The sequence below is a fragment of the Haliotis cracherodii genome, unplaced genomic scaffold (genome assembly GCF_022045235.1).
Source record: "Haliotis cracherodii isolate W230 unplaced genomic scaffold, xgHalCrac1.p SCAF_2, whole genome shotgun sequence".
Lineage (NCBI taxonomy): Eukaryota > Metazoa > Mollusca > Gastropoda > Lepetellida > Haliotidae > Haliotis > Haliotis cracherodii.
This window is the reverse complement of record NW_027266275.1, coordinates 33,421,259-33,709,616: the sequence shown is the minus strand read 5'-3', so window position 1 is coordinate 33,709,616 and position 288,358 is coordinate 33,421,259. Positions and strand designations below refer to the sequence as shown.

Below are 288,358 nucleotides of genomic sequence, written 5' to 3'. Positions count from 1 at the left end.
TCTCGTGTTTACTTCTATCCGGATTCATTGTTCGTTACTTATGTAAGTCTATTGGGATCATGGGACGACAGTTAATGTCACTCAAACAGACCTGGAAATACCCGAAGCGTCTGATGCCTTGTTGCAAATCCTTCAGCATATCATTTTGGCACAATGAATATCATAGTTACTGCAGTACCGATTTGCCCAAATGCACTCAGCAATATTCCAGCTATATGACGGCCGTCTGTAAATAATCGAGTTTGGACCAGACAATCCGCTAATTGACATGAGCATCGATTTACGCAACTGGGATACGATGACCGGCATCAACCAAGTCAACAAGCCTGATCACCCGATCCCGTTAGTCGCCTCACAAGACATGCATAGTCGCCTTTTCTACGGCAAGCATGGGTTACATAAGACCTATTCTAACCCAGATCTTTACAGTTAAGAGTTTGCTATGATCTCAAATACACTAGTTATTGTTCAATATGGATTTCTGTCTTCAGCAAAACGCACGGTGTTAACTAGGTCTATACTTTCATTATCTAAATAAAATATTATATTTCTTAAGATATTCGTCCTCTTTAATACATAAACAGTTTATGATGCCATCATCTGCAATTTGGAATTATCTGGCTACCATCAACCGAGATGGCAACTGGCAACAAATGGCAATTGCACAGGGAGATGAATATATGCATCCCATTCTCAGTGTTTGTCCCATGCTTGCCTAGTACAAACAATGCAAACTGTTTTGTCCAGCCCTCAGACAGAGAAGATGTCCACTTGAAATGTCAGGGAGGGAGGGGTGTTCATTTTTCTGGATCTGCTAAGAAATGGGGACTTCTTTATGGACCTCAAGGATGCTTACGAACCAACAGAACTGGAACCTAAGGTTCAGGGGCCGGTTTCACAAAGCGATCGTATCGTTACGACTACCGTAACTCCTATACTTTAACATAGAATTACAGCCGTCTTAGAGCGCTACGATCTCTTTGTGAAACGGGTTCCAGAAGGCAGTAGATATTTTCAAAATCATTTTAGTCAAGCGCCATCTGCCAGGTGTTTCACGAAGTCCCTCGAACCAATTGTAAAAATGTTGTGTCGGATGAGAATAAATATGGACGACATTTGGTTTGTCATTTCGTGCATTCTGGGTCTGAATGATATCTCGAGCAGACAGAGGTGACTTGCAGACAGTGAGGCTGAAGTCAGCAAAATTCCAGTTGTGTTACGATTGGTACAGATCAACAAGCAAACCAGTGATTGATAGCATGAGCAACAGTGTTGGTACGATGACGTACTAATCAGCCAGGCCAAACGTTATGAGCACAGGTTCACATGTCAGTCAGCTCTTTCAACAGGCGTTGAGCTTAGATAAATTATGCTTTAACTGCCTAAGGGAGATCACGAATGAAGGTCCAAAATGCAAGAGGTTGACTGACCGTATACCAGTACTAAAACATGACATTACATGTATGAAAATGACAATTACTGTAGCTTCATTGTTCAATCCTGTATATAATTACAGAATAACGGAACCCATCAGTACCAGTGTAAAGATCGGTTTACAGAATTGACATTGACATAATGCAGCTGTTAACTGATAAGCAGTACTTGACCCGATACCCAAGACAGACAGGCCAAATCGTTATTCAAGGATACTGTACTGACATCTGGTACACGACTTCCAACGAAGAAATACGACATCTGTCGACGATTTCATTGCTTTTAATTGTTGTTGTTTCCTTTCTTTCAAATTGTCTTAAACCTATGACAAATTCAAAACCACATTACTTAGAAGTAACATACGGACACGTGCAAACAGTGAAAGTGTTGTGTAGTGTTGTATTGTGCTCGCTCTTACACTCTCCTTGTCATTTGTCTTCGGTGCAGCTATTAACCGATTTAGCTGGTATAAGTGAGAGGTATAGGTTGTGTGACCTAAATCAGTCAGTCACTCGGGACAGATACTACGTAATTCCTCGAAACCCACTCGGTCATTCGCCACATAGTGGAGTCTGCATATTCAGTCTGCACAAAGTCAACAACGAGCCATTCCGGATGCTAAACCTGACGTGTGTATGGGTGAGTATGGTGATGCGCCATTCGTCAATAATGGGGAACGCTAAGAGCTCGTTACAGACGTTTCGTTTGTTTGCTGAACGCCACGCTCAGCAATATCACAGCTATATGCAAGCGGCCTGTAAATATTCAAATCTGGACCAGACAATCCAGCGATATTAATGTTATGAGGAAAGATCCACGCCGTCGGGGTAGGATGACACAGAATAGAGGAAGTCCCCGAGCTGGACTACCGGATCCTCTCAAGACAAGAATAACTTGCTGGGGACTCCACCCTCTATCTCTCTCTGTGTTGATGCTATGACATCTAGACATGGCGTTATGTGAGGATCTCGGGCAAAATACTCACGGGTACCTCAGGCTGTACCTGTATCTCAGGCTTGTTTTACCAGTTGGCATAATAATGGGTTGGTTTTGGTTTTGGTTTGGTTTGTTGTTTAACGCCGCACTCATCAATAGTCCAGCTGTATGACGGCGGTCTGTAAATAATCGAGTCTGGACCAGACAATCCAGTGATTAATATCATGAGCATCGATCCACGTAATTGGGATCGATGATATGCATCAACCAAGTCAGCGAGCCTGACCACCCGATCCCGTTAGTCGCCTTTTACGACAAGCATAGTCACCTTTTACGGCACACATTGGTTGCTGAAGACCTATTCTACCCCGAATCTTCACGGGTCTCATGGGTTGGTAGTTTCAGAGTACCCCCTAGCTGATTGTGGTAGATGATGCCTCGACACCACTGATGTAATTAATTACGGACAGTCGTAATAAAATTGTAATTACTGTCTGCGACGTAAACAACATTCAATTAATGACATAATCAGTTAACGGAACACAAGAACGTTTATGGGTGGTATGGTAGTTATCAGACAATAAAGCAGGGAACAGAAGCCATGAGCGCAGCAGTGATCCATGGGGCTTTTGTTACGAAACATGTACGTATCTATATTCAAAGGTTCCGGACAATTTGTATAAAATGGAAGCAAATGCCATGTGAAGTTTACTGAGGGAGAAATATGTGAAATGCTGGACTTCGTCATGGATAACATCTATGTAATATTTTGGGGGGAAGACATTTAGGAACGAAGCAGGCACCCCCATGGGCCCAAATTGTGCTCCCCTTCTTGCGGATCTGTTTCTTTATGCATATGAATGGGAAATTTCTTCTCGGATTGGCAAAGTTAAAACACAACAATGTCATCAAGAAGTTTAACTTAAGTTAACCAGGTATATCGATGATCTGATATCGCTCAATAAACATCAAATAGCCAATTCTCTTCCACTGATTTACACTACATGAACTAGAAATAAAGGAGACCAGTGAGGCCGCCTCCTCTAGACCTGTTTCATATGTAGATCTATGCATGAAGATTCAGAGTGACAAAATACTCTCCACAAGATTGTACGACAAGACGGATGACTTCATCTCTCAAATAGTCAACTTTACCTTCACGTCCAGCAATATTCAAGCAGCTCCATCCTTTGGTGTGTACATTTCACAACTTTCGAGATACAATCGGGGACGCTCTTTCTACCAAGATTCCAAAGATCGTCATATGAATCTTGCTCAGATTGATGTTTGATCAAGGTTACAACATTCAAGGCCTCAGAAAAGCTTTCAAAAGGTTTTGGTAGACATTTGGAGGACATTTGACGCATCAGTGACAAAATGGATGTCCGAAGCAATTCCCTATTTTGACTTGTGCCATTTGTTCCCCTTTCTTTCAGGTCATGAACAATTGTCTTGCATTTGTATATTTTCGCGAACACCTGACATCATCACTATTTGATAGAAATTCATAAACACATGCTCATAATATAGTTAGAATCGTAAATCGGCTCTGAATTAGCAGATATTTCTACTGGATATGGAAAGGGGTTTGACGCTTCATTTATTATTATTGTACGATAAACAAAGACCGCGATCCGTTTGTTTCTTATATGAGATATCAACATTATCTACAGCCACTTTGAGGATGTTAGTAAAAAGTACACACTTTAAACTTATTTACCCGTACTTAAATAATGATGACTCCCTAATTACAATCCGACCTCAGCATTGTCGGACAGTTCCATTTTATGAACAGGGGTGCTTTGTTTGTTATTTCACGGATATGCTTTGTTGCCCAGCTTCATCTATGGGGAACAACTCACCAGCCAACTCCCTCTAAAAATAACGATGTCGCAAACTTGCGAGCCCATGAGCGAATTTCCAGAAATGAAGTCATGATAGAACAATGTTTTATTGTAAAATAAACCATGCTTCGTTTTTCATTGTTCTTTGCGATTTATCGCGTAACTGTCTTATATGTGTTAATACAATAAGTTACATGTGTATGAGACCCGTGAAGATCCGGGGTAGAATAGGTCTTCAGCATCTCATGTTTGACGAAAAAAGTGACTATATATGCTTGTCTTAAGAAGCGACTAACGGGATCGGGTGATCAGACTCGCTGACTTGGTTGATGCATGTCATCGATCCCAATTGCGTGGATCGATGCTCATGGTGTCAATCACTGTATTGTCTGGTCCAGACTCGATGATTTACGGACCGCCCTCATATACAGCTGGAATATTGCTGAGTGCGGCGTTAAACAACAAACAAACAAACAAATATGTGTATGAATATCAGCCCTGTGGGCATTCGGGTTAGACTTGGTCCCAAGCAAACAATAGTCAGGCTCGGTGTCTTGTTTGAATGCATTCCATCTCACCCCAATCTTATAGTCCAGACTCAAATATTAACTGGCAATTGCAACCTTCAGATAGCTGAAATATTGCTGAATAATGAGTTACACAACAATAAATTGAACATCAGATGGTAAACGCTGCGATCAGGATATCAACATACGGATAACACAATGAAATGAATACTGTCAAAAAAGAATATTGCAGCAACGCTTCGTTTCAGATTGTCGAGAAGATTTGTGTTAACATAGCATGCATTTCTGGAGGTAGAAATATTTCGCTTTCTGTAATTATTTTAATGTCAATTTCTGAGGGTAGGGGGGATTCTAATATACCAAGGCAGCTAGATGTGACTGAATGGGAAAGGAATATGCTTCATTTATTACATTTACATATTTTATGCTAAGTTTATTATCATTTCTATGTCGGAAAAGTATTTATCACCATTGGTTATACGAAACTCTTGCTTTTCCAAAAACACATAAAATCCCTGACGAATATATTTTATTGTTTGGCGAATAATATCCGGTAGTATCACTGTTATGTGAGACAATGCCGGAAATGTGACGCTGTCCTCCTGTGTCATTAAAATGGCTGACAAGGCAACAGCTCACGGACTTGAAGTAAAATGATTTGTAAAGCAATTATATCACAGGCAGTAAATGTTTTCCCTTGTTTTATAGTGAGAATGTGCTCTTAAAGTAACAATATGATCCAGTAATGTGACAATTCCGTGAATAATTATTACAGAATAATGTAAGAATAAAGAACGCCAAAATCCCTTTTGTACATTTTAGGTTTGTTTAATTGCTTTGCTGGGTTCAATTCAGAACAGTCAGTCTCCATATTATCGGATTATGTCTGAAATAGACAAAAATAACGATTGCCTCTGAATATAAAACGTCAACGCCAGACAATAACCAGCCTCGATTATCCGACGAAACAGACTCCACTTGCAATAAAAGGCAAACTAGCGGTGAAAGTTACAAGAAAGGATCACTGGACATCTGGATCTCTGTTACCTTATTCATATTCTGGCACATCGTACATTCACACATACATTTAATGTCAATGACCTTTATCATTTATCGTTTTCGTATAGGTAATGATGATACACTGGTAGCACTATTTTCCAACCCGAATTGGAAATAACTCGCTCGTTTTATGTGTGCATTACGTAGACACCAAAGGATATTTGCAAAGTTAGAGAGCTGTTGTTCCCACTGGAGTACCATTTAAGCTCTAGTGTACACTTTATCGACACACTATTCAAATATACTAAACTGATATTACTGTCTACTACATTGAATCTAGATGTAGGGCACTGACTGGAGCAAAGACTATCATTATTTAATGGCCTATCAAAGTATTAACATATTTATGCTATATTCTATTATAGAGACAACGAGACGTTAGCAGAGATGGAAATATCTTAAATGATATTTTTTATTTCAAATGTACACCTATGTTAAACATATAAATCATACTGAAAATATGTGGATGTTGGTATTTGATGAAACTAGTGTCATTAAATTTTACTATTTCTCCAACTTACCAAATTTAATAAACAACGTTGAGGAAAGAACATTGTTCTGCTTAGGTGGTGGTGGTGAAATGGGATTTAAAGTCGCGTCCAAGGTTATTGCACTTATATCGCGACGTTAAAAGATGGTACTTGTTACCCTGCCTGGCGCTCGGTATTAAGGACACACACACACACACACACACACACACACACACACACACACACACACACACACACACACACGTCAATATGTAAGTGAAATAATCTTGGACGCGACGTTACACCCAATTTCATCTCACCTCACCTATCCATGACATCCTAGGCCCCTCATTACTGAGGGTTTGGTGAGGAATGTCTATTGCTAGCTTCCCTTTCAAGTCACTATTTCTCCTGGAGCTGCTTTGGAGTTCATACGTTGAGAACCCTAAGGACATGTTTCCACTTCAACTCTCATATCAAGGCGTCAATGACGATAAGGGGTTGTTTGATCAGGGCCTTGACATCCATCTACTCCTCAAAGTTATGAATTGTTGCTATGGTAGTACTACATTCCAGGAAAACCAGGAATGGCACTAATATGATATAGCATGTGTATCCTTATGAGAAAGTTTTCGTCATTATGGTGAATGACTTGCACATTTCTTGCTGTAGACAAAAAACACATTGCAGTGTACGTTCGCCATATGTACAAGTGAGCCTTTCCATACAGTTCAGACTGTTGTATACTGCAAGGCACAAGAAGGTTTCAGTTCAAAACTGGATTTAACCAAAACATTACAAACGCTACCAAAACGTTACCAGGCTAAACAACACTCGCCTTAAAAAGCTAAGGTCCAAAACGCTACTATGATACCCGTATCAAATACATCGCCATCGACTGACCATTTCGTGTTAGTTTCATTTCAGTCACCTCCTCACACATTGGTGTGTATGTTCCTTTACCCGGCAGTATATATCCTTAAGGGAAGAGAAGAGTAACCTTGTGGTTGCAAAATCACGGCATAGCGCCGGATTCGACTCCCATTGATAAACTGTTGCTAAAACGGCGTAAAGGCTTACGGTAATTATCCATCCGCCAAACAAGTCCTTTTTAATTAAAATTTCAACTCTGTTTGGGAACACCAAATCGTAACACGTGATTTATATATTCGATAATATACAAATGTAAAACAGTATATATTGCAGACCATTATGGTACTACATGTATGTACTGTATGAGGCGATGAACTATGAGATGAGGTTCATTTATTCGTCCTATCATTCCTTTCTTTGTTTCATTTGAAATCCCAGCCTTTTGGAAATCACAGTGGAAACAAATAATCATAGCTGCAATTTAAATTATGACTGGTCACATTTCTGATTTATATCCATTTTGCATTTGTTTTGCAACACAATTACAATGAACTAGATTTGCTCCAATATAATAACGCCGGAATTGTGAGTGGTCTCCCTCCGTATAAACATCACTTTATTCTGACAAATTATTTCTTTACAGTTGGGCGTTTTTTTAACTTTACGGCCGTTTCCATGCATTTAAATTGAATTATTGGTTCAGGTTATCTGTCACACTTAAAACAGATTGTGGAATCAGAATGGGTGCTCGACGCAGAGGATTTAATTAAGTGAAAGCTGTATTTTGTGTAACAAGGTTGTTGAAACCTTCTTGTCACGAGCGCAGAATTTAGTAGAAATAACAGCTACACTATTTAACCTCGTATGCATCAGTAAGATAATTCACCACTGTCTCCTTCTATTGGAGAAAGTTCATTTGTCATCAGGTTTGCAATAGGATTCAAGATCGTTGGTACCCCACATGCTCCACCACTACTTAATCAATTGCCGCAGTGCAACACGCATTTTATGCTTCCTCTTGAGAATTCACAGCAACCAACACCAATTAACATTGCCCTGGTGTTAAAAACCGTTCAAAAGAATAGACATATTTTCCAAATCAAATTATAGTTCAGACTTTCTGAGGATGTTTAGTTAGAAAGCGCATCGTGTGCTCGAGTTACGAGGAATCTGTGTCCCGGGAAAGCGACAGTGTGGCCATCCCCTGGGAAATCAAGATATACATGCAGTCCACTGTCCCGTCTCATCGCAGTATTAAATTCCACTTCAATTATCCAAAACATTTATCTTTCGACAAAATTGAAAGAAAGCGCCAAGTCTGTATAAATAAGTACTGCTACCTAGGCCATTGTAATTTGTCGTAATTGTTGACGATGCTGTCACCATCTTAAATAGACTCAAATGGGTAATTTAATCCCAGGCCAAATATGCTGTACTTCAAACATGAACTCTTCACTAAATGCAAGTGTCTATATTTTTAAGTCGTCATATTTCGTCCGGTTACTTGTAATGCACGTAAAAAAGTCATTGATGACATTTCGTATTCAGCTCCTTAAAAACAGTACTGTATCTCTCTCGAAACACTTATGTTTCTGTACTAACACTTTTTTCTGAAATGCTCTATACAAAGAATATATTCCAGCCTAACCCGTATGTACTCAGCATAATAAGGTCTCATAAGGGATAACTTAATTTCCCTGTGGACATATGCAGCATTAAAAAATGTCGCATGACCTATTCATGTATTATATATGGTACTGTCGCTCTATAAGTAAATCTTAGGTCAGTGTGTCCACGTTATAAAAGGCTCTACTTAGTGGTGCCTCTTGACCCGTATTCGTTGTCTAGTGGAATGGTCAATAGCACTGCCGCTCACTGTCAGGATGTAAGCTAGATTCCTGCGTCGCAGAACTGCTTTGTCAATAAGACATTTGATGAGCCCAAGGGAATATTTAACACAATCAATGAAGTACATCTACATGATTGAACGAAGGCCCACTGCTGGTGCAGGTCGACAACAGTTACCTCCCTTTTTAAAAAATGAAGTATATGCATAAGAACTTAGAGCAGGTGAAGAGCAGAGGATGTCAGAGTTATCCAAAATGTATGAAGCAGATGTTCTTTGTTTCTGTGTAACGTCAGCCTAAAATGGTAATCACTTGGGATGCTTCATGCCTTGATAGCAGAATATGATTAAGAGAGGGTCATGCGTTGAAGGGTAGATATGGCTGGTGATACATGTTCAAGACATAAGTATAATATAGCTCTTCGAACATATGTGGCATTTCTGTCTTCGAACTCCCAAATTGCTTTTGCTGAATCACCGCAAGGTATTCGTCTTTTTGTACACAAACCATGTCCTTAGTATCAGTATAAGATATATGTCCATATTTTACTGTTATCACCAAAACTGTGTGTTTGTGACAAGAGGAACAGTGCTTGACCATACAGGAGGAATAAAAATCATTCTACATTGTTGATAGGTTCCCAGCAGTGGCATCTGGGCTAGCTGGGCGAACACCTGATATCATCAACACTATTTGATAGTGATCCATAACCACATGCTTTCCTCTCGGCCTTTCACTGCTTAAATGTTTTCTTTGATAGTATTGCACACATAATGTCGTAACGATTATATGGAAATGACTACTGGAACACAACCTTCGAAGTGAGGAAGGTGGTCTCAAAAGTATTAGTGTAGGGTCTGTGAATTAAATGCCTGGGAATGACATATCAAATATGTACAATGAATAACAGATGGCTGTAATCACCATAGCAAATGTGAACACGTGCAATCAATTATTGAAACGATCAAGTTGATATTGCAAAACATCAAGTCACATTTTCCACAAAGGATAAGCATGAAAGTGTGTCCTAAATCCCCCAATATAATATTATATCCTAAAATATTGTAGATATATATCCGACTGGGCAAGGAGGTTATACTAAACATCAACCACAAATCAAAAATGAACTTACTGCTCTCTTGATTTGTCAGTAGATCCGTCCTGCCGATGACAGATGATCACTACACGCCGACGATCAACAGGTATGACACAGGCATGTGGACGTGGGGGGACAGAATACCGACTTTACTATGTCCTGACCGGCATCTCTGGAATCTGGAACAGCTGGAGCCAGCGTCATCCCCAAGTCTACCGACCTGCTTATCTCCACAGCAAAGATCCTATTATGCTAATTCGTTTCGTTGCGGGCTGAAATTAAAAAACACTTTTCTCTTATGACACACTTATGATGCGACTTCTGATAGACACCTGTCAGACATGTATAACATACATTGATGGTGTAGATATCCAATGGCACGTGGTATATACTATGTATGTTTGTATGCCTACATGTACAATACCCATTCATCATTTCAAAACAATGCATCACTAACGTGCAATCCCCTGTTCTTCTTGTATGTAAGTTCTCAATGTACGTATTTCATTCAATCTCATTTGTTATTTCCAATATCTGTGTCTCCTATTGTCTTCTATTTTGTTAAGATTAGACCTTGACCTTTATAGCTGGAAACCATTCTATCACCCTGTCAAATGGTATAATGTTGTGGCATTTTGCCATTGGGTAACGGCTGCATGATTCATAGACATCTGTCTCATACACAGTATTTATTCTTTTCAAACATCGTTGTAAGTTGGTCAATATTTAGACTGACTTCAATGAGATATATTCCGCTAGGTTTGAGGAAAGGCCATTTCCCTCCCTTGATTATTTGACGGGACCAAACAACTGATCACACATCGGAGACACAATCGTTCTGTCCTCTTGTCAGGCTTCCCTACAAAAGAACATCCCTCAATGTCCCTGTAACTAGCGCCCCGACACCGTTGTGGAGGCAAGGAGGGCGAGCCAAGATGGGAACACAATTTGTCCACATTTCAGTTCAAAGGGCCAAAATCAATACAGTGTATTCTAACTACTGTATCACTAATGTGCAGTACAAATAGTTTGTCAGTGGGGCTTCGTCATGTCAGCAGTCTGAGTATAGCCATGCTTGTTATCACTTCAAAGTCGAATTTAAGTATGCCCAAGGTGACATCGTGTCTATTTATTTTCATTTGTAGTTGTTTTTTTTAGAATTAAGGTGTAAAGATAAGATACCGAATTACTGAATAAAACATCAGTATGGTTTTAAATGGTTTGGGGCATTATCTCTCGTGTTTATTAATTAAAAGGGGAGGAAGCACTTTGAACCATATATACGTATAGGTTTTATTGCCCGAGTTATCTATGGCTTGTCTCGTGTGTACATGGCATATTTGTTCATAACGCAAATATAACCATTCATTCAATTTGCCATTTCGCAAATGATCATGGTTACCACAAATCATTCTGTCTGTTGGCGGCTCTCACAGGAAGCCACAGCGTCTAATACTGTCATCATATTCCGTCTTAGTAATATATTTTTAAATTATCATTTGCTTAAGGATGGATAGACATGGATAGAGAATGCATTTGATAGTGTGAGTGAGTGATGTTGGTATAACCCCGCTTCGAACAATCTTGATGCTATGTATGTGGGAGGAAAGCCCGAAGCGATGCTGGTCTTAGACATTTACCACTTTGGTGAAACCTACGAGCATGGGTATGGAGCATACAAACCTTGGATCATAATCTGCGCGAACCGGGATTCGAACCAACGACCATAGGTTTGTGCTCTGGACGCAACTCTGCACAGCGAATTGCTGCACCGTAGACGCCTGGGTCACCTGTTTCTCCTAACATAGAGTTGGAGGGCTAAATACTAATTAGTGGACACAGGATACACGAAACAATTAGAACAAAATTGCAATTGCAACATATAAAATGCTGTTAATGGCGCCCGTAGGATAGATATAGGAATTCAGTATGATCTCGTACATTATACGGGCAGTTCTCACAGAGCATTAGGGGGCACGGGTGGCCCAGTCGCCTAGGGCGCCGCGATTCGCTGTGCAGAGTTGCGTCCCTTGGTCACGCCAGAAACCTATGATTGTGGGTTCGAATCCCGGTTCGCCCCGATTATGTTTCTAGGTTTGTCAGCAACATACCCGTGCTTGTGGGTTTCAGCGAAGTGGTAAACGTCTGAGACCTTCATCACTTCGGGCTTTCCTCCCACATTAAGCTTACACGCCGCGATATAACAGGAATAATGTTAAAAACGGCGTTAAACCCAACTCACTCACTCACTCACTCACTCACTCACAGAGCATTATTATTTTTCTTAACGCTGATGAGTTCGTTTCAATTGTTTTATTGTTTTCATTGTTTGCCAAGAAGTCATAGCAACGTGACCTCGTCGTCATATTGTCGTAAATAATTGAAGATGGCGTCATCCATTGTTCATGACGTTATACGGTTTTATGTGACGTCATTCCAGCATATGAGATCAGGAAGCCTACAGTTTACTACATTTTTCATAGAAATATTCGTAATATAAAGAAAATACAACTCGCAATTCGAAATTACGGAGTATCTGTACCTCGTGAATTGAATGTCGCCAAGGTTCACAGCCAAGAAAACCGATCCACTCGGGGCAGCTGATAACGTAATGACACGTAGCTCGTATGTTATTTTCAAACAATTTACCTTACAACGTTTAGAGAGTGCATGTATAAGAAAACAGCCAAGGCCTTAAGGCCATTCATATGATTGCATCTGTCGACAGCTGAAAGAGACAAAACATGTGTCGGAGCAGCTCTGTCTGAAGCAGTGAGTACGAAACACAACTTTATGGAGAACAACTCCTACTCTATTACATTTAGCAACGTTTCAAAGTAGATTCTTACACCTTAATCAAGCTTGAAAGACTATACCAGAAGATATTACCCGTAAATAATAATAATAATAATAATAATAATAATAATAATAATAATAATATGGGTGGGTTTGACTAGGCAGCGCTTCCTGGGAGAAGTCTGAGCGTGTAGAGGGAGCAAGGGCCCTGAGCTGATGATGAGCCTAACCAACCTGACTGCGCCAACAATGGTAATGATGATGATGATCATCATCATCATCAGCGGAGGCACGGAATGGCACAGCCGTCTACTGCGCCATTATTTGCTATTTGCGTGCCGGAAACCTATGATCGTGGATCCGAAAATAGGTTCACCCGGATTATGTTTCTTGGTTTGTCAGCACCATAAATATATCTGTGCTCGAGGGTTTCACCAAAGTGGTAAACGTCAACGACCTGCATGGATCACTTGCGGCTTTCATCTCAGATCACACGCCGTAAAATAACGAATATACCGCTTAATTTACATTTCCTTTACACCAACATTTTCTCACTAATTCACTATAAGTTTACTATATGATTTCAGCTTCATGTGTTCTCTAGATCCATGCAATGTTCAAGCAGTATGTGATTCAGAGGATTTCGCCTTTCTGCCTGTTTGTAAAAGCCTGCATGAAAAACCTGGAAACCGAAAACGTTTCGGTGTTTTTCTCAATTAGCACTTATTACCCAACCGGGCATAGAGCCGCGGCTATAAACTGAACAGTCATTGCATAATGAATACAACTGCTTTTGCTTGCATGTGATGGACTCTTTAGGATACTATGTCTTCTAATTGATCAATAAACCGTGTGGGAAGCTATTGTGCGCCACAGCGTTCAATGTATTGGGACGTTTAACACCATTCCGACTTCAAATCGTTGGCGTCATGATGCGCGAAATGTCGGAAGCGAACGATGGCTTCAGGAATATGTCATCTACGTGTACAAGGTGATGATGCAGGCACAGCTCCAATATATCTTTGGTAATAAAGGCAATCATACGATTATGGATACGTTCTCTAACGTCAATTACTGCATGACTCCTTCGCCAAAGCTAAGGACTTAATTCACAAAGGGCAGATAATCTGAATGCCTTTGTGCATGCCGTCATACAGATGTCAATGGACTGTTGCGCCACAAAATGGAGGAAATAAGTTTTATCGATTTGTGAAAACAACTGTAGCACACTAATATATCTTTGGTAATAAAGGCAATCATACGATTATGGATACGTTCTCTAACGTCAATTACTGCATGACTCCTTCGCCAAAGCTAAGGACTTAATTCACAAAGGGCAGATAATCTGAATGCCTTTGTGCATGCCGTCATACAGATGTCAATGGACTGTTGCGCCACAAAATAGAGGAAATAAGTTTTATCGATTTGTGAAAACAACTGTAGCACACTAACCATTTATAATTTATTTTGAGATATTTTCTTATAGATTAACAGTGTGTGGTTAAAATATTTAAAAAGATAAATACTGTTGATAATACAATTTTGTGTCGAAACATTGAACGACCACTGCATCGAGTTAATGATCAGCAACCCTTCAGAGTCCTTCGCTCAGATGAAGTCGGCTGGCCTGAAAAGTGAAACAGAACTTCAAGGCTTTCTGTTTGCTGCTCAAGACCAGTCACTTGCCACTCGAAACACGCCCATGTGTGATTTTGCATCAAAATGTAAATATGAAATGTGGATTATGCAACGAATTTAATGAGACTGTCCAACACATTGTCAGTGGATGCCCAGCTTTGGCACAAACACAGTATGCTAAGCCACATGATAGAGTGACTTGATCATTTTATTATCGTCTTCGCAATGCTTGTGGTTTTGACACTGAAGTCCATTCATGGTACGACCCAGAATATGTAGAGGGCGTCATGGAAAATGATAAATACAAACTTCTTTGGAATAGGCCACCATACAGCCTCAGACCTATCTAGACCAAAAAACCCGCACTTGTTCTTTTTGATAAATCCAATGAAATCATTAATTATATTGAATTTTCTGTCCTTTTTGACACTAATGTGATTGACAAGATTCAGGAAAAACATGACAAATATGCGGACCTCGCTTTCGAAATATCACGCTTGCACCCCAAGTACCAAGTTGTCCGACTCCCCACTGATGTCGTAGCCTTACGTTTGGTACCACCCAATCAGTTGACTGACATTGGGAGATACTCAGGTTTGCTACAAGGGATACAACCCTTCTGACATCTGGGTAATGCAGAAGGCTGTAGTGTTCGAGAGTATTCACATATTCCGAAAAGTTCTGGGTGGGTCTGACTAGGCAATGCTTCCTGGGAGAAGTCCCATTCGTTGTCTGGGCTGCGTGTAGAGGACCCTGAGCTGATGATGAACCTAACCAGCTTGACTGCATTTTTGTTGTTGTGGGTGAGCATTTTTGTCGTTTTGTCGTTTTTATTCAAGTGTGGACTTGGCTCATTATTAATATGTACATTACTATTGGTATTATTATCACTACCTCTACTGCTGATAATGCTTCTTCTTCTTCTTCTTCTACTACTACTACTACTACTACTACTACTACTACTACTACTACTACTACTACTACTACTACTACTACTACTACTACTACTACTACTACTACTACTACCAGTACTACAACTCCTACTACTATTACTACTACTAGCACTTCCACTAGCACTACTACCACTACAACCAAGAACGGAAGAGCATCGGTTCCACGATAATACGGGCGCTGTGGCCTGTAGTGTAGCTATTACATACGCCTGTATTTTGTCACTGAACATCAAACAATCCCTGTAGTCTCATAACTAAGTTAACGATAATCAAGATTGATCTATTCTAAAACAAGGTCTTATATTTGACAACAACAACTTACATATTCAAACAATTTCGAATAATACGCCCTCATAATTCAATATACCACATGTCTATCCAAACCTTCTGCCTAATACAATTAATTGTTGTGAAATGATGTATGTCTGTTATCTGCCCTACATTGAATGCTTGGCAACTGAGACAGGGCATTGCGTGGATCCATCACGTCCATACGGAGGCATCACCTAGACATATCCACACGTTCCCAACCTTTATTGGCATCTCTAACAACATAATTAGCCAACTCAGACGGCAGAAATGATTAACGTTAGAGGGCGTCGGATCCAACGCCTTGCCTAATTGTCATAGTAGTACTTATTACAGTGTAAAGATGGGATACGTCCCGACTGGACAATGCTTCCCCCAGTCTATAGGAACCGGACGTGCCATAAATATCCCTCAAATTGTGTTACAGAGAAGAACTGTTTCAGTTGTTACGAGAAGCCACACGATGCTTGGCGATGAGAACGCATTGTTACTGTCTTTGTGATGAAAGTGTGTATACCTTTATGGAGCTTCATGTCTGGAAAACTGATCATGAAGCAAATTTAGTCGAGGATTAGTTTGTTACAGACATCAAACAGATGCTTGTCTACATGCAGCAGCCATTACCATCTGGACATATCAGTGCCTCGGCTTTCTTGACGCAGGATATATAATAAAAGGTTTACACAGTAGCCAGAGGACAGAACGCTAACGAGCTCAATGTGTATTTTTCAAGGAACAAAGAAGATGATCTGAACGACTTGCATGAACCGACGTCGGGACTGTACTTCAGTGTCTTTAAAAAACTTTTACCTAAACGTGACAACCAGTCGGTGATGCCAATGTTTGTTCCTGCGCTACAGTCAAGTCGAAATTTAATTACTTTTGATTGGGAAGATACGTCGATATCGTGGCAAAGTAGGGAACGTGTTTGTCCTCGTTGGGTGCTCCCTCAGGGCGTGTAATGTGCTTGTCTTCTGCATGAAGCACTGATCAACTAAAGAGCTTCACCACATTCGCTCACAGTAAGGTTGTCATGTCATGTCGGTCAAATATTAATAATCGATAAATAATATCAGTAAAATCTAAAATGGGCAAATACAACAAACAAGTTGTTTTTTTCAGTGACCAATCCCCTTTGACTTTCTTCCGAGTAACATTAAAACTTCCAAGTTAATGCGTGAGTGAGTGAGTGAGTGAGTGAGTGAATTATAGTTTCACTTCGGCGAGTTTTGGGCTTCACACATTGTATATCCATGCGGCGAATCGAACCCGGGCCTTCTAATCGACAAGAAAACCCTTTAACCACAAAACTACCCTACCGTCTATACCCCCTATACTGGTGGGTTAGAATAGTGCTTCACACGATCGCTTGTAACGCAATGGTTTAATTCCCCGTCGTACAGGAATATGCGAAATATTGAAGCATCACACGTAGGAGATCATCCATTTTTTAGAAATGCATACCAAATGTGCTCTGTACACTCCAACAAAATACCGAACAACACTTGTCACTCAAAAGCACATAAAAACGATTGATTACGAATGTGAAATGGATTGTGTCTGTTTTAATCGTTATTTTAACATGTCCTGGATAGCTTGGCTCCTCTAATTTCAGTAAAGAAAATCCACCTTTCAATGTACAGATACTTTGGTCGCATCACAGCATCATCTGTGATGTCCTTTTGGGCAATTTTCCGCAAAACCTAGCAGTGGTTTGATATCCTGCGAGATAATGGATCTTGGAAATAAATAATACGCCATTCCGCCTTTCTCCTCCTCAACCCGATATTATTTTATGCCCGTCTGGTGAAGAAAATAAACCAAACTGAAGCATCGGTTATTCACAGCTGAGTTAGCTAGCGCGTCTCTTTTATTGCCTCGGGTCTCTAGTAGAAAGAGGAATATTTAATATGACTAATAAAATGACACACCATATACCACACAGTAGCGTGCAGTGAGGACCAGTACTGCTACCGATTCGTTTACCTTATACCATGTCACTTCATGCCTCGTAAATACAACACTCAGGAGAATATGTTACACAAAGGATTTGCGCTCATCGCCTTCAGTACCATTCATTACGTTTTCAGCAATGGACACAGAAACGTGGATCCCGCATGAGAGCATCCCTGATACTCAAAGTAATATCATCACATAGACTTTACCAGAGATCAACAGCAACCGAGGTCGGACGTACACTCTGTATTTCCCGCGTTATAGAGCACTGTTTCAATGACAACGGTTCTAACATCTTAATCCGCCGACGCATTACATCAACTAGCTCCCAGCGTCCCCATTATCAGGTTGATTCAGACATGAGTAACTTGTAAAGCATGTTAAAACATTTTCCCTGTATATGTGCCTCGAGCTTCTCTCCCAAAGGTCAGATTAATCCTGAACAACAAAGGGAAGATCCGGCTGGCAACGGACCTGCATATATACTGCAGCAGATAAAGCTCCCGGATGAGCTGAATATTCTTAATTTTTTTCCACAGTGGAGGTCACCGGATTGTGCAAATACTATTAAACACATTAAGTGTAAACACACTCGGTGATTGCTGCATTAATCAGTATAGTGTGGGTTGGGGAATTCTCGTGTAGCACTACTGTTCAATAAATAAGTGCAACAAAATTACATTTCACTGGTTTGAATGAGAAAATGGAGAAAAAACATACTAGTTTTTCTGCCATTTTGTTTCCGTTGGACATTGAAAATAGAAAACAAAATGGTTGCTGCCTACAATGTAAGCGAATCAGCGACAGTGATCGACGTAGAATACATCGTTCGGAATATCCATGTTTTCGAGGCAGGTTAAATAGTTCTAAGCCTATTAAACAAAACCAACAATTTTGCAACATAATCGCCCTGCTTTTTAATACACTTCTCATATCGATAGTGAAGCTTTTCAATTCATGTCGGGAAGAGGTTTTCTGAAGCCACCCTGAAAAACCAACCCTCGTCATAGCGCATTCCACGAAGGTGTTCTTTCAGTTTAGGAAGCAGGTGGAAATCACTCGGCTGCCAGATCTGGCGATTATGGAGGGTGGGGAAGCTCTTCGAACCAACATTGTCGCACAGCAGCCTTTGGAAGGGGTGAGAAGAGTCATTGTCATGAAGCAATTGAACTCCAGCAGTCAGCATTCCACGCCGCTTTTCTTTGATAGAATCTATCAGACGATGAAGCAACTCAGCATAGTAGGCACCGGTAATCGTCTTTTGACTTTCTACCAAGTAATCAACACGAATCACACCCTTAACATCCCAGAATACAGTGGCCATAATTTTCTTCACTGATGATAAAGACTTGAATTTCTTTGGTGCCAGAAACCTGGAATGGTGCCATTCCATGGATTGACGTTTTGACTCAGGCTCATAGTGGTAGACCCATGTTTCATCACCCGTTACTAATCTCTTTTTGCATTTGACGAAATCCTCCTCAATTAGCTCTAAATTGTCTCTGGCAATGTCAGTTCTCTTTTCCTTAAGATCAGAATTTAGAAACTTTGGATCCCAACGAGTAGAAATCTTATACATGTGTAAATGTTCATGAATTATAGTTTCAATGAATCCATGGCTTAGACCTGTGTCTTCCTCAAGTTCAGCAATGGTAATACGTCTATCTGAAAGTAAAAGTTTCCCTCTCTCCTTGACTGAATCTTCATTGAGGGACGTTGAGGGACGTCGAGACCCAGGGTCATCATCAAGGTTTGTTTTCCCAGCCTTAAACATAGCTGCCCAACGTTTAACAGTGGAATAACTAGGGCACTTATCCCCATACACTTGTGACATGCGGTCATGGATTGCTTGGAGAGTACTGTTATCTTGATGACACACGGCCTCAACAGACCAAATACACTTTCAATGAACTAATCAAACAATGTACTACATTGACTAGTTCACTTTGTTATGGCCCATACTAAAAAGTTAGTTAGTCAGGCTTAGAACTTTTGGACCAGCCATAGTATATGAATGAGTGAGATGGGTTTAGTGCGGCTTTGAACAGTATTCCAGATATATCACTGCGTGACAGGTTAATTTGGCAGGGAAGCCCGAAGCGATGCAGGTCTCAGGCATTTACAAACGTGGAGAAACTCACGAGCACAGGTATGGTGCTGGCAAACCTAGAAACGAAATCGGGACGAACCTGGATTCGTTCCCACAATCACAGGTTTCTGGCGTGCCCAAGGGATGCAACTCAGCTAATTGCGTCGCCTTAGACGACTGAGTCAGCCAGATAACACGCGAATGCTTGCAGCCATTGGACTCATCACCAAGGCTTGAGGCTACAGCTAGCAGTACTTTTGTATTATATTGTACGGCAACTGAATTTAATGAACATGCAGTAAACACAGTTAGCGAAAGTTAGCTACCGAAAGTTTACTAATTCCAACAATCTCGAAGTTACTTTAACCATAGCTTACATCGAGATAACCAGAATGAATTTGGAAGAATGAAGATGGAAGAATTGATGGATGCAGTTAGCAACATTACAGCAAAAGTCTACATGTGTAATGGAGTTGGGACAAGACCAAATTGTGGTTGATTGTATTACGAACGAACACCATCGGGATACGATTGCACAAAATCAACCATGCCACCAGAGTACGTACGCCATCCGATCACTATTGTAATAGGCTCTTTGGGACAAACATTGAGTACTGGGGATAAGGTTCTAGGAGAATCTATTTTCAGAAGAATAATTATATTTTTCGGAGAACCATAGTGAAATTAGCCTAGGAAATGACGTAGTTTCGAAATTCTGTCAGTGAGTATTCTGCTAATTGATCACAGTACATTAAACACTGGCTATTGTGCAACAGGGAACCACTCACTGTTAGTGACTCGTTTGGGTCTTGTGTGGTTTCACACATTGTACGATTAATTGCTCATTTCACTTTATTCAAATCTAATTCGTGTTCTGCTTGCGGAAGTAGAGAAACGCTTGTCACTGAAATGAGGCATTCACCATTGTTGTTGACATTTCGTATGGAAACTCGCAAGTAAAGACGACTATCGTCAGGTGTCTTCCTGTAGTGACATTACTCAAATTGCGTCCGATGTATGTGCAAATCTTAAGAATTAATTATATAGAAAGGTCTAACTTTAAAAGCATTATTTCTTACATCCCATGACACTACCACTGAACCCCAACTCCCGTCTAACTAATCTGACCGCCTCCGTGGTCTTGTGGTCGAGAGGGTCCGCCCGGAGAGCGGAAGGTCCGGGTTCGATTCCCGGCCGCCTCATATCAAAAGACGTTAAAAGATGGTACTTGTTGTTACCCTGTCTGGCACTCGGCATTAGGGGGCTAAAACAAGGACTGGTCGGCTCGGAGTCAGTATACTGTGTCTAAGTGGGGTATTCATGTTAAACTGCGGCATAGTATCTTAGTGGGCTAGCACTATACATCGGCATCAGCCAAGACACGTACAAGCAGCCACACACACACACACACACACACACACACACAGTTGATGCCCGTCGCTAAATAAGTACAATAATCTTGGACGCGAAGTTAAACCCAATTTCACCTCACATCACATCTAACTAATCTAGTAAAATCCCGAAAGAACACGAATAGCAATAACTATATTTGCAATGTCATGAAACAGTTAAGTTCATCGTGTTACAAGACAACAGGTTAAAAAATACACTCTTATATGGAAGGTTCTAAATTAAGGCTTTACAACAATACGTCATAATGACTGACTAGCTGTCTGAAAGAAATAGATTCAAGAACGTATTGCCCTTCCCTATTGATGTGCTGCTCAGACACCGGCCACCAGATAAATCAGGGCCTTTAAGTGTATTAGCTTCAAAGTTTACCATTGATTCTCAATATTGGTTCAGAGGAGAATAGTGACTCTTGATACTGTTGCCACCCAACGCTCCTTTCCTGTGTGCTAGTTTGGGGAATGGCATTCAGATGATGGTCAATCTCAGAGGATCCAGAGGCCATCTGCATTCTTGTGTATGGTTTTCAACTCCCTGTTTAGCTGCAGAGTGAACGGCCGGCCGGGAGAAAGAATTTTTGTGTGAAATATCTGATAAGTAGTCTGTTATATAAGTTGTTGCAAAATGGATTTGAAACTATGGTTTGAATGTCTTTATGTTTCAATGATACAAAAATTCGTCAATTGTTTCCCCACGAATTATGTATATATTTGGCAATAACATAGGATGGATATAAAAGACACTTTTGTGAATATGGGGGACTGTGCATTGGCCAGGAGGGCGATAGTAAACCCGGACAAAATTCAGGTGGCTTTACCTCGGACGTCAGTATTCGTACTTCGAGGATATTGTTTCAGACTGTCATGTCGTTTTCAGTTAGGCAAGGATTAATCTTGCTTATCATATTCATGAAAAAACAGCCGTTGCGTTTGTCCTCGACAACTTAAGCCACACAGAATAATCGTTTCATCCCTTTCACATATTTCCTATTTTCGAGATACAGAATAGGACTAATAACCCCTCCTGACAAGGTGGTGATACAGGATGTCGTTTTGGGAAAATGTAATTAAATATTCACCCTTCCCCCATTGCCCATCTTTCTCTATCGATTAAAACTGACGCTGACGGCAGCCTTTGTCATTTCTACGAAACCATTCATACGACCATCTCCCATGTTAAATACGGGTCAGGTTTCAAATAGAAAGCACCCGACATTACGTCAGTAAAATAAATGATGGCTTTGGGATGCTGACACGTAATTCATCTCCTTGTTCTATATATTGTTTCATTGTCGGGTATGATTAAACGATAGTTGATACAAAATGGAATAAGCCTGTGTTAAGGATATTGAATCTGCTTCGTGTTGCTTATAAGGATTCAGTGCGTCGATGTTACAATTCATATCGAATCAATTACAGCATCAAGCTACATCAATTTAAGGATTTGTTTCCTTCTTTCTTTGAAACCGCAGTCAGCAATATTCAATCTATGTGTCGGCGGCTTGTACGTATCTCATCTGAACCAGCCATTCCCATGATATATATTTTGAGCAACATCCCACGCGATCGACGTACATTGTACGATGACGCGCAATCAAGTCACCGAGCCTGACCACCCATTTTCCACTCATCCGCCTCAGGCGACATGCATACTTTAGGTTTCTCGAGATCTAGTCTAACCCGGAATCCCCACTGGGGGTAATTTAGTGGTGGCTGGTGTTATCTATATGCGTAGCTTTCGTAAAAATATTTCATCATAGGCATTTCTGTCATGCTCATGAAACGGAATTATATCCCTTTTTATGTCATTACATTGTTAACAAACCCGCTGACTATATATTTCACTGACCATAAATTATGTTTTGTTATGCGTTGAGCTTGTTAACACATTTCAGAAATACATAACCTTTCAAAGTAGATCGAAGGGACGTAACTCTAACTAGACATTCAACAAATTTGCCCAAACTGCAATTATTACCATAACAAAATATCACTCTAGGCACAGTTTTTTTCTGCCGTTCCTTTTGGTTCGTCCTAGACACACCTATCACTTCCTCTACGAGATCGCTCACTTATTTCTTTCAGTTGCTGTATCTTATTTTCATTGGATTACAACCACCAAACCTATGCATATGATTTGGGAAAGTAGCTCCCAGATATATATAAGATGAATAATGACAATACAAAAATCTGATCATAGAATTTGAATTGTTACCATAAGGAAATATGATTTAAAATATTACATTATGTAATGATATAACTCTTGATATTGCATAATTGTTGCGTGTGATATGGTTGAAATTAGGGGCCACATATGGCAGTCTAAGGCGCCGAAATTTGTTGTACATTGTTCCACGCCAGGATCCACTGGTCGCGGGTTTGAATATTAGCCCTGATAATGGTCCTTTCAGTTTGTTTGTAAGTACCGTAAAGTCCTGGGTTCACCATCTTTGTAAATGTGTAGGACCTGCATCACTTCGTATATTCCTCCACATTAAGCTGTTCTTACACACAGTTATACAACTGAAATATTGTTCAATGGCCACAAACCACGATGTACAATTTGGCCTTATCAGAAAGATTTATTCAGCAGCTGAGTAAAATGTTGTTTGTACACACTGACTGAAGGAGGCCACTTTAAAACTACGTACATCACAGGGTATTGAAATGCTCACACAGACGCAATACCTAAAATGGTATTCACACGCTAACACAGACGTTAACCTATAATGGTATTCACACGCTATCACAAACGCAATACCCAAACACGTAAAACCTCAACAGGGTATTAACAGGTTAACACTAACTCGGTACCCAGTACGTGATAATTACTCTCTACCACAGACACAATGCCTAATTATGGTACTGACACGCTTACACAGACGCAATACCTACAAATGGTATTGACATGCTAACACAGACACATATCCTTAACGTGGTATTGACAAGGTTACACAGACACATTACCCAAACATGGCATTGACAGGCTAACACAGACGCATTGCATTAATATGGTATTGACTCACTAACAAAGACGCAATACCTAGCCATGGTATTGACACGGCTACACAGACGCAAAACCTAAACATGGCATTGACAGGCTAGCACAGACGCAATGCATTAATATGGTATTTACTCACTAACAAAGACGCAATACTTAGCCATGGTATTGACACGGTTACACGGACGCAAAACCTAAACATGGTATTGACACGCTAACACAGACGCAATAGTGCAACAAAGTATTTTCGTGCCAGACAATTTCACTTTTTTCCAACTATCTGAATCATCATGATTTTTGTGAAACATTTTCTGGGATATTTCATTTTCTTCGATAAAATCTTACGCCCCCTAATTCATGGAATTGACCTGCAGACACAATACCTAATACATTGACACGCTAACAGACGCAATACCTAAACATGGTATTGACACGCAAATACAGATGCAATGCCTAAACATGGTATTGACACGCAAATACAGACGCAATACCTAAACATGGTATTGACACGCAAATACAGACGCAATACCTAAACATGGTATTGACACGCAAATACAGATGCAATACCGAAACATGGTATTGACACGCAAATACAGACGCAATACCTAAACATGGTATTGACACGCAAATACAGACGCAATACCTAAACATGGTATTGACACGCAAATACAGATGCAATGCCTAAACATAGTATTGACACGCAAATACAGATGCAATACCTAAACATGCTATTGACACGCAAATACAGAGGCAATACCTAAACATGCTATTGACACGCAAATACAGACGCAATACCTAAACACGCAATACCTAAACATGATCCCCTCCACCAAGAATATCGGTCCCAACAAGCAGCCCCACTGACACGCTAACACATATATTGGATGCTGGCCTGACCTTGCCTCAATATGCCAATCAATAAAGCTCCCGCTATATCTCGTTACACCCCTTGACAACCTATGAACCGTCTATGAATACCCTTATTAACACATGTCAGATAGCGGAGATTTGATATCCAGTCCTGATTGAAGATGATTAACACATCCTTTTGGAGTGCCCTTAATTCATGATAGAGAACAGAAATATTGTGTATTATTACACTACCCTCTGACAGTAACCAAATATATTGGTTTAAAAGAACAACATTTTCAAGAGCAAAACGCTTTCTTGTCCTTTATAAGAACGAGAGCGAAATATGTTCCGACAAGAACATTTCCGTTTGTTATATTGCCACCGTGTGGTATTGAAATGAGTGATTATGGTTATAGTTATCTTGAAGTAATACTTCAGCAATATGAGGCAGGTGACACTAGACACATATTGTATCCGTTTGGGGAATCGATCCCGTGTCTATCACCAACGTCCTTTCCTGGTAATTGTATTTATACCATCAGCTAAAACAGTTTCGTTTTTTTAAAAGACAACAAGGAATGTTCTGAGGAGAAAAATAAGACACATAGTGCACGCATTTTTACTAAAAGTTCCGTTCTAGATATATACGACTGTATTGCACGTAAATGCTAAATTAAATATTAACATCGACAGTGAGATCCACAATACCACATAAAATCATCTTTCACATCAATGAGAACATTATCAATCACACCTGCTTGCAAGTCATTTATCGCTTCACATTTAAGCCATAATGATAAAAAAAACCAGAGGATTCAAGCATTTGCAACTGGGAACTGACACATATACAGAAGGTTATGAAAAGACTTATATTCAGTATGTATGATATTATACATGTACTGTTGTTTGTTTGTTGTTTAACGCCACACTCAGCAATGTTCCATAAACGACGTTTGTGGGACACTGCATTGATATCATAATGTTGACTTCGGATAGTAGGTTAAAGCATGTATAACAAGGGTGATGGTGGCGTAGTATTTTAAGCACTAGCACTAGCCACATGGGTAGCCCACTCCCTTAGTTCCAACCCCATATTCCAGCTGATTATGATTTTGGCTTTGTCAGCACCATACCTTTGGTTTCACCACAGTACTCAATTTCTTCCCAAAGTGATACTGACATATTGCTCAAAGCGGCGATGATTCCAACCCAAAATATCATGAATATTTCAAAAGGCAATGTTAATTCATACTCATGACCACTTACTCACTCACGACCTCTTGACACGATCCCGGTACACTGTCGGTCCAATGCTTGTCGTACGAAGCTCAAAATGGGGTTGCCGGATGCATGTGGTGTTTGCATGTGACTGTTCGCTTATCGTACCCCGATTAGATGGTTCGTTGTTCATTCAAATTCCATCACTGTCATTTTATATACTAGTACAACACGTTCAACAGTTCGTTGTAATTTCAGCTCTGATATTAATGACTTCCACATACTCTCTGTCATTTCTATACGTGACACTAGTTTTAATACTAGTTCCTTACTTGCTTACATCCAAACAACATAGAAACATCTGAAACCTTTTTACCACACTAGGTTGCGACATTAGAACTGTAGAACTCGAAACTCTCTTATTCATTTTCTAATTCCCACCGTTCTTGCTCTTAGCTACCTCTAAGCCTTATCATGTTCCAGAGGCTATGTCAAACCACTGATCGACTTTTTGCTCGATAAAGACATCATTCTACAGAAAAAGTAATGAATGCATGGCGTATATGCATAAAAAAACAGCAAGAACGGACGTTTAATGTATGACGTTTCCTTGGAATGACTGGCGTGTCTTGGAAGCTGGTGTTTGGAGGTACCAAGACTATATATCATCAAGAAGAGTGTTTGTGTTTGAAAAGAATGGTCGGAAGCTATTTAAACCACGTGAAGGGCATTCTCCGAATCCTTGTTTGGATCAGGCACCCTAGTTTTGATGTTTCTAACAGTTATATAATAACATGCAGTTTCAAATCATTCCTGCATACAGACATGTTCCTAAAACAAATATACAAATGGTGAAGTGAACTATTTGATATCACACTGTCTGCGTCAATGTTTTTGTCATCATGTACATATGTACAATTTGAACATTTACTGCATATTGTACATTTCATATTTACATTTGGCTATATTATTATCACCACAAATAGCAAAATAATACCGGCTCGATTCTGTTCATTTTTTATTTGTATGTAGACAGTTGAGTTCTTGTCATCTCTTACGACATGCATAGTCGCCTCTTTGGACAAGAATGGGTACTGAACACCTATTCTAACTCTAATCTTCACGGGTTTATCATACATGTTGTGTCAGTAGAATTGTGCAGAGTATCCTACACTGTGTACATACGAGTTCCTTTAAATACATTTAGAAATATCGCCCAAATCATCATGTGAAATTTGCGTTGCTCTCTCGCGTTATCTGTGAAACATGATGAATGCATGCTTCTCTTCGTCAGTCAAGAGGCAATCATAAACAAGCATCACCAAGTACTTACACACCGTCACGCTCCTAAATCAGCTGATTTGGACGGTTACGCAACATATCAATACTTTAAGGGTGAGTACTATACTAATGATCCTGGTGTATTGTTGAGGAGGAGATTTTCTCACTTACTCGTGCATTTTATAATCTTCTTTGAGCTTCACTCAGAAAAGTCGAAAATAGACAGACAAGCTTCACGATTCGTGATACTCTTTCAAATAAACAAATCGATATGAAGAGTCTCCCTTTTTGTTGTTGTCAATACTCTGTATCACAACAAATAATGTTAGGCGTTTCGTTCGGCTTATCAATACATATCAGTTACAACTGTTAATAGACTGAGCGTCAGAATCCTGTGTGCATGTTCAAAATCAATAGCAGATCTTGTTTGAAAAGATTTACTGTATCCCGAAAGTCATTATGTCCATTATAAATGATTAATCTTGCTGCTTAAATGTCGCACACGTCAGCAGAATTCTTCAACAGCTATCCCTATCGTGTTTAGCATTAAAATCGGCATTCTATAAGCTGTCTCTAAATATACTGTGATTCTCTCAAATCCAGTTGTGACCAATTTCCCTCACTGAACTTCACTGCACCAGTCTCCGTGTTTACCAGCAGCGTTCGAAGCTGACAAATGGGACAGGTCTAGGTCTCAATTGCCAATTATAGCGAAGGAAGTCTTACGAACGACCATCGTAGGCAAAAATACGCAACAACTCACGATTAAAATCGTGTTTTTTTAACGCATTCGTAAACATTAGCCCACTTTCCTGCACATTCAGCGTAATCAATAAGAAACATAGGACGTTATTGAAAGACGGTGCAGGTTTGGGGAATCAAAACACACCCTGACTGTCACTTGATACCTCGGTGCTACCTATCACATGATCGTTGAGTATGGTTAATGGTATCTCTGTGCACTTAAGATGCTTCAGGAACTCCCTGCTTTCGGGGAACAACAGTTATAAACATGATTCCAATGAGAGCAATGATTGTCAGTTCATTTTGCTTCATTTTAAGGAATGACATTTACTTTAGGGAACAGCACAGTGCATATTTAGGAGTTTCGAGATTGTATATTTCCAAAATCGATTTTCTTTTTTCAGGGCCATGTAATGCATGTCACCTATAAATGCCCCTTTGGGTCAAAGAAGGAAATAAATAGTTGACCTTTTAAACTCTCACTAAACAATTACAATCCACTTTCTTCATTTTGTGGGCATTTTCGATCATATTCAGTAGTCGTGTATGAGCGTTTAACCTATGATCCTCGAAATGATTATTGGCAATTTATATACCACCTACGTGATCGCACACAAATAGCGTTTCTGTAGTCACCGACGTAGACGTGTAATTGTACGATACAGTCTAGACCATCTTTTCTTGAACTGCAGCTATGTCATCGTGAAAGGTCTTCATCACTCTAACTGAGATGGGGATGCTCACCACTAAACATGCACTTTGCATTCTATTAGATAGTGTGTGGGAAAATATCTCAAGTACTTCTAGAAATATACTCAACAGGTTGCTCGCGATATATCAGGATAATAGCAATGCTCACCCGGTTTGCTCACTTAAAGCCTAAAGTACATATTTTATTATCAATGTAAAGTCTTCTATAAAGCTCGGAAGCACAACTCATTCCTTTTCTCCATGTTAATCATTTACTCGTTTCCACAAAAGTATTTGAAGTCTCTTGCATATTCTTCTTTCACAGAAAGCGGAGGACCAAACGACGGTTGTAAGACCGTGCACAGATACCATAATGAATACTTTCTTATTCCAAGCATTTGCAACTGGGAACTGACACATGTACAGAATGTTATGAAAAGACTTATCTGTATTCAATATGTAGAATATTATACATGTACTGTTGTTTATTTGTTTGTTGTTTAACGCCACACTCAGCAATGTTCCATATACGACGTTTTGGGACACTGCATAGATGTCATAATGATGACTTCTGACAGTAGGTTAAAATCATGTATAACAAGGGTGATGGTGGCGTAGCATTTTAAACACTAGCCCTTTATGCCAATTGTTAAGTCCACTGGAGCTTGTCTACCTCGCTATTCAACGTTGCCTGTCTCAGCTCCAACCCCCTATTCGCGCTTATTATGATTTTGGCTTTGGCAACACCAAACTTTAAATTTAGGTTTCACCACAGAACTTCTGAGACCAGCATCACTTTGGATATAAGTGACATACTGCTGAAAGCGGCGTTGATCCCAACACAAAATATCGCATGAATATTTTAGATGGAGTGTTAATTCATACTCATGATCACTCACTCACTCACGACCTCTTGACACAATTCATTTCAAAGCTCCGTACACTGTCGGTCCAAACATTGTCGCACGATGCCCAAAATGGGGTTGCCGGATGCATGTGGTGTCTGCATGTTTATCGTACCCCGATTGGATGGTTCGTTGTTCATTCAAATTCCATCACTATTTTGTTACTTTACTAGAACAACTGGTTTAACAGTTCGGTATATTTTCAGCTCTATTACTAATGACTGCACTTTTCACATAACCTCTCAGTATTTCTAAAAGTGACACTCTTTTAATGACAACATCGTTACGTGCTTAATCTCAAACGCCATAGAAAGCATTATGCCACCGTTTTTGCTCTAAGCTACCTCCGAGCATTCACATGTTCCAGAGGCTATGACAAACCAGTGACCGACATCCAACCAAACAGACTTTTTGCTCGATAAAGACATCATTCTACAGAAAAAAGAAATGAATGCATGACGTTTTTGCTCACAAAAATAGCAAGAACGGACATTTACTGTATGACGTTTCCTTGGAATGAGTGGCATTTCTTGGAACGTGGCGCTTTGCAGTGCCGATACTTTCGTCATTCTCAGCACGCGATATCTACCGAAGCTTCCCATTCCCAAATAAGGCTTTTACATATCCAAACATAAGAAAGGGACTATTACTTGACAGAACATTTAGCAATGGAAGTCAAGGCGATATAGCTTCATGAAGAGTGTTTGTGTTTGAAAAGAGTGTCAGCTACCGTGTAGTCAAACCACACGAAGGGCATTATAGGCTCCCTAGTCTTGATGTTTCAAACAGTTATTTATTAAAGTGCAGTGTCAAATCTTTCCTGCACACAGACATGTTTCTAAAACTAATTTACAAATGGTAAAGTGAACTTTTAAGATTATTTGATTGGTCTGCGTCAATGTTTGTGTCATCATAGAAAAAAATACACATTTTATCTACAGGAACTCAAAGGCTAAAATAAGTTAGTGTTTGAGCTTTTAGTGGTGTGGACCAATGTGAGGAATTCCTACACTACCACGCCCAAAAGTAATGTATCTGTGGTCAAGTTTTTATCTTTCAAATTATTATTAAACATATTTTATTGTCCAAAAAGACAAAGGGATTGGGCACAAGTGCAGCACTTATTACCGCCTTCTCCCTATATACAGTTATACATAATATTGCATAATGAAAATGAACAATTTACAGTTGAAGCTTCACATTGTGGAAACATAGTGCGCAATATATACACAAGGCTCATATGAAGGATATGTACAATGTGCTGGAAAGTGAAGACAGTGTGCATCTCATACTTATCCTAATATTATACATTTTAGTGTTGTATATAGATTTAACAATATTAATGATTAACAGTTTGGAAACAATAATATGCTAGCTACTGAATCTGTTAGTCGTTTCTATAAATTTGTGTAGAGACAAGAATATTTTTGTATTCAGGAAAACATCTAAGTTTGGAACACCTCAAAGAATACTATGTAGAGTTTTTTGTCCTCCAAGATTATCGATAGCTGTCAGTAATGTGTCCCTAAAATCATCATATAAGGTACATTTGAAGAAGAAAAGGAATGAATTTTCACAAGGAGCTCCGCATTTACAGGAAATAGTATCAGATAAATTAACACGAAACAGGTCGGAATTTAGTGTGCTACAATTGTGTCTCAATCTAGTGTGCAATATGTTTGTAGATCACTTACCACAATTATAGTGCATAGGTGGTGATGTACAGTGTTGGCCGCTCAGATGCGACAGCTTTAAAATAAGATATTGACGGACTATCACTGATTCCTGATGATAGATTATTCCACCGGCCTAATGTATCTATAATATAAGACTTTTTAAAAGTAGTTGTCCGTGTAAATGGAACTACAAAATCATGGCGGTTTCTGAGAATATAATTAACGTTCTGTGACACAGCTGGTGGTATAAGATCAGTTATATATGAAGGACATTGCTTTTTTATTATTTTATACATAGTTACAAGTTTGTTGACGTTTCTTCTATACGCTAAAGGCTGCCATCCAGTTTCGTGATACAGGCTGCGACGGGAGGAAAATTTAGTTTATCCTGTTACTATCCTAGCTGTCCCAGACAACTGAGGCATATTCTAAAGTCGGCCTGATAGAAACTAGATATATTTTAGCCAAGTTTGATCTACTTAACCGATATTTAAGTTTTCTCATCGATGAAACCATTTTTGATGCAAATGAAAGAATATTATGATCGTTCCATTTTGTGTCTTGTGATAATATAATACCAAGGTGCTTGTGACAGTCTAACCTTTCTATACATGTGTTATTAAAGACTATTGATGGTATTTCATCTGGGATTTTTGCGCGAATAATATATACTTTGTTTTGTTGGGATTTATGTATGTAGTTCAAATGTGATGTTAAGAAGCAATTCAAGACTCAACTTTGTTTCTTTGAAGTATAAAAAGCTAACATTAAAGGTTCTTTCCTGTTGCTGAAGATGAACCCCATTCGCTTTCGAAATCGTACACCATTCAAACTTCAAATTCTGTCTTGCTCTTTTCGCTTCCTTTACCCAAACCGTGGCAAAGATTATTATTATTATCAACCTGGATGGTTAAAGTTACATTAGCCTTGAGTCTACGTTATGAGAAAGTAAGGCCCAACACCATGCCGTTGTATCTCACGATGGAAATTAGATTTGAAACCTCTGATTGACCAATCGTGATCGGGTATTTTGCAATTTCATGGTCTGGTTATGCTATAATTCAATATGACTGACACAATTTTGTAACAGTTGGCACTCTTACAAAAATTCATTATCGATAAGTTACTGAATTCCACAAGTGATTTTTCAGGAACCCGTCACGGGCAGAATTAATTTTTGGATCAAGTAAATTCAGCTGAATCCCATATTTGTCTTCTCATCTGTGTACCCAATTAAATTGATCTTTTTACTTCAAAACACATACATCTTCCCTTTGTATTGTAAGAAATGTCTTGTCAGAATTTCTGAATCTGTTCTTTGTATTAATGATGATTTAGTGTAGAGTTTGTTAATAGCTCATGCACATCCAGCTGTAATGATTACATGCATCCTCATGCATATTTGAACCATAAATGTTTAAAAAAAGTTCTTTTTGAAATTTAAAAGCCTTGTACCCACTACCCATGACCATTGAATCAATTGTCATATACTCACGACTGTCGTGTTAAAAGGTAAACTTATCCAGCATCATCAACACACTTGTCTCGAAATAAGTCAAAGTGGCGCCGGGATTTGTGCAAATATGAAGTAAGGTGGTACGTCTTAAAACTGTGACCTTTAGTTTCCCATAACCTTTATGCACAATATGATTATTCAGAAGGAAATCTGTTTTGGTTGATATTTTGCCATATTAGAGCTGCATGGGTAATACATATGTGGTTAACGTCATTTTGTGTCCGTCAGACATTACGTCGTCAAAAGTACTTTACGCTTATGAATCAACTCTTCCTACTACTTCTGCTAAGGTTATTGATCGGAAGCAAATGAAATATGATATGCGTCCCTGTGGAGCCTCTTTGGCCTCGTTCTCTTTCTCTTTAAGAAATATGTTTTATGCATGACAGCACATTTGTCAAGCTGCACATGTACCTGAGAGAATCTTTGAAAATGTCAACATACTAAACAGGAGAGGAGAGAATGGTTTTGTACTATTGGTTTGTCATTTCTAGGACATGAACTTCCGTTTTACATACATGACATACATGCATTATGTTTGTTTGTTATTTTACGCCTCACTTGGCAATATTCCAGCAGTATGACATCGGTCGGAAAATAATCGAGTCTGGATCAGACAATCCAATGATTGACATCATGGTCATCGATCGGCGCAATGGGGATAATATTATGGTGACAAGCATCAAACAAGTCGCGAGCAGGCCACCCGGTCACATGAATCGCCTCTTACGACTAACATTAGTAGCTGAAGACCAATTCTAACCCGGATCTTCAAACGAGCTGCCAGGAATTACGAATCTGTCCCGAGATGAATGAAAGGTTATTCCATCCTACAGTATATATTACTCAATGTCACTTTAAGATGGAAAATAAATTAAAACGTATGAAATATTCTGAAACATGTATTAATCTGACGGATTACCGCTTCAACTGATCGATCGACATTTGAAAGTTAATAGACTCGATCATTCCACCATTTTGAGTGATAATATTACACGAAGTTATTTTTTGCAAGAGTATAGATCAGAGTTGTGAGATCATGGCTCATGTTACACGGGGTGTTGTAGGCCTGAACACGCCTGATCATGACATCATTTGTAATATGTAACTACAATAGCATCACGAAGCTTAGATTTGATGATCGACAGTTGCCAAACAGAAGATGAGTAACACATCCTTTTGGAGTGTTCTTAATTCATGCTAAAGAACAGTACTGATAACAGTAGCATCTATGACAGTAACAAGATCTATTGGCTTTATAATAAGTGATTTTGGTTATAGGTCTTTTAAAGGAATATTTGAGCAATATAAAAACGTGACTCGAGACAGACATTGTACCCCTGTTAGGAATTGACTGCATGTCAATCACCAGCGCTTTTGGCTGTTAAAATACAAGTAATTGTATTTACATGTATGCCAGCAGCGGTTTATCTTTTTACAGATATATATATATATATATATATATATATATATATATATATATATATATATATATATATATATATACCTATATATATATATATATACCTACGTGGACATGTAAGAAAGGATTCTTCAAATGGGTACAAAGCGAAATTTGTTTCGAGAAACCATTTTCTAGTTGTGTCACAAGTTCATTTACCACCGTGAGGTCAATACCAAATTCTCATCAGTGGAACGTTATTCTCTTTTCATATTAAATATATGCAAAAAGTGTATGTCTACAGATGTTGAATTATCATACATGAAAACAAGTCGATCCTAATGACAACATCATCTGTCTAGAAGAAATAAACATGTTGCAAAGTCTTTGATAGGAAGAGTACTGCCAGGTTGTGTGGGGCAACAATAAAACATATTTTTTTAAAGTGAAGTGTGTGTGAATGTCGGGTGCTGCTGATAGGGCATGACATTGTTCGCGAATATCTTGTGTCATCACTGATTGTCAGTGATCAGTTCACAAACGTTGCACCTCCATTTTGCCATATATGTTTATGGCAAAATGGAGGTGCAAAAGTCTTCGTGTTCTTCCAACTCCCATATGCCTTTGATAACACACACACACACACACACACACACACACACACACACACACACACACACATATATATATATTCATGTCTTCGGGTGCTTGATGTGTGTGTGTGTGTGTTTGTGTTTGTGTGTGTTATATCATAGGCATATAGGAGTTGGAGTGAGTGAGTGAGTATGGTTTTACGCCGCTTTTAGCAATATTCCAGCAATACCACGGCAGGGGACACCAGAAATGGGCTTCACACGTTGTACCCATGTCGGGAATCGAACCCGGGTCTCCGGCGTGACGAGCGAACGCTTTAACCACTAGGCTACCCGACCGTCCCTATAGGAGTTGGAAGAACCCGAAGACATGAAACACTAACAGATAACAACTTTACTGTTGTAACGATTTACGCCGTCGGTGGTTGAAGAAATACAATCAACCGAGTCACTGAGCCTGACCACCCGATCGATACATTTCGTTGCAACGTATGTCAAGCATAGGTAAGCATTGGGGGGACCATGTCTAACCCTCAATGCCCTCGGGTGGACAGAGTTTGACCATAATCTGAATGTGTTTGTGACGGTGTCTCCCTAAACATAAATATGATCTTGTTTCTGAAGGCAAAACATGACTTTAGAACGAGAGTTTGTCTATAATTAGTTACGATTACTATTATCCTTACTATTGATTATGTGCACTACTAAAGAAAACAGTTATATTGATAAAAATATTAAATAAAATATATAAACATATAAATTAAATAGACATAACGAATGTCTCAAAAAGTTTGGATGGGTTTATTTGATGAAATTATAGAAACCAAATATTTATGTACATAGCCGTGATATTTATGTGATATACGCAGTCTAACGTCTCCGACATTAAACCTCAACTTCTATCATCAGTATTAATTCAATACATTTATATCACCAGCAACGCGCCATGCGTAGTTGATGATGTTACAACATATTTTATCTTTTCGTTAAATTAATTTGGCACAAGTTAGTTTGCTTCTTCGACTGAGGTAGAAGAAAAATAAGAGTGAGTGAGTGATTAGGGTTTGAGTGATTAGGGTTTGATGAACAGTATTGCAGTTATGTATCACGGTGTCAACATAATGTGGATCTCAGACGTTTACCACTTTGGTGAAACCAACGAGCACAGGTATGAGACTGACAAATCTAGAAACATAATCGGGGCGAACTGGGATTCGAACCCATGATCATGGGTTTCTGTTCTGCTCAAAGGACGCAACTCCGAACAGGGAATTGCGGTGCCTTAGCCGACTTAGCCAACCGTGCCCCTCACTATACTATAGTGTACAAGTCACTTAACACTTCTATATTGATCATATAAAAGTAAGTGTTACATTGAATGACAAAATGAAAAGAATGTTCTCGAGTGTTCACACATTTGCAACTATGAACTGACACAGATCAGATGGTAACTTATTGTACTAAAACTGTATATGCGTCTATGTTTAGTGGGTTTTTTTTGTGTTTGTCTGTTTGTTTAACGCCGCACTCAGCAATATTCCAGCTATATGACGGCGGTCTGTAAATAAGCGAGTCTGGACCAGACAATCCAGTGATGGACATCATGCGCATCGATCCATGCAATTGGGATACGATGACATGCATCAACCAAGTCAGCGAGCCTGACCACCCGATCCCGTTAGTCGCCTTTTGCGACAAGCATAGTCGCCTTTTGCAACAAGCATAGTCGCCCTCATACTGTAGAATTGTGGAGAGTAGCACATACTGTGTTATTATGAGTTCATTCAAATACAACCCTTCCAGATGCAAGTTAGAATTGGTCTTCAGAAACCCATGCTTGTCGTAAGAGGCTTGTTTGATGCATGTCTTCGTATCCCAGTTGCGTAGAATGATGCTCATGATGACAATGGATTGTCTGGTCCAGACACGATTTTTTGCAAACCGTCGTCATATAGCTGGAATATTGCCGAGTGCGGCGTTAAACAACAAACAATTTAACAAATTCTTCAAATACATTAATAAATATCACTTAAAAATGATTATGTGAAACTTACAATGCAGTCGCGCGTTATACACGATAACCGTCCTGCACCAGCATGGTGAATGCATGTTTCTTTTGCCGCCTCCGTGGTCTTTTGGTAGACGTCCGCCTGGAGAGCGGAAGGTCCGGGGTTCGATCCCCGGCCGCGTCATACCAAAAGACGTTAAAAGATGGTACTTGTTGTTACCCTGTCTGGCGCTCGACATGAAGGGGTTAAAACAAGGACTGGTCGGCTCGGACTCAGTATACTGTGTCTGAGTGGGGTATTCATGTTAAACTGCGGCATGGTATCTCAGTGAGCTAGCACTATAAATCGGCATCAGTCCGGACTAGTACAAGCAGCCACACACACACACACACGTGCATGCACGTCGCTATATAAGTGCAATAATTTTGGACGCGACGTTAAACCCAATTTCACCTCACCTCGCCTCATGTTTCTTTTCGTCGGTCAAGAGGCAATCACAAACAAGCATCACCAAGGACTTGCACACCAATACGCTCCTAAATCAGCTGATTTGGACGGTTACATATCAACACTTTAAGTGTGGCTACTATTTTGATCGTCCTGATTTATGGTTGAGGAGGAGATGGATTTTCTCACTTACGCGTGCATTTTATGATCATCATTGAGTGGAAAAGTCGAAAAATAAACAGGCAAGCTTCACGATTTGTGATGATCTTTCAAATAGACACACTGAAGAGTCTCCCTTTTCTTGTTGATGTCAATATACTGTATGACAAAAAGTAAAATCTTTCAAAATACAGACGTTAGGCGTTTCGCTTGGCTTATCAATAAATATCAGTTACAACCGTTGATAGGGCGTCAGAATCATGTGTGCATGTTTGAAATCAATGGAGATCTAAATATTTACTGTATCCCACAAGCCGTTATGTCCATTCTCAATGAGTTAAACTTGCTGCTTAAATAGTTGTACATGTCAGAATTCTTCAACAACTATTCCTATTATGTTTAGTATTAAAATAGGCATTCTAAGCAGTCTCTAAATATACTTGGGTTCTTTCAAAACCAATTGCTACCAATTTCCCTAACTGAACTTCAATGCATCAGTGTTTATCAGTAGCGTTCGAAAGCTATCAAATGGGACAGGTCTGGGTCTCAACTGCTGGGGGAAGTCTTAGGAAAAAATCGTAGACAAAAATACACAACAACTTATTTTTTATCTCATTCGTAAACATTAGCCCACTTTCCTACACGTTCAGTGTGATCAATAAGAAAACATAGGACCTTATTGAAATAAGGTACAGGTTTAGGGAATCAAAACACACCTTTACTATCATTTGAAACCTCGGTGCTAACTTTCGCAAGATCGTTCAATATGGTTAATGGTATCTGTGTGCAATTTAAATGCTTGAAGAACACCTCGTTATTGGGAAACAACAGTAATCGTGGATCCAATGAGCGTAATTACATGTAGTTAGTCTTAATTGCTTCTTTCTACAGAATGAATTTACCTTAGTGAACAGAGCAGTGCTTTTTAAGGGCATTGTATATTTCCAAAACAAATTTCACTTTTCAGGGGCGTGTAACGCACGTCACCTTTAAATGTTACTTGCAGTTAAGGATGATACTATATTGTCGACCGATTAAACTCTTCACTTAACAATTGTCATCCTCTTTCTTCATTTTGAGGGCATTTTGAATAATATTCAGTAATCGTTCATGGCCGTTTAACCTATCATCCTCAAAATTGTGAATTATTGGCGATTTATATGTCACCTAAATGCTCGCACACAAATATCCTTTCTGTAGTCACCAACGTAGACGGGTAATTGTACGATACAGTCAAGACCATATTCTCTTGAGCTGCAACTATGTTAATGTGAAACGTCTTCATCACTCTGTCTGAGATTGGAATACTCACTACTAAACACGCATTTTTGTGTTTCATTAGGTAGTGTTTTGACAAATATCTTAGGTGCTTCTAAAATACAGTGTATCAGTGATGAGCAACAGTTTGCTCGCGATACTTCAAGATAATGGCAAGTCTCTAAGAGCAACTCACACCACATAGGACATTTATTTTATCTCTGTAAAGTCTTCGATACACCTGGAAAGCTGATAAGCACAAAAACAAAATGGTTTTCCATGTGGCCATATACTGGCACAAAATTAGTTTTAAGTCTCCTGTAAATTCTTTGATAGAAATCGGAGGACCAAACGACGTTTGTATGACAATGTACAGATATCATAATGACTACTCCTGATACTAGGTTAAAATCGTGTATTACAAGGGTGATGGTGGCGTTGTATTTTAAGAACTAGCTCCTTATGCCACACGGGTAGCCCACTTGCTGGATTTTCGGAAGCTTGTCTCATTCCCTATATAACGGTGCCTCCCTCAGTTGTACCCGAACCTGACGATCCCATTTCCACCACAGTTATAAACATGTAAGACCAGCATCACCTTGGGATTTCTACCAAGACTGACACACCCAAATATAAGTTTCATATTACTCAAAGAGGAGTTGATCCCAACCCAACTCTTTGGACTAATATGTCAAAGGTAGTGTAAAATCATATTCACTCATGACCTCTTGACAAAATGCAGTTTCTTATTCCTTTACAATGCTTCTCGTACAATTCCTAAAATGGGATTGCCGGATGCATGTGCCCCGATTGTACCGATCGTTGTTCATGATAGTTCATTAAAACAACCTCCAGTATATTCTCGTTTAACATTTGAATGTGACATTGATGATTCCCCTCTTAACATATCCCCTGTGTAATTTCTGCAAACAACAGTATGACAGGTTCGTTATTTGCTGAACCTCAAACGATATAGAAACGTCTAAAGCACTTTGCCACGTTACTTTGCAACATTACCTGTAGGATTCGAAACTCACTTATTTATGTTCTAATTCCCATGTCTCTTGCTCTAAGCTACCTCTTAGCATCCTCATGTTCCAGAGGCTATGTCAAACCAGTGACCGACATCCAATCAAACAGACGTTTGGCTCGATAAAGACATCATTCTACAGAAAAAGTAATGAATGCATGGCGTTTGTGCATAAAAAACAATGAGAACGGAAATTTAATGTATGACGTTTCCTTGGAATGACTGACGGGTCTTGGAAGCTGGCGCTTGAAGGCACCGGAAGCAGTGTGTTTGCTCTGTCGATACTTCTTCATTCTCAGCACGCGATATCTACCGAAGCTGTCTTTTCGTAAATGAAACTTTACACACCCGAAAATAAGAAATTGACTCTTACCTGACAGCACATTTAGCAATGGAAGTCAAGCCTATATATCGTCATGAAGAGTGTTTGTGTTTGAAAAGAGTGGCTGTCAACTACCGCGTATTCAAAACACATGAAGGACATACTCCGATTCCTTGATTGGATAACGCGCCCTAGATTTGATGTTTCTTACAGTTATTTATTAAAGTTCAGTTTCAAATCCTTCCTGCACACAGACATGTTTCTAAAACTAATTTACAAATGGTGAGGCGAACTGTTAAGTTTATTTGATATCACACAGTCTGCGTCAATATTTTGTCTTCATTAAAAATATGTACAATTTAAATATACATTAACGCTAAAGTGAGTGAGTGTTTGGGTTTGGTTTTCCGACATTCCATAAAAACAAACAATCGTCATGGACCCATGGATAATCGATTGGAACAAGGAAACAACGATGGTAGTTTTTACACAATAGAATGGGGCTATATATGCTGGAATATTGTTCTTTTACATCTATATACATGCACATACATGCATTGTTCGCAGGTACATAACGTATGTAACACAGCAGCAGCTTTATTTTACCCTAACTTGAAGTGGGTACCATTTATATATATACAGTATATATATATATATATATATACAGTAAGCAAGACTTGCAAGGTTTAGGCGCTTCGCACCGCTTACGGCAAAACAGATCACATCACAGATTCGTACTCAAAGACGCCAAATTTAAAACTCCCTGTTGTCCTTTAAGATATCTTTTCTGATATACTGATATCCCACATACTTGAATATTGTATAAATTTCCAAACGCCTTCCGATAATGTTCCACAAAGAAGTCATAACTTTTTCAATCATAGGGGGTTTATCTTGATTTGAAACGTCTGATTGGCCAATCATAATCGAGTATTTTACAACTATATGGTCGAGCTGAGACTCTTACAAATAAACATTATAGATATGTTACTGGATTCTAAATGTGGTCTTTCTGTGGTCACGATGGCAAACTTGATCCAGTAAATTCAGCTTGATCCCTATATTTCTATGAGGTCTCCTAATCTGTGTGCCCAAATTGATCGATTTACCACAAAAAGAAACCAATCGTTCTTGTGTATTGTAAAAAAATTCTAAATCAGATGTATTTATTGATAATGATGTAGCGTAGTGTTTGTGTTGTAGCTATGTATATATATTTTATGAAGAATAAATTGAATATGCTTAGTTTTCATGAACTGTATAATTATTCATACTCTGTTCATATATTATGTTGCTTGTGTAGTGATTACCAGTGATTAACACTGTAACACTGACCAATTACACACCTTCACAGTGTCTGTATTTAGCTCACAGCCAAGTAAAGGCTGATGTTATGTAATTGTAGCTTAGCTATTTGTCTTTTCAAGCTTGATCCAGACAAACTGATCAGTTCAAATGTCGAGATTGGTTGTGAACAGTGCCTCGTCGGCGATATTTGAAACCTTAATTGTATATGCCATGTTGGCAATATGTGAACTTTGTACAACAGATGGTGTACAATGGATTGTGTGGAAAATTCTGTGGATCTTGTTGGGATATGAGTGAATATTTCAGCATGAAGTAAGTCATGTGATCTCTGATACTTACCCTTAATTTTTGTGTATAATGTGATGTTTGATAAGACTGACAGAATTAAATTGTTTTTAAATTGTTTTGTGGTCTCTCATTTTTATGTATAATGGATCCACCCGTGACAAATGCACATGTGGTTAACGTCGTTTGTTGTACGTAAGATATTAGGTCGCAGAAAGTACGTTACGCTTATGATTCAACTTCTGCTAAAATTATTGATCTGGATCAAATGAAATATGATGTGTATCCCCGAGGAACCTCTTTGGTCTCGTTGTCTTTCTCTTTAAGAAATATTCTTTTTATGCACGACGGCACATTGGCTGACCTGTACTTGTAACTGAGATAATTTACAACACAATGTCAACATACTTCAAAACTGAGGAGAGAACTAACTGATGGAGTTTGGGCATGTCATACTGGTATGTCATTTCTATGACATGTTCACCCCTTTCACGAATTCCTGATGTCGCGTAGAGCACATTCAACTGCTATGTGATTATACAATGCCAGTTTAAACATGTTGTGGAAGTGGAACATATAATAAATATAAAACGCCAGAGATTAATCAGTGTATATATATACGAGGAATCTGATCCCATTGGTCGTAAAGGAAAAAGTGGTGAATGGTAACTACCAAGACGTCGTTTGATCTGCATATCTTGATACATGTGGGCTTAAGATATTGAGAAAGTAAATCGACTGCATCTTCTAAACCATCACGTCTACATGGATGTACGCAGTTGTGTCATTACACAATCTTACATACAGCCAATACATCTGATCAAATCTGTTCAGAAAGTTATTTGCCGTGCAGTTTCAGGGACCATGCTATATAAGATCTACTACTTGGCGTCTATCACCAGCTATCATGGCCAGACTATTTATAGTTACAGGCCGCTGCAACCCATGCTTGCTGTAAAAGGCGACTACACTTGTCGTAAAAGGCGACTCACGGGTTCGGGTGGCCAGGCTCACTGACTTGGTTGATGCATGTCACCGATCCCAAATGCGTGGATCGATGCTCAGGTTATTAATCACTGGACTGTCTGGTCCAGACTCGATGTTTACTGACCGTCGTCAAATAGCTGGAATATTGCTGAGTACGGCGTTTAACAACCAAACAACCAACCAACAAACAAAAGCCACTATGTACGGGGTCTACCGCCCCGTTCCAAGTAATGCAGTTTTCTTGGCGTAATCTAGTGATTGACATCATTATCATCGATCTGAGTATTGGGATACGATGACATGCATCAAGCAAGTCAGCGAGCAGGACATCTGAATGACTTGCTGAAGACCCATTCCAACCCGGATCTTCACGGGCATGACGAACAAGCTGACAGGTATAACGAATCTGTTCGGAGTGATTAAACGGTGTGTTGGTTCCAGCCTGTGTTACCCAATTACTAATGTAATTTAAAGAAAGAAAATAAAGTAAAATGTATGAAAGTAAGCCTATTGTTCAGGTGACGCAATGTTTTCAATATGTAACGTCATAAACAATGGATGACCTCGTATTTTATGATTTCAAACATGTATTAATCTGACGTAATATCACGTCAACTTATCAATCGACATTTAAAAGTCAATACACTCGATCTTTCTACCATTGTGGGAGATATATTATGCGAATTTAATTTTTGTAAGGGTATTGATCAAAGTCGCGAGATCCTGGTGCATGTTACACGGTGTTATTGGCACTGCATACGCGTGACATCGTTTGTGATATGTAACTACAATAACACAACAAAGCTTAGATTTGCTGATGGCCAGTTGAGGGACACATCCTTTTGGACTGTCCTTAATTCATGATAAAGAACAATACTGCTGTGCAGTGGATTTATAATAAGTGATTTAGGTTATAGGTCTCTTAGTGGAATACTTCAGCAATATTCAAAATGTGATACCAGACACACATTGTACCCTTGTTGGGAATCGAGCCCATGTCTAGCACCCAAGCTATGTGCTAGTAATATACATGTAATTGTATTTATACTAGTAGCGGTTTCGTTCTTTTTACAGACATAATAGTTTTCTTTTCCTTTTTAAGAATGGTTTCCCAACGGGTGCGAAAGAACACAAGAACATTTCCGTGTATAATTTTACCATCATTTTGTGTCATAATAACTGATTATGGTTATAGGTCTCTCAGAGGAATGCTCCAGCAATATCAAAAAGGTGATACCAGATCCACATTGTACATGTACCCCTGTTGGGAATCGAGCCCATGTCCATAACCTACTATATTTGCTGTTAATATAATAATTGTATGCATACCAGCAACGGTGTCGTTCTTTTTACAAGAATATACATGACATTGTACCTATGTTGTACAAGTAACATATGATGCTTCAAACAGGTGAGAAATGTGTTTCGACAAACAATTTTCTGATTGCGTCACATGTTCATTCATCACCGTTAGGTTCAGTACGGAATTTACATGAGTAAAAAGATAATTTTCCCAATTTCATATGTTTAAAATGATATTATTCTAGCATGTACTAATGCGAAAAATGTATGTTTGCAGGTGTGAAATGTCTTTTGATGAAACAAAAGAATTTGACTAAGAAACTATGACGGCTAATAATCAGGTAGGTGATCATGACAGCAGCATCTGTGCACAGGTATAGAAGACAATTTGCATAGTCGTTGACAGCAGGAGTACTGCTAAATGTTAACAGGCAACAAACACATCTTTTTTTTATTGAACTGAGTGAGTGTCGGAGGCTACCGGCTGGGCAGATCATGACTACCTTTGTCGCGAATACCTGGTGTCATCTTTGATGTCAGTGATTATATTCACATAATTTTTACCGCTATTTTGCCCTTTCGACAAATGGAATATGTTTCGGTGCATAATTGAGACTGGTAGTTCACTGGCGTTGACGTTTCATATATTTCATAGGCGTTGGAAGAACACGAAGTCATGAAACATGTTCTGGATAACAACGTCTTTACTGTTGTGACGATCGGTGGACGAAGAAATACAACTAACCGAGCCATTGAGCCTGACCATCCGATCGATACATTTCGTTGCAACGTATATCATGCATAGGTAAGCATTGGGGACCACGTCTAACCCGCAATGCCCTGGGGTGGACAGAGGTTGACACAGGATGCCATAATCTGAATGTGTTTATGACGATGTCTCCCTAAGCATAAATGTTGTTGTTGAAGGCCAAACGTGAGTTCAGAACAATAATTTGACCATGACCAGTTACTAGTACTTCCAGCTAATGACAATATTATTGTCTTTTCAATTCATAATGTACTATTCAAATGAAACCAGTTGTATTGAAAAACATATTTAATTACATATTTAAACATACAAATTAAATGGACATAATGAATGTCTCACAAAGTTTCAGAAAATTACAGAAAACTAATAGCTGTGTTCATAGCTTTGATATTTATGCTACATACGCAGAACCGTAAATAGAAGCCACGATCATAGGTTCCTGTCGTGCACAGAGGATTGTGCCTTAGACGACTGGGTCACCCGTGTTTCCCCCAAAATAACTTTAGGGAAGGATCAAGGGTTTGAAAGAAAGTTGGGTTTGGGGGTGGGGTGCGTGTGCGGGTGCAGGTGTGGGTGTGGGTGTGGGTTAGAATTGGTCGTCAGCAACCCATGATGTCAATAGAGTCAGACCCGCTTAGTTGGTTGATGCATGTCACCGTATCCCAACTGCATAGATCTATGACCATAATGCCAATCACTGGAATGTGTGGTTCAGGCTCGATTACTTACAGACCGCCGTCATACTGCTGGGATAGTGTTGAGTGCGGCGTCAAACAACAAACTAACAAATCCTTCTAATACATTCAGAAATAACACCAAAAACATTATGTGAAATTTACGATGCTGCCTCGCGTTATCTGGAATGCATATTATACATGATAACCGACCTGCACAAGCATGATGAATGCATGTTTATTTTCGTCGGTCAAGAGGCAATCATAAACAAGCATCCCCAAGCACTTGCACACCGTCACGCGCCTAAATCAGCTGATTTGGACGGTTACGCCTCATAACAGTACTTTAAGGGTGGCTATTATATTTATAGTCCTCTTTTATGGTTGAGGAGGGAATGGTTTTTCTCACTTGCTCGTGCATTTTATAATTATGATCATCATTGAGCGGCAGTCAGAAAAGTCAAAAATAGACAGGCAAGCTTAGGGATTGGTGATGCATGTACTCTTTCAAATAATCAAATCGATATAAAGAGTCTCCCTTTTCTTGTTGATGTCAATATACTGTATGACAACAAATAAAATCTGATCTTTTGATCGGCTTATCAATAAATATCAGTAAACAGATAACATATATTTGTTAACAATCGTTAACAGATAGGGCATGTTTGAAATCAATTCAAGGAGATCTTGTTGGGAAAGATGTACTGTATCTCGAAAGTCCATCCCCAAGGAGTTAAACTTGCTGCTTAAAACAGTCGCACATGTCAGAGGAATTCTTCAACAGCTATCCCTATCATGTTAAGCATAACAATCGTCACTCTAAGCGGTTTCTAAATAAACTATGATTTTCTCAAATCAAAATTGTGACCAATTTCCCTCTCTGAACTTCACTGCACCAGTCTCCGTGTTTACCAGCAGCGTTCGAAGCTGACAAATGGGACAGGTCTGGGTCTCAATTGCTAATTATAGCGAAGGGAAGTCTTACGAACGACCATCGTAGGCAAAAATACGCAACAACTCACGATTAAAATCGTATTTTTTTAACGCATTCGTAAACATTAGCCCACTTTCCTGCACATTCAGCGTAATCAATAAGAAACATAGGACGTTATTGAAAGACGGTGCAGGTTTGGGGAATCAAAATAGACCCGGCCTATCACTTGAAACCTCGGTGCTAACTATCGCATGATGGCTCAGTATGGTTTTTGGTGTCAGCATGCATTTTAAATGATTCAAAAACTCCCTGTTATCGGGGAACAACCGTTACAGTCAAGGATCCAATGAACGCAGTCATTATCATTTCGTTTTCATTGCTTTTTTTAATGTGAACAGAGCAGTGCTTTCTAAGGAGTTTTGGGATTCTATATTTAAAAAACGAATTTTTTTTTTCAGGGGTGTGTAACGTATGTCACCTTTAAATGGTACATGTGCTACGGATCAAGAAATCAAATTCATCGCTAGGCAGTTGCCATCCACTTTCTTCATTTTCTGATCAATTCGTATCATATTCGTTATTGGTTTATGGCCGTTTAACCCAAGATCCTCGAAAAGATAAATTCTATTATTATTGGCAATTTATACCACCTACGTGCTCGCACATAAATAGCCTATCTGTGGTCACCGATGTAGACGTGTAATTGTACGATACAGTCTAGACTCTTTTCTCTTGAGCTGCAGCTATGTCATCGTGAAACGACTTCATCACTCTATCTCAGATGGGGATGCTCACCACTAAACATGCACTTCGTACTCTATTAGACAGTGTGTGGGAAAATATCTTAAGTGCTTCTAAAAATATATTGTATGAATCCTTTTTAAGCACTAGCCCCATACACCACAAGGGTAGCCCAGTCGTCACGTCTTCTGGAGCTTGTCTAATTTCCTGTTCAGCATTGCATCCCTTCGTTGTGTCCGAAGCTGGCCAATTCGAATCCCATATTCGCGCTGATTATGATTTTTGGTTTCTCAGGACCATAACTTAGTTTGTACCATAGAAATAAAGTTCTAAGACCAGCATGGCTTTTGGGATTTCTTTCCAAAATGACACGCGGTGATATCACTGACATATTGCTGGTGTATTCTTGGATATTCTCTTTTAACTGGTCGTTACAAATTTAGATGTAATAGTGACGATTCCTCTTTTCACATATCCGCTCTGTAATATCTTCAAGTAACGCTATCTTTATGACAGCTTCGTTACTTGCTCAACCTCAAGGGATAAAGAAACATATAAAGCACTTTGCAACGTCAGGTTGCAACATTACCTGTAGGATTCGAAAAACACTTATTTATGTTCTAATTCCCACGTTGTTTTGCTCTAAGCTACTTCTAAGCATTCTCATGTTCCAGAGGCTATGTCAAACCAGAGACCGACATCTCGTCAAACAGACTTTTTGCTCGATAAAGACATCATTCTACAGAAAAAGTAATGAATGCATGGCGTTTTTGCATTAAAAACAACGAGAACGGAAATTTAATGTATGACGTTTCCTTGGAATGACTGACGTGTCTTGGAAGCTGGCGCTTGAAGGCACCGGAAGCAGTGTGTTTGCTCTGCCCATAGTTTCTTCATTCTCAGCACGCGATGTCCATTCGTAAATGAGATTTTATATACCCTAAAATAAGAAAAAGACTCTTACCTGACAGCACATTTAGCAATGGAAGTCAAGGCTATATATCTTCACGAAGAGTGTTTGTGTTTGAAAATAGTGGCTGTCAACTTTCGTGTATTTAAAACACATGAAGGACATTCTCCAAATCTTTGATTGGATCAGGCGCCCTAGTTTTGATGTTTCTAACAGTTATTTATTAAAGTGCAGTTCCAAATCCTTCCTGCACACAGACATGTTTCTAAAACTAATTTACAAATGGTGAGGCGAACTGTTAAGTATATTTTATATCACACTGTCTGCGTCAATGTTTTTGTCATCATCAAAAATTATTTTGTCATCAAATTCAAAATTCAAATTATGCCTTGTTTATTTTTTGCTTTCTTTATCCACATATCTGATTATTACCAGATATACACATCATCCTGAAAATAAGATTTCGTTGTGACCCAACTACGTATTAAAAAAGTTATATGATATCCTGGTCTATCTGGACAGTCAGGTTGTTAAAGGTGAACAAGTTAAAAGATTGATTAACACGTGAAGACGGATAATCCTTGAGATAGAAGTACTTTGATCGAAATTTGATGCAAAACAGTTGAGGATCTCACGAATAGACCTTATCGATAAATTACTCAATTCGAAATATGATATTTTTGGTATCAGTAAATTCACCCGGATCCCTATTTTTTTTCCTCAGGTCTCGGTCATCTGTGTACCCGAATTGGTATCTTTACCATAAAACGAACACATCATTCTTATGTATTGTAAGACACAACCTGCGACCATTGAATTACTTACCATGTTCACGACTGTTGTGTTAGAATGTACACCTATCCAGCATTGTCGACACAACAGGTCTCAAAATAAGTCAAAGCGGCGCGGCTACTTGTGAAACATTTGTAAGGAAGGAAGTGTCGCTTAAAACACTGACCTTTAGTTTCCCATGACTTTAATGTCAATATGATTAATTTCAATTTTGCTTGATATTTCGTCATATTAGAGCTACATGGCATATGTGGTTATGTCATTTTTGCACGTCAGACATGACGTCGCCAAACACACGTTACGCTTAATATGTATCAATGTCTGCTTCTACTTCTGCTAAAATATTGATCGGAAACAAATGATATGTGATATGGGTCCCTTTCCAGTCTGTTTGACCTCGTTCTCTTTCTCTTTAAGATCAATGTTTAATGCACGATGGCACATTGGTTAACCTGTAGGTGTTGCTGAGAGAATTAACCAAACTTTGAAATGTCAACATACTCAAAAAACTGAAGAGAGAAGGAACTGATGGACATTGTGCTACTGGCATGTCCTTTTATAGAACATGCTCATCCGTTTCGCAAATTACTGGTGTCAATTTGAGCATTCTCAAGTGCTGTGTGAGATAAAAGATCCATCATTTGTCTTCTGGGTGACCTGGGATTTCATATGAAAACAAATATAATCTGATTGTCCCCGCTAATTCTTGAGAAACAAATCTTTCTACTTCAGACAGATGACAAAATATATAAGTGCCTGACACAAAAAGTACATTGTTGCAAAAACAATTCAGACTTATAGTTTTAACTCCAAAATAGTTTTGCAGCTGTGGCTCAATAGTATCTAACCTCGATACTACATCCCAGCCCCAGCAAAGTCAGATCTCATTTGTCGCCTCAAGCCTGGGTTGCTGATGACCAATTCTAACAGATAACGCGTTTCAGTTATATCACGACGTGATTCAGTCAGATCATGACGTGGTTCAATTATATCACCATGTGTTCTAGTTATATCATGAATTGGTTTAGTGGTACCACACTCAGCGTGTTTCAGGTATATCACGACGGGGTTCAGTTATACCAGTCAACGTGTTTCAGATATGTCACAACATGGCCACGCTTTACAGATCGCCGTATCGGCTTAAAGGGGAAGGAAGACTGTCGTAATACAAGTTCTACGAGTTGACATGTACCAGTGTGGGTGAAACCACAAATACTCTTATGGTACAGACAAACCAATGACCATAATCTAGGATTTGATCCCCCGATTATATAGGACAGGATATATAGGATAATGAGGAACGGACTTCTGCACAAGGTGAATCGCCTTAGATGACATGGTGACCCACATCCCTCAACACACACACACCCATACACACACACATGCAAAAGCAAACACACATTCGTACGCCCTTGATATTAAAGTTGAGTGAATAAACATGTATGTTTGTTTGTTTTTACTGGTGTTTGTCTTTTAAAACTTGCTCTTCCTTATACCACAAACAGTATCACTTCCTAAGTCCCATGAGCATATTTATTCCGTGAACTAATATAAAGAATCGACATACAAAATAAACATAAAATATGCAATATACAAAATAAATCAGAAACCTATTGAAACGTCACTATGAGACTATGAGGTTATCGGGGTCTGGCTTCAGATGATGTCTGGGAAGTGTTCACTGATTGCTTTATAGTCGCAGATACCATCACATAATTCTAGGGTAATATTTCTCCCCAAGATTGTCGGTTAATTCTCCATCATACCTCCTGTCATTATCGTGCCAGTGATATATCTGGACAATAATGACGGCTGACAGCGCCATCCCTGATCTGTATACAACCCAAGTAAGTACAATGTGTGATGGTAGGTAAGATAAAGTACTTCTAGACGGTACCGTGGGATAGCCTTCTCTCAAGACTCTGACGGAGATCGATTGAATAATTCCATGGCAATGGGTTTATTGTACCTCCAAGATGTTAGTCCTTGCTTCGAATTTTGCCTCAGTCTACAGTCGTCCCTGTGATGGATAACAGATTCCGGTAATCTTAATGTCCGATGGCATCTTGGACTTGAATATATAGTCCAGTTGCTGTCTACCATCAAAACAGACGGGTTGGACCACGGTTATGTATAAATGGAGTTTAGCTCTGTCTCGCTATTCAGTCTCGTGTTCCTAATGTCAGCAGCATACATCAGTATCAGCTGCCAGTTTCGGACAGGAGAACAATTGTCTTCGTCCGTGACTGTTCACTCCAGTAATTACATCTTTGTTCACTATGAACTTTAGATGTAAATTACACGTCCTCCCAAGTCAAAAATGCACATACGAGAGAGAGAGAGAGAGAGAGAGAGAAAGAGAGAGCGAGAGAGAGAGAGAGGTAGAGAGAGAGAGCGAGAGAGGGAGAGAGAGAGAGGGAGAGAGAGCGAGAGAGAGGGAGAGAGAGAGCGAGAGAGGGAGAGGGAGAGAGATTACCTTGTAGACGTTTTCTTGGTATGTTCAGTAAGCATGTTAGAATCATTGAGAAGTGAAATGTTTCGAACTGTGCTAACGTTGGCACAGAGAAGGTTTGTATCTGTGAAAGAGTTTGTGAGTCAGCAATATTCAAATATATTCAAACTAAATCACAGCATATTGTTTCATAATCCTTTCGTAGTGACGGATAACGAAATAACAAGTCTTGTTTGACAGCGGTTTAGTATATTTACCGATTATCACTATAAAAGCATAATCAAGAAGTTGTCTATAAAACTGTGTCTATTTTGTAAATCACAGTGGCCTGTAAAAACAGTGTAAACTCCGATCCTGACCACCCTGCATTTACGACATGTATCCATGGGATACTGGGGACCGATTCTTACCTGGACTCCCCATGGGGTAACTGTGAAGGAAGGTGGACATGGCAACACTGCAAATGTCAAGGTAGACTGTTATATGCATATGCTTAACATTCCAACTGACTGACTACCGAAAGAGTAACATGTTAGACCGCCAAAGGTAACAACTCACCTCACCGGATAGAATGCCACAACAAATTACGCTCTTGAGGGCTATTTTAACGAAAAGCTACCAAATCACACGTTCTTTTAATGTACCGAATAAAATACTGAATATATCACAAATATACATCATAGATATATATTTTCTTAAACGAATTAACTATTCGTCTTGATGTTAGAAAATATGTCATCGTTAATACTATATGATTTATTCCACGTCGCAGTGGCAGAAGACAACATTCGCTAGTTTTCAGTACGGGGTTCGAATCCCGCTGGCGACACACGTTTTTGTTCCGTCATTCAGGTTAAATGATTTTGGTTTAGTTTTGGATTGGTTTGTTGTTTTACGCCGCACTCAGAAATATTCCAGCTATATGATGCCGGTCTGTAAATAATCGAGTCTGGACCAAACCATCCAGTCATTTACATCATGAACATCGATCCACGCAATTGGGATCGATGACATGCATCAACCAAGTCACCGAGCCTGACCACCCGATCCCGTTGGTCGCCTTTTACGACAAGCATAGTCGCCTTTTACGGCAAGCATGGGTTGCTGAAGACCTATTCTACCCCGGATCTTCACGGGTCTCAGGTTAAATGAAGGTGGAAAAATAAGTTCCGTCATCGCCAAGTGGAGTTCAGCTATTAAAGCGTAACAGTACATAAAATATAATGTAATTACAAAGTAGCCATGGTTTAACTATTGATTAACGCCGCACCCATCAATAGTCCGGGTCTATTACATGGCATAAAAAATAATCGACTGCAGATCAGAGAAACTAATGATTGATATTATGAAGAACGTCCCACGCTGTCGAGTTACGATGGCACACAATCAACCAAGTCACGGAGGAACCTCACCAGCCGTTTTATTAAGTCTCGTAGGACCAGCATAGGTCGCTGGGAATCAATTCTAACCCGGAATTACCATGGGGTTGTAGTGTTACGACCTTGGCTGAATAAGCAATAACGTTGACATCCCTTTCGTTTATGTATATATCAAGCCTGCAATAATTGTAAAGTACAAGCGCCAACTGTTTAGTCACCGAGGCTCTGGGGTCCCATTATGCCGTAGAGCCCGTGCGGCCGGTTGTTGACGTCCGCCGTACGTTAGGGTAGCATGACCTGCAGGCAAACCGTGCTCCCTCGACGTCTGACCCAGGATCAGCATCATCCCACTGAGCATCCGCATCTTCTTGTAAACTACCCAGTTCAGCTGATTCCCTGGTGACTATTGAAAATGAGATATTCGATGTCGGGCACATTAGTGCGGCTACTTTATAAAGGAAGGTGGCGGGATGAGCTAATCCGTTTATTGCTTCTCCAGACCTATCAAGTGTAAAAGAAGATGAGTGTTTGAAAGCAAGGGCAGTTCCATCAACTTGCCTGAATGTTCCTCGACGCAATTTCTCAGAAAATTAAAGAAATAAGAAAATGCTTAGTCTCGGGATCCTTTTTAGATATCGTCGTGAGACATATAAATCACGTATTGTCTTCTTGGGACGTTTTGTACCCCTCACAGACTTCTTGACGCACTATGTACAGTCAGGAAAAGCCGTTTTACTTTTCTTCAAAGTGCGCTTGAACGAACATTAACGTTGTAAGCATGTGTGCGATTAGCATTATTGTATTGGCTGAGTCAGACTGCTGATAGGGACACGCTTACATCCATCCCGACATAATGAATTATGCTATGAACACTGTTACAGGTTCTGACACACCTCACATTCGTTACATGTTTTTGTTAGACCTTGAGAGTGTTATGTAGTTATATGTTTAACTCTCAGCAATATTCCAGGCGGCCTTTAAATAATCGAATCTACATCTGTGATAAACCTTGTGATAGATAGTATGAGCAACGATGCACGTCGTCGGGTAACGATGACACGTAATCAACCGTCACCGAGCTTGACCACTCGGTCCGATGAGTCGCCTCTTATAACCAGGTTGCTGGGGATTACTTCTTCCCCACGGGGCTGTTTGGATAATACATGTGTTACTTATGAAGTAATTACAAAAACAAGGTGAGAAAAACTCGTTGAATGACAAGACGGTCTCTTGTGTATAAATTTTATGCTTCGTCTGGTGATGGCCAAACTAAACGCTGACATTATTTCTCAGATTCGTCATAATGTTAGTAGACTGAGTTTAATTAACCTTGAACCATGAGATATTGACACAGAGAAAGTTGCAAAAATGCGGCACAGGATTTAACATATTCCACTTTAAGAACAGACAAAACCGAAGACATTTCGCCATCAAATCATGTAATGGACAGTATTACTGATGCGATAAACCAATCTCATAAACTTGGAATCACAATCCGATAAATATGCAAATGAAGTCATCTTGCAGGAACTACTTATAATACGCTCCATACATCGATGCAATGCCTACTCGCTTGAAATGAAACTTTTGCAAATGAAAGCGACAAAACCATTTCCATATTCAATAGAAATCTCTGCTAAAGGCAGAGTTGATTGTACGATTCCGACTATATCATGGGCGTGTGGTGAATCACTATCATATAGTGACGATACCAGGTCATTGCGAAAAGGGGAGTGTATCCTGCCCCACCGGTGACATCCCGTCACAAACACATGCAAAGGCAATTCAATTGATCATCTGAAAAGACGCGGGAACATTTGTTGCAAGTCAAAATAGGCTATTACATCGGACATCATATTTGTCACTGATGCGTCAAATTTGGAATTGCCCTCAAACCGACTACCATAAATCCTTTTGAAAAAAGCTGTAGTAAGGCCTTGCATGTTGTAACCTTGATCAAACAACTGAGCAAGAGTCGTATGACGCTCTAAAAGAGGTTTTAGATAGAGGTTTTGCCATGTAAGAGCGCTTAATATGTAAACAAACATGGCTGCAAGTAATGTGAGACTATCTGTATAAATTGAACGCTTTAGCCTGGCATTTTTGTTCTGACGAGCTTTCAAAAGTTACATGCGTCAGTGAATGAATATGTTTTCAACGTATATTATTTTATCAGTGCCAAATTATGCTACAAAAATAAATAATCGCGTGTCTTTCCGTATCATAAATATTACATAAGTAATAAAAAAAATGTATTATGTTCGCTGAAGAATTGATCAATACAATTTGTATTACAAACATGTGATATTTACGATACGGAAACACACTCTCCAAGCAACATAAATATCATAAATCGTGTCTCGATTATCTGAACTATGTAAAACACGAAACTTGTAGTTGGTAAGACATCCGCCTCAAGCATTAAGTAATTAACGCTCATACACAATCTGTTGGCATTCAGTTGACATTGTGTAGGAAATCTATCATGCAGAATAACCAACCCTAGACCAGCGTCGATCCGCGCTGAGAATATTGGAAAACAATTACACTCGGCTCTGTAACCATTCTCCGTTTGGTTAATGAAAATTTACCGGCAATAAAGCGATTTAGAGCTATCATAAACTTCGCCTTGGTTGACCGTTCGAGAGTATCAGAATGCCATGATTAACTCGTTGCGATTGGGTAGGAGCGCCATCTCTTGGCATACTCGCTACTACTCTACTTCCGTCTGCAATGTTACCGCTAGGAATAGTTATATTGTGATTGTCCGGAAAGTAACTTAGACAGTGGAATGTCCTTGATAGGAGTGTTGATGACTCTTCTTTGTGTCTTTCGTCAAGTATCAGTCCTTTGAATAGTTACATTGTTGGGACGAGCGATGGATGTTTCTGTGTGTATTCATTAGCACGGAACAGCTGTTAATAGCATCATTCCCTTCTTAAGCATGAGGACCCCCTCCGTGGTCTATTGGACCGAGCGTCTGTCCTGAGAGTGAAAAGTCTGTGATTCGATCCTCTGGTCGCGTTAAACCAACATACTTTAAAAGATGGTACTTGTTATTACCCTGCCTGGCGTCTCGGCATTAATGGGATAAAACAAGGACTGGTCGGCTTGGAGTCAGTACACTGTATTTGAATGATGCATCCATGTTGAACTGAGGCATGGTATATCAGTGGACTGTCGCCATAAAACCGGCATTAGTCCGAACATGTCAAGCAGCCACACAACCACTATATACTTGTAAGTGCAATAATCGTTAATGCGACGTTAACCCCATTTTAGCTCATCTCTCAATCGTGGGTACTACGAGTGAAACTCTGACTGGACTGTCGTTAGTGGAAAGTGTATTAACATACCTTATAAATGGATATTTGACCAACACGTTTGATAAATATATTTGTTGTAAGGATGGTTGTTGGAATTCGTGCTGGATGATGATCGATGGCAGCTGTGGATATTTATGGTTCATTTGTCAATCACATTATGGTGACCGTAGCAACTGCATTGAAAAATGTCATTTACGAGTGTAAATCTGTTCTGTACATAGTCAACGGAAATAGAATCCATGTGATTTTGCAATGGGTCAGAATTATCTGTTATTCTTACATGATCAGCATTATACATTTGAACATTAAAAGGCTTACCTGCTTGGGACTAAATAATTGTTTTCAAAATGTGTTCATCGATGTCAACAATGTCACATGGTAGTTTTAAATTTGTATGGCGGACTAAGATATGTAATTCATCTTAATAATCAATCGTTTCAATACATAGTTCAGTGTACACAATAGTTCTCGAATGCTCATCGAACTTCAATTCTGTATAGTTTTGCATCAGACATACCACGTAAAGCAATACCTATAAGTATATTATTACGAGGTTATGATACACCCACTAGAGCAATATCTATGTAGTCAATAGAGTCTGGCAACAGAAGGGGGATCTTTATTATGTTTGTAACACAATCTACAACGTGATATGACAATATATGAATGGGATTCTCAAGCGCAAGTACGTTATAATGTCTGCATGTAGTTTTCATGCAATACACGTCCCTTAAATGCTTCTACAAATTCCACGTTAATTGCCTTTGTGTTTTGAACAAAAGCTTCTTGGGATTCCAAATGAAATAATGGTGTTCTGAAAACTGTTACAGCTTGGCAATTGATATTGAACTTTAACAAACAAAAGCAATACATCTCATCTAAATCGATCGGGTAACAGAAGATTCAGAATGTTACAGCAAACACAACTCTTAGGCATTTATCAGACTAGAATTTCAGCCTCTTGGGAGGATCTGCAATACTAATCAAATATTTCACAATTCATGTGATTTTAATCTCACGAGAGAACAATAATGGATCAGAATTCTTGACCACAACCGGCATGAGCGATACCAGTCTACTGCAGGGAGATACGCATTGTCCTGTCAAGATATTTTTACTGCAGAGTCGAATGTGGAAAGCACCGAAGACATTTTGTCATTGTCATCCCTAGGGACCGTTTCCTGAAGATTATAAGTTCTGGTGGCTATGGTGTATGCATGTGGAACTACACGCAGATGATACCAATCGACAATGGCCATTACTAATAGTATATCTGCTTTTGAATGACTATACAAGTATCATCCCTAAAAAACGCAATAGGATGTCCTGTGTAGCTGGTACATGAAGGTGTCAGTGTCCGGGTTCGCTTCACCATATGGGCACAACATCTGAAGCCCATTTTGTTGTCCCCTGTCTTGCAGGAATATTGCTAAAACCGAGGTTACACGCTACTCACTAGCCTTCTCATCAAACTGGCCATAAAACATTAACAGATACAATGGGGATATCAAATAACCAGCCCGAACAGATTCCATTGGCCGTAAAATACAAAGGTGAAAATGAAAGGAAGGGCTAGCACCCGCCATTCCCTTAATATGCATAACGATATGGCTGTTTCGAAAAATTGAAAACATTAGCTATGACATTGTAGCTCGCCTGGCATTGCTTATATGGTCGAGAACAAATAACATCGAGAACATTTTGAAAACATTTTTGATGCACTGCATCAACACGACGACTAGTTCTTTGTTTATCAGATTAAATTTACAATAGAATTGTTTCCCAAAATATATAATTAACACTGGCATGTTGTTTAAGACAAAATGAACATTTTCTTAAACCGCGTTTTTGACTACTCTCCAATTACCCCAATTACATACTGAATTTGATAATTAAAATATACACCACCCCCTTGGTGTTTAAGACCATTTGTCGAAATTTGTATTATTGCAATAGCATGTTTTACAGCAAGAGTTACACCACAATCATTATTATCACCCTCCTCCTCCTCATCATCATCAGTTATGGGATCTGTCTGGACCCTTTAGAGAAAGGAAGGCTTCCAACTTCTTTTGAAAGGATTTTTGGTCAAGATTCAGGATATCATGATCATTTCAACAAATATTGACCTTCGAAATATGAATTATCATTTTCTAAACCTTCATCTTAGATAACCCTCTGCTGAGTGTTATGTCAACATAATATGTCCACTGGTTTCATAGAGTGAGTGAGTGAATCCTGATACGTTGCAGTCAGCGTTATTTCAGCTTATGCCACGGTAAATAGCATTACCCAAGCCTTGTCAAGACAAGTCTGAGGAGGAAAGCATTCCTGTGACTCGTCACACATTAAATCATTGGCATAGTGGCTATCTATTCTGCTCCGAAATCACCACAGTGTAGTGGTTTCAGTGAAGATGATGCTACATAGGATGCTATTTCGACAAGTTGACTGGCTGAATTTTTCGACTTACGTGTATATCAAATTAACGTCCATAGATGAAGGTCACTGTCCATCATACAACAAACAGTGAATGTTAACGTAGATATATTTGTTTAATTGTCGTAATAAACCTGAATGCTCTGCATAAATTAGTTCTGTTACGTTTGTGAACATAGATACGCTTCACCTGACGGAGAACGATATCAAACACGAAGAAGGTTGATATAATTACATATCAAGCCTACTTGTAAGGTGATCTCCATATGAATCACTTGCTATGTTCCAGTGTACTCAGACGAATCAAATCTTTTCCTATAAAATGGCAACGTTGTTTCCTACTGTGTGTCTCCTCATGCCGAAGATCGCGGGACGATTCCTTAATGGTACGATGTGTGACGCGGTGGTTTGTTTTTGTCAATCACTGTTATGTATTGAGACACTGTGGAAACGCGTAATCAATGTACGTGTACCGTAATAATTCGCAAAGAGGAGGCAAATACAGTAAATCGTGAAATAAGAACGTCTCCAACAGAATGCGACCCCTGGCCTCTAGCCAAAAATGCGTCTCAATATGAATGCGACACCCCCTCCTCGCAAGCATCAGTGGATGTATATCTTAAGGAAATGTCCTCTGTCAGGTTTACAGGAGTATCCGCACCTTAATTCAACCTTTCAGGAATCCAATCACACACCAAATAGCACCGTTTTTTAACGCCGAGTAGAGTACTTCCGCTAAAATAATGCCTGCGCGCTGGCTTGTTTCTTTTGATTTGACCTGGGCCTTCAGGAATGAGAATCAAACACAACAAAGTCGTCGTACAGGTTCGAATCTCATTCGATGTGTTTTGAAATGGACTTACGCATAAAAAACATTACTTTTCTGATTTCGAGTTAAAGTTGATTATGCCTTTTCACGGTGTCTCAGTGTAATGATGCATTCTGAAATCGTCGCAAAACCAACCCCACGCTTCAGAGCGCGTGTAATGACTCCAGAAGAAGTGTATCATACATTTGTCGTACCGAAGCGTTATTCGTCATAAGGATAGATACATATATTAAGTCACTAAAAGCATTGTGTGTAGCTACAATGTATTACTGGATGCTGTAGGTAAGTAATGACCCATCTGTGATATCCCGATGTCTGTGTTGCATGCTCCGAAGTCTCCATACACTCAAGTTGTCCCCATAAATTCACATACATTCAGACATAAAAACTGAGCTACCTCATCCAATGAAATCTACGCACAATCTTGACCGTGTGATTTATGCGTCTGAACCTCGAGTTAGAACAAGAATGATGCACAACCAATATAATATTATATTCATCAGAAAATGTGGAAACGGTTGTTAGATGTTGAGGTAAGTAGCCGGAGCCAGGAGACAGTTAGACGTACCTGCAAGTAATGCCGGGTTGATCAGAGTCTGTCGAAATCTGAGAACGGATCTTAGGAAAGGTTACGGGATCAGACGCCAGAGAAGCAATCTTGTCGGAAGTACAAGTACTAAAGTCAGGGTGAGCGGAACACCAGCTAGCCTTATCTATGAGGGAAACGCGCTCCATAGGATAAATGCTTTCATTTTCTCCCTGTGCATGATATAAGACAGGGGGCAACTAACATGGGTTTTAATCTCTTGATCAAATACAGTAATTAATAGACTCTTTGAAATATTTAACATTTCGCTCCAGCAAGTTGAATGTAAATGGTGCAATGTGTATATAGATGTGTGTCTAGACAAGGACAAATATGCTGGGATGTTATGGTGTTTACTGGAGACGAACAAGAGTCGGGCTCAACATGGCTCACTTCACTAACCAAATTGTTGGCAGTCATGAGGTCACTGTGTAATATGTCAACAGTATGTCAAATCTGGCATTTCATTGATAGACAAGCCTTACTTCACAGGTTATATTTCATGAGCATACAGAATCAATGGGTGTCCAGAGTTCCCGGTAGCCGTTTCGGAGCACTGGAGTTCAGACGTCAACATTTAGATGAACAGAACCATTCCTTTCTTAATGTTCCTTGTGATTACCGCTGCAGTTTACTAATATAAATGTAAAACAGCTAACACTGATTTTACAGTATATCAAATAAAAGCGTCAAAACCATTTCCATAATCATAAGAAATCTCTGCTAAAAGTAGAGTCCATTGTAAGATTCCGACCATATCATAAGCCGGTGTTTATGAACCACTGTTAAATAGTGAATCGTCAGATGACACCAGGTGTTTGCGACAATTATTGTCAATAACTACTCACATTTATTTCTCATTTTCCATTACACATGATTTGACGACACAGATGCAGTACTTAAGCAACGAATCCTCTATGATTGTGTTTCCATTGTGTGGTAGACTTTCATCACTGCTTCAGTAGACATGGAGGCTTTCATCATTACGAACATGTGCCAGACACAAGCTGTGATGTTGAAATAACGACACACAGTTCGCTGCCTGGCCCTGTCTTCTAAATATTGTCAAATGGTCCTTGAAATCACTCGTATTGCCTTGCATAAGTCGACATCATTTACAAACAGGATTGGGACTACGAAACAACATATTACAGTCTGCTTACCTTACACGACGATTTGTGACGCTATCGGTTATAAAACAGTGATGTATGGTGGGTTCCAAGGCCGTCATCTGAACCTCCTTGGAGACTCTCGCTCAGGCAAGGCTCGACAACTGTGATAGGAACTGTATCGAATAATTTTTCCATTACTAATGTCATTCTCCTATCAAAATGTCGCCCTCCTATCGCTTTGTGGCATTGATTCCGGTAGCCCTCACATCAAATGCCAATCACTGCTTGATATATGCGTTACTCCATATCCAATTCGGTCAGGATTTTGCAGAATTTCAAAAGAACGACCTTGGCTTGAAGATAAAGCCGATATCCTAAAGAAATGCTTCCCAAATATTGTGATACAGGAGAACATTTATGGTGCAAGAGATTAGGTGATTTTGTCGTTTATCTACTCAACTACAGCAAAGAAAAGCATTTAATCGTCTTCATCTCTTTCCTGTAAATGACACGAATGCAATAGGACCTTTAGATGATGATGAAGAAGGTAGAAGGAGCTCGGGGGTAATTGCCATGACGCTTTGATTGACTCCTTTATCGATTCATATCCACGCGAGTGAACCTCTCACTGTAGTCTGAAGTCAGTTTGAAGAAAGGTTCGGACAGTTTCTGTGAACTCCATACCGACCTTTGCCAAATCGTTTACCGTCAAACCCTTCTTGATTCTATCTTTTATATTGCAGTTGCGAGAAGTACGATACTTACAAAGAAATGAACACAGTTCTGTATGAGCTTCCATCACAACCACGCTATTACAAAGGAACTTCTTTCGGGTTTTTTCTGTTAGACCTTGCGTCTGTTACAATCCATGTACTCACACAGACACATCAGAAGAAGTAAACCACAAGAGTATTTAATAAGCTTAAACACGTTCTCTTTTGAGTTCACAGACTATTCTTATTGAAAGTGGCGAAGGATAAACTCCCTAACCTTTTTAGTCTATCTCTCCTTTACACATACAGGTACATGGCTTGTTCGTAATACTTTAGGAAAAGATTAAGTCAACAAAAACGTATCCATAATAGACCCGGATACCTTGACATTATGTTGGTATGGAATTGTATTACTTACTTCAGATACAGTGTTGTGTACGGCAATAAAACAATAAAAAATGCTTACAAATAAAATGTGTGATTTGACTGTGCATCAAAACGCAAGCAATCCTCAACTTTTCCCAGTGTGTAGAGACCAGGATGCACTATTTCGTGTTTATGAATACAATGCCAATGTATAAATCAAATACGTGCATAGCGGGGGACTGTTATAGCCCACGGAGCTAAAAAGTATTATAGTTGGACACTTTCACGTATAATGATAATTAAGCTGTTCAAGCATCTTCATGATTGGTACATTGTTAACCTATGTAAACCTATGATACAACATTCCATTTAAAATAGTTTCAGTTTGAAATTTTATTGAAATAACATCAAACCATATTTTACTTGTAGTTTCTGAAAATTCATGATGCATTATACAAAATGGACTAATTGCTCTTGTGGCTGTTCTATATTTGCAAATTGCAATTGTAATTTTGTTCAATTTGCCATTGAAATTATTTCGTCCCTTTTATTTCAAACGAAGATCATGTTATTATCTGGGAGGATTGAACATAACTAGCAGTGGCATAAGCATAGTCTCTTGGGTGAGTGTCTCCACCTGATTATATTCTGGCAAATTTCCACGAAAGCTGAAACAGGAAATGACACACTATGAGTGTGACCTCAGCAGTATCTGTTTCTGTTCACCAGATCACATGTCAGCTTTTATCAGTACCAAGTGTCACTCATCTCAAAGATTAAGGACATTATCATGGTTACTTACACATCCAAAAATAAAAAAGGACTGTTGGTTTTATGAACGTGGGCCGAACTAGCTCTCACTTCGTTCCATTTGTAAAATACCTGTAAATAAAATAGTTGAAGACATGTGAAAATCCTTTCTTCGTCAGACCACCATTTCATACTATCGCTGTTTCTGACATGCACATATATATGATTGGACCTATTTGCAGGTTGATGACATGAAATAAGTAAAATATAAAACTTATTTATTAAGCATTGACTGTGAATTTTGTCTTTGGTTCATTGATGTATGAATTGAAACCGATGTGCAAACTATATGAATCCGTGTAGCGGTTTCTTACAAAAGTGATCACATCGGTTATATCTATTGAAAAATGAACCGACACAAATACACAGTCAACCCATGTAATCAAATTCGACAACGAAAACATGTGTTATGTGACAAGATCTGCGGACAAGCTGTACTGTCGTATACTGAACTCTGGACTGAGTAAACAAGTTGAACTTCAAGGCCTACATTTTGCCAGTCTGTCAAGGCCTTACAAGCAGTGTGTTTAAGTGTGACGACCTTACACCTTAAGTGGTAGAGAGTTTACATACCTAGGACTTTTTTACAGACTTCTTGGACTTCACTACACAAGGGCAAAGTAGCAGCGAATTCATCTTGCCAGTTGTTAGGTCTACTGATATCCATATACAAGCATTTCACTAAACTCTATGACACTGTGGTCTAGTCTATCATCCACTATGGAGCGGCAATCTGGGGACAATATGATATATCAGCTGTAAACGCATTACACAACGGAGTTGTACGCTTCTACCGAGGTCTGTATAAGTGCGATCCGCATGCCGCTGCTGAAGGAGACATATGTTGAACCCCGCCGTGTGTACGACAATGAAGAGAGAGTGAGAGTAGTGAGTCTGTTTTTACGCCGCTTTTAGCAATATTTCAACAATACCACGGTGGGGGACACCAGAAATGAGGTTCACACATTGAACTAATGTGGGGAATCGAACCAGGGTCTTCGGGGCGTGACGAGCGAACGCTTTAACCACTAGGCTAGCCAACCGCCCCATGACAATGGAGAAGCATCAAGGTTTACAAACATCTCTGCCTTATACAGTCGGACAGAATGTCAACTGTTATATGTACCCGGGGCAATACACAAGCGGGCAAGAAAAAGCACAATTGGAATGCGAGAGAATCCTATAAGAACTACAAACCTCCAACATTTTATCCCTGTGAATGACACCTTCAATATGAATTTTATGCTATCAGAATTACGTGCAAAGTAATGGACAGTTTTAATCTTAATTGTCAGGTTCTGTGTTCATATATCAGCTCCAATTACAAGGTTTCATTCAATTATAACGATAATGCAACCCCAAATTAACCTTCTAATGTAGTGTAATGTCACTTTGTATCCAACTGTGTATCTATTGGCATTCTTTTTTCCTCCCTTATTTGTTGCTATCTAGGATTAATCCTCTTTGAATGGAGTTACTCCAAACTGTGAGCGCTGGAGATTATTTATTATAAAAGGGTCTAGTCGATGATGTTTGATATTCATGACACTTCCAGACAGTTGCAAATAAACAGAATAAGGAATAATGCTGATAAACCCATTTATTTTCAAGAACAAGTATTCTTGAACAGACACCGGCATGGACTAGAGTTAAAATAACACGTCGCCGTTATGCAGTATGCACTAATGAACAAGTCGTGATCCTTCTACGAATACATATATGTTACTTAAGGTAATTCGGCTAATGGTAAATCGCTCGGGAGTGTTATTAAGGTGGTATCTGAACTGACAAGCGTGCATAACAAATGGACAAACGCCAAGAATCTTCTGATACAACAAATCTTAATTAAACATTAGGTTTATTAATCAATAGTATGGCCTATGCATCATTCAAATTACCTAATGATTTATTCCATTGTGGAAGGCGATAACATATTATTTCCAGATATGTGTGAGCCTCAATGTTGATTGAAGGCGTTATCACAATGAGGCTGGTTAATTAGGTTAAAAGTGTTCTTGTGCAGAGAAACGCGGATAAGCTTTGGTCACGTGGACGGTCAATATTGAACACACTCATTGAAGGCTTCGATAATATTTCCCATACTGAAGGCAATCCCACAAGCAGATATGCGTCACAAAGGCAGTTCCACATCTTTAAAGTACAAAAACGTCTTATATTTGGTAAAGCATACCATGAAGTGAGAACTGCATTATGGCTTTTCCGTTGTGCTTTAATAAAAATAATGATATATATGTTGTTACGTGTCGATTCCCATATTGAAACAATATGTTAACAGAATTTAGTGTCAAACCAACAAATAATCAGCAAATGGTATACAATCAACAATGGTATCACAAAATTGACTAGGTTGACAAATCAATACAAATTACTACACAACAATTACAATGGCAGTACACAATGGAGTGTGGTTAGTACACTATTCAATAGCAGTATAAAATGTGAGAGCAATGGAAATGACAATGAAAAGAATAAAAATCACCTCGCAACAACAGTGGTGAAGCGTCCGAGATAGGCCTTGGTTGAACACTTGGGTGAAAAGTGATCTTTACCCGGAAGCTGGTCTTGATGTAATGTCAGATGAAATGTGAGATGTGACAGGCTCGCACCCTTTCCATACAGCATTGGACCAGTCCAGTGTCACCAGATCATCACAAAATATTCGACATGTTTCTTTAACGCTAGACAGACATCCATACTATTCCTGAAGTTTACATATAATTCGAACATCTAAATATAACTTCCTCACAACTGTTTACATTAAATACTACATTCCTGACCAACCGTGAAGTCCGGGGTAGAAGGTCTTCAGTCACCTATGCTTGCCGTAAAAAGCGACTCTGCTTGTCGTAAGAGGCGACTAACGGGGTCGGGTTGTCCGGGTCCCTGACTTGGTTGATGCATGTATCCCAATTGCATGGATATATGCTCATAATGTGAATCTAAGGGCTTGTCTAGCCCAGACTCGAGTATTGACAGACTACCGTCATATAGCTGAAATATTGCTGAGTGCGACATTAAACAAGAAACAAACAATTTCACGTTCTGTAACTATTATAATATATTCAACCATCAACATGCTGACTACCAGATTACAATCAAATCAAATATGCACTAACATATTCGGTTATAGTGAAGGTTTGAGAAGAATAATTTCATGATACGCCAAGATAAATTATTTTTGAACTCATAATGTACACCCTGTAGGGATTCAACTATATCAAAGGGGGCACAGGTGGCCCAGTCGCCTGAGGCGCTGCGATTCGCAGTGCAGAGTTGCGTCCCTTGGGCACGCCAGACACCTATGATTGTGGGTTCGAATCCCGGGTCGCCCCGATTATGTTTCCAGGTTTGTCAGAATCATACCCGTGCTCGTTGGATTCACCGAAGTGGTAAACGTCTTCGGGCTTTCCACCCACTTTAAGCTGACAAACCGCGATATAACTGGACTACTGTTAAAAGCGGCGTTAAACCCGACTAACTCACTAGTGACTTACAAGTGTAACGTCACTCTGTTTTGACAACGTATTATGTTTCATGAATTACAGCTTCTGGGCTACTTTCCTTTCGTACAGTGTTGAATTACACACCTGGACTAATTCACATGATTTAATCCATGCGTAACAGAGGTCAATTGTGCCGTTGTTTTATGAATTTTACGATTACGACTATATCATGAGCATGTGTATATGAATCCCTATCAAATAATGATGATACAAGGTGTTTGCGAAAAGGTGAGTGTATACATGCAAAGGCAAGTCAAATGTTCACCTGAATTGCATTAGATATCACTTTTGTCACTGATGCGTCAATTGTGGAAGTGTCCTCCACATGTCTACCATATAACGTTTCCAAAGCTTCATTGAGGCCTTGAATGCTGTTACCTTGAATAAAACAACTTCTGAGCAAGAGTTGTAAGACACTCTTTGAAAACTTGGTGGAAAGAGCCTGCTCCATTGTATCTCAAAATGTGTGAAATGTAAACACCAAAGGCTGGCGCTGCTGGAATATTGCTCGACATGAAGGGAAAGTTCACTATTGAAAAGCTGTCATTAGTGTTTTCTGAGTAAAATTCAGATGGCATTTGCCAACACAGCAATTCATATTATGCCTTTTATAGCCTTAATCAATTATGCCCTCGGTCGTGTCGGTAATCACATCCATACGTCCCATGACGTGACGTTGGTCTATCAATAATCGAGTCTGGACTAGACAACCAGTGATTGACATAATGAAAACGAAAATGGGATATGATGACATGCATCAACGTTAACGATCCCGTTGACGATCCCGTTAATCGCCTTTTACGACAAGCATCGGTTTGATGAATTCTAATTCTAGCCCGGATCTTCACGGGGATCAGGTATATAACAGCAGGTGGACACAAAACCGAGCCTCACACGAAGACCTTATACAGGTACATGTAATCGACTCCGGGTTTTTTGGCGTTTCGATCAAACGCTTTAACCGCGAAGCTACCCCAATGCCCCACAAAGTTACTTAAATGAAAGCTACATTGACGTCTACATGACTGGAATAAAAAAAAACTAAATTCGGAAGAAAAAACAAATAATGTACCCTAATCATCATCAGATTAAGAGTCCGCGTCATGCGATGTCAATACTCGCCTACATATTGGTCTGAAATTGAATACATATAATTCCCCATGCCGCACCTAAAGCACGTTTTATACGTTGGTATGGAGTCGAAAACTCTCACAGGGTGTGTGAGCGCATTTCCACAATCAAAATCTGCCCCAGATGACGTTTTCAGGATATATGGCAATATCAAACCGATGTTTCACGAGAAGGCTACCGTGCTGTATCAAACAGCTTCTGAATAGTCGGATTAGCATGTCTGTAAGACTTACCAGACCCATTCAAACTGAAGTTACGTCTTGCGATTGCCGACTGTGCAAATCGTGTGAACATTCGTAGTTACTATTCTATGTATATCGTTGTCGTCTTTGAACTAAATCTGAACTGGAACACATAAAGAAGGTTGACGAGTCTGCTGAGGAGGATGTATTTACAAATAGTTAAGCATTAGGACCTTATTAGCTCGTTGTGGATTGATGTAAAGAAACGCAATAGAAAATGACTGGGGTCTTACCGACCAATTCAATAGAGCTGATTTTGAACTATTTCCGATTAGCTTGATCGATAATCTAGTAATTTGCCCATCAGGAATGCGCCATTCAGATTTCGTTTGAGGTTGCGTTGCCACACTAACTTTTTTTTATAAAACTTCTCATTTTCATTAAGGCGCTATGACGCGAAGTCACAATCGTCGAACCGTTAGCTATTCACTTGCATTTGTTCTGTCGTTGAAATCCTCGCTCAACTGGTTAATGCTTTTCTGAAATAATGTTCCACATTTGGTCCTTGCTTTCAACTGGCTATCAGCTTCTGTCTGGGCAATCTAACTGTTAACAGTAGCGGTGGGCGTGCACAATACAGATAGCCGGTTAAATATTGGGTCTACAACACAACACATAGAAGGTCGAAACAGCTTAAGCTGACAGGATAGTTTGGCTGGTCAAGTGAAAATGTTTAATCACGTGGTCCTTCTGTTAAGCCATCAGTCTCGTTGCCGGAGCTCATTGCCTACATAAACACATGATTAAAACAGACTATGAAGTGATTATTTTCCTGAAATGAAAACAACATAAAAAGCAAATGTAAGTGACTGAGTTGGGTTAATGCCGCTTAGAAGATATTAAAGTTTAACCTTGATGTTATAACATGGTGGAGGAAAGACCAATATGACCAATCGTTACAACGCTTTTAGCACCTGCCCACTCATTTTTTAAAGGTTTTAATAACATTGTGCAAGTTAGTTTAAATCACACTTCTTGGAAAATTAATATATGATCAACCTTCGAATGAAAGTGTAGAGCTTCAGGGAAGCCATTGGCATAATCTATATATTAGATAATAATATAATCATATGCCAGTGGACCAATACTGTCACTGCTTATGGTTGTGTTATCTGTAAAGTGTCAAACATGTGGGCTTGTTTTTTGGGGGGTTTATAACATAAAGTGCGAACATTCTGTATGTCCGCCCAGCTGACATATCTGAACTCGATTGTAATGCCTTAATCAATCGGGAAACCCGTTATGGCCAGGATATCCGACAGCGAAATCCATGAAACGCTTCGACAGAACAAGTTAAAATAGAGAGAATGATGTGGGTCCTTGAGGCTACGAAAGCTCACTTCACGACTAAAGGGATAACTGAAAAATAATCTTCGTTCTTACTTGTGAACTAAATATTGTCATAGCTGTCCGAGTATTGCCCTATTTGAGCTTCAATGTTGCCGTGATTGCTACAATTAATTAATGACTTCCGTTTACATAAAGTGAAACCTCGTTAGTCCGGATACAGTTACTCCAAAAACCTTAAATTCCGGACAATAAACAATGTTGGTATTACGCCATAACCGTTTTTTCTATGAATAATATCAACCTTGTATGATACAAATGACACTATTCCATAATATATACATACACATACATTGAAACTACACTGATACATTGAAAATATCGTACGGATTCATAACTTTCCTGATTAACAATCATTGTCATGTAGTAATGTCATTTGTGATAGAAAATTGATTCGTAATGTTGAAGAACTAATTATTCGTAACATTGACGATATAAGTATTAATATTATTACATTTACTTTAATATCATTTCTGACATGTATTGCATCGATTCAAAATCGCGTGTAATATTGGTCATGTCTCATGACACATCGATGCTACAGTGAATGGTGGTTGGCCCACGTGTATCATATGCAATGCAGCACCATAGTGTCTACATTATCAAACAAAAGCATAATAAACTTAAATCATGTTCTTCTATATAAACCATACAGAGAAAAAGTTTCGGAATCAAATACTGCTGTCCCTTCGTATTAATAAATACAGTACTAATACGATTAATATTTAAATCAGATCCAAGATCCATTTCTCATGCTTACACCATATATATGTGTTTAAGCCAGCTTAGCCTATAAGGTATGTAAAGATTGAGGGATTTCGCAGAGGCAACATTTCAGCTATATCACAGTGAATGAGCTCAGGTAAGATGGAGTTTGACGTCGCGTTCAAGATTATTGCACCAAAATAGCGACGTGTATGCGTGTGTGTGTCCACGTATGAAGCAATCTCAAATGCATAGGGCGGATGACAGGCTAGCCGTTGAAGGTCTTACTCATCTTGCCGAAGATCTAGACCCGGTTTCGATTCCACACACTGGTTCATACACTGCGTGATTCCCGTTGTTAGCGTCCTCTTCCTTGGTATGGGTTGAATAACGATGTAAGACTCACACGCTCATAAATATGCCAAACTCGTTTGGTACTTAAGTGGATGAGGTTGAATGGGGTTTAACGTCGCGCCCAAGGTTATTACACTGATATAGCGACGTGCATGTACGTGTGTGTGTATGTGTGTGTGTGTGTGTGTGTGTGTGTGTGTGCGTGCGTGCGTGTGTGTGTGTGTGTGTGTGTGTGTGTGTGTGTGTGGATGTGCGTGCGTGCGTGCGTGCGTGCGTTTGTGTGCTTGTACCAGTCCAGAATAATGCCGGTTTTATTTATAGTGCCAGCCCATGCCATGCCGCAGTTTAACATGGTTACCTCAATCAGACACAGTATACTGAGGCTGAGCCGAACATTCCGTGCATTATCTCCTTAATGCAGAACGCCAGGAAGGGCAATAACAAGTATTATCTTATAAACGAATTTTGGTATGACACGGTCGGAGATCGAACCCCCGACCTTCTGCTCTTCAGACAGACGCTCTATCCACTATAAATGTCCCATGGATGCGGTCTTTACGAATAGAATGTTGACAGGTTTATATGAACGTTCTGCTTGTACAATCGTACCCAAACTGCCATTGTCGGATTAACGATTTTATCATTACAAGTTCAGCAGCTCCCAAATATTATTTTGAGAAATGTTTGTGTCATAATTAATTGAAAATATATAATCACAGCTGTAAGCAATTGGTCAGTAACGTTATAGTTATTCGCGTCTTACGCTGAACTCCTGGGTCTCGTTCCTCAAATGGTCTTAGAGGTAAGGCGATCGTAACTCCCGAACTTTCAAATTGCTCTTGACTTAAGACAGCGGAGCGCTATAATCGCTTTGTGGAACGGATCCCTATCATGGAGCCGTTGGTTACAGATAATATACAAGAACCATAAGGAGCATATGACTTCAGCTACTCGGAAATGTACACACTACATGTATCACCTTTCCATTAATATAACTTCAAGATACTGTTCTGAACGATCTGTCTGCAAAACTATATGTCGAATCTTGGTCCTGACCTTCTTCGCGATATCAAAGTGTCAGTTTTGATGTTTCTCTAAACACGGTCGTAACCTAACAACATCAGTTTGGTCATTGTGTGCCTAAGCTCGTCCTACAGGATACTTGCAGTGTGAGTGGTGTCCTGGCAGGTCCCTCGGCACCTAGGCCTACGACCATCTCTTACTTTACTGTCATAACATCGATTGAGTGTATTAATCCCTATGCAGTATGAAGCAAATATCGATACGGTAGCTGACATTCAAGAGCTGTGTTTTCTCAAGAGGTGTAAAACGTCTCAAAGGAGAAGGGTCATAATCTTAAGAATTATCCATCGTATTATTGCCGTGACTGCTCTAAACTTCCAAGTCGGCCTAATCGATCAGGCTCGTGTCTTACCACTCCTCCACGGTTGTGTTCGCATGCATATCGAGAGTGTTAAAGGGTCGGAACCCTGAGCGGGAAACGTGAGACCTCCTGACTAGGTTGCCTGGCAAACAGTAATCTGAAGTGAGTGACATGGCTTTCTCTGAGATGTGTACTCAGACACTCAGGGGAATTAGGATTTTAACTTTTCAGTGCACCTGATAAGATCTCTAGTAAGGGCCACAGCCAATGTATGCTTCATAAACGAAACTAATTTTGCCTGGCATATTCTTTGAAATCAAGTCTTGCCCTTTGGGCTCGTTTTAAAAAGCCCTGGAAATGTCAAGCGAGATGACGATAGGAAACTGCGAGAAATATGCGACGTCGATGCAAAGCAAGGCAAAATAACCAGGATAAGGAGTGTTGTTGGGTGAACAAATACTTTGGAATTTCACGTAAGCCTGTGTAATTAAACATGCGCGTTACTAAAACTCCTGCTTGAAGCTGATGTAAAGGTCTTGGAGGAGACCTTGAGCTTCCAGTCTTCGTTTCTATCTGATGTCAGTAGCATCAATGCAACGCAAAAATCACAGCATCACTAAATACTACAAAACCTCCAGGACAGATTGATCCAACCCAAAGGACGAACCATTGTTCACCTACACAGAGTGACAGACAGACTAATTCACACGAGTAACAGCTAAGATTCTTAGACATCTAGGCTCGGCTTTGCGATATTCTTACCTTGTTGACAACACGAACAATTTTGCATCGGAAGAATTACTGCAGACGTGCCAGTGTTTGACCTCGCTGTTTCGTTGATGTAACGTCGGAACCATGAGATCACGACCTTCTCCGTTCCCGTGGCAGTATGTCTTACTGTTGGTAGATGGTGTAGAAATTTAATTAAGTTTGACGAATATTTCGGACAACTTTCATTAAAGACTTCACCTTGCTGCATTGATTTTAACTCATACTGTTTAGGTAAGAATGTTTTAATCGAAAGATTCTCACAGAGCAAATATAAATGCTAGATTGAATATCAGAAGGTTACGTGTTGGTATTGTATGCACTTTGTTTCACTGTGCTGTACTCAAATCTTAGCTCCTTGACGTTGACGTTAGTGATACGACGGGATATGATAGATCATGGAATTGACTTTTGTGTTGCAATGTCACTTTTTGTTGATTTTAAGTGCATAACATATTTTTACAGAATATCCAATCAAACTCCGCGTATTGAGATTCCACGTGGCGGTGTTACTTTAATGCAATCCGTTATACGAAACATATTTGCTATTGTGGGAGCAAGGCCGCCCAATTACTCCAGAAAAGATAATCAATAATATCTGCACATTGTCCTCAAGAGAATTACTTTTACTTTTTTGCAACTGGCATTATTTATTGGTCACAATGAATCAATTGCATCACGTGTTTTTTACTAGGTCCTTTTATACCGAACGTTTCCGAAGGATACCGAAGATGACCGACCTCTAAATACCATGTGATATTTCTTCTACATTATCGCTGACATTTATCAAAGTATTCCCTGGACTGTGAGTAAAAACACGTGGAATTTCGATATGTTCCGAGACATCATTCAACGTGCAACCCTTGAAATTGCTAAAAGGTCATGTAGTATGTCAATGTCGATAAAATTTGGAAACTTGCGATAAAAAAATAAATTATCACATTGGTTTTATTTTGTTGTTGTATTGTCTCATCACAAGGGAGATGAGCATGTATTTTTACAACGCAATCTGCTCGGTCGATTGAGTAATAATTTCATGCGCTCAGAACATGACAACCCATCTCTGAAGTTTTGTGCTTTGTAAATGACCTATATGTAAGGCTCGCTAGTTTATTCCTCAATACAGGATATTTACCATCTCAAAACACATAGGCATCGTAACCTCTTTATAGTATGATGCCATTTTTTAAATCCTACCATCGAAAAACAAAGTCTTATCTGTCACTAACGATACCTAAATTATGTATGTTTTCCTGGAATGTGCACATTAATATATACGCCAGAAGGTCAGTGATTTATCAGTTACACAGTGACAACAAGTGACCCCGCTCCCAACTGAAACATGTTACAGATTTGCTTAATAACAACTGCCTACAGGTAATTTATCTATTAGACTTTCGCGTCTATCCATTCCACCAGCTAGAGTAACTGCCCTTTATCAACGGGATGTTACTCTACTTCTTTGAGAAGTCCCGTTTGTTTAGAGTTTGCCTGTCCTGTCATTACGTTACGAATGCAGTCAGGTGTCCACATAGCCACAAAAAAAAGAGGTAACATATTTCAGCTAATTACAACTAATTACAATACCTCAAACCGCATAGGTCCACAAGCACAAATATGGAAACTGACCCCGCTGGTGCCCTTCGCTAAATTGTTTCGCACGTTTATCTCCAAAGTTGCCCAAACCTGTAATATGCCTCAGCTGCATCGCTGTTAGACGCTGATTTTCGGTATCTTACGAAAGACTATTTTTTTTAATGACAACAATTATCCCAGTAATTTGTCCGGATCACCTAGGGCTAAATCTGTCTCGATCAGCGATAGACGGCGATAAGGACGGCGTCATATCTGTGTGTAAACACTACTGACCTGACCCTTCTATATTTGCGTATTTATCAGATACATTTATTTATTTGATTCCAACGCATATATTTCTTATTCGATGGCTTTATCCTGCCGAGGACCCTACCTTTATATTATATGATAAACTGTTTGTTGTATATTGTTGTTTATGTGCCTCTTGTTGTTGTTATTATGATTACTATTATGATGATGTGACTATTTCTATTATTTTATCATCTTGGTATTATTATTTATTTATTTATTTATTTATTTATTTATTGATTTATTTATTGATTTATTGATTTATTTATTTATTTATTTATGTTAAGCTGTTATGTATGTAAACCGAGGTATTTGTCACTCCGCCATGGCCATGCAGTAGTAACTCACCATAACGGTACATAACACTCCTAAACCAACAGGTCGTTAACGTCAATCATCAATACGTCACCACTAAATTATGCCTGATCACACTGATCCTCATTGGTCACAATTCTTTCATATGACATTGATATTTTACGAGCGCTTTAAACGCTTATCGTTACACGGGTGACGTCCCACGTGTATCGGCAGACGGGTGGCAAAGTTTTAAGGCGCCAAAATTCGCTGTTCAGACTTGTGACATTGATACCCTGGTTGTGTACATAGGTTTAAATCCCTACTTCGCCCGAGTAAGGTTCTTAGGCTTGTCGGCTGAGAACTATTAACCAGAATTCATATCTAGGACTCGACATGGCGAGGGGACAAGGGCATTCCAGTCGTCTTAGCGTCCACTATTCACTGTGCCGAGTAGGCATCCTAGGAACCTTATATATCGTCGTAGGTTCGAATCCTAGATTCGCACTGATTTTCTTTCCTGATTTGTCAAAACACCATGCGTCCTGGGTCTTTTGTCACCCACATCACATTGACACCCAGAAAATATCATGGTTTTTGAGTATGTGTTTTGAACTATTTGTGAGTGATGTTTTGATTTCACTGAAGTGTTTGGCGTCCATTACCTGAACTACCTGTGTCTGGCGTGTTTCTAACCTTAATCTGACGCTTGGTATAACTGAGCTTAACCATACATCACTCTTATTCTCCTACCAGTATTGATCCTCAACATTATTCAGAATGTCTGCTGGTTTGAATTTGTGTTCAATGCGCAACTCGAACTTTCGTATTTGGGGAATCCATTAGCGACATTGTTTAAGTCAGTCCCCTGCCAAAATGAATGTACGCAGGTTGCCATATATCAAACAAAACATCAATTTTGATTTTTCGACAGGTCGTTCATTGATCACGGCGAAAGTGAATGGGAATAGCTCCGCGTCGTTCTTTTCACCATTACGTCACTGCATTGTAACCTCGTTTGTGACGTGACCCGTGAAGATCCGGGTTAGAATAGGTCTTCAGAAACCCATGCTTGCCGTAAAAGGCGACTAATGGGACCGGGTGATCAGGCTCGCTGACTTGGTTGATGCTTGTCACTGATCGAAATTGGGTGGATCTCAATCACTGGATTGTCTGGTCCAGACTCGATTATTTACAAACCGCTGTCATATAGCTGGAATTTTGTTGAGTGCGGCGTTAAACAACAAACCAACCAACTAACCAACGTTTGTGACGTCATCGATGAAATGTCGCTGCACGACGTTGGAACTTGAGGGAAACACTTATCCATTCATAAGGTGTTTCCTCATGGATAAACTTTTTATCATATGTGGTTAGAAATATTCTTTTAAGAAAAACTTTAAAGAGGTCAGTGATTCCATTACATGCTTCGATAGTAGAGTGCGTATTTCACTTAATAACTTCCTTCTCTTTTCAGTTTATATAGTAGTCTTGATTTTAAAAATTCTAAATGCAGACTAGAGGACACCCTTAAGCCTTGGGCTTTTACAACGCGAACAGAACTAGTGGACATCATATGACGTCCACTATGTGTATGAGTGACGCAAGTCATCAATGAAGTGCTGAAATTGCCGAAATATATTTTGACACTCTTTGAGACAGCATAATTACTAACGAAAGAAGATATAGGACATTTATATGACGCATATTTCCTCTCCACACAGGGGCATGATCAAAGTGCTATTTTTACCCCGATCACTGGATCATGGTGCACACAACAATCATTCTCAGCTCCCTAGGGAGTATACAACCCAAGCTTCCTGTTTGGCGCTAGAAGGTTAACAACCACATTGTCATCTCATCCTACTGGGAACACATTCAGTGCTGGGTGAACAGAGGCACATGTCGATCAAGTCAGTTGTCCAAGGAGACACCACATGTGTTACATGTGCTTTATTGTGAAACTAGAAACTCTCAGGAGCCAAGCTCAAGAAACGCAGTCGCCCATCCGGACTCTCCACGGCCGATGTTGTTTAACTCCACCTGATTTGTGGGGGCACGGGTGACCCAGTCGTCTAAGGCGCCGCGATTCGCTGTGCAGAGTTGCGCCCCTTGGACACGCCGGAAACCTTTGATTGTGGATTCGAATCCCGGTTCACCCCGATTATGTTTCTAGGTTTGTCAGCAACATACCCGTGCTCGTGGGTTTCACCGAAGTGGTAAACGTCTGAGACCTGCATCACTTCGGGCTTTCCTCCCACATTGAGCAGACACGCCGCGATATGACTGGAATACTGTTAAAAGCGGCGTTAAACCAAACTCACTCACTCACTCACCTGATTTGTGACCTCTGCGCTGTGCATTTGACCATATGCCACCACATATCTATCGCGTGGCATGTGGCTATTGTTGCACAGTCGGCAGCTGAAATGGAAGCATATGGACAATTTGGTAATGGAAGTCTGGACCTGAAACATTTGAGTGTATGTGAATACCCACGATGTGTTTATACATTATTTCGACTCCACGGTTGCAAGCGTAGTTCACAAGTTCTTAACGCTGGACTACACTCTGGACAGACACAACTTTAAGTTTATTGGCTTTGGGTGCCATAATTTGTTCCACGGCGGGTCAAGCTTGCTCAAATTGATGTGTACTGTTCCTCTCTAATTCCGTCCAGAGTATTATTCAGGGCGATGTAATGTGCCCTTCCATTTGCTGACAGACTACACGGCCCCTGGTGAACGATTCCTCACTCTCGGTTCAGCAGCTACCAATTGGAGCCCTTCTCGGACATTGTACACTTGAGGTTGCGATGTGGTGGTCAGGCTGGTCAAACAAGGTCACTGCGCAAGCAATTTGACCCGCCAGTGTCCGCTGAATGTTCCAACACATTAACGTCAGTCGTACGCCATAATATTGCGGCGTGGCCTCATTTTTCAGCCCTTAACAAATGAGTGTGAATGCATAGTATACAGGCTACCTGAACCATGACAGAGTTTAATAAGATCTTTGGTCAAGCTTCATTGCTATTCCGTGTGGTCTATACAAACATTTATTCCCTTTTACACTTGAATCATTACCTGTCACACTTTGAACTTGACAGTCAGTGACTTCTCTGTTGATGGCTTACTGAAAACCTCTCGTGCGGATGGCGAGTTCTAACTGCCATTTTCATCTTACATGAACATAGGATCGATTTAATAATAACATTACAGTGAGATGAAATTGGGTTTAACGTCGCGTCCAAGATTATTGCACTTATATAGCGACGTACATGCACGTGTGTGTGTGTGTGTTTGGCTGCTTGTACTAGTCCAGACTGGTGCCGATTTATAGTGCTAGCTCACTGAGATACCATGCCGCAGTTTGACATGAATACCCCACTCAGACACAGATTACTGACTCCGAACCGACCAGTCCTTGTTTTAGCCCCTGAATGCCGAGTACCAGACAGGTTAACAACAAGCACCATCTTTTAACGTCTTTTGGTATGACGCGGCCGGGGATTGAACCCCAGACCATCCGCTCTCCGGTCGGACGTCTTCGCCAAGACTACGGAGGCAGTCGGAATAGTTGGAATATAAAACGAGGAGCTGCACTCTGATGGAGTAATAGACGAGTGGTTCTGGGACGAATGGTTTCCAAACTATATAAAAAGGGAACCGTTTCAATTTACAGTTGAACACAATTTTTACAGGAAAAAATCAATAAATTGTGTCTCAGAAAAAAATGCTATTCTGGTTTTACAGACTTGTTACCGATTGTGTCAAAATGTTTTTAGTAATTAGATTGATGCAAATCAAAATTCAAAGGCGTCTCCAAATCAAACACACGATTTGAGAAACTAGAATCAAACCCGTCTGTAATAATTGGTCCGTTAAAAGAAAAATGACCTTTGATGAAATCTTTCATTCTTTGTTCAAAGTTACAATGTATAGGATTACTTGACATGAGCCTGACACCCCGCATGGCCACGTTTCATTACGCTTCTCAGCTGAAACTTGAAAGTTCTTAGTTCGTCTCAATAAAGTTGGGCAGTCGTGACACCATAAAGACAGAAATCCTTGTGTGAAGGGAGTTATGTTATCAACTGCAGATTGATGTAATGTCGCCGTTCTTTAAAGGGTCTCATGTGCGTGCTGCAAGAGTTTAATTGCGAATGAAATTGCTGATGGTTGCTTCCTAAGCTCCTGTTTGAAGGGTTGATGATATAACTAGCAGCTTCAGCAAACTGTTGCGTCATGTGACAGGAGTGACAATTTGAATCCAGCCATCGCTTGCTTAAACACTGAGATAGCCACTGAGTGTTGCATGAATGTTTTGGTATTTCCGAACTCGTTTGTCAGAATAGGTCCGGTCTCGTTTGTCAGAATAGGTCCGGTCTCCAAAAAAATTTAAATTGGGATCGGGTGCCCAAACTTTATGAGTTGGTTGATGGCATAATGCCCCGATTGGTAGATCGTTGCTCTTTCTTCAGTGGGGTGGGTGGCCCATTAGGTCTTGGCGCCGCATTCGTTATGCAAAGTTTAGTCACCTAGGCGTTCAAGAAGTGGGTTCGATTCCCAGATCCGACCTGATTTTGTTTCCAGCTTTTTCAGCACTATTTCCGGGCTCATATGTTTCACTAAAGTCGTAAACATTGAGAACCTACACCACTATCCCCTCACATATACGTGACACGTTATGATATAAATGAAATCACTGATTTTCCTAATGCTAACAATTTACGCTTTGAAGCCCATCTTTGGTTGAATATTGCCGTTTTTTGACATTTAGTCGTTCACAATAATTTTATTAAGAAGTATATGAATATCAAACAGACATGTTTATGTAATTAATATAAATATCAATGGTATCTGTATGTAGTATCTATAGTCATTATTTGTTTTATTATGTTGACACAATGTGAGGTACAGTGCCGCTGTACCATGTTAGATCATTACGATGATGTGGCTTGAACATTACCGCTGTGTTTAAAATGGAAACGACACACAATTTACATCGTTAATATGTTGTGTGGAATGTTGTATACACTCAGTCTGTTAGAATGGACCTGGCGTGTATCGTGAATCCGATAGTTGTGAAAAGTTTGAAACTTTTAATTAGTTCCAGACATTGAGTGAAGCCTTACGGTACTTTTCCTACCTCCATAGCCTGAAAGTAACTATTGACCGTTGACAGAGGCGTCAGTGTGATGTATATAGCTCATTCATTAATGTTTTTGTTTTGAGAGAACGTATCTCCTGTGATGACAGTTTTCAATTCCTGCTGTAGTCAGGCTGTATTGCATAGACCTTGATCAATAGCACACATAACTATATGGTTGGGTGAGATGGATAGGCTGATATGACTGTGTCGTAACGATTGACACAGGGTGACGGTGCGTATGCGTTTTATAGGAAGTAGTACAGTGAACCCCGATAACCCACTGTTCGGAGTTGAATCAGGATTAGGGTGTCTCTTGAGTAACGATGGGAGACCGTCACGATATTAATATGCATATACACGTTCCAAACAGTGACTATCCAGATTAATAACGTTGTTCTCTAATCAATATCTTCCTGTATTGCGTGCATCAAAAGCCCCATAACTACAAAACTAACGGTCATCATGAGGACCCACTTGTTCACACCTGTTGTTGTTGTTGTTTGTTTGTTGTTTAACACCTCACCCAGCAATATTCCAGCTATATGATGGCGGTCTGTAAATAATCGAGTCTTGACTAGACAATCCAGTGACTTCATTAGTACACGTGAGAATATATATATATATATATATATATATATATATATATATATATATATATATTATATTTGTTTAAAAATATGAAAAGAAGACTACTTTTTAACTCATGAAAATTCGTATTGAACCTAAAGATGGTACTTGACGTCATCCATTGTTCATGATGTCACAGATTGATAACATTGCGTTACCTTAGTTAACAATGAGCTGACTTCAGTGAGGTTTTTCTATAGAATTAACATTTCATACGGTTATCTAAATTGTCTTTCTTTCAATTAGGTTAAGTAATAAAAATATAGACTGGAATAACCAAAACACCGTTCGCTGAATTTCACACGAGACAGATTCGTAATTACTGTCAGCTCGTTGGTTATTCAAATGTTATGGCGTCTAAGTCATCCCCGTGAAGATCCGGGTTAGGATTGGTCTTCAGCGACCCATGCTTGTCGTAAGAGGCGACTGACGAGATCGAGTGGTCAGGCAAGCTGACTTAGTTGTTGCATGTCATCGTATCCCATTTGCGTAGATCGATGCTCATTATGCCAATCACCGGATTGTCTGGACGAGACTCGAATATTTACAGACCGCCGTCACATAGTTGCAACAAACAAATCTAACAAAGATGCTTTAATTGAAATGATCAAGCAAAAGATTGAATAATCAAAATTACATTTGGTATGAATAATGAAATATGTATAAAGTGGACCTTGAAACTTGCCTTCCAAATATTTTTATATAAAGAAGGGGATGCTGCTGCTAGAGGTTACGTATTGGTTAGTCTGGACATCTGTTAGTCCGGCTGTTTTGCCAGGGAACGCGTGGTATCGTCCGGATTAACCAGGTTTTACAGTTTATTCGACATCATAGTTAACACCAATCGTAGATATAAGAGGCCCTTCAAATGGAGATTGGTTGGCCAACATGTATAAACTGGTTGGCTGCATGTCATCGTAACCCGAAGGGCCAGATCTTTGCTGAACGCAGTAAATGAACGGCGTCAAATAACAACTTACTATTAACAGTTATTTCAACTTTGTAAGAGAATTTAACGAATTTATATAATATGCAACTGTACAGGGACACTAGTTGCGAACGTCATGTCGTATTATTTGCCGCGTGGTGTAACTTCAAGGTACTAAGAGCATGGCATTAATCATGTGCGTTCATTTGTTCTGATGTATATCATATATATATATTGTATACAAATCGCATTATTAATTCTTGGTACAAGCTCTAAGGCAGCTATTCGTAGCCATCAAACAAGGCCGAATATTGATAATGAAAACATCGCGTCATTTATTATCATCCTTCTGGATCGTAGAGCAATACATTCCTTTCCAAGGAACAACTGATCCCAACACATCCACACACAAATCTTCAGAAATCGAATCGACCAGTCAAACAATAAGCCAAATGAATACGTAATTTATACGTTTTTGTTGTTCTTATAAGAATGTTAATCGACGTGGCGTTCAGCGTCTGTTGAAGCTTCTCACTGTAATTACCGAACCACTTGTGGTTTGTGCGGTTGTAATTTCATAGTCAAAAGATCCCGTGGTTCAAAATAGCAAACGCTCTTTAGGACCTTGCCCTGACATTTGGGGCTAATTGTTTTGAGCTGTTATGCGCGTTCCCTAGTGTCATATCGTTCCAGCCAAATTGGTGTTTGTGTGATAGTTTGACACAAACCAAATATGACGATGAGTACATTTCACTGTGTTATAAATAGCGTATGTGTGACTAGGTCATTACATTTTAATGTAGTATTATCTGTCAAAATTAGTGAGTCTTGATTTTAATCAAGGGTAATAAGGGAAATGACGATTGTGGCTAATAGCAAACGTTGATGCTGGAACATGATTTCAATTACTTTTCAAACTGGCGAGGAGTTGTTGAGTGTTGTCAAATGAGTTTTCGTCACGGACTGAATGAAGTTTCTGACACAAAGCAGGGAAACAGGTATTTGCCTTTGTGAAGGAACATACTCAGGGATACATTATTTTGATGCTGTGAATATCCACTTGCCAACCATAGATCACACCATGGTAAAGGCTTGCTATAATAGAAACCAGGACAGACTAATAATTGGTGTGTATATTCCCCTTGGAGCAGAGAATGCAAATGGTAATGCACAATAATGCTTTGTTCATAATGCACAGTAGAAATTTTGTTGTTGTTTTTACATTTTTTCTTTATTATTATTTTGTTATTGTAGCAAACACGGATTCGTTGACACGAAATGGGTCCCAAATGAAAACAATATTAGCTTCGTTCCAATTTGCAGGTACATTTCCAAGAACTATTAATATATGAGTTATTCTTCTGACAAATAAAACAATTAAAATGATAGGCCATTAGTTTGTTTCAGTACGAAATTTCTTTCGAATCATGTTAGTACATTCATCTCCGATAGACCCCCCCCCCCCCCACACACACACACACACCACACACACACACACACACACACATGGTGCAGGCCGGCCTAATATACATACACACACACAAACAGACAGACACATTCACACACACACACACACACACACACACACACACACACACACACACACACACACACACACACACACAGACAAATATAAAATAGATAATAAAGAACAAATTAAAATAAAAGAAATGTAGTCGTTTTGAATCGAAAACCACTACTTTGCTTGATGTTGGGGAAAAACTGTCACAACATTCAGTCACCTGACGTACTATATATATATTCTTGGGATAATTGTACAAGGTACCTTGTTACCAGGACATGACCGGCTATGAGCACTGCTGATGGCTAATTCAGTAGTGTTAGATGTAGATATCACGATATAATTTAGTGAAAACAAGCCATACAAGATATATTAAATGTGATTTCTTGCATTGAAAGTAATTGTAATTACTATTCCTTATGTGAAGATATTGCCAATAGTTCAGACATATCGGATTAATGTATCTTAACACTTCAAAAGCGTGTCATAAAATCCATCTGAGATTTACATTTTTCAATGAGAAAAGATAGAATATTCAAGTTTATAATCCGTCTGTATATGGTTTGTTTGGTTTGTGTTTAACGCCGCCCGCAGCTTTATATTTCAGCTGTATGACAACTGTCTGTAAATAATGGAATATGGACCAATTAATCCAAAAATGATATTGTGAGCAACGGTCTACATCGTCGGGATACGAGGACACGCTATCAACCAAGTCACCGAGCCTAACCTCCATTTGGTCGTCTCTTGCGACCGGAGGAGCTTGCTAGGGACTTGGTCCTATATATGAAGTGTCTCGAGCAACCGTAAAGAGTAGTTACTGAATGCCCATACACACAGTAAGGTTTTCCGTTTAGCTCGTCTCATATACAGTCGTTTCTATATTTAGCCGTTAGACATAATTTTGCCGTAACCTATACATTTAAGATTGTCGTAAAGCCAACGTATGCAAGTACTGAAATGGACAAAGTCTATAATTCTCATCTGATAACTTCCATCACAATGTCAAAAGGATTTGTTCCCTTGTAAATTATGCAGACCCTCTGGGCCCAAGAGAGACCTTATCCTGCCTTTATTTTTCACAACACCATTTGCTTTTATGGTGTGAAATGTAATCTTCTCAATTCAAATAAAGTACTATTGTCTGTTGTTTGCCTAAATAAGGGTTTAATGAAACGTTTCCCTTTAACATGACTTTCTGAAAGGCTTAAATAGCATTAGACAAAATCACATCAACAAAAGCAGTGAGCTATGTGACTCATCTTGCTCAAAGCAATTGCTTTATCGATGGAGAAAGATATAATTCAATTAACTAAAATGACAAAATACTGGTAAAAACATACTATTTATGTTGAAACTTATTGCATACTTGCCACATGCCAAATGTAAAAGGCCTAAATTGCATCAGACAAAAACTTTGAAAACAAACTGGCAAGTATTCTAAAATATTACATTAGATTCCGTTAAAGAGTTAAAATATGGCGGAAAGAGCTACTGAATGAATGCAGTTACTTTAAGATGGGAAATGCAGATACTGTAAATAACAATGACCAAAGTGCAAATAATCCGTTTCCTACCGCTTGGGGCATGACGGGTATCACTCGTTTGTGGCGGAATATATCAGTTATGTTATCATGACAAAGATATCTGGAAACATTTTTCTCTCCTTTTTTTATTAATCAAACTGCCAATAGTGCATTTCTGAATCAGTTTGTCATGCCAGGTTTCTCATGTTTCAGAACCTTTGGGAATTGAAGTAGAATTGCTATGTCAGAACGAATTGAGTAATCAGAGGGTTGAAATCAAAGGGAAAATTACTTTTTGTAATTACTAGTCTGCTATGACTAATCGAAACGAAAACGGTAAAAGCTAAAAAAACATAAAGCATCATGATCAGCCTCTATTTTATTTGTAGTTTTCACAAGAGACACGAAACTTACCAGAAAGCAACATGCACTGCGACTGCCTTATCCTTCGATAAACTCGTATCATCTATAAAGCACTGAATTGAGTTAACACATATTTTTTAACAATGCCAGAACTTGACGAATATATTATCGAATAACAATAGAAGATAACTTTAATGTTTTGGAACATTCATAATAAGTGATAAGAGAATATATCGCAGAAAATTATAGTGAACAAATATCTTTGCAAGGAAAAAGAGCAATACCGAATGTTTACATGAAGTATTTCCTCAGAACATCTGGAAAGGTTATTACTATTTAATCATCATATGGAGATATGGTTTAGATAGGTGTGATAGCCAACCGGTTAAAGATTTCGTTCAGTACGCCGAAGACGCCAGTGCCTCCAGTGTCGTTAACGATCGTTTTATCAACAACCAGTGACATGAGATAAGGTCAGTCCACGATTTTCCAAACCATAATGTCACTTACTGGTTCATTTCTATTCCGAGAGTATTCATTAGAAGCGGTTTATTGAACGGCATGAAGTAATGTTTGAAAGTCATCAAGGAGTTCGTGTGGCTTCGTGACTAGACCAGGCGTCATTGTTTAATTTAAAGACTTATATGTGAGCGATCTGAAATGAGCACGAAAGATTATGCACAGTAAACACATTAAGGACGAAGAATACTGACACTTTTGTATTCATATAAGGGAAAGAAAAAACAAGAATAGAAAAAACAAGAATGGACACACTGCGGCCATGTAGTCGTTAAGTGAATATACCCGTTTTTCGTTCTTATGCACAGTCAAAAACAGTTACTGAATGCATGAAAACACATGAATGAATGCAGTCTCTATGCTTTTGTACTTATAACAAAAGTAATATGGTATTAGACATTTTAAAAACTTTTTACTAAACAAGATCACCTTTTATGTGTTTCAGACATTATTTCAGGTGTTGGAAACAATCTGGACAGACAGATAATGTTTTGCGGACAACCAATCCAATTTTTCATGTTGAACAGATTTATCTACCTTTGATCCTTTAATGAAATATACATTGATTGTAGCGGAACAGCCAGCTCAACCCCTCGAAACCCATTTGTTTTAATAAGAAAACATTAAATAGATAACCCATGTTAACACCAATAAATCCAGAAAGGTGACATGAAACAATAACATATTTTTCCTTTTCTCAGAAGTACCTATAAATCTTTAAATATACCTTCCGAGTCGAAACAACAACTGCAGTTCCATTGCAACTACTCTTGTGCAATAAAAGGTTTGAGCATCGGATCACTCAACACTTCAATAAATCCTGGAATCCCATGCCTCTTCTATATTTTAGCTTCGTATTTCTTTTCTTTTATTTCAGGGACCTGTTTTGAGAACGGATCGTGTTATCATCTGTACAAATGTATCATCAATCTTGTAATGGGTGAATATTTATCTTTGTTATGCTTTTACGGGGATACAGAGTGATGAAAAATACTTTTGATTTATCGGACAGCCAATATGATGCATTTGGTACATTCACAGTATTACGATGACATTCTGATGATGCTGGGTCATTTAAGGACAGACGGTCATTATTGTTCGGTTCGAGTTATGAATCGAAGAAAATCAACTTCATCGAAACGAAAATGAAAACGATAAAAAGTGCATTGTGAAAAGATATTGCCATTTTTTAGTCTAACAATAATATTGTGTGAGTTTGGAATAAAGATATTTCAGTCATAGCGTCTCAGCTTCATATGGAAGCAAAGGTCTTCAACGTTTACCACTTTGGTGAGACCCACTAGCACGTTAGTTATGCTGACAAACTTAGCAACATATTTTGAATGTGTAAATAATTCACAAATGTCACGCCCTCAGTCACATTTAATCCATAGGTGAATTAGAAAATTATCTGGTTACACATAACCACTTCTTACATATCGTTCCTTACCATCGAATAGAACCAATGTTAAATGTGGATATACATAGTTACTTTAGTATCTTGCCACTTTTAACTACGGTACAAAACTGACCTCAACTACGCCTCTAGAACAAACTTAATGAATTTGCAAAAACAAATGCAAATCATAGTATACGGAAAGAACAAGAACCTTCTTTCCAAGTTTTCGTTTAGTAATGTATATATCTACGGAGAAGAGAATACAGGAATCTTGATATTTTCGTTTGAAGATTTGAGCTTATATGCTTATTGCATATACCCAACAAAACATAATTCGCTTTGACGCATGACCAATAGCATCGAAAACAGCGACATGGCTATATATAGGAATTAATAATTATTCAAATGAAACGTTTCATTAGTAATATAATATCAATACATTTTTAAGTTGTAAAATGGGAAAAGTGAATGAATGAGTACGTTGTCTAACGACAATTTGCAGTTTGCAATAATCCAACTTTATATCGACAACCTGTAAATAAGCATGTCTTAAACAGACAAGATAGTGGTCGAAAGCATGAACATCGATCCATGCTATGAGGTCACGATGGCACACAAACATCCATCATCAGATTCATTTTAGTCAGTTCCTATATTAATAATTGGGTAACCCGGTTGACAGCAGACATCGTGCCCTCAAGGAACGGGGTGTTTCCCAGTATGAACCACGTGTTTGTCTGGCCATGACACGGTTATTACAAAATACCGTAATAAAGTTTTCAAACTAGAAACAAGCAAATACAGGCCACCTACATATATTCTGACCCGAAATTCTAACAGCTAAACAAGGGAAGACATTCGAGAGGAGTGAAGAGTAATTTCAATCTGAAGAAGCAGATGGAAGCACAAGCAATATGAGTAGCCAACAGGGCTATTTGTGTCCATAATTTCAATCTGAAGTAGCAGATGGAAGCACAAGCAATATGAGTAGCCAACAGGGCTATTTGTGTCCCTTATATTAGAACTGTATATACAGTCACACAACCATTTCCACGGTCATAAGAAGTCATGAAATATTGCGATGATTAAATAACGAAGTAAGGTGCATGTGTGATAACACTCAAAACGTGAAAACACGCCGGCGATAAGGAATATATCTTAAATTTAAGTAATGTCAAAACTTTGCAAAGTGCGCTTTTCAAGAAATCTCCATTTGTTAGCGATAAACATTCATCATTAGGTTTTGATCACGTTGTTCAATAGCTTTGAGATTTTATATTTAACTGGTGTTATCTTCTTCATTAAAAGACATTGTAAATGAACATTCTTAATGTGAAGGTATTGCTGATAGTTAACCCCTCATAAGCGTTTGTCATAAAATCCATCTGAGGTTCACATTTTTTAGTGAGAAAAGCTGTGCCCCATCATTGCTGATATCAATACAGACAGCTGTGCCCCACCATTGCTGATATAAAACCAAAAGCTGTGCCCAACCATTGCTGATATCAATACAGATACCTGTGCCCCACCATTGCTGATGTCAATACAGATAGCTGTGCCCCACCATTGCTGATATCATTACAAACAGCTGTGCCACACCATTGCTGACATCAAACCAAAAGCTGTGTCCTACCATTGCTGATATCAATACAGATAGCTGTGCCACACCATTGCAGCCTGTAAGTATAAAATCTGGACCAATTAATGCAGCAATGATATTGTGAGAAACGATCCACACCGTCGGGGTACGAGGATACGCTGTCAACCCAGTAGCCGAGCCTGACCTCCCTATCCATTTGGTCGCCTAGTCCATTATATGAAATCTCACGAGAAACGTCATGAATTGTTACATGAATGCCCATACTTACCAGTACTGTTTCCCTTTTGGCTCGTCCCTTCACATACAGTCATTTCTATATTCAGCCGTTAGACATAATTTAGCCATACCCTACACATTTAGGTTTGTCATAGTTCTAACATATGCAAGTGTTCTGTAATTCTCATCTGATAACTTCCATCACAATGTCAAAAGGATTTTGTTCCCTTGTAAATTATGCAGACCCTGCTGGGGCCAAAAGAGACCTTATCCTGCCTTATACTTTCACAACGCCATTTGCTTTTATGGTGTGAAATGTTATCTTTTAATCAAATAAAGTATTATTGTCTGCTGTTTGCTTAAATAACGATATAATGAAACATTTCCCTTTAACAAGACTTTCTAAAAGGCCTAAACTGCATTAGACAAAATCACATCAACAAAAGCGTAACAAAAACACAAAGCAGTGAGCTCTGTTACTCATCTTGCTCAAAGCAAATTGCTTTATCGACGGAGAAAGATATAATTCAATTAACTAAAAATACAAAATACTGGTAAAAACATACTATTTATGTTGAAACTTATTGTATACTTGCCACATGCCAAATGTAACCTGATTAGCTGAGTGAATGGAGAATCAATGTCCTTTAATAGCTTTTTCAATGTTGTTGCCATGGGATCCAAGCTATATTTTTAATGGAGAGAATTTAAGCAAAGTTGACCGGGAGAGAAACTATTAGAAAGTATCGCCACTACACACTGTTCCATGCCTCTTGTGATTTCAGACACAAGTAAACAAATGCACAAATTGCACGGTAGACATGGCGGAACAAAACGTCGATATTCAGTAAACAAGCATAGGTAAAAAATGTTACGCAGTTGCCCACCAATGTTTGTATGATTAGTGCTTCTTTTTGCCCACAAGAAATTTCAAATTTAAAGTTATGGAAAGCTTCGTAATATCGGTATGAACATTATCAGATATCTTCAAATGTCAAAGAACTAGCAACTTCTTCCTGCAACTCCGAGACTCAAGAAGTTGGTTGTTGGTTGGTTGTTTTACGCCTCACCCAGCAATATTCCAGCTATATGACGGCGGTCTGTAAATAATTGAATCTGGACCAGGCAATCCAGTGATCGACATCATGAGCATCCATCCACGAAATGGGGATCGATGATATGCTTCAATCAAGTCTGCGTGCCTGACCACCCGATCCCGTTAGTCGCCTTTTACGATAAGCATAGTCGCAGCGCAGTCGTTTTAACCCCTCGACACCTATTTTTAATAAGCAAGCATTAAATCGACACCCTCTGTTCACATCAATAAATCCAGAAACGTAACATGAAACACATTTAACCTTTTCTCAGGAGTACCTATAAATCTTTAAACATAACTTGTCGAGTCGAAACAACAACTGTAGTTCCATTGCAACAACGTTTTGGTAATATAGGTTTTGAGCATCGGTTCACTCAACACTTCAATAAATCTTAAACTCTACTATTTTTAGTTAGCTGCGTACTTTTTTCCTTTCATTTTACGGACCTGTTCTGGGAACAGATCGTGTTACCATCTGTATAAATGTATCATCAATCTTGTAATAGGTGAACATATCCAATAACTGTCTTTATTATGGTTTTTATAAGCATTGTTATCAAATCTTGATATTTTATTTTGAAAAATTGAAGCTTATTCACTGGAGATTGCAAATACCAACGACACATCTAACCACCGGGGAACAAGTTGCCCCAAATATCAACCACATGTGTGTCTGGCCATGACGCGATTATAACCAAAGGTCATAATAAAGCTGTCAAATTAGAAACAAGCAAACACAGGCCACCTACATATATTCTGATCCAAAATTCTAACAGATAAACAAGGGAAGATATCAGAGAGGAGTGAAGAGTGTTTGTTTTTGCATTTGGAGTAGTCACAAGGGTTACTGGTCTCCTTAGAAATGTAAATATAGTCACACAACCATTTCAATCGTCATGAGAAATCTTACCTGCAACATCACGATGGATGCCGGAAACATGTAATTTCAGTTTCTTTTGAAAATTTGTAAACTCGTAGCATAACCCCTCAGGAAGCTCATTCCAAATGTTTGATGAAATAACGTTTGAAAATGCATTCCTTTTACCAACGACATACACAATGACATAACTAGACAGAAAAAGAGGAAACATACCCTCATGCATTTTGTATTTTCGCATACAGGTTTCTCTCTGCCATGTTTACTGGCAATGTGATTTGTTACAAGTCTACTTCTGTTTGACACTCATTCTAAGAAGCTGAGAGAACATGGCGCTGGTATCCTTGTAATCCTTGTATCCGTGTTGCGTCACCAATGTACATGTACACCCCGTTCCCCATTTCTCATTCCCCAGTGTCCTTGAAGTGAAAAGTACCAATCCATACAATGAAACCTGCAGCGGAAACTCAATTTGTTCTCAAGCTTGAAAGACGGTTATTCCGGGAGCTCATTTTCCTATCGTCATCTTAGGTTTCCCGGAGTTGCCACTGACCCGACAATCTGATGATCAACTTCAGACATGATAAATCCCAATCCGGAACTTAAATTTGCGATGGTTTACTCTCTATTCATTGATGTGATACATTTCAGAGAACAAAACAATCTATTGTTGTCGATTTCCATTATATTTCTCATTCATCACATCGGAATTAGCTCTTTTCGTGGAGGGTGTTTTAAGTACATACGAGAATAGTTGATATGTATATATATGTTCCATTGCGTCGTTTGATATTAGTTTTCAAAGCCTCCTTGTTGTGGACAAAACATACATAAAAGATAGGTAAACATATTCATTCTGATGAATCATTGTCCTTGGTTGGTGACTTTAGTGCTGTGATGTGTGTACAACTAAAGGCAAATACCGCATATATAAAGTGTTATATACTGTTTAATGAGTTTGAATATTTCATATTGGTATTTTCCAAGCAATATTGATGTAGGTGAGAAACATCAAGGTCCTGAGGGTATTCATTTGTCTGTCATAATAACAGTAACATTTACAAAAATAAACAATATGGGTGGCGGCAATTACAAGATTTTTAAGCAACAAGTCAACATTCTTATTTTCAAAAGATCGCGGGTTTTCTATCACCTCTTTCCATTCAGATCAAGCTGATACGTGGTCACAGTAAGAAATTGCCTGATGCTACCCTAAACTATCCATTTTGAAGGCAATTTCTTGTTGAAAAAAACTGCTCTTTGACGTTTGGTCATAAGTCTTCATTTTATAAAGAAATCTCTGAATGCTCACAATAACGTATCTTTAGTGGTATCTCTATTTATTATTTATGTTCCAAGGTGAGATATAAAGCCGTGGCACTATGACAGTACGATAGCTATTGTGTGTTTTTAACCTGGGTGAGTAAAATGGAAACGACAGTGTGCATAGCAGTTTGTATCATTATTTTGTTGTGTTACTCGGCATAGTACACTGATAGTCCCAGCGTGTATCCTGCAGCTCCGATAATTGTGAAAGAATTTGCAACTTTCAATTAAGTTCTGCTGAAACCATACGACACATTTCCTACCTCCATAGCCCAAGAGTAAGTATTGACCGTTGGCAGGGGCGTCAGTGTGGTGTATACAGCCTATTCATCATTAAGTATATGGCTTTGTTTTGAGAGGGTGGTGGTAGTTTTCAATCCTGTCTGTAGCAAGTCTGTGTTGTTAAGACTTGATCAATAGCACTCTTTACTATATGGTTGAGGTAGATGGATGGGGCGTTCAGACTGTACCACAACTACTAGGACAGCGTGACGATGCTTACACGTTATGTAGGAAGTATTACAATGAAACGCACTTCATCCGGATGGTACATTATCTGGTGACAAAGGTATATTTGTATTAACATGTATCTACATGTACACGTTCCAAATAGTGATTGTCCGACCGGCAGGGTTTGGTTCTTGATAAATGAGATTGAACCAATGAGATTGCTCTCCATTCAATATATATTTCTGTATTTATTGCATCTAAAGCCTAAAATGATCAAGCAGACATTTTAGCATAAGTTTACAAAAATCTGTCGGTTGTGAAAAACAGGAATTTAAAATGTGACAACTGTTCCCTGTATTTCCTATTTACAACTGTAAAATAAGTTTACTAGTGTATGTTTCACATACATGTATGAATGGCTATTCTTAACCGTCACGTGTTCTTTGGTCTGTGGTGTAAGACAATGAAACGAACAGAATAGTGTTAATCATAGAATGTCATTTGTTCGGACTCGCAATGGATCGCAAAAAGGGTACCAACGCGTTGTATACCATATATAATTGAAGCCGAACGAATGCTACAAGTGCTAATGCAGCAATTATTACAACACACCAGCCAAAAACCTAATGAGGAAAATGAGAATGAGTACCGGGTGGCCACAATGGTTGTGTATAAACGAAACAAGATCTTTGCTCATGTAAAACATGTACAGCCACTTACAATGTAATAATATTTTTTCTCTTTCTAACGGGACGTGTGATTTGTTCCGTAGTTTAATTCAAAGAAACGAACAAAATTGTATTAATTATAGAGGATCATTTGTTTGGACTTAGAATTAGACTCATAAAGCGAATATACATTTACCCATAATTAATTCTCGAACAAAACCAGGTCACAATTCTGATGATGAAAATGAGAATCATTGTCCTTCTTAGTTGGTAAATTTAGTGTTGTGGTGTGTGTACAATTAAAGGCAAATACTGTTATACTTTTCTCGACCTGAGGGATTAGATCCTGTTATCATCTGTGAACATGTTAGTCTCTTTTTGTTAAGGTTCAAGGCTGGCTTCCAGAACAAGAGAATATGCAAATTAAGCTAATTATATTATAATACAAGGATAAAACAGAAACCTTTATTGAAGTTTTGGTTTGTAAAAGCATTTCTCTGGGGAAGTAGCATAGAAAATTAATATTGGCAATTTCTTTTGAAGAACTGAAGCCTATTCCCTGAGATAGCGCATTGGTCTAAATACCTATGACACATTTAACCACCGGGGAAAAGTCTATCGCACATACAGCATATACCCATCTTAAAACCTTCATTCATGCGTGACCATTTGACCAAGTATGCTCGAAAGGTAGCAATGTCTTATGTATAGGACAAAGTTCAATCCTGATTACTAATAAATTTCTGAGTTCGTCTAAAATTGTCTCGGAACCTGGTTCACATTTAAATTAGGAAAGCTATTTAGTTTGCATTTCCCCATAGGACTATACAGGGTTCATTACAATGGGACTCTCTGTCATGTTAACTGGTATTGTGATTTGAAACACTCATTCCAACAAGATGACATGGCGTTGGTATCCTTGTAACAAGCATCAGGTAATGTGTACCCCATTCCCCAGTGTCCCTTGAAGTGAAAGGATTGTCAGTGCCCATCCATACCTTCAGCGCAATACTCAATTTGTGGTCCAGTTCGATAGACGGTAATTCCGGAAGGCCATATCCCGATCGTCAGCTTAAGTTCCCGTAGTTATCATTGACCCGACAATCTGATGATCAACTCCAGACATGACAAAACACAACCCGGAACTTAAATTTCCAACGGTTCACTCTGTATTCATTGAATTGGTACATTTCAGAGAACAGAACAATGTAGTGTTGTCAATTTCCGTTATATTCCTCATTCATCACTTCAGGATTAGGCCTTTTCGTGGAGGATATTTCAAGTGCATGCGATGAGATTTATTTATATGTCTGTCTACCGTCGAGTTGATCGATGGTTTTGATAGTATCTTCAATTACGTCGTTGGTAATAAAACCCTCGCGGAATCATAGGTGAATGAGTTCAAATTTAGAGAAGGGCGGGGGGGGGGGGGGGGGGGGGGGGGGGGGGGGGGTTACGTGTAGAACGTCAAGGTCTTAAGGGATTTCATGCCAGTGAAAATAACAAAAAGATATAAAACAATGTGACAAATTCAAGATGTTCAAGGACCAAGAGAACCTAGTCCTGCAGTGATATTCAAGTCATAGTGTGTTCGCATTCATCTCCTTCCTCCCACATGCCGTGACAAAGCTGAAATTTACACATGCTACCCAAAACGTATTAAGAGTCATCATGCTATAAAGAAATATCTGAATATCGATGCTAACTTATCTTAACTTATCTTTTGTGGTGTCGGTAGTTGTTACTTATATTTTAGGCTGTTCACTCAAGGTGTGACACAGTGCCGTGCAACAATGACATTACGATGGCTTTTAAGGTATGTTTTTTTTTCCTCAGGTGAGTAACTGCGCAGTTTGCATCGCTATTACGTAGAGGGGAATATCCGAGTAACTCTCCATTCCTAAAAGATATATTGGAGCAGAGGCCTTATTTATAAGGAATGGAGGATATTCCCAATGCATGGTACACGGCTCATCATAATTTCGTTGAGTCCCTTACTAGTATTTATCAATCGCTTGCACATTCATGCTGACGGGATATATATATTACCTGATTTGTTTTTTCCCCGTTTATCTAATTGCTATCAAAATGAACATTGGTGTAGGTAACCTGTTCTAACACAATATATATCCAGTGATATATATATATATTAAGCTTTTAAGCATTATGCAAAATTATGCAAAATTATGAAAATATTTAATAATTAATTTTACACCATACCTTCATGTGCCGCCGTAGCTGAGGTTGACAATTGCACGTCCTTAAATCAAACGATGCGGGTTCGAACCCCGTTGGTGACACACGTTTTTGGAAAAGAATTGAAATTATTTACTTGTCAATAATGTACAAAATAGCTCCGTCCATCCCAAATCAATTCAAATGTTGGTTCACGATAATATATAGTTCAACTTGACAAACAACTCTCCATTCCTGAAAAATAATGGAGCGTTCAAACAATAGAATGACGTCACAGATGTTGTTTAAATGTAGGTTGTGTTGTCACACAATAGGTGACCCGTTACAGTCCACTGATGGTCCAAGTGTATCATGCAGCTCTGATAATTGGGAAATGTTTGCAGGGAAATGATCCGGTATGTTTCCTACCTTCATAGCCCAAGAGTAATTGTTGTCCGTTGGCAGAGGCGTCAGTGTGACGTATGTAGCTATTTCATCATCGGGGATATGGCTTTGTTTTGAGGGAGCGCCTCTCCTGTGATGCCTATCTGTTGCCAGTCTGTGTTCGATCATTCACACTTTACCGTATTATTGAGTTAGAGAGATAGGGCGATCAGATTATACCACAATGACTATACCAGAACTACACATCTGATGCTGATTACATGTTATGTAGGATATTACAACGAATCTCAAATGCACAACCAATCTATGGATTCCATCCATGTCTCGACTGACAAGTGACGGTCTTCATTACAGCAATCTATAAATTTACCTTAGTATATATTTGCCATATCTCGATAATCCCATTTCATTGATCGGCCAATTGATCAATGACGACTAACGCTTGTAATCGCCACAGGTTCATGAACATCTTTAAATTTAGAAATCTCTCCCGTCACGTTTTTCGTCAAGCTCTTCAAGCCGCATCCCCTTCGCGGAGCCCTCTATAGAGTCGCTGCCACCAGTCAAGCTACCCACTGTGCTAGATGGCTACAACCCTGCTGGCTACAACCCTGCAGGTTGAACTGACAACCGACAGACCGTTATATTAATAAACAAGTCCTGATGGCCGTGACGCCGAATACTCTTACTCCAGCTAAATTATTTTCTTTGTTTGCCAATTTGAATTTTTATTTCATTGCAATTATCAAATAATTGGTACAGTAAGAATGTAATGGGGAAGTTGGGTGATTTTTCCGTTAGTCCACAATTTGGGACCAATCTGAGCAAACAAGCAAATAGGTAAATTCATCTTGGAAATCATCGAAATTCACAATGATGGCATTCCCATTGACATAAAAAGTATAAACTCTTTGAAAGGCATTTAGAAGTGATACACAAAAGGAAGAGAACATATCGATGTCAACTTCTTTATTATGATCAGGAACACAACGTTTCGGAGTATATGCTTTCTCCTCTATCAGGAACGGTCTGGGAAGGAGCTTGGTTTATCGTGTTTATCCCGTAATTGATGTAATATATGAAGATGCGCGGCCTCTGTGGCTGACTTACTGGGGTAGTACTTAAGAGACCTGTTTCATCTAATGATCATATTTTATAGTCTAACCTGCGTCCAGCACTTTCTACATAGTGCTTGGTCAGTCTTGTGTCACTTTATGACCACAGATTATTCCGTATGTTTCTATAACACTTGGCAGTCATCCATGCTATTCCGGAAGTTTACAAATAATTCGAGCATCTATATATAATAAGTTCTTCACCACTCCTTACATTAAATAGTATTACATTCCTGACAACTAATCATTGCCCAAAAACAATGCAATGAACTTTTACTGAATCTTAACAGAAACTATGTAATACAATTACAATCACTGTTTAACAAAAATATACACTGCAATATTACAATAAGCTATATGTATATTCAAATGCGTTTGCACAAATACTGTCAGAGTTACAACGCGACCTATAACAGCACCTAGGACAAGGCCAAATTTACATTTATTGTCGACACGTATGAACATGCAGAAGAGACCCCAAATATATTGTGTGTAGAATTTATGAATATTTAAGTAAGAAAGCAATTAGGGTTCCCCATGTTTTATCAATTACAAAGTGTCTAAAAAGAACAACACATGCCCTAAAACGTACTGAGTCTACCGTTGTTTGGATTGTGAATGATAAAACGCCTGTGCACCACATACGAATAGGGATCATATCAAAACGTTGTGGGAAAGTCAGGTTATTATAATATTGTATAACGAACTTGTGTAGCGCACTTTTCAATTATTAACTGCTCAACGCTATGATAGACCTTTATTACATGAGCAGCGGTTTGGGAGTGCTGTTTATCTTCATATTTGCCGGTGACAGTTACATCATTAGGAATAAATACCACAAAACTGCATACTTATCATCTACTATTTTCAATATTTGGAGACATGAACATTTGTATATGATGCTTCTACTTCTTTAATTTACTGTTAACTGTCATATTGTAACAAGTTGTATGTTTCATGATTTCTTTGAGACGACCCCTTTGTTTTTTTGCGATTATATTTCACCTCGGTTGCTGTTTCAGGCCGTGTTTTACACCTTTTGACAGTGTCAGCGCGAAAGCAATTGAAACGAAAAATATCTTATATAGAGATATCATCACACAACAATCTAGAATTTAAAAAAATAATAAAATATTGTAGTTTTATACATGTATTGCTTAGAAGAGTGAGTTATGAATACTATTTGACTTAGTGAGTGAGTGAGTTTGGTGTTACGCCGCTTTTAGCAATATTCCAGCAATATCACCAGAAATGGGCTTTACACATTGTACTCATGTCGGGAATCAAACCCGGGCCTTCGGTGTGTCGAGCGAACGCTTTAACCACTAGCTATAGGCTACCCGACCGCCCCCTATATTTGACTAAATTGTACAGACATCACAATGCTACATTACCCTCAAGTCTATAGGTGTGTAGCATATTCCTTTCCAAAACGAGAAACAACTGAACCCAACTCACCCACAATTCTCAAATCTACATAGATCATCAGATGTGAATCGTCCGGTCAATCAATAAGCCAAATGAATACGTATTTTCTACGTTTTTTGTTGTTCTAATAAGAATGTTTAGTGGCTTGACGTTCAGAGTCAGTTGAGCCTTCTCACTGTAATCATCGAGCCACTGGAAGTTTGTTCCTTTGTAATTTCATTGTCAAAAGATCCTTTGGTTTAAAATAGCAAATGCTCTTTGGAACCTTGCCCTGACATTTGGAACTAATTGTTTTGAGCTGTTATGCGCGCTCTCTGGTACTGTAGTGTCTGCCAATATGGGGTTGTGTGTGATAGTTGGATGCGAGTGAGATAAAAGCTTACACGTACATATGTAGAAAATGAGTACCTTTCACTGTGTCGTAAATGACCAGAAGGTCATTACATTAACATCAATGAATTGTTCTGTTCGTGGCTGATAGCAGAAGTTGATGTTAGAACATGATTTTACTTGACCAGAACTAGAAAACCAAAACTTGCCAGCCATACATTCAATACACGATGATAAAGGCTGGGTATAGACGCCTATATATTTGGATTATGATATCAATAACAGATAGTCATATTTCCCATGAAGCTTCGAAGGCAAATATCAATGCACAATTATCCTTTGGGCATTATGTAGAGTGGAATTTTTTTAGCGTAAAATGTTTACAGTATACTGTTATTGATGCGATTTCTGTTGTTCTCATGCATGACATTGTTAACACAAAAAGTGTCCAAAATGAACAACCGGGAACTTCAGTTTTGTTCCAAAAGATAATTTGCAATAACGTTTCCCCAACAAAATAATACAATGGTAATAATAGGACAGTAGTGAGTAGGGTAAGTTAGGAACAACTTTTCGTTTGACTACTGTACATGTAATTAACATGTCAAATACACAGCTTTCCCAAAACCTCGTTCAGAATGGATATGGGTTGATGAAACAACTAATTTGCTCAATTTGTCGTAGAACAGTTTGTTATAACATTCAGTCACATTGTCATATTTACCAAATGTCCTGGGATATGATATATACAGGGGATCTTTAAAAGAGGACACCGGTCTGCTAATGGTGACTGATTCAGTAGTGTTAAAATGTATTTCGGATTTTAGTTTCTTACCACGTCTAGATCTGTTGTAACATCGGGTGAGTGAGTTGTGTTTTTGGACAATATTTAAGTTTATAGTTTATATGACTTCTAACAAACTCAAAGTGACACAGGTTACAGGCGTTCAACACTTCTTGATGACAGGTTAGAACCCGATGGAGATATGTCGCGAACCTGGTATCAACTACGTCAAGGGTTTGCCATTAAAATTATTGTAACAAAGCGATTGACCTTCGTCACACAGCTTTGTGAACTGCCATGTATGGCTGTATTTATAATTAGGGCTTAATGAAAACAGCTATTCACAAATGATCACATTATCGTAAGTGAGACTCTAAGTTATAATGGAACCAGGATCATTGGCAAAGAACAAACCGAGATCATTGCTCATTGGGTGCAAGATGAATGTGAAAGAAAAACACCCACGTGCTTTCGACGTTTACCGCTCGTGCTAATGGTAATTAATTCAGTAGTGTTAAATGTAGTTTGGATTTGAGTTTCACCTCTTACCTTGTCAGTTATAACATCGAATGAGTGAGCCATTTTGAACAATATTTCAGTTCAATCACTGCGAAAAATGTGACGCAGGCTTTTGGCGTTCAACACTTCACGTCGACGGCTGTGATGCTCAGGGAGAACTGTTGCGAACATGGCGTCAGCTCTTTCAAGGGTGTGTCGTTATAATAATTGTAACAGAGCGTTTTACCCTGATCACCCAGCTCTTATGAAATGATATGTATAATAGTATTTGTAATTAAGGCTTAAAGAAAAAGGATATGTACAAATTAGAAGATCACATCTTCGTGAATGAGATCCCATGTTATGATGGAATCAGGATCATTGGTAAAGGTTACTCCTTGTGTGTCAAATAAATGTTTAAGTAAAGCCCAATGTGCTTTGGGCGTCTAACACTTTAGTGAAACCCACGAGCACAGGCACACACCAAGAATCATATTCAAGACGAATATGGTAATCTAACCCACAGCCATTGGTTTCTGGCACGCCTGAGGGACACTATGTACTAAGCCAGCACGGTTCGGTGAAATCACTAACACAGCAATTGACACAGCAATTGACTCATATGCCAGATAAAGCTAAGGTATTCATACTTGATCTTGTCACATGAAACGAATCCAAGCAAAACGGGAGCGACCACTGCATTCACAAATCAGTGTAAACTCACAACGACGACACATGTCTCGAGAATTAGAGACTAACCAACAAAGAACTTACAGCAGTCAATCAGTCAGATGCATATAATCTGTTATTTGGAGCTTTGTGTTGGTTATTCCATGTAATACTTATTGTCACTTTAGCGAAAATGAAGAAGACGTATGAAACGTTATCTCTCAGTGAAACTTCTGAAGTCAATCTGATAATGTAATGTTATCAATTTGTGGATGGCGTCATGCATCGTATTGTTCTCAACAAGGAGGAAATCCGACATATTGGTTAAGGGACCGAACAGTACTGAGAATCGCTAAAATGCACATACAGAAATATCCAAAATTTGTAACAGAAGAAAACTCTTTGTTTAAAACAGTTGTTCCCATTGTGTTGCGGATCTAAACTGGGTTGCAATCCCGGGCATATAAACGCCCTTCCTTATTTAACCTTATTTACAAGTGAACAAGTTGAAGAATTGGCACACATTTGTTAACGTCGAAGAACGTTTTAAGAAGAGGGTTAATTCCTGATGGATATTTTACCGTGCCATAAATGCATTCTCCTTTGCCCGGTAACCCTGCATCAGAAACCATCGACAACGAAACTGGCAAGTATTTCGCAAATATTATATTATATTCCATAAAAGAGTTAAAATAAGACAGGGATAGCTACTGAACGAAAGGAGTTATTACAAACACGGAAGGTGACTTTTATGAAAATGAGGTCGAAAGGGGGAAAAAGTAAGTGGAGTAAATGTCAACGACCAAAGGGCACAAAAACGGTGTCAATCGTGTGTGAATTCGGGGCGTGAATATATCTTCTTTTTCGGAATGTCTTCAGTTATCATAAAAAAGGATATCTGGAAACCTTTTCAATTCGATAAATCAGGAAACTTAATCAAACTATCACTAGTACATTGGCATTGGTTGTATGTAAAATTGCTGTTTCAGAAAGAAGTAATCAGTGGCTTGAAAACAAGGGGGCATTATTTTTAGTTGAAACCATCTTAGCTTTGATTAATCAAATTAGCAAATCTAAAGCATCAGCATTTATTTTATTTGCAGTGCTCACAAGGGACATGAAACCTGTCAGAATAAAAAAAATGCAATACCCACTGCCATATCCTTCAGTTACATCATATAATCTTTTAAGCACTGACACTGCCAGAATGTGATATTATCGAATAACAATGAAAGATTATTTAATATTTTGGGAACATGCATAGAGTTTCAGAGATTCTATCGCAAAAACATGCACGTAAAAGTTGCATTACCGAATGTTTACATGACGTATTTCCTAAGAACATCAGGAAAGATCACTTTTTTTAATCACCATATTCTGTTATGGTTCAGGTCAGTGTGGCAGTTTTGTGGTTTAAGCATTGTATGTTTGACATCTTTTATCTATAACCAGTGACATGCGATAGGGTCATTCCGCGACACCATAATGTCCCTTACTACTTCATTTCCACTCCTAGCGTATTCGTTTATTGAAGTAAATGAAGTTTGAAAGTCTTCAAAGAGTTGGTATGGCTTCGTGACTAGACTAGGCGTCATTGTTTAATTTCAAGACTTATAAATACTGTAGGTCCGTGAGCGATCTGGAATGGCCACGAAATGTCATGCGCCTTAAATACGAAGAATGCTGACACTACATTTCAACTTTGGAGAGACTGTCGAGCATGCTCTTTCTGCAAAGATTTCAAAGAACGTCATACGACGCGAGCCGAGAAGTGTTTCTAAGGTGAACTATTAACTAGCCTTCGCGTGTGTTTGTGACGGGTAGAACACGCTAACCTTTTCGCGAACACCTGGCATCATCACTATTTGATAGTGATTCATAAACATATGTTCAGGATAAAGTCGGAATAGTACAGTCGGCTCTGCTTTTGGCAGAGGTTTATTATGAATATGGAAATGGTTTTGTCGCTTATTTACATAGATATTAGGGAAAGGAAAAACACGAATGGGGTTACGTAGGACTTCAGTGATTGACCACACAGACTGATGCATGAAACTAACGATTTGAATATATATGTATATACGCTCTGCCATCGTCAAACACTCTGTGACTGAAAGTCAGTGTCTCGTTATTGAATGTAACGCATAAACATATATGGATGAATACAGTGTATATATACACGTAATAAATGTACTGATTACAAGAGCAACTTAACAGTGTGTTATTTTAATCACTGTGTTTATCAAACGCGGCTTTGAACAAAATTACCCTTTTTCTGGCAATTGATTTCAGATTTAAGTACTATGTCAGAATTCTAGGCTTGCAAACAATAGAAGCATGCCATTCTTTCCGGAACTCCGAACCATTTTTTCATGTTGAACGTACTCTACCTTTGATAATGAAATATGCATTGCTAAATAGAGGGGCAGCCAAGTCAACCCCTCGATACCCATTTGATTTAATAAATAATCGTTAATTAGGTTTCCAATGTTAACATCAATAAATCGAGAAGAGTAACATGTAAGGCTGTCACATTTTCCCTTTTCTATGAGGTGCCTGTGAACGTAAATCTTTAAACTTCGCTCTGCAGTTCCGGTGCAGCTACTAATTGGGTCATTAAAAGGTTTAAGCATCGGAGAGAAGAAAGAAGAAAGAGAAAACAAATTACTGTGATTCATCGGACGGCCAATATCATTCATGGGGCACAGTGAAGAAATAACGTTAATATGTCGGGTCATTTGTACACTTATACAATTTTGGACGCACTGTCATTATATTTTGGTTCGAGTTATGAATCTTCGACAACAAAAGTGCCGACCTCATGAAAACTACAACGGAAACAAAAAAGGTAATTTGTACATGATACCTTACTGATTTTCTTCATTTTCGTTTCATTCATTCACCTCGATGGACAATAATAAGTCAAATGGTGTATGAGTTTGGTTTAACGTCACTTTCAGTATTATTTGGAAACACAGGTAGGGGTATAAGACTGACTACCCTTGAAACATTATTAATGTGAATCGGGATCGAACCCACGATCGTTGGCTGCATACGAAATAACACTCAGTATTGTTGCGTCTTCGATGACTGGGCCAATCGTGCCCCCAGAAACACATGTACAGACATTGAACTAGAGCAACGCCATGAAATAAGGCAGTGTTTGTCCTAATAATATGACACAATAACATTATCCATCAAGAGAGAAACATTGTAATGCAATGTCTAGAAGTCGAATGTCAATTTACCGGAAATGAATACTTTTTGAAAGGCTACATATAACGTAAAATGCAAACTTATTTGTATGTTCGTGTTAAGAGGCTAGTTCTAAACATGACTTTTGTTTAATGATTTGTCCGAACGTTTAAGCTAATATGTACAGAATTACCAAATTTTGAAATGGTGATGTTCCATGACAGTTTTAGCAATATTCCAGTCCTACCCCTGACGATCCGGGTTAAAAATGGTCTTAAGCAACCTATACTTGTCAGAATATTAAATCGAGATTTCCTTTGTTTATTGAAAGGGTTATGTTGTATTTATTTATTTTAATGAATCGAACTTTACCATCGAATAGAACAATCTTTGGTTCAATGCTAATATGCATAGTTACCTTGGTTTCTTTAATTGAGGTACAGAGCTTACTTCAAATGATTCTCTGGAACAATAGAATATGCAAATTATGCAAATTAAAGTGGAAGGATCAAATAGGAACCTCTATCAAAGATTTCGTTCAGTACCGAAATTTCCCAAGGGAAAGAACACAGAAATCTTCCTGACATTTTCTTTTGAAGGATTGAAGCTTATTCCATCGAGATTGTGTGTTGATCTGAATACCAGTGACACGTCTATCCACCGGGAATCAAGGCAATGCTTGTACATCACATACCTAACTCAAATATATCTCTCTTTTATGTTTGGCCATTAGTATCGAAAACCGCAACAGGACGTTGTTTTCTTTCATAAATATACATTTGAATGATTATTAAAACGAAGCTCTTTCATCCGTAATAGAGGCTATTTTATTGTCATATGGGATGAATGAGTGAGTGAAGTAGTGATTGAATGAATTGCCTAACGATGCAGTTAACAATAGTCCAGCTTTACAACGGCAACCTGCAAAACATCATGTATACACCAGGCTAACCCAGTGGTCGAAGGCATGAACATCGATCCATGTCATCAGGATACGACACACGCAAACTTCCAACGTCATATCCATTTTGGTCAGTTCCTATTTTAATCATGGGGTAACCCGTGATGACTTGGGGAAGAATCGGTGACTTGGTGATTTCGTATCATCGTACCCGAAGACATGGGACGTGTGTCTGGAGATTGTTACAGAAAGTCTTGAAAAAGCTGCGGTGTCAACTAGAAACAAGACAATATTAGTGACCTACCTAGCTGATCGAGAGTACTGGAACGACGATACCATTTCCATATCCATTCTACGATTCCCACTATATCATAGGCATGTGTCATGGATCACTATAAATGAAAGTTGTTCGACGTTCCTTGTGTGTACAATGTGAAGAGACCAAAGAAATTGACCCTGCTGTGATATTGCTCAATCAAAACAAAGCTGGTAAATGTGTACGACCTGCGTCACTATGGCCTTTACTCCCACATTAGCCATTTTAGTGGTCATTTTAATCTTGGCTAATCAGCCTGATCAATTTGAACAAACCACCGATCGTCCCCTGTGACAAGTCTTAGTTTCTTATAAACTGTGAAATAAATCACTGTCAGACTAGAGAGGAGTACATGTAAGTGTGGTGCTTACTTTCTTGTTTATGTTACCTGTTACAAAACAAGGTGCCGAAGCCGACTGACAGTAATACGTGCATTTAAAAGAAATGCTAAAATAGATCACAAGTCATCCCAAAAGCAAATGAAATTCATAGAAACATCCAGCCATCCAGTAAAATTACATGTGATGACATGGACGGTAAGGTAGCAATGGCTTATGTGTAACACAATGTTCAATCATGATTATCATTTCTTAATTCGTCCAATGTTGTCTGAGCTGGCTCACATTAAAACTAGGAAAATTATTTATTTATCCCCCCCAGGCATATACAGGGCTCATTACATTGGGACCCTCTGCCACGTCTACTGGCAATGTGATGTGTAACAGGTTTCCGTCTATTGGACATTCATTCCAATTAGATGAACATGGTGTTTGCATCCTTACTAGCATCAGGTAATGTATACCCCATTCCCCAGTGTCCCTTGAAGTGAAAAGAGTGTCAGTACCCATCCATACAATGTAATCCTTCAGCATGAAACTCAGTTTGTTGTCCAGTTTGATAGACGGTAATTCCGGAAGAACATTTCCCGATCGTCAGCTTAAGTTCCCCGTAGTTATCACTGACCCGACAATCTGATGATCAACACCAGACATGACAAAACCCAACCCGATACATTACATTGCAACACTTCACTCTGTATTCATTGAATTGGTACATTTCAGAGAACAAAACAATGTATTGTTATCCATTTCCGTTATGTTTCTCATTCATCACTTCAGGATTAAGTCTTTTCGTGGAGGGTATTTCAAACGCATGCGGGAATATTTATGTCTATGTCTGTCCACCGTCGAGTTAATCGATGGTTTGATAACATCTTCCATTACGTCGTTGGTAATACAACCAACGCGGAATCTTGGGTGAATGAGTTTAATGTTGCCAAACGAAATGCACTGACGACGTATGGCTTTGTGATTTGCAGATGACGTTATTTCATACAGTTCCAGTGCCTCTGTGATACTGGGCAAAACCCTTGCATTGAATATCTTGAAGATCTTACACAGGAAGTGACATATATGCACCTAATACTTAGACAGGTGATAAATTGTTTAGTATTAAGGCAAGCAGAAAGGTTTTCAGGTTTTCAATACAATTAAAAATAGGAAAATAGGTAAATCATAGTACGTATGCTATATAATTCTCCCTGACAATAAAAAATAACAAAAAATAACAACATTTTGTAGAGATTGTGTATTGTATCTGAGGTTTATATTATATAAACTACAATGTACGTTCAAGTTTTCATCACAACTGAAGAGTCGTTGAACGGCGAAAGATCTTATGTGGATAAAGAAGTTTTGACAATTGCGAATATCTGGACTGGTGCTTCCCCAAACTGGATTTGTAAGGTCATTCTTGTTGAAGACAACAAATTACTGTTCTTTGATGTTTGGTCATAAGTGTCCTCATTTTATAAAGATGCTAACAGTAACTTATCTTTAGTGGTATCTCTTATCACTATTTAGGCTGTTGACTCAAGGTGAGATCTAGTGCCGTGACACGATGACATTATGAAGGCTTTTGTGTGGTATGTTTTTACCTTAGGTGAGTAAACTAGAAACGACAGATGCATCGCTGTTATGCTGTGTTGTCACATGTAACTCGGCACAGTACACTGATGGTTCTAGTGTGTATCATGCAGCTCTGATAATTGTGAAATGTTTGCAACTTTTAATTAAATTCCAGGGAAATGATCCGGCACATTTCCTATTTCCAGAGCTCGAGAGCAACTACATGTATTGACCGTTTATAGGGTCGTCAGTGTCGTGTATATAACTATTTCATCATTAGGGATATGACTTTGTTTTGAAAGGACAGCTCTCCTGTGATGATAGGTATTAATCCTGTCTGTAGCCAGTCTGTGTTGGTAAGAGTTGATGAATTACCATATGATTGAATCAGATAGATTGGGCGATCAGACAGCAACATAACGACTGTACCACAACCAGACTTGCAGGGTGACGGTGCTTACACGTCATGTAGAAAGTATTACAATGGAACTCACTTAAACCGGACGGTACATTATCTGGCGGTATAGGGAACATTTGTATTGACCGGAACGTGTGGACTAAAGAGGTTCGGAATGATGAGATCTCTATTCAATGTATCTCACTGTATTGATTGCATCTAAAGCCCTGTAACTACAAAACTTACATATATCTGGTTGTTTTAATTGAAATGATCAAGCAGATATTTTGGTATAAATACTACACCATCGTAAGTACGGACCCCTGAACTTTCCCATTCCTGACAATTGCTGTTGGACAAGGTCCTAATGATTGGACATGAATAAATGAACTGTACATTTCCTATTCCCGACCATATCCTTTTGATTAACAAGGGTTTCAAGTTTAATTTAATATTATTGTTTGTGCAGCGATATCATGTCTAGCCTTCATCCTTACATTATTCTACCCAAATTTCACATACAGCATTCATGTATATTTTTTCATGTTCCTTGTCACGTATACCTCGCATGTTTCAATTATCAAGCACTCATTTTTAAAAATTTCTATTCCATATCAACTTCATCATCCTTCACCATAATATTTATTCATTTTCTCTCTACTCATCTCTTCCAAAAAACTTTAAATATTCATTCATCTTAATTCTCTCTATCAACCTTGTCACTCGTAATTTGTATCTTATCCAACTTCCGGTTTTAATCATCCAGTTTCGTATTTTCCTACCCATAAATATTAAGGAATGAATGACATAAAACTGAATCATTATCATCAATTTTGAAAGTTTAGATATGCTGCACCCCTACCGGTATATCTAGTTGTATATTTCAAGAACTCTTTGAGACAACCCAGTTCTTTCTTCGTGTTTATGTTCACATTTTCATGCCCCATCATAACATCACTGACCTCGGTCATTAGCTCGCTTGGCAGTGTTAGCGCGGAAGTGATTGAAAATGCAAATACTAGTAGCTTATATAAACAGGATTTTCATGTATATGTACCCTTTTCAGGCTAACATATCCTTTCCAAAATGAGATACAACTAAACCCGGCCCATCCCTACTTCTGAGATCAACACAAATCCCCAGCGAATCGTGCTGTTAAACATTAAGCCAAATAAATACGTAATGTATGCGTTTTTGTTCTAATAAGAATGTTTAGCTACTTCACGTTCAGTGTCAGTTGAACCTTCTCACAGTAATTACCGAGCCACTGGTGGTTTGTTCGGATGTAATTTTATCATCAAGATTCTGTGGATCAAAATAGCAAACGCTCTTTAAAACCTTGCCCTGACATTTGGGACTAATTGTTGTGGGCTGTTATGTGCACTTTCTGGTGTTGTAATTACTACCAATTTGGTGTTGTGTGTGATGGTTGACATGAGGCAGATAATAGCTTACCTATACAGATAATGAGTACTTTTCATAGTGTCATAAATGACAAGAAGGTCATTGCATTTACATAGTGTTATCATTCAAAATCAATTAGTCTGGATGTTTACGGTTAGTGGCAAATAGCAAAAGCTGATGCTAGAACATGACTTCACTTGTCCAAAAGTAGATGAGTTGTTGAGATGTTGTTAAATGGGTTTCTTTCACGGACATAATGAAGTCATTGACACGACTCCCTATTTTCAATTACAGGGAAGCATGGAAACAGGTACATTCTCTTAATACTGTTGATAATTCACTTGCCATCTGTATACCACTTACACTGTGATAAGGGCTGGCTGTAGACGCCTGCACATCGGGACTATGCTACAAATGCATATCCTTCCTGGAGCTGAAAATGCAAACAGGAATGACATTTATGCTTGGGGCATATCTGGAGTTGCACTTTATATTATTTTACATTATTATTATTATTATTATTATTATTGTATCGTTTTATACATAGATTCGTTTGCACAATCACAAATGCACAGCTTTGATCCAAAATCGTTCTGAATGAAAATGTGTTGTTGAAACCACTACTTTACTCAGTGCGGCGTAGAAACTGTCACACCATTCAGTCACTCACTCTAATGCAAAATACGTCCGCAGATGCTAATAACAGAGGGGTCGTTATACAAGGACACCGGTCCTGCTAATGGTGACTAATTCATTTGTATTAAATGTTGTTCGGCATTTACTTTCATATCTCACCACGTCTGTTATAACATTGAGCGAGTGAGTAGTGTTTTAAGCCACTTAGAACAGTATATCACGGCGAATGATCCCGAAGTGAAGCAGGATTTAGGCGTTCAACACATCACGACGACGGGTTTGATGCTGATGGATATATGTCGCGGACCTGGTGTCAACTCCTTCAAGGGTTTGCCATTGAAATGATTGTAACAGAGAGTTTGACTTTAATCACACATTTCTTGTGAAATACGGAGTAAAATTATAGTATTTATAATTAAGGATTAATGAAAGAAACATTAAACGATCACATCTTCGTGAATGAGACCTCATGTTATGATGGAATCACTGGCAAAGAAAATTGTAAGATCAACCTGCGTTAGGCTTTAATCACTTTGGTGAAAACCCCGAGCATCCGCATCGTGCTGACACACAATGAATCATAATCAGGGCGAATCCAGGATTCGAACCCACGTTTCTGGCAAGAGTAAGGGACCCAACTCTTCATAGCAAATTGCCTCCCCTTACGCAACACCCATGTTATGACAAAACATACAACACAGCAGTCAAACAGCAATTGACTCTTATGCCAGATAAAACCTCAGGGATATTCATACTTGATCTTGTCACATTACATGAGCCCGTGAAGACATGGGTTAGAATAGTTCTTCAGCAACCAGTGCTTGTCGTAAAAGGCGACTAATGGGATCTGGTGGTCAGGCTATCTGACTTGGTTGATGCATGTCATCGTATCCCAATTGCGTGGATCGATGCTCATGATATCAAACTCTGGATTGTCTGGTCAAGACTCGATTATGTACCGACAGCCGTCATATATAGCTGGAATATTGCTGAGTGTGGTGTTAAACAACAAACAAACAAACAAATATTCTGTTATGATATATTGCTCATTATCATCAATGAAAGAACATGAAGAAAAACGTCAAAGGGTCGGCCTATTCTGCAGATGAGCAGATGAGCATGTGGCATGACATGTATCAATCATTTTTCAATTAGAGGCGTGAATATGTCTTCTTCGGAATATGCTCAGTTATCATGTCAAAGATATCTTGGACCAAATTTTCCCCTTTCTCTCTTTCGATTAATCAAGCTGCCAAAACTGCAATGTCAATCGGTGTGACATGCCAGTTTCCTCATATTTCATGTTGGTAGTAGAATTGCTGTGTCAGTAAGAATTGAGTTATCTTATGGTTGAAAACAAAGGGAAAGTTACTTTTTGTTGTATTTTTTGTTATCTATGACTCATCTTACCATGAATCTTGGATGTTATGAAGGCGAAATGATCAGCATCATGAAGCTACTGGTACAAACTTATCCAAGGAAAGAACAAATATGTATGTCTGAAATCCAATTTGGAACATCTCAGGTTCCTACATCTCAAATCACCCACACATAGGCCAGACGTGATGATTAAACCTTACTCTTGTTGTACAAACAAAGATGACACCCATATAGTAAGGTCACTGTCGTAAACGATACTTTTATATATGTTTGACGTCTTAACTCACCAACTGAGGTATATAATAGGGCCAGTCTACGATTACATTCAATACCACAAAGTCCCTTGCTGGTTCTTTTCTACTCCTTGAGTTTTCATCAAAAACATCTGTTTTATTGGACGACACGAAGTAGACGTAGTTTGAAAGTTTTCAATGAGCTCGTAAGGCTTCGTGACTAGACTAGGCGTCACTGTTTAATGTCAAGACTTATGAATACTGTAGTTCCGTGAGATATCTGGAATGGGCACGAAAGAGTATGCACAGTTAACACCTTAAACAGGAAGCATGCTAACACTTTTGTTTACATATTAGGGAAAGGGAAACCAAGAAGGGACACATTAGAGCCATGTGGGCGTTCAAAGATTGAGCACCGAGACTGATGCATGAAACTGAAGATGGAATCAATAGAGCAAACCAAGGTTATATGTATTCAGGCAGTGTCTGTCCCCTTACAAAGAAAACCATCTTTGATCAAGGGTGATAACTTAGGAAGAAAAGATAATTGTGGACCTTGAATAATCTTTTAATCTCAGCAGTTTGAACACTTTTTTTTATCCTTTATCAAATACTTTTTCACAGAGATTTTAGTTTTAACTGATTTTAGTTTTAACTGAGATAATAATGACAAAGTAGACACAATTTATGGATAACAACTTCTTTCATACTGTAAAGGCGACGTTTCGGTATAGATGCTTACACCGTTGTCAAGCAAGACTGAATGAGGAAAATTGTACAGAATATATATAGTAGGTGGAGGATAAGTAAGGGCCAACGGCAGGAACACAACCAAACCCACAGAGCCTAAAGGTGTTGTTATAAAATTGACTGCAACTGTGGACAATTTTATATAGGTGAAACATCCCGCCCCATCAACACCAGAATCAAAGAGCACAAAACCTCAACTGTCAAATGAAACAGCAAATCAGCCATCTCGGTCCATATCAGCAACTGCCCTAATCACAACATCAACTGGGACAACCTCCAAATCCTCTCCAACAACCTCCATGATTTCATTAAAAGAAAACTAACAGAAGCAGTCCACATTCCCCGCCACAAGCCATCAATCAACAGAGATCAGACTATTTCATCCCATCCGCCTACTATGAACTCATTAAGCAATAGTCACTACACCAATACAAACCTATCCTGTATAGTTGGCTTCATGTTCCATTGGCTTCCACCTATTATATGTGTTCTCTGACCATCATGTTATGACAGTATTATCCTTCTGTTGCCATTACTTTCACATGTTATCCCACTCATGTATGCAATTGTTGTTACTGTTAATCATCTACTGTTACTCCTCCACCTAACTATATTCTGTACGGTGTTCCTCATTCAGTCTTGCTTGACAACGGTATAAAGGATCTATACCGAAACGTCTCCTTTATAGTTTTAAAGAAGTTGTTATCCATAAATTGTGTCTACTTTGTCATCCGTCAACTTCTAAGTAATGCCTATCAACCAATTCATGGGTTAATCTTGAAATTATCGTGTTATCCACTATTTGCCGGGAACATATCCATAACATCCTCCTGTATGTCACTTCGTAAGCAGTTCGAGTAGTTATAGTTTGCTACTGATGTCCATAAATATCTCTTCAAACGTCAATGGCGGTAACCATTAACGCATACTTCTTGAAAGGTAAAAACAATGGGGCGACCATGTTTTCCTTTCGTTTTTAGGTAGTATTGGTCATAACAACAATTTTTGTTCATCATTTGTCATCATTTGTAAAATCTCATTTGGACATGATTACGGGATTTGGAAATGTCACCACTTTAAGCAATATTCCTTTCCACATCAAGGTTGTGAATCACAATTTACCCAAAGAGGGAAATCGAACATCCTTTTTAAGCGTGACAGCCAACGCGTCAACAATATGCCTAACTCATGCCACATTTGAAAATATATATGGACAGTTAACTGCATTGCATGTCCATCATTTCATTGCGATCAATTAAAAGGTTGAATGGTAGCTGCTCTCTCATGATATCGGCATTTCCTTAAGTTCTTCTTATGCATGGTACACAGACAATCAGAGGTCAAACTTCCTTCCCTCGAAGCTACTCATCTTTATTAAGTTCGTTTTGTGTTCAAAATCTTTAAGTGTTTACCTCAAAGATCGTCGGTGATATAAAGGTAGTCATCAGTGGTCTAAACATTGCACATTGGACAAAGTCCATTCACCTAACGCAAAACGATACTTACCATGGGTAATAAACATCGTTCAACGTTATCGGGAATGAGATTTAACCATTTAGTTCATTAAGATAGAAGCATGCGTACGTGTACCAGTGCGGTTTCACAGTCTGCGGGTCCATTATGGGAGTTTGAAAGGTAGTGGGTTGAAACTGAATAGCGTTCCAACGAGGTTCTCACTCTCGTTATTTAAGTGTCATGAATCTATCCGTTGATACCGACTTGATTGCGATGTCGCCCAATAGACATTTGTTTACTTTCATATAGAAAGATAGTATGTTACAAACAGAGAGATTTTCTTTCAAGTTTGACATGTGTCCACAAATAAGAAAAACTTTTATTTAAATTTACTTTTGAGTATGTAATAATGTAAACAATCACACCGTCAGTCATATTTAATCAATAGAGGAATTGGAAAATGCTCCGGTTGCACATAATCATTAGTTATCTAATCAGTTTGGTGATATCAAAACAAAGGAATATCACCAAGACGTTTAATTTAAGCTTCAGGTATATTGTTGATCAGATGTCGTTTAATACTGGCCATATAGTCAATTCCTTTCCACTGATTTTCCACTTGAACTAGACATTAAAGGGACCAGTGAAACCGCCTCATTTGTTTCGTATGTATGTCTATATGACAGTTGGGATGATTTCAACCTTCCAAAAGTCAGCCTTGTCGAGCAATATTTATGCAGCTCCAGCCTTTGGTGTCTACATGTCACAAATGTTTAAGTACATGAGTATGCTCTTTCTACGAAAATTTCAAAGACGGTCTTACGACTCTTACTCAACCACTTTTATTCGAGTAACAAGATTCAATGCCTCAGGGACCAGCCAACTGATCATGATTTGTACGAGGGGCCAGGGAATTTTGTTTTTGAGGGCAATCTATTGTTACAGCTGTATCTAACAAACTATTAATTAATTATCACTATTAAACAAACTATTCATTTTCATTATTACACAAAAATGTTTACGTTAGGGTATTTAACAAAACAAACTATTAATGTTCTTACCACTGCCAACATACTATTCTTTTTGTGAACAAACTATTCATTTAAAACTTGTAAGATCTATAAAGTTCTTTGATCAAACAACTAATGTAGTGATGCTTTCATATAATGGTTATGTTATTTGAAAACAAAAACTTCTAAACCGCTTAATGTCAATATCATTCTTTTCACATGTCAATATATCTTTTACAGCTAAATAGTGTCTTGTGTCAATTAGTGATGAAAGTTGATTCTGCCACATGGCTATGTGCATCTGGTAGTCTCTGTTCAAATTCGGTAACAAATCCGTTAAGATTCGAAACATTCCCTATCCGTATGTATCTCAAACCATATTTATATGACGTATCTCTAAATAGATATACCCTGTGTTTTCTTTCTGATGCAGCAGGGGCGGTCGGGTAGCCTAGTGGTTAAAGCGTTCGCTCGTCACGCCGAAGAACCGGGTTCGATTACTGATATGGTTACAATGTGTGAAGCCCATTTCTGGTGTCCCCCGCCGTGATGTTGCTGGAATATTGCTAAAACCTCACTCACTCACTTACTCTGATGCAGCAAGTGCTATGTAAATAGCATTTATGTATCTGTCTGTGCTCCTATAAACTATTTTCAACCAACATTTTAAGGAGATTCTCACAAGTCTGGTTACTATCAGTGTGTGTACCCCCAATTACCCGTATAGAAAAGCGCAGGTGTGGATAATTTAACATGTTAGATACGTTTCATGAACCCTAAATGCATGTATATAGACACGCTCAACGGCTTTAGCTTCTCTAACTCTCCAAACCTCACAACCATTATAGCAGATACAATGATACTATTAAACAACTGTAGCTGTGCATCAAGAGACATACAGGACTTCCTACTGAATATGCGATATAAAAGCGACGGGCTTTGACGCTTGATCTGCTAATGTCTTTTGGGCTTGTACAAAAAAACCTGAAGAAAGAAATACTAGACTAAATATAAAAGTATTTAATGCATTATCCTTTCCAAGTGACTCTTGACATGTACGTGTAATTTACATCACACTGCACAGACTGACAAACGAAAGGGCAAGTTTTCTAAAGTGTTACATTAGATTCCATTCAAGAGCTGAAACAAGACGGAAATAACTGCTGAATGAATGGAGTTATTTAAAAACGGAAAGTGACATTTACAAAAATTAGGTCGAAAGCGGGAAAGAAGGACGTGCAATAAATACCCATGACCAATGGGCAAATAACCCATTTCTTATCACCTGAAGCATCACATGTGTCAATCATTTAAGAATTCGGGGCGTGAATATTTCTTCCTTTCCGGAATTATGCTCAGTTATCACGACAAAGATATCTGGAACATTACTTTTATTTTGATTAATCAAACTGCCAATAGTGTATTCTTTACTCAGTTTGTCAAGCCAATGAACCTTTATGCCAGGACCGTTGGGATTGATAGGAAAATTGCTGTGTCAGAAAGAATCCATTAGGGTTGAAAAGAAAGGGAGAAGTATTTTATTGTAATAATCTTATTATCTATGACTAAACTAACTATGAACCTTGAAAGTTACAAAACCTTAACGACCAGCATTTAATACTGGTTTAATATTGGACATGAAAATTTCCCGAAACCAAAGTAAAATACCCACTGCCCATTGCCTGTTGTACACATAGTTAAATGTGTACTTAAGAATTGACCTTCACTTTGTGTGAGTTCATTGGAGTATGAACCTTCATAGAGTGAGGGCCAAACTGTATGAACGTCGGAGCTTCAAACAATGTTTGGCCCTCACTCTATGAAGGTTCATACTCCAATGAACTCACACAAAGTAAAAGTCAATTCTTATATTTTTTTATCACAATTTCTTACCTCAAAGGATATAGGTCAAGATCTAAACACAATTTTATGTAGGCCTAGTATGTGTGACTTCATGTTTACAGTGACAGCCATACAACAACCAGTTCTATCGCGGTGTAAAATAGTTCCTCAAAAAGAGAGGTGACGTGGGCGTATGGATGCACAACTTGCTCTTCAGAAACATCTTAAGCAGCACGTGTATTCAAATCATATCCTCCTTAGATGAGAAAGGTCTGTAAAGAACTACCTCAGTAAGTCAGTCACAATGACAAAGCGTCGTAATACATTTACATCAAGTACAAGACGTCAAAATGGCCGACACGATAAACGTGACGGGAGAGATTTCCGAAGTTGTTAATGAACGTGTGGCGGTTACATGTGTTAGTCATCATTGATCATGATCAACTGGCCGAATATTGAAAGGTGAATAAAGATGCGTCAAACAGACACTAAGGTAAATACATAGATTGCTGAAGACGGTCAATGTCAGCCTAGGCACGGATCGAGTCGACACTACGATAGTTTAGATGTGCATTTCATCGTTTGTTCATTAGGATGGGCCGCAGCGAGGATATTCGTGAACAATCATGCAGCCACGCTCTCTGACATTTCTCAATGTATACTTAAACGCTGAGACCAAGAATAAAGGTTCTAAATGATCAGAAAGAACGCTTATGTGTGTTTTCGTGCTAGGGAATTCCAAGGGGTTTCCCCAGGAAAGTGGAAGTAGTCCGTCAGTGTTTACGTCATTTCAAGAACACGGTCTCGTGAAAAACGTATGAACGTCAAATTGTGTCGTTCATACACTTATGAACGTCAATTTCGCGGTCATGTGACCGCTCTCTCGTCTAATGGAAAAGCCGTATATCGTGTAAACTTCAAATTAAAAAATTATATATATATACCTACATGTACATACCCACAGCCCATATATATATAGGCCATGGGCAATGGCTATTTTACTTTGCTTTCGGGACATTTTCATGTCCAATATTAAACCAATATTAAATGCTGGATGCTGGTCGTAAGTTTACAAGAAGTTTTTCTTGAGCACATTAGGAAAAAGTAATTTTACTTGCCTTGTGTTATGGTTCAGAGCGGCATGGTAGTGTTTACAGTTTAGGGTCATTACACCTGAGACCCAGGTTCGGTTCCTTAAATGGAAACAAGCCCAGTCACTCGCGGTGTATACAAAATGTATAAGCTAAACGTAACAGTGTGTCTTTTGCTTTTTTTAAATGTATATATCAAAACTGCGAACACAAATCCCCCTTTTTTCATATGTTGAATGGATTTCTCTAACTAGAAGTAACTAGAAATATTTAAACATAACTTACCTTTTCATTACAGCCGTTGCAGTTCCATTGCAACTGTCATTTTGGGCAATAAAATGTTTGTGCATTAGACCACACAACATTTCAATAAATCTTGGAATCCCATGCCTCAACTTCGTTTTTTTATTGTTATTTTAAAGGCCTATCCTGAGAACGGATCGTATTATCATCTGTATAAATGTGTCATCAATCTTGTACTGGATAAAAATATCCAATTACAACGATTTAAATTACGGAGAGAGCGAAAAAAAATCATTTTGATTTATCAGTAGGACCATCGCAATCGTAACGTAAAAGAAAGACATGACGATGGCACGCTTCTGATTCTGTGTCATTTAAGGACTGATGGCTGTCATTATCTTTCGGTTCCAGTTATGATTGAAAGTGCTGACATTATGAAAGTGAAAACGGAAGGTGATTAAATGTATTAAGAAGATGCTTGCAAACGTTTCCATTTCGGAAAACATTTCCAATTAATCCCCTTATTCTTTTTATCTATTTTGAACAGTAAAGCATAAAAAAATGAAAGTAGTTAGCCCAACTGTGGACAAACAATAAATAAATAGAGACTGACTTTGGTTGAACAGTACTTCAGTTTTTGCGTGTCAGACTGGAAGCAGAAACCGAAGTGATGCAGGTCTGCGACGTTTACCACGAGCATGGCCATTGTGCTCGTAATAAATTAAAATAATTAAAGTAAAATGACATTCATAGATTTCTGGTATGTCTGAGGGTAGCAAATCTGCTAAGCGTCTTTGCAACGTCTTTGACGACTGGTCACCCGTGCTTCCAGAAACACAGGATCAGACATGGAATTATTAAAGCAGGCCATATACATATGGAAATGTCAATGATGGTTTTACTAGAAATGCAAACTTCCTGAGTGGTGAAGGCATTCGTACTTCATAAACCAATTTCGATTTTCATGTTCAGGGGGATTGCAAAACACAACTTGTTTGTTCAACGATCTGTCCGAATGTGTGACCTAATATGTTCATGATGACGATATTTTGAAGTGAGATGTGTTTTAAGCCACTTTTAGCAATATTAGTTTCCACATCAAGTTTGTGAACAGCAATGTGTCCGAAAAGAGACTTTAAGCGCGTTTTCAGATGTTAGTGGCCATAGGGTTAAACTGAATCAGTCACTTAGAACCAAGATTCTAAAATGCACACTGGCGTGATTCGATTGTCAAGCGTATAGCCTCTTATTTGTGATGTCGTCAAACAACCATTATTCAAATCTTTCCTGCTAAAAGGAAGTATTTCACAAACAGAGCGAAAATCTATTCACGTTTGACATGTGTCCACAAATTAGATACACTTTTAGTAACATTTACTTTTGAAAATGTAATAACGTACAAATATCACATCGACGTTTCTTATTTGTTCTACTTTGCTATCGAATAACCTTATGTTGGTTTAGATTAGGGATTAGTTACTTTTAGTCTTTTGTCAGTTTTAATTAAGATACAAAACTGAAACTAAATACGCCTCTTGAACAAAGAAAATGTAAATTGTACAAATTATAATTCAAGGATGAAAACAGGATCCTTTATTAAAGTTTTCGTTTGGTGAAGTAATTTCTCCAGGGAAAGTACAGATCTTTTTTTATATTGTCTGTTTTGAAGACTTGCAGCTTATTCAATCGAGATTGTGCGTTAGTCGGAATACCAGCGACACATTGATCAACGGGGGAACATGCCAGTGCATGTGCATCTGATATCCATATCAAACATGACTAATTTGATGCGTGACAAGAATTTTCGAAAACCTGCACATGACGCTTTTATTATTCAAAATACACAATCATGATTCATCTGAAACTTTTAAATTGTGACATGGGATAACAGAGTGAGTGAATGGAATCTAACGATGCAGTCGGCAATGGTGCAGCTATAGCACAGCTTGTCTTTCACCAGGCACGCTAGTGGCCGAAAGCATGGCCAACGATCCACGACATCCGGATACAAGGACACACGAAAAAGCCAGCTCCTGATCCAATTTAGTCAATTCCTCTGACAGGCATGGGTAGACCGTTAAGAGTAGAAAAGGTCTGGTGAGTTGCTTGGCGGGTATGGGACGTTTTTCAAAAGTTGTCTGGCCATGACGCGATGATTACAGAATGTCGTCATATATCTGGAATATTGGCGACAACCATGTAGAGAAAGAAACAAAGGTACCTAGTTTGATTGCGTTTCATCGTGCCCAGAAGGCACAGGACTTTGTCCCATATATCAACCATCAATGTTTCTCACCAGGACGCAGGAGGCGTCAAACCAGTAACAATCAAATACTGGAAACCCGAAACCCCAACAGAGGAACAAGACACACGAAAGAAGACTAAACGATGTAACCAGGCATGGGAAAATGTCTTAAATGACCTGGCACCATATGCAGCCGGGAGTACTATTTGTGATCTCACTGAAGTGTAAAACTATTACATTACGCAATATATTCTTTAAAGTGCATGTTTGTTTGCATAGATTAAATATTTAATGTCAATGCCAGAGAACAATCAGTCTCGATTATGAGCCGAAACAGATTCCATTTGCGTGAAAATAATATGAATGGATCACTTAAAATCAAACTCAAAATTGTACAGTATTGTGTATTAAATCAGTAAATGGTTCATATACTAGAACATTTTGTACATAAAACACCATACAAATTTAAAGAGTATCACAAAGGTCGACACATCGAAACATTTGAAATACAGGGATTCTCTATCTGTGAAGTGTGACATCCTAATGTATTGCTTCAGCGTGCAAAGACGTCATAATTGTGATCTGAAGTTGAGCTAAGTCTCGTGTGATTCATTTTATTAGATTTGTGGTTCCACTTAATAATCTATGCCTTATATGTTTAACTTGGTCATGGCAGAAATTAGGAGACAAACATGATATATTTTTAATGCAGAGCTATGCTGCCTGTTGATTACAGTTACATTTATTTTTTCTTAAATGTTTTGGTTTTGTTTGTATATTTGTTGTTTAATGCTGCGCTCATCAATATTCCAACAATATGATCGAAGGCGACCTGTACATACTCGAGTCTGGACAAGACAATCCAGTAATTGATATTACATGTAATGAGCTACTTCATCGGGGTACGATGACACTCAATCAACCAAATAACTGACCACCCGATCCATTTGGTCGCCTCTTTCAACCAGCATACATGTAGCTGTGGAGCAATTCTCACCGGGAATTCTCATGGGGCTCCTTAAAGGTGTTCAGCTGTTTGTTGCCTATTTAATGCGTAACAACAGAAAAGTGTTGACATGACTTGGTTTAGATGATGAAGGTTATTGGTTGACATGAGCTGACATAGTAAACTGATGAAAGTAACTTGTAGCCGGTATGGTATTTGATCATGATCTGTTGAATCTGTCACCATCACTTCTTTAAGTAAGCTTTAGAAAATAAAACAAAATAAAAAGAAACGGAATTCACATACTATATGCCCTCCACTTTTCGTGAATGACCCGGTACTTCGATCTGATTCACCCGATAAACTACAGCAATTTCTAATGTTTGCATTGACAGTTATCAATAATGAAAAGACTGATGCTGTTACTTTTGTGTCTGAAGGATGTAATGGGTGAAGTGGGCAGTATGTTTAACTCTTTTGGAATTGTCTTACATCAAACGTCAAGATTTAAGCAGTGTCTGGAATCTCTTGTAAGAAAGAGACAAGACGTATACAACTTTCGTCTATTCAACTGCAGTCAGAGTTAAATGTAAGTTGCAGCTATTGAAGATAATGTTAGTACTCTACCTTTCGTATTACTGTAAGGTATGGGTAACGGAATCAATTTTGTTGTAATACGGTAGAAAATACGGCAGATATTTTACACCCGAACAACATACACAAACCTAAGGAAGAGAATTTATGGTTGTCAACTACTTTATTATGAGGAACACAACATTTCGGAGTATATACTTATATACTTCTACTTACAATCTAAAAATGATATGCGAAACAATATAAGAGGCTTCATCCCAAAAGTGAACAAATAATTGAAAATATGAACTTTACTGGCATCATTGCATTTCTCTTTCCAGTAGAAAAAAGATGGGTTCCGAAATCCTATAACTTAGCTTTTTGTTTGAAAGTCTCTGCACTCGTAGCATATCCCCAAAGAACTTTCATTCAAATTTTCAAATAAATATAATATGAGAAATCCAGATGACTTCACGTGTGATAAGGTGTTTTTTATTCTACCAATGACAGCATTTGACCAAACCTTTTCGCGAACACCTGGTTTCATCACTATTTGGTATTGATGCAGTCGTTCGCTCGACTCTGCATTCAGCAGTTATTTCGTATGGTTACGGAAAAGGATTTTGTCTATTTTATTTGGAAATTTGCTATGAGAAATAAAAAAAATCCACAAATGTATTTACATAAGAGAAATATAACTTGCATATAACCACAATAGCATAAATCAAAAATTCAATTATGATAGGTTTTCATTAGTTGTTACTTCACCGCGCCACAGAATATAACTACATTTATACATGAGTTGGGATTTACACAAACATGTCAAATAGAGTTACAAGCAGTCCTTAACGACCATGGTAAGGAAGCAATGTCTTATGTATAGGATAATGTTCAATCATGATTACTATTTCTGAGTTCGTCTACAAGTGCCTACTAAGCTGGTTCACATTACAACTAGGATGCTATTTCGTTTGCGTTTCCCCATAGGACTATACAGGGTTCATTACAATGGGACTCTCTGCCACGTTTACTGGCAATGTGATTTGTTACAGGTCTACTTCTATTTGCTACTCATTTCTACAAGCTGAACATGCGTTGGCATTCTTGTAACTAGCGTCAGGTAATGTATACCCCATTCCCCAGTGTCCCTTGAAGTGAAAAGATTGTCAGTACCCATCCAAATATTGTAATCCTTCAGCACAAAACTCAATTTGCTGTCAAGTTTGATAGACAGTAATTCCGGAAGAACATTTTCCGATCGTCAGCTTAAATTCCCCGTAGTTATCATTGACCCGACAATCTGATGATTAACTCCAGACATGACAAATCCCAACCCGGAACATAAATTTGTAACGGTTCACTCTGTATTCATTGATTTGGCACAGTTCAGAGAACAAAACAATGTATTGTTGTCAATTTCCATTATATTTCCCATTCATCACATCGGAATTAGCTCTGTTCGCGGAGGGTATTTCAAGTGCATGCGAGAAATATCTGTCCACCGTCGAGTTAATCAAAGTTCTATTACGTCGTTGGTATTAAATTAACAGAAACGAGACCTCTTGTAATTGTGTGAATGAGTTCATATGTACAAAACGAAAAATTTAGATTTATAGCTTCGTGATTTACTGAGACAATATTTGATTTTAATTTTCAATGCCACCTTGATGCTTGGCAAGATCCTTCGACTGAATAAAGTGAAACGACCTGGTCGCAAAATGTAATACGCACCAAATACTTGAGCGTATGGTGCATTGCTTACTGGTGGTATGAAAGGAAACAGAAATGATTTTGAATGTCCATAATTTTCAGCAGTTTGAATTCAATTCAAATTAGCAATTACTTATAAGTAATTAACGTATGTATGTCGTGTACATTCCAAACTCCATGTAACTGTTTGGTAAATAAGTACAAAAAACTCTTTTAAATATTGCTAAACAGGAGAAAAAATATGAAAGTGGCAATTTCAACAAGTTGACGCACCAAGTGCAATATTTCTTTTTCAAGAAATCGTCGGTTCGAATCCAGTTATTATGTTTCTTTGTTTGTCAACACAATACTTGTGCTCGTGGGTTTAAATGTTGAAGGTCTAAGGCCTGCATCACTTTGAGTCTTCCTCCCAGATAATGCTGGGGCAGCTTGCTGTAACTGAAGTAATTGATCAAAGTTTAGGCTAAAGTCAAACAAGAAATTTTAAAAATCATACGAATATCATAACATTATTGTCAATTAAAAACAGGGAATTGCATCCGATATAAGTTTGTCATGATGCGTCAAATTTGGAAATGTCCTTTATATGTCTACCAAAACACTTTCTGAAAACGTTACTGAGGCATTTAATGTTGTACCCTTGATCAAACTCTTTTTTAACAAAAGTTGTAGGACTATGAATCTTAGGCCATAACAGAGACCTGTAAAACCGCCTCAACTGTTTCATATTAAGGTGGGTAAATCAGTGGAACAATATCAGATCAACAAACATAAACAGATCAGCAAGAAGGGCAGCGCAACTGATGCCCATGGGATGCCTACATCTGGCCTAAAGTTCACAAATTTCACATTGATGTTATCAATGAGGAGGACCAGATGGTACATTATTATTATGGCTAATTAAACAAATGTTTTGACATAACTGGACTTGAATCGTTTCTGGGATGGTACTTTATTATTATGGTTAATCTTTGAGACAGGGATTTGGTAGTTCATTTGTTGCACCCAGTAATATAGTTTTGGAATTCAGGTCAAAAGAGGGGAGTACATGTCTTCAGGTTTCTTAAGGAAGATAACATCTGATAGCATTTATACGTGGTTTTGGCAGACTTCTTCTGCAGTTAACATACTGTCCATGATGGCATGGTTAGACATAGCACTTATACCAAGTTCTTTTATGTAATGATGTTTGTATATAATGGTTATGCTATTTGGAGCCGAGTGGGAACAACATTAAACTCAAGGCAGGCAGACTTTACATAACAAAGTATGTTTATTTTAAGAATGTTATCTCTTTTTCAGTCTGTGCAAAATACTAATGACAGCATCACGCACAGACTTAAAATAGCCCTGCCCAGAAGCCATTGAACAGGTTCATCTTCTCTGTTGATCCATTTCATGCATACATTTCGACGGCATCCACACTCTTTTTGTAATGTGATCCAAATAGCTAGCAGGCTATTCAGGATATTTTGCAGCACATTTGGATAACTGACTTATGTTATTTTTTTCAACATTAGAGAAGTCATCGGTGATTATAGGACCAAAATGTTGGTGGCAATATGAAGAATCTTGGCAGCTTCTATGGGAATCAATGTCCTAATGTTGGTGTTTTTTGTTGTCCAATAATTACAATGTCCGACTTGTCAGGAATCAATGTCCGTGCAAGGCATAAAAGTAACAAATCGTTCATTAAAGATGATTATTGCGTTACGATATAACTGTATTACAGTGTAACATACGCTGTGGTGAGATATTCAATAAAACAGAACATCAAACTGATTGTGAAATCGCTCTCAAAGGGCCATAAATTTGGAAGCATATATGGACTTACTTACATATAATAGATAAATATACTATCCATTATTTATTACGTATGTCCTTTTGTGTTTAACTAATTTACCATTATCAGCAATTTCAACATTTCTTGTCGTGGTAAGAATATGAATACAATAGAAAGACAGCTTCAGTTCTGTCTTAACAAAATTAAAAAATAGGCAAACGAAACTGGCTTCAAAGTTTCTAAACAAAACAAACTGTACTCACTTTTGTCGTAAATACAAACTTCACAAGGATCAAGATTTATTTTTAGATGGTACTCCTATCAAGGTAGTAGAGGAGGCCAAATTCCTTGACCTCATATTTGACCGTCATCTCGCATTCTTACCACACATTAAATATCTTAAGGCAAAGTGCCTGAAGGCTCTCGACTTGTTAAAAGTCGTTTCAAGTTTCGAGTGGGGAGGGGATCACACCACCCTCCATCACTTGTACAGATCGTTAATACGCTCCAAACTAGACTATGGTTTTCAATATTGGCTAGCATTGTGCACAACCACCAGTGGCTAAAGTGATGACGTAAATCATGCTGGGGTATCAAGCAGGAAGCAGAGGTACTGTAAGTCCCCATGATCCCCAGCGAAGTGGCCTAGCTTTGGTTACTGGTGGCCTATAGCCCGTGTTTTAAAACTGTATATATAATATTGTTATGCTTAAATATGTTTCATAAATTGTTTCTAAATATAGTATGCTCAAATATGTTTTACAACTTGTTTTATACAAAACTTTGCATTAATGACTAAATTGTATATATATTAACGTGTTCTCGTCGTTATATAGCTGCGATAATGCCGATGCGACGCTAAATTTTAACACACTCACTCACTCACTTTTATATCTTCTCATCTGTTTTTCTTCAAAAGGACACGTGTACCAAGTTTAAACTCCTAAAGGATGTATAAACGAAACACGAGGTGATAATAACAATATAGATTGTAGTATATTCGGATACAACTAATGCATAACAAGTGTCAGTGTTTTAAAGGAGAAAAATGTTTGATGCGTGTGTCCTCTGTCAAACTGTTGTTTCAGACTGTTTGGGGTTTCATAGATGTTCCCCTGGGCAGAGGGCGCTACGACGGTCTACACATGAACAATCTGTTCAACCATTGTCCAGAAGCTTTGCATCAACGTCACAAGGTAATGTTGTTTCTGTACAAATATCTGCATACTATGATGAAACAAAATGTAACTATGTGATTGTCATGTACAATAGCCTGTTCAAAGTGGTGTGAATACAAGCGACAACAATATACCCATTATTATCAGAAACCTCTACTGAAAGCAGAGTCCACTGTACGGTTCCGACCACATCACGACCCCGTATCTTTGAATCCCTATCAAATAGTGATGATACCAGGTATTCGCGAAAAGGTAAGCGTATCCTGCACCACTGGTGGCACACATCACAAACACATGTAAAGGCAGGTCAGCTGTTCACCTGCAACATATGGTACAAGTAAAACTAGGGAATCGTATCGGACATCATTTTTGTCACTAAATGGTCAAATTTAAAGATGCCCACCACATGCCTACAAAAATTTTTTTTAGAGCTTTAAGTGAGGCCTTAGATGTTATAACCTTGATCAAACAACTTCTGAGTAAGAGTCTTATGATGCTCTTTGAATCTTGGTAGAAAGAGCATGCCCATGAGACTATACCAATGTCGACACCAATCGTCCAGAATCGTACAATCGACTGTTTTTGGCATATATTCCTTATGAATATACATGTAGGAATGTTTTTGTCGCTTTTATTTTCATAATGCCGTCTTTTCCTCCCACTGTATGTAGTAGCCGGTTACAGCGCATATGTATTTGTTTCCCATTCGACGTTGTAACATACCAATGAAATATGTCACTAAAGACATATCATGAAGTCAAAGTCAGCATTTATGTACACCTATGTGTAGTTTTCATACACAGTGTACAATGAGTGAGTATCAGTATTACACGCATTTGTTCATTTGTTACTGGGTAACCTTTGAGGATCTATCAGTTAATCAAATGAGGCTTGGTCATCTCATGACCATGTTCTTATTCAATAATTCGGCATACGAATTAATAAGTAAATGCAATGTTTGGAAAGGGAGCCTATAACGCGATTGAACATAAAGTTTATTTCCTATCCTGTTACCTACCAAGAGAGGATTAATGTAGTTCCCTGATCACCTGTTTGTGATTTCCTCCAGTGGTCAGCTCCTGGTATGTATCCTGTTGTGTTGTTTGAGTCACCTTGTGAAACAGGCGGCCGTCGTCTAATTGCATCTATAGGGAAATATGACATATACAGAATGAAGCATATGTGTTTTACATGTTGCATAAACATATTACATAGGGAGAAAATAATTATTCTTATATCACTATCATCAAAATGTAAATAGCTGGACTGCAAAAGTATGCCAAACTAGAAATACGCATCAAAAATTGAAAGTTGTGACCTTTTTGTCTTCCCTAATCAGACTTGCAAAGCTTTTGAGATCGAATTTGAGCTGATGGATTCCGAGAATTGTGTTGAGTTTTCAACATTTCCGTCTGTAAGTGATTTGGATGGAAATATTAACTGTCAAAAAGCACACTGACTGGAGATAAGTTTGAATGGTTTTTTTGTTTGGTTGTTGCTTCATGCCACAACCTGCAATCTTCCAGCTGCATCACGGCGGCTGATATAACAGTTTTCCAAGTCTTAAATAAGCATTTCGCATTCGACAAGAGCCTTAAGCTGTGCTTTAACAAATTCGACTTCTGCGCTGTTGGAAATCATTTTCAACCAGGAGGTACGGTTACCCTGAATATAGCTCACACGAACTAAGAGAGTGTATGACAATAATAATAAGGGGGTGTTTTATTATATTTTATTACACTTCTTGTACACATTAGAAAGAACATTGCCACTGCAATAAGAAAAACGTACAATTATTAACATAATCTTCGAAATTATAGAATATATTTCACCAAACAATCTTTCACTTGTATGACGTCTAACAGATGTGATAGGTTGTTAATCATCATCTAAAGTTACGACAATTATTTAACTTGGTATCTGTTTTCTATTTTAAAGGAAGAATTCTGCTGGAAACTTACATGTCGGGTCAAATAACAAGTCCACATAAACAGTGACCATCGTAGCACCGGTGTACGTAACGGCTGTCCCTACATTGGCAGCTGTTGCAGTCGGAATGGGCGGCGCATGTGGCTAGAAACGTGGAAATTCTGACTCTCATATCATGATAAAATTTTGTCAGGAACATTTATACTACTAACACAAAAAGAAATACAAAGGATACTTTCAAATTAAACATTCATATTTCTCAAATTTAGGTCACTACCATTCATAATATATGTGCCCGTTTAGCCAACGCTAACCGTCACTTAACATCATTGCTAAATTAACATGTGACATCACTGTCATTCTGTGCCAGTAGAAGAAGAAAGGACACCACTAGTCATGGACATGATGGTTGTAATGAGTCACACCTTCATTACAAGAACCAGATTTGCATATATTCTTATGTGCACTAGATTTACTGCAATTAATTATATTTGTATTTTTAATGATAGTTGTACATATGCTCGAGACGTTTTGCTACATTGTGCATGGTGACATGTCACTTGACCATACATTTGGCATCATGGAGGGGTTGTTCTCACGGTGCCGATAGGCCGGGGGGTTTAAAACTGACGGTTCGGTGATTTCAAAGCAACAGTCTGTTCCACTCTTGATTGGTGAGTTTAACTTTGGGCGAATAGCCAAGCCTTGTCAATAACAAGTAAATGAGCTGCGTTCTACTGTCATCTGTTTCTTCATAAATTGATATCAATTTGTGTCATAAGTTTGAATGTTAGATAAATACTGTCTTTCCAAGAAAGTGCCATTACAAAATAGTAAATGGACATGTCATCTTATGATTTATTCTTATTTCTCAAAGTGGACACAGTTTAGCACAGAAATGGTGATGAGTTGTGATATAAACAAAGTAAATAATAAAATTATCCTTTATTTCTGTTACAGTTACAATATTTCTAGATACTTACACACACTATGGGACTGCAAATAACTATAGTCTTGATCCCCATTGTTCTCGGCATTATCTCTGTCCGGCTTGGTAATCTCTATATGTGAACAATATCTGCAGGCACAATTGAGAACATCCCTCTCGGAGACCATTTAAGACTTCATTCATCAAACCAATTTGAGAAATTATGCCACATGGTGATTCTACTTACCTTGCATGCATGAACTGGAAGGAGCCGAAGACAGACAGGTACATTCTCCGCGAGAGCAGCCAATCTTTGTCGAACTATCACATGTCACGTGAGTACAATCGCAGTTATCCTGGCAGCTGTCGCTGTAGATGACGGGGAAAAAACAGTGCACATTGAAAACGTCTTTCAAACATGCAAGGTGTGAGAAGAGGCATTGTCATGAAGTAGTAGACTCTAGCAGTCCTTTTTTAATAGAATCTCTCAGGGGATGAAGAAAATCAGCATAGTAGGCACCGGTAAACAACTTTTGACTTTCTTAGTGATCAACAAGGATCACACCCTTTGCATCCCCGAATACATTGGCCATAACTTTCTTCACTGATCTTGAAGACTTGAATTTCTTTGGTGCCCGAGAAGTGGAATGGTTCCAATCCATGGACTGACCTTTTGAGTCATAATCATTGCGGTAGACCCATTTTTCATCACCCGTTGAATTTGATCCTTAATCAGCTCTAATTTTTTTTCTGGCAATATCAGTTCATTTTTCATTGAGATCAGAATTTAGAGTGAATAGGTGAGTTGGTTTGACAGTATTTCAGTTATATGACGCCAAATCAGCTAAATGTGGGAGGAAAGCCTAAAGTGATGCAGGTCTCAAATGTTTACGATTTCGGTGAAACATAACCGGGGCGAACTGGGATTCGAACCCACAATCAAAGGTTTCTGGCATGCCAAAGGGACGGAACTCTACACAACGAATTGCGGCGCCTTAGACGACTGTGCCACCCGTGCCCCTCCAGAATATCAAAGAAATCGCTGCTAAAAGAAAAGTTCATTATGCAAGTCCGTACAAAAACAAAGGCATCACATTTGAAGACTATATTTTGTGTTAAACGATTATTTGTATTTGAAATATCAATGCTTTATTGTTGAGGTAAACTCTCGATAGTACTCACCAACAGTGGCACAGACAACAGCAAGGAAGAGAGAAACCTGCATGGCTTGGAGTTTAAGAAAACTTTGTCGATCATCTATGCTTCCAATCAAGTAAACATGTCTCATATCATACATGCCTTCCTTATCTTATCAGAACCTATCCTACTTTCAAGTCACGATCGTGGCACAGTTGGAGCAGTGGAGATATGTAATCGTGTTGAAATATGTAGTTGTGTCATGTTGTTGACCCAAAACATCAACTCTGGAATAATCTAGTGTTATCTCACCTCACTGAAAGTCACGTGCATCTGTACCAGGGCCTGCTTGTTCGGCGTCCGGAGAGCATTTGGAACATGTATGTACATGTACGTATTGAAATATAATATATGACTGTAGTATCCATTATTTATTACGAAAGTCGTTTTGTGTTTAACTATTTTATCATTATCAGCATAAATCTTGACCAGAATAATGGGTTTTATTTAATTTCCTCTCCTTTCATGTTTGCCATAATGTACATGCCTATTGATCCTGTGTGAAATAATGCCGATGCGACGTTACTTTTTAACTCACTCATACATAATGTGCAATGAGTGCGTATCAATATTACACGCTGCAATTGTTCATTTGGAAAAGTTACTGGGTAACCTTTGATACTCATCCTTTGAGGACACATCAGATATTCAAATAAGGCTTAATCATGTCATGACTAAGTTCTTATTCAATAGTTCAGCATACGAATTAATAAGTCAATGCAATGTTTGGAAAGGGAAGCCTTAAACGCGATTGAATATGTATATTACCTATTATGTTACCTACCAAGAGAGGATTTATGTAGCTCTCTGATCACCTGTTTGTGATTTCCTCCAGTGGTCTGCTGCCCAGTGTGTATCCTGTTGTGTTGTTGGAAGCGCCTTGTGAAACAGGCGGCTGTCGTCTAATTGCATGTATAGAAAAATGCTTATTATCATGTGAAATCTCTGCTTATTATAAAAGATTAATATGTATGTTCAGGTGTAACAACTTTAAACTTGCAGTTTAAACTGGAAGACATTCTAAAATCCCATATGAAGAACGTGTGTGCGTGTATTGCCACTCCAAAGGTTTAACTCTAATTCAGGATGAGTATCATGTATTGTCAGTCTGTGACAGATACCGAGCTGCAAGAAGAGAATGCTTTGCCGAAAGTGAAATCAACTTTAGCACGTTTCAACAGTTTTTAAACATTATGTCAACAAACTCCACAAGAACTTTAAAACACATTGGACTATTTCTATCTAAAGTTATGAATATATGTAACTCATCAATGTTCTAACGTATTCTAAAACTATTTGTCTTAACATAACGCCATAGTATGTAAGCATGTATGATCTACGTTATCTTAACATGTATTATGGGCTGGAGGCCTGATTACTGAATAAATCTGTCGGTCTGTATATAAGGACATATAACATATACAGAATGAAACATATGTGTTTTACATGTTGAATAAACATTGTTTCATCAGATGCGTTTTTTACATAAGGAGAACACCATTATTCTTATATCACTTTCATAAAATAGTAAATGAATAGTGCCACGGCACTGTAGCTCACCTAAATGTACCCACAAAAAAGATTTGTCAGCATTGATATTAAAATAGTGTTTGCATAATGACCTGATTTAAACAAAATATGATGTCATTATAAGGAGAAACCTAAATGCACAGGTTGATCCCTCTCAGTCTGGCAGTCTGAGGGTAGAAGACGTTTACAAATCTATCATGCATTTTGAGAGAATTTAAGAGCACGCCTTAGGCCTAAACAAGGTAAAAAAAATAACACATTGCCCCAATACGAAAGGTATTGAATCTCACAACTGACTTAAGAAATACCAAAATGACCATAAACAAGATTCAGCTTTCAGTATAGTCGAAGAATAAAGTTCAAATCATGATCAACACTTAAAAAATCTCTATTATATTATACATATATGTTGAGTTCAACTACTAACTACACATGTACCCAATCTCACATTTGTAACAAGCATGGAAGAGTAATGGTCATAAATAGGTCTCTCAATATGGCAATTGAATTTGAACCTCCAAAGCAAATTAGGTTGGCATCATTGCTAGGAACAAATATACATATCATTGGTTCAGGGATCCTTAGAGGCGACTAACGGGATCGGGTAGTCAGGCTCGCTGACTTGGTTGATAAATGTCATCGATCCCAAGTGCGTGGTTTAGATGCCCATGATTTCAATCACTGGATTGTTTGGTCCAGACTCGATTATTTTTCAGATCGCCGTCATGCAGCTGGAATATTGAGTGCGGCGTTAAATAACAAATAAACAAACAAACAAACAATGTTTTTTTAGGAGATGATTTGTACGACGAATGACGGACGGACAAACATGTCTTTACATAAGCGCACTTGAGTGTAAGTCAGGTGGGTTAGCAATTTGCATAGCTGAGAGGATTCGAATTCGGACTACTCGTACAATACTGACCATTCTTACCTCTTCATCGGGAACGGTAGGGTAGCCATGTGGTAAAAACATTCGATCGTCACGCCGAAGCCGCGGGTTCCATTCCACACAATGTACAAAGTGTGAAGCCTATTTCTGATGTCCCCTACCGTGATATTCCGGGCCTGTCGCTAAAAGCGGCGTAAAAATCATACTCACTCATTACCTCTTCATAGCGAGGCGTTTTGGCTCAGGACCAGCGGAGGAGGGACGATGGACGTTGTAAATGTTAGCTGCTCTTACTTCCAGCCAAATAGAAATAACATCGGACTGCATATATACCTAATATTGAATCAGAACTACATTTTTGTCTTGAATGTCCATTTTATCAGGCCTTAAGAGAAAGTCTTATTCTAGAATTATATTATAAATTCCCATCGAACAATAAGCTTATTTTATTATTCACATCACGGAAAATCACGGTCATAAATAATTTGGCTAAATTCATCTTTATAGCTTTAAAGAAACGTAGTAAATATTTTGCATAATATGGATGTCCATCATTTAATATTTGCATAAACAGAAACTGTAATCATATTATGTGGCGCTTCAGCGCTTATTATGTCAAGTTTCATGTATAATGGACCGGTGGCCCCTTTACCGTAATAAACACACTCTCTCATATATCCCCCGGACATTTATTCATAGATCTGCTGTCAATGGACACAAAGTCTGCCTTGGGCTCATATTCCCAGTGTCAATATATACTTGAATGAATGTCCGGGGTAGGACGTAGTATATTAGTAACCAATGCCCAAGTACATTATAAATAAGGAACCTTTGTCCGACTTTAAAACCAGTTTGTGATTTGTCTCCAACAAACTTTGTTTTTGGTAATAGACGATTAAATGGTTTGGATGGTAAGGTTCATTGACTTAGTTGATTGTGTGTCATTGTATCATTGCACACCGACGGATTGGGACGTTCGTAATGACGAACACCTGGTGTCATTACTGATTTCACCTCCTATAATTTTCTCCGCTCGATGCCTTTCACGCCCAATAGAATATGTTCCGTTGGGTAATCGAGACTAGATATTTTCTGGCGTTCACGTTTTATATTATAAAGATACATCAACAATTTGTCTGATCAAGACTCGGTTGTTTCCATGTATGTATGCATGCATGCATGCATGCATGTACATGTATGTATGTATGTATGTATGTATGTATGTATGTATGTATGTATGTCTCATTTGGGCTTTTGTTCAATGCTACCTGGCGTCAAATCGAGACAGGTTATTCACTGCCGTTAACGTTTTGTATATAGAAAAGTAAATCTCCCTTATTAGGTTTCAACACGATTTCGTTCGATATGTCTTTAAATTGAAAAGAACCTTATGAGGGCAAGGCCAACCTGACAAAGACTATTGTAGAAGTGCTGGACTGCAGAAGTATGCCAAAACTAGAAATATGCATCAAAAATTGAAAGTTGTGAGCTTTTTATCTTCCCAAATCAGAGTTGCAAAGCGAACTTATGAGATCGAATTTGAGCTGATGGATTCCGAGAATTGTGTTGAGTTTTCAACATTTCCATCTGTAAGTGATTTGAATGGAAATATTAACTGTCAAAAAGCACACTGACTGGATATAAATTTAAATGTGTTTTCTTTTGTTTGGTTGTTGCTTCATGCCACAACCTGCAATCTTCCAGCTGCATCACGGCGGCTGATATAACAATTTTCCAAGTCTTAAATAAGCATTTCGCATTCGACAAGAGCCTTAAGCTGTGCTTTAATAAATTCGACTTCTGCGCTGTTGGAATTCGTCGTCAATCAGGAGGTACGGTTACCCTGAATATAGCTCACACGAACTAAGAGAGTGACTCAGCATAATTAAAATAAGGGGTGGCTATATTACATTTTATTACACTTCTTGTACACATTTGAGAGAACATATTTGCGTGATCCAATGCTGAAGTTTGACATTGAGAAAATGTAGACTTTCTGAAGAAAGGAGTAACCATATACTCCGAAACGTTGTGTTCCTCATAATAAAGAAGTTGACATCCATGATCTCTCCCTCTGTCCCTCTCTATCTCTTATGACCCAATACGTCCACGTTTATTTGCCACTGGAATAGGGAAAGCGTGCAATTATTAACATAAGCTTTGAAATTATACAATATGTTTTACCAAACAATCTCTCAATTGTATGACGTCTAACAGATTTGATAGGTTGTTAATCATCATGTAAAGTCACGACAATTAATTAACTTGGTATCTTGTTTTCTATTTTAAAGGAAGAATTGTGCTGGTAACTTACATGCCGGGTCCAGACCCACGTCCACATAAACAGTGGCCGTCGTAGCAGTGGTGTACGTCACGGTTGTCTCTACAATGACAGCTGTCGCAGTCGGAACGGGTGGCGCATGTGGCTAAAAAGTGGAAATCCTGACTTTCATATCATGATAAAATTTTGTCAGGAAGTAATAACATTTATACTTTTAACACAAAAATGAAATACAAAGGATACTTTCAAATTAAACATTCATATTTCTTAAAATTTAGGTCACTACCAATCATAATATGTGTGCCCGTTTAGCCAACGCTTACCGTCACTTAACATCATTGCTACATTTGCATGTCATTCTGTTGCCAGTAGAAGCAGAAAAGACAACACTAGTCATGGACATGATGGTTGTAATGAGTCGCACCTTCATTCCATTTATATGTTTATTTATTAATGATAGTTGTACATATGCTCGAGACGTTTTGCTACATTGTGCATGGTGACATGTCACTTGACCATACGTTTTGCATCATGGAGGGGTTGTTTTCACATTGCCGGTAGGCCGGGAGGTTTAAAACTGACGGTTCGGTGATTTCAAAGCTACAGTCTGTGCCACTCTTGATTGTAAGTTGGCGAACAGCTAAGCCTTGTCAATAACAAGTAAGTGAGCTGCGTTCAACTGTCAACTGTTTCATCATAAATTGATATCAATTTGTGTCATAAGTTTCAATGTTAGATAAATACTCTTTCCCAGAAAGTGCCATTGGCAAATGGACATGTCAACTCATCATTAATGCTCGTGGTAGACACAGTTTAGCACAGAAAGGGTGACAAGTTGTGAAATTAGCAAAGTAAATAATAAAAATATCCTTTATTTCTGTTACAGTTACAATATTTCTAGATACTTACACTCACTATGGGACTGCAAATAACTAATAGTCTTGATCCCCATTGTTCTCGGCATTATATCTGTCCGGCTTGATGATCTTTATATGTGAAAAATATCTGCCTGCACATTTGAGAACATCCCTCTCGGAGACCATTTAAGACTTCATTCACCAAAGACATTGAGAAATAATGCCACATGGTGATTCTACTTACCTTGGATGCATGAACCGGAAGTAGCCGAAGACAGACAGGTACATTCTCCGTGAGAACAGCCAATCTTTGTCGAACTATCACATGTCACGTGATTACAATCGCTGTTATCCTGGCAGCTTTCGCTGTAGATGACAACTGGATGGAAAAAAAACAGTGCACATTGAAAACGTCTTTCAAAGTTTGTTTTATGATTCAATTAAATCATAAATTTAGAAACTCTCTAGGTTACACTCTCCAGCCTCTCTGCAGGGTAATCTGCAGATCATGGCTTACTTGTAAGGTGTGAGAAGAGGCATTGTCATGAAATAGTAGAACTCTAGCAGTCCTTTTCTTTAATAGAATCTCTCATGGGATGAAGAAAATCAGCATAGTAGGCACCGGTAAAAGTCTTTTGACTTTCTTAGTAATCAACAAGGATCACACCCTACGCATCCCCGAATACAGTGGCCATAACTTCCTTCACTGATCTTGAAGACTTGAATTTCTTTGGTGCCGGAGAAGTGGAATAGTGCCAATTCATGGATTGACCTTTTGAGTCAGGATCATAGTGTTAGACCCATGTTTCATCACCCGTTGAATTTGACGAAATCCTTAATCAGCTCTAAATTATCTCTTGCAATGTCAGTTCTTTTTTCATTGAGATAAGAATTTGCAGTGGATGAGTGAGTTGGCGTGACAGTATTTCAGTTATATCACTGCGAATCAGCTGACTGTGGAAGGAAAGCTTGAAGTGATGCAGGTCTCAGAAGTTTAGCATGTTTTTGAAATCCACGATCACAACGGAGCTGACAAACCTAGAACCATAACCGGGCCGAACCTGGATTCGAACCCACAATCAAAGGTTTCTGGCATGCTTAAGGGACGGAACCTTAAACAACAAATTGCGGCGCCTTAGACGACTATGCCACCCGTGCCCCTCCATAATCACAAGAAATCGCTGCTAAAAGAAGAGTTCATTATACAAGTCCGTACGAAAACAAAGGCATCACATTTGAACACTATATTTTGTGTTAAATGATTATTGGTATTTGAAATATCAATGCTTAATTGTTGAGGTAAACTCTCGATAGTACTCACCAACAGTTGCACAGATAACAGCAAGGAAGAGAGAAACCTGCATAGTTTGGCGTTTAAAAAAACTTTGTCGATCTTCTATGATTCAAATCAAGTGCACATGCCTTTTATAATACATGCCTTTCTAATCTTATCAGAACCTATCCTACTTTCAAGTCACGATCGTGGCACAGTTGGAGCACTGGAGACATGGAATCGTGTTGTAATATGTAGTTTTGTCATGATTTTGACCAAACATATGAACTCTGGAATAATCTAGTGTTATCTCACCTGACAGAAAGTCACGTGCACCTGTACCAGGACCTGCTTGTCCGGCGTCCGGAGGTGTCATTAGCGTCTGTAAACATCTTCTTCTCATAAACCAATGGAGTTGCTCAAGAGCAATGCAATTTCAATATAGCGGCAGTTATAATGAAACACCTGGTAGTGTCATCGCTCAGCCATTTTGCTCAAAATGTATTGTAATTCTCTTATATTCGTCCAAACTGTATTTTGTAAATGCATGCTTTGTAAACATCTCATAAAATCGCATGACTGTCGAAGCTTAACCTCTTATGATGACATTATGGTGTGTCCAAAGCATAAGGAGTTTGTGTGTTTGTATTAAGCAATTGTAAAACTTGAATGGAATTAGACGATGTATTCTACTTATAAGATCTATTACACTCACAGTTGAAAGTGTATGTTTAACTGTGGGTATTGCGTATACACATATTGTCATAAGCAATAGTATATGAGATATACTCTTGCAGATTAAGAACATTGTGGAAATTTGTTTCATATTTGTTAATACTTCTGTACTTATGCAAAACATGTTTGATAGGCAATGTTAATACCTTTTGTTAACTGTTGTCAACGTGAGCAAATACACCTTTTAAAGTTTTTGTGTGTGTGTTTTTGTACGACCAATAATAACGACACTATAATAACTTTGCAGTGATCAGATATCAACGAGGTACATATTTACAATATAGGCAGCATTGGAAGGACGATTTCATTTGCACTACCACTGTGGATATATTAACAAGACTTTGACAAAAAAGATGACTTTTGTATTGTCAACTTTCTTTTTTATGTCGAGCAATATTCCTGTAGCTCCAGCCCTTGCTGTCTACATTTCTTAACTCTTACAATCGTGCATGGGCTTCTACAATTATGTGAAAGGGCGACATACGAAACTTGCTCACAAATTGTTTTATCAAGGTTAAAACAGTCAATGCCTAAGCAAAGGGTTAATTAAAACAGACATTTGGAGGACAATTCAAAATTTGATATCCGATACAATTCCCTATTTTGAACCATATGTCCCCGTGTTTTCTTCAGATAAACGATTGACTTTCCTTTGCATGTGTTTGTGACAGGTGCAACTAGTCGTTATTTCGTTATTTGATTGTGATTTATGAACATATGCTTCAGTCGGACTCGTCCAGTGAATTTCCTATGATCGTGGAAAGAATGGTATCCTTTATAGTGTTCACTGCATACCATTCCATTCCATCAATCTATTTGTAGCAAATATTTTTTTATTGTTTCATTTTATTATTTATCTATAGATTTCGTATGTGAACCCTGATTAAGTTGTTTGGTCCCGATCGGGTTACGGTTCCAGATCTAGAGTAGTTTTTCAGAAGTAAATTCTCTCAAAGTCAGATTGAATTATGTAGTATTTACACTACACAGTATATTCCATGGTGGCTGTGACATACGCTGTTATTTCAATCGCAGTCACGTCCGTCGTGAATATGTCAATTCACTCGATGGGATCAACAGTATTTGACAGCAACGATTAAATACGATCTACATATCTTATTGAAGGATAGTTATGCATTAATATAGCACTCATTGACGCGGAAATGTGAAAAGAAAACAATAAAGCAGTGACAACTCGGAATTGTCGTCCCTTAAAAATTTCGCAAAGACGTTTAAAGTAAAGTAAAGTACATTCTACCATGAATTTAGTGATAACTCGACTTTTATTGGTCAATCTGAGGGTTTAAATCATAAAACAATTACCTCTGATGTAACCGGACGATTTGACGGCCACATCATTGCGTAAGTTAATATAGAATAATTCTTCTGCAGTCATTGTCATATCTAAAGCATTATGTGTACAATTATAAATTACAATAAGCTGAAAACACGATACAAATCACTATATTTACACCCACGAACCATTGAAAAATTGATCATCTTAAACATGATGTATTATTTCCTTCTCGTTCGATCCAAGTACAACTGAAACAAAATACTTATCTTGAAGGAAGACAAGTAGAGACTAAATCAGTGGGCAGTATGAGACTACCTCATTATAAGCTGTACCATCATTAAATACTAGTATTGTGTTGGCATGTGTATCACCATCCCAAGTCTGAGTACGGGAGTTTGACGTGGAGCAGCTGAAATTTAACAACTCAACATTTTCTCAAATAAACTAAAGTATGGTTACTTTAATTGTCTTGTGCGGCATGCTTAACAATTAAAATCATTTGTACATTAACTGAAGAAGTCTAGTCAACATCTATCACCCTTTGGTTGGTTTCATTGGTTACAATATACACAAGGTTATTTGTATTGGCTTGTAGTCCTGTGTGGTCTGTTTCGACTTCATACTTCTAAAGCACAGACGCTTAACTATGAGAGTGAATCTTACCAACACATTTATGCAAAACTATGTCAAGATTCATATCTTGAGGTCATTTTTTTGTAAAGACAGTCTTACGGGAACCTTCAATCTCTATCTATGCTAACTCTTGCCATGTTTCTGTGGGTGTACTAGTTTTTAGGAATAGAAGAATTATCACTTGAATACCAAAACACAATGATTCAGATTGGTTTCTGGCAAGATTTTATAATAGTTGTGGCAATATATTTTTCAGATCAAATTGAATTGATTTTAAGTCTTTGAAAGCCCTTCAGAAGTGATACACATAAGGAAGGGAATTTATGGATGAATTCACCTGATGAAGGAGTAAGCATATACTCCGAAACGTTGTGTTCCTCATAATAAAGAAGTTGACATCCATAAATTCACTTCCTTAAATGGATTTTGTTTTTTTAGACAGTTTGGTATTCCATATATTGTAATTGGACAACAAATGTAGTCAAAGACCGTCAATGGTGAAATCCGGATGATTTTAGTCATGTTTGATTTTGACCAGGATCATCTGAACAAAAATTCACTTCAATCCATCAAGTAGTTCTCCATATTAGTAAAAAAAATGATGGTCAGGCTGAAAAGAGTAAATAGTCCACCACTTTATTGTTTCTTTAGTTTAAAGAATCATTTTAATAGAATCGAAAAATATATGTCCGTGATCATAAGAAATCTCCACTGTACGATTCCGAATAGATCATAACCATGTGTTAATGCATCACGTAGTGATGATACCAGGTATTCGCGAAGATTTAAGCACAGTCTGCCCCACCAGTGGCTCCCATCACAAATCCCATGTCAAATATGCACATGGTACAAGCCAAAATAGCTCTTCCCAAAATATTTGGAAAACCTGACTGAGGCTTTGAATAATTGTAACCCTGAACTAACAACGTTTGAGCAAGTGTTGTATCACCTTTCTTTTAAATCATCGTAGAAACAGCATGCTCGGTTGTACCTAAAATCTTTTGAAATGTAGACATCAAAGGCTGGAGCAGCTGGAATATTTTTCAATATAAAGGGAAAGTGGACAATTAGAATCTATCCTCCACGCTACGTGTGGAGGCACATACGGATGAATACTACCAAAGAGCACAGTATCATGGTATCATGGTGTAGCATGGAAAAGAACTTTACAACTTAACACCAACGTTTTTCAAGGTGAAAATGCAACACCTAATTTGCGTAAACATGCTCAGTTTCTATATGCTCCATTATAAGAACTTATCTGGTTCTTACCAATTCCACCTTCAGTAATATAAATGAAAATCACCTTCACCTGAAATTCGTGGCAATGGCTTTTTTAAAGTTTTGCATTTTTGCTTTGGGGTACACATTCTTATCACAAGTCATACAAAATGTAATGTGCCGCCAAATTATCAGTACGTTTGCTTACCTGTCATTCCTCTACGTGCGGAGAAAAAGAACGAAGGCAGTGACTCTGATCTTCAATAGTTCAAAAGGCATAATGTTGATCATATTTTAATAACAAGACACATTAACGGGAATATATTATATGCTCTCTCTCTCTCTCTCTCTCTCTCTCTCTCTCTCTCTCTCTCTCTCTCTGATTGAAAGATTAACGCCATCAGTGTTTATATTAATACCCCAGAAGCATAACGGTAACAATTAGAATAGGAGGAAATGCAGGAACAGACGCATATTCTGTTACCGTCCATAAGAAAATGTGTGTGATTTTGATCTGAATGCAACGGCGTCTCCAGTAATTATTCACCTGTTTCTTTTGTGGAAACATGGAAAAAGCATAATTTACATTCAATATATTTCACAGTAAATCAAACTTCCAATACCCCAAACCAATGTCTCGGTTTGTCAGATGTCATGCAAATTTGGATAGAAACAAGAAGCCTAACGTACACAAAAACGCAAGTCAGAAATATGAGATTCGAAAACAAAGTAAATCACTTGGTTTTTACGCACACATTAAGAAACTTTTTTCATGTTGTAAGGCACTGACAAATCTCAACGTTAGTACTGGCAGTAGAGCGACATCGTTATTAGCATTAATCAAGTGGGAAATGAAACTTCCAGATAGCGAAATAACATGTCAATGCTTATTTCTTTGGTTGAATGATATTGTTCCTTCTAGTTAAGCATAGAGCTGTAGTACTTGCATTCAGCAAGGACATGCTTACAGGACCATGCATTACGTTCACGAGGAAACTGTCAGGAATTGCCAACTGCTGTTTCACTGCCAACTGTCTTTATCCACAGGTACCTGATAGAATAAACGTAGCACATACAAAACCGATATGTTAATCATTAAAGACTAATGCAAAGAGCAGCACTGACATGCCTTCATTCAACATAAAAAGAAACCAATGGCTGTTTTTATTACAGCAACACGCAACTGACAAGTTTAATCCATGCATCATGTTCCTTTATCCGAATAATGAACAGCCGATGACATAGGGCATTGCCCTTGCACGAAAGGATGTCAGATATGAGGGAGACAGGGGCTTAAAATGAATGATTTTATCTTTGGCATTTTATATGCGTTTAGGACACTTTTAGGAAAAGAGAATGCAGACAGCGTGTAAACCTGCCTGAATATTTTTCAATGGACCAATTAACATAGCCAGGAGTTAATTTGCAATTTACAATACTAAAATGCAATTGGGTTAAATTGAATATGTCACAGAACGTACAGCGTGACATTTCAAATGTTAACTTTTGCGCGGTTAAATCTACAAGTAACCTAGCTGTACATTGAAAACACATTATGTATATCTTCATTCTACTGTCAGTAAATACAACGCGAAATCTTGGGTGTCAGCAAATATATTGAGTGAATCGTCATTGGTTGAGTCAAATATTTTGAGTGGGTTGCCGATCTGAATCACCACCAACAGCCTTTAAATATGGCGCTGTATATGCTCATGCATTTTCATTACTCCGTAATACTCATTTCAAAACTATGACAGGCATTGAAAGCATATAGTACAGCAATTTCTTAACCTGGCATGAAGTAGGCACCCATCGCCCATTATGACGCAAAAAAGCGCAAACGTTCAAGCCTTCTGTCGTCCGCAAAACTTGATATACATTCTCTTTGTAGATTTCTATAACGTTTTCAGCATAGCATGTATTGCCACCCATCCTTTGAACTGTATAGTAACCGCAGCTTTGACATTTTGTGACCTAAAATTAATTATTTCAAAATGCCTTCATATGACTGAAAAAGAGGACAGTATTAGACAATACTAAGACAATACTAAGACAATATTAACTTTCGCCGCAATGCGGCCGTCAAATCGGCCGTTTCAATTAGAGGTGGTTTATTGCTATTTGTTTCCTTCTGATTGACCGATCAGAACCAAGTAATCTCCAAATTCATGGGTTACAGTATTTTAATATATACTGAACAACAAAAGTTCCTCTGACATTGAATAAGATTCAATGCCAAGTTATGTTTTTTACCAAATCTGAAACAATTTCAGTTTGCAACAGATAAAAGACTCCTGTAAGTGTTCAAATGGTTTAATTTGCCATACTGACTTCAGAAAATGCGTGATTTCATAAAAAAACACGAACATGCCAAAATGTCAATTTACAAATCAATAGCGTGTGTATCCACCTCTGGTTACGATGCAAGCAACACATATTTGTCTCATGGAATGGACCAGGCGTCGCACAAAGTCCTGTGGCATATCTGTCCATATCTGTTGGAGCATGTTTCGAAGTTCATGGAGTGCCGTGGTTGACGTCGTAGGCGTCGATCCATCTCATCCCACACGTGCACGATTGGTGAGAGATCAGGGGAGCGAGCCGGCCAGGGGATGACATTCACGTTGTTTTGTTGAAGAGAATCCTGAACAAATCGAGCAATATGAGGCCGGGCGTTGTCAGGTTGAAAGGTAATGCCTGGACCATGACGACGCAAAAACGGTAGAACAACTGGGCCGATGATCTTGTCGCGATCGCGCTGTCCATTGAGATTTCCCTCTACCACTATCAAATGGTCCTCTGTCTTGCTGTAATCCCACCCCATACCATAACGCTGCCGCCCCCGAACCAATCTTCTTCCATGACACAATGATTGACGTAACGTTCACCACGACGTCTTTACACTCGAATCCGTCCATCGCTGTCGCTGAGGTGAAAACGAGATTCGTCAGTGCACAGAACTTGTCCCCACTGCATGGCCGTCCAGCGTAGACGCTGTCCGTTCCACTGTAGACTTGCTTTACGTTGGTTTCCTGTCAAAATGGGACATCTGGTGGGTCTTCTGGCGACAATCCCTGCACATCTGAGGCGGCGACGTTCGGTTTGTGAAGATATTCGTCGAAAGCCAGGGATGCTCCTTGCAGTCACTGTGGCTGGCTGGAATCGATTTCGTAGGTGCTTTTTTCGAATCCAGTTGTCTTGTCGATTATTGGTTACGCGTGGCCTTCCACTCAGAGGATGGTCTCTGACTGCTTTCGTCTGTTGCCAACGTTGCCATAAACACCAAACGGTGTTTCTGTTGACGTTACATTGTCTTGCAACATCACATTGACTCGATCCTGCTTCAAGCATACCAATGGCTGTCAGACGCTCATTTTCAGACAGGCATGGCATTTCATAATGTTGTATAATTGCGTAATTTTGTTGTTTTTCTGAGTGTTTGTCAGCATGATGCTAAACAATGCATATGGAATCCCGTTAACGCACATGTTTTATACCCATTCCAGTCAACTTTTGCATGGAATGCATGCTTTTCTGTAGCGGTTGCGTTTTTGTGACTTGATTCCATACATGTACTACAATATTAAAAAAAACTGTACTTGTTTGAAAAATACACTAAAATATTGGTGTCACAGGAACCTTTGTTGTTTAGTATACTTGCGGTTTCTTCATGAAACCTTCAACGGATGACTTTTCCAGATAGCCATTGCAATTTTGTTTTGTTTTGTTTGACTTGCTAATAAATACTATTTTTACACTAGACAGTGTAATTTCATATCCACTATGGAATATTCTGTTTATACCATAATTCAGTCTGATTTTGCGTGATTATGCTTCGGAATCTATGTGCTGGAACCGCTGGACCAAATCAGTGCTTACAATAAACAGTACAACATATAAATAGTACAACAACGGCAAAATGAAATGAGGGTTTTTTCCGCTACAGCCAGATTAGACGTTTTCCTGACGTGATGAAATGGTACGCACTTTGAAATATAAGAGACAAAATTCTTTCAAAAATCATGAGAAAGAGTCAATAAGAGCACATTGTTCTTTGTCCAACGTGACCATTGTCCTGAACTTTACCCACTTTCATTGTTATTTGGTCTCTGCCTGATAGTGGTGAATGCACGACTCATCCAGGGTTACAAAACCATCCAAACTATTATTAAAGTGAGGTGAGATAGCGTTCAACGTCGAGTCCAAGATTATTGCACTTATATAGCGACGTTTATGTATGAGTGTGTGACTGCTTCTGCTAATAATTGAAGGTCTGATTCCCGTAGCATGCTTAGTTTTTGGGTGCCATTGTACCCATCTTACAAACTAAGTTCACCATGCTTTTTAGCTTGCTTAAACCATTACCTAACATTATTTCTTGGTGTGCTCGTACAAATTTACTGCGGTCATCCCGAAATCCAAAATGGCGTCCAAGATGGCCGCCCAAGTGGGAAAATTTCTCAAAGCACTCATCAAAACAATAACAAGTCAGCTTTTTCAAAATCAGAAATGCATTTATAGGTGCACATATACATTTTTAATACAAAATAATTCAGAATTCTGCAAAAATAGTACTTTCATTAAGTTAAATAATGAATTTTGTAGAAAAAATGCAACATATTTACATATCTGAGATTAGACTCAAACTCAAAGGAAAATTGTTTTAAATCAAAGTCCATTTTCATGATGTCAAAATGTTTCTCACTAACCATTACTGTATTTGATTCAGTAAATGATGTTTGAAGAGCTTTAATGAATTCAGATGCATCATTTTCATTGGACAAAGTTGATTCAGATATCACTGTCTGTGTCTGAAGATGAGTTTGACTCCTTGTCTGAATCATGGATATCGCCATCAGGTATTTCAACTGAAGAATCTTCCGAAGGAAGTATGTGCACTACAGCACCAGTGTTTCTTGACTTGTTCTGGCATCCTGAGACACAAGAACACACGCCTGTACATTTCAGACTGCTCTTCACCCATCCACACCTCTTTGTTCGGCAATCAGTTTTGCAGCTGCAGCAGGTCATTGCTAGGACTGATGACTGTGCTGGTTGTACATCCATTCATTCAATTTCCAACTTTTTATCTGCCACAAACCATCCATGTCCATTTGGAGAAGGTGGTTGCTGGTCCTGTTTCAGACAATTTCTGGAGAGGGATGCTTGGTAATAAGCACACTGTACTTTCTTTCTCAGAACATTCTGGCATGGAGGCAGTTTCTCTGGATCTGATGTACCTGATCCAAACATGATTGTCCGCAGTGTATTTACACTGTATGACAAAACCGGATTCAGATTTTTGGTTCTGGAATTGAAGCTGTAGAAGATGCAAGTTGCTGCTTCACACGATTTCAATCGATCGTCAGTTACTTCTGAGCTTTTTCCAAGTGAAGCCATTGCATTGCAGAAGATTGCATCATTTTGAAGAAGCCAGAGTATGCCCATTTTTCCTCTCCCTTGAAGGCACTAGTACTGTCGCAACCAGTGAAAGGATGAGCTCCTATAAGACCTTCACATGCATCTTCTCCAAGAGTCCTTCCAATTCTTTAAAGATCCAGATAACGTGATTTGGATCCAGAACCAGTGAAGAAAAGGCACTTCGTTTTGATCCATTCCAGTCCACACGCAGCTGTTGCTAACACCATGACATCTGTGTCCGGTGAGTGAATGATAACAACATCAGGTTCGGGAGTTTGATGTGATGCATAGTGTGCATGTTCTCGCACATGCCGAAAGAGTATCCCAACAGTTTCGAGATACATAGACCAGAACTTTCCATTTGGTCCAAGAGATTTGATGTATGAGTTGTAGAGGGACAACACAAATCTGAAGGTGTCTGAGGTTGTTAGAGTGGCAAGCCTCTCAGGTGACATATCATGACGAATACAAAAAAAATCAGACTTCAAGATTCCAAGACATCTTCCATGATCAAGGTGGTTGACAAACGCTGCAAAACGAAGTCTCTCACAAGCTTCAGCAACAAGTGTGTGGGCATAGAACCCACGCTCCCAGTGCTCTCCTTGAAGGACCTTGTCAACTGATCCTTCTGCCAAAATTCCTGCCTCTATGAAGATGTCACGCAGTCCAGCACTACCAAAGAGGAAACCAGCACATGCCATGAACCGTATACTGGTATGAAATGGCCCCTGATGCAACACAATTCGGTTCATTTCAGGATCAGAATCCCGTTTGCTGAGGATAACTTCTATGGCTTTGGTCCATATTCCCATATCAACTACCACTTGGACAGAACAAGAACCTCTGCCGTGATCATCATCCATTGTTTTGTCAGTGAGCTCGTCAGAAATGTATAGATCACACTATGATCAGGGGCTTTGTGGATGGTTTGGCAGTATCCAATTCTGTGAGGCTCCATTGGTGTAGAGGGCTGGGTGGCGTTGTTAAATCCCTTCCATCCTGGGACATCTTGCTCTGATGGTTCCACGTTTTCGATTAAGTTGAAATCCATTCGGGACAGCTGTCATACCAAATCGACCTCCTTAGCCTTTTTTGCACTTTTTGAATCCAGTGTAGTCAGCAGTTGAGCAGCATTATCATGTCAAGGAGGTTCGGGTCTTTTGCTGATGATGCATGGTAGAAGATTATCCCCAGAGACAGATATGGATTTGCATCCAGTTCGGGGGTAACTCTCTAATTGACCTGTAGGAGGTTCTCGATTAGCATCATGTCCAGGTAATCTTGCTTGAGCCATGTATCCAGTTGTATCATGGACCTGTAATGATCCTGAGAAATGACCTCTGTTTTTGTAGTCATTGTTTGTCCCAACCAAACAAAGAAAGTACATTTGGAGCCATTCCCTGCGGCATATGGTAGCCAAGATCGTTCTGAGATGTCAGAATCTCTGCATTTGCAGTATCCATCTCTTGCAGAAGTGATTTATTTATGCAGTGCTGATGTTTGTTCAACCGAGTCACCAAAGACAAGCTTCCTGTTTTTTGTTGGATTGCTTTTGCAAGCAGCACATGCTTTACTGTGAGCACACGACTGTTGGTTGCTGCATGGACAGTATCCTGACCGATCGAAAGGAATTTTCTATGAAGTTCTGGTCGTCCTTTTTTTGGTTTGCTCATCCAGTGTAGGTCACAGGAGGCAACAACAGAACCAAATTTTCCCTGAGACCTGTTTTTTGGAAAACTTGATGACTGGGTTGTATGTTGCGCTTCATGGATATAGTTTTCATTGAAATAATCATGGCCTAGTATCCATGCAAGAGCATTATACAAACTACACTGTATTTGGAAGCTTGATGTTGTCTTCAGTCATGTCTTCTGGACGTGGTGGCCATGGTACAGTTTGGATATCATTGTAAATTATAAGGCAAGTAGTGAAGGCAGAGCATAGTTCTTTGGAACTATGACTGGATGCTCTGTCATCAAATTCAGCTTCGTGACTAGTTTCAAGCAATTCCTCATCTAACTGTACTACTTGCAAGACAACTGTTTATAGTAGTGATTATAAGCATAACCACTTTAAATGTTTTTGTGTTTTATTTTTTTATTTTTTACCTGTTCAATGATGTTATCCATTGAATATACTGAATGCATGTATTGGTTTACAGTGCATAAGTTATTTTTATGATGCTATGCTTTTTAATTTCTCATCCTTATTGACAGATGAATTCCATATTTTTAGTCATTATTTGTAGTTTTATGAAACCTAATATACCTTTAATGAATATTTACTGAGCCAAAAGTGGTTAATTTGTATTATCCTATTCCAAAATGAAGTTCTGATTGGTTTATCGATACAAAAATACCCCGTTTTCGATTAAAGAATATCATTAAATTGAACTTGGCATCCATTTTGAACTAGTAATTCCGTTCTAAAATGTTAAATTTTGTGCCGAAACAAAATAGATATATATTACTCATCAGCTATTGATGGTCAGTAGTGATTTATGATTAATATTTGATAAACAAATAGGATATATAGTGAAGTTAATAGGTTAGGTAGAAAAGTGGCGGCCATATTGGCGGCCATCTTGGATTTCAGGGTGACCGCAGTGAAAAAAATTGAGCACACCAAAAGATTATTCTCTCTCATCACATAATCTATCAATCTACATAGGTGAACTTAGTTTGTAAAGCGGGTACAATGGGCGTGTCAGATATGAGAAACAGACCTTCGCTTATAATGCCGATTTAGTACAAGCCCATTTGAGATAGTTAAACATGAATACCCCACTCAGACACAGTATACTGACCCCGAGCCGAACAGTCCTTGTTGCCGAGCGCCAGACAGGGCAACAACAAGTACCATCTTTTAACGTCTTTGGAATGAGGTGGCCGGGGATCGGCCTACTATAATGTTGATATATATCGTTGGAATTCGAAAGTAGATCATATACTAATGGTAAAAAGTAACATATAAAGTGGTACCAAGATACCAATGTTTGATCATCACACATACATTTACAAAACCCAAACCAGGTAACAGGGGACAATGCAACACGTCCTAAAAGATGGTGGTGTAACAACTCAATCAACAACGTCTATTTTGGGTGTGACCAACATTTGCGTTGATACAGGCGAGGCAGTGGCGCCTGATTGAAGACATCAGATGATTGAAAACAACCTCGGGGACGGTGTTCCAAATGTCAACCGGCTGGTTGTGGTCCTGTCGGAGGCGTCCCCTGTCTCATCCCAGACATGGAAACAACCGACTGTAGCAGCAGAGCAATGTTACGCTGCCTCAAAACGTCTGTTACACCATGTGTAAAGTGTGGGTGGGAAGTATCCTGCTGCAACGTGTCGTTCCTGCATTTAGACAACGATTACAACTTAATCCCAAACGATGTCATCCTGGGGGCGTAATTAACAATGAGTTCTATTCTCCCATGAGTTGTGATGCCTCCCCCACACCATTACACTTCCATCGCAAACGCATACGCAAACTGACGACAATGAGTAACGCAAGCGTCGCTAAAATGTTCTCCTGGGCGTTTGTATACCGTTGCACGACCATCACAGCTGTCCAGACGAAACCTGAACTCACCAGAGAACAGTACACTGCCCCAGTCTTATCTTGCGGAAGCTCAAATGCTGTCTTTACCAAGCTTGGCATTCCTGGGGATGACGTGGAAACACAATTGGGCGTATCGCGTGACGTCGCCGCTTGATTATGTTCTTCATCAAACGGTTGCGTACGGTTCTGCCACTATTTGGTCTTAACTTAGGTATTGTAGAATGGAGTCACGGTGGAAACAAAAGTGGGGACGTGGGGGCCGGATGTTGTGCTCCCAGAACCTGTTGCGTACGGTCCTGACACTAATTGGTCTCAACCCAGGAATGACCCGAACTGTTAATGCGGCAGTTTGGTATCGACTCCGCAGATGAACCAACCTAATATGGCTGTCTTGTTGAGGTGTATCACACGTGGTATGCCGACATGTGGCAAGTCATGGTGTTGCCCGCTAACGTCTCCAAAGCTATGATAAGTTTTGTTTTGATGAACATTTAAATGCTATGTCTGGCAACATCGCTTTGCGTTATTCCTGTTTGCAGCGTAGACATTGGTTTTCACGTGTGTGAATATCATGCTCCCAACAAACACACAATCATCCAAATTGTGCGCCGTGCATGAATATGCACTTGGAAATTGTGAATCACGACTTTAAAAGTAGGAGTAAATGCACATAATAAATGTATTTTATAAATTTTTAAATATATTTATACTACTTCATATAAAGTTTGATAAAATACATTTTTGATGTGTATATACTCCACGACTTACATAAAGATGTCGATATAGATTATTATATGCGTTGAGCTTTACTATATCCGACCCACAGATCTTGTTCCACATCAATACCATGAGAAACCTAACCATAATAGTTATTTTGAGATTGTCCAGATTTCACTACGTAAGCACATTATCGAAACAAAACAAGTTTTTACAAGCCTTATCCAAAGAAATGATCAAATGTCGTAATTGTAATCTTGTTAAACCCTCACAAAATGCTTTTAATTCATTCCAAGGGACCATTAAATACCAGTTCTTTTTAAATCAATTATCTCATTCCCAAGAAATGTCCCCAGTGATTATAATCAGTGTTAACATGAAAGCTCTGAAATCAAGATTCCAAACACTAACTTGATGAAATAGCTCAGTCAGAACCTCGAGGGAGATGAAACAAGGTTTTGTAAACATACATTGATGTAAACATATATCTGGCATAGATCGCCCAGGGGAGAAAACTTGTAACAGTTGACTGTACCAGAATGCTTACTGGTTCGCTCCATAACTTTTTGATGGGAAGTCCACTGTGGGGATCCATGCAGCGTTAAGCCTGGAATATTCATTTTCACGCACTTCATTGCTCAAAATCTTTGGGGAAACGTTAAGTCTGAAAGTCTTCAAGTTTCAATTACTTTTATCTGGGTAATAGTGTACAATGTTATCCTTAGTGACATATCTTTATATAACTGCTCTGGTCACTAAAAGGTTGATATGACGTTATATTACAACTTATCAACACCTCAAGAAGATTTGAGAAGGTTTAAGATTTCCTGAAGATCTTGAAGGTTTATGTTCAAGACACATATACAATAGTGTCTTGGACAAACTGAATTAGAACGCCATGGTTATTATCCGCAGTCTACTCTAAATATTAACCATCCGATAAAGGATGACAGTTATAATAAATAAATTACAGAATTAACAGAGATCAGGGGAAAGTGTTAAGCCGTACCATATTACATTTTATGTGCATCAATCTTTTACTTACACTGTAAAACATTTCTGAAAACGACTGCTAGTTTTTCATACATATTGACACACACGAAATCATACTGAACAGCACATATACTGGTAACTCAAGTAATGGACACGTTAATGCAGCAGGGCTCTTCTCTCCAATGTATTTGTGTCGACAGTTGCATGATATCTCATGCACAAATTCTCTTTGGGACTTGGGGTGGACTATGTGATACCGTTGGTGTGTAACATGTTTTTCAGTGTCCTGTCGGAAATGAAGGTCACGTCTATATTGGCTGTTGTGGTGAGCAGTCTGCTGATCAAGTAACTGGTAACTCAAGTAACGGACACGTTAATGCAGCAGGGCTCTTCATTGATATTTTCTGGTCACTGGTTATTATCAGAAGTCTTTGAATGCATGAGATTAACAGGATTAATTAAGTACACTAGTGTATGGGGCGTGAAGTCTCTCCAATGTATTTGTGTCGACAGTTGCATGATATCTCATGCACAAATTCTCTTTGGGACTTGGGGTGGACTATGTGGTACCATTGGTGTGTAACATGTTTTTCAGTGTCCTGTCGGAAATGAAGGTCACGTCTATATTGGCTGTTGTGGTGAGCAGTCTGCTGATCAGTTGGCTGGTAGGGCCTTGGTATGGGATGCTGATGGGGCTGGTTGGACATGGAAATGGGACCTTTTTGCTGGATTTCTTGGGTTGTTTGTATGACCGCAGAGGATGTGTAAATGAGATATTTTGCAACTGTGGAAACACATACAATGTACATTAGAGAGACTGTATCATTGTATTGTTATCTTTATAATTAAAGATATATATATATATATATATATATATATATATATATATATATATATATCTTACTCGATGCACTTACCAGGCATTCACCTGATGAAGGATACACCTCTGATACGTCGTGTCGTACAAAGAATAAAATAAGTTGCTATCCATAAAAAGTGTCATATATTCATGGTTACTATCCGTCAATTACTTTCTATAAATATTTACAATGACAAATATTCTGCTACATATTGTAAATTGATTTAGGTAACTTTTTTTCTCCTTCTTGAGGATAAAAGCGTCTCTTGCAGAGACAAAGCTACATTTATTCGATTCCCAGAAGATCTCTCACCTATAGGTACTGTGAATGTATGACTGAAAGCGAATTAGGATTTCAGCATCGCCGTAGGCAAATCTAAGAAAGATTTTTTGATCATGACAACCAAAGGAAATCATATTAACTATTACTAGAAACATGGCTTGTTTGTGAGGAGAGGGCTATCTTTCGAATATCTCGTTACAAAGTACATGTATCTTACTCTTCAACATCTTCGTGTAACATATTTGGATCTATCAAATTCATTTAATCATTCATTCTTTGCAAATTGTTGAAACAGACACAGCTAAGTTCACGACTGAATGTATTTAGTTTGTACTTCCCTACTGTAGTAACTGGCTTCATTACAATGACCCCAAATCTTTACTGCTAATGGGTATGTTTAAAGACTATTCTAACGAGCTGGACACGACGTTAACATCTTCAGCAACAAGCAAATAGTAATAACGTGTACACAAATTTCCTTGGTCCCTTGCGGTGTAACGACGTCCAGTTCCCATTCACACGGAGTACTTTAAATGATAAAACACAGGTTTCGTTCTATTTTGGAAAAGCGGAATGGACTGTTCTTCATTATTTCGCTTACGTTAAACCAAGTCACTGATCAGGGAGAAGCTAAAATGCTACAACTTAAGTTCCTTGGCTCACTTGGGTACAATCTGTGGAGCCAATTAGTCGTGACACAGGCAGTCGTTTTCTCTATTATTATGGACGAGGCACACAAGCAGAGTGACACAGGGTATTCTGGTTCATGAGAAGTCTCCTGTATCTCATGCTCATCATGCTCAATGGTGTAGGTTTTTTTAGTCACTTGATAGCTTGGTTCATGTTTAATACATGTTGTTGTTGGTTTGTTGTTTAACGCCGCACTCAGCAATATTCCAGCTATATGACGACGGTCTGTAAATAATCGAGTCTGGACCAGACAATCCAGTGATTAATGTCATGAGCATCGATCCACGCAATTGGGATCGATGACATGCATCAACCAAGTCTGCAAACCTGACCACCCGATCCCGTTAGTCGCCTTTTACGACAAGCATAGTCACCTTGTACGGCAAGCATGGGTTGCTGAAGACCTAATCTTCCCCGGAATCCTCACGAGTCACAATACATGTCTTGACCTTAGTGGCCCAATGGAGTGGGAAGTTGTTTTGTCATTGGATACCTTTGTTTATTTCCAATACATTCTTAATACACATCGAATTTGTCTGAAAACGGCAATTATAAAAACATGCAAGGCAAGAACACCAGTACATACATACTTGCTTAAGGAACATATTTTACCATAGTCTTACGCCAATATGTTAGAAGAAAAAACATTACATTAGGTCGTTTTCATTAAAGGCAAATTCCAACTCCAGAGTACATACGTTCAGATTTACAAAAGGAATATGTAATTAACATGTCCACGTTCCTTCTTACAATGTAATTACAAAGTCCTATCAGATCTAAGCCTTTGATGTAATCATGAGAAAAGTGATACCTCATACTTCACAAGAATCAGTAGACTAACAGACCTTATTCAGAAAGGTCAATGGTCAAGTAAAACATTTATCTTTTGTTGGGGGGTCGCCAATTGAAAATATGTTCTTGTTTATACTGGGGTGTTTTGAAGTTTCTTTTTCAGACAGTCATGTATTTCAGAAATCAAGCTTTTGCGTATTTCTTTTCGGTATATTAAGGATTATTTCGTGTCAAATGTAAAACGTGCTCCGCGTAAATAAAGTGTAATGCAGCGAGACTTCAGTTAAGTGTGCAAGTTTTACTGTCAGAACCTCATTGTGTTGAAACGAGCGTGATGGAGGCGTATCTCTGTCTAAGTTCCCTTGATGACAATGAATTTTACAATCTAATCGCAGATTTGTGTTTGATGAGAAATGTTATTGTGGCATGTGTCGGATGTGATGAGATACTTTACAACATCAATGCCTCGGGAGTATTCATGTACGTATCCCAACCACATTTACAGATATTGCTTGAAACAAATAACTATATGCTTCAGACTGTTGGGAAAAAAGAAATTGTCTGCCACAAAAAAATACATTGTTGCAAGGTATTTTTCTCAGAATCAATTCAGGCTATTAGTTTTGAATTTAAAACATATCTGGTAGGTACAGCTAAACATATCTGATCTCAACACAAGATTAATGCTGTGATAAACAATATTACAGCTGTATCATGATGGCCTGCAAATAATTAATTCTGGACCAGATAAACCACAAGTTGATATTACGAACAACGTTACACGCGGTCGGGTTGGATGACATGCAAATACCTTGTGTTCACTCTAGGGGCTATTGTAAGCGGCATTATGATTACATCACTACTATCCATAACGATTTTGAACAGATAACAGGTGTCCGATCCTAATAAATGCTGCATCATTTTTGACCACTGTGCCATGTGTGACAACACATCGAATCTGTTATATTTTTTACTGTATGACAGGTGATAAAGAGGAGTGTGATTTAGGAAGAATAATAAAGGGGTATATGATTATTTGTATTTAATTTCGCATTTTTACATACAGTAGCTTTATGATCTGAAAACTGTCGGTTAACATCAAATTAATAAACTAATAGTATAGTTTCTTTGATAGGCATTTAGAAGTTGGAGCACTAAGTGAGGATAAAATTTATGGATGAACAACTTCATTATTACAATTAAGAGCGACATTTCGGTGTAGGTGATAACACCGTGATCAAGCAAGTGATTTACAGAGTACTTACTTACTTACTTACTTTGGAGATTTAACGTGCGCTTTCCGACTGATGCGTATTTCGCACACGGGCCCGGTCAGGCCATTTAATGTGTTTCCGAAAGGGGCGAAGGTTGTCTGTGCAACCCTAAGAGGGGCTTTAGGGGTTGCTTATATATAATTTGGGAATTTTGAGATTTGGAATAGATGCCGATGGGGTTGGGGAGGAGAACTAAGGGAGCTGGGTATGGTGGATGTTTGTTTGTTTATGTGATTTTGATTTGGTAGGTTATTATGTTTTTAGATGCGTTTTATTAGTTCCGTTTTGATTAAGAATACGCCTAAGGCCTTGCAGTTTTCTAGTTTATTTTGTGGGTTTAGTATTGCTTCTAGAGTGAGAGCCTTGTTTAGATTGAGGGTGGTTTGTAATGCGGTTCGATGTGTGAGGTAGTGTGTGCAGTGGATGAGTGCGTGTTCTGGGGTTTCTAGTTGTTTGCAATGTGGGCAGTTACCTGTAGTGTGTTTTTTTAATTTTTTTAGGTGGTTATTTAGGTTGGTGTGTCCTGTTTGGAGTTTAGTGATTACTCTGTCGATTTTTTTTGATGGATGGAGAATTTTTGGTTTGGTTAGTGGTTTGCTGAGCACTTTTTTGATTTGGCTATTTGAGTTTAGATAAAGGTTATGCCATTTTTTGTAATTTTTTGCTTGTTTACACTTTTAATTTCTGATTTTGAGATGGATAAGTTTAAGCTTATTTCTGGGATTTTGAGGGATAGTTTAGCTGCTTTATCGGCGTTTTCATTACCGTATATTCCTACGTGGGCGGGGATCCACAAGAAGGTTATTTGTTTGCCTGCCTTAGTTAGGTCGTTGGAGCTTTTAAGTATTTGATTTATTAATTTGGGTCGGTTTTTGGTATTTTTGTTTTGGAGGGCTTGCAGTCCACTTAGGGAGTCGGTAAGTATTAGGATTTTTTGTGGTTTTTGGATTCTTGATTATGGAGGGCTGAGGCCATGCCCATTAGTTCTGCCGTGAATATTGATTGGTTATTTGGGAGTCGGAAGGATTGTGTGGTTTTAGTTGGTTGTGTGGTATGGACTCCGAAACCTGTGTGTTTCGAGGTCGTATCTGAGGATCCGTCCGTGTAAATGTGACACCAATTTGGCCAATTTTCGTGTATGTATGCAAGTGTGGTAGTTTTAGCTATGTTTGGGTCGGTTTGTTTATTTATTTGGCTAGCTAGTGTTGTGTCTATTTTGGGTATTTTAAGTTTAGGGGTGAAGGTATTTGATTGTTTGCAGTTTTGTATATACTAGGGTATATACTAGCCTTGGTCACGGTTGATCGGCGGTTGGTGTCTTTTGATGTGGATGGCTTCTTGTAGCTTTCTGATTTTGAAGTCTTTGAGGTTGGTGGTGAGGGATATGATTTTATCCCACTAAATGGTGTGGCGTGGGTTGTCACGGATATGGTCTGATAAAGCTGGTTTAGAGTCATCTTTGGAGACTGAACTTTGATTCGGGTTTTGAGGGCCTAGATGTTTCTTTTGACGTTCATACGTTTTTCACGCGAAATGACGTAAACACTTGGGAACTACTTCCACATTCCTGGGGTTCACTCGCACAAATAAATACAGAAGCCTTTATACTGATTATTTAGACCCTTTAATCTTGAAATAAGAGTTTTATCATGCATATTTGGAATAAGTCGGAGAGTTTAATTGCAATCCCGTTCAAAGATATCCTCGCTACGACCAATCCTAGAGAACAAAGCGAAGAAATACGCATCCAAACTATCGTAGTATAGATATGATCCGTGTGTAGACTCACAGTGATAGTCTACAGCAATCTATGAATATACTTTACTATCTAGTTGACGGACACTTGTAATCACCACAGGTTCATTAACAACTTCGAAAATCTCGCCCGTCACGTCTGTCGTTTCGGCCACTTTGACGTCTTGTACTTGATGTAAATGTATTCCGACGCGTTGTCACTGTGACTGATTTACCAAGGTAGTTGTTAACATATTTTCACATCAAATAATGATAGCATTTGAATATATTTCCTGCAAACAAACAACCAAAGATGTCACTGTGAGCATGCCTACGCTCATGTCACCTGACCTGTTGAGGAAGTACTTCATTCAGCGATACAGGCGGTTGTTTTATGGCTGACATTGTAAACAAGAAGTCACAGTACTGAATAGAATTTTGTACAGATCTAGATCGTAGAAAAGAATAGTCATAGTATAAGAATTCATTTTCACTTTGTGAGAGTTCATTGGAGTGTGAACCTTCAAAGACTGAGGGCCAAACATTGTATGAACGTCGCCCCAAGCCCCAACGCTCATTCAGTTTGGCCCTATGAACTCTCACAGGGTGAAAATCATTTTTTAAATTATACCAAACTCATATATGCATAACTGTTTGATTGGCAACCAAGAATTTATTAAGTAAATACGAAAATATACAACTAAGGACAACAACTTGTTGTTTATTGCATTAGCGACGTGTCGATGCAGATTTTACACTGTTATCAAGCTTGCGTGACTACAATCAAGTTGTGAGAGGAATTATACATGACATGTTCTGATTAGCAGCAGGTTAACATTAACAACAAGTTAAAGGACAACAAGTAGCACACAGATAAGTGGACGAAGCCAGATGTACAGTTAGAACAAGAAATAGGACACAGGTAATGAAGCCAAATATACTCTCAGTAAGGATTAAGAAGTTGAAGAAGAATTGGATACTAATTAAAATAGTTGAACAAACTGATTGGAAGGAGTCTACTGCTTGATTAGTTATCCATGGGCAGACTGGATGTAATACCCTTGATCTTTGTTCATCAAAGGTTTGTGACGGTGGATTTTTAGGGTTTCCGAGAGTTTTCCTTTTGTGAAGTCCTGATGTTTGGTAGAGAGGATTTGGTCTTTGTCAAATTGAATTTGGTGGCTGGGGAACTGTTGCTGGCGGTCTAAGAGGGCTGATTTGCTGTCTGCTTTGGCTGTTGAAGTTTTGTGTTCTTTGATGCGGATATATACTGAATGGGATGCTTTACCAGTGTACGAGTCACCACAGTCACGATTAATCTTTTAGATCACCCCTTTGGGGTTGTTTTTTGGGGAGAAGGTTACGGCCATTAGCTTGGCGGGTGGTCCTTGGGGAAAGGGAACCAGTAAAGACTGTATGTATAACTGAGTTTTATGTTTTGGGGTTTTTCAAAAATGATGCCAGCAATTTATTCCTCTGCACGTGTATGCCTTTCATTCGAGTAAACGTTCGCATTTTACACGATATACTTGTCACAAGTACAACACTAATTACAATAACAAAGCAAAATAGTATGTTTCGTTTATCAATGAAGTTAATAGAAAAATGATGATCATTTTAATGTCTTTTTTTAAGTAAACCTAGATATAAAAGATTGTTATTAACATAGCATATACACAGAAAAAACTCACAACGGTAAATAAGTACCGACAGCTAGTTGTGTTTCTGTCTGACGGGATATGTGGATGGTTAGTGTAATAAACAGTGGATGCACCATCCCCCCACAACTATACTAAGGAGAGTATGCAAGAAACATGGAAATTCGAACAAAACAGTAATTTGTTTTGGATATTTACGAAATGAAACTGCCAATCCAGGGAATTTATCATCTTGTCTTTTCCGGTTCTGATGGAAATTACCGGTTTACAGTTCTGCCCGGACAATTAGGAGTGAAACAAAAATCGTTGCGTCAGAAAACCGGCTATGATAAAATCTGAGATTCGAAAAAAAAAAGATTTTTTTCTGCATAATCGGAACTGTTTTTATGTTTATGTAAGCCACTGACCTCGCTTACTGTATTGGAGATACTCGTAGAATCAGCAACACTTGCAACAATAAAGTTTGAAGGGATAAACTATTCACTGTCATTTTGTTTGTTAGGTTATAGTGTCATTTCTCGTTAATCAGGAGAAGGCAAAGAGAGGGAAAACAGCGCACTGTCTTTCTTGATATGAAAGGGACAACTAGCCTACAAAGCCCATTACTTTGACGAGTAACATTTCAGGAGTTATCATTGTAATTGTCCCATTAAGTTCCCAGTACTGTTAAATGTCATTTTATTATGAGACTGGAGCCGTTAGTGTAGCCGAGAGCTACATAATTAAATATAAGGAGACTATGAAAGTCTGCTCTGCAAGTCTTTCGATGAACAATGAAAGTGACTACATTGGCAGGACTTCATTCAGCAAGACATGACCAGAATTGTTGCACTGTACCCTTGTATTCAGCTGAACATTATTATATTAACACAACTGACAACTATAATCCAAGCATCGTGTTCCGAAATCCGTACCTGTTACACTGCAGATCCTGTTGATCCATACGTTTGCACGAAATGATGTATAATAGGAAGACAACAGAGATATTACAAGAACCATTACGCTTAGACTGTCAGGAAGGGCATTATTCTTTCGCTTTCTATGTCAGATAGGGAAACCGAGTACAGTTTTGCTCGGTCTGTCAGATTTTGTAATCTTTGCCTTTATGGTCTGTAGGAAAGTGGTGACATTTCTATCATTCAAATAACGTGTTTTGTAAGGTTAATCTTTAATGACTTTTATGTTTTATGAAAAAAAGTAAATATACGAACAAAGTATACATGTACTTAGAACACTTTTAACAAATCCCAGATGGATGTGCCTTTATGGTATTCGAATTAGCTAATATATATATTATTTCGACTCCAAATTGTATAGCATCAGCTCGTTTACCATTTTACATTTTGAAGGAATACATAAAACCCAAATTACTTCATATATCAATGCAAAAAGATGGGACATTGCTGATATAACGTTAAAGAATATTTGTTTACTCGATTAATATCATGAGGGGAACATTTCTGCTTTAACAAGTATTCATGTTTCAGGATAATGTGACTACTGTAATTGAGCCAATCCAGTTTTCACCACTTGATCACGTTGAATCTCTACTTATCTCTACAAAACCTTCTTTATGAGTGAGTGAGTATGGTTTTACGCCTCTTTTAGCAATATTCCAGCAATTTCACGGTGGGGGACACCAGAAATGGCCTCCACACATTGTACCATGTTGTGAATCGAACCCGGGTCTTTGGCGTGACGAGCGAACGCTTTAACCACCAGGCTACCCGACCGCCCCCAGTCTCAATGGACATATACACTAAATATAATCATTCTTGAAAATGTACCTTTGAAATAAAAAAGTAACTTGAGGAATAAATCAGTCCCATAGCACATTGTGAACGTTGTTTTGTACATGTAGCCCCATTGGTCTATGCTGATTTGTGGCAACTGACAGCATATCCATCAAAACCTTGTGAACCGTCTGAGATTTCAACTTTCAACGTCTGACTTTAAGATTTGATGCACGAACCAGTAACATCTACACAAAATTCTGCCTATTCCATCTTGTCATGGAGACAACGATGGTATTTCTTCTTTGAGTGGCATTCAGAAGTTGGTGTGATGAAGTAAGATGAGTTCTATGGATGAACAACTTCTTTATTACAATAAGTGCGACGTTTCGGTGTAGATCCTATAACCTTTATCAGGGTGTTAGGATCTACACGGATCGGAGACTTGGCTGACACCGACGTGAAAACAAGGTAATGGCTTGTCATCGTAGATTTTTTATGATTTTGAAAAGGGGTTTGCCGCTTTTTTTTGGTATGTAAACTGTACAGTGTAAACTATGTTTATCATTTAGCTTATTGTAAGTGGCAAACCAATGTATTGCATAAATGATTATTAGGGTTTACCAATGGTAAATGACCGATCCGGATTTTTGTTGCCATTTGATTAATAATACCTGTAACAATGATGAATTACATCACGTGTACGAGACACTTGGTATTAAATAAACAGTGACTTTTTGTTGTTTCTGAAATTTATCAATCACATGAGTTTATTTAAGTGAAAACAATCGATGATATTTTAGCAATAAACTGAAGATATGAATGAAACCGAAATTGCATGTGAATTGGCGCTGTTTCAGAAAGCTCACGTGTCTCCGATCTATCGGGAATGAACATTGCGTTATGATCGATGTTTACTGTTGGTTCGTGATCAATATAAAATTCTCCAAATAGAATTTAAATCAGGAGTAAAACTAAATCCGTATCTTCAAATGTGCACATGTATTCAAATGATTCAATTAAACGTTGGCAATTGGCGAAGACGATGACATTAACGTTACAAATAGTTGAATTTAACTTGACGATAATAATTATGAGAAATAAAACACATTTATCTCTGTGAAGCCCGATTTCCCACGGGTTAAATTTTTATGACAACTTTGAAAAAAGACATGATAATGAGAATTACAAAGATGACTTTCTTAAATTTATTTTTGTTTCACGTGTTAGTTTTACACTTCGCGCGGAATCGTCCATGACAACAAAACAGACATCCGCCGCCTAATTATAAAGATTAAAGGCTGATCAAAGTCCTCGTTAAGACTACCCAGGACGCATTAGGGTTGTTAAAGGGTGACGTAGTTTCGTTCGGTTTATTAATACTTATTTAGGAAGGCCTTTGACCGTAGTACATTTACAAGTGTACATTTGGACATTGACTCACATTGGTCAGTGTGCAATGCTAAACGTTACAATACAATATCACGTTAGTATTTTCTGTTATATATACCTTAAACCATTAGTCTTTTCTGTTACTTGCCAAGTTTGGAAACATGTTTAATGAAATATCAAAGTGTATATTGTGTGAATTTCAATTGTAATAGAATCTTAGAAGTCAATTTGAAAGCTTTTCTTTTGATTATGAATGATGTTAATTGATATTATTAAGGTCAATACCCATTGCTTTGTCATGTTGTAGTTTTTGTTTGTTCGTGGTTAGGTAAGTTGTGTGTACAGTTACTGTTACTTGTACTGTATGTAAGCTTTATGTAGGAGATAAAGTGACGTTAAATGTACATGTTTAAAACTTTGTGGAAGTCATTAACATGGGCATAATCATTTCCATGGTGCTGTCAAACCTAATATCAAACCTCAATATCAGTGCATCATGTAACAATGGTACACAACTATGTACGTTGACATACAGCGCATACGCATACTTGACCAACCTTGCCCTAGTTTGACCAAAGTCACAATCTGTTCAATACTTCTTATCATATCATCTTGGCATGCTCAAGACACCAGGTGATTCTGGGTTAAAATATGTAGGTCCCAAGTAATCTATGCTTGTAAGACACACAGTTTTGGTAGCCAGGGTCGGTGGCTCGTTGAATGCGTGTTATCTCACCCAAATGCGTGGAATGTTACTCATTATATCAATCATTGGTCTCGATTTCTACAGTACATTAATTCATAATTGCATGTTTTTACAGTAAATTAAACTAATTTGATAAACAAAAACTTGTACTTGTCATGTCAAGGGATGGATTGTATCACAATATTATAGTAATGGTCAATTACACTGACCATCAAGGTTAGTGTACATGCCTTCATATGCACAGGTCATTTTCACCCTAAATTCCGGGTCGAAATATGTAGGTCCTCTGTACATCATGCCTTTATAAGAAGTGATTAACAGGAATCGACAGGTCAGGTTTTCTTACTTGGATTATTACACATATGCCATTGGACATTTGTCTCGATGGGATTACTTGTTTGTTTGTTGTTTAACGCCACACACTCAGCAATATTAAGCTATATGACGGTATAATAGAATCTGGACCTAACAAATCTGGACCAGAAAATACAATGATTGACATCGTGAGCATCGATCTACGCAATATGGATACGATGACATGCATCAACCAAGTCAACGGGCCTTGACCACCCGATCTCGTTAGCCGCCTCTATCGATCTTGCGACAGGCAAAGTCGCCCCTTCCAACAAGCATAGGTTGCTGAAGACCAACCCGTATCTTCACGGGTGTCGACGGGATTGAATGTGTCTGTGTATGTAAAGGCGAATTACAAAATTCATAATGTTCTTTAAATATTTGAAGGAGAATGGTGATCAAGTGATCATAGTGGCCAACAATGGTCAAATCATGTCTTGGGGCAAACTCGTTAGTGTGAATATGTGTGTGTGCGTATCGTTACTCACCTACGGAAAATATTGCCAACAGTAAATGAGTTTCGTGGGTGGAGAAAACGCAACAGGTTATTGTCTTTCGATTATAAACCAAAGATCAAAAAGGACATTTTAAATTAATTACTGATATGTGACGATTTCATTTTTCCTCAAAGGGTCCAAAGCGAAACATAACGAAGATAAAACCTAGGTTACTCTTTTTAATTCTTTCTATGGAATATCATCTCTGCTTTAATGATACAAAACAGTCTTATAAAAAAATGCTTGTTTCATTAATGCATCTTTTGTGCTAAAACATATTAAACGTACCGCACACAACATTGTCGCCTGATTCAGTTTATCGTTGAACCTGAATGAAATGTGCTGGCCTCAAACAAATTCCATTGATAGCATCACATCTTATTTCAACTCTATTACCATTTTAACACGTCCAGATAATACATGCACATTCACAAGGTGCCTATATTCTCTTTTGCTATCACGACCATAAAAGCATATGGTAAGACCAAGATTACCAGTCTTGACATGATGGGCAAGACGGTTCCTTTAAGCCTTTGTCTCCTTTTTACCATACAGCCTCCCTTGCAAAGGCATGGCTCAATCGGATCTGCTCAGCACCGCATGCGGATTTAGGACCATGATACATGGATTAAAGTTGTCAGTGGCGTGTTGCCTGAGTGCTATCTAGAAAATACAGTTTAGTTTAAAGTTCCCAGTATTCAGCTTTTATTTCAGTAATACAGGACTGTTTAGTAGACTAAAGGGTTGTCGTTGTAGTCACTTCGAGAGTAATTGAAAGAATTACTGGACTGATTTTTATCGTCTATTCTCATTCGATTATGTACCTGTTGGAACTCTTCAGGCGCCAGTCAATTGACAGTTGGTGGTATTGAGAGCTTGAGAGAGAAAATGCCACAGCTTCAGCTTAATCAGGAACTTGATACAAGGCTTTGTAAGCGAGTCTTGGATGTCGCCTCCTGAAGTAACGGCTTTTGCTCTTTGCCTTCCTATAATCAACGAGAAATAACAATATCATGGATGAGGAAAAAAATAACAATAGGTCTTTTTTATTTCAATAGCTTGGAAATTTCATTCTCCTTGATAAATGAAAATAATGGTGGTCCTGCGGGTTCTCTCAGCTGTCATTCTCCTTGCAATTGCAATTTTAGGCTTAGTCAACGCTATATAAGAAACCATTTCCTAAAGTTTACTTAAAAGTGTTGCCTTTCTTTTCGAGTCTCAGATTTCTGCATTTCAGGTCTTGATAACATAAAGCTTCTTCCGTCGATTCGTGAGACGAGCATGTTTGGGAAACTTGGGACAACTGACAACCCGAGATACTGGTTTGCTGTTTTGACAGTATCGTTAATTAAAATAACTAAGTCGTAATATCAATGTTTCTGTCTGATATGATCTTCAGCAGATTCACATGTAGACATTTTAAGTGCACGTTGGGTATACTTGTTAGAAACCGTAGTTTCACCATTCTTTATCCCATCTCAAAGGAGGTCAGTGTTAAGGAACTCTGTGTTAGTTAGGCATTTGTTAATACAGACAATTAAATGGGAATGGTAACGTTCGGGGTTAAGATTTTCGCGAACACCTTGAGTCATCACTATTTGATATAGATTTATAAATACATATACATAAATACATATTCAGAATGGCAAATGGACTTTTTCTTTGATCAGTTTTTTCTTAGAATTATAGAAAGGTTTTCTCGCGTTTATTTTCACAATATTCATGAGAGACCCAAGTTTCTCTTCAAATATTACAAGCTGAGATTAATGTTTTTACTCTTTTAACGAGGATATGATTAACAATTATGATACTCGTGTTTTTTTCAGTCAGGAAAATGTGTTGCATCCCCACATCTACAAAGCAGGATCCTCAAGCTACAGTGTTGACTTAACAATTCATCGTGGAATACAGATGCACGTCTTTGTCAACGCTAATTGGGTAGAAGGACATAGTTAGAGATTCGAGCGATGGCATCAGTCATTATTTTTGTTCATTAAATGATCTAAAGATCTGTTTCTGGATTATATAATTATATGATTTCCGTGACCACACGCACTTAGGTAACATGACGTCACATCTATGCAACCCCTTTATTCCATCCTGTCAAACGCACATTCCTGTAATCTGACAATACAAAATAATTACAGGAGTTAATTGGAGATTTTTCTTACACATATGTGTTCCATGTTCCATCTGTTCCGCTAAGCAGTAGATTAGTGGAACCTCTAGCTATTTATAACTATTAATATCGACTCTCTACAGCAAATGTGAAAGGACATGTCCAAAGAAGAATCTGAGGCCATACATCGAAATAGAAAATGCACGTATTGTGCTCATTTATTTGTTGCTTTCTTACAGTTTTATATCGCGGAATGCTGCAAATTGTCCCACGCCCACGAAAACATGAGCAACGTCCCACTTCATTGGAGTAAAACGGCAGAAAGTATGCTCAAAACACATGAGTGAATGAGATAAGAGATAACAAAAATACTAAATGGATATTTGTAAAGCGCAATATGCCATCATTTGCCGTGTGCTTAAAGCGCTCACACCGTTATTACCCCTCGAATGGATCTGTGTACCCAACTGGCTTTGATTGATGACTTACTTATCTTCTTCTTTGATCAACCATACATGTTTTGATTGTATAAACATGACTTACTCATCTTCTACTTTGATCACCTAAGCTGGGTTTTTTTGTGTTAGCAAGACCTGCTCAACTCATCTTATTCTTTTTCGCAATGTAGTATATAAACCTCTGCAAGTTTCACACTCTGCGTCAAAATGGCAAGTCTTCAGAGAGCTGAGTTTGTTACTACAACAGGTGTTTCATGCTGGATGTATACTGATAGGGTCAACTTACAGTTCACTGGAAGTGTGTCATTCCTGGCTGCAATGGAAGATGTAGCACTATCGGCGACCACATCGCATCCACTACTCCGCACACTCATCCTTCTGTTGAGAATGCAGATCACATCAGGATGATAGCCAGAATGAAGGAACTTGTCAAGACTGACATCAAGTCGGTTCCGCCAGTTCCTGAATCCAGAGCCAACGTCAACCTGGAAGATCCTTGGACCAATACAGGAGATGGCAGATATTTATGTACGTAGATGACGGCGTAGATGACAGACTACTGATGTTTGCAACCACTGAGATGTTGGAAATACTGAGTGAAGCTGACATCATGTTAATGGATGGTACTTTCTTTGTTACCCCGACCCCTGATTTTCCTGTAATATCTGGGTCCAGTACGAGAACACTGGACCTCCCCCAAACAAACACCTGGAGGGATTTCACAATGGACTAAAGAAGAGAAGTACAAAGTCTCCCATCCAAATATTCTCCGTAACCAAAGTTGCTTAACTTCGAAAGACAAAACCACATGTCACCACGTGTTAATTTCATTGAACTCGGGCGCTAGTATACCCAGAACACCAGGGCAGCATGTTATTAATCTGATCATGTTATTAATCAGCCAAACTCAAGTACCGATAGTACGAAAAACGTTCAACGTCAAGATTGTCTGGTTCAGCCTTGAATGTTGCCGTGCCGCTAGACAATAAATAAAAGTTGAATATTTCCCATGTTGATAGGTTGAATGATCGATCCCTTTAGCGTACGTTTGTGTTACTTCCACTTAGTCGAGTCTGAACCATACAATCTAGCTATGTGAGTGAGTATGGTTTTACGCCGCTTTCTGCAATTCTGTAGCAATATCACTGCAGGGGACACCAGAAATTGGCTTCACACATTCTAACCATGTCGGGAATCGAACCCGGGTCTTCGGCGTAACAAGCAAACGCTTTAACCACAAGGCTACCCGACCGGCCCTCTAGCTATGTATATATAGCGTTGCTATTATTAAAAGACTCGTGAGGATCCGGGGTAGAATAGCTCTTCAGCAACCCATGCTTGCCGTAAAAGACGACTATGCTTGTCGTTAGAGGCGACTAATGGGATCGGATGGTCAGGTTCGCAATTGCGTGGATCTAAACTCATGATATCAATCACTGGATTGTCTGGTCCAGACTCGATCATTTACAGACCACCATCATATAGCTGGAATATTCCTGAGTGCAGTGTAAAACAACAAACCTGCCAAGCAACTATTCTGAGCAACGTCCCACGACGTGGGTGTACGATGACACCGAAATGATCACCCCATGTTTTAGTTACAGCTTACGATAAGGTCCAGTGATGGATCGTATTGTGACCTTACTATTGAGATACCGCCAACCAAATGCGAGATAACCCTTTCCATCATCATAACACTTTATCATAATCATGTTTTCTATGAACCACTGTTATATAGGGATGCCAGGTGTTTGCGAAAAGTTGAGTGTAGCCTGCCCCGCCAGTGGCACCCGTCACAAGTACGTGAGAGCTAACCGTTATCACACTGTGATAGCTTGTGATATATGAGGGAACTAAAAGTTGATCGTTGATGAGTGCACAGTTCCCTGATATAAGTTCCCAATTACATCAAGCAGTGATTAATTTTTAACTTTCTAACAATCTCGGTTGAAAAGTAAACTTTAAGGAAGATTAGATTTCTGTTTTCCACATTTTCCTCACAGATAAAGTTGGGATGAACTGGGGTTTAACGTCGCTGTCAAGATTGTTCAACTTTCATAGCCAAGTGAAGGCACGTGTTTGTCTTGATACTTGTACAAGTCGGGATTTATGCCGGATTTATAGTTCCAGACCGCTGATATCATGCAACAGTTTAACACGAATCTCCACATTACCATTATACTGACTCCGATCAGACCAGACTTGTTTTATCCCCTTAATTCCGAGCGCCAGACGGGGTAACAGCAAGTAAAACCTTGTAACGTCTTTTGGCATGAGGGCCAAGGGATCGAGCCAACGTCCTTCCGGTCTCCGATATATGTACTGCACCACTTCTCATAGCACATCGTTCTGAAAGTGCCAAGTGTTCAGTCGGAATCATGACCACGAGATTCAGTGATCCAATACCTACATATAGATCATCTTCATATATGGACAGACCCGTGAAGATCTGGGTTAGAATAGGTCTTCAGCAACCCATGCTTGCTGTTAAAGGCGACTATGCTTGTCGTAAGAGGCGACTAACGGGATCGGGTGGTCAGGCTCGCTAACTTGGTTGATGCATATCATCGTATCCTAATTGCGTGGAATCGTTGCTCATGATTTCAGTCACTGGATTGTATGGTCCAGACTCGATTATTTACAGACCGCCGTTATATAGCTGGAACATTGCTGAATGCGGCGTCAAACAACACACCAACCAACCAATCATATATGGATAGCATGACTTTCAATTAAATATAAAGGATTCTGGGAATAGGATATCATTAATATAGTATATTCTTTAAGGCAGGTATTACAAGGTATATTAAGGTGCAGAAGGATTAGTGTGGTTTCCGCAACGCTATTCAAATGTGGTCAAATTAGAAATTGCCATTAATACGCCAAAATATTAACGTTATTCCCTGAGATTAATGTCTACTTATGAAAAGAATTATCACCTAATTGGGTTTTATGTTACGTTTGGGTGATCAGGGAACTGAAGAGATGTGAACTTAACGGTTATGAGGCGATTAAACAGACTGTAACCACCAGCACGCATATCATAGTTGTATTTGCGGTCCTCTTGCAATTCAGTATATTTAGTTTACCACCTGGCTTTCGCATGAGGTATCGCTTGAGTGAGATCCAAGGAAATATCTCTGTAACAAAATTGCATCAATGATTTGTAGATGACTGTGACGTAACGTACCATGACGTCAAACTGACGTCTCTGCCACTGAAGCTTGTTAGCTGTACTATTTACTCACAAGAAACTGGTTATTACTGTTTACAAACATAAAAAAGAATGCTTTTGGATGAAAAATAGAACATCGCCTTCATGTCTTTTCATATCAAATATTATCAATACAAGTCGATAAAAGTTTGAAACTTTAGGCTCGGAATTACATTTGTATTGAGTATATATTATACAATATACACGAAGCTTCCGTCACAGTATTTTACACTGTTCTAGCCACAATCAATATTCAGATCATATGATTGTATTTTTGTCACGTCACATTTCTTCATCTGAGTGTCATGCCTTCAATTCCGTATGGCGTCTTTCAATTTGCATCTAATTAGTGTCAAACATTCCTGTTACTCCAGAAGATGTTTTCCTACATGTAAGCTGATGCCATCCTACAGATACGATCAAAACCATACATAATGCCAGTGCTCTTTTTCCGTTCATTTTTTCTTATAATTGCTCAAGCAAATTCTTGGTGTGGCATGAACCTTGAAAAGCTTGATATTCTGTATTCATTATAATGAATAAGTAAAGATGTTCCACTGTTATGTCACGAATTCTTATGAAGATTTTGTAATTTGGTTTCAGAAATATCATTTTCTGTTTATGTCGTGACAAAGATGGCGTACTACATCTACTACTAATACTACAAGTAGTAATAATCATAGAACGAAGGATGTGGACATACTCTTAATGTCAATGTTGATTTTGTTGATGGTTCTGTGCTGTTGGACGGGAGAGAAATGAGTGTCAACCAAGCGAAATGCCTGATCAAATCGGCCCAGACTCAGTTTCAGTGGCTTTCTGAACGACCACTGCATCGTGTAAATGTGCAACTCTGCAGAGTCCTTTGCTTGGATGAAGTCGGCTGGCCTGAAAAGAAGGCGTCGTTTGCTGCTCAAGACCAGTCTAGACCAGTCACTTCCCACATCAATATATAAATATGAAATGTAGATTATGAAATGAATGTAATGAGACTGCCCAACACATTGTCAGTGAAGGCACAGCTTTAGCACAAACACGTATATTAAGCGTTATATTATATGATGGAATGGCTCAATCACTTTATTACCGTCTAAGCCATGCTTATAATTATTGTTTTGACACAGAGGTCCATCCATGGTATGACCCAGAATATGAAGAGGGCGTAATGGAAATGATCAATACAAACCTGATCAGGGTAATGCAGAAGACTGCAGTGTTGGGGAGTCTTCACATTCTCAGAAAAATTCTGGGTTTAGAGATGGCAAGGACCTTGAGCTGATTATGAGCCTAACCAGCCTGACTGTGTCAGGATCACCCAAACCCTTCTGGCTGCATTTTTTATTTTAATCTGTATATAATAACCATAATAAAAATAATAATGAAGCCATTTGAATTGCGCTATATTTCCACGCCACACAAAGCACCACATTGCTGTTACCCCGATCAATGGATCTGTGTATACTCGTTTTCCTTCTCATCTCCTTTGGGAGTATATAGACAACCCAAGATGCCAGTGAGGCGCTAGAAGGTTCACAGTCAAATTTCCATCTCATCATATATAGAGAATACTGCACTCATTCTCGTTTGATACCATTTTTGTGGAACGAGTGGACTTTCTATGGTATTTGACTTAACCGAAAGCTCGACTACATAATGTCTGTAGCAGCTCTGTGCATAACTAATATAATATAGAATGGAAAGCGAATTTGATGCGTGTGACTGCCTTGTTTGGTTTAATAAAGTGTTTATAAAAGTTTCTAGCTTTCATGAGATCTTTTAAATTCTGTCATGTAGTTGCGAAAGTGAATTACCTCTCGCCATATTTCTGTGAATGAAAAAGTAGTTCCGTAGTGACAGAGGTCACGGTTATCCAATCAAAACAAATAAAACGAGGTCAACCTTGTACGACACACATGTGACGTACGGATTTAGTTTCTTACCACCTGTATCTTCACCACGTTCTTAATAAAAGATGTTAATCTGTCTATGATGTCATGTTGAAGCCAACGAGATGACGCACATTTTTTTTCTTTCGTGTTCGGCAATTCCTAGCAAAGTCATCGAGTATCCTTTGTGATCCATAGGGTAAGGTTTATGTGCAGTTACATTTGTGGACAAACTATAGCTAGGAAATATATGGGCCAATAAGTTTGGAAATCCGCATCAATTTTTGCTCATTTATGACAGATGTAAATCAAAACGATAACTTGAACATGGCGGTAACAACCGATGAACACATGGCGGTGTTGCTTTGTCAGCACCATACCATTGCTAGTTGGCTTCGCTAAGATGATATAAAAGTCTAAGAACAGCTTGGTGTTGGGTTTACCCCCTACACACGGCTAACACGCCGTGGTATAACTAAACAACTGTTCAAAGCAACGTTTGATCTAACACTCATTCTTGGAGTATTGATACAGAAGGAAAGCATTTGATTCACGACCAAAACCACATACATTTAATTTGTATTATCAATATATTTGACTCCAAAATAACAATTCATTCGTTGTAAGTGCTATTTGTAATAAATACAAATGCAAATATATATTTACCAAGAAAAAAAACATTTTATAAGCAGAGGAGAAATTACCCAAGCGATAATGGTTATCAGAAATAAGTACGGATGTCATAACATAAAGTGTAAGGACACGAATGCTGCATACCAATGCAGATATCCTTTCATAATTAACGACACGAACGGAAGAGTATGACTATAAAGTAAATTGTGGCTCAAGGAAAAATGAATTGTGGCGTCCAGATATTTGAACACATTGTCATGGAAACAACATCAACAAGTTATCAAAGAGAAGCCACAAAGCACCACAAAACACGTTTACGCACCACAGTACTCTTTGGAAAGACACATATAAAATGTCAGACAATTTGCTTGTCTTTTGTGGTAATTAAATAAACAAGTGTGCCAGAAAGAACAAATATATGTTCCTGAGACAGACAGTCAACAGCGAGAGTGTCTGGTGCCAAACACTGAGGGGCCACCTGTTCCTGTTCCAGGGTTCGAGTAGAGAGAGAGAGCACCCACCAGACAGTTAAGTCTTAGTCATTGCATGACTGACACTTTCAGAAGATAAATAGTCAAGTTGTGCCATGAAATATGAATATATCATGTCCGCAGTCAGTGTATATATAAGATCAGAAGGTATTTCGGTTTTCAGTTGATTGCCGTGTCAGTTGCTTTTGAAACAGATTATTTTCCACGGAGGAATATACCCAAGAGATAATTATACATATGATGCCACTAAACGTCTTGGTCTGTAGACGTTGCGTGGCGTTTATCTATATCGGTAATGTGCAGTGTGTATGTCATTAACCTCAGTAGACTATGCCCCTGCACAACGTCCTGGCCAGATCCAAACAAGTAAACCATCTGATATTCTACCTTTCAGGACGTCGTTATGGTGTACAACCAACTGTGCCAACATACATTATATAGCGCACATGAATGTGCAAAAATATAATGGTGCGAGTACCATGTGAACAACCCGCAAATTTATTTACAACATATGAATGTGTATATATAAAGTCACATGTTGACTGTCTACAACACACACACACACACACACACACACACAAAGACACACACACACACACACACACAAACACACACACCACAAAGTACTTCTGACTCAATATATGTCTCAGACAGTTGATACAATGTGACTTCATATCTCATGCAACTCACAACACAGATGTTACTTTTAGAACACCAGATTTTACTACTAAGAGCTCACTTCATATACGTTACTTTCTGTGAGATCACTTCATATATGTTACTTCCAGGAGCTCACCGTGTACACGTTACTTCCAGGAACTCACCGTGTACACGTTACTTCCAGGAGCCCACTGTGTACACGTTACTTCCAGGAGCTCACTGTGCCCACGTAACTTCCAGGAGCTCACCGTGTACACGTTACTTCCAGGAGCTCACTGTGTACACGTTACTTCCAGGAGCTCACTGTGCCCACGTAACTTCCAGGAGCTCACTGTGTACACGTTACTTCCAGGAGCTCACTGTGCCCACGTAACTTCCAGGAGCTCACTGTGTACACGTTACTTCCAGGAGCTCACTGTGTACACGTTACTTCCAGGAGCTCACTGTGTACACGTTACTTCCAGGAGCTCACTGTGCCCACGTAACTTCCAGGAGCTCACTATGTACACGTTACTTCCGGGAGCTCACTATGTACACGTTACTTCCAGGAGCTCACTGTGTACACGTTACTTCCAGGAGCTCACTGTGTACACGTTACTTCCAGGAGCTCACTGTGTACACGTTACTTCCAGGAGCTCACTGTGTACACGTTACTTCCAGGAGCTCACTGTGTACACGTTACTCCCAGGAGCTCACTGTGCCCACGTAACTTCCAGGAGTTCACTATTTACACGTAACTTCCGGGAGCTCACTGTGTACACGTTACTTCCAGGAGCTCACGGCACACATGTTAATTCTAAGAGCTCACTACAAAGAGGTTACCTCTTCTGAGATACATATGATACTTCTTCTGAGAGTTCAATACACATAAGATACTTCTTCTGATAGGTCGATACACATATGATACTTCTTCTGAGAGTTCAATTCACATATGATACTTCTTCTGAGAGTTCAACACACATATGATACTTCTTCTGAGAGTTCAATACATATGATACTTCTTCTGAGAGTTCAATACACATATGATACTTCTTCTGAGAGTTCAATACACATATGATACTTCTTCTGAGAGTTCAATACACATATGATACTTCTTCTGAGAGTTCAATTCACACGTGATTCTTCTTCTGAGAGCAGACACATACTGCATGATTGTTACCTTCGTTGGTGCTGGACATAATCACCAGTTGTATTTATTTGTATGTTTGTTTGCTGCTTAACGCCGCACTCAGCAATATTGCAGTTACATGGCGACGGCCTGTACATAATCGAGTCTGGGCCAGACAATCTAGTGACTGATGTTATGAACAACGATCCATGGCGTCGGGCTACAAAGATGTGCAATCAACTAAATCACCGACCCCGATCACCCGACTGATAAAGTTGCATATTTTGAGTTTACATATTTTACAAAGTTTTTAAATAACCCATTATTGATTGGTTTATGTTGACACATATCCACTCTGGACCTATGCCTTAAGTTAGCAAAATGGTTTGTTAAATGAGTCCAAACGATTACGTGTGTCAGGTTCTTCCAAACTGCATGTTGATTTCATATTTTGGTCTCTCATCCAGTAACATAGACAACCCTGTCTCCCAATACCATGTAATGAATCTGTATCTCTATACTTATGTTTGACGCGTCTTTCCCAAACAAATCATAAGTTTCATTTATCGGGTATGTTATTTTCGGAACAGCTTATATTACTAATCGATGGTCACAGACGAGCCAGGAGGATGAACTAACGGTTCTGAAGGATGAAGGTACTCCACAATGCAAGAACATGCTGCGGGCAGCTCTAGTTGAGGGTCACCTGTCAAATGTGTCTGCATGCTGAATGCCATCACGATTAAAGACAATTCACCTGTATAATACACTAGACGGACGTAATAAGGAGGACATATATTCCCTGTCTCGATAACCATTTCAGCCTGACAAGACCATTCTATAAACCACATTTATTAATTGACATTTCACTGGTTTATCTGCACGAGGTATCTAATCCTCAATCGTAAACGGCATTCCACGAATTTTCCATCTTTCGTCGATACGCAACTGGATATTAGTTACAGTTATTACCTTTTTCCAGAAATTTGGCACGTCAAATAGTAAAGTTACCTTATATATTATTTACTTCAGCTTATCATATAATGGATATTGTCAATGCAGTAAATCAACCCAATAAACATGGTATCACGATCCGATAGGTATGCAAACGAGGTTGCCGACAGGAATTACTTTTAACAAGCCTCAAACACAGATGTGATACCTACTTACTGGAAAGCCTATTGTCTTACGTTAAATAAACGTTTCTCGGTGTGTCAGTGCTTAATGTGTACAGTTCACTTGGCACTTTGTACTTGACAGAGCTGTCACTCAGGCGTTGTATTCCTACGAATTTCTAAAACATGGCTTCAGAAATATTTGCTAAAAGCAGGGTCTGTTGCATGATTCAATTAAAAGCACGTGTTTACGAATCACTATCAATTTGTGATGACACCTGGTGTTCAAGAAGAAATGATCGTATCCTGCCCCACCGTTAGCATCTGTCACAAAAGGCATAAGGCATCGTATCGTCATATGTGATGTTTAATGATTTGGATGTCGTGTATTCATTGATTATTGTTTCACAATTTACCTACGATAGACGACGAGATAACATTAAGACTATAAGTCAGAAAGTGCATCTTTATCTTATCCCAGGTTAGGCACCGTCTAGATGTGTGTATTGATTAGTCTATACTTCATCTCGGCAGTGTCACATCAGGATGTGCCTCTTTTTGCTCTGTTGCAGGAACTGCCAACGAAAAAGGTTAGTGTCATATTTTAGATCGCTGTTTATGTGTCGCGGGTAAAACACTATGTTTGAATTGTCAATGGTATAAATAACCAAATCTGAAACGCCCATGAGAAACAAATGGCATGCTCTTGCTGTTTTCCAAACTCCAATACTTCCGTGTCAATGCTGACTGAACATGAAACCTGACATTTGTGCTCTCAACAAGACCTTGACAGGAGACCCGCTTCCATGGTCCAGCAGAGAGAAGAAGGTCAGTGATTCGATCCCCTCCTGCGTCATACCAAAGATGTTTAAAGGTGGCACTTGTTATCCAGCTTGTCGGCATTGAGGGGATAAAATAAGAACTGGGGTTATATGTAAATAAAGAAATATACATTTATGCACGTCAATATATAGTGCATAGTCTTTTCGGCGTCGCTAAACCCCATTCATCGCAGCTCAACTTGACTTGATGAATGGGCTAAACTTAAAGATTCCAGAGAGGCAGATCTTGAAGATGGCCGAGTCGGGGTGTAACTGGTCTAAATATATTTGAAAGAATATATCGTGTTGTATTTAAGTCCTTCATCTGTTCATTATTCCTTTAACACGAGGTGGGCTCGGGTGGCCCAGTCGTCTAAGGCGCCGCGATTCGCTGTGTAGAGTTGCCTCCCTTGGGCACGCCAGAAACCTATGATTGTGGGTTGGAATCCCGGTTGGCCCCAATTATGTTTCTAGGTTTGTCAGCACCATACCCGTGCTCGTGGGTTTCACCGAAGTGGTAACCGTATGATACCTCCATCACTTCGGGCTTTCCTCCCACATTAAGCTGACACGCCATGATATAACTGGAATACTGTTACAAAGCCAACTCACTCACTCACACTCCTTTGAAACGCTACTAAATACCTGAGATAAATAGCATTATATAAATCATGTTTCTGTAAAAAGGGGGTAGAACAATGATAACCCCCGTTAATCGCAGTAATATACATTTGATGAGTAGCTGCAGTTTAAATCATACAATTCCATTAAGCATGAGCCCTCTTCACAGTTAGTCATGGGTTCGAATCCAGGATGTCCTCCGATGATTCTGCTTCTAAGTCTCTCATCACTATGTCACGCCAGTAGGAATCACCACCGAGGTAAATTCAGCTGCTAGCACGCCGTGAAGTCTTTATTGTTTAAAGAACCAGCGGGAGATGAGAACCTCACTAATTAATTAACATTGGTGGATTTGCTATCTGTGTATTTAACAGCTGGATCACGCTGTTAAACAGCCAAAGTTACTATTGGCCTATTATTATATCAAATAATGTACGGCAGGACATGTTATTTAGGTGTCAACGTCTTTGGCCACACATATTACCTCTGTCACCACATAAACGATCACTTACATTCGGGGCACTAATGGCCCAGTCATCATAGGAACTTCAAAACGATGTGCAGAGCACTCCTTGGGCCCGCCGGAAACTTTATGACCGTGTGTCCGAGTCTCACACTCTGTCATGCTCAGCACCACACCGCGCCCGGAAAACGTCTGTGACATGCAACACTTTGTTCAAAGGTGTAATAAAGAGGTAGAGAACTCATTGCGAAAACTCTCCCTCTCCTATCAAAATAGACCCGTGAAGATTCCGGGGTAGAATAGGTCTTCAACAACCCATGCTTGCCGTAAAAGGTGACTATGCTTGTCGTTAAAGGCGCATAAAGGGCATAAAAGGGATCGGTTGGTCAGGCTCGCTGACTTGGTTAATGCATGTCATCGATCCAAATTGCTTGGATCGATGCTCATGATGTCAATCACTGGATTGTCTAGTCCAGACTCGATTATTTACAGACCGCCGTCATATAGCTGGAATTTTGCTGAGCGCGGCGTTGAACAACAAACCCTACAAACCAACCCTATCAAAATAGTTAAATGAATTACAACGTTTTAAGTGATAAATCTTGGCTTGTGCTTTCGAATTGCAGGGTAAACCACAGATAACAAGAGCAAAGCCCGTAAAGTGGTTTACACACATACCCATGATGTAACACTAGTCATAATATTCAGGACACTGCGGTCACTGCCGGAAATGAAGATGTTACCATGTGTCAGGTATTTGGATTGGTGTAGCAGGATACGTTCAACTTTTCGTGAACACCTGGTATCATCACTTTTTGACAGTGATTCAAACACACATGATTCATTTCATTGCAAATCACAGAAATATGTACTTATACTGGTATATTTAAATAGTTACATGTGATTTATATGCTGCAGTAAATGAATGAAAACTTTGATAATCCAACACAGTCATTGAAATCCATAATGTATACCTCTCCTCAATAGCTTTAACTCAAGAAACAATACCACAGGTCTCCAGTTAGTGAAAGGGAGACAATCACACATATATATATGTTCCACTGAGTACTCTCCCATACAAAAGTCACATATATTAATCACAAAACGACGGCAAACTACCTTCAATACATTTTATTTCACGGAATGGCTTCTGTATAAAAGAACATATTTGTCAGGCCGATGCATGGCATGTCAGCGCTATAAGAGAACATCTCATTGTGGACTATGAAAGAAATAAACCACAGGAAAGAAACAGACACATAAATGTCTGATCAATAAAGTCTGATCGTCATGCATTGTTTAATCATTTTCTCTGTAATCTTATGCCATCCCAAGATAACGTCAAGAAGTACGAAATGTTCACCTTCCTTTAGCCTAGAAAAAGTGAAATCCTATTGACCTGGAGGTGTTTTATTATATAACATAAAAGGAGATAACTTAACATATTTGCATTATATGTCTGTGTAATTTAAATGTAAATGATGTTACCTGACTTGTTCTGTTTGTCTTATGACCTGCGATATCACTGCGATGCACTGTTTATAGTCCCCTGGTACAATAGTACTACACACTTTTCCCCGAAGAAAAAGGACACCAACGCAGACAAAAATGGTTTGTCATTTAACGTCACAGGTCATCTGCTCATTCGCATTCAGTGCGGTATCGTTTCGTTGCTCGTGTCTGTGTTTCCCTTAATTGTCAGTTACGTTAAACCAGGACAACAATCGCCAGGTAGCCTAATTATAACAGGTTATACAAAATGTAACTCACATGCATAGACATTTGTCCTTGAGGATGTATCCTGTCATAACATGATACACAAGATTACAAATTAATGTTTTGAAATATCTACCACATCTACATGGAAAATGCTCTAATGAGGCCATTGTTCGGCTAAAAGATTAATTTCATATGCATTTTATGTTCAAACATTAATAATAAATTTAGAACATTCATTATTCAAAATAATGGAAAAGGTAATAGAATATTACAGAATAGAATTAGATAGAAATCGGCTATTTTACGTTCTCGGTCGCGATATAACCTATCAAAAAGTATTCATCCTACTTTTACCAAGTGATGAAAACTATACATTGTATATAGACATACGTGTAAAGAAGTCGTATACATGTAAACATACAGCGTGTGGGAAGGCAAGCTATAGAATGTGTTCAGTACATTTTTTACGCCCACCAAAATCCTACAAAATGCTAAGTGTAGGATAATAAAATAGATGTAACCATAACCCTAAAGAAGATTTTAAATTGGGTCAAAATGGAACAGGTTACCAAATGTCAAGAAGACAGAATAACCGGTTACAATCTGGAAAAAAAAGTAACGAACGTATCCTATAGTTGTACCGAAACCATCTGCCTTATGTAGACTGTGTCCTTTCCGACAGTTAACACCAAGATTACGTGTTAAGATAAACGAAGCATGAACACACTTGTATACCTGGCAGATAAAATGATCCGTTCCTTTACAATCATTGCCAATGGTACTATCTCATACAAGAAGGGACGTACTTTTGAATGCATCCATACGCATGAAAACGGGAAATGGTTTTATTTACAAACTGTGGGAACCAACCACTACCAACTTCTCTCGAAGAAAATACATAACAGTGTGACAAAACGTTACTACCCTGAAGTCAATGCTCTATGTACAATTAGGAAGCTCTGATAAGCATTATTGTATTGGCATCTATTGACATATACACTATAAGAAGCCCGATCATTCTACTGTTCTTACAACATTGCTAAATGGAACTGAATGTTTCTTCAGGTATGAATGTTTGTATGATTTCGTGACAGATGGTATGTGCAAGTGTTTTAATGATGCCTCATAATCATTCCAGTAACAATCTCAAAACATTCTTCTGAAATCAATATTAAGGCAATGACATATATCATGCAACGCTAAATCTACGTTTGAGTAAACATTACAGAATCACCTCTAACGGTTCCGTTGATGTCGGAACATCAGAGCTATTGCTGTTGTTCTCCTTGTTTGTGTGAGCAATGTGCACTGACATTTGACGTCAATCTCCGCTTTACCTCTCTAGGGAATGCGACAGGGAAACAACTTTTGAAACGGATAGTTGGTTAGTCAACAATGCGTCGTTTAAATATAAACAATCGAAAACAGCGTTCGTGCACGAATCTATTCTTATGTTCCCATTGCATGGCAAGAATAAACAGGTTATCTATTAAAGGGGACAAGGAAACTTGGAGCAGAGTGTTCGTTGTTGACATGGCTTCATCAAGGCTGTCCCAAAAGTAATTGTATTGTCCCTGTAAACGTGTCAGTGTTAAATACTGAAAACAGTAGCGATGGAACTCAAGTCCTAAATAAACCCCAGATGCCATTGTCTTATGTTCAAATATCAGTGGGTGTCAGTGTCCACATGTTACTGTCACACAGACATACTCTCCCGTTATGGTTTATATATGAGCCACGTAGTGATGGAAGGTATACAAATGTATTGATTGGAAGACACGGTGTTTTTTAATCATTTCACGTCAGCATATTGTTATTTGAGCTTTCTCACATCGATGTATGTTCTATAATATTTAAAGGTCCCGCGTGGATGCAACTGTGATCAATACTGATGAATGCTTCGTGACAAGAAGTGACAAGATAGGCAGCCAGAAATATTAGCCACCGTACCAATAATGTCAACGAAATAGAATTCATATGACGCTCTCTCGCTCGCATTCATCCTGAAGAAGCTTCATCAGTTCGTCCCTGACCTTCTCAACCTGTGTGACATCACTTCCTTTCTTGTCCGCATCATCTTGACGACGTCTTGGCTGTTCACATGCACCTTCCACATGTCTCTCTTCAGCATTCTCTCTCAGTGGAGTTGTCGTCTTAGCTGGACTTATGTTTGGATGACCTTCTGACTCGAATCTCCACACACATCTATCTTCTTTCTGTTGTTTTATATGTCTATGAATTCAAAAAGAACACAAACGCAATGATGAGTTATAAGTTTGTATGCATACAATATATTTGGATGGGATATTTATATAATTACGTCTTAAAAAACGTCTTAAAACCATACGGATTATAAACGGACTGTTTGAAGTATACACACGGGTTTACCAAAGTAACGTTTCATGTAGACAATGCAGTATCAAGCATCAGCTGTCTCCTGGGAATGGCTCATTAACGTATTACAAAGTAATATTCAAACCACGAATCGGATGGCTTTGTGAAATGAAATTATGCGGTCTAGACGAGCTATACATACTTCTGTATGTATGAAAGTTTCTCCACAGGGATCCATGCCAAGAGCTAATTCTACTGTAAGTTTGTGTTCGTGTATAATATTCTAGTGAGAAATGAGTCGATTATTTCTGGAAGTAAACACCAGAAATCCATTAAATATTGAGATATGTTCGGAGGTTATAATCTATAAGAAACATACAAGAACATATATATATATATTGATATGTATATCGGTGGGTACCTTTTTGCTTAAGTGTTCGTCATGTCAAACACCTGGGCTCACACCCCGAAATTATCCATACGTTGATATGCCTCGTTGTAATAGTGTTGAGTGAGTATACTCTTTCGCCGCTTTTTTCCAGCCATATCATAGCGGTAGAGGTGATATGGAATAGGGTTTAACGTCACGTCACGTTCAAGATCATTGCACAGCGACGTGCATGCACTGTGTGTGTGTGTGTGTGTGTGTGTGTGTGTGTGTGTGTGTGTGTGTGTGTGTGTGTGTGTGTGTGTGTGTGTGTGTGTGTGTGTTGGTGTGTATGACATGAACACCCCACTTTAGCACAGTATACTGACAGCGTGCAAACCAGCCCCTTAATGCCGAGCGCCAGGCAGGTAACAACCTGTACAATCTTTTAACGTCTCTAGGCATCGAATCCCCGGCCTACCGCTATCCGGGCCGACGCTCTCCTCATGCCCGTGGAGGCGGTCTCACGGCGAAAGAAGAAATGAGCTTCACATATTACCCATGTGGCGTAATATACGTATTAAATAATAATTAGCACTTCAATGATTTCAGATTAGAGGACAAGAAACTGCATCTACTATCACTTTTAAAAGATAATCACGTTTTATACATGGGTCGGTTCAAACCTTTTCTGCTATTGATTTCCACTTACAATACTCTGACAATATCAATACAGTACCATCAAAAGGTGCAACTTATTGCAGATCTGCTACTGAGCTACCATAGGCAAAATAAGTTAAGGCAGTAACTCAGGTTTCTATGGCAACTTACGTAATTAGTGTTTGTAGTTTGTCCACCTTTCCCAATGCTGCATCTAGTTCATGTTGAACCTCCCAAAACTGGGCCTGGCAAGTCCTGTCCGTGCAGCGATGCCGTTTGTGGACATCTATTGCCTTGGTCACATACTGTTTGAATGTGAGAGATCGACCCATGCTCTGTGGCAAGATAATAATTTCCAAAGTTACGTTGACCGATACTGATAATAGCTAGTTTTGAATTTGAATGAAACCTTGATCGTTTGAGACATGCTCAACGCAGCCTCATTACAAAGCTTGTTACATTTCCTACACTTTCAAGAATTGATCATTATTGCGGCGCCATTATCAACATTGCACTGACGGGTTTAAACCAACTAAGGTGTGTATTCGTTTATCAATGACATTGTTCATGCAGTTTTACGTCATTTTCAATGATAACTGACCATAAATAACACAGACTAGATGGTTTTACAGAACGATAACCGATTAAGACAACATATGTCAATACAAGCAAAACAATTTGAGCAGTTTTCAAAACAAACCATTCGTCAAGAAATATAACACAAGAATGATGCAGTTTTCACGACAAACCACTTGTCAAGAAAGGCCACTAAAGCATGATTCCTCATGGTGTCAACACCTTACACCTTGAAGTTTTTTTCTATAAAAAGGAGTCTGTAACTCCAAAGAATTGTGAAAATAACAAGATATTTAAGAACACAAAAATGGAGTGAGTGAGTGAATTGGGTTTAACGCCGCTTTTAACAGTATTCCAGTTACTTCTGAAATCCTTTGGACTGTGAGGACATATGACGGGATTCAGTGGTAGTAGTAGTAGTAGTAGTAGTAGCAGTAGCAGTAGCAGTAGTAGTAGTAGTAGTACAAAGAACTTGCTAACAGAGGTTCAGATAAGCTGTCAGTGTTACAAGTACCAATTACTATCCGTAATTACCCAATGTAGCCTTTTAAGCCTTCGTACTCATCTTTAAAGACTCTTATTTAATTATTGATTGCAAGCATTACCTATAAACCTTAACTGCAAGGAACAACGCACAAACCACTTCATGGAAGTCTCGCTAATTGTAACTTAGATGTGTATATCGCTGTTCTGAACGTATACCACATGTGGAACACAAATGTATGACTTGTGCAAAATAGAAGTCACACAAGTCTGAGTATCAAAGGTTGTTAGGTTAGTTTGTTGTTGAGATTACAGCGCTCCAGCTCCTTGTTTGTAATGACTACTTGTGCAAGTTAGGGCACGGCGGTCACATTCAACTGGCATGCACACAACACAATCACATGCGATTCACTAGACTGACAAGGGCACATTCAACGGACACACGAACAATATGATATGAAACTCACTATACTGAGATGGGCACATTTAACTGGCACACAAACCTAATACTGTGAAATTCACCAGACTGACAAGAGCACATTCAACTGGCACACATACAATATGATATGAAACTCACCATACTGGCAAGGGCACATTCAACGACAAACACACGGTATGATATGCAACTCACTATACTGACAAGGGCATATTCAACGGCAAGCAAACATTATGATATGAAACTCACCAAACTGACAAGGGCACAACAGCCACGTTTGTCCCATTGCTTGAGTCTATTCCGACCAAAGCGAAAGTATAGATGTTCCAAGACAACCAAGATGACGCCCAAGGCAATACCACCAGCCAAGAATATAAACGCGCTGGTGAAGTTTCTGATGCCAAGATAAGAACTCTTGGCCCCCTGACCAAAGCCGTTAGAATTAGGATCCTTCTTCTTATTGTTATGGCATGCTCCAGACAACCAGAACTTCTGAAGGCGCTCCATCTCTCCTGCAAGAAGATATTTCAAAGACGATTTTACAGATATTTACAGATGGTGAAAAGAATCAGGCACAATTTATCACCAGATCACATTTTCAAACAATATAGTAACAACAAGAGATAAGAATAAAAGACCGAGGGATACATATAAATGGAACAATTATTTACATTAAGGACTCAATAACATCTTTATATACAGATTTGGATAAACTTTCCTTATATCATTTTGCAACTCTGAGTTTCACGCACCCATGGTATTGCGTACGATCATCAGGCATAATGAAACATGGTTTTTAGTTTGACCCTTTCTTTTTTAATATAATCATATCAATATCAATATAATAATAGTAATAATAATAATAATGTTGTCAATATTATAATGGAGGTCAGTTACACTGAAGAGCTGTCATGAGACAGCGAAAGTACTATGTCTGAAACTGATATAAAGAAGATGATGGACTAACGTGGACTTTATTATTTTATCATATATATAATACTTCATTTTCTCTAATGTACAACATTGAATACAAGTTTCTGTTATTCTTAACAGTCCACTATGATGTGTATTTATCAAACCCTATTCAAATACAGGATTATTTCTGTGATACTTCATAATGACAATATGAATATATATAACATGGAGCTGTTTTTAATGTAAAAATATACCAGTACAAAACTTAAGCATAACCATGCTAGTCCCATCAAGAAGCAATGAATAAATATTCTCTGAATGCGGAATGATTAAGTCATGGAAAATCACTTCCTATACCACGTACAACTTCACCATACCCTGCGCTATGAATACGAATACATACCTTTCTGTGTCAGTCGAAGTATGACACCATTAACCTTGTCGATCCATGGGGACCCCCTGGGAAAAGCAACTCCGTACCCTGTCATGGCTCCCCACTTCCCCACGGTGATGAGGCTACACTTTTTGTCTTGTCCAGCCAGGTACTCCAACACAGTCGCATCATAGATGAAGGCATGGAGCTGTCTGTGTAGCAAACGTTGTTGAGTTAGTTAGACGTTTACACCGTTCCTGTTCCTGTCATGTCATGATAGCTTGTTGAAGTTTGGGCGTCGGGCAACCGTTTGCAATTATTGTGGAACCTAACCAGTGATCAATAAAATTTTAAATAAGCCATGTCAAAGCTGAGATATAATTTTACCAATCGAATATTTACCAAAAATCCATTCGATAACAGGATTAGTCAGGCGCGGTGACATCTCTCTCTCTCTCTCTCTCTCTCTCTCTCTCTCTCTCTCTCTCTCTCTCTCTCTCTCTCTCTCTCTCTCACACACACACACACACACACACACACACACACACACACACACTTTGTGATATTACCCCACATATGCTCCTGAAGAGTAACGTACGTAGTGTCTGAAATTGGATGAAGGTTTTTTGTTTTGAAACACTGGCTGCCACATTTCGTCATGCTAAGTTGCGCCCCTAACATGTACATGTAGGTGCCAGGATTAGTTGGTCAAAGATCGTCTCTCTTGTTTCTCAGATTATGACCTGTGGCATGTCATCACCCTTAACGTTCTAAACGTCTAAACGGCCACTTAACGGTTAGCTCCTGAACTATTGCATAAAGTGGCGCTAATTTCTGTTTTCCTCTACTATCCACAATCAACAACAATTGTGTCCCGATCAAAGACAAGCTGTACCTATGACATATTCTGCAGTGGTATACTTGGTAACAGATGAACGGACAATACTAACATTGTGATTGAAACAAACCATTTCCATTATTCTTCACACAAAGTTTGCCATAATGGCACAATAACTCATTGTACAGCTACAGAGGGGATTGAACTGGAGTTTCAGTTCGTGCAACAATGTATGTTATGTCAGGCGAAAATACACAAAGTACCTTAATGGTTCACGAGAAGGTAATATGCATTGATAGATGGGGAGAATTTCGGTAACTGCAAATAGATGGACAGGGAAATTAAAGCGGGCCATTAGGTTGCAATCACTTTCCATGTAGCAACAAAAGATTTAATGTCAGCGCCCAACATACCACGATGGTAATGTGTCGCCTCACAGTTTCCCCTGTTCGGAGCGAATCTCCAGCAGTCAGCCGTGGTATCGTAAATGCAGGAGATAAAGTGTTGTTCAAACAATTCGAGCAGATTTGTCCAAGCCTACCACCACTCTGAGCAGTAATGACCAATCACGAACACGTTTTGTCAACTGCCGCGGCTAACCCGACCTAAAGAATGCCATTGTGCATGCTGAAAATTCATTTGGACATCAGGATGCATTGTATGGACGCAGTTTATGCATTACGTGGTAAAGTATAATTTTAAAATGCCCTAACGCAAAAATCGATTATAAATAAAAGTGTTCCTGAAAGTGATAATTAACAACATCTCATGGTGAATATAAACTTGAAGGTTAATGTAAATGTCGAAAGTGTAAACTTTGAAGGCGAAGTGCTATATATGCCATACGACGAAATAACTAGGATCTATCTTCGTATCTGTCATATTGTGACCGTTTGGAAAAACACAACTAAAAAAATCTCTTTTCGGAGGCTTTAAGGTGTTATTTTTTAATTCGTATGAAGTTGAAACAGATTTTTTTAAATTGTAGATTTGTTTTATATTGACAGAGTTACATTTCATATTATAACTTCATTAGGTTTGTTGTGGGTACTTTACACGATAACGTTGACATGTGGGAATGCAACATTGCAATACATCAGTTTTAATGGACATACAATGTAAGGTGTTACTTTCTTTCACTCCCGTGAGCATTGAAACGGCAACAATATATTTGATCTGTCTTGCAGGTGGTATCTTGTGTATAAAATAGACTATGCATTGTAAAACCGTATAATCTGTATCATCACGAGATGCAGTTGTCAGAGTTCCATGAAATAATAAGATAACGGAAAAAAGCTGTTCGACGCCGTTTCAAAAATAACTTTCCAATTATAATTAGGGTAATATGATCACAATTATTCTTCCCTTTGCGGATACAGAAACCAATGAAATCGTATGACTGTACCAGCAATACTAAGTTGGGTGTGGGAGGGTTGTGCATGTAGATGACTCACTGTCGTGTGACTGCCTTGATGCCCTCTGCTACGGACGGCCTGTTGTAGCGCCTCATGTACTTGTACATTTCGGGGTCGTTGCTCTTGATGTTCGTCTCTGTGCTGCCATTGGGAATGGTACCGAATTTGAATGGTGGCTTCATGGCCTTCGGGTTTTGGAGCTGGAATAATATCAAGTTCCTTTAACATGACTTTTTTCGTGGATCAACATGGGCATCTTTTCCCTATGTACAAAGCACTTTACCTACAGTGCTATCAAAATAACGTCAAAACCACGGTGGTTCATATTGGGAAAGGGAGGTCACTCTAATAGCAATCTTGAGCTATCTCCGTTGTTTTCGTATTTGCACGTTGGGATTGCAATTGGTCGGAATATTATTTAGCTATCTGATCCAAAAGGTAAACAGTATTCTTAATCAAATGTTTGATTATAGTGTATTTTCATCTTTCAATCTGTAACTTGAAAACCTATTAAAACAATTCTTTTCACTGAAATTATTATATTGCAGGCCTCCAGAACATCACTCTACCACGTAAAATTTCACAAAACTGTCCGAAGACTACAACTAGTGTACGGATATGTTGAAGCATGAGAGTTGCAATAGTCTAAGCGACGCAGGTGGACTCATGCGATATTTTCTTGTTTGTTCCACAAGCATCATTATTTGTATGCGTTCACATAATACCTACATGTTGCTGGCAAACTCCAATGCAAATAAAGTGCATTGTAAGCATTAACAGATGGTGCCTCTAACTACTATACCCATAAAAGTAATTAATGCCTTCAATGAGACGCACGTAACCATAAACATTGTTTGTAATTACAGGACTTTTAAAGCCAGTTGGCGTCGGCGGTTTGTGGTCTATACTTGGATCTCAAGGAGTCTTGGGAATAGCAACTGAATTCATTGGCAGCGAATTCTTCTTCGAGACTATTCAATTAAATTTAACATAGAAAACGCAAATCCCAGGGTAGTTTAGACTTTTTTAAAGCATTATTCATAAACTCTGTTTGATGTCTAAAGTCTTTCAGTTGTACTAAGACCATTGGCCCATATACATTACATACATTTCAAATAGTGTGGCACATGCCAAAAAGTAGTGGCAGCTTCAAGTTTACAAATGTACAGGAGTTTCATACTTACGTCTTCTTTCACAGATATAATACAGATATTTACATAGTGAGGGTAAGAGGAATTATATTCAGTCTCTATACCTGTTTCACATATAGGATACTGCCGTAAACTTACATCCATATCAGCCCATCTACATTCATTTAAATCGATTCTTAGTAGCCCAGCTCAAAGCCTTTCGGTATTTTATTTCACAATATGAGAACGTTTCTTTTCTGGTTCCAGGAGACTTTTAAACTCTTTATGCCGTAAGAACCTAGAACTAGCATTGATAGTACTATTCAATTATTGATAGAACATATTTGTCAAAACATTTTTGAAACTATTACTGAACTCAATAACTGGCTCATTTTCGAAACACGGGCTCTCTCAAGTATTCCACGATATAGTTGTATTAAAGTGTGTTTCAATAGTAAAACAAAAGTTATGGACTATAATAATAACTTTAGTTATTTACCCATTTCCTTGTCAATTATTCACCCATTACAATTGCTTCTACATAATCTGTACAAAAACACGCGCCGGGGTGATTAATATTATCGACCACGAGATAATGTCATCTTGTATGGGACCCGTACTATCCCCTTTTACCACTGAATCTCACATTGAACAGATGATGTCTCGCTATATTGATGCATCAATTGAACTCAGAGCTCCTGTCCTGCTCTTGGGTGATGCTTTGCGTGTCCTATCATAGCACATGACAATCTAACACACAGCAAGTGATTAAAATTTATACTGCTTTTCCTCCCAGTTTCTGTCTAGACTGGCTTCGTAGAGCTGAGCCGCAACACGCAACATCTCCATATACAAGATTTACACAAACTCCTGATGACAATATAATGGTACCGAAGACTGTATTGAATCACCACCATACACCATTACTGGTAAAATATCATTCCTGAAATGTTATTTTTCATTTTGAGAATGCTATAATTCAAAAACTTTTCAAAGTCAATAATGGGAAATATCGTATTGTAGCGTATAACTATTTAAGACTTCTAGACTGCAGATGTCAGTTGATATATTGTTGCTAAAATCGGCCACAAAGCTACAGTTATGTCTAAAGTGACTTGAAGTTTTCATAAAAGGTTTACGTATATCAACTGTCTACATTAGCTGATTAGCACGTAAGACGAAATCACATCGCTTTGTGCATAAAGGGTATACTTGATCCATTTGTGATCAACAGGACAGTTGTGTCATTTCAGAGCTTTAACTTAAACTGCTGAACCGGTTTCTGTATAAATTAACGACAAAAGATGAACACATTTCAATGTTCCATTTCGTTGATTTCACCAAAGTGGTAAATGTCTGACAATTGCATCAGTTCGGGCTTTCCTCCCACATTAAGGTGACAAGCCATAATATAACTGGAATACTGTTCAAAGCATGAAGACGCAGGTTCACATATACCCACCCTCCAATCCTGGATACCAGACAAATCGTAGTACTCCTTCTTGGTGATCATGAAGGCTGCGAGGTTGGCAGTGTAGCTGGCCAGGAACACAAGAGCAAAGAGAGCCCACATGTTCCCGAGGAAGCGACTGGAGATACCCCGAGGCGTGTCGGTTGTAACGGCTGCACTGAACAACATTGCCCATATCAGCCACAAGGAACGGAACAGGGAGAACTTGTGGTCTGAAATGTCAAGAGCCTTGTAATCTTTGGGTCGCCAGTCTGTTATGCAATCAGTATCAAGTCTGCTGAAGTATAACTTATACCAACGGAAGGGACGAGGTACGATAGGGGCATGTTTGCCCATTGGAAATGTCAAATTTTAAAGTTGCGGAAAAATAAATTGCGGAAATATTGAAATCAACATTATCAAACGTGTACATATGATTGACACTCACAAGTTGTGGACTTCTAACATGATCAAAATTAAACACATGACATGATCAAACCCGTGACCCAACATAAATTGGTTATCGTATATTTGTCCTGTTCTTATCAACTTGGACCAACTCAGCTTGGATAAATAACTTGCTCATGTTCAAATATTACAACATTACGTTTCCTATACAACTTTAAAATCAGCCCTAAAACCTCTATGCAGTTTGTGTTGCATAAGTCACACAAATTGTTGCAATTGTTGAAATAAATATACTTTAGTTCTTCCCCAATTCTTGAATCATACAGATCATGTAGACCTCAACGGGCCCTTATCATACCCCATTCTTCGTCGCATACAATGAGCTATGGTTCATACGGCTCATATTTAAATGCAACACTTTGTCGACTGAAGAAGTGAACTGCCAAGCCCCCAACAGAGGTTTAATGCAAATTATAAAGCAGTAACTATGAAAGAATGAGGGTTTTAAGAGGCATACTTTGGCATTTTGCGAAGAGGCACATGTATGCAAGGTTCGTTGCGAAGTAATTCTACAAGCAGTATTTGATCAACTTTGCATAACCACATCCTCCGAAATCGAAACTCGCTATTCAAACTATGCACTGCCGATTTCTGACAACCTTTATATGTTGCTATTGCCATTATCACGCTAAACTTGTATATGTATATGTTTCCGTGTAGTGTAAAGGGCTTTGCTCTCTAACTCGGAGATGTATTTTGATGTTTATTGTCATTAAATTTCATAATCGTCCTCATACTCACTCAGACAGTATATCACCTAAACTGATGTTTTCCACAAAACCACTGCTTAGTATCATGTTGCAACGAGTGAAAACCCTGGGACATCTTGCTTCAGCTAAGATAACTTTGTGCAGTACATTTCCCCCGCCAATGCTAAACAAGGTTTTTTCACACACCGACGGAGAGGTTAAGAAAAAGGAAATTATCATTTAGTACCTCCCGCAATTCTCAATTTGTGAGGACGACGTCGTGCCTGACCTCAAGCGTCAACAAAAAACATTCTCCGGAACATCATCTTCTACTCCGATCAATAAAAACCACGCAACACAGACACGTCCATGAAGAGTAAAAACAAGATCTAATTGTGTGTGTTTTCTTCAGCTGGAACACACATGTTGTTTTTTCAGGGCTCATATTTAAACATCGATGTATCTTTGCACTTGTGCAATTGAAAATAGATTATTAACATATAACTGCTGAGGAGCCCAAACGAGACACACAACACATGTAACTGACTGAAAGACTGAATAGCTCATCCATTTTCTCATACAGCTTTCCCGTGGCAGTATATTATCAGGATATATTACAACGGCCTTCTTGAAAAATAGTTGCATCCGTGCAGAAATAATAAAACGAGTCCTCTATCAGCATCAAGTGGCAGTGAAAACTATTCAACCGGCAAAACAATACTGAGCTACGGTGCCCAGGGGACATTAATCTTGAAGATGGCTTTGAAGAATGGACATTCACAGTCTCAAGGAGCTACGAGAGGGTGGGGTGTTTCTCTAGCGTATTTATTTTACGTCACATGGCCTAAACGTTTGATATGTTCAAAGAATACGTTAAAGAGGCAAATTGTGGTATCTACCTTGGTCACATACATGCATGATAGGGACTTTTACGTTTTCACGTTAATTCAGATACTGGAGGCGGTCAGTGCCTGTATTTTGATATTCATTTACAGAAAATATGACACTTATGAAACTCAGCTAGAAATGAAACACCATTTTTATATCTTGTACAACTTAATCTACGACATTGTAATCTTTTCCTTGAACAAATTACATTCCCAATTTTAAGTATCTTAAGTGATTTTGCGTGAACTATCCATTTTAAAGCCCCCGTTTCGTCCGGTGTATTTTGTTTATAATCTACATAGCCGTTATCTTCTGACAAAGTGTTTACCTCTACAAAGTGAAATTAATATGGTTGTATCACATCATTACAGAAACTGCTTATCCATCCAAAAATATATCATCATATGGTTCACCGAAATAATCAACAGTATACATGATTGACTTGTTCTGTTCTCCACGTAAGATGCAATTAAGTAAGGAATGCCTCGGGGTTATGAATAACACACAAGCGCGCTGTTGCAGGATTCACATTTCTCGTCACTCCACTGGGGCATCATGGCTGACATCCAGAGACCCAAAAAGGGACACCAACTGCCAACTCCACAGCTTGACGTTAGTCCATATGACACGTTCAACTGAAGGGACTTCAAGCTGCCACTGCCGCACACTTTACCTGCCTCACACCAACCCCAGACATCCTTATTCAATACAGCCAATCTTGAGAAAAATGCATGAAACTCTATGTTAGTGTTATCTTGGCTTGAAATTCATAAAGCTGAAACGTGTCACCGACCTCTTGGCACAAGGGAACGCTGCAGTTATCCCTACTTCAAATGCATGTTGATCTATTGATGGTTAGAATACAGATGGCATTCCCATCTCATTATAATCATCTAGTCGGAAACTTTCATCGTTAGCATAGTTATTGACTACTTTGATTACTTGGAATGAATGTAATGTGTAAAATTATCGACTTTCGCGGTAGCGTCTCAATTAAGGTAGCTATTTAGCCTTCCTTGCAATTTAGAAGAAATTTAAATGCTTTGAGCAAACCCAAGAAGATGTTGCCATGTTGATAACACAGTACAACTACAATAATTCGTGTGCTCTACTTTCGCAATAGTGTCAGCAATAACCAGTGGGCCAGTGTTCATTATAGATAACCGACCACGATTCTACTGAAAAAGCATGGGAGTGATGACATCGTGATAATTCAGTCTGGGTACTGTGCCAACCACTCCTTAAAGTCCCAGTTTTTACATAAATACGAGTGCGTCATTCAGATTCTATCGCCAAGTGACTAACCACAAGACAGTACTGGGTTGGGACAGATAAGCCGCTGCTTCTATCACATTTGGTACTTACCCTTAGATAGTGCGCTGCCCCTGTCTAAACCATAGGGACTCAGCCACTCAAAGATGAAGATAGAAGCCCCTGTTGCGTGGACACTGAACAGCAGTATGAAGCACCATGATGGGTAGTCGTAGGGCTCTAGAAACACGCATGATGTTCACTGCAGTTCTTCTGAATTGATTCGGAACAAAGTTGTTTGTTTGTTTGTTTATTTGTTTGTTGTGTAACGCCGCAATCAGCATGTTCCATCCATATGTCGGCGGTCTGTAAATAATCAAGTCTAGACCCGATAATCTTGTGATTAACATTATGAGCATCGATCCATGCAATTAGGATACGATGACATGCATCAAGCAAGTCAGCGAGCCTGACCACCCGATCCCGTTTGTCGCCTCTTACGACAAGCATAGCCGCCTTTTACGACACGCATGGGTTGCTGAAGACCTATTCTAACCCGGATCCTTCGCTGGTCAGGTTGCTTGAAACCACTTTTGTGTTTTGAATTATACTTGAAATGGCACTAAAGAAAATTCAAACATATAACTTCGAAAGAACAGGTTTTTGTAATGGCACCAAAAAGAATTTACACATATAACTTCGTAGGGATAGGTTTTTTTTGTAATGGCACCAAAGAGACTTCTCACATATAACTTCGAAGGGACAGGTTTTTGTAATGGCACTAAAGAGACTTCATACATATAACTTCGAAGGGACAGGTTTTTGTAATGGCACTAAAGAGACTTCATACATATAACTTCGAGGGGACATGTTTCTGATTATCAACTGATAGCATTTGGTGTGAATTCCATTTTAGTGGCATTTCACAATGACCTTTATGACAGAAATGTACTGTCTTGGACTCCTTCTCGAAAGAAGTTTTAGAAATATATTGTCTTGAATGATGCCAATTTTATAAGATTTTATTAAATCGTTACAAAAATATTTGAAAACAATCGGCATCTGTGACCTTGACGTGCAAACTGAATTATTTGATCCAAAATGTGAATAACATTAAATGTATTGTCAGTAGCCATACCAAGTAAGGCTGTTGGTGATATGGCCCCGTCTCGGATTGAGACGATGATGGTGATCCCAGTCTTAAGGAAGGGGACAGAGAAGTCTACAGCTGTACTCCTCTCAGGGTTGATCTTGAGGGAAGTGATCACCATGTCCGCCTTCTTGTCAAGAAGTACCCGAACCAAGCCGTTCCACTCCTTGTTGACCTTGTTTGGTAAAGCAGTGAATCAGTTATTGTTATTTTGTTTCAATTAAATTACGTCGTTTCAGGCTAATGGTGATGATAATCCAAAGAGATGCACGTAGAAGGCCTTAGCGACCTTTTCGAAACCCCAGGCCATGGTTATGGATCAAGAAGCATAATTGGGCTGAATCTGAAATTCGAACCAGCGGATCCTCAAGACGGAACTCTGCATAGCGAAAAGCGGCGCTTAAGATCACGGCACCACCTTATCCCGAGGGAAAGGGAATGAGGCTTCCATCTGCCCGCTACTGCACACATTAGTTTGGGATATTTCAAACGTCAAACCGAGAGAATAATTAGTCTCGACTATCCGCGAATACAGATTCCACTGAGCATAAACTGCAAAACAGTGATGAAAATTATATGAATCGATCACTGAAAATAGATAAGGGTAAGTTTATATTTCTCTACCGGACACAGCGCTAATCACACAATTTCAATATAAAAAAGTAAGTATTCGTAGGAGCATTACCTGTAAACAACGTGTTTTAATATGAAGGTTAACACTATCGAGCTATATATTATGTAGATGTAATCTTTGTTGGGGTCGTCGTTCGCATAGTTATTAACTATTCTGATTACTCAGAATGAAAGTAAATTGTAAAATTATCGATTTTTACTGCGTTTTCTTTGGCATTAGAAATTCATTGTGCAAACCCAATGCGTTGTATTGATAGCATACTTTAACATAACATGCGTGCGTATATCCTCCACTCTGCAAATAGTCTCACTAAAAGTTTACACTTTGTCGAAGTTACTTGAAAATGAGTACAAAGTGTCTGATTTACAAAATTACCATTATGAATTTGACAACTAGTAATGCTATAGGTGTCGGTGTCGGCGTGAGCTACAGACATGTACCACATGATTTCGAAAGACAGGGAAGATAGACTTCAGCAAATAAAACAGACAGTCTGATGTAAAACATGTACCCCGAGCAGTGATATTTTTTATATTGCTCATCTGAGCAGTTAATGGATATAAACGTGTAAAATGTTTTAGAACCAACATTCCTAATGATTAATCTTAATTTTGATGAAGTACATTCAAGTACTAATTGCACCATTTAGAACTCCTTGCGATCTTTAAAATAACCTCTGCCTTCACGTTGAGACTGTGTCACAGATTAAACAGCGCTTGTTATGTCCACGAGATAAATGATGGCGATACCCACTACCTTCCCGAACCACCAATCCATCATGATCACCCTCGAAGCCTATATGTGTTATAGCGTCGCTGCTCAGAGACTTCCTGTCAAAACCTTACCTAATTTAAAAGTAAAATTGTCATCAAAAACGCTGCAATTTAAATGGAGACTTTTATTTCACTCAAAACAGCAAACGTTGAGAAGGTTGTACAATGTCTGGCTTGAACACTATCAGTCCGAACATCAAGATCTGAATAACTGCAAACCTTTTCGTGTTATTTTTTGCATTGTCAGTGACAGGTTTACCGACGAAATATGGACAACATTACTTTATAGTTGCAATAATTTGAATCTTGAAACGTGAATTATAAACTTAAAGCCTGAAACCCCTGATGTATAATTATGTTTTATCTCGGACACTCCTAAATTATCAGACCGTGTCAGTGGCTAGGGGATAGAGTGTAGGCATGGGGAGTAGAAGATCTGGGAGTTTATGCCTAGCCGAGTCATGAAAAAAGACGTTACAAGATGGCACTCGGCTTTGAGGGGATAAAACAAGAACTGGTCGGCTCGGAGTCACTTTGAGTGAGGCATTCATGTTACAACCATCGCATCTCAGTGGACTTGCACTGTAATGTTATTTTAGCTTCTGTCACCTTTAACGATGTTTGGGTTAAAGTAATCCTGTTATGAAAAAAACTAAGAACCAAATTAACATATATATCCTTAATCAGGGCTCGAAAGCTACAAGCGATTGATAAAATAACCGTTCCACGAAATTACAAAGAGCCCTGAACCATACATTGTAAAGATGAACTAGTGATGGACCTCGACGCAACAGACACAGCGAACTCATTCCACATGCATTGTGTCGAGACAACTCACAGAGAACAAATACAGACGACAAAGAGTTCTGGATAATAGATTAATAATTTCGTTACTTTCAGATATTCTTTAATACACTTTTCACTGCTATTTTATATGTATATACGCTCAATGGAATCGGTTTCCTCCATTCAATCGAGACTGGTTATTCTGTGGTGTTTACGTTTTATATTCAACAGCGGAGATTTTAGGTGCTCGGAGATTATACGAGCTGAACGGGTGTCCTTTTTCACACACTATTTGCAACGATACGACTGTTTTAAGCGAATGTTCAAGTATATAAAATGAATGCATTTCGGTCGCAGGTCCATGATCCACGGGTGTCCCTTTTCACACACTATTTTCAGCGGCGCAAATGTTGTAAACGAATGTTCAAGTAAATAAATGCGTTTCGGTCGCAGGTCCATGATCCAGGGTGGTAGGCAGCTGAAAATATCTTGACAAAAGATCTAAATTGAACGTCGAACCATATAATTAATATTCAAAAGAATTTGGCGGGCGTTTATCCGGCGACCTCTGATACTCCGTGTGTTCACCGTTGGAAATCCTACATCAGACTGAATCTGCTGGGATAGTTTGTTTTTTTATTTTTGAACTTTGATATACCAAAATATTTATTCCACACACGTTTCAACCCCGACATATGCGCTGCATTTCTGGTGAACTGTTCCAGACAGCGCTTTAATCATTGAGCCTACAGGCAGCTGTGCCGTCACATGAACAGAAGATGATACTGGCTTGGCTTGGCATTGAATCGAAACGTGTCTAACGTTAGAATAGGAGTACCGTTGGCGTTAGTGCACTAAAATCAATATTTGGTAGAATGGAGCCTTAACTGCCATTATCACCAAACAAGTATCATACAGATCCTAGGTTAAGGGGTGCGAACATATTAGCGGAAGTTATATTTGAATGAGTGTGCATGACCCTAGATAACGTCAGTGGTGATTCAACTGATTCACGTCGCAAAGAAGCTTAATAAAGATATAGTAATGGATTACGAACAGATCTGGTGTAATTAACCCCCCCACACACACACACAAACACACACCACCACCACCACATACACACACACATACGCACACACACACAGACACGCCCACACGCACTCAACAACCCGTGGAGAAGAGCGCCTCAGTGGTGTAGTGGATAGTGAGTGAGTATGGTTTTTGGCCGTTTTTAACATTATTCCAGCAATATCACGGCGGGGGACACCAGAAATGGGCTTCACATATTGTACCCATCTCGGGAATCGAACCCGGGTCTTTGGAGTGACGATCGAACGCTTTAACCACTAAGCTACCTTACCGCCCCGATGTAGTGGATAAAGTGTCTGCACGGTTATGTGTCTGCACCGGAAGGCCGGTGTTTCGAGTGAGTGAGTGAGTGAGTTGGGTTTAACGCATCTTCCCGTGGCAAGTGAGTTAACTGACTATAAAAGTCCAGTTTCCACCCTTGTCGAACTAGGCTGGTATTATGGAGTTACATTTTGGCTGGACTAACGAGACTATAAATAGTCCAATCAAAATCGCGCAACGAAATCGAAATCCGGTTCGTAAACTGCCATGGAGACTTCGGTCGATTGCAGGATTTGCAAAGCATTTACACCGCCAACCCGTTTTCAACAGATATTTTCAAAATCTTTTCATGTTTTTAATCAAGGTGCTCACGTGATTTGATGCACTTCGCGATGTAAGACATAACTCGTAATATCCACTGGTGGCGCTACGATCGAGCCATGGAATTCCAGCCTAGTTCAGTAAGGGTGGAAAATGGACTTTTAAAGTCAGTTAACTCTCTTGCCTCGGGAAGATGGGTTTAACGCCGCTTTTAACAGTATTTCAGTTATATCACGGCGTGTCAGCTAAATGTGGGAGGAAAGCCCGAAGTGATGCAGGTCTCAGACGTTAACCACTTCGGTGAAACCCACGAGCACGGGTACGGTGCTGACAAACCTAGAAACATAATCACGGCGAACCGGGATTCAAACCCACAATCAAAGGTAGATGGCGCGCCCAAGGGAGGCAACTCTGCACAGCGAATCGCGGCGGATTAGACCACTGGGCCACCCGTGCCCCCGGTGTTTCGATCCCCCTGTCGGGTCGCGTCATACCAAAATACGTTGAAAGATGGTACGTGTTGTTACCCTGCCTGGCGATCGGCTTTAGGGGATAAAACAAGGACTGGTCAGCTGCATACACCTGGACAAGTACAAGCAGCCACACACACACACACACACACACACACACACACACACACACACACACACACACACACACACACACACACAATCACACACACAATCACACACACAATCACACACACGCACTCACAATCACACACACGCACTCACACACGCACACACAGATACACGCGCGCGCTTATATGCACGTCGATATACGAGTTAAATAATCTTAAACGCGATATTACATGCCATTTCACCTCACCGCGAAAGGAAACGCATCTGGAAGTGTCTCGAATATTGGTGAATATCGACAAAAGATGAAGTTATCCGTTCTTCGAGACAAGCGGAATGTCATATTAACCATATTATCGTCAACGATTCTAAAATGAAACAGTTTTATCTTCGTAAATGATGTATCGGGTTAAAGCTGTTAGAAATTTCAATGCATCTAGAAAAACAATTCGATTAATTGATTTCATTCTTTAGATCAGTTTTACTTCAGAAATACTGTTTAGTCATTCTGGACCTGTTCGGAGAGGAAGTAGGACACGTTGAAGGGCAAATTGGCTACTGCGAAACTGAAAGTCGAGTGACCTAGATACGTGTACGTACCCACAGTTCTGTATATCACTGTGACATCTCGTTAATTATAGGAATTCTTCATCCCTACTGGTCACTGACAGAGAATGGGCGTCAAGCGGTGGAGATGCGATGTCTCAAGCCAGATAGCGTGTCATCTATCACGTGATTAGCAATTTACAGTTAGAAGCGCGTGAAATCACGCGGACCGGAATGTGGGCTATTCATCACTGCATTAAACATAATATTATTTGGACACTAATATACAATCACAGGTCATTCAGTGAAAAATAATTCATGTATCTGAATAATTTTGAGACGTCCTTCTTCAGAGCTTTTTCTTAACTCGTTCATTAACGAGTAAAATCTAATAATCTCCACTGCAGTGGTCATATTTTGAAAAGCAACATTTTGATGGATATAATTTCTGGGAGGCTTTCTTAGTTATGATAATATTTTCTCAATCCATCCATCACTGATTAAAACATATTCAAACCGAATTATCCTATGATGATAAGAAAACAGCATATTTGACATGGGTATTTGTCCCCGAAGCCCGACAGTGTAACATCGACCTGCCCAGTAATACTGTTGATAAAGAGAGGTGCATCATGTAAGCAGTTGATACGGAATCCCATTAAATAAGTACCATGTATTCAACGCAACAACATTCAATATATTCATTTATTATTCCGAATGTTGACCTGCCCTCGATGGTCAACACATAGTGGTGTATGCCCCACTTCTTGAGAAATGTATTCTGCATTGACCCAGAAACAACATTGCATTTAATTATCCTTTATGTTCGCGGATATTTTCAGCTGCATTCACAGTAACTGGGACATTATTGTTGCGGTCATTGGGTAAATTGGTATGAAAATGAGTTAGGAATGAGGGGTCGTCTCAACTATCTCGGATCAATTTCTGAACTTCTGTGACGTGAACCGTGCATGTACATGGGTACACAATTTCGTGTATTGGTAACTAAGGCATTGGAGATACGGTCACAGGGAAAACTTGAAAGTGAGTTAGGTATGAGGGGTCGTCTCAAAGACCTACCACCAATTTAATCATACCATTGACTACTGCATGAATTAATCGTTCATATACATGTACATGTGTACACATTTCCTCGATGGTAACTAAAGCATTGAAGTTGAGGTCACAGGGCAAATTGGGTATAAAAGTGAGTTTGGAATGAGGTTTTGTCTAAAAAATCTGGGTTCAATTTAAAAATTCTTTAACCCATGAATTAATTAATTTTGGAAGTATATACATAGCTTGAATTGTGTCTGCCTCTACAAGTCCGGATAAATGCCGTTCTTATAAGGCCAGCCCACCGAGATGCCATACCGAAGTTTAACTTAAATACCCCACTCATACACAATATACTCCGACCTGTCCCCTTGTTTTAGCCCCCTTAATGTCATAAGCCAGGCAGTACCATCTTTTAACGTCTTTTGGTATGACGCGGCCGAGGATCGAACCCCCGACCTTCCGCTCTCCGGGCAGAGGCTCTACCACTAGGATTTGAAGTTCTCTTACGCAAAACGATGCGTAGGGTGAGCGTCCGTCCCAATAAAGACGTGACTAATAATGCTTTTGAAAAGAACCATTTTCACACCGAAAAGCAGTAGCTTTTGTCAAGTATTGAAGATGACAGCAACGTCTTATACGTTTATTAGGATAGAAGATGTTCAAACAGAACACTGATGAACATTTGGAATGATGTGAACGGATAATAAAGATACACTGACGTGCCTCCTTGAAATCCTTTATTCTGCCAAAGTTTTAATGAAGCACGACAAACAGCACATTTCAGCCACGGGAAGTAAATGTGTTGGTTGGGTTTAATATTCCCGACACAGGTCTTAAAGCGACGTGAAGTTTCAGCATCCAGTAACCTGTATCAGAGCGGGGGTTTGCAGGGCCCTAGGGACTTCTGGCTGTGAACTATATTGAATTGGTCATGCCAGTCTGTTGAAGCCGAGATTCTCTCGTTTGATCTTGGTCTGTAGCGCGGAAATGTTTCACCGAGATCAAATATGTTATCAGCGATACGGCGATTGTAAGGATTTTGCACCATACATTTTCATTACTTGATTATTGTGGTTTTCGTTTGCACCTTTTATGATAATATCTTCTGGGAAATGCTTTTACACAAACAAGGGTGTTGATTTGTACTGTACATGATCTATTTTCTTTGCAGATGGGAGTGTCTAGACGAGGTAAGTGTGTGGTTGCAGTCGGGTCTGTGTATCAGTAGTAATCAATGTGGCGTTCGTCCAGGACACGGAAAATTACAGAGCGTTTCCTCTTAAGCGAGCGGAGAACGATTAAAGAGGAGTAACACGGCATTAATTTGTTGTTTCATTTCTTTGAATAAATTTGCTCATAACTTAACAGGTCATGAAAGTTGAAACATATGTTCCTTATCTCAACGAGGTCTCTAACACACGAAAGGGCTAAACGGGTGTTTTCTTTGAGCGAGTCATATCTTTCTTACCCACAATGGTATTTTTCTGAATATCCGGATTTGAAAAGAGTTATCTTTCTTGCTTATATAGGTCGCCATGTTTACTAACACGTTTTCTGCCTGTTATCTGGTCGTTTTAGAAAACAACTTCGATGACAAAATGATTTTTTATGACCATAGTATCGAAAGGCCACAACCTTTAATCCATTTTATATAAAACAAAACAATGTCTGTGTTTCTTTATAAGAAAACATAAGTTCAAAAGACAACAATTAATAACTCTAAGGTGGACATTAATATAATCCATTTAAATGAGAAAACATTCTGAGAAATGTATTTGTAATTTCAATTCAGTGAGATGTCTTGAAAAAAGGCTTGGTCCTTGATTTAAATGTGATTGATTTCCATGGTATCAACCAATTTGGAATGTAAACCAATTTCCTGTGAAGATCGAACGAACAGCTTGAACACTTCCCCACACAGAGTTGTATGTCCAGTGGATTCTCCGTGAGGAAAAGTGTTGCACTAAATCATACACAATGTTTTACTTTGTACATCATAACCACGACATCCTTGAGATTTAAGATTAACTATTCTATATAATTCATAATAGCCTACCTCAGCTCCCCACTGTCCGTCATAAACTTCAAACAGCTCATAGTCAAATTCAAGCTCTGCGCTGAGTTCGAACAGAAGGTCTATGCTTAATCCAGTACAGCACTTCGTATCCGTCTCGTTACTCAGTCTGCAAAAGCATAATGACATGTATACACGCAAACCGAAACACATTATTCTGACCCATCAATTAGACCGTAGTTTAACATTCACAAAATGTTCCGCACAAATCCCGTAAACAAATCTTAATTTGTAAATGTATGTAACACAAAATCGATTCTTGAAGAAAAGGACTGGTAAAACGAAATTTAATTTACAATGACAGCATTTTAGTGAGCATGTCAAAGTAAAGATAGTGCACCGCCTTGCCTTGCGGTAATAACAGACGAACGTGGCCTTCGACTCGGTGCCGCGTGGGTCTTGCAATATGGCCTTTGGTGCCAGCAGTAAGGGATTGTCAGGCTGAAATCTCCAGTTGCCATTACGATATTACGATATATGGCGATCGGATGGTAATTATACAAACATGGTTTACCGCGAGTGAGATTATTAGTGACATATCTCTCCAAGCTCCTGTGTAAGGAGGTTCATTTAGATGTTTGAGTGCATCGTGCCAATATCACACTCTGGGACAACGATTACTCGTTCTATCATGGTAATAAGGCACTGATTCACACCACTGGTAGTTAATACACTATCTGTCCAGATAAGTCAGCATCTAACACTTGCCGCAATAAACTAGGAACTGCTCCAGTATGCACGACTGCACAGATAATATGCCAAATTGTTTTCTAGAAGAAAGGCCACGTTTATTGGCTCCAACAAAACCTTGTCAACCAACATTCTTTTGATTTTGTTGTGTGTATTACGTTAATGCTGCGACAACCTTTAATGTGTTAATTGACTGTCAAAAGGAGTCATATCTCAAAATAAAAAATCAATGATAAAATAATTGGAATTCCATACACGAGACGTTAATTTATGATTATACTACTACGATATTGTAGCATCCTCGATAATTAAATAACATCCTGAATTGGCTCCTCTCCAAATAGCTACAAAAAGGATTAATGATATATCGCGACGGTCCATTTACAATACTTCTTTTATTCAGAATCGGTATCTCTGAACACTATCATTCGGAGACGGCAGAGCTTTTCAAAGCAACATAAAATCTAAAATTACAGTGCAAGCGAATGTTAAGTCGACCATGTATGCAACATGATCCGCTTTCTGTTCATTGCAGAACGAAATTACTTGTATGAGCATGAAACATGAAGTAATTTATAAATAAAATAATCAACAAATGAATAAATGAATTTATGTTTATGGGCTTAAATCTACGTTTATTGCTGTAACTTTATTACATTATCAGTGAAAGTAATAACGTTATGGTTTAGCAGACAAAAAGATCTTGTCGTAAACACATCATCAAACATGGTTTATGCTATCGCGTATGAGTGGGTCACCAATTGGAATTGAATTCCAAATGTTTAATGTGTATATATTCGCGAATTACATTTTAGCTGTTTTCAAACGAAATAAACTCCATCGATTATTAGGAAACTACAGAATAGATATAATACAATCGAGTCAATGATACCAGAGAAAATATTCGTCTTATATACAGATCGATACAAATACCACACTGGAACCAGTTCGCTAATCTACTTTATTCTGATATTGTCCGGTGGGACAACTTAAACTTCCGACCTAATAATGTCAGTGTGTGATTTAACATCAAAATGTAAATATGAAACGTAGATTATGTCATGAATTTAATGAGACTGTCCAACACATTATCAGTGGATGCACAGCTTTGGCACAACCACAGTATCTTAAGCGACATGATGGAGTGGCTCGATCATTTTATTACCGTCTTCGCCATGCTTGTGGTTTTGACACAGAGGTCCATCTATGGTACGAATATGTAGGGGACGTCATGGAAAGTGATAAATACAAAGTTCTTTGGAATAGGCCCGTATACAAAACCACAGACGTATCGAGGCAAACAAACCTGATCTTGTCCTTTTTGATAAATCCAATGAAATCAATTATATTATTGAATTTTCTGTTCCTTTTGACACCAATGTGATTGAGAAGATTTAGGAAAAACGTGGCAAGTATGCGGACCTCGCTTTCGAAATATCACGCTTGCATACCAAATACCAAGTTGTCCGACTCCCCGTTGTTCTCGGTACCTTAGGTTTGGTGCCTCCCAATCTGTTGACTGACATTGGGAGAGTACCCGGGTTTCCTACCAGGAATACATCCCTTCTGACAATCTGAGTAATGCAGAAGGTTGCAGTGTTGGGGAGTCTTCACATTCTCCGAAAAGTTATGGGTGGGTTTGACTAGGCAGCGCTTCCTGGGAGAACACCCATTCGCTGTGTGGGCTGCGTGTAGATGGGGCAATTGGCCCTAAACTGATAATGAGCCTAACCAGCCTGACTGGGCCAGGATCACCCAAACCCTCTTTGCTGCATTTTTTTATTTTACTCTACACATAATAATAATAACCTAAATTGGGGGACAATTGGGGACAAACATACCACAGTATGGTGTTTGTTTCCTTAAAGAATTAGTGTTGGACATTCGTGATTCTTTAGGTTCGTTAATAGCCTATGATAATCTCAACTGGTCCCACATTGTAGCCTCATTTATGTAGATATGATGGCAATGTGGTCAGAAATGGCCATGTGAAGTGACCTTCAATGCCTGATTCGTTCACCCCTAAAGTGTAATTGGTTTCAAAGTTAGTGTGAACAAGGTCTGAAAACTCCCGGGAGTGTTTGAGACCACATGCATTATTCATTCATGAAAATATTCACCGTTTGAATGTTTCCTTGTCCCGAGGGTATACCTCACAGGCGACGGTATGAGGCCCACACACGCCCCCTTGTGGCATTTCTTGGTAGATAACATACGGGTTCTCTCTTAACGTTGCTATTCTGAGAAAACGACGTTTTGGTTTTCCCTTTGGTGGACCAAGAGCCTCCCCGGGCCACGTGATACGACGCATGGATAAGCCTTCTCGTGTCCATTGACCGACCTGGAAACATAGGATGAAAAACCTCCCTTGACAATAAGGAATAAATTCTTAAGGAGTCGTAAAAATGTGCAATTACAATCATAATAACGTGTGTGAACGCAACGTGCCATTTTCTGAGAAATGTTGCGTTGCAATTTCAATTGGCTGATCTGTTAATAAAAAGCTGTATTGTGGTTGTTTTCCTATTCTCCAGAGCTTCATTGCTTTGAGTCATCTCGCTAAAAAAGGATAAGGAACTTTTGGGGCTGGTTTGGAATCATCATGGCTGTGGGAAACGATTACGAAAATACAATATCTGTATCTGTGTTTTGTTTGGATTTTCGGATTTGTTTTTTTCAGAGATGATTATAACATCTGAATTCATAATTTTCTTGAATTAAAAAAATCCACATATGCTGTTAACGATGTCTAACTGAGAAATGCGGGCATTTCGTTATCTTAAGAAAATTAATTTCCTATGGTATTATCATATATATATTTTCTGTGGTTTGTAGTTTTCATTTACATGAGTATTCTAAAATGTGTTAAATATTTTAGTTATGATAACTATACAGCACAAGATATGGCCCTTGAAAACCATGAGTATGCTGTCATTGCAGTAAGCCTAAGGCATTACTCAACATCTGATGCAATGGCTTAAAAGGGCGAAATACTGTAAAAAAAACACTGTAAAAATGTGTGTCTCAATATAATTGGTTGACACGTGATTCAGATGATATCTTTGGGCCTTATCACGGCTTATGAATACTTTTCTTTCTGAATAACGATTTCCTCGGTGTCTAAGTGTTAAAGATGCGTAGTATTTCCTGAAAATTGAATTCATAGTTAGTATGATTTAAGTTTTTTTAAATTCTCATTATATAATAATTACCAAGGTTGTTCGAATGTCAGGACAGTATACGTTCTTAAAGTGACAAAATCCATTTCATATTCATAAGAAATCTCTGTCAACAGTCGATTATATGATTCCGACAATATCATGAGCACGTTTTCACGGATCACAATTGCGATGATTCTAGGTGTTCGCGGAAAGGTGAGCGTATGGTGTCCTACCGGTGGCACCCGTCACAACCACATGCTAAAGCAAGGTAGTTGCTCACAGGAAAACAAACACGGGAACATATGGTACAAGTTAAAATAGGGAACTGCATCGGGCACAATTTTTGTCAACGATGCGTCAGATTTGAAAATGCTGTCCACATGTCTATCATAATACATATTGAAAGCTTTACTAAGGCCTTAAATGTTGTAACTTTAATCAAACAGCTTTTGAGAAAGATTTTAAAATCTCCGTGAAAAGAGAGCGCTCGGTAGAGCCTCAAAAATTTTGAAAAGTAGACACCAAAGTCTGGAGCTGCTGTAATATTGCTCAACATATAGGGAAAGCAGACTATTGGAACGTTGAACTTGTTATACAGTCTTGTGGAAAATATTTCGTCATTCTGAATCTGTATGCATAGATCTAAATATGAAAGAGACGTCTCACCAATGTCTCCTCTATTTCTAGTTGGGTAAATATGTGAAAGAGAATTATTGTGATTCTTATTTGATTGTTATATGACGTCATCCATTTGTCGTCGATCTTCCGGCATTCCAGAGTGACTTTTCACTTCCTGGTATGTGAGCACACGTAGGCAGAAAGTGCCACATACACTGCGTATCTGTTAATATTCATATCTACAATGTCGCTAAATGATACGTAACATCTCTTATATGGAGTTAGTTATAGTTTTATTACAATCAGCACACTGAAATCATGGACAGATGATAGACATTTAGGTTACAATTTCTATCTTGGTCCCGTTTCACAGCGCCAGCGTGGCCCTACGAGTTGTAACGCCTCCCATTGATGTAAGTCGTAGCAATATATATTTCGGAAACGTGGCCCGTTCCTTTCATACAACCCTATTATATATTTGACTGGCATAACTGTTGATATCAAATACCATACAAGGACTTAATAATGCATATATGTTATCAGTAGTACATAACATAAAAAAATCAAGACAAAAAAGAAGCAATAAATACTCCATTGGTCCTTTATCCTGTGCTTCATTAAATCACTTGTTTTCATTGTTACAGTAACTTATTTTGTATGAAACATATCATAATATGTTCATTATTATTACATTACATTTCAAAACACAAATATTTGCATAATAGTGAGTGAGTGAGTGAGTGAGCTGGGTTTAACGCCGCTTTTAACATTATTCCAGTTATATCGCGGCGTGTCAGCTTAATGTGGGAGGAAAGCCCGAAGTGATGCAGGTCTCAGACGTTTACCACTTCGGTGAAACCCACGAGCACCAGTATTGTGCTATCAAACCTAGAAACATAATCGGGGCGAACCGGGATTCGAACCCACAATCATAGGTTCCTGGCGTGCCCAAGGGACGCAACTCTACACAGCGAATCGCGGCGCCTTAGACGACTGGGCCACCCGTGCCCCCTATTTGCATAATAACTACCGTTGAAAGTTTAATGTAAAATATATATCAAAATTAAAAACCAAGTATCAAATTATACATATAGTCTACTCACACTCATCGATAGGAGACTTAAATAGATAGTTGATGTTCGCTAACCAGGAATTATTAACCATACCACTGTCCAGTTTTTGCCGCCTTTAAGACTGTTTCGTTGTATATTGATGATCTTCAGTTTGGGATGCATCAACTGTCCGGCTGCATTAAAGTCGATTTCCTGGCCTCCCTTGTTGATCATAGAGACACTTCGAAGTTTTCTACGGAAAGCAAATATTAATCTCTCATTAGTGTTCTTGTAGAATCTGTAGTTATTCTTTGACGCAGATTAATCAATATTTACTGCCGAAATTAACACATTCACAATTTCAATGCTCTGTTTATTGCCGTTGAAAATAGGGATGGTTATCGGGGTAAATAAACTAGTTGGCATATCAATGCGACCATTAATATTTTCGGCAACTGCCGCGTACACATTTGGATGGCTTGTGAGATTTTTTATCACTTTGCATTTAGGAAAATGTTATTTCGTCAAATTATGTCATAATCAATCAAAAGAACACGTTACAAATTACTGTAGCACTGCCGAGTGCGTTGCATCGTATTGGGTCTAGACGTTTCCTTATACATTTGCAATTTAGTTAAATATTCTTTTAAAATAATCGATATCATTCATCTGCCAGAAACTACATGCTTTCATTTTGATTCCCCTCTAGACAACACGTCTTATCTTCAAAGTTTCGATATCTAGCAATATTGTAAAGTAGTGCGATAGATATTATTGTTCGACACATGTTTCAGACAATTTAGTTTTTTGTGCAACAAAGCAAACCTTTTATCAATTTTCTCCAAGCTGGCTGATTATTTTCGAAAGAATCTTAATCCCAACACGGAAAATAAAATGGCTGGTCTCTCAAAAGCTCAGAACGGCAAGCCATTTATTGTTTGACGTCAAACACCTACATCAGTGTGATAACCGAAACCCATTATCTAAGTCCGATCGATAGAGAACGACTTTATGTTCTGGAACTAAAACTATAAACTTAGAATTATCCGTGGCCGCAGGGGGCATATAATTTTAAAGTTACAAATCCAAAAACACTGCTTGGAAATTGTGTGGTTAAGTTTTTGCAAAAATACCGTTGCAAAGGTTTTCATTGCAGGCAACAGAAGTTTGCATTTCACAAATCAATATATGGGTACATGCTGATAAGGCTGGAATAAAACTAAGTATGGTTTACCACACATTTATACACACAAAACGTACAATGTGTTTTGTTCGTGTGTTTGTTGTTTAACGCCGCGCTGCAATATTCTAGTTACGGCTGTCTGTAAATAATCGAGTATGGACCAGACAATCCAGTGATTAACATGATGAGCATCGGCCTGCGCAAATGGGATTTGATGACACGCATCAACCAGGCCACCGAGCCTTACCCCCCCGATCCCGTTAGTCGCCTCTGACGATAAGCATGGGTTGCTGGAGATTAATTCTAACCCGAATCTTCCATATTCATAAAAAATCTCCACTCTCTTGAGTTTATTGTACGATCCCTGCTACATAATAAGCATGTATTTATCAATCACTATCAAAAAGTGATGATACCAGGTGTTAGCGAAAAGGTGAGCGTACCCCGCCCCACCGGTGGCCCCTGTAACAAACACATGCAAAGGCAAGTCAAATGTTGACCTGATCAAACACGGCAATACATGCTAAAAGTCAATTTGGGAATCCATTCGGACATTATTCATGTTACTGATTTCGTCAAATACACAAAAAACATGTTAATTTCTCATAGTGTAAGTACAGGTAACTCCGGATCTAACGAAGTCGGATATAACGAATAATAGGTTATACCAAGTAAACCCAACTGCTATAGCAGGGAGCTGGAATAATGTTTGCTTATATGTGCATTACCAATATTACAAACTAGTTAAGATATCCCTTTGAGTGATAACCCCTTTGAATGATAATGAGTAAGCCAGTTTGGTTCAAGGCCGCTTGGAACAGTAGTACAGTTAAATCACGGCGTGTCATCTTAATGTGGGAAGAAATCCTGAAGTGATACAGGCCTCAGACGTTTTCCACTTTGTCGAAACCCAATAGCTGATAAACCTAGAAACAAAATCAGGGCGAAAGTTATGACCGAAGCTGACTTTTCTATGTCATTTACTTCAGCACACCCTCATTAACGAAGTAGTCGGTAGTCCACGTACTCACTCATACATATGTGCACCACCTGTCCAGAACCCCGTGTTGTTGCTGCTGCAGGTGAAGTTAGGGGTCTGAAGGTTAACGCTGCCTCCCCGTTCCGTATCCTGTGCTATCATCTTGAGTGCATTTTTCCAGATTTCTACACTCGTGTCTATGGCCTCCGTCATGGCTCTCCTCCCGTAGTCGTACCACACACCTGGATTTCAAATATTACATTTACTCAAACACAAACGTAACTGATATCATGTTCTTGTTGATCATAGTATGGACTTTTATAGGGTCGAGCACGCATGAGTGTGTGTGTGTGTGTGTGTGTGTGTGTGTGTGTCTGTGTGTGTGTGTGTGTGTGTGTGATTGTGTGTGTGATTGTGTGTGTGTGTGTGTGTGTGTGTGTGTGTGTGTGTGTGTGTGTGTGTGTGTGTGTGTGTGTGTGTGTGTGTGTGTGTGTGGCTGCTTGTACTTGTCCAGGTGTATGCAGCTGACCAGTCCTTGTTTTATCCCCTAAAGCCGATCGCCAGGCAGGGTAACAACACGTACCATCTTTCAACGTATTTTGGTATGACGCGACCCGACAGGGGGATCGAAACACCGGGGGCACGGGTGGCCCAGTGGTCTAATCCGCCGCGATTCGCTGTGCAGAGTGTGTGTGTGTGTGTGTGTGTGTGTGTGTGTGTGTGTGTGTGTGTGTGTGTGTGTGTGTGTCTTTCTCCCACTGATGTGTGTGTGTGTGTGTGCGTGTGTACGCTAGCCTAGAATATTGCTGGTTTTATAGTGCTAGCTCACCGAGATACCATGTCGCAGTTTAACATGGAAACCCCACTCATACAGTATTCTGACTCCGAGCCGACCAGTCCTTTTTTATATCTCCTTCATGCCGCGCTGGGAAGCGTAACAACAAGTTATATATTTTTATATGTGATGCGGGAGGCTATCGGACCACCGACCTTCGTCCCACGTTCTATCCACTATAGGAAAGATCGAGGTAATTCAACTTTGGTTACACCAAAGAGCATGGGTTTGGCGCTGACAAAACTAGAAACATGATCGGGGCGAATTTGGGATTCGAAGAAACTATCATAGGTTCCTCACACCCCAAGGGACGCAATTCTTTATGAGATGGCAATAGATGTGTACAGCCGAACCTCGTTTTACATCAGTCATGAAGACAATGGGAAATATATCTTGAGACAAGCTGGGTGTCAATACAATGCTATTTAGATAATGGTCAAATGTAACAAATGTTATATTTGGGATATACAGATACTCGTCCTTTTTTGGGTTGAGTCCCGTTCAGGATTCGAACCCATACTGCCAGTGAGGTAGACTAATTCCCAGCACACAAACTCAGCGATCAAACCCACTCAGCCACCGATGCTTCCACAAAAATGTAGGGGCGGTCGGGTAGCCTGGTGGTTAAAGCGTTCGCTCGTCACGCTGAAGACCCGGGTTCGATTCCCGACATGGGTACAATGTGTGAAGCCCATTTCTGGTGTCCCCCGCCGTGATGTTGCTGGAATATTGCTAAAAGCGGCGTAAAACCATACTCACTCACGCACTCACTCACAAAAATGTAAGTCCTACAACTGGTAGTCTAAATCACGTACTTTCTGTACCCCTCTGATAAGTGTAAATTGGCACGGCTCCGTGGCCGAAAGTGCCGATAAGGTGCCTCACTCTGCCAGTGTGAGTTCGAATCCCGAACGGAACTTAACCCAAAAAGGACGAGAATCTGTACTTAACTAAGACAGTGTTATCCCAAATATGACATGTGTTACAAGCTGGGTGTCGATTGTACCTAAGAGAGCATATAATGACACCGCCTGGTCCACAAGATTTATCGCCATATCGATACAAAAAGAGTTGTAGGTCTTGACAAATCTAGCCCATATTTTCTTACATTGTTCCTTCATTGCTTTGTTGAATATTGTATTTCAAACCGGCGATCAAAACCAAGAGCGCAAGACAATACATACATGCGTCTATTTTGCATAATCGGAAACATTCCTCATCCTTCATGATATAACGATGAACCCATCCCCCAATTATGTGTTTATTCTTTCAGAACTATCGGCAAGGAAGTAAAGCCTTGAATACTTAAGGCGTAAATATATAGGTGCATTTTAATTGTAAATGTGCCGATAGTAAGGTAAAGAGGCTAAGTTAAAACCCATACTTTAGATAGACTTAAGAAACTGAAGAAATAAAACAATACTCCTGTGCACTTTTGTTTTCAGTCAGATCCCGAACTGTCCACTTCATGTATGTGGTTTCAGGGCATAACGTTCCCCGCGACACTTGTAAACACGAAGACTCCCTTCCGCTCACCGCTTGTCTCCGTCGCAGTTGTAGCCATACGCTGTGACTTTGACAAAACTGACGTCGCAGCCACTGAGGCAGGTCCGTCAAAGTGACCGCTCGAACTGGTCGTCTAGAGCGAAGACCTTCAGCGCGTAAACGGTTCCTCACTGTCTGGGGTGATATCCTACGCAATCCTGATATTGCCGTAGTCGTAGAGTTGGCCGTGGTGGTTCTTTCACGTGTGTGATGTAGCCGTATGAAACTGTTCTGAGGTCTAGTAGTGATACGTGGTCGACCGGATCAGGGAAGGTCACGTGTTGTTCCTTTTGTCTGATAACGGTTCCATCCTCTTGTAATTGTGCTTGTCAGTCGACTGTGTCAGTCGTGGCATATTTTCGCTGTTCGTTTGCTGTTAGATTGTTATGGCATGCCAAGGAAAACCCACTATTTATATAGCGCAACAATTGGTGGTGCACGTACATGGCATGTAGTTGTGTTTCGGCACCAGGCTCTCACGCGATTGTTCCATCTTTTCACCAAACTCCTGCAGTGCCTCATTTTTGCGCACAAATCAATCCCAATCCATGCGGAAATGACGACTTATTTCTTGGTATTAATTTGGTATGGAATCGGTAATGTCAGGTTATTATGATTTGAACACTTTTGTGTTTTTTGTAGAGCATATGTTTGAAAGGAAAAACAAATATTCATAATTAAATTCATATATGCTCGTTGTTGTGTATACCTTTCTTATATAAGTATATATAATGTAATTGTGTCTCGTGAGCCAAGTTCAGCTGGATGTGCAGGTTTTATATGTCTGTTATAATACACTGATTTTACTGTGTAGGGCTCCACATGTGACACATAAATAAACATTACCTCGTAAAGGTGCAAACCTGACGCAAATGTGTTTTAACCATTGCAAAAGTCCACCCACATACTCACGTACCGAACAATCCATAAGGCAGTTTTGTTGGATTAACCCAAGTTTTGCTGTTTTTGGGTACTGAATCCATTGATAAAATCCACACATATTCAGATCCTGTAATTTTCAGTTTGCGTGCGCATTCCATGACGACGTATGTTTGCGACCTGGAAAAGAACGGGCTTGTGTCAATGATCTTCACCTTTAAATTTGAGTGGGTGAATATTGTAATATGCCGCACTAATACCACAGCCATATAACTCGGGACTGTACATAATCGAGACCGGAACAGCCAAACTATACTTTATTTTTTTATCGTATTTGCAATGAAAGAACGTCAAGGTCAAAGGACCGGCGATCCACAAGGCGACCGAAACTCTCCGACTATCGTAAGCCACTGTTAACGAATGGGAGCTACGATCGTCTCAGCTCTAAGACAGCTTTGTGGAACGGGGCCCAGGCTATATATGTATCCACCTAATCTTCATTGGTAGACGAATGTTACAAGCATTAATTCGGAGGTTCTCCCTCGCAATCCCCGCAGGGATCCTACAAATAGGAACGAACCAAACGGTCTCATAATACTTTGGATCAAAGTGTTTTTCATTCATATGACTATTTACAAAGTTAGTTGACCCTGCTAACTATATCCTACCTGAACGTGGTAATATATGTCCGAAGTGGACACGCTATTCAAAACAGCGTGACATGATGATAATTGATGGATACCATCTTTCGAGTTCTGATCAAAACCACGTTGGCTTGTTCGTTATGGAACGTTTACAATGACATCTAAGAGCTATTGGCTATGGAATTATATGTTATAGATTGACATGTGTGTATTTCAATATTACCTTCGCGGTTTCAATGGTACCTGGCAGTTCAAAATATCCATTGGCTTATATCTGCCAATGCCGTGTCAATAAAAAGACAATATATGTACCACATTGTCAGAAATGTAAAACAATATTTTTATCATCCACACATGTATAGCCTTGTAATGTCCAACATGTATATTCTTCCATAAATGTACTTTGTCTCTTTGTCTTATTAAAATATACGACAAGCATTTTAGATACATGAATATCATGATAGTTATTTCATTTTAAATTCTAACAAGAACACGAAATGACAAGGAAACAACCTGCATAAAAAGATTCAATACTTTCTGCGATATCTTAAATTTGTTTTTGTTTTTTTTGTTTTTGTTCTCAAACACATCCAAAGAAATATTTTTCACAAAAAAAAGATGGCATGATAGGTGTGATAGTCATTCCGTCGACACGTTCCATAGTGTGAGCCCTCATAATCATGTGGCACCATTGTGCGATACTACTGCAGCCCCGGGTCTCTGTGGAAATTGCTTCTAACATCACAAGTCAACCTTGCGAAGATGGAATTTATCGCTTCAATAACACGCGCCTAGCTTGAAGACTTAGTTCCACTTTTTAGAACTGGGTCTTTTCTGGACAGCAATATTTTGTTTTCAAATTATCGTATTTAGGTCAGTTGTTGGTTTTGATGACACTTGAGTGGTTGGTCGGTATGCGGAAATATTCAACTTTCAATTAAGCGTAGCAGTTTCAATAGCAAATCGGTTTTTAAAGAATTCTTTGCAGTGCGGGTCTAAGAAGAGTTGAAGCTGAAGTTTGAAAAGACTCTTTGATACTCATTGCTATTACTCGGATCTTTTCACAGATAGTGTCTGGCTAGAAACTGTGTGAACTTTAGTTGTACGTGTCATGGGCGCATTGACGCTACATTAGATAAAAAGGGTATCTTTAATAGGCTTTTATAATGCAGATTTGTAAGAATGAAGTTGAATGCAGGACATTGAAAATTAACTAAACACTTGATGGACTTTTGTGTCAGTGAGCCAAGCTATGATCTGCACGTCGTGGGTTCGAATACAAAGTTTAACGATTATGACCCTTTATCTATTATCACATACCTTCCCCGAGGGTTCCAGAGTGATCTTCTGCGCGTTGGGCGCTTCAGCCACAGTATCAAGCTTACACAGTGTATTCAGAAATACTGTTCAGGGTGGCGTTAAACCCAACTCACTCACTCACTCACACGTGTTGGACAGGAAACTAAAAATATCTACAATACCCTTTATATATTCACCCTCAGAAAAAATTACATATATCATTCGAAGACAAAATGTGTTCAAATCATGTGTCTTTATTAACACAATGTGCGAAAAACATTTCAGACTAGGAGTAGAAATTATCTGCAATACCACATGGCTTCGCGCTGAGTTGACGGTTCAACCTCAATATAACTCTGCACAGAAGTTGAAATCTCCCAAATCAATATCCAATGTATTGCTTTGATAAACGATACCGCGATATTCGGACAATGAAAATAGGGTAGAAAAAATATATCCCAAAAAATAAGAGCCTATCCGAGTGGTGTACTAGAAAAAGTAGAAACCTCTTGATTGCTTCAATCTCCTTTCCAGACTCTGCAAAGGATTTAGATTAAAGGATTTACAATAGCAGGCCAAAATCATTGATGAAAAAGGGACCAGGCTTATGTTTCAAGACGCACATCGAAATTGTTCACACCTTCGCAGCGATGCACTTAACACCAAAGAGATTGTGGGAAACTTTGCAATCACAAAATAATCTATTACTTAAATCTGTTTCCCTTCCTAGAATTCCTGCGTGGCCAAACACACGTTAGCGGTAACGGACTTTTTATTGACAAAACCAAACATATTTACAGTCAACGAATAATTGGCCTGATGCCCTGGAGAAAACCCACAAAAAAAGTCAGGCTAAGAACAAATTCCAGTTTTAGAAAGGGATTGAAATGTGCATCGTCTCTGCTAGCCACAGAAGCAATTCACAAGAATTGTGTCATTTTTGCAATTTATGAAATGGCGCGGCTGTTCGTAGGATTCACCATATATTACACCCAAGTATTATCTATAATATCATCAAAACTCTTTTATTAAAATGAAAAGATTGATATAAAGATTTACTGAACAGCTTAAATTAATGGTGACAAATTAATGGCTCAATGTTTGGTAGGGATTTCCTATTAGAGACGTGTATTTGTACAGACAGAAGCCATGAAACTGAGAATTTGGGAAATGAATTGTGTCTACACAAAGAAATAAATCAGCCTTCATGCAAAGAACAAGGAACTGTAAGGCAGGATTTGATTTTTTTTAAATTTGAGTTTTGGGAACTAAATCAACACTACGTCACATTACATATTCGCAAAATATCTATATTTTTCAGTTATGTGCTTCACAAATATTAACATGATCACCGTCACTTTTGCCTTTGATCAAAATAATAACAACCTATTTGTTCCCTTTAAATATTTGGTAGTATAAACTAAAAGAAGCAGATATAATGACCTCTTGATACATAGTCAACGTAGCATCTCTCAATCATTTGAGTCCAAAAATGGTAATTATTTAGAACTGCGTCACGAAAAGCATTTGCTTCAGGAATTGTATTACCAAAAGGAAATACGTCATTGAAAGGGTTTTGTTAAGCACAGCGGAATCAGCGAGACCATTACAACCACTAATATCATAGAAGAATCTCTTAAAAGACATTCACGATATATGAAGCACCAAGAAATGCATATATCGCACCAACAGTAGTTTGAATAGCGCTACCTTCAGGAAACCGAATTGCACAAGCTGCCTTAAATGCATGCTATTACTGATGGGGCGGGTGTGTACGGTAGGATCTCATACATGAACATGACACTCATGTACATGCATACATGTAGAGGTTTAAGCTGTATAATTACATAATTAATCAACGAAACATAGGGAAATACGTATTATATGTCCCGAGAGATATAGAATCTTTCACAATAAATTCACGAGTGACAGATAATCCATAATTCCAGGAGTAGTATATTTTTTATATTACCATGGTGTTTTTTTGTTGAGAAAATGAAGAAAAATGTGAATTCCCTAATCTCAATGGAAGACGTTCCGCCCACAAGAACAATGGAGCAACTGTTACGGGCTAGCAAAAATCAGCATGCAGCAGAATTTATGCTACTTAGGTTAACTGAATATAACTTCACCTAGATCCGTGCTTCAATTGGTAAAAGTGAACAATATTGGAAATAATTTTGTGTGTGCACGTTTACTTCCTCAAGATGAAAGAGAAAAAACATTCCATAGTCATAAGGAATTTCTGCTAAAAGCAGTTGATTGTGCCATTCCGACTAAATAATGAACATCTGCTTATAAAATCACTATCAAATACAATGCGCGTATCCTGCTCCTCCAGTGACATCCGTCACATACGTCACATACGTCACATACGTCACATACACATGCAAAGACCAGTCATTTGTTCACTTGAAGAAGCATGGAAAGCGATGGCACAAGTCAAAATATTTTTACGGACATTGCTTCGGACATCATTTTGGTCACAGATGCGTCAACTTTGGAAATGTTTTCCACATGTCTACCACAAAACATTTGGGAATGTTTTACGAATACTAAGGCCCCGACTGTTAGAGCATTGATCAAACAACATTTGACGTTCTTTGAATCTTCGTAGAAAGCGCATGCTCCACTGATTTCAGGCGTTGTGAAATGTAGACAAGCCGGGTCAAACACTGTATGAACGTCGTCACTAGCAGCGACGTCCATACAGTTTGGCCCTTACCTTATGGAGGTTCATACTCCAATGAACTCAAACAAAGTGACAGTTGGTTTCAGTCAAACAACCTGCTAATCAACTCTAACAAAACCTCTGCTTGTAAGTGTTGTTTTGGTTTCAGTCAAACAACCTGTTAATCAACTCTAACAATACCTGCGGCTGTAAGTGTTGTATTGGTTTCAGTAAGACAACCTGTTAATCAACTCTAACAATACCTGCGGCTGTAAGTGTTGTATTGGTTTCAGTAAGACAACCAGTTAATCAACTCTAACAATACCTGCGGCTGTAAGTGTTGTATTGGTTTCAGTAAGACAACCAGTTAATCAACTCTAACAATACCTGCGGCTGTAAGTGTTGTATTGGTTTCAGTAAGACAACCAGTTAATCAACTCTAACAATACCTGCGGCTGTAAGTGTTGTATTGGTTTCAGTAAGACAACCAGTTAATCAACTCTAACAATACCTGCGGCTGTAAGTGTTGTATTGGTTTCAGTAAGACAACCAGTTAATCAACTGTAACAATACCTGCGGCTGTAGGTGTTGTACTGGTTTCAGTCAATCAACCTAAACAACTCCAACAGTACCTGCGGCTGTAGGTGTTGTATTGGACTCAATCAAACAACCTTAACAACTCCAACAATACCTGCGGCTGTAGGTGTTGTATTGGATTCAATCAAACAACCTAAACAACTCCAACAATACATGCGGCTGTAAGTGTTGTATTGGTTTAATACAAACAACCTAAACAACTCTAACAATACCTGCGGCTGAAGGTGTTGTATTGGATTCAGTCAAACAACCTAAACAAGTCCAACAATACTTGCGGCTGTAGGTGTTGTATTGGTTTTAGTCAAACAACCTAAACAACTCCAACAATACCTGCGGCTGTAAAGAAGCATAATCCTTGAGTCCACCTCAATGAGACGTTGCATTTCCTGACAGAATTTCACCTCGTTCCTCACGTTCCGCAAAATCAAGGTCTCCAAAATGCGAAATCTAAAGAATAAAGGATTAAGGCTATAAAGTAATACAATAAAACAATAAATATAAGCGGAACAACCATTTATGTAACTATAAGACATTCCTACCAAAACCAGTGGCCGTTGTAAGATCTCATGAGCAAGTGTGGGAATGTCTATAAATTAGTGATAATATCAATTCAGCTAAGATCAGATAAGTTCACCTACAAGACAGCATTTGATTATGTTAAAGCTTGAAATTTGGGCATGATGGGCAATGCCAATACATGGAAACAACAATTCCCTATTACACACACACACACACACACACACACACACACACACACACACACACACACACACACACACACACACACACACACACACACACACACACACACACACACACACACATATATATATAGCTACAAAATGGAAGCTACAAATTCTAGAATCAAGAATCATGTTGCAGTTTCAAGTATTATTGATCATACTATGTCTTCGCGAAACTGGTTAACAAGACCATCCAGTATCATCCCCATCACACCTTGGGTTATAAATTAAGCTTCTATTTACAGTTTACATTACAGTGCATTACGAAAAACATTCTAGATTACTGGACACATATTCTAAGCCGGAATCTCTGTGAGTTTATGATGTTCGTGCGTTCATGGGGTAAAGATATCAATATGGGGACAAGGATTTATCTAAATTAAATTTCTTGAACATATGTCATAACTGTGTTTCTGTGTGACAGGAATAATGTTCGCGGCGTTTCTAAAACGTTCACACTTCGATGTGAACCGATTAAATTATCTGAGCTGTGAAGTCATATCAAACAGAAAATAATTCTTCTTCCGGAATCACTACATTTGGAAATGACGTACATCACAATTACACATTACCAAAAAAAGTTTCGGATTGAGGGAAAAAAATATGTAAAAATATATCGCTCCCTGGTGAATCGTTCCATCGAAAACCTGACTATTTTTGCATTTTATTATCCGACCACCGACGTGGATGACAAGCACAGCTAAACCCAGAACAAATACATCATGAGGCGGAATTTGATTACTTCACTGCGGGATATTGGGCACATTTGAGATTAATATTACGCCATGTGGAGGCTGAGTATAGGTCCAATGTTAACCATTACCTGGGTTTAGGGTGGTTGATGTCATCGTATGGATCAGCTGATTTGGATACTCTCGTTAAGTCGTTGACAGCTGATATGAAGTCAGTATGACCTGTTTCGTTGGTGGTAACGATGGCAATGTCTGTCCAATTGTAGCGGCCGAGCATACTGAGCATCGCCTTGACTTGGTGATGGATCGTGGGAGAAATCACAAGATTCCGAGTGGTGGTGTGGGTCTGGAAGAAATAGGTTGATTGTAAACAACTAGCTTTAATCCAGGATGAGTTTGATCGGGTTTTGAAATTGGAAGATAGTGGTTAATTGTGTCAACATTTATTCATGAGGGTCAGTGTGCGATTTCAAAATTTGTTTTATCAATGTTACACCCGAGATTCGGACGTCCCAACTGCCACGCATTAAATACAGCCCCGGGATATAGTGAGTTTGTGAGTTGGGTTCAACGCTGCTTTTAACAATATTTCATATGTAAGGTTGTAAGCTTAAGATGGGAGGTAAGGCCTGGGCGAGGGGCTACGATGGTTGCAACTTTGGTTAAACCAGCGACCACTGGTATGGTGCAAACAACCCAGTGGAAATATAAGAGTCGAACACACGACAAAAGGATCACGTCTCCCCTAAGGGGATCACAGACAACTGAATCTCCTATGCCCTCTAATGATTATAAACGTTCATATCAATAATAATATTTGGTCAACCCTGGTCATGTTATATCTGTACCCCTAATATTGATATAAATGCAACCATCGTATTTATATGCATGCACCCTCGGTAGTTACATACGTCAGTGATAATTATGTTAACTCACTCCAAGGATATACATGATGCCCTAAAAATTATGTCAGGCTTCCTGGTGATTATATGCTTGTTCTCCAATATGTATATGCATGGACTCTGATAAATATACAAATGCGCTGTTATAAATATATGCATGCAGTTTGATTAGTATACGCGTGCAAACTGGGAAGTGGATGCATGCACTCTGATAATTATATACGTGTGCATCCCTTTTGTTAGCGGCATTGTGTAACTCGTACATATTGAAATAATTTAATAATTTAATATATCAAGAGTCACCCATTGTTCCAGATGTAAATGAGTTATGAAGTACATTGTGTCGTTTGACCGTAATATAAAGCCAACAAAACACGCCATGGATGTCAGGAAAAACACAAAAGCGTAATGGTTCTATTCATAATCTGGTATTACAGCCACTTTAACGTGACTTATTATCGACGAAAGACAGAGGTCGACGTGAACGGTGCGGTGACGAGCTTCATGTGATGCACATACCGAGGTCATGGCATCATTGACAGAGACAAGGCAGAAGAAATGGGTAATTTCAGAGCTGTCGCGAGCTCAATTACAGGTCCATCGTGTGCAACAGTCGTGCGAAAGGAAAATTCACGGCAGACAAAAAACTACAATTTCGAGCAAAGGAGAGGTCGTCGTTATTCAACAACAGTTCCAAGCTCAAATGTTCAAAGATTTATATTACATAATTACCCATTAAAGCAGTATAGCCACCGAAGCAATTGTTGGGTTGGGCATTTGTAGTTGTAAGTCACGATGCAGGTAATTATTAACTTTAAGTCAAATGCGTATTTCGGAATAACAATACATTTATCACTACATGACGGTTGGGGATGTTAAATGCGTATACGTACCATGAAGAATTGATCATCTGCAATACATCGTAATAATCTGATAATTCCGAATGGTAACAGGGGAATTATACAAATATGAAAAGTCAAAGCCAGAGAATTACCCCTCGATTGTCCAACGAAACAAATTCCATTGGGCATAAAAGAACTCGAAAAGGTGACCGTATCTTGCCCAAATGGTAGCACCCGTCAAACACACAAGCAAAATGATTTGGAGACGATAAAAATGGACATACGGATTCAGCAAATCTTTAAAAATGAAGACATTTGGAAGACATCTCTTGTTGGACTGGCGTGTAACAAGGAAGGTACGTGCATAGCGTGTGTTCATATCTTCCCATGGTGTTTCTGTTTGTCGACAGAAAAGTGACTACTCTTCAATCCTTTCATGTATCATTCTGTGTGTGAAAAGTCTCCTTTCATGCTCAACGAGTTTCTCACTTCCGCCTTGTTCCTTATAGATCGATGAGCAAATAGTCCTTCAACTTATGTAATTATTAGTGAACTGTGTATCATTTCGTTTGATCCTATAATCAGAGAAAGATTTGGAGACGGCAAAAATGAAAACACGGTTACTAATGTGCCGTAAAAATATGTTTGCATCGCGTTAAAAGCCGTTTGATCGTTTGCTACATGTAGCCACGTTCAATGTATACAACACTTAGAGAATCTAACATCTCAACGTTGTCAAAGCGATAGCAGTATGGCATTAACACATGCATGCATCCATCCATCCATCCATCCATCCATCCATCCATCCATCATACATACATACATACATACATACATACATACATACATACATACATACATACATACATACATACATACATACATACATACATCAAACGAAGAAAAATAATCGGAACGAACCGGGAATCGAACCTACGATCATGGGTTTCTATCAATCATACTGGCTGGTGTGAAGAAAGAGGTACCGGAACTATAATTACTTTACAAAACATCAGTTGTATATTATGATATTAAATTTAGATTTACACATCCAGCCTCGGAACAGCAATAACATTCAAGAACACGAACGAATAACAATATTTCAGCTAGCAAATAAAACAAATCTCACTAATTAGTAAACTTCACAAGCGTTTAATCTTTTTGTAGTTTACAGAACTTTCATTGACTTATATTCAACTAATTGCGTGTATGATTTCCAATACACATTATGCCAGCGCTCTGTCATAGATCACACAAGATCTATCTCATTTCGAATTTGACAAAATCAGATAACTTTAAGACAAATTGTTATATTATATATGTGTGATCATTTCACTTAAACACACATCACTCTATATTTGACCATTATACATAATTTTGTTCTTCATCTCACGTATGTATCTGTACATCAGCACTGCACAATGTATGGCATCATTATATTTATTAAATATCCGCTCCCGGTCAAAAGAAAGTATACACTTTAAAATTGGATTTGACCAAAACATTACACACGTTAACAAAAAGTTACTATTCTGACCACAGTCTCCGAAAACTACAAACGTAAGGTCCAAAACACAACTATGATATCCGTATCTTTCATTTTTAGCCACCATCAAACATGGATGTATGTTTTATTTCACCAGGAAGTTCAAATTTGTGCACTGATATTGCTTTGCATTTTGATTAATCATCAGCATGAACGATTAAGTGTGTTTTATTAAACATTGCTATTAATAATGCAACAGTCAGATGTATCTACATGATATGCTTTTCGATTAAATTTGCATTAATTAATGTTTGAAATCAAATGATAAAAGCATCATGTGTAATAATGCAATAACTGTTTTAAGGTTTAGAATATTGGATTCATTATATGTAGTGGTGGACTGAATATCAGGATAGCGAGGTGTTACTTAATAAAATCCACAAAACTCTTTCCACAACCATAAGAGTCCATTGTACGATTTCCGATTCATGAGGTTATGAATCACTATCAAATAGTGATGATACCAGTTGTTAGCGAAAGGTGAGCGTACCCTGCCCCATAGGCGGCAGCGTAGTAAAAAACACATGCAAAGGCAAGTCAACTGTCCATATTAAAAGAATACGGGATGTAGTTGTGAATTACAAGCATATTAGCAAACAAGAAACAATTAGCACGTAACCCATCCACAATGGAAACTCAATAGAAACCAAATGGAAACCTTGGATTTCTGTGGGTTTTCGTTTAATGTACATATATTTTTTCCTCAGTGTACTGATTGTTTCGCAAAAGTGATGTTCGTGGTAGCAGGACTTGGCCTTGACCTTTACTCATGATGGGGGTATACTGTGTGGTCTTGTTTAGCAGCTTCGCGATGACCTGGTATCATCAATGCTACTTAAACAGCATGATGACCTTGATTTTGTGGCTTCCAATTTGTTTGGACTCATTTTCTGTTATCGAAGAAACAAATATATGTAAAATACATAGAGGATATTGTTGTTTCCATCTATTGGCATCATCCACCATGCGATTTAAACTACAAATGTCAGGCTAAACATCATCAAATACTATCTTGACGCTAAACTTATCTTTTCTCAGCTGAACTGGTATCATCACTGATTGATAGAGATTCATAAACACATGCTTAGGATATAGTCGAAATCATATAATGTCATCTTCTTTTAGCAGAGATTCTTACAATCATGGTTATAATATGGTGGCTTACAACTCTTGCTCAGAAGTTGGATGATCAAGGTTACAACATTCAAGGCCACGGTAAAGTTTTATGGTCGACATATGGGAACATTTCCAATTTTGACTCCTCAGTGACAAAAAATATATCCGATGCAATTCCCTATTTTGTCTTATACCATATGTTCCTGTGTTTATTTTCAGAACAATTGACAGCCTTTGCATGTGTTTGTGACGAGTGCCACCGGCAGGGAAGGATACGCTCACCTTTTCGCGAACACCTGGTATCATCACTATTTGATAGTGATTCATTGACGCATGCTCACGACATGGTCTGCTTTTGGCTGAGATTTCTTATAAATACGGAAAGCGTTTTGTTGCTTTTATTTATATTTACACGGCTGGTAATTGAACATGTAAACTACAATTCTCTACTTTGCATGTCCAGCGGTATCCAGCCTCTGCATGTGTTTGTGACGAGTGCCACCGGCGGAGAAGGATACGCTCACCTTTTCGCGAACATCTGGTGTCATCACTATTTGGCAGGGATTCATAAACACATGCCCGTGATGTAGTTGGAATTGTACAATCGACTGTTTTTGGCAGATATTTTTTATCAACATGGAAAGGTTTGTCGCTTTTATTTTATTGGATTTGGAAAATTACAAATTATCCGCCATTTGTGTTACCTGATTCCGACTGTTTTTTGTTTTCATTCAAATACTATCTGTAAAAATGTTAACCGATCGCTTCCATGTATCCGGAAACGTAAAATACCACATATCCAACTGGTTAACATACATGTATTGAGTTTTCCCGCTGTATTCACAGTCAATATTATATCAAGTTTGACCAAATCACTGTATTTAACTGTCTTTTTAGCAAACATGATGCTACTCGTGGAAAGGCTGAAAGCCCAAACTTACAAATATAGAAGAGGAATATATATATATATATATATATATTTACATTCAGCCCATGTCAAACAAATATAACAGTCATTTTAGAAAAGAGTGAGTGAGTTGGGTTTAACGCCGCTTTTAACAGTATTCCAGTCATATCACGGCGTGTCAGCTTAATGTGGGAGGAAAGCCCGAAGTGATGCAGGTCTAAGACATTTACCACTTCGGTTAAGCCCACGAGCAAGGGTATGGTGCTGACAAACCTAGAAACATAATGGGGGCGAACCGGGATTCGAACCCACAATCATAGGTTTCTGGCGTGCCCAAGGGACGCAACTCTGCACAGCGAATCGCGGCGCCTGAGACGACTGGGCCACCCGTGCCCCTTTAGAAAAGAACTGATATCAAGGTGATTTTGGAAGGTTTGTCAATGAAATGCGGCAGTAGGTCACAAAAGATAGGTGTTTTCTTAATATTAAGAATGTTTGGAAATATCTTAATATTTGTTAATATCTTTCTGAACAAACACAGAATCTCAACCACAAAACAGCTCAAGAAGCCCGTGTACACAATTACAATGGTTGCATGTGGATCTATTCTTGCTTAGATCTTGGATATTGACGTAGACCTATCGAATGCAAGACAGGAACTGTACAACAATAATGCGTCCACTTAAACATTCTTTCAAACTTTAATATATAACTAACAAGTTTGTAATGATGAAATCAATACCAAATTAGAGACAAGAAATGAGAATGATCCATACTATCCGTCTCGTTTCTGTGGTAACCCTTAAACCGACAGTAATTTTAAGGATACATGCTCTGTTGTGCTTCCAGTGAACAGCGAGGATGCTAATACTACCCGCCTCCCTCTGTAGTAACATTTAACCTGATTGTAATGTAAAATTCTGGGGATTTCTCTGTATGTTCTATACATAATATGTATGATCTTTTATGCTTTCTTGAAATTGGTGTTTAGCCAGATGTCTCCCAGTAAGATATTAAAGTACAATAAACTAGCATTTTGACAATATTGAACGTGAGGTAAGTGTAAACAAGTCAGAATGGCGCTCATACTCCCTGGATAACATGGAATTATAGCTGAGATTGCATCTTTATGCATGACGTCCTAGAGGTCTGTCTGAGAATCATTACTTATTGAGGCCAGATGTTTACATCTAATCTCATTCTATTTCTACAATATGCATACTGCGATTGTATCTTCAAGATTTAAGATGAAGAGGATTGATTGTTTTCCTGTTGGATGGAAGCGGGGTATTTTAAAATAGAATAGATTGCATTATGCCTTTTTACAACTTTGTAAATCTTGCCTTAAGTCACACAAAGTTGTAATGTTGCCAATGTAACTTTTAAATTTAACTCAGTCGCCCACTATCTTCTAACCTTTAGGAAAAGTTTATATTTGTCATTTTCCGACATTAACATATTTATACATTCATATGTTAAGATGTCATCTCCTTCGGAAATCACTGTTAAATGCATATAAGGCATGGCCCATGATTAAAGGTTGGCCAGCAATGATGTGTTAATCTACAAGCAAGACAAAAAACGTCAAACTAAAGTAGGTATATATGAAAACTACACATTCAGACCAAAAAAACCATGTACTACATGTACTCAATACTCCCCACCCACCCACATACAAAGAAACATACATCGGAGAAACTTTAAGATTCAGACAAGGTTTCTTCACCCCGTCAGCCTACCATCATCTGATCAACTGAAATCACACATTATAACCACACACTGAAATAAAACACATCATTTTGCCGGTGGGGTAGCCTAGTCATTAAAGCATTCGCTCGTCACTCTAACAGTTGTAACTTGGTTTTACTCTACAAGGTGTTACATGATGCATATTTCTCATACTTCTACCTAGGTTTCTCAAACTTCGACTTTATGGTCTTACTTCATAAGATGATACATTGTGCATAATTCTCATACTTCCATCTAGGTTTTACTTTATTGGTGCTCCATGATGCATAATTCTCATACTTCCACCTGGTATTTTCCAAGGTGTTACATGGTGCATATGTCTCAAACTTCCGTCCAGGTTTTACTTTATGAGGTGTTACATAATGCATATGTCTCAAACTTACTTTATAAGGATTTACATGAGGCACAATTATCATACTTCCGTTTACGTTTAACTTTATAAGATGTTACATATGAGACACACTTATCACACTGCCGAGTACGTTTTACTTTATAATGCGTTACATGAGGCACGATTATCATACTTCCGTGTACGTTTTACTTTTTAAGGTGTTACATGATGCACAGTTATCATACTTCCGTGTACGTTTTACTTTATGAGGTGTTACATGAGGCACAATTATAATACTTCCGTGTACGTTTTTCTTTATAAGGTGTTACATGATGCACAATTGTCATACTTCCGTGTACGTTTTACTTTATGAGGTGTTACATGGGGCACAATTATCATACTTCCGTGTACGTTTTTCTTTATAAGGTGTTACATAATGCACAAATATCATACTTCCGTGTACGTTTTACTTTATAAGGTGTTACATGAGGCACAATTATAATACTTCCGTGTACGTTTTACTTTATGAGGTGTTACATGATGCATATTTTTATACTTCCTCTGGTATGTTTCTATTAGGTGTTACATGAGGCATAGCTGTCATACTTCCGTGTACGTTCTACTTTATAAGATGTTACATGAGGCACACTTATCACACTTCCGTGTACGTTTTACTTTATAAGGTGTTACATGATGCACAATTATCATACTTCCGTGTACGTTTTACTTTATAAGGTGTTATATGTGAGACACACTTATCACACTGCCGAGTACGTTTGACTTTATAAGGTGTTACATAATGCATTATTCTCATACTTCCGCAAAGGTTTTACGTACAATATGTAAATCGATGCAACATTGTCAAAGTTTATCTAAGTTTTCACTCATTCAGTCTCTCACTCATCCACTCACTCAACTTGTCACTGACTCCCTCATTCAACCACATAAAAAGTAATCGATGACAGAGATGCAACTTAAAGAAAAAATACACTTAACAAGGTTCTGTTTGTAACTTGGAACATGGTAACTGTTTGCATTGAACATTTACTGCGTTCCCTAACATCCTAAAAGTTACATTTGAAGGACAGACCAAGATGGAGGGCCCAAGCTATGTCGTCACTTTATGTGATTAGCACCTCTCACAACAAGCAGTAATCCTGATAGAGCTGTGATAATTCCTCTCTCCGAACTCGTGGCATGAATCAGTCCCTGACTGTACAAGCTCTCAGTGTGATTAACGCCGTGATTGGAGAGTGACCAGAGGTCAAGCTTGTCTGAACTGGCCACCATATGAACATCTATAATTGCAGGACGGTGACAGTAACGGACGTAGCCTCATTAGTGCCTTAATTAGCTTTATCAACTCGCTTGAGATATGCTTGAATATATAAGATACACTAAGTCCTGTTTTTACAGTGATTAGGAGATAATAGTAGTGTTAAGATTGCAGAATAAATGGAGGTTAAACAGCGAAGGCATAGTTCATATAAAATACTTGACCGGTGATTAGATAATGATATGTGCAGTGTCTCTGTAAGTTAATAAACTGGGATCACACTTTAAAAAGAATGAAGAGATTTCAAACGATATTTTTTGTGTTATTATGATTTGCATATACGTTGTGTAAAAGAATAAATACTACAGAGAGAAAAATGTCAGTGATGTGTGCTCCACAATTGTCTTTTTAGAATGGGTTCTTTTATACTTAAAATCTGAAGAAAGAAGTAAGGAATACTTAACGATAGAACATTTCACCTTATAACGATATAAACCCATTCTAAATGAGGTGCATGTACACAGACGAAAAAGTGTGTGAGTTGGTGTTTACGCCGCTTTTAGCAATATTCCAGCAATATCACGTCAAGGGACACCAGTAATGAACTTCACACATTGTATCCATATGGGGAATCGAACCCGGGCCTAAAGCGTGAGGAGCGAACGCTTTAACCACTGGGCAACCCGACCGCCCCTCAGACGAAAAAGGGGAAATGAAGAAAATAAAGTATTAACATAGAAAAAGTATCATGTACAGGGGGATATATTTCAGGTGAAGATAGAGCCTTCACAAGAGAGTTCCAGTAATAAAACAATGAAAAAATGGAAAGAGGATATTTCGACTATTCAGCAATGTGTTGTGCAACATCTTACCTGTGAAGTAATATGGTATTCCGGGTCCCATGTTATGACCGGAAGTCCTAAATATTGAGTGATACTTCGGAAATAGTGCGTTGCGGCGGGGTTGGCATTGTGGTGGTAGGGATTGTTGATGTAGAGGACGACAGGTGCTTCTAGCTGGAAGATTGTGTCACAGAAAGCGTCCAGAATGTGCTGAGGGTCACCTTCTTTCAACAGAATGAGCTGCCCCTGGAGGTAAAAGAACCGTCGCAAGGTAGTGTCCCTCGATGGCATAGTCCTACCCCCGGGGAGATGCCGACTGTAATGGTACCGATCCCATCGCAGATGCACGATGACGGGGAGGGTGATACGGACCCTCCCCCAAGTCCCTGAACCAAGTACGCATATCAAGAATACAAGTAGGGTAAAAAGCCCATACGTATCCATTTTTCATACCCGTGCCTTAAGCCAGCGCGAATTGCTGGTTACAAGGACGTTAACACACAAGTCCACACAGGTACCACACAGGGAGACATGCACTCAATCATAGCCACATCCCCCGCAGAAACTGGTGGACGGATACTGGATCCATGTCAAAGTTAGTTCTCTCATATACTCAACTGCCTTGGCGATCAGCATTTAACACTCTGGTACAGTCTCCTGCCACAACCTGTAACAAAACAAGTTCAGCAGTCAATATTTCTATCCCTTCCTTATCAGCAAACTGCTTAAAGCATACACATCATTCCTCACAGAATGCGATGGATCCCTAGATCCCGTTTGTTTGCGATAATAGGGACATTCTAATCTACGCTAGCTAAATTACTGCCCTTCACAAACGGAAAGCGACAGTGAATGTGTATGGTGAAGCGAAGCTAACGTCGACAGAGAATCGCTCTCGCTGTGATCATTCTTCAGGCGTGGAGGCGAGTGGGGGGAGGCCGGGGGGCGTGGGGGGGGGGGGGGGGGATCTTACCAATAGTCTTCTCAGCGACCATCTCGCATGAATACAATGATACCGAAATAAATGGAACACGAAGATGATATAGCTAGAGTACAATTTTCTATGGCAAAGACATCATGATGAAACGGTGTATAGCCTCCATTTGTATCATCTCCTATGCCTCGCAGTAATACTTATTCTTGCAAACTAGCTGCTGGTGTTTGGCTTCAGTGTGATAACTGAATATATTACGTCTTCGGAGATCTAATTGAGACATTTTGACGGACAGCCACTGCGAGGATTATGTTATTATTCATATATGCACAATAAAAGTGGAAATTACTGGGTGATCACAAGCTATGGTCACCTTTAGATCCAAGCCAGAATCTCGCAGAATGTGTATTCATTTTTGTGTAAGAAGTTTTAAATGTTCTAATTGGCATGACATACATATGTTTAGCATCAAGGTAAAAAGTACTATTGAAACAAATTTTGCAATCTCATATTGGCATTTTCCTAAAACATGAAGGATTAAATGTTATGTTGATGGAATGACATTCCGTTTCGTTTAATCACGTTCTGTATTCCTGGTAATAAAATTTAGAACATTCAATTCAATCATACACATTAAGAACCAACACAATTAAACTGTGTGTAAAATACAATTAGGTTCTCTCGTGTCCAGCTGAGTGACAGACACTTCTCTGTTTGATGTGTCCACTTCTATACAACACACGCAACGCAAGACAAAAAAAAATCTGCCAGTGATAACAATAGATTACAACCCTGAACGTACATTGGCCAGGGCCCCGTTCCACAAAGCGATGTTAGTGCTAAGTCTATGTTAAAGTATCGGACTTACGATCGTCTAAGGGCTACGATCGCTTTGTGGAACGGGGCCCAGGCCCGCAGCGCACCATAAATACAGAATATGATGGAGTTACTACTTTTACCAACCCGTTGAAAATTTGAACACTGTGCCAACCCTGTATCTCTCTTAAGTATCACATGTAACCCTAGTTTTGAACAATGGTTCTGGGAATAGTTCATGCACAAGAGATGGTATCCCACCCTTCTTAACGCTGAACTATGTGTGATACACGTACGTGCATGAATGGATCAAATCCTTGGGGAAAGGAACCGATTCAGACGAGACGGTTTTGGCATTGGGTACGATACAACGCAATGGGCATATGAAAAACACACACTGTTCTTTCTAATAACAATCCCCAATAGACAGTGGTCATTAGTCTTCCTCTGGGCATCAAGTCATTAACTAGCGTTTATTACAGCATCGTTGGCCCTAAAGGGAATACAGCAAGCGAAGATCACACACAGTGTACTCTGGCTTATGTTAGTTCTGTTTACCATACACATAATTCAATTTTAAGGCCTTCTGTGATAGGTACGGCTTCTCTAACGTTGTTAGGAATGACGGGACGGAAGTCTCTGGCAGTTATCAGATCATGACGTAATTTCCCAACCTTTAACATTAATCCATCAGCTACTTCTTGAAAAACAGACACGGATGCTAATCAAAGATGAACCTTTTTTGCGTTTCTACAAATTATGAATGAAACATGTAAGAAACACAATCTGTAAAAAAAAAACTTTTTTATTTGATTATTGTTGAAGTGTTTAAATACTTCTCTGTGCATGTTGTTCGTCAGTGTTAAATGAATGTGTGTGTGTGTGTGTGCGTGCGTGCGTGTGTGTGTGTGTTGCAATCTGATTGCATGAAAAGCATTCTTAAATAGGATTGGATACTGGAACCCTTCCGCACTTTAAACAGGTATGATTTAAACAAAACGTGCTATTCGTCTTGGCGAAATGGATAGTACTTTAATTAAATATTAAGTCTGATCAACAACTTTGATAACATTGTTCATTTTAACATCCTCTTAACCAGGCGGTGCTGCGCAACATTACTGATAACTTTTGTATTTTTCAATGTTGATAAACATTATATATTTTCGAAAATGAACATTATGAAAACAATGTTTGTCTCATTTCCTGACATTGTGCCTGGCTGTATATCTCAATTAATGTAGCGTTGGTCCGGATGTAATGTTCGTCTATCTGCTATACGCTTGGTTGTATAAAGGATGACCACTGACGTTTTATTCCCTAAGGTTTCACCGTGTCCATTTCTGATAAACTACAGAATCTGATCTTTATTGGCTTGCGCGTGAGATGTGATACTTAAGCCACGAGTGGTACTCACTGAACATGCTATTTGTAGAGATTTTACTGTTGGTCTGTTTCATTTGTCGGTCAAGTTCTTATCTGTTTCAGATGTGATCACCAGTGGCTTATGGATGTGCATAAATGTCAACATATTTTCATTTCCAAGTTTGACGGTTGCCCTTAAAACGCCTTGAATGCATCGAGTCAAACCATCTAGAAGAACGAAACCCTTTCAATAATTACAAGAAATGTCTTCTACGAACAGAATCCAGTGTGCGGTTCCGACTATATCACAAGCATGTGTTAACGCAAAGTCAACTGATGACCTGAAAAAACACGAAAACATACGGGACAAGTGATACAGCTTTATTTGTCTCATTTCGCAAGACAAACATGTTTTTCGAGTTAATATTGCGGTGGCTTAAGGGATACATTTAACTTAAGGGTGAGCCATAAATAGTTTGTTCACAACAGAAGAAGAAGAATCGTGTCAGACAATAGATCCCACCACCCTCGTTCTTCCCTTAATCGATAATATTTACCAATAATAATTGCAGGGCGTGGTTTGATTAACGTGGGGGCTCCTCATGATAGAACTGTATTGTGCACGTTTGCACACATTAATATGTCTGATGATCTTCTTGTGAAGCATGTCAAGACTCATGATGAAAACAAGGCATTCCACAGTTTTCTAAAATGAGCCAAGGATGTGGGACATAATTTCAATGTCAGTGTTGATTTTGTTGATGGCTTTGTTCTGTTGGGTGGTACAGAAATGAGTGTCAATCAAGCGAAGTGCCATATCAAATCGGCCCAGACTCAGGTTTTCAAGGTGAAGCTATCTGAACAACCTCTGCATCGAGTTTATGGGCAGTGTGTCGAGAAGATCAGGAGCCCTGCAGAGTCCTTCGCTTGGAAAAAGTCGACTGGCCTGAAAAGTGAAACAGAAGACTTTCTGTTTGCTGCTAGGGACCAGTCACTTCCGACTCGAAACCGTCAATGTGTGATTTTGCATCAAAATGTAATTATGAAATGTAGATTTTGCAAAGAAATTAATTATACTGTCCATCACATTGTCAGTGTATGCCCAGTTTGGGCACAAACACAGTATCTCAAGCGACATGATGGAGTGGCCGTCTTCGCAATGCTTGTGGTTTTGAGACAGAGGTTCATCCATGGTACGGCCCAGAATATGCAGAGGGCGTCATGGAAAATGATTAATACAAACTTCTTTGGAATAGACCCATATACATCCTCAGACGTTTCCAGGCCAACAAACCTGATCTTGTCCTGTTTGATAAATCCAATAAAATCATTTATATTATCGAATTTTCTGTCCCTTTTGACACTAATGTCATTGACATGATTCAGAAAAAATATGGCAAATATGCGGACCTCGCTTTCGAAATGTCACGCTTGCATCCAAGCACCAAGTTGTCCCATTGTTCTCGGTGCCCTAGGGTTGGTACCTCCCAATCTGTTGACTGACATTTGGAGAGTACCTGGGTTTCCTACCAGGAATACAGCACTTCTGACAATCTGGGTAATGCAGAAGATTGCAGTGTTGGGGAGTTTTCACATTCTCCGAAAAGTTATGGGTGGGTTTGACTAGGCAGCTCTTCCTGGGAGAAGTCCCATTCGCTGTGTGGGCTGCGTGTAGAGGGGGCCAGGTCCCTGAGATGATGATTATTAAATTAATAATAATAATTATAACGCCTTAAACAATATTTACCCACGAGAAGAAAAGGGACCTTATGGGTCCTTGAAAACAATCGTGCTGTGACGTCATGAAGAGGGACGTTTGAAGTGACTTCCTTCTGTAATAAATGACCATGTATGCGAACTGTACATAAATATCTTAGTTTTCTCGCGTTAGTTCGTAATGTAATAAAAACATTATATCAAAACATTTCAGCATACGTGTCTACGTGCAATTAATCAGACATTATATCTAAAAGCTTCAGTTATTACATAAACATTTATAAGTCCGAACATGGACTTTGCATGAAACGAGTCCAAATAAATATAAACTGAAGCTTGTGAGTTGTATTTGTGTGTTCCTTAGACACTGAAGTTTTAAAATATAATGAGAAGTCAAAATGTGATTTTCACCCAGAGTGTCCTTTATCGCATGGTCATTGTCAAACGGTTTTTTAACTGAGTTGAACCCACGTGTATAGAAGCGTACAAGGCCATGTACCGGTAGTCCTGAGACGAGTGAAAACTCGTTTCTCCAAATGAATTTTAGCCAAGCTGTGGAGTATGTATCGATTAAGACGAGAAGAGTTAAACATGAATGTAGTGAGTGTGGGAGTGAGAAACTATGGTTTCACGATTTTAATAGTTTCCAGGAGTATCACTGCAAAGGACACCTTGAATTGGCTTCGGTGTGGTTAGCGAACGATTCAACCACTAGACTACCCACCACTCCTGAGAATTTAGACATAAAACCTCATTGATTCACTCAATGGTAAAAAGGATAAACATGATATGGAGCAAACAGCGTTATGAATAATTACATTCACCGCCTGGTCAAAGAACGTATACATGCCTACCCGACCGCCCCGAGTGAATAATGACACGTAAGCATATAGGTGAATAGGGTCGGTGGGGTAGCCCAGTGGTTAAAGCGTTTACTATACACCGAATGCTCGGGCTCGATTCCCACACGCATGCAGGGTGTGAAGACCATGTATGGTGGGCCCCTTTTTGATATTGCTGGAATATTGCTAAAAGCGGCGTAAAAACCATATTCTCTCAATCAGTCACTCCTGCATGATTGTAATGGGGTGTATCAAAGCGTGTCAAACTACATATTTCAGTTGTGCAACATAATACCGTTTGTATGAGCACCCTGCCTTCCTCGGTGTTATTCAAACTGGAGTCTCTGCAAAACAAGCTTCGTCAAGCGAAAGAGTTTCCATAAACCACCACGTTTTGTTTGCAACATTCGATACAAAACTAATTAAAATTCATTCTTTTTTTCTGAGTCGAAGTATTGTGGTGTATGATTATTCACATTATTGTAATTGTAATGGCACATATAAGTACCATCTGAGGACAATATAAGTATTATTTTTTTAGATAGCTATCATTCATGTCTGTCAAAGGAGAATTGGTTTAAAAGCATTTGGGCGTCATGGATTACATGGGGACACTCGGGAAGCGTGTATCGATCCATGTTTAGTGTTAAACGAAGAATAATAACTCGCATTCACATTGCTGATGTGTGTATAGCCATTATATTGTTGAAAAATCATTTTTGTATTCCTAATGTTCTTGTATAGTCCCCATCAGAAATATTACAACTAAAGTGTAAAGTGTGTCGCCTGCATTATCCCGCTAAAGGGACCGTACAAATTGCACTTAGTCATATTAGTCTATTGCTGTAGCTATTTTAAGATGTATAGTTAGACAACGTATCATCTACATCACTCTCATCAAAGACGCCGTTTACATAGTACAAGCTGTACATGTCGTACACGTCGTACAAGCTGTACACAACGCACACTCCGTGCAAGCCGCACACGTCGTATACATTGTACAAGCTATACATCTCGTACACTTCGTACAAGCTGTACACAACGCACACTCCGTGCAAGCCGTACCCGTCGTATACATTGTACAGGCTATTCACATCGTACACTTCGTACAAGCTGTACACAATGCACACTCCGTGCAAGCCGCACACGTCGTATACATTGTACAAGCTATACACCTCGTACACTTCGTACAAGCTGTACACAATGCACACTCCGTGCAAGCCGCACACGTCGTATACATTGTACAGGCTATGTGCATCGTACACTTCGTACAAGCTGTACACAATGCACACTCCATGCAAGCCGCACACGTCGTATACATAGTACAAGCTATACACCTCGTACACTTCGTACAAGCTGTACACAATGCACACTCCGTGCAAGCCGCACACGTCGTATACATAGTACAAGCTATACATCTCGTACACTTCGTACAAGCTGTACACAACGCACACTCCGTGCAAGCCGCACACGTCGTATACATTGTACAAGCTATACATCTCGTACACGAAGTACAAGCTATACACAACGCACACTCCGTGCAAGCCGCACACGTCGTATACATTGTACAAGCTATACACCTCGTACACTTCGTACAAGCTGTACACAACGCACACTCCGTGCAAGCCGCACACGTCGTATACATTGTACAAGCTATACACCTCGTACAAGCCGTACGCAACGCACACCCCGAACAAGCCGTACACGTCGTATACATTGTACAAGGTATACATCTCGTACTCTTCGTACAAGCTGTACATAAAGCACACCCCGAAAAAGTGGGAAAACTGTTCCCACAAGAGATCCGAATAGAGTGAATTGAGAGGTATATCTAATATATGAAGCCCGACATCCAACATGATTGCAATGTGGCTTCATGCGAGAACATGGTGCAAACATAGCTACCTATATACTCAAAGAAGTCATATCTTTCTACACGGAAATATCTTCCAATGTGTACACTGTGTTTCTTGATAATGAGAAAGCGTTTGGTCGCATCTGGCACAGAGGACTACTCCCGAAACTATTCATACTTGGTGTCCAAGGGAAAGCCTGGAATAGCATACGTCAGTCATTCGTATCACGAATCTACTGCATGTGTCAGATATGCCGGCGAGACAAGTCGAACGTTCCCAATCCGACAAGGTGTAGGACAAGCACTTGTCTTATCCGCCTGGATGATCCGCCTTGACTATTTGAAGCAAGGTGTTATGCTTGTACGTGATAACTTCCCAGTAGTCCTACTCGCACGACCCTCATAAGATCAACAAGTAGTGGCCTAGTAGTGGCCTTACAGACTGAACATTAATATGCTTGCCAATGGAGACTGACATATAATGCAAGCAAATGCTGTGTCCTAGTGTTTAAGGGCGGAAACAAAATCAACCAACCATATTCTTTTAGACTAGGTAACCATATACTGGAAATGAAATCGAACACTATATATGCAGGTTCGAAAATTCCATTATCAATACTCATTTGGAATCCGAAAGGACCAGGAGAGCTTGTGGAATTTGAATTCCCTGAGAGATATTTGATTTCGAGCAGGTTTGTCTGAACCCAGGCTGCTGTATGAACATATGGCGTCGAGTAATAATTCCATGAACTGTGGTCAAATATGTCCAAGACAGAACACAATGAAATTGAAAAACTCCAGACTGAAATAACAGAACATGAAACTGCACATTGGCACACGAGTCGGCGAGATCACCCTGAATAAAAACAGATTTAGTAAAATCACAGTAAGCTTGTACCTCATAGACTGTGGAATATGTGTATTTTTTACAATATACCAACTGGACCTATGTATGTACTTGTGAAGCTAGGGAAGCTACCAATAACACCTGGACAGTATTTAATGTGTGATTGTTTAAACCTCGAACAATGCATGTGTATTGAGGACTGTGTAGATGACGAAGTAAAACTTGTGACATCATTAGGGGGTATAACCCCTATTGTAGAGGATATGTACCTTGACAGCTTGGCTGAATTCACATCGTCTGTGTCACGAGATATAAGCTCCTGGAACCTGCGATCAATGATCTGTCTATAGACAGTATATTTCATACCAGGACCAAGACATGTAAATATTCAGTATTGCCACTTTCTCTGCATAATGTTCTTGTAAATATGCTGTGTTAACATGATTCCAAATGTATATCACTCTCCGAAATTAATGGAGGAAATAAAGATTCATGCATTCACAGTACAAGCTATACATCTCGTACACTTCGTACAAGCTGTACACAACGTACACTCCGAACAAGTCTTACACGTCATATACATTTACAAGCTATACACCTCATACACTTCGTACAAGCTGTACACAACGTACACTCCGAACAAGTCTTACACGTCATATACATTTACAAGCTATACACCTCATACACTTCGTACAAGCTGTACACAACGTACACTCCGAACAAGTCTTACACGCCATATACATTTACAAGCTATACACCTCATACACTTCGTACAAGCTGTACACAACGTACACTCCGAACAAGTCTTACACGTCGTATACATTTACAAGCTATACACCTCGACACTTCGTACAAGCTGTACACAACGCACACCCCGAACAAGTCTTACACGTCGTATACATTGTACAAGCTATACACTTCGACACTTCATACATGCTGTACACAACGCACACTCCGTGCAAGTCTTACACGTCGTATACATTGTACAAGCTATACACTTCGACACTTCATACATGCTGTACACAACGCACACTCCGTGCAAGCCGAACACGTCGTATACAGTGTACAAGCTATACACTTCATACAAGCTGTACACAACGCACACCCCGAACAAGCCGTACACGTCATATACATTTACAAGCTATACACCTCATACACTTCGTACAAGCTGTACACATCATACAAGTCGACCGCATCGTACACAATTCGTATACGTTGACACATTATAAGATCAGGCAGATTAGGCAATACACGTCGTACACATTCCACGTATCTTATATAATTAATGAATATGTTGATCGTCGGTCATGTTCTGTTATTGAATCAAGTAACGACTTCCTATTTTCCATACTGAAAACCGCCACGATCTCCAATCATCAGTAGGTTGTGCCAAGTGCGGTCATTTCTGTTGCCAAACATCAAACATTTCCTCTGACTGTTGCAATCCAATTATTTGCAATACGTCACTACGTAAGAAAGGGGAAAGTTGACAAAAGTTGCATCTCCACGTATGATAGTGTCTCCAGCTATACTCAGTCAATTACGTTATTAGCTTCGGAGAGTATGCCGTGGAGAGGAGATGGTTGCCGGATCTGGACAAATCCTGTTGTCTGAGAGCCCCAGATCAGACTCGCTGAGAGTGAACTTGTGGATGGAGAGTGTAGAATCCCCAGATAGAAGAAATCATGAACGATGGTATTAAGGGGCCACGTTGCTAAGACTGGCCATATGCTACCGGTAAAAGGGAACTATGGAACAAACGAAAAGAACTGTTTTGTCGGTTATTTTCGGTTTAGCGCCTACGGCACTGATCACACAAGTGCCAATGGTATTTAAACATCGTAATGGTGTTAAATGTCACGTGGAACTACTTTGCGTATCTAATCCACATATGATACTATGTTTTCATGTTTTAATGTTTTTGATTTGATCAAGGTCTTTGTGAATATGATTGTAACTGAGGGAAATCTAACTGCGTTTAATAGATAATTATAAAAATTGACAACGCGCATATTGTGACATATGTAACCGCAGTAATACCGCTGGACATGCAAAATCGAGAATTGGAGTTCACATGTTCTATTATCAGCCATGTAAATATAAATAAAAGCAACAAAACGCTTTCCATATTTATAAGAAATCTCAGCCAAAAGCACACCATGTCGTGAGCATGCGCCCATGAATCACAATCAAATAGTGATGATTCCAGATGTTCGCGAAAAGGTGAGTGTTTCCTGCCCTACCGGTGGCACTCGTCACAAACACACGCAAAGGCAAGTCAGTTGTTCACCTTGGGAATGTTCTCCACATGTCAACCATCAAACATTTTTTGCAAGGTTTACTGAGGCCTTGAATGTTGTCACCTTGATCAAGCAACTTCTGAACAAGAGCCGTACGACGCTCTTTGAAATCTTGATAGAAAAAGCATAAGCGTAATGATGACCTCTATGGACCAAACTGTCCGAGGCTTGGTGTGATCATGCTCCGGTAGACACATTAGAACTACAAGAGAACACAGGATTTGCAAGTTTTGCGGTTTGGCAATGTATAAAATGTGTCCATTGCATATTTATATATTACAACAATTGATGATTACATTTTGCTTGAAATTAGTGTTCATAAATTAAACATATTATTGACAACTAAGAGTCAGGTATAATTGTAAGAATTTGAGAGCATCGATGCAGTCTTCATATTTGGTATACCTATATGTCTTGATACCCTCTACGTCATGTCGCTACTTGTTATACAACAGGCATATTACCTCCTCGGAGAAGGGATTAAGGAACTATTGATTGGATTGACAGAACCGTCAATGGCTAGGTACGATCATACTCGTATCTCAGTTGTGCGAAACAGCAAGAGCAAAATGTGAGAGAAGTCAAGACCTGATGATAACACCAGTAGCACCCTTTCGCACCCTTCTGTGGTGGAAGTCTTTGGCACACCTCACTGACAGCACCCTTCTGCACCCCTCACTAATAGCACCCTCACGCACCACTCACTGAAAGAACCCTCGTGCACCCTTACTAGTAGCACCCTCCTGCACCCTCAATGACAGCACCCTTCTGCACCCCGCACTAATAGCACCCTCACGCACCACTCACTGAAAGAACCCTCGTGCACCCTTACTAATAGCACCCTCCTGCACCCTCAATGACAGCACCTTTCTGCACCCACACTGATAGCATCCCTCACTGATAGCACCCTCGTTCACAACTCAGTTATCTGTTCGTTCACCCCTCACATAAGGGTTAGCCATTGACAACACTTTACAAACTATGGTCGTGATTACATATTGTCAAGCCCATGGTCAGATCAGGCTTCAGCCGCATGACGGTTTTGTCTCACATTTACCGATACACGCGTAGGATCACAACGCGCCTTCATATCATTCAAGACAGGGCATGGATACCATACCATAGTTATTGCTATTCCCCGTTGACGTGTTCTTTGTCTTTAAGATCATCTGAAACGTTGTTTGACAGAGAAAGTATTATTACTACTGACACTTTAAAGAATAGATGGTTACCAGATCTCTAGAGGGCTTGATAAACGTTCTACAGGCACGGGCAGTCGATGCCTCCATGCACCAGTAACATAATTACATCTGGCACTCTCTCTGTACAATATTCCAGGAACCTACACTCATACAACCTAACACAATCATACGTATTTCGTCTCGTCCAACCACTGCTACACGATAATGAAGATGATCAATGATCTGGAAAAAATGACATGTTTAGAGTTCCGATTTGGCATTGAGCTGATGGCAAAGCAGGTAACGATTCTCATTGTCTGGCAAAAGAAGCTTTTAGATGATACAATGATACAATAATGTTTTATGTGCAAAACTAAATATTGATGCTAATCTGGTATGACATCTTCAAAGCAAAGTCTTTCCGTTCGAATGATTCTCCGAAATTGAAATATACATTATGCAGAAGCAATTTGGGAGAGCTAAAAAAAACATTATAAAAAAGATTCAATAAAATTATGTTCTTTTATCTGAATGCATAAAAGACATGATAGCAAGTACGGGGAAATATGTTTCGCTCCACGTAATGCCAAGCATATGCATTATATCAAATAGGTTGATATCTCTCCAACGCTAATCTTCATGGCGGATATACATGTAGTAAGTCTATTAACGTTTCTATGAGATATACGGTGACGGAACATGAAATGAATCATTTACCTTTGGAATTTGATAAAGAAGACAAAAGCCATTTGCGTCAAAGAGATATTGGTTGCAAAGGCTGTCTGGTACTGACGGTACTAAATAACCCAATTCTTTTTTTAATGTACACAGTAGAGGTGATGCTGGAGAAAAGGCAGGGGTACAATTGAGAAACATAGGTAGAAAAGTACAATACACTCGGTGCGTTACTATGCGCATGACGAAAGGTTTTGTTTTTAAATTAAGGAGGCCGGGTGTCAAAGCTACAGTATAAAAGACCATTGAATATAGGCGGCAAAATTCATTCCATGATCATAGATTACAAAATCTCCATCAGTGTTTATGAATGACCATCAAATAGTGATGACACCAGGGGTTTGCGAAAAGGTTAGCGTGTCCTGCCCAACCAGTGACACACGTCACAAACACACGCAAAGGCAAGTGAAACAATTAAAGATGTTTCTGTCCTTTGAAGTTTACTATAGCTTTTATTTAAATGAGTGAAATTAGATGCAATTTGATTGTACAGTCCAATAGATTATAAGAAAACACAACGCTGAATCCTTTCTACAACAGGTTTCATTCGAATGTAATTCGCATTCAGTCGACGCCAGAGGTGGAGCCATGCGCAATTGGATCGTTGTTGGCGAATAATAGACATAATTGATACAGGGGTATCCCATTGGTCATCCGCTCGGTTACCATCATTCGGTTATAAGTGGACTGACACAGAAACATCTACAAAGTTAAAGGACCGTCCAGGGTCTGGAAGGCCTGGATTTGGCGTAGCACATTCTTCCAAAAGTTTGCACATCAGTTTTCGAATCATACCTCAATGAACCGAACAAATATACTCTCAATGCTTATAAATATATATTGTACACACACTAGTTTAACCAGAAACAGTTGTATATATCAAAACAGTCAAAAAAAGACGAGATTGATAAACATTAGTTGTATGAATGCATACTGTGGCGGGACATGAATCAGGTGATTCATGTACATAACTTGACACGCCTACACAGTCAGTAGCCAATCAACGGAGAGTAGGATCAAAACAATGTTCATAAGATCTGTCAGTCAAAGCAAGAGGCGAGAAGAATTGCAACAGTCAGACTGTAACGAACCGGAAGGAGGCAGCTGTTTCAAATAGCATGGTCAGTTACTGCCAGATTCAAACATTAGTTCCCTGCAAACAGGAAAACGCAGTTGAAAAAATGCTTGTTAGAAATGAAACCCGAAGGCATGAAAATTGTGGAACCGAGGCGAGCGGGAAAAGAACAGGCGAGCGAACCTGCACGTTTGCTGTTTCATTCCTTCTCAGCCTTCGGTTTCAAAGGGCAGTTTGGACATGAATAAGCATGTGCATGACGATACACGTGAGCAGAGAGAGAATTCCCTGGATATTGGGATATTGGGATTCCCCGAAAATCCGCAGTGCGCCTCGGTGGGCGTGGCTTAATTTTTTACATTCGTTAGGAAATGAATGCATAACACGTGACCAATTCAGTTTATAAGAATGCAGGAATTTCATTGAACACAACGAAAATGTAATTATCATAATGCTGATAAATCGCACGTGTGAGCATCTGCTTTTCTCGTTTTTACATGTTAAAATCTTTTTCAAATCCGATATCAATACACATTTGGGATAAAGCGCGATCATATATTAACCTGTTTCAAACTACAAAAGAAGGTCAACAGTGCACGAAACCCAAAGCGAAATGTGCCCGTAAAGAATCTATGACTTCTTCACGAATTAATAGCATTTTAAGAAAGAAACAACAAGACTTAAATCCTTACCCGAATCCATCACATTTTCTTTTACGTGGACCTAGGCCGCCTTCGTGTGGGTTTAGACATTTATTGATCGAGGATAAGGATAAAAAAGATGTTCACACTCATCTTGGACGTTTGCCAAGGAAAAGTCACAAATGCTGAATTGAATTCATGTAGAAAATGTGATAGTCTCTGCGATCCGATTTTTTCATTCCAGATTTCCTTTTCAACTTTACCTTGGTTTATTTTTGCTAGAACCTCTCTCTTTTGTGGGGTAAGAGACTTTACGGTAAATAGCATGGATAAGAACAGGATGTTGTTTTTATCTGAAATGTAATGTTGACGTATTTATTAATGCTGTGCTAGTGAGTTCAAACTCATATTTCATATACTGTCATTGTTTCGACACATAACATACACGACCGTTATAACATACATTATATATTACAAAGACGCTGTAATTAACATGTATTAGATAGATAGATGTATCAGGTGCATGGTGGATATATCAGGTGCTTGCTCGATGTATAAGGGGTTTGGTAGATGTATCAGGGGCTTGGTAGATGTATCAGGTGCATGGTGGATGTATCAAGTGCTTGGTGGATGTATCATGTAATTGGTAGATGTATCAGGTGCATGGTGGATGTATCAGGTGCATGGTAGATGTAGCAGGTGCTTGGTGGATGTATCAGGTGCTTGGTGGATGTATCAGGTGCTTGGTAGATGTATCAGGTGCATGGTAGATATATCAGGTGCATGGTGGATGTATCCGGTGATTGGTGGATGTATCCGGTGATTGGTGGATGTATCAGGTGCATGGTAGATGTATCAGGTGCTTGGTGGATGTATCCGGTGATTGGTGGATGTATCAGGTGCATGGTGGATGTATCAGGTGCTTGGTGGATGTATCCGGTGCATGGTGGATGTATGAGGTGCTTGGTGGATGTATCAGGTGCATGGTGGATATATCAGGTGCTTGGTGGATGTATCAGGTGCATGGTGGATGTATCAGGTGCATGGTGGATATATCAGGTGCTTGGTAGATGTATCAGGTGCATGGTGGATGTATCAGGTACAGGGTGGATGTATCAGGTGCATGGTGGATGTATCAAGTGCTTGGTGGATGTATCAGGGGCTTGGTAGATGTATCAGGTGCTTGGTGGATGTATTGGTAGATGTATCAGGTGCATGGTCGATGTATCAGGTGTCCTCCGCTGACATCATCTGAATGTCACTTTTTCAGTTTTGCACAAATTTTTAAAAAAATTCAGTCTTGGTTCGTGAACAACTTTTACCACCTTAACCCAAGGGTACAACTGTCAAACAGCTTTACGGCCCTGTCGCGCAATGACACTGTTAGCATCGATTTCTCCCGTGGTATTGCAGTGGCATATGCAGCTGAGAATGTGTTGTGGGGTCGACATTTATTTACATCTGAACACACATCATGACCCCCAGACGTACAGACTGTCAGTGTAGCGGGACATGGTCGCAGGCACCTGTTGCTGCTGCTGCTGATGACATTGCCGTCATTTGTTATCACATGCATAATTTATGCAGATCCCAATTTCAAATGCGAACCAGAGACGCCGGCGTTTACAATTGAATATGTGTTGCATACGATCGATGCATGGCGTAGTCGAATGGGATGCAACGCATCATGCACTACACAAAGGCACACGGATACTGATGCTTGATTAATGTGCCTCTATCTATCTATCTATCTATCTATCTATCTATCTATCTATCTATCTATCTATCTTTCTGTCTGTCTGTCTGTCTACGCGCGCGCGCGCAAGCAGTGGCACACACATACATACATATAGACTAACATTTAGTCTCTGAAATCTTATATTACACAATATCCTTCTTGGCTCTAAAAATAAAAAATAATCCCTTTGCTGAGCTAGCTTGAGCTGGCTAGACTTGCTTTGTATGCATTTCTAGATAAAAAAAATTTCATAGAATAAATATATTCCACGGTCATGGTGCAGGTCTATTATACATACACACACACAAACAGACACATTCACACACACATATACATACATACATACATACACTAAAACATATACATACAAACACTAACACATATACATACACACACTATCACACATACATAATCATGCTAACACACACACACCACACACACGCGCACGCACGCACGCACGCACGCACGCACGCGCACGCACGCACACACACACACACGGTTTACGAATGTTGCTTGCAAGATGTCACATAAAAACGTATAGCCAAAGGTTAAATTATCGATAAAATGTTTTTCAAACTTTCTCCAAAATCAGATCGTGTGGCACTGTGGGAATTTACACAAACACGAGGCGGAGTTATAGAATTGAAGAGGCAAGGAAAACAGTAAGAGCTGCAAAGGTTTGCTCGAGGTAAGCAGCTAACGGAAGCGACGGGACTACGGAACCGGCACTCACGCTGCGGACAAGATACGCGATAATGGTATCAGATCTTGTTTTTGTGTAGAATGACCAGTTCTTACTCTCCTGGTATTGATTAAACATGAAACTAATCAGCGCCAATTTCGTGGATCATCATAAACCTAGGTCATTTGCCCGAGGTAAACACTGTGGACATCTTAACCACAAACATGGTCATATATGTTCTTACTCGGGGATGGATATGATGTGCACTCTTGATAAAGTAACTAACATTTGCATAAAGCTGTATTACCCACTTTCTATTTCTTCTATCAAGTTAACATATCCACTTGAATTATCGTTATGATATAAATTGCATCATACGTACGTGTCTTAACATACATAATCATTCCTGGCTTATTACTTATTATGTTGAATTATGAGTAGAAGGAATTTATGTCAAGTGACAGAGTGAGTGAGTGAATTTCTTTTTACAGAGCTTTTAGCGATATTCCAGCAATATCACGGATGGGAACACGAGAAATGGGCTCCACACATCGTACCCATGTGGGAAATGAAACCCGCGTTTTCGGCGTGACGAGCGAACGCTTTAAACACTAGGCTACCCCACCGCTCTGTGAGTAACTCGATTATTTACAGACCGTCGTCATGTAGCTGGTATATTGCTGAGCTCGGCGTTAAACAACATACCAACAAACCAACTACAAGCGCGGGTATGATACTGACAGATCAAGATCATTTTTGGAGTTGTGGTATTCGTGGTATTCAGTATTCGACCAGCGGCCTTGGAGAGTTCAAGGTCATAACTCTACACAACTGCGTCATAGTACACCATACGACCCTTATAATTATATTTCCTGACACACCTGGTTTGATTTCAAATATTGTTACAATGTATGAAGCTCATTTCTCTTGTCTCCCAATTTGACATTGCTGCAACAGTGCTATGTCCATATTCCCTCACTCGTATGGAATGTGTGATTGAGCGGGGACACCAGAAATGGGCGTCACACATTGTACCCATGTGGGTAATCGACCCCGGCCCTTCGGCGTGACAAGCGAACGCTTTAACCACCAGGCTACCCTACTAGTATTGAACAACAGTCCCCAAAAGAGTAATAACACAAGAGCGAGCGAGATTGCTTCTCAAAGTGGTCAATATAACCATGGCTAGACCGTGGAGCATGTATATTATCAAGCAGACAAATGCAGTTGAAAGTATGAGCAACGATCCATGCCATCGAGGTGGGTCCTGGTCCAAATTTGATTCGGCTTTTACGACAAACATTGGCACTGAAGATATACTCTTGCCCCCAAGAGAGACACCACAAGACTATATTGTGATCATAATAACAGAAACCTTGGCAAACTTTACAAACAGTTTACTCTTCAAATTCCAAAATATCAATACCACCGTGCTACAGTTCATCCATCGAATTAGGACAGTGTAATGGTAATAAGATGAACGCCAACATACTAATTACAAAGGCAGTGGAATTCCAACCAGACCGCTAAAAGAACTTAAACGCCAGTCATCAAACACGAAAACTTCGGACCATTAAATCTTCATGTTACATCGCAAATGTTTGTTGTTCGGAAACTATTTGTAGAAATGGGAAACAAGGCATTAAAGCAGTCTGTCTCCTGGCGAATGTCTTGATAAGCCATTGGTTTCGAGCACAAGACCCCTTCTGCACAATCTCCCCCAATAGACTCCAGTTGTCCTCCCAACTGGTGGCATATTCATTGGAGACATTACTGAATCAAGTTACAATCTGTGCTAACTACTTTATCTATAGCTACAGCGATATTAGTTAGAAGAGTCTTATAGCTTATGGTTAAGCAGAGATCCAATTTTGATCTCGAAGACCGGTTCTGAAACTTCAAAAAGACAATATGCCAGCAATCATTGTGTGTCATCCATGGTGGCTTTGACATGAAGATTTTACGGATTTTGTTCATCAGTTAGCTAATTGGTTTCAAACAAAAAGACGAATAAATTCGAGTAGTCTACGATGTTGCGACAATGAAACGTCTCAGGTAACTCCTTCTGGACGATGTTGGGAACGTCTTCACATATACTATTCATGACATAACAGATTAACTATAGCAATACGAAAGAATGGTATTGTCCTTACTTTCTTTGAGTAGTCTAAATGGAGGGCATTCCTCTACCGGGCAGTACACATGCATGGTTCGTCAATACAGATATTTGTTACTTCTGACGAGTTAGCCGGGAAGGGTTGAGTCCCTGCCAACGGGAGTTCACTGTTCATCACGAGGAGGGGTATTATGATGTATCAAAGCAACATGAGTGATATGTGAAATGGTTTAAAGCACAGACTAAAGTACAAATAGTAGTCCCATTCGGGATTCGAACCCACACTGCCAGAGTGAGGCACTTAATCCCCAGCAGACAAAGTCAGCTATCTTACTAGCTCAGCCACCGAGGCTTCCACAGAAATGAAAGTCTGGTAGTCTAGATCACGTACACCCCTCGGACAAGTGTAAATTGGCCTAAAAAGGTACTGTACTTTACTAAGATATAATATATGCTCGAATTCTTCATAGATCAAAATAACGATACATGTTTTTAGGAGTTTATTGTATCCAAGTCATCCGATCCAAATACAATGCATTATATGCATACATATGCATCAAGGTGAGGTCAGCATTGTTTCTCAGTAGTAAACAATGACTATGTAAGGCACATGCAAAAGTTACAATGGAATAAGTGAATTATCTGACAATAATAGCATATGTCACAAAACAGTTACTGTCGTAAGTGTCCAATTAATTAGCAGTTTTGTAGTTTTTTCTCAGTTCATTTTGGCATTCGTATAGAAATAAAATATGAAATTCGTCTTATGAGGCACATGGAGAAGTGTAAACCCTAGCCATTGTATTTCTTTACCAAACAAATGTGATAAACATCCTATTGATTGTAATGGACTTTAAATGATCTGTAAATGTCAAACCATGAACTATCCAAAAGCGTAAACGTCAAATTTTGAAACAAAAGACGAATTGCTCTTTGTCGAAATTCTTTCGAAACGTTAGTTTCATTGACAACACTTTGGATCCCGTTTCTCAGACACCCATGCAGGTCTATGTGTAGGTAACACGCATCAAGGAGAGTATTATTGTCCTGTACCATTTCAATAATATATTATCCGGACTCAAACAATAAATAAAATATCTAATAACCGAGCTCCTTTCCGTGTGACAAAGATGCCATTGGTAAGGGTATCAAATGCTTCACTATTGCTGAAATGAACACATCCCGTCGAGACTGCGAGAGGGGTCAACAATTACCTCACATAAACATTCCCAAGAGTATCAATAATACGAACGGATGATGTATGCCTCTGCCAGAAAGAACAACTGTCTTTATTTTGACATCTCCTCATACCTACATTTAGCACAAGAAGATCAAATGCTCCCAGCGACACATTCATCGAACATAAACACACAGTAAGAATAGTCACAGGAAGGAACTCGGATGTTTATAACAACGTTACGAGAAGTTTGTCTGCTGGTGAGATGTTTCTTAAGAAATACATCTAACTGAAAGGTCAAAAGTTCAGACCTTGGTATAGATATTAAAAAGCCGACGGTTCGCCTATAAAGGGAAATAGAGAGACAGTAAGGCGGAAGCTAGCGCCGAAGCATAAAGTATTGGTTACATGACTACAAATCGGTGGTTATGTCATGAACATGTATCTTTTCAGCGTCAGCAATTTCGTAAAATGTAAACGATAGATGATTAATGAGTTTTGAGATTTCAGAATGTTGTATTAGAATTATTATTTATGGTAGATTGATACATTTGCGGCGCGATTTTATGGTCTACTTAAAGATGTGTTCAGTATATCTACCGACAAAATACGCCAACTTGATTTCAAAAGTCAGTGAGAATGTGTTTAAGAAAGCATGTCTATGCAAACCGCAATACGATTGAAATGCCATTAGTATCGGTTGCTTAATTATTAGCTCAACGTTACAAACCAAATCAAACAGAAATATCGTACAAGAAGATACTGACCAGATTATTTGTGATGACATGTCCTACGTCGATTTGTCCTTCCAATATTGTTTTATTATATATATATATATTATTATATACTATATATAAAACCCCATAAGTGTGACCTGACATCTTATTTCTGCCCCGGGCCCCCGGGCTTATACCTGCCCCGGACTATTTATGTCACCTAATGTGGTACCATACTTTATGAGTGACCTGGTACCCGACCCGACATTCTGCAACACCGTTCATATATCCAGACGAGAAATCTATCAGGGCATAATAATGTGTATGCTGATAATGCGCCAAATACACACCCTAATAAAATAAAAGCGACAAAACACTTTCCATATTCAATAGAAATAGAGTCGATTGTACGATTCCGACTATATCATGAGCGTGTGTTTATGAATCACTACCAAATAGTGACACCAGGCGAAAAGGTGAGCGTACACTGCCTAACAGGTGGTACTCGTCACAAACACATGCAAAGGCAAGTCAACTGTTCATTAACAAAACACGGGAACATATGGAAAAGTCAAAAAAGGGAAATGCATCGGACATCATTTATGTCACTTTGTGTCAAATTTTGAAATGTCCTCCACATGTCTACCATAAAACGTTTTGAAAGCTTTACTGGGGCCTTGAATGCTGTACACTTGATCAAACAACTTCAGAGCAAGAGTAGTATGACGCTTATTGAAATCTTTGTAGAAGGAACATGCTAGATTGTAACTCAGAAGTTGTGAAATGTAAACAAGGCTGCTGGAAGATTACTCGACATGAAAGAAAAGTTGACCATTGGAAAGTGGAAGTCATCCCTCTTGTCATAGTCTTGTGGATAGTGTCACTCTGGATCGTTATGCATAGATCTAAGTATGTAACAGATTTGGCGGTCTCACTGGTCTCCTTAAGTTCTAGTTCGAGTGAGTACATCTGTGAAAGGGACTTGGTTATTTGATAGTTACTGAAAGATATGAGATCATCGATATACTTGAATCCTAAGTTAAACGTCTTTGCGAAATGACCTTGTTTTGACTTTGCCAAGCCGAGTAGAAACTCCGATTCATGTGTTTAAGGAAACAGATCCGAAAGAAGGGGAGCTCAATTGGGTCCCATGGGGATGCCTACATGTACTTCTTGCCTAAATGTTTTGCCCCCACATTTTACGTCGACGTTATCAATGAGGAAGCTCAAAACGCTATATTATTACCCCGTTTAGTGAATCTTTGTGTGCTTGAATTTCATCCTCAGCTCGCTGGTGAGTGTACAGCCCATGCTGCCTTATGAGGCGCTTGAATGTTAACAGTCACATTTCTATCTCATCCTGCCGGGTACTCATTCCCTCATGGCATTTTTCCAACAAAGTTTCCTGCCTAAGGAGACACCAGATATAACATATGATTGACTGTGGGGCAGAACCGAAGCCTGAGAAACTATCAGCACTCAAGCTTGCCATACACGGTCACCCATCCAAATTGATTTGTCATGTTTCCAACTGTAAATAACACATTTTTGTTTCCCAGAGAGGGATATCAGATGAATAAATGTTAACTAATCCATGACGCAAGGCCACATTCTCTGACAATCAACTTAACAATCATGGATAGACATTTTATTCCAGTGGCGCCATGGCGTCAACTTTAAAAATATTACATCAATTGTTTTCAAAATTAGTACTTTCTTTTGGAAAAGGAATAAGACATTGAATATACGAATATGTTCATATGACGCATCAGTGACACAAATTATGTCCGATGCTATTCCCTATTTTGAGTTGTACCATATGTTCTCGTGGTTTCTTTCACTCGAGCAATTGATTTGCCATTGCATGTGTTTATGACGGGTGCAATCTACTGGGTAGGATATGCTCACCTTTTCGCGAACAGTCGGTATCATCACTATTTGATTGTGATTCATAAACACATGCTCATGATAAAGTTTCCACCTCTCACATCACTTGCATTTGCTTCAAACAAAATGACGGCGACCAGTCAAAAGCATCTGATCGATAAACAAGATCTATATTGTATTACCTCATCAAATCACTTGAGCACCTTGATTAAAAACATGAAAAGATTTGCAAAATATCTGCGGATGCTCATTTGGCGATACACATACTATGTAAATCCTTTATTCGACCGAAATCTGTACGTTGAAATTCACGTTGTTTACACGAACCTAGTTCATTACGCGATTTTGATTGGACCATGCATGGAATCATTAGTCTAGCCAAAATGTAACTCCAGAATTCCAGCCTAGTTCGGCAAGGGTGGAAACAGGATTTTTATAGTCAGTTAACGCCCTTGACATGGGAAGATGCAATATAACTCACTCAGTCATAATGCCCGATTACTTGCCCCTGAGTGAAAGGGAAGAATGTACGTTTGAACGTCCTTGGGTTCTGGAGGAGGTGCGATGGATTTTAACGTCGCAGTTAAGATTATTGCGCTTACATAACGACGTGCATATATGTGTGTGGCTGCATGTGCTAGTTTGGATGCATGTCCGTTTTATAGTGCTAGCCCACTGATCGTGCGATGCCATGCCACAGTTTAACACGGATATTGCACATTGCGCTTACCACCCTTCATGCCTATCGCCAGGCAGGGTAACAACAAGTGCCATATTTGAACATCTATTAGTATGACGCGGCCTGAGGATTTCCGTTCATTGGGCAGACGCCTGGAGGTGGTCAGGCTGCTAGAACAGAAGGGACATCACTTAATTCCGTTCGCTTCATAAGTCCGAGCAGGATGTCTTGTCACGAATACGTCATACAAATACAAATGACATGCGGTAAGGCAAGGGTGACAAACCAGATAATCAGAGACAGGACAGTTCATCTTTTTTCTTTATATATCACTAACTCTTTTTAAAAGAACGATCCACGTAATTCACATTGTTCTTAGGAGTAGAAGGGGCGGCCGGTTAGCCTAGGGGTTTAAGCGTTCGCTCGTCACGCCTAAGACCCGGGTTCGATTCCCGACATGGGTACAATGTGTGAAGCCCATTTGTGGTGTTCCCCGCGGTGATATTACTGGAATATTGCTAAAAGCGGCGTAAAACCATACTCACTCACTCACTCACTAGGAGTAGAAAATACATGCTCAAGAAACCAAAACCCTTGTGTATCATAATAATTATCAATTATAATAAAACAAGCTACAAAACTCTTTCCAGAAGTACAATGATAGGAGCGACAAAACCCTTTCCATATTCATAGGAAATATTGATTGTATGATTCCGATTATATCATAAGCGAGTGTTTATGAATCACTATCAAATAGTCACGATAAGGTGATGATATCCTGCCCCATCAGTCGCATTCGTCACAAATACATGCAAAGACCTGGCAATAAATCTTACAGGAAACCATGAACCTTTCATCTGTCTGTTCACATACATATATCCTGGCGATACATAACATATTTTGGGTCATATGCAGAAAAAACAGTTTTCCATAAGGATATGTTCTGTGTTCCGTCTCATTTTTTTTCTTGAATACTACTTTTCCATCTGAATATGGAGGTTTTATCATTATTAAAAGCCTTTAAACGTTTGCTTTCAATTGACAAGTTTATTTTGATTGATCTATTGTGAGATCTCATAGCTCCAAAGCTGACCCATTTTTTCTCATGTCGTAACAGACGCTCACAAATATGAAATATAAAAGAACAGGTTCAGGCATGAAGTGGATGTTTGCCCAGCTCTGGTGTTCTCCGTCGTGATGTTTCAGTAATATTGGGTAACAGCTTCGTAATGACATTCTCATTTACTCACTCACTATGAATACAATCACCCTCTGAGATCAAGGGGGCTGGGGTGGCCATGTCGTCTAAGGCGCCGCAATTCGCTGTTCGGAGTTGCGTCCCATGGGCAAGCCAAAAGCCTGTGATCGTCGGTTCGAATCTGGTTTCGGCCCGATTATGTTTCTCGGTTTGTCAGAACTATTCCTCTGCTTGTGGGTTTCACCAAAATGGAAAACATCTGAGAACTACATCACTTAAGGTATTCCTAACACAGTAAGCTGACACGTTGTGACAAAACTGGAATACTGTTCAGAGCGGCGTTAAAACCAACTCACTCACTCACTCACTCACTCACTACGACAAATTATGTGGTCAACTTTCCGATAATACACTCTACACCAACATAATAAGCCACAATTATGTCTTCTGCATTTCGAATACATTGCAGCGACCGGTAAAGTATCTGACGATCACAAGCAATTTTTCTGTGTACAGGAATGCATACACCAACAAGGTTCAGGCGGTTCCGAAAACCTACAGGCTACAAGATGGGAATAATTACATAGCACGCTCTAACATTGTCCAGCTGTACATTTATTGATTGTGAAAGCGTTACTTCTACTGATTTGATAAAAAGTCAAAATCATATTAACACACAGCATTGATAGAATATGTATGAGTGAGTGTATGAGTAAGGGAATGATATTTTGCGCTGCAGTATACTTTACCCCAGTTTTGTCAGAGGGGGTTGTAAATAATCGAATCTGGTCCATAAAATCCATTGATTCGATGACAAGCAATCAGCCAAAGTCTTCATCCGATCCCAATCAGTATGACAAGCAAGGTAAACAGAGGGCCCTTTCTGCCCCGGAAACAACAAAGGGGATCTACAGGAAGAACGTGACCATCATGTATATTTATTTTAGTATCTACTACTGCGAACGTAAATGTTTGACGTTGGGCTAAGAAACTAGTTTCCAGCAGCAGAGGTATGACATCCGAACTCCTAGCTTGATCCCAATACAAGGTAATGCATGGCTTACCATCTTCAATAACGTCAATACATATGGGTTTTTCTTCCATTAAGGGGAACCTTATGGAAAAACGGTGAACCTATTTGGAATTACTGTCGTAAATGACGGTCTGATTGATCAGTCCTTTCTCAACCATGTGATAAACGGCGAATCTAGAAATAAGACTTTAACCAACGGAACCGAACCTCGGGAGAAGACGTGTCGTTAATATACCTGATTGTTGTCTTTGAACTCTTTTTCAAAGTAGAAAGTGAAATGTCCAGAGGAGACCCTTACTGTGGCCATTAAGTGGATATCGCTTCTTCGAACAATCAAATGTTTCCCCGATTCAACAAAGTAAAACGCTATCAATATGACTCATCACGCACAGCCCCTTCCAAACTGTTACGATATATTCGGAAAAGTTGGACGCTTTCCGAATATCTAATTACATGTGGCTCATTGCAAATTGGTTTCCACTGCTACAGCATGTTTAATTTGGTACAGTTGATTAGGTTTACCATGAACAAGATATTAGAATATTGTGTTACTAGCGGTTATGACAAACACTTTCACATGTAACTTCGTTAAAAGTGTTAAATGTTGTGCATAATATTTTTTTATTTCCCAAGATAATAATACTGAAGAAGAAGTACTTCGTCCTTTTTGTATTCTGGAGTATTGCCTAAAGGTACACATCGAATAAGTTATACTTTTTTACTGTGTTTATGTCAAGCGTCTCTTGACAGCGAGGAAAAAGTTTCAAAAACCAGTTTCATGACGAAGCAAAAACGACCCTAGCTCCTGGCAATTTGCTTATAAAAAGATAACAGCCCTACACATTGATATGAATCAAGCTCTAGGGGGATTTCATGTTACTGGAGGCTAAATGCAAGAACGGACGCATTCATGTGCCTCGTCAACTCATTACTATCAAAGCTGATGCCGTAATTGAAATTTAATTCAGTTTCGAGATAAAACGTATAGCAACACTGTTATTGGGATATTATTTTCTGGTTGATTGCGTTAATACGTCAAACATTACAAACATTAATCGAATGTCAATCAATTTCAGTTTGGGAAAATGACAAAAAAAATATAAAAAATAACATCGTGTTTATGCGTTTTAATAGTCAAAACAAAATGGTCTGTTGACTTTAGTTCTGTGGACATATTTATCTCGATTAATAGTCAGTGCTCATGATTCATCCAGTTCTGGTGGGAGAGTCTATGTGGTTAGACTCCAGCGATCTCAGGTGCCACACTTTACTTGTCAGCGCTCTGTGCCTACAGTAATTCAAGTGAAAATCGTTCATGACCATAGTTACCTCCCTTAGCTTAATCAGGATCCACTGGTCACTGGTTCGGAGCCCGGAGTCTCACTATTTATGGTACGTTTGCACCAAAGCTCGTGTGTTTCAGCAATGTGGTAAATGTATATAACTACAGTTACCTCCCTTAGCCGAATCAGGATACACTGGACAGTGGTTCGGTATCCAGCGCATTTCTGATTATATTCCTGGGTATGTTTGCACAACTGTTCAAGTGTTTCATCTAAGTGGTAAACGGTGACACGATGTTTCCTCCCACACAAAGCTGGCACGTTATTGTGTAACATTATGCTATTACACGCGCCATTACATCCTTAGAGCGATTAAGCACGGGAAATTAAACCAGCACAATCTAATAATCTGATCTAATTCTATCATAGCTTTGTTTGGATGATGCCTGCACGAGTATATTTTGACGAATAGAGACATCGAGCTGGTAATAAAACAGCGAGCTACAAGGAATTGAAGATTATATTTTCTTGAGTGAATGTAAGCCTTTTGTAGAGAGACTTACAGTGTATTCACAAGGGTCAGATAATTCGTAATTCTGTGTTTCGAAAAGGTTATTCAATATATGACTCATTGTCATTTTAAGAAAGAAACGCCACCCTCATATCGATGAAATACGGTGTAAAAAAACAAAGAAACAAAGCAGACGCAAACATAAGAAAGAGTGAGTGAGTGAGTTGGGTTTAACGCCGCTTTTAACAGTATTCCAGTCATATCACGGCGTGTCAGCTTAATGTGGGAGGAAAGCCCGAAGTGATGCAGGCCTCAGACGTTAACCACTTCGGTGAAACCCACGAGCACGGGTATGGTGCTGACAAACCTAGAAACATTATCGGGGCGAACCGGGATTCGAACCCGCAACCATAGGTTTCTGGCGTGCCCAAGGGACGCAACTCTGCACAGCGAATCGCGGCGCCTTAGACGACTGGGCCACCCGTGCCCCCACATAAGAAAGAAAATGATGTAATACGTACATGTATGCAATGTCAACCCTGCATAGAAATATATCAAAATTTCAGTGCATTGTTCAAATGACGTAATGTTATGAATGTTTTACGTTATTAACGTCGTACTTTTCCCAACAATGAAGCGATATTCTGTCACAGCGCTTAAACTCACATTCAGCACAAAGACTCGCATTAAATGCAAATGAGTAAATAGCGAATACCTGTCACACGCGGGATGTCTACCCGTAAGTAATATTCGTATTTATTGAAGAATTGACTTCAATAGTGTTTGCGTTTATGGAGATATAAACGTTAAAATCGACGTGGACACTGTGTAAATCCGCGTCACGCTGTACACACTGTTGGCTGTTTTCATGCCCCCTTAGTCCCAACCCCCCCCCCCCCCCCCCCCCCCCCCCCCCCCCCAACACACACACACACACACGCACGCACGCACGCACGCACACTGCCCCAGTCCCTAAGTATAAGGTGACACGATTTATTCACTCAGACCTACGTTTCTAAATGACACATGAAATAAAATTACAATCGTTTTACCGGTATTCACTTTCGTAATCGTAACGGATAACAGTTCCACGTAAAAATAGCTCTATGGTTGGTGTATAAACCAATAGGTTATAGATATATGTACCCATTACAACAACGTACTGATAATGTTTAACTTAAATGCAATGTTATTATCAGAAAGGAATCACTTTGTTCTCTGCTCTTATTAAGTGGGTTAGTGAGTAATCGAGATTATAGTAAGCTGAAGTTTGTGTAATGTTAACATATTTGCTTCGTTGCATGCTATTGATTCAGGCATACAGGTATATGTTGCCATTTATCATCCAAAACTGGCTCCCACAGGCGATATCGCTTGGATTAGATCAAGCGATATCTACACTGTAGATATCGCTGCGATGAAATTACATCACAATGCTTTGCAGACCATTGTGACATCACTGGTTACCATGACGTCACAATCAAATGACATCACTAATGGCTCTGCTACTGAAGCTGTTAGCAGTACTTTTTACACTGAAGACACTGCTAATTACTGTCTACAAATTGAAAAAGTTGGAAGAATGATGTTGGATGATAAATAAAAAAAATCTCACCCTCGTGTCTTTTGATATCAAATATATCAACACTCGTTGATAAAAGTGGCAAAAATCCTCGGCAAGCCTCGGAATTTTTCCACATTTATCAACTTGTGTTGATGTATTTTATATATTAAGACACTTGGGTGAGATTCTCTTTATATACCACACCTTCATACAAGGCCGAGGTTTTAACAATGTGCAGTTAATATTGATACGTTCACCACAATGACATAATTTGCAGTTGTCGTTGAGCATGGCTAGTAATATCCTCTAACGTAATTCGTGTCTTACCTTGGTGTCCAGTGTTTTAAGCACCCATGTTCGAATTCCACATATGCATCCCAGTGGGCGCTAATTCACTGCTTAGTGTTGTTTGGCCCTCAGAGTTAAGTGTTCAGTCGAAGCTCATTGACTCACGAAACGGTGTTATGAACAGACAAGGCCAACGCGTTCGCCCTACTACATCAGATGCAATCCCTTTAATGTCGACTTCTCATCAAGCACTTCAGCATATCCGCGTCAAGCTGCAGTACTTTTCCAGATTGTCCCTTAGCGTAATGGTCACGGAGGGAAGGGTTCTGCTATTCACTGTATGGTTTCAATGCAGTTTCGATTAGCGCACACAAAGATCTTCAAACAGCTCCAATGCTTCCTTCACCATTGGTATGTAGAGGGAATCTGGTGCAGTGTCAGCTGATTTGTGACCTGAACCGTTGGCTTCCTGGAGACGACACTGTGACAATATGTTGAGAGGAAATGGAATTGAGGATGGACGATCCAGTTTTTTTATAGGAATAATGCAAGCAGTAAGAAAATTAATGATTCATGGTGATGCTACACTGAGGATCTGAAATATGTGTCCCTGAGACTTGATGGCTGACAATGATACATGTTGCTGTCGTTGTGTTTTGTTTCAGCAGTCGAGATGAGTGATGAATGGTTTATCAGTTATAGAGGGGCCTTAATGCTAATTCCTATCGAAGACATAACCAAGACCTTTCTCTTGTTTGAGATCAAGGAGGTTTACACTGTTGCTTTGTGCAAAGATGTGAAATGGTAAAGACTGAAATTACAAACGTTACAAAGTTTATTCATGGTTATTGTTGGAGCAATTAGTTAAAACAATGTAATGTCTGGAAATTGTGAAGTTTGATATAACGCACTGTTAAAACAATGTTTACTGTTAAGTTCAATAACATTACTTTATTGCTCTACGGTGTCAGACAACAAGCAAATATTGTAGAGCAGGACATGAGTACCATTTACACGAACAGCTGCTGGCATCGATCATAATCAGTGATTAGTTTTGTTGTTTGTTTATTGTTTAACGCCGCACTGTTCCAGCCATATGACGGCGCCTGCAAAGAATCGAGTCTGGACCAGACAATCCAGTGATTGGCATCATGAGCATCGATCCACGCACTTGGGATACGATGACATGCATCAACCAAGTCAGCGAACCTGACCACCCGATCCCGTTAGTCACCTGTTACGACAAGCAGAGTCGCCCTTTACGATTCGTTCATATAATGTTCACCACAGTTTTGCCTTTTACGCTCAATGGAATCTGTTTCGGCGGATAGTCAAGACGTATTATTCCCTATCGTTGATGTTACATATTTAGCACAAGGTGTTAAATAACGATGTTAGGAAATGGGCGTTGTGAGGGGAAATAATGTTATGTTTGATATTGTTAAGTTAGATGTCGTTATTTCAGACCATGGCGGAATTCAACAACGATTTGAAAGGTGTGAATAGGTGAGTTAGTTTAAACTCTGCTTGGAAATAAAGTTCAGTTATATAACGAAATGTCAGCTTAAATTGTATAGAAAGAATAACGTGATGCATACCCCACAGATGTATTTTTCACTTTGGTGAGACCTGCAAGTCCGGACATGGTTCTGACAGACAACAGCCTGAGATAATATCAGAGCAATTCTGGGAATCGAACCTACAACCAGCGACGTCATGCACGACTAACAGACGTGATTCTGCACAGCAAATTGCGACGCCTTACAAGGCAAGACTCGGAGTTATTCCTGTTTGTTAAGTCAAAATTATTATCCGTTGTTCAAGATTAACTTTGTCCTTGATCATTATTTGAGTGCGGTGTTAAACAACAAACAAACAGTGAATTCAGATCTGTTGGCACAGTTTCAGCGCAGCTCACTCTCACCATTCAGAAAGGAAGATATGTGAGCATATCAAGAAACAAGAGATTGGTAACATTGCAGTACTGGTCATGTTGAAACGAATATCATTTCCTGTTTCTAAATTCCATGATACACTCCACAATCAGTAAATACCTAGGACATATTTTGCCAACACTATAGCCTGTTTAGTACCACTTACGTTGTACGGGCCGTTGTACCACACATCTAGAGAAATAAGTCAAGATAGGATAACGTCAGTGTCAAATTACATAATGTTCGGGAGCGGTGGGGCAGACCACGATGTGTTACAATGCGAATGCGAGCGCTGAGCGCACTGTTATTAGAACTGAGTATTCGATACATTTCGTATTATGCACTTGGAGAACAGTTAAAGTTTTTAATTTCGCGGAATGAACTTGATTGACAAATAGGTGCCAACCGATTAGTGTTAGCACTGAGCAGTACTCATATTTGCATGTTAGAAACAAATACACTACACCTGATGATCCATTCGCACTGTGATTTAAACCCTCGAAATGCAAATCCTCGGGAAGGGATTTTGTCAGGTTTATCAGAGCTTTGTTTGAGGTTCAGGATACAGATATACAAGGATAAGGAGATGTATTGATTGATAAATACTACTCACAAGAAGTTGAAGAACACCTGATGCCTTCATATTACTGTAGTTAATCTCTCATGGCACGTTCTTTAAATGATAAATATGTATCTGATTATGTGCAGCTTTTAAAAGCTTCCATACTGATTCCACTCCCCTCTCAACCGACTATACCTCTATCCCTACCAATGCCTCCTGACCCTGCCCCCTGCCATCTGCCCCTGCTTTGACCCAACCCATACCCTGATCCTACCACTACCCTATACACATACCCTTACCCCTGACCCTACTGCTACGCCATACCCATACCCATACCCATACCCCTGACCCTACTGCTACGTCATAGCAATACCGATACCCATAGGGCTGACACTACAACTAAGCCATATACATACCGAAACCCATACCCTGACCCTGACCCAACTGCTACGCCATACCCATACCCATACCAATAGGGCTGACCCTACTGCTACGCCATACCCTTACCCATACCAATAGGACTGACCCTACTGCTACGCCATACCCTTACCCATACCGATAGGACTGACCCTACTGCTACGCCATACCCATACCCATACCGATAGGACTGACCCTACTGCTACGCCATACCCTTACCCATACCAATAGAGCTGACCCTACTGCTACGCCATACCCATACCCATACCGATAGGACTGAACTTACTGCTACGCCATACCCATAACCATAACAATAGAGATGACCCTACTGCTACGCCATACCCATACCCATACCAATAGAGCTGATCCTACTGCTACGCCATACCAATACCCATACCAATAGGACTGACCCTACTGCTACGCCATACCCATACCTATAACAATAGGGCTGACCCTACTGCTACGCCATACCCATACCTATAACAATAGGGCTGACCCTACTGCTATGCCATACCCTTACCCATACCAATAGGGCTGACCCTACTGCTATGCCATACCCTTACCCATACCAATAGGACTGACGCTACTGCTACGCCATACCCTTACCCATACCGATAGGACTGACCCTACTGCTACGCCATACCCATACACATACCAATAGAGCTGATCCTACTGCTACGCCATACCCATACCCATACCGATAGGGCTGATCCTACTGCTACGCCATACCCATACCCATACCAATAAGACTGACCCTACTGCTACGCCATACCCATACCTATACCAATAGGGCTGACCCTACTGCTACGCCATACCCTTACCCATACCAATAGGGCTGACCCTACTGCTACGCCATTCCCATACCCATACCAATAGGGCTGACCCTACTGCTACGCCATACCCTTACCCATTCCAATAGGGCTGACCCGACTGCTACGCCATACCCATACCCATACCAATAGGGCTGACCCTCCTGCTACGCCATACCCATACCATACCAATAGGACTGACCCTACTGCTACGCCATACCCATACCCATACCAATAGGGCTGACCCTACTGCTACGCCATACCCATACCATTACCAATAGGATTGACCTTACTGCTACCCCATACCCCTGTTCCGTGCCCTTGTCCCTTACCCCCTTCCCCTATACCTTGTCCCATGCCTCTTGCCCAGTCCTTTGCCCCACACCTACCCCCTGGCCACTGCCCCCTGCCCTACATCCTACCCCCTACACCTTGCCCTCTGCCGCTTGCCTCCTGTCCCTTGTCTTCCCCTGCCCTACATCCTACCCCCTGGCCACTGCCCCCTGCCCTACATCCTACCCCCTACACCTTGCCCTCTGCCGCTTGCCTCCTGTCCCTTGTCTCCTACCCCTGTTGTATGCCCCATACCTTACCCCCTGTCCCCTGTCCTACATCCTACCCCCTACACCTTGCCCTCTGCCGCTTGCCTCCTGTCCCTTGTCTTCCCCTGCCCTACATCCTACCCCCTACACCTTGTCCTCTGCCGTTTGCCTCCTGCCCCTTGTCTACTACCCCTGTTGCATGCCCCATACCTTACCCCCTGGCCACTGCCCCCTGCCCTACATCCTACCCCCTACACCTTGCCCTCTGCCGCTTGCCTCCTGTCCCTTGTCTCCTACCCCTGTTGCATGCCCCATACCCTACACCCTGACCACTGTTCCCTGCCCTGCCTCCTACCCCTGTCTCTACCACTTACCCCTTATCGCCTGTCCCTCTGTGCATCTAGGGCAATGATCAACCGTTAAATTCATACAGTGCTGCTATTCGACTTTGCAGTATTAAATGTAGGATCTAACGTCGTGAACAAAACCTGTCTACAAATTAACGCAAGACCAGTTCCCCTTTAATGTAGCATTGAACGTGTAATTAACTCCCTTTGCATCCATTTGTATTGTCCCCATGTATGTAGTACCCCTAATGAGAATATAACATACTATAATCTTGAAATATATGCGTCAGACTCTCCAAATTAATACGACTGTTGACTTATGCATCTCTTTCCAATCAATTAGGAATAATGCCCAACACCAAAAGAACGACATGGCGCTATCAATAATCGGACAAGCGAAAGTTTGACATCATTGAACACTGAATTCATATCTCGCCTGTCATATTTGTCCTCGACTTGAGACATGGTACAGATGGGATATGCTAATGTGGATCTCAAACGCGTTGTGTAAGCGCAATGTTCGTGAGCAGCGATCGACAGTTCCTACACGGTGAGGTGGCGTATATATTAAATATATCAATGTTTGATTGGCACGAGATCATACATGAACATAAGCCGTAAAGTCTCTCGCTGTTGTTCTTAAGATACGGCTGTTGTGAAGTCGCTTGGGGTAACCCTGGAGTGAAAGATGGATGGAAATTATATCTATATTTAAATAAATGAAATAGGGGAGTCATTTTAATGAAGTACGAGATAATAACATATTACTATCTGTGAGTGAGTGAATGAGTGAGTGGATGGGTTAGTGAGTGAGTGAGTGAGTGAGTGAGTGAGTGAGTGAGTGAGTGAGTGGGTGTGTGAGTGAGTGAGTGAGTGAGTGAGTGAGTGAGTGAGTGAGTGAGTGAAGCTTGATGATGTGAGAGGAACGCGCGAAATCATGCAGGTCTTAGATGTTTGACGAAACCCACGAGCAGGGACTGACAAATAAACAAATACAATAAAAGCAAAATGATCAAAGGTTTCTGGCACGCCTAAGCGACATAACCCCACACGGAGAATTCCGTCCCCTCAGAGGAGTGGGCCTCCCGTGCCCCATCACCGTCTTCGAACCATCTATAAACTTCATTTTATTTCCAACAGCAGTGTAGTAAAACCTTTCGCAGAACTTATGTGTTATCTGAGTGATAGACTGTTGAGTAACGCCGCAGTCAAAAGTATTCCTTTCACCGAGGCATGTAAGCAATCGAGGTGAAGTGAAATGGGGTTTAACGCCGCGTCCACGATTATTGCACTTATATAGCTTATATATATGTGGCTGCTTGTACTAGTCCGGACTGATGCCGATTTATAGTGCTAGCTCACTGAGATACCATGCCGCAGTTTAACATGACTACCCCACTCAGACACAGTATACTGACTCTGAGCCGACCAGTCCTTGTTTTAGCCCCTTACTGCCGAGCGCCAGGCAGGGTAACAACAAGTACCATCTTTTAACGTCTTTTGGTATGACGCGGCGGGGATCGAACCCCGGACCTTCCGCTCTCCGGGCGGACGCTCTGTCACTAGACCACAGAGGCGGTCTGTAAGCAATCGAACCTTGACAATGAAAGCATGTGTAACGAATCGCGCCATCGGGGAACGATGACTCGCAATCAGCAATAGAACATGACCACCCCATCCATTGAACCGCCGACGACGACGAGCAATGGGGAGCTGGGGAATTGTTCTAAGACGGGTCCCCGAGGGGTGTGTGCCGTGTGCCTCGTTGATAGAACTACATGCCAATTTGAACGAGTAATAGGTTTTATACCCTTAATAAAAATAGCGAGCGTCAAGTACTTGCAAGAAATACAGGTCAATCTTGCCATGATGGATAATGAAATCGGACAGCAAGAGAATGTTATATAACGGGCTTTTAAAGAGACTGTCGCTTTCAAAGAGAACAAATGAGGGGATGCATATTATCCAAGTTGATGCGTGATGTCCTATGACTTAAGTAATGTCAACCCACAACGGACTTGATAACATGGCCAGTGACAATCACAAGACAGGGCGCTACAACTCTTCCCTGTTCACAAGGCTAGTGACAATCACAAGACAGAACGCTACAACTCTTCCCTGTTCACAAGGCTAGTGACAATCACAAGACAGAACGCTACAACTCTTCCCTGTTCACAAGGCTAGTGACAATCACAAGACAGAACGCTACAACTCTTCCCTATTCACAAGGCTAGTGACAATCACAAGACAGAACGCTACAACTCTTCCCTGTTCACAAGGCTAGTGACAATCACAAGACAGAACGCTACAACTCTTCCCTGTTCACAAGGCTAGTGACAATCACAAGACAGAACGCTACAACTCTTCCCTGTTCACAAGGCTAGTGACAATCACAAGACAGAACGCTACAACTCTTCCCTGTTCACAAGGCTAGTGACAATCACAAGACAGAACGCTACAACTCTTCCCTGTTCACAAGGCTAGTGACAATCACAAGACAGAACGCTACAACACTTCCCTGTTCACAAGGCTAGTGACAATCACAAGACAGAACTTAAAACTCTTCCCTGTCTACAAGGCCAGTGACAATCACAAAACAGAACGCTACAACTCTTCCCTGTTCACAAGGCTAGTGACATTCACAAGACAGAGCGCTGTCCCACTTCCCTTATCACATGGCCAGTGACATTCACAAGACAAGGCACTGCCCCTCTTCCCTGTTCGCAAGGCCAGTGACATTAACAAGAAAGGGCACTGCCACTCTTCTGAACACATGCCACGAATCATCATATAAAACAGCGTATGCTTCTGTCACGTCTAGAATAAATGGTATCCATGACTATATCCAATTACACAACCGATATAGAACTCAACGAACGATTCAGTTACAACTGAATCATGTTTTTCCAATATTTCATATGCATGTATTCTATAAATAATTGTTAGAAACAAACGCAACGTTTCATAATATTGTACATATAAGTCTGCAGGATAACAAAATGTCTAGTACAGAATACCCATCAACAGTAAAAGTATTATTCAATTAATCACATTAAAACAGACATGAAATTGTCTTTATATTCAAACTTGACAAACGCGTGAGTATAAAGAGAATATTATCATAAGGTTTCTCCCGGCGACCGCCACCGTACACTAAATGTAATGTAGACATACATATAATTGGGATGGCGTCCATCATCCGCCCAATAATAGATAAACATATTCAACAAACAATTGTTATTGAGATGACCCGAATAAAACACGGTCACCAGACACTAGCCTTGTTTATGTGATAAAGCACAACTGTCTTCAATAGATGATTTATCACGCTCGTGTTTCTGATATCAGCTGGATAAAGAGTGGCAATAACCAGTGCAGCTTAAAAAGGACTGAGTTGGTCAATGTAATTACGCTTTGTCGGAGTACTTCAACAGGCTATACATCTTTAATTCTCGCTTTTGTAGCCTTATCTACAATTTCTCATCAGTCAAAGGAGCTCTGAACGAAACGTTGGGCTACTGACATAGATATATCTGAATCAAAAAGTCGGTTGAGGGTTGGGGGAGTGAGTGAGTGAGTGAGTGAGTATGGTTTAACGCCGCTTTTAGAAATTTTCCAGCAACATCACGGCAGGTGTCACAAGAAATTGGTTTAGGAATACAGTGGGTAAGGTAAGGAACCGTTATTTGCTATTCGTTGAGGTATAGGGCGGCGTTACAAAAAAAGATGAATGCTGAATATCCTGTACTGATTTGTTCCGCTCCAAGAAAGAAAAAAATTGTTTTTAGAACAGCGACATAAAAACACATTCTGTTTCTTTCCATCTATGCTAAAAAATAGAAAATGGTCTATTAAAATTATTACTATTAGTCAACCAACTAAATTTTCGGAAATGCATGTTTTGGGAGGTCAGATTACGTTTCAATACAGATCCAGTAAACTACGGATATAACGAACTCAAAGGGACCACTAATTTTAGTTCCTTATAACCGTAGTTCTTTATAAGCATATATACAGCATATCTACAGCAAATAGTCGGGACAAAAAATAAGTTCGCTATATCCGCCAGTTCGTTATAAGCGCGTTCGTTATAAACGTAGTTTACTGTACTTTCCTGTGAGATAGTCGATGAGAGCTTGAATGCAGATCCTACCGTGTTGGATAGTCATGCGGGCGTATTAATATTGGCCCTTGATATCTGATAGTCAGAAGGAGTGAGTATGGTTTTTACGCCGCCTTTAGCAATAATCTAGAAATATCACAGCGGGGACACTATGTGGGGTGTCGAACCTGGTTCTTCGACGTGGCAAGACGAGCTTTAACCACTAGGCTACCTCACCGCCCCTGGATAATCAGTGGACGTGAGAATATTCATCGTCATGCATTGATAGTCGTTTGTGTTTGAATACAGATTCTAATCCACGCAGACGTTGGAATACGGCTCCTACAGAAACGCGTCGCTGGCGGATCGTGAAATGTGGATTCTTTCATTACAAATAATAACCTTCCTATCACCGTTAGAGACTGCACATAGACATCACCAGTTCCAGCAACAGACTATACAATTAAAACGTACATATCCGTTGATATGTTAAGACAGGAGGCTGTATATCCCCGAGTCTCCGTGTCTAGGGTTCATTCTGTCATAATAACTGCATCCAGAGAACATTAAGGTCATGACTGAAGGTAATCACTGTAGTGTTATCGAGATAGCATCAGACGCTACTCGGGGCATCTGATGTCTAACAAACAGAATAGAATGAACATCTGGTTCAATAACGCCAGGTCTGAAAGATACAGCATGTCTTCCGTCTAAATCTAGGACATCGGTTTATATTAACAGTTCCAGGGAAACAATGATTAGCTTCGACACCTCTTCTCCATGCTGCAGGAGAATAGATGCCGGGCATTTGGGATGTGCTCGGCCTTTCAATAGGAATTAAGAAGCAGCACGACCTCTATTTCGAAGCTTGTGGCTGTCGTTAACACATGCTGACCATTAGGGGGCAGACACAACAATGGTCAGAGTTGTTCAAGACAATGTCAGCTTTCGTTGGGTCCTTGGAGGTCTTCCCAGTGAACAATGAAATGTACGGATAAGGCACTTCTGAAATATTTCTAAAACAATCGTGGCATACCATTAATTTTTGAAACAAATATGAAACGATCACAAAATGCAATGATATAGCCTGGAAGTAATACAATATAGTACATGAACAAAACGATGATATTTTGCTTCAGTGGAAGGTATGGTGGTCCTTCCCAATTTAGGTGTGGAAGTTAATAATTTGAATGAGACTCAGAGTCGCCTTCTTATGATATTAACAGCTTGCATCATAAAAAAATGTAATAAGAGCAGCAGAAATCCCATGGGGGTTTCAATTACTTGGATCAAACTTTCTGTTTACAGTATTGATAACAAAATTTTACTTTACGAGTTCTGACTACAAACCCGTGAAGATCCGGGTCAGAAATTGTCTTCAGGAACATATGATTGTCTTAAAACGCAACTAACAGGATTTGGTTGTTAGGTTCGTTACCTTGCGTTGTTTATGCAATTGTATCTCAATTGCGTGGACCGATGCTCATGATGTCACTCCCTGGCTTGCCTGGTCCAGACTCGAATATTCACGTACAACCATCGATAACGTTATATAGCGGGAATATTGTACAATGCGGCATTTAACAACAAACAAAACCTTAAATGGGAGGATTTTAATATTCTCCATTGTCTGGTAAACATTCCCAATTTAAGCGTGTGCGTTAATGATTTGAAGATTTGAATGAGCATCATTGTCGCCTTGTGATTACGGTTTAAATGTAACAGCTGGAATGAATAAACATATATAAGCAGCAGACTTTCTGTTTACTCTTAGTCCTGTATTAACGCTTTAACGTCTAAAGAGTATTGATTACAACTATACTAGTACTGACTACAGATATCTTTCTCAGTCACACTGGGAGGTGATTGGGTGTATGTACATATCTCCGATAATACAAGGATTATTTTGTTTTCTGGTAATGCCCCATCATTTCAGCGCTATTTTTAAAAATATTTCACCAAATATTTCATAAAGACTACATGCCGTATTAACCCCAACACCAGGTGTTTAACGATTACTTCCGCATGTTATACTGTCGTTTTCATATTTGTCGCTGTTATAGTTGATATTTTATTAGATAAATTAGATGGTTTTAGAGCACTTAAATGAAGTTATATTTCATTTAAATACTATGCAAATGTAGGGGATATTTTGTTTTGGGGAGAAACTACAGAAAAATGCACCAGTGTGGCATTGCAAGTAAGTGATTTATTTGGTGAGAAGTTACCAAGCTCCCAAGCGCAACATTTTGAAAGTCATAAAGCATTTGACCCCGACAGCACGTGCAAGGGGTGGTCTGCCAGGTTTACTATTGTCATTCAGACTCGACTGTGAGCATACGCACATATTGTTTTTGGGAACCAAACGCTCAAATACACTCTATTTAACACATTTAATCATTAAGGAAGCAACAGCATTGATCATGCGACGTTTGCACCGTCCTGAACGTTTAAGTGCCATAGGCATGTTGCAGTAGGCGCATGTCAAAATATTGTTGCCCAAACATTGCATGGTTCTCAATCTGTCATCGGCAGATTGCGGGCACGATACCAACAAACACAAAACTTCCATGATCAACGCCGCTTTGGACGACCAAGGACAACAACTCCAGCCAGATTTTAATCAGAGGCGTCGGTGGTGTGGGGAACGTAAGCACTTGGATAATCGACGTTGGGCTTATGTCAAATTTTTTCTGACCAATCGATGTTCACGGTCGACTTCCATGACCAAATGAATCGAGTTTGGGGACGTTTTTTATGAGCGTTGTAACGTTTTTTGGTGGTGGGACCATTATGGTTTGGGGTGGTATCATAATGACTGGCCGATCTGCGCTCTGTATTGTCCATGGAAGAGCCACAGGTCAGCATTATCGGGAGCACTCAGTACTGACCTTTCCCTCACAAGTGTGGGACGTCACTGGTAGACATGTACATCAACGTCAAAATCCACCCACCTTTTTTATAAATTCGGTGTTGCTCTCATTGATGAATGGAACACATGAGTCAAGCTGACACTGGTCGATTCATCAGAAGCATGCCTCAAATAATTCGTGCATGTCTGGCCAACAGAGGTGGTTTTATCCAATATTAGTGACGTTGGCTGCAAATCGTAAATTTAAAACTTGACCCCCGACCTTTTTAACGACCTAGTGCGCCACCATCTCAAAACACCAACCATTAGAATCCATTAGATCTGATTGTCTACTCCCCAGAAGATATGATAATATCATATAATATCATCATATCTTGATTATTCTCAAGGGCACGGGTGGCCCAGTCGTTTTAGGCGCCACAATTTGCCTTGCAAGTTGTGTCCCTTGGGCCAGAAACCTATGATTGTGGGTTCGAATCCCAATTAACCCCGATTATGTTTCTAGGTTTGTCAGCGCCATACCCGTGCTCGTTGGTTTCACCGAAGTGGTAAACGTCTGAGACCTGCATCACTTCGAGTTTTCCTCCCACATTAAGCCGACACGCCGTGATATAACTGGAATAGTGTTAAAAGCGGTGTTAAACCCAACTCACTCACTTGATGATTCTCACTATCCCCTACTCTTTTTACAAAAGTAAATAATCTGAAAAGAAAACCGTTCACAGTTAAATAAATAAATTGCAATTGAGTCCTTGGCGTTTAATTGGCTAACCAAGTATTGTTGTGCGGTTAGATTAGAAACTGAAAATATAGGCCACGCCCACTAACAGACAACTGTTTCCTGATTGATAATTTCCTTTTAAAATGGGCGGGGCGTGTGTTGCATTATGGCGTTGAACGATGTCATTGATTTCTTACTGTTGTCTACAGTATTTATGTGTGTTAATGATGAAATAAGCAGTCTTTGAAGTTTTTTTTGTTGACTTTTTTTTTAAAAGAATTGAGTTTAATGTACATTTGCATTTATGGCGTTATAAACGTAAAGGTTGGTGTGCACACTCATTGTAATTAGATAGGATTTAAGTAAATTCATCAATAAAGAGAAACATTGCGCGGCGGTAATAGCGTATATCCTGCCGTGAGGATGGTGAAGCGTCTCTGTAACATGCCCTAATGTTGGTTTTGTTCCATCGGTTCAACCAGCTGGATGAACGGGCCATTTAATGATGTAGCATTAATTATCTGTTGCGGCTGTTCAGAAACGCGTCAAATGATTCAGTCGTCCATTAAAAGTGATGGCAAACGTTCTTAACATTAGTTTGATAAAACTGTATATTAGTTAGCCTTCACTGGGTCACCGAAATTCAGGAACTGTAATTATATTTACTCATAATGTTAACATTAGACATATTTTATATAGGTATCAGACAAATATTTAAAGCAAAGCCCTGGAACATTAAAATAGCTCTAAATATGAAATAAAATACGTCAGTTGGTTAAAAACTAAGTTTGACAGAATGTAATACTTTCTTAATCTAAAGGAGGCACGGGTGGCCAAGTCGCGATTCGCTGCGCAGAGTGGCGTCCAGAAACCTATGATTGTGGGCTCGAATCCCGTTTCACTCCGATTATGTTTCTCGGTTTGTCAGAACCATACCCGTGCTCGTGGGTTTCACCGAAGTGGTAAACGTCTGAGACCTGCATCACTTCGGGCTTTCCTCCCACATTAAGCTGACACGCCGCCATATAACTGGAATACTGTGGAAAGCGGCTTTAAAACCCAATTAACTCACTCATTCTTAACGTAAAAATATTCTTTAGAGAGTTGGCTTGTCATACAGAATCTAGATTCGATTCTACACTTGGTTCCATTTGTAAAGCATTGTCCTGATGTTGCCGAAATATTGGTGGGTACAACCCAAAACCAAAATCACAGCTGGAGACCTTAAAACTGGATGTCACATATGCCTGTTTTCGGAATAGTACCCAGGTATTTGGTGGGTACATCCCAATCTATCCACAAAACTCACGGCTGGATACCTCAAAACCGTATGTCACATATGCCTATTGTGAGAATGGTACCCAGGTATTTGATGGGTACATCCCAATCCATCCACAAAACTCACGGCTGGATACCTCAAAACCGTATGTCACATATGCCTATTGTGAGAATGGTACCCAGGTATTTGGTGGGGACATCCCAATCCATCCACAAAACTCACGGCTGGATACCTCAAAACCGTATGTCACATATGCCTATTGTGAGAATGGTACCCAGGTATTTGATGGGTACATCCCAATTCATCCACAAACCTCACGGCTGGATACCTCAATACCGTATGTCACATATGCCTTTTTTGGGAACGGGACCCAGGTATGTGGCATGATACTGTCACGATAAAGCTTCCCCATCCTTCAACAGTTACTATAGCAACGAACCGAGTTGCGTTACGGACATTTAGCAGTTGTATTCCGACGACCGACGGAACATTAGTGACGGAGTATAGTTTTACGCCGCGTTTAGCAATATTTTAGCAATATCACGGCGGGGAACATTAACAACGGACTTCACAATGTTCCCATATCGGGAATCGAACCCGGGCCTTGGGAGTGACGGACGAACGAACGCATTAACCACTAAGCTACACAACCGCTCTTGACGGAACATTAGGTTCCAGCAGTAGTATAGATTATTATAAGCGATTGTTGTTGAAATATTTTCGAAATGGTACTAATCTCTTGTTTAACGCCCCCTTCGGAGATAGTCCTCCAGCTATATGACGTCGGCCTTTAAACTGGGCAAACCAGGGACTAATATTATGAACAACGGAGTACGATGATATGCAATCACGCATATCAAAAAGCCTGAGCACCACGCTTTTCTAGTGACCCTATAATGATAACACGTACATTCGTATGTTTGGATTAATACAAGGATATAACTTCACCTATCGCCCTTATTTGAAGGGGTCAAAAGGGGCAAAGGTCCAACGTGGCTCAATCAGATATGCTGCATGTATTGGTCGTGGGATCGAATTTTAGATCTTAGAGTTTTCCTAGGTTTCGAATGCCATAACGCCAAACATTGCCAATCATTCAAATTATATCATTCAGTGATAGACATTCTTTGCCAAAATAATGATAAGTGAGATCGGCCTTGTGACGTCACTTCCGCGGGGCGGGCCGGGCAGTGAGTCTTCCGAAGCTAAGCTTTTGTGGTATGGATCTTAAAAATGTACCCTACTAGACCGGAGATGACGATACACTTGACAATGATTTTACCTAAATTCACACTCCTATTCCTATAGAGGGGGCACGGGTGGCCTAGTCGTCTAAGGCGCCGTGATTCGCTGTGCAGAGTTGTGTCCCTTGGGCACGCCAGAAACCTATGATTGTGGGTTCGAATCCCAGTTCGCCCCGATTATGTTTCTAGGTTTGTCAGCACCACACCCGTGCTCGTGGGTTTCACCGAAGAGGTAAACGTCTGAGAGCTGCATCACTTCGGGCTTTCCTCCCACATTAAGCCGACACGCCGTGATATAACTGGAATAATGTTAAAAGCGGAGCTAAACCCAACTCACTCACTCACTATTCCTTCATGATCTAGTGAATTTCTGCCCAGAGATCGGAAGGTCAATGGTTCGGCCCCCGACGCAGTACCAATAGACGTTAAAAGATGGCACGTCTGACGCTCGGGATTAAAGGGGATTAAACAATGACTGGTGAGTTCTGAGTCAGTAAACTGTGTCTGAGTAGGATATCCATGTTAAACTGCGGCAATATATCTCACTGGGATTGAACTGAAAACCAGTTTTCGTACAAACAGCCACACGCACACACATACACACACAATTGCATGCAGGTCGCTATGTAAGTGCAATAATCTTGAACGCGACGTTAAACCCCATTTCACCCCACATAACACCAGCCTTTCCTTTTTCAGTCATTACGTTACCATAACAACAATTATTTCCACAAGACCCCTGTATTTTTACTCTCTTCTATTTGGCGTTTATTCCAAAGGTTTCAGTTAAAACCTTTCCCAATGGGTGTTCTGAATGCTCAGTCAACGTCCAAGTCAATTCGTACGTTAATCCAACGAATGCATAGGCGAAAGCTACATTGTAGGACATTGAATATTGTACGAGCGCTTGCCGTGGAAATTGATGAAGGAGGTTGCAATACCCACCATGCCAAATTAGTTCAATTTGGCACTACTGGACAGGATGGTCCTCCATCTTGACCTTTCAACACGTGACATGATAACATTCATGCCTGATAACATGAAACAGACACGATTTAGATCACCTTGCCACATGTGCCTGAAGCCCTGCCTTCAGAAGGAAGAACAGAAATAGCTATTATTAAGCTCTACGTTGCCTGCGGTTGATCTCCTAAAGTTTCTTGTCCACATCAACAAAACTATCTAATAAACTATTTAAATGTAGTTAGAATGTATAGGTATTCAAACAACATTGTCCTGAAATCAATCAGTTTTCGATTGTAGTCATCTACACCACTGCATGTGCCATCATATGTCGGTTACGGTTGCTGATGGGTGAAGGTATGGCCGTGGAAAAATGGTCTCGGAGGCAATATGTTCGATTCTGATGCTATATAGATAGTGAAGGAAGGACGATACGTTCATGTCCAAGTGACAATCGTTCTCGTTTCACTTTTTTCTTGATCATAAACTAACAAAATCTTCCCCTTAGTGCTTGTGTTTATACCAGGTATGGGCTACATGGCCAACACACTGTATTCCTTACTTGATGAATCCATTATACTTATTTATATCGGGATAATGTTAACCTGTGTGTTTTGTACATATCCCATATGTTGCGTTCTAGTCAATTGTCGACAGTCTAGTCTAAATTATTAAAAGTACGCGGTAAGAAAGATAAAAGTACAAGTATTTCTGTTCTTGTCAATTTTACATTTCCTAACCCTTTTGTGAATTTGAAATTCGTATGAAAAAAAGTTGTATGTAATATATTTTTATAAAACGAACAATGTGCTTTTTCGCAACAACGGTAGACACGTTTGTGCCAATTAATACCTTGGTTCAACCAGGTAGTCCATATAAACATATACAATCTGCCTACTGTCGTGTTGTAGGCGGAAATTGGACGGGAAAATACATTAGTGGCTCTTGTAACTTATACGTTCAAGAGAGATCGGCTTCTTGTTAAAAGATGATTAAAAAAAATAAAAGATTAAAAACATGTTTTCCAAATTAAATCAACACCAAACCCCTCTCAGGGCTTAAGTGGATTCAAATCGACATGTAAATTGGTGAAGCGAAAATCGACATGTGATTCAGACAACATATACTCACGTTACAGTTGAAACAGCAAGCAACCACCTACAGTCTACGCTGTTAGATTTATTACATGTTTTTTTGTCAGAGGACTCCGTTATATGCACGCATCTCCTTAGAACCATCAGAGCAGTAGATTGTTATTTGGTCAAAGTCACATCGTGCTAAATCACTAAAGGGCGTTGAATCCCAAAATGAAATCAGGTATTTAAGACTCCCATTAAAGACTCACCTGATCAATAGTGTCAATCCTTTCCTATTGTGGTAGGTCTATTATCAAATCAACTTCCCGCTACAACCACGGAGCTTCTAATAACACTTGATACCACGCTCGGCTACAGTCGTGGACTGCAGGACTGTGACATTACCGTCGGCCATTAAAGGTCTAATCTCACGGGATTTCACGAGAGGTTGTAACACACCGGGTGCAACAGAAGGCAAGTTCTATTGGTAATCTTCCTAATTGTATTTCTAATCGGGACTGACAATTCTATTAATACAGAAGGAGTTGGGAGGGATCTTTCCTTCTCCCGCAAACAGGTTCATTGGTTGAGAACCCTAATTTCCCTTTTAAGAAACTGTAATTGTTTGGTTAAACAAGCGGATGCAAATAACCGTCTCGTGGGGTCTAAACGAAGCGGAGCTATGCCTGCACTATATCAATTAGCGGTAATGGGATCGGCGATTGCTCATGGGTGTTTTCCTGCAAAAGAGCTGGAAACAATTACTACGCCATCAAAGCAGAATGTCCTTCCTTTCGGCGGACCCTTTTACGAAATGGCCCGTTTATATTGCAATATTTGGGTCTGGAATGTTATTTATTTATTTTTATCATGTTTGAATAATACACGTAATTCTATCACAACGTGGGCTAAGCAAATATAGCTAGTCGGCTGCGTAAGTATCACTGTGATGTTTTCATAATTAGGCTTTATGTTTTCAGTGAAAATATTGATGTCAACAGCCTTGTGATGTATTTCAGCTATCTGACGGCGTGCCAACTTAAAGCAACGTCATTGGTGATGTTTGCCATTTTGGCGAAACCTAAAGTAGGGGGAAGGTACCGACAGACCCAGGACAGCGCGTCCTGGCTTGGCGAAGGGACAAACCTGAAAGATCATAATATAACATGAATAAAATAATATTTATTGCTACAATACCAGAGATATTAACGGTTCAATTGGAGGCGACAGTGCTCAAGCAAACGGTACCTTTAGAAAGAAAGTCTGGGAAGATTTGAACCAGCATTGCAGCATCTTCCCGAGGCAAGCGTGTCCATTAGCCTATCTCAAAGTCTAGCTTTCACCCTTGCCCTTTCATACCGACTTTATTTGGCTCGATCGCAGTGCCACTCCGTGAGTTGCGCCCTTGTGATGAAAGTGCAACATCCAATCAGATCGCTGTTCTTATTTCGAATTGCTTTACAAAGATGGCGACTTCCATACAAGACGACCTGGTCGATCAGATAATGAAACAAATTGAGATTTCATCCCTGACAAAGACAACGGCAGATTACCAAAGTAAGGATACTTATTACTGTGTGAGTCGCAGTTCGCTCTTACAATAAAAGATGCTCACAGACTTCGCAATATATCTGGTAACACTGCACCTCATCAAGCATAAAACGCTCAGCACAGGACGTTCTACCGACCACTGCATCTCAGTCACTGTGGTTAACGTTGAGTCGTTCGAGTTTAAATACAATGAAGCTTGCACTCAAATATGTAATACTCAGAACTTGTGCGAGAATATAGAAAGACTATGATAATACTTGTTATTTCAGCGCAAATTCGACACGTGATGGCTGCAGCGGCCATGTCGGAAACCGGATTTGGGTTTTGTAAACGTTCTGATTGGACTATCGATATGTGCGATAGTCCAATCCAGAGCGTTGCCACTGCAGATGAAATGCACAATTGTTTCACACATCATAAAAGCACGAAACTTGGCAGGGTTAAAACAAATACAAATAATTCCAGAATTGGCGCCATCCAAAGTAATGTCTGTGACAGCCCTGGCAACCATTTTAAAAATGGCCACCCGAAAATTTTATCACAAGAAGATATTATGGTTTTGCTTGTAACGAAGACATATTTCACATGCCAATTTAACGGAATATGATACAGAGGATGTCAGAGGATGGTAACAATGAAAACTGGATTTGTAAGGGTATCAGAATTATTGCTGAGTCAGCAAAAATGTCAAAATAATCGGTTCTGAGCTACAAACTTCACTCATGTTCCAAAATGAGAAAAAGGTTAAGCCATATTTATGCCCTACCTTAGAGACCTTTAAGAACACATCATTGATTGTTGATATGGTTACTATATATACTGTATCAGTTTATCCATAGGATTGACCATTACGTATAGGTCTGATTTCCGGTCTACACATTGAAGTCCTTACCACCGCAGTCACGCAAAGCAGTGCATTTCAGTCCTGCTTGTTTGCATTTGCAGCGTCCTTTACAGCCTTTCAGCCCTACAGCCCTAGTCAGTGGGGTCGACCCATCCCAAATCGCTTGGAGATGGCAATTCTGAGGCCACTTCAAGAGCTTTTCCCCAGCAATGTCAATACTGGTACATAGCCCTCTTGATATTCTGCAACAGTGCTGCCTGAGTGGGAGGGATGGCATCCATAGCACGTCCTTTCTTAGCAAAGAACTCTTCTCGAGCATCATTGATGTTCTCCCTACTGTTCGTGCGGTCATAGAGCTGGATAACCAACCGCTCCATCACAGACACTTGAGCTTCAGATACATCATCTGGTCCTTCTGACAAAGTTAGGACCTCCTCAAAATCCTGCCAGGTATCCCACCCAGTCTTCTTTTCCCCTCGTGCTGAAAGATGAAACAGTATCACAGCCAGAGTAGGCGTGACAGAGTGCGAGAGCCTTGGATGTCTCAGGTCCAATCGAAGCAGAGATCTCGTGTGCAGGTATATAGCGAAAGTGCTGACCGGTTCCAAAGGCAACCCATACCTCCTGGACCGCACGAAGCGATCTTAGCGCTAAGACTATCGTAAGCCTATTTTAACGTATGGGAGTTACAATCATCTTAGCGCTAAGATCGCTTTGTGCAAGTGGGCCCTGGACTTCTATCCTGACTACAGCAGCCACTGTTAAAACAACAATGTCTGCATCTGCTGTCCCGAGGAGGATCTTTTGGTAGTCATGGTGCACTGCATCTGCCAGATGCAAGATCATACATGTATCCGCCTCCTCGTGACTGCAAGGGGCCAGTAGGCTGGTGCCCTATTAAGAACCTGTGAGTCGTATGTGGTAACATCCTGCTTGTCAGTTTCCAGTTGTGACATGTACTCTGCCTAGAATGCAAACAGCTCTGCTTCGTTTGCATCAAGACGTAAAAACTGCTGTTGTTAGTTTCCTTGACTGTTTTTTTTGGTTAACCTATTTGTACATGTAATCTTTGTGATATAACCATGTCGTACACAGTTGTTGATCACTTTTTTTTATAAAGGTCCTTACTGGGTTGTACCGAAACGTCGCACTGAAAGTCCATAAGTCAACAAGTATTTCTGCATAACTCATATACAAAGGAATTTGACTCTAATTGATCTGTTGTAATTCCCTGTTTTGATTTGCACCATATATTCCTGTGTTTTGCAGGTGAATAACTGACTTGCCTATGCAGGATGCGCTCACCTTTTCGCGAACACTGATATCACCATAGGCACATTAAGAACATTTCATGATTATGCAAATGATTTGCCGCTGTTATGTACTCATGATCAAATATCCCGGAAATGATTTAATCCGGATAATTGTAGGAACGGATAGTCCGGATTAACGGGGTTTTATTGTACACATATTCATCAGTCTCATCAATCATACGAACACAGAACAAAAGTCCGGATTGACGGGGTATTATTGTACACATATTCATCAGTCTCATCAGTCATACACACACAGAACAAAAGTCCGGATTGACGGGGTATTATTGTACATATATTCATCAGTCTCATCAGTCATACGAACACAGAACAAAAGTCCGGATTGACGGGGTATTATTGTACATATATTCATCAGTCTCATCAATCATACGAACACAGAACAAAAGTCCGGATTAACGGGGTTTTATTGTACATATATTCATCAGTCTAATCAATCATACACACACAGAACAAAGTCCGGATTAACGGGGTATTATTATACACATATTCATCAGTCTAATCAATCATACACACACAGAACAAAGTCCGGATTAACAGGGTATTATTGTAATATATTCATCAGTCTCATCAATCATACGAACACAGAACACAAGTCCGGATTAACGGTTTTTTATTGTACACATATTCATCAGTCTAATCAATCATACGAACACAGAACAAAAGTCCGGACTGACGGGGTATTATTGTTCATATATTCATCAATCTCATCAATCATACGAACACAGAACAAAAGTCCGGATTGACAGGGTATTATCATACACATATTCATCAGTCTAATCAATCATACACACACAGAACAAAGTCCGGATTAACGGGAGTTTATTTTATACATATTCACCAGTCTGATCAATCATACGAACACAGAACACAAGTCCGGATTGACGGTATATTATTGTACACATATTCATCAGTCTGATTATTTATTCGAACAAGGGGCATACATGCTCTGCAAAATATCAATATTCGTTTTTAACTGTGTAATTGCATGTTTTAGCACAGGATGATTCATCATTAAAATATAATGTACATGATAAATAGTAGATATTTATGGGTGTTTCATATGAACATGGTGTTACCCAAATCGGGTGCTGCTAACAGTTTCCTCTTCATTCATATTTTTTTCATTTTTACTGACTTAAACAATTTATATCTAGACCCCACAACCCCACGTGACCAGTGGGTAGTGGGCAATTTTCAATTTTTTGAAATAGAAGTATGCGTTATTACACAATATAAAAGGTAAGATTATTAGTTATTAGTACACATGTTTCCGATACAATGGTTTAATGTAAACATAAACGTTAACAATAGAATATATAATGCACTAAATGTGAACGTTTAAACAAGTATTATATATAGCCAAAATGGATATAATTATCATAAATATGCCGCATGTTATCAGACATCGCGGGCCAATGTACCTTGATGGCAGTCCGCTTTTCCCTAACGACCGGCTGCTATCTAGTCTATTGCTATGTGGCGTCATTGCGTCACGTTTCTTGTTTGTGACGTCAACCTATATAATGTTCTATGACGTTGATATTTTTGACTCAGTGACCTCCTTTGTAAGCTTCATTTCTCATGTCAAATATGTGAGGTGGGTGTTGAAAATTCCAAGATGGCTGTTACTCACGGTATACAGTCTCATATTAGGTCAGTAACAACCATCTTGGATTTGTACTGACGGTATACGGGCTCATGTCGGGGTTAGCAGTTCTGCTCTCTGATTGGTCAATCTCACTTTGGGGCATAATAAAGATAAGAATGTGGATAGGAAAGGGAGATAGCTGGGTCAGGGTCTCCAAGTAGAAAAGACTGTTTTGAAACCTCTACACGTGTATCTATTTGTGTTTCATATTAACGTTCTACAATGATAACCAAGACATTCATAGAAGTGATGCACTAACGTTACATATTCGTCATTGCAAAAGTAACACCTAAAGTCGATATATATGTAGATACTCCTATTTTGTATAAAACCGATTGTGGTGTAAAATGATATGTAATATATTATACTGAACGTTTCTGTCAGGTCTTTGAAAGGCATTTAGAAGTGATACACATAAGGAAGAGAATATATGGATGTCAACTTCTTTATTATGAGGAACACAACGTTTCTGAGTATATGATTATATAATTACTCCTTCATCAGGTGAATGAATGCCATGAGGCAGAGAGCATATATATATTTATATGTAAGGATAAGAATATTAGTTTCTAGTTTTATTGTCAATGCTGCATTCATAGATACATAAAAACATAAGGAGAGATGTTTGAAAGCGGTACTCTCAATTCAGATTCAAATTTCATGGCTGCGTTGTTAATGGTTCGCTCGTTTTATCACACAACATTTGAAAGCTAAACTTGCTGTCGTTCAACGTTAAACACAATGGTCGTACATGTATTTAAGTAAGTTAATACATTCTTTTGGCAATGTTTTATTAATTTAAAATGTAATAATTCTGTACCAGAAAGATAAAACATTCTTTTCGTACTTGAAATTCATGTAAATGGCCTGATTCGGGGAAATGGCTGTGAACGTGTCGTTACCCATTATCATGTCATGTGGTGAATAACTTGAAGTCCTTTAGTGTCGTTACCCATTATCGTGTCGTTACCCGTTATCATGCCATCTGGTGAATAACTTGAAGTCCTTTAGTGTTGTTAGCCATTATCGTGTCGTTACCCGTTATCATGCCATCGGGTGAATAACTTGAAATCCTTGAGTGTCGTTACCCATTATCGTGTTGTTACCCATTATCATGCCATGTGGTGAATAACTTGAAATCCTTTAGTGTCGTTACCCATTATCGTGTTGTTGCCCATTATCATGCCATGTGGTGAATAACTTGAAATCCTTGAGTGTCGTTACCCATTATCGCGTTGTTACCCATTTTCATGCCATGTGGTGAATAACTTGAAATCCTTGAGTGTCGTTACCCATTATCGTGTTGTTACCCATTATCATGCCATGTGGTGAATAACTTGAAATCCTTGAGTGTCGTTACCCATTATCGTGTTGTTACCCATTTTCATGCCATGTGGTGAATAACTTGAAATCCTTTAGTGTTATAAAATTAAAAATTGGATGTTTCAAGAATCCATCTATGTTTGTTTTTGTTTTGTCAGTTGGTATGCAGTGTGTTTATTACATATTAATGTAATTTATTGATATTGATGATGATTTATATTATCTGTTTTTTACGTGATTTTCCCCCAACCTTTTCTACTCAATGGGTGGCCCTCCGGTATTTTTTTTTATTTATCTCTGCTCTTTCCTCTCTCTAATATTTATCTTTAAGTCTCTTTATCCTGAATGTTTTATCTATTCATCTATTCTCAATTTTCCTACATATGTACCTACATTAGACCAGTGGATAAGTACAAAAGTGTATTAAATACTTAAGATCAATGTCTGATTTTACAATTTAGTCAATAAATGTTAGGTGTCTCCAAATTGATAACAATAAACGAAGAGATATTTGCTTAGATCCAAAATGTTATCGATTATATTTCTACAGGAAACACACAGTACAACACAAAATGAGCAATGGGGATTTCGCTGTTATTTTGCACATGGAATGAGTAAAAGCGCGGGCATGATTTTACTTATAAAAAACAATTTTGAATATCACATCCATGACTTAAGTTCTGACGACAACATACGATATGTAATATTTGCCATAGAAAATTGAATATTTGTGTCTCCGACACAAGTGCCTGATGTACTATTTTGATGGGAAATGACAAAAATCAATAAGCTTTACATTTGGGAAGTTAGAAGAATAACTAAGTTAAGAATATACGTGCCTTTATGAGAGAATTGGACACTTTCTGGGAATATCTCGATATTGTCTCCAAAACACCCCCAGTTATAATAGCGTAAGTGCTTGTGCCATGGTTAAATGGCCCACTCTCTTTCATGAGGATTTGACTACTTCCACACAAATATGAGGCTATAAAAGGAACAGCCTTAAAAAAGGGAACATAAAGTAAGACTAACAAATGAACCAGCTTCCTCTCTGTTGACTTTTCTGCCTGTAATCAATAAACACTAATAACACTTGATGAGACATGTCATATGTGGACAACATGGCACATTTGTCCAATGTGAAGACATTACACGGAAACTGACAACATCATGGTCATGAGAACAGCCTGGTATCTCCTTCCCGGTGAAAACGCCTCATCTGTTTCATATTCAGATCTATGCATAACGATTCAGAGTGACAATAAAGTGTCCATAAGACTGTATGACAAGAGGGATGACTTCACCTTTCCAATAGTCAACTTTCCATTAATTACAAGCAATATCCCAGCAGCTTCAGCATTTGGTGTCTACATTTCACAACTTGTGAGGTGCAGTCGATCACACTCGATTTCAAAGAGTGTCATGCAACTCTTGCTCAAACATTTGTTAGGGCAGGTTACAACAATCAAAGGCTTCAAAGGGTTTTATTGTAACCATGTGGAGGGCATGTCTAAATGTGACGCATCATTGATCAAAATGATGTCCGATGCAGTTCCCTATTTTCATTACAGGTGACCAGTTGCCGTGCAAGTGTTTGTGACGTGTGAGTGAGTGAGTTAAATTTTACGCCGCTTTTAACAATATTCCAGTTATATCCCGGTCAGCTTAATGTGGGAGGAAAGCCCGAAGTGATGCAGGTCTTAGACGTTTACCAGTTCGATGAAGCCCCCGAGCATCGGGATGGTGCTAGCAAACCTAGAAACATAATCGGGGCGAACCGGGATTCGAACCCACAATCATACGTTTCTGGCGTGACCGAGGGCGGCACAGCGAATTGTGATAATGTTTTGCTATCAATATCATCCATGCGTGGCATTTTTGTTTTTCTGCCAAAGCTTTTTAACAAATTCTTTACAGACCGCGTCATATAGCTGGAACATTGCTAAGTGCGGCATTAGACAACAACAAAAAACTCTGGTGCTGGGTGACCCATTCTAACCCAGGTCTGCACGGGGCGTACATGCATCGCTGATGATAGACAATCAGTCATGTTAATGTTGAGTTGACTCAACCAAAGAAAATTCAAACGTCATTACCCTGTCAATCATCGTGTCTAACTGTGTATGACACACGGTGACTGGAACTGATATCTGAAATTAAAACGTACCATGTTGTATACATGAACAAAGCGAGATGATATAAAGGGCCATTGCCTTAAGAGTTCTGGCAGACCAATAATCTAATGGATATTAGACAGACTACAACAAAACGCAATACTAGAGAGAATAAGTTTCTTGCATACCCTTCTGATGCGAGACTGATGAGAAGGTTGTGCTCCTTACATACAATAGCAGCACACCGAGACATATCCATCATGACCAAGACATACACACCATACATATAGGCATGAAGAAAAGATGAAAGGTGAAAAGAACAGTAAGAGATCAGTTTTATCTCTTTAGGTTGTCTGGAAGTTTGAGGTTGGAGAAGTTACTCTTTAAAAAAACATGTAACGATTGTTCTGTCGGGAGGAAGGGGTGTTTATTATGACAGTGGTAAAACTAATTCCATTCATAGTCCTGTTAACAAATTGATCAGCTGTTTCTTACTGACAAGTTCATTTTTTGTTCATGATTTGACGAAAATAATTTTGGTTTCGGTGTTTCCGGGAAATCACAAGGGACCAGCAGCGCACATCAAGCCACATGGTTCAAACTCATTTCAATCAGCAATATATCATTTCCAACCATCCTTATATAATGCAATTCTATTACTGCATATTTCAGTGTAAAACGTCCATTGTCCATCTGAAATATTATCATTTAAACAGATAATATATGTGTAGTATTACCTTTGGATGGTTTAACTGGTTGAATGATGTGTATCACATCTGTTACATGGTTTTGTATGCTTGCTTTTTAGATAAGTTTAAACATTACTCACAAATCATAAACGTTTTCACGATGGGAGGAGCAATATGCCATTTGAGTTTGGGGTTCTGGGCAGACTCAAATTCGTGGGTTATAGCCTTTAGGTGGGTTCAAATCCAAGGTTCAACTTGGATATGGTCCATTGTCAATATTGAATAAATGCTCATCCCATTACATGTATCGCCTGACATGTAAACGGTAAAACAAGGATATTAATTAGCACAACAAAGGCAGAATTATAATGTGCAATTCAACCTGGAACTTCCTATTGTTGGTGTGATGAACATTAATTTGCTTGACCTACAGGTAGACCGGCATCAAAACAACCTGCGTCAGCTGCAATCAGTTGACACGGGGTGGCGTTAAACCCATGCCATTCAATGTTCTGGTGTGGACTCGAAAGTGTCTCTGAATACAATTGCGTCACCTAAAACCGTCAATTTATGTGTACAGATAGTTTTACATGCAATGTATGGAGTAGAAAATCTCCGATATATAATATGCTACAACTTGTACAGAAGTACAACCTTAGTGATATACTTATTAACTGTGTCAATAACTGTCAATTTATTAATAAGACATGCTGGTCCAAGGCCGTGAATGATGCTATTAAATCTCATCGAGATGATGTATTTCATGTCCATCTTTATTCAAGACTCAGTCTGTCAAGATATGTTAGAATAAGATCAAGTAATGAACACTATCTCTGGAAACTAGCCTTGGAGAAGTATGACCATTTAACTAATATTGCAAGGCTTGTACTCTATGGATAAGCTGAAATTGTCTCCAGAGAATGCTATTGTGAAACTGTTGCCAATGATATTGTAAAGCACGTGTTTATGTCCTGCACGATGAATATGAATGACCGAAATTTACTTTTTAACACCATATGTGATATCCTGGATGTAAATGTTTTTGTTAAGATCTGGGAGAAAGATGATGATGTTATTCTTGCGTTTTTACTTCTTGGATGTCCACAAGAATGTGTTGTGGAACTAGAAAGAGATGTATGGGTAGAAGTAATAATTAACGTAAGTCGCTTTATAAACCTTGCTAAAAACCTTGTATGTCTATGCACATGTGTAAAAATACCCCCAATTCATGTTAAACATGTAACATGATTATATCTGCATATTGTAATCTTCATTCAATTGGGGGAAATAAAGAATATCTATCTATCGATCCTATGCTTAATAACAGAGGGATGAAAGGATCGTGGCTTCTGATCGTGTTTATATTTAATATAAGGTCTTAAGGGCCGACCATTTCCTAGAGGGAATGACTTGGGATTTTATATCAAAAGAAATCATTATGCTTTATATTGCTGGAAAAAATGAAATTGTCTGCCACAAACTGTTTTGCAATACAGAATCCCAGCCCCACCAGCCCCAACAACTAAGACCCCCATCCCTCATCCCCTCGACGGTCTGGTGAAGTTTGAAAAATATGTACTTATTCATTTTTTCAGAATAAAAAATTAACAATCTAATTTTTCAAATTAAATCAGGAGCTCCTTAGTCTTCATGTTCAGTGCACGTGCAATAATCGATTTTTTTTCTAATACCAATGGCAACTGATTGACAGCAGTTTCAATATATACATTTAAATGCACACAAAAAAGAAGTTTGTTGTTTACTCAGCCTGGTGACCATCAAACATAGCATACGTCAATGATAAATGTAGATATGCACAGTCCCTTTTATGATAGTTTTTGAGGGTGTAATTGACGATTCGACGCAGGCAGGAGGTTTCAATTGTTAAATTTTCACGCAGGGAATGCTCATTAAACCAGCAAATTTGAACACACATAATGTTTATCGACATTGTAACTACCAAAAGCGGTCGGCAGTTTTATCTTTCTACGCGTACTCAAACAGCTATTGTTTATTGTTTAAACATGTTTTATTCTCATGAAAAGGATTGGGCACAAGTTATCACAACTTAGAACGCCCTCTCCCATAGATTTACATGTATGCTTATTTACAGTTAATAAATCAAATGACAGAAAGGAAAGGAAAGAGATAGAGAAACGTATGTACATTCACACTCATCACTCAAACCTTTTTGTTTTCTTTATATATGTATGTACATTCCTAAAAATGCTTTCGTTCACATGATTAGGTAAGGTTGCATTTCCAACTAGCATCAGGTCAATATTTACATCACAAGTATCTTTCACAGTTAACAATGGTGAGTGCATCAATTCGTTTCTAGTTGATTTAAATAAAGAACATTCAATGAAAAAAATATATGAATTTTCACATCGGCATTTTGGATCCTCGTTAAAAGTTTTTCTAAATAAGTCATTTTTTAATTCACTGTCATCATATCTTAATTTTGTATGTATTATGTTAATTTTCCTTAAACCATATGGGAAGTATGATGGAACTGTAGGACTATGTTCTTAAACTGGATTTAAATCGAGGGAATGTTTCAATATTCCTTTGCTGAATAGGTAATGTATTCCACAATTTGATTGCGGATGGTAAAAACGAGGATCAAACAGCTATAAGACATAGACATAGACATATCACATCCGTAGTCATATACATGTACAAATTTGATGCTGTTAAAAACAAACAACGCGTACCTGTTCAATTCAAGCTCCTACACCCACGAATCTGTGAATCGTAATATTAGAAGGCGCTGTTTACGAAATGAGAACATCGTGGCCATGTTTGATGTAAGGGCAATCGCGTTAAATTCAGATCTTAGTTCTCCTACCGTTTAACACAGATCTGATGACATTCCATTACAGGTCAAATCAGAAAGACCTTTCGCGAACTTTGACCGACCAATGAAAGTCGACGTTAGCAAATCAGAATACAGCATTCTCGAGCACTAAGTTTCAAACTGGCGACATTCATTCCAGACTACGTTCTCGATTCAAAATTTGAAAAGTTGAAACAACATTCTGGCATGTCTTATTGATTGGTTTAAATCGTATGGCAGTACTACCCACTGGCTATGAAAGTATCCCCTGTTTCAAATGTTTATCCCTTCGACACGAAAGAAAGGCGATCATTTTGACGGATTCAGTCGTACAACCCGTAACTCCGTAACTGTCGCTCGGATTATTTCATGTTAACCTTTTCGAGGTTGAATTATTAGAAAACACATTCCGACTGTCACTTTCCTGGCCTGGTAAATGACGCTCTGGTTGGTGGGATGAAAGATCGTTTTGACGTGACCCGTAATAGGATGTCCTCTGAGCGAGAACTAATATCTGATTTAATGAGATTGTATATAAGGGCCAACGGAAATGGGAATCTGGTGGTCATGCTTGACATAAACTTTCAACGGAAATGGGAATCTGGTGGTCATGCTTGACACATGAGGACCATCAGAAATTAGAATTATAGTCAACCGAGATGGGAATGTGGTGGTCATGCCTGACGTAAGAATCAACTGAAATGGGAAGATAGTGGCCATGCTTGACGTAAGGGTCAACTGAAACGGGAATCTGGCGGTCATGCTTGACGTAAGAGTCAACTGAAATGGGAAGATAGTGGCCATGCTTGACGTAAGGGTCAACTGAAACGGTAATCTGGTGGTCATTCTTGACGTAAGGGTCAACTGAAAGTGTAATCTGGTGGTCATGCTTGACGTGAGGGTCAACTGAAATGGGAATATACTGGTCATGCTTGACATTAATGCTGATTTAATGAGATTGTATATAAGGGCCAACGGAAATGGGAATCTTGTGGTCATGCTTGACATAACTTTCAACGGAAATGG

The 288,358-nt window shown here is 39.2% G+C and overlaps 2 protein-coding genes and 2 long non-coding RNA genes across 10 annotated transcripts in view; 1 reads left to right on the top strand and 3 right to left on the bottom strand.

The window, feature by feature from the left end:
- Positions 1-61,298, bottom strand: part of LOC139468013 (glutamate receptor ionotropic, NMDA 2B-like) — a 191,463-nt gene extending 130,165 nt beyond the window's left edge. The window contains exons 1-2 of the mRNA XM_071249664.1: positions 61,215-61,298; positions 10,123-10,358 (exon numbers count right to left, since the gene is read on the bottom strand). The gene's annotated coding sequence lies outside the window, so the exon portion shown is untranslated. The remainder of the gene's footprint in view (positions 1-10,122; positions 10,359-61,214) is intronic.
- Positions 61,299-118,983: 57,685 nt separating this feature from the next.
- LOC139468011 (uncharacterized) lies at positions 118,984-128,783 on the bottom strand. Of its 4 annotated transcripts, none has more exons than XR_011653659.1 (4): positions 128,657-128,783; positions 127,514-127,625; positions 126,571-126,697; positions 118,984-119,294 (listed from the first exon to the last, which is right to left on the bottom strand). It is a non-coding gene; the product is annotated as an uncharacterized lncRNA (long non-coding RNA). The 4 variants fall into 4 exon arrangements; XR_011653658.1 differs by lacking the exon at positions 118,984-119,294 and adding an exon at positions 121,121-123,029; XR_011653661.1 differs by lacking the exon at positions 118,984-119,294 and adding an exon at positions 121,121-123,029 and having other exon boundaries at positions 126,602-126,697.
- A 1,092-nt stretch (positions 128,784-129,875) lies between these two features.
- Positions 129,876-165,102, top strand: LOC139468010 (uncharacterized). Its single transcript, XR_011653657.1, has 3 exons — positions 129,876-129,936; positions 164,233-164,317; positions 164,822-165,102. It is a non-coding gene; the product is annotated as an uncharacterized lncRNA (long non-coding RNA).
- Positions 165,103-177,709: 12,607 nt separating this feature from the next.
- Positions 177,710-275,370, bottom strand: LOC139468008 (glutamate receptor ionotropic, NMDA 2B-like). 4 transcript variants are annotated; one of them, XM_071249658.1, is made up of 17 exons: positions 275,260-275,370; positions 228,977-229,613; positions 219,567-219,781; positions 218,331-218,447; positions 212,827-212,969; positions 209,583-209,772; positions 207,483-207,621; positions 204,658-204,878; positions 201,830-201,956; positions 193,715-193,901; positions 192,691-192,816; positions 189,293-189,513; positions 186,740-186,900; positions 184,478-184,659; positions 183,409-183,671; positions 181,836-181,999; positions 177,710-180,535 (listed from the first exon to the last, which is right to left on the bottom strand). In XM_071249658.1, exons 2-17 carry the CDS (start codon positions 229,388-229,390, stop codon positions 180,277-180,279), a joined length of 3,129 nt encoding a protein of 1,042 aa, XP_071105759.1. In that variant the 5' UTR covers positions 229,391-229,613; positions 275,260-275,370; the 3' UTR covers positions 177,710-180,276. The 4 variants fall into 4 exon arrangements, with proteins under 4 accessions (XP_071105759.1, XP_071105760.1, XP_071105761.1 ...); XM_071249659.1 differs by lacking the exon at positions 275,260-275,370 and adding an exon at positions 258,162-258,518; XM_071249660.1 differs by lacking the exon at positions 275,260-275,370 and adding an exon at positions 254,712-254,743.
- Positions 275,371-288,358: the final 12,988 nt, after the last annotated feature.

Coding starts and splice junctions, on each gene's coding strand:
- LOC139468008 (XM_071249658.1), bottom strand. CDS start 229,390: ATGGATACGTATGGGCTTTTTACCCTACTTGTATTCTTGATATGCGTA. Junction 204,879..207,482: donor GCGGCAAAAACTGGACAGTG/GTATGGTTAATA, acceptor CTATGTTTCCAG/GTCGGTCAATGGACACGAGA. Junction 182,000..183,408: donor GTTGTGCCCTTGTCAGTTTG/GTGAGTTTCATA, acceptor ATCTTGCCACAG/AGCATGGGTCGATCTCTCAC.